A 288,358-nucleotide genomic window follows, 5' to 3' on the forward strand; every position below is an offset into this window, starting at 1 on the left:
ATTTATCCTCCCATGCACAAATCACGGAAGGAGGAGGGCCATAAATAATGACGCTATGCCTGCTTAGTACCATTATTTAATGCCTGGTTTAGAGCAGGCGTTAGGGGACCTGTGGGCATTTTTCCATGGTCAAAGACCATGGAAACAGCCCACAGGAGCCCTTCCCTGCCTGCAGGGACACCCCCCACTCACCCGCACCCACACGTAGGACACCTAAGGATGGGGGAGGGGGACCCATCTCAGGTAAGTCCAGGTAAGTCTTTCTATTTTGTTTGCAAAGTCCCATAGGGGGCCTAATGTGGGCCCCGTACATGGCACTGTGCCCAAAGGCCCCTGGGCATGGCCATTGGGGTGGGGGGGGCATGACTCCTGTCTTTACTAAGACGCTAGTCAGGTTAGAGTGATTTCTTTTTTTTACTCCAACCTGACTAGTGCCATTCTTTCCCGCACAGCCTCCAGTCTTCCCTACACCTCCCCTACCCAGTTAGCGTTATGTATTTTTGACCCTAACCGGGCCTTAGCGCCAGCTTGCACCATTCCTGGAATGGCGCTATACTTTTTAGCGCAAACCTGCACTAACGCATGTTTGCGTCAAAAAGTATAAATATGGGCCCAGATCTGCACTTAAGCACAGGCTTCAAGACATGCAACAGGAGCAGAAAGGAGATGATGTTAACAGGCCCTCGTAACTAGTGCCGTTGGTATCTTAACCTGTTGCACAGAATGTTGTCTTGTGGTTTGTGTTCCCATATTCAGACAATTGCCACTTGGAAGAGGGAGGCCTTGCCTTTCTGAAAAAGAATCTACAGAGTCATTTGAAGTCCTAATTAAGAAGTTGCTCTAGTAATTAACATCACAAGAAATGGAAGTACACATGATCATCTTCGACCTCTCATAAAGAGAAGAAAAAATACTAGAGGTCCAGAGGAAGATCTAGGCACAGTTCAGAATCCTCTTCTAAGTTACGTCTCCTGCAGCCGGTCCTTGAGAAAACTGAGATGGATATATTACAACAGAATCCCTCAAAGGTTGTAATGGGTCTTTCCTTTAGGACCATGATCTCTGTGTCTGACCTCTTTGGCCTTGGCCCTGATGGCTAAGAAACTGAATTTACCTAAGCCTGTGTCTTCGACCCGTTCCCCCTCTCCGACTTACACAAAACTGATACCTGCAATGGCTTCTGTCACCATGTCAACTTTATTCACAACTCCACTGAGTTGGTACCAACAACTGCAATTGAGCTCATCATCGGCACTGCTCAGAAGAGTATGGCTAATTACCTGCAAGAACTTGAGATCCTTGTAGTGCTGAAAATGCTGAGACAAAATTGTCTTACAATTCTATGACTGGTTGGGTCAGTTTTTGATTCTTGCAAGAGTTTAATAATGTTAATGTTCCCAGGAATGATGACATTGGCAGTAGGGAGATCTGCCATTGCCCCACCCTTATGCCGATTTTTTCAAGTCTTGTGATTGACTGGCAGAACAGTAGAAGTGTGAACACCTCTCTGTTGAGGTGAAATTCTCCAGCTATGTGGGACAAACCTCTGTGTACTAATACCACTTCTCAGCTGTCATTGAGAGGACAGTGAAAGTTGTGGAAATCTCCATGAACACAGAGAAGCCCCATTCAACACTCCGAGAGATTCTGATGGGCAAAACGATTTTGACGCCCATATTACATTTAATGAGACTTGGTCCCATGCATTTAAGTAGAATGTGAATGCCCAATGTCTGCTCTGGTTTTAGCTCAATCGGCACGGAGACAGCATAGATCAGCACCTTCAGGCCTACATTTACTTCCTTTTTCTACTTTTGCAGCTTTCTTAGCGAAACTGGAGTAGACTAGATTTCCCAGTAATTTCCCACACACAAAATCTATAAAACTAAAGTACATTTGCTAGGATGTTCCTTTGGTTTTAGCAGTGAAGTGCTCAGAGCTCAGAACGCTGCCTGCTTAATCCTGATCAGTTCGTACGGCCTCCAGGAGGAGGTCACTATGTCCGTTCTGAACATGAAGGGAATAATTCCGATCCTTAATTCAAGATGAAAGATATGAAATGCAATGGAATTGGACACAGTGGATATTGTGGATTCCTAAATGTGGTAATTGAGGTTGTCATACGTTAGCAGGCATGTCTGGATGTAGTCCATGATTGAGTAGAGGCAATCGGAGCCAATCCTCCTTTTCTTGTTCTCAACATCCTGAACTCCAGAATCATTCCTTATCTTTCCAGGACTTCAACCTTCCATTTGCGGCAGTTTGCAACCTACCTGGAGAAATGGGAATTAATAACCTCTGACCAAGAGATTATAAAATATGATTATGCCTTAAATTTCTGACAAGACTGACATCTGTCTCCTCTTCTTCCCTCTTTCATCCCCACAGAGCTCTTGATTAACGAGGTTGCTTTCCTCCTGTAGGGATGTGCCCTTGAGAGGGTTTTCAGAGCATAGAGATTGATTCATATTATTTCTTTGTTCCAAAAATGGAAGGAGGCTTGTATTCAGTCTTGTTTCTGTGTTTTGTCAACAAGTTCCTCAAACTCCAATATCGTCTTGGAAGCCCTTCAGCTATATGACTTAATGGTGTCACTGGATTTACAGCACACATTTCCCATTGCCAGTGAGAAGAGCACTTTCTAAGGTTTATGGTTGGGCATCAGCATTCCCAGTTTGTATCTTTGTTTAATTTATTTCTGCTCCCTGGGCACTTTCCTAGGTGATGGCTAGAGCAGTAGCTCTTCTCCATTTTTATTGATTCAATGAGATTTGTTTTACTGGGATTACTGCCTCGTGAAAGTGTCCTGCACAGGTCTGAGTGCCTAGCATCTCTGCTTTACTATCACCCTTTTGCAGTGTCCGGGCTTTTTTTTGTGTAAACCAACATAAATCAACACTGATTTGCTGGCACAGAGCATGACGTTTGTACCAAAAGCCCATCTGTACATGCATTTTATACCATCAGTAGACTCTGTGGTCTTCGTGAAATCAATACTTTGGACACCTCTCAGGCAGTACACCTTCCGTGTCTTGACCGACTTCGCTCAGCAGCATCCTTTGGAGGGGAGCCGTTCTGCCTGCCACTTCCTCAGATAATGGTTGGCTGATGCATTCTTCGCGGGTTGGTGGGCTTATCTCTGGAACATGGGCACAGTTGAACTGTAGTCTCAGCAAGAGAATCTTCTGCGTAGCAGCCTGATGGAGTTGAGATTGGTTCACCTGGTAGTGAGGACTTTTAATCTGCAGTTGCAAAATCAACTGGTACTCGTGCCCATGGATAACACAACCGCACTATTGTATGGGAATAGGCAGGTAACAGTGGGCTCTGGCTTATGTGTGACCAGTTCGGATTCAGAATGTGTAGGTGGACCACTGAAGCAATCTCCTGTCACCAAACCATGATTGAAATCTCCAGGGGGTGGAATTAACCACTGTTTCGCAATGTGGGTGCTTCCAGTTTTTTCATAGAGTGCCATTCCTCCAGGCTAAAAGTGTATGCACGGCTCTTGAAGTAGTAATTTACACTCCATTATACGTTCCTACATCTTTCTCTTATTTTGAGGGTGATTTGTGCTAGGGCACCTGTGCCTTAGTGAGTAAACTTACAAGGGGACGCATATAGGTCGATGAACCTTTTGATTCGCATGGACTATCCTAGCTATGGTGTAACCAATGACCATCAATAATCAATACACAATCAGTAATCAATAAGCAAAAACATTAATCATCAGTGAATAGCGTCAACAGCTCATGAATAACCACAACTCAATTATTCATTTTATCAATTTTATTTCCCTATTAGTTACAATATTAGGTCATAAGGTTAATTCAGATCTTTATTCAATTCACTCAAAATTAATTCATTAATGTCCACCAGTAACATAATCTAATCAGTACTTGCGAAAACATGTGTTCCAATGCCTGAACATAAGCAAATAAGGAAGAATGTGTTAATATGAATAGCAGAGTTCAGCAAATCAGTCCATCAATCATTTGTCATCATATATGTCAACGTCTCAGAATAGTAACCCTACCTAACCCAGATTACCATTGGCATGTGGGACTTCATGCAAAAACAGTTTATAACATGAATTCGGAAAAACATTTAGCTAGAAGAAAAAACTATAAAACAGCGCAGTTGGTACCTAGAAAGAAAAGGCACAAAAGTTGATTAGTCACATTGTCATAACTACCTATCCACGGTATGGATCAGCAACAAAGTCAGTCTTCATCTTCAGGCCATCAATCGATCAGCATCTCATCAGGCTCTCAAGAGCCTGAGCCCAATGATAGAATCTCAAATTTCTTCGAACGTCCACGCCTAACCTCAAACATCTGAAGTTTTCTTCCCTTGCCACAACATTATATTAAAGTTACTCAGTCCATCCCCGAATTCCTAATTGGTAAATTAATCACCCAATATGACGCTACATACAGTTCAATGTGAAAATTTTGCAACTTGAGCCGCATATCCATTTCCTAGTGAGATGTAATCCTGTGGCTTTTGATGTGCACTGCATTTCACCACGGCAATTTCTTCAGGTAACTGTATTGCATACAGCAATTCCTTTATTCTGTCACCATTTCTTACTGGTGAACCAGTAGAGGTCAGGAAACCTCTTTGCGACCGCAATTGGCCAAAAATATGAACAAATCCATATTGGCTATCGGTGTAGATGGTAACTCTCAATCTAGCAGATACCTGGCATGCTCTAGTAAGAGCTACCAATTCTGCCACTTGTGCAGAATATACACCTCAAAGCGAAAAAGCTTCTAAAGTACCTGTAATCGTGCACATAGCATATTCTGCTCTCAGTGTTCCTGTACCATCTCTGGGAAATGAGCCATCGACTAAGACAATTTGGTCATTTTCTTCCAGTCATGTATCTCTGATATCTGGTCTGGGCTTCGTGCACAATTCAGTTACCTCAGGACAATCATGCTCAATGTCTTCCTCCTTTTCGATTTCAACAGTATCACTTGGAAACAATGTTGCTTGGTTCAGCACTGTACATCTTTTCAATGTTACATTTGGAGAACCTAGAATGCTCGTCTCATATCTTTTCAGTCTGGCACCAGTCAAATACTGTGTTTTCGTCCTTGTCAGTAAGATCTCAACAGAGTGAGGTACCATTGCAGTCAATGGGTATCTCATCACCACTCCCTCACACTGTGATAGGCTTTGACCAACTGCGGCAACCGTGCACAAACAACCTGGTAAGGCTGCTGCGATTGGGTCCAAGGTAGCTGAAAAATAGGCTACTGGGGGATAAGCACCTCCATGGACCTGTGTCAAGACAGACAAAGAACAAGCATCACATTCATGACAAAACAATATGAATGGCTTCATGTAATCGGGCATTCCCAATGCTGCAGCTCTGCACAAACTCTCTCTCAACTCCGTGAACGCTTTCATCTGATCCTGGTCTAAAGTAATGGGGTCTGTAACCTTCTTATGTGTCAACTGCTGCAATGGCGTAGCAAACTCAGCAAACTTTGCAATCCACTGACAACAATAACCTACCATTCCCAGAAACATTCTGAAATCTCTCTGCGAAGTTAGGGACTTCTCTGCAGTATCATTGTAATCCTCTCTCTGAAAATTCTCCTTGACCCCTCCTTAATTTGGTGTTCCAGATCTTTTACTGATTTCTGACAGTACTGCAATTTTATTGGTGACACTTTATGTCCGAACTTTCCGAAATGATTCAGCAGGGCAATTATATCGTATTTACACTCATCGCTCGTTTTGGACGCAATCAGCAAGTCGTCAATGTACTGCACCAGAGTTGATTGGTACGGTAGCTCCAATGACACCAGATTCTTTTTCAAAATCTGATTGAACAGAGACGGTGACTCTATGTACCCTTGAGGAAGCCTGCAACAGCTGTAGACTCTGTCTAGGAATTTGAAACTAAAAAGAAAATGACTATCTTAATGGAGAGGCACAGAAAAGAAAGCTTGTGACAAATCAACCACTGTGAATCACTCTGCATCACCTGGAATCTGAAACAGTATTACTGCTGGGTTCGGCACTACAGGACAACACTTGACCACCAGGTCATTCACTTTTCGCAAATCTTGCACAATGCACACTTTCCCACAAGCCTTCTTTAGGCCCATTATCGGTGAATTACATGGACTGCTCAACACTTCCTTCAAAACCCCTTGTTTCAGAAAATCTCCAATTTTCTACGTCACTTTCATTTGAACATCCTGGGCCATGTTATACTGTGGAATCTGCAGAAACACTACATTGAGCTTCAAAGTGATCTTAACCAGCTCCACTCCCTTCATCAAGCCCACTTCTTCACCTGTCAGGTCCCACACATTTTCCGGTACTGTTACCTGCAAGTCTGTATGTAATTCTTTCACAGTAAACATTGGGAAAAACTCAATCAATGAGTACTCTTCGTTAATGGTTTCATTCTCAGTTTCAGGCGCTTGTTCTTCTTCATCATCACTATTCGTCTGAAACTCTATTCCAGCAGCTGAACAACTAATCGAACATCTGGTGTTGCACAACAAGTCTCTTCCCAGTAGAGATACTGGACTTGAGTCACATACTACGAACTTGTGCAATCCCTGGAAATTGCCAATCTCAACCTGTACTGGTTCTGTGATCAGATTTATCAGCTGTCTATTCGCTTATCCTACAACCTGCGCTGTTCTGCCTGAAAGAGGTAAGTTCGGCATTTCTGCACTTCTCACTGTAGAGCGTAGAGCTCTTGTGTCCACTAAAAATGAGACCCTATGACCCATCACCTTTTCTTTCACAAAAGGTCCTCTCTGCTCTATCTCTAGTGATGCTGCAAGCATGCATGGCTCCTCATCTGAACTTTCACTCATCCATTGTTGTTTATTCCATTCTCACTATGTAATGGGAATTGATGCACTGTATTACTACTTCTGTCTCTGACCTGCTGAGTAAGCATCATCTTTTGCTGGCTTGAGGTATCTGCATTTGCTGTCTAGGTATCAGGAACCTGCTGCTGCATTGATTGAAACTGTGTCATTTGTGCACGTGGCATTTGCATCTGTTGCATGGGTTGAAAATTCTGCACTTGATTCATGTTATTCTGAAAATTCGGATTAAGTCCTCTCATTCTGGGGACTTTTACATTTTGAAATGTATTGACATCATCACTTTGCTGAACAACACCATCCTGTACCATCAACGAACACTCCCGATTTCAGTGTCCCATGTTTCCGCAAGGATGATACAGTAACATCTTTTACATCCCTTGCACATCATTCTGAACCACTACAGAACTCAAATCCAGACCACGATTCATATTGATTCCACGACTCCTACCTCTCGCTTGGGGTTGGAACATGACAGTTCCCTGCTGCTGCGGTATCTGTTGCACTAAAACTCCCTGCACTCCTATTTGTGCTGCCTTGATTTGCATCACCATCGCCTTCTCCTTCAACTTTTTCTGCTTCAAATCAATCTCATCACTACAGTATTTTGCATACTGCAATACCTCATCAATCGGCTTCGCTTGCCAGCAATTCAAATGAGTCTTAATCATCTGACCTATTTCAGGTCTCAATCCTTCTACGAACCTGAACACAAAGTGCAACATGTCTTTCGCCTCAATTGCTTCCTTACCACTGTACTCCTTGAACGCCTTCAACAATCTCTCATAATAAGTATGTATCGACTCTTTTACTTCCTGCAATGTCCTGTCTGTTCTCTGCCAATCAATATTTTTAGGCGAGATTCTCGTCTTCAGGAACTCAATCACCTTATATTAATGTTTTATCACTTCCAGTGATGGTGCACCTGTAACTCTATCCCTTTCTGGTTCAGTCGTCGGCCAGTCCACTGCTCTTTTGCACACAACCCACAAATCAGCTGGCACTACTATCTCCAACAGAGTATTCAAGTCTTCCCACAGACATTTCAAAAGTTTCACAAATCTATCTGTCTGCTGGTACCATTCAACCGGTTTCTCCCTCAGTTTTGGCTAATCATTTGTGAATGACAGAATATTGCTCCTGTGCCAGGGAACATGAACGAATTGCCCTCCTGGCATTTCTCTCATTGGTAATATTTTTATTGGATCTTTTTCTTTCTGAACACTTTCAGACCCTTCATGTGAATCTCGTTTCCATTTATCCTTCTTCTTTGCCCATCTGCCTTCCAACTTCTCTAATGCTCCCCAAATCTGAGCACTCTGCAATAATTCTTTGAGAAGCGCTTTCATCCCAGCTGACCTCATGTGTTGTACCACTGCACCTGGAGTTTGTGGTGTCAAAACCTTCAAGCTCTGATTTACACTCGGGACATTTACGGCATCTGGAAGCGAAACAAGTGGACTAAGGTCCATTAATTGCCTAGATCCATCAAAGGTCTGACCCATAGACGAAATTACCTGCACATGATCTCTCACCCCCTCCTCACAAGGCTTTGTGACATTTCACCCTGTTCTCATGCAATCGGCTTATTCAGTGCAAATAATGGCACTGCTGGACCAACAGTAATCGGCAGCGATATTGCATCTGGTGCCACTCTGACACCCGCATTTTGTGGAAGGGCTACTCCCATACTCTGGTTATTGCATCTGGTGCCGCTCTGACACCCGCATTTTGTGGAAGGGCTACTCCCATACTCTGGTTCATCACTGGTGTCACATCTGACTGTGTCCCAGTCACTGGTGCAAACCCTGTGGCTGTGCCTGAGGCAACAACATTGGAGTCGGCTCGGCCTGAACTAACATCGGCCTCAGAACCAATTGCTCTGTAGGAACCACTAAGTTCGAAGTTGTCTCAAGAATTGGTACCTCTGGATAAATTCTCTGCACCGGTGGTGGGTGCATCTGCGCTTGGACTACCGAAGTAGTCACTGCATTAGGAGTACTCTGCACTACCCCTTGTACCTGTCCATTATCTGTCTGTACTGGTCCCACTGTCCCCGACACTTGAGCTTGGGCAGTTGGAGCAGAACTAGTACTTGGGCCCCCTTCATGTATCGCATAGGGTGGAGGTCGATCCCTCAACACCTTCGTAATAAGATCCTCAATATATGAATCTTCTTCTTCCACAAAAGTCTTTTTCATCTTCTTACTCACTGACAAACTCTTATCACTCTTGCTAGTATCCTCTTTTTCTTCTGACTCATCTTCCTCTGTGATAGCAGGAAACAACTTAATACCTTGCAATGTCGTCATTCTCCACTTTTTCTGTTCCCAATCCCATCTTGCCTCTGCTAAGGACTTCTCTACCTTCCTTATTCTCCTCTGGAATTTCATTTCTTGCTATTGTCTTGCTATGAGCTCCCAAACTGCTAATGCCTCAAACTGTGCTGGTCTCAATAGTGGGTTCGTCTCATATAATGTCATTCGCAACTGATCCAAAATTCCCAAATTAAACGTTCCGTGCTCTGGAAACGCTAACGCTCCCAGTTTCTCTGTCAATTTGCACCACTGCTTTAACCAAAGACATGGTGCAACACCTCGCTCCTCCATCACAATAAATGCCGGAGAATTTTCCGGTGGGGTCGGCTCCCCCACTGTTGCCTTAATGTAGCTATCGCCCTTCATGGCACTCCTGAACGCTTTGAAAAACTTCATCTTTCTCTGTTGTATTTACTCGATTCAATAAGGAAATGACTTTTACTCCCAAGGTTACCTTCACCTGCTTTCTCATCCAATTGCCTGTTACGAACGGCTGCCAATCCGCTCGTGACTCTTCTCACTAACCAACCTATCCCAGCACAGCACACTCTGACGTCACACTCAAACACTGTGGCTGACAAAGTCTTGCGGCTTGTCCTCTTAATCTTCAACCTTCACAAAACTAATACAAAAGTATTGCGAGCACTAACCAATAACCAAAAACAAATCAGCTGGTTTACTACAGGAAGGTACACAATCACTTCAGAGACCTTACAGATTTTCACTGATGGCCCTTTTGCTCATGCAGCTATTCCTTTTTCTCAGTCTCCCACATTCGCAAGCAAAATTCGACCCACAAATTTTACTCTCAACTGATCAATGGGTCTGTCCTGGTGCACATATGACTCGCCAAATCTCAGTCAAAATTTCCCTTACTCACTTAACTTACTCACCGACTTGTTGACCACGCCTGATCAACCTACTAAACCAGACAGATTACAACATAAACCCAAGTGTCTCCTACACTTGTCAATATACTCTGGAGTCTTAGTCCACGCAGGGTCCATACATCACCAACAACCACATGGACAATTTTTTAGCACAAAGCGCCACACACCTGAAGTTCGACGACTTCCCTACTCTCATACTGCAGAGTACGTACACTCCTACTAAACCTCAACTGGAGTACGCAGGCTCCCTACTTCCCTCACATACATTACAATTCACCTGCGGTCTGCATAAGCCTTTGCAAGCGCAACCTACCACTTTCACACTATCACAAAGACCCCGAAAACATACCCAACTTTACTAGCGGGATCCAGGATCTCAGAAAGTAATTTCTGGGCTTAAGGGGACATCATGTTTGCTACAGTTGCCATTTCAGAAAAACAAAATTCAAACCTCATAAAAATGAATAACTAACCCTAATTTAAACTACTACCATAACCAGCGGTCACCACATAACTAGTTCTCCAAGGAAACTAACCATCAAGCTACTACCAAAAACTATTAGCGCGCATGGTCCCTAGTAAATAAACTAACAAGGGGACGCATATAGGTCGATGAACCTTTTGATTTGCATGGAGTATCCTAGCTATGGTGTAACCAATGACCATCAACAATCAATACACAATCAGTAATCAATAAGCAAAAACATTAATCATCAGTGAATAGCGTCAACATCTCATGAATAACCACAACTCAATTATACGTTTTATCAATTTTATTTCCCTATTGGTTACACTACTAGGTCATAAGGTTAATTCAAATCTTTATTCAATTCACTCAAAATTAATTCATTAGTATCTACCAATAACATAATCTAATCAGTACTTGAGAAAAAATGCGTTCTAATGCCTCAACATAAGCCAATACGGAAGAATGTGTTAACATGAATAGCAGAGTTCAGCAAATCAGTCCATCAATCATTTGTCATCATATATGTCAACGTCTCACAATAGTAACCCTACCTAACCCCGATTAGCATCAGCATGTGGGACTTCATGCGAAAACAGTTTAGAACATGAATTTGGAAAAACATCTACCTAGAAGAAAAAACTATAAAACAGCGCACTTGGTACCTAGAAAGAAAAGGCACAAAAGTTAATCAGTCACATTGTCATAGCTATCTATCCACGGTATGGATCAGCAACAAAGTCAGTCTTCGTCTTCAGGTCATCAATCGATCAGCATCGCATCAGGCTCTCAAGAGCCTGAGCCCAATGACAGAATCTCGAATCTCCTTGAACGTCCACACCTAACCTCGAACATCTGAAGTTTTCTTCCCTTGTCACGACATTATACTAAAGTTGCCCAGTCCATCCCCTAATTCCTAATTGGTAAATTAATCACCCTATATGACACTAGCCAATTACTTATATTTTACAAATCTATGAATTCTAATATGTCGCGGTTCTCAGGATGTCGATTGGTTCACTGTACAATGACTTCATCATCCGGCACATCAGGTATCGAAAATGTTGCATCTTTTTCTCCAGTCAGTGTCTCAATTATTCGAGTCCTGGGAAAGTACATCTCGTCTGCTTTACACCGGGTTTGATACAAATTTGATTCCCTCATCTCCTGTCCGTCAGTTCATTGCAGAATATTCTAGCTAAGCAAATGTTATTAACATAAGTGGTTCATGGTCAGTTCAATGCATCAATTTTCTACATTGCACGATTATTCAGCTTCTGCATGAGGCCTGGGAAAACTAGGCCACAACATCGGCAAAGTTAACTCTACAGTAGAATGCAAAACATACGTTATACATTTCAATCTGACATATTACTACATTATTATTACGCATTTTAAATATTTCATGCAGTTTTAATCATTTTAGTATAACTTGTGCATTTTGGTGGCCAATCTCCGTGGGCACATTTTCAAACGTGCACATTATTTCTCTACATTAATTTTCTCTACATATTATTATTATTATTATTCAAAATGCATAAACACTCATTAATAATTTTTAATTAACATATCTGCGTCAGCATTTGCATGGTCAAATTGCACAAAACCCATGTGATCCTAATTGACGAAACTGTGAGAGAGGCCCTTTCTATTTATGTGCTGCCTGTAGGTGCGAGAAGAGGTGGTCCCTCAGCATGAGGAGAGGGTACTTCGGGGCATATTTATACTCCGTTTGCGCCGGTATTGCGTCGTTTTTTTTTTACGCAATTCCGACGCAAAACTAACTCCATATTTATACTTTGGCGTTAGACGTGTCTAGCGCCAAAGTCCATGGAGTTAGCGTAATTTTTTAGCGTGGACACCTACTTTGCGTTAATTATATGCAAGGTAGGCGTTCCCGTCTAAAAAATCGACTCCGAGGCATGTGCGTCGGATTTATACTCCCGGGTCAAAAAAAATTATGTACGGCCGCTTTTGCGCCGTTTTTTAGCGCCTGCAAAAGGCAGGCGTTAGGGGACCCGTGGGCTCTGAAGGAGCCCAGAGGTGCCCTCCCATGCCCCCAGGGACACCCCCTGTCACCCTTGCCCACCCCAGGAGGACACCCAAGGCTGGAGGGACCCATCCCAGGGACATTAAGGTAAGTTCAGGTAAGTTTAAAAAAAAAAAAAAAATTGTGGCATAGGGGGGCCTGATTTGTGCCCCCCTACATGCCACTATGCCCAATGACCATGCCCAGGGGACAGAAGTCCCCTGGGCATGGCCATTGGGCAAGGGGGCATGACTCCTGTCTTTGCTAAGACAGGAGTCATTTCTATGGGGGTTGGGAGTAAAAAAAAAATGGCGCAAATCGGGTTGAGGTGAAAAAATTGCCTCAACCTGACTTGCCCCATTTCTTGACGCCCAAGCCCCATATCCCCCTACGCCGGCACTGCCTGGTGTACGTCGTTTTTTTTAACGCACACCAGACGGCGACGGCGGCTAACGCCGGCTAACTTCATTGAATAAATACGGCGCCCGCATGGCGCTTCAGAATGGCGTTAGCCGGCGCTAATTTTTTTGACGCAAAACTGCGTTAGCGCAGTTTTGCATCAAAAAGTATAAATATGGGCCTTCATACATTAATTTCCAGGCTACTGGCCTGGAATGTGAAACCATAGATTTATTAGCCTACACTCTTTCTACAGAGGCTTGTATGATGTTAAAATGCATGCCTTTACAATGCAAAGCCTTTACCACGCAATGCCTTTACAACGCTGAAAAGCCTTTACCGTGCATGCCTTTACCACAATATTCCTTTACCATGCATATTCCTTTACTGAATATGCCTTTACAATGCAAGGTTAGTATATTTAGGTGAAGTTAAACCCAGACACTCACATATAAGTCATTTTAATTTTTTTGAGGGGAAATCTCCCAAACCCCCACCTTCTTTTAAAAAATAGTTACAACTTTCAATTATGCCCAAGTTGGGGGAAATCCCCTAAACCCCCTTCCTAAATTACTCTTACCACCTTATACCCCTTTCCTCCCCTAATACCCTTACAGAATCCTAAAAACACCTATACTATCTTAAGCCTGTTACTAGTCCAAACCCTCAAAACACCTGTATCACATTATAGCCTTACCCACTTTTTACCACCTAGTACCCACCCCTAAACCCTAAAAATACCCTTACCACCTTGTCTCCCTACCCGTCCCTAAAGTCTAAAAAACAAACAAACAAAAAACTTCCCACCCTATATATACCTTTTTGCATCCCTAAACCCTAAATTTTATAGACACAGATCTAGAAAGAACTCACCTGCAGCAGCTGTATATTGTTATCTGTACACCAAGAAGAAAAGATGAACCACTGACAACAAGACACTGCTCAGTTGATGGATTTCTAGTGCAGAACAGTATGTTCATGACCTCTGTAGGAGAAGACAGCCTTTACAACTGTGTTTTTACAATACAATGCCATTACCATGAAACCCCGCCATGCACGTTTTTCACAGCAATAATTTCAGTGCAAATGTTGCAGTGATATCAATGATGTCATGGAAGATGTCATGATTCATGTAATATGTGAAGTAATTAGCAGTAATTGGTGAGGGGGATGGTTATAGTCAACCTTAGGGCACAACTTACAGTTACTTGAGATAACTATAACTGCTGAATTTCTATGGTTTTGTGTATGTAAAATCTGAACTCAGCTATAATGTGCCTGTAACCTTTGGTTTTTAGTGATTTTTAAAGGTTTTTTAAATTATTTTTCCCAACTATAACATCCCTGTTTTTTTCAGTGTAATTCTATGTTTTTAAAAAAAAAATCTATTTCTTAACTATAACATCCCTGTAACCTTTGTTTTTTCATTAATTTCTCTTTTTTTTTTATTAATGAAACATGATAGTTAATAACCATACTTTAATCCAACCACCACCACACACAGCTTCCAGCCATGTGCAATGCAGGAAGAGGGGTATTTTTGGCAAAAGGCCTGTCCTGGGGTCTGGCCCTCATTGAACCAACCACACTGGAGAGCCCAGTGCCTTTTTTGTTTAATCTATTTTTATTTTAAAGAGGAGAGGGCTGCAAGGCCCCCTCTTCCCGTGTTTTGAAAGCCCTGGGTATCTCGTCTCCCAGGGCCACTACTTAAAATTACAGGGAGAGGGTGCCCGGCCACACTCCCTGGGCCAAATTCAACCATGGGGGCAGATGCGGTGATTTCCCCTAGCTTGGTGCATTTTCTTAGTGGAGGGGGGTATGTGGTCACCTCCCTGGGACACTTGACCCTAGGGATATCATCCCCAAGGCCTAGTGCATTTTTAAAGAGGTGAGGGGGGCACAGACCACCTCCCCAGGCTGGCCCCATTTCTGGGGCCAGCAACATATTTGAGGGGGAGGGGGCATGCACACATCTTCCCCCGTGGCCTGACCAACAAAAAGGGTGGGGGGGCAGACAGATGGAGCTGGCATTGCTCCAGCCTGCAGGAAGCAGCTCATAATGCTGCTCCCTGTAGGCAGGAGCAATATTCAGATCTGTTTCACTACCTACATAAGTGTGGCAGGAAGATAGATCTGAAATGCAATCCCAGCTGGTGGGAGCATTTTTAAAGCTCTCTCTAGCCAGCTGGGAGCAGGCTTCATGTTTCAGCCTCCATCACCTGGTGGCGGGCACCCCGAAACATAGCCTGCATCAGCCCTGGGGGATTGAGCCCCCACGTCCATTAATGGATCAGGGATGGGGTGGGCCTTTGTATACATGGCTTGGATCTGGGACATGTGGCCCACGGGGCCAAAATCGGCCTGCGGAAGGAAGCCCCTCCCCCTTTCTATATTTGGCCTCCTCTCTGGGATGGGGTCCCCTGGCGGAAATAGGCCTGAGAGGGGGGGCCGCATGGCCCCTCTCCCTATTTCTATATTTGGCTGGGGATGGGGTCCCAGGGGCAGATATCAGTCCAGGGAGGGGAAAGATGTCCCCCACCTCCTTCCTCCAAAAAAAAAAAAACCTGCATAGGAAGGGTGGTAATGCCACCCCTCCCCAAAAGAAGAATATTTCTTCTCTCCCGGACCTGGGGGTGGGGGAGGGGGAGGCTCCATTTGGGGAATCCCTGGTACCCCACCAGCAGGCTTTAGGAGGTCAGAGTATTCATACCCTACACCCATCTTTTCACTTCCACAAAGCCTTTTTTGTGTTCTATCTATTGTTCTGTCTTTCTCTCCCCCCCCACTTTAGCTTCATCTGTTTACTTCTCTCCTTTTTCTTTCTTCACTTTCTCACTGCTTTCTCTTTCTTACTCTCATTCCTCTCTGTTACTGGCTCATCCTACACAGTCCTTCCTCCAGTGGGGTCTGGGATTCCCCTTCCTCGACTTTCTACCTCTGCCAGCTTAACCCTCCCAGGGAATCGAGGTAAAGAGCAGAGACGTTAAAGGTGCTAGCCCTGTTTGGGCATTCGTGTTAATTCCCCGCCTCCTACCCAGCACACAATTACCATCTTTTGCATGGTTATTTTCTGTGTTACAAGCACCTTTCTCTTAGAGGCATCCTCAGCCGAACCACTGAGTGTGATTAAATAATTTGGTTTGTTCTGTGGTAAATGTCTCCTCGTGGTTTAGCAGTGCCTCACGGGATTGGGTCCTGTCACTCCGCGATCGATTTCATACAGGATGTTATGGTGGCTTAATAGTTCTTAATGGATTTTGGTCTATCTCTCCTCGGTATATGCCACATATAATGTTATTAACGGCTTAACAGTGTCTTTTAGGATTGGGCCCCTATCACTCCATGTGGAATGCTACATCTGAAATACAGGAAAAAGGGAAAGACTTGGTGTTTCTCCTGCTAAGGATACAGACCCAAGCTGGCATCTTGGCACCACAAATCCAACCAACACATGAGGTGAGAACAGAACACTGCTCAGGAGTGCTCCAGACAGACACAAGAAGATGGTCTGTTCTAAGAAAAGTCTCAGGAACTACTAAAATAATGTTCTACCACTGCTGAATGTAATCACTGCATGTCATGTACTTGATATTTCTCCTGGTTGTTCCGACAGAAAATGTATCCAAGCTGCTTGCAACCAGGGAATACTGAGGGCTTTATCCGTTTCTCCCAGAATGGACCCATAAAGCTCTTACAGTGGCAATATGGTAAAGCCGTAGGACACTTACACGTTCACGTAGCCACCATCATCCCTCAGAAACCAGCCCCACTCGTTACGAGAACATGCAACCACTACATGAAGATGTCTGTCACTAGGAAAGAATATGTAAACAGTACAAACTGTTGCTATACAATAACAATTCATATCTTAGATGAATTGATGCACTAATGTTAGATGAAGTTCCTAAACTAGACAGATGCGCACTGTTCTAAAACGTTTACTAAAATTGTGTTTTATTACTTCTTTTTAAAACCCCAGACTTCAATGGTATACCTGTACAAGATCATATAATGTATCAACATGATAGCAATTAAGCATTAATTAAGAGTGCCTCGTTATTTTCACGATCCCGGGACAAACTTGATTGTAATTACAAGAGTTTACTGCACCCAGTAATTATTGTGTGTTATTAAGTTTGAATCCAAAGAGTTTCCTCGATTACTTTTTTAGCAGATGAAACCTGACAACTTTTATAGAAAAAGGCTTGGTAAATACTGCACTGTTAGGATAAGACTTGTAAAATGTGCTATTTCATGCACCCAGTACATTTTGATGTCTAGGTTTCGGATTTTATCAGGTGCATAACTAGCACACCACCATCTTGGCTAGCTGTAATCCGGTCCTCACACAATATAAAAACATATCTGTTTAAAATTAAGTTGTTACCTTTTCTAATAATCTGTAAATGGCCTCAAAGAAAGGAAAACATACAAATAAATACGTTCGTTCCTGAATAGGCCTAGCACACAATACTTGACCCTTCAAGATCACGGAGACCTTTTCCATAATGAGAGTTACTTCTGATGAATGACTAGAGCCCCGGGTTACTAGGGGCTTTGGCTATTCTAACTGCCATAACTATCATTATGCCATGATTACTCCAAGGATGCAATTATGTCAGGAATTGTGCCATAAATCAGTGCCTCCTTTTGTAGGCATCTATACATTTGGTGTTCCCTGACACTAAAAATTACTTCATGGGTGAGACAGTGTCCTTCAATGACGGACACACCTCCAGCCACATTCAGAAGACATCCATATCAGCACACACATGCGTAGATATGGACAGGTAAACATTTAAACAAATACACATACATATATGCACACACCACACCCGCCACCTGAATCAAAAAAGACCACTGCCTGTCTGTACTTACCATCCAGTCTTGGTCTCCTTGGCTACAGGGCTGCTAATGCACAAACATAAGCACATATTTCCACCCTGTCGCTAGCAGTCCCACACTCCAGGCACTCCAATTTGGCTATTGTTAGTGTTACTTTTCTGGACCAATTACCACAGGCAATGTATAATCGATAGGAAGGAGCTAGAAAAGTTACCAAGCTCTACGTGACTTTGCTAAACTGAGAGTGGAGACTCACGGTCATGTTGCAGGTACTGCAAGCTATCAGAGTGTGTTTCTGTGTGTACGTGTGGCCATGCCATTTGTTTGGCTGGAGGCCACTCCAAGACCACAGAGCTGTGTAGCTTGGACATCTTAAAAATGGCTATACCCTCTGAATTATGTACTTGCTGAGCTGTACTTCAAGGAGCTCCCTCCACGGTACTGGTGAGCTACCAGTAGTTCCCAAGCTATGTATTAAACACCCCTGATCTTTGCTATGGATGCCTCTGGGTTGATGCAGCTCTCGGCAGGAACAAGCTACTCGACAATAGTGCTCTACACTCTTCATACTACATTTATGTAGAAAAGTGCACACTTTTGCCAGTTTGGGATAATAAACAATTTATTTTGGCAGCAGGTTTGCCATACTAAGACTATGTGGATCAATATACATATTATATGAGCATATTGTTTTCAATGTTGTAATGATATTGTGATTAAAATCAATATAAGTATTTTCCTCAAGGCATCAATCAAGGTGCATTTGTGATTTGTAGGACGAGTCTTCCACTTTCAAGAGTAACTACAAGTCCTTTCAAGGCTTCAAGATATTTTAATACAGACAGAAAGCAACTGCTCATCATATCAGAGTATTAAGTCATAACCCCTGGTCACAGTAATTTATATTATTAAATGATACTGCCGAAAATTAACAGTCCTCTTGAATCTCTTCACATATTGCACTCGAATTCCAACAAATAGCTTTCCTCTGAGTTAGAAGTCACAGGTCAGGATTTATCTTGAACTCTTACAACTCCCTCCCTGAACCTGCTTTCATCAAGCCAGCTTCCTTCCTACAATCGCATGCAATATGGTCTCTGCCCCTATATGAAGCCGCCTTTGCATGAATAAGAGAGAAGGCAGGGTTCAGGTTTTCCTTCAGATTCCTAGAACCCATTCCTGCTGTTTACTATTTTGGAGTTTATGTGGAGAGATGAGAGGGAAGTACCTTCTGCTGATCTCCGTGCATATGGATTTGGCTAGGGTTGAGTTCCTTATCTCCCCCAGAGACTTTTTACAAGACTTGGGGAAAGTGGGCAATTTTTCAAAAGCCCCCTAAAACGTGAGTGGGACAGTATAACAGCACTGGGTATCTAAAGATGTTTTTTTAAACTATATTTGCCACAGCTTTCGTCAAATATTTTAGCAAACAATAATAATGTTTTAGAAACAAGTGTATATATTTAGGGTCAAGAGACTGACCCAGGGTTCTCCCCATTGTTGTAAGCCTTCGGTGTCACTTCCAAGTGAAAGAATCCCACACTGCTCTGTTTTTTGCAATACCTCATACCAGTAGTGCTGTCCAGGAGGAACTGACACAAACTCCCTTGGATTGTTGGAAGGAAGGATTTCAATGCCAAGTGAATGGCCCACAACTCCAACAAGTTGTTGTGGATCCAGCTCTCTGCCGAAGACTGGAGTCCTCTGAGCTCCACTGCTTCCAGGTGACCTCCCAAACACAGCAGTGATGCATCAGTCACCACCATCATCTCTGGGTGGGGTAGGGAGAGGAGTTTGCTGCTGTCCATTTGCAGCTGAGCAGCCACCTCCAAAACCTGATTAGAATCTGAAAGGTCCCCTTGGTGCTGACCACACAGACTTGAAATCCATTGCAGAGACTGTGTGTGGAATCGAGTGTAGTCAAAAGTGAGAATACAGGAGGGTCAGGAAGTCTCAGAACCCAGCTCAATGCGACCCAGGGCTGAAGTTGAAATAGGGGGCTCATAGCCCAAGTATCCTGGACTCATTGACCCACAGGGAAGACTCGAAACTGCACTTGATCCAGAATGGCTCAGATGAACGGGAGCCTCTATGAAGTCAGGTTGCATTAATTGACAGCCCCAACAATGTTAGATTCTCTGTCATCTGGAGTTGGTCTACGAGTAGCTGTGGTGAGCCCGCATTTAACACCAATTGTTGAGGTAGGGTAAGACGTGTGTGCCCAACCTCTGAAGATGTGCTGTGACCACTGCCATCACTTTTGTGAACACCTAAGAGACACTAGTGAGGCCAAGGGAGTGCACAGAAAACTGAAAATGCTCTTGGCCCACCTTGAACTTCAGATAATACTTGTTTGCCAGCAGGACGATGTTATGATAATACATGTCCTGCAGTTCCAGCTCTACAAATCCTTTCTGCAGGATCAAGGGAAGGGAAGGTGAACTTGAGCCAAGCATGAACATTTTGAATTAGCTCTTTTTCAGGAAGAAGTAAAGAGGGCAAAGATCCAAAATGGGACGAAGGCATCTGTCCTTCTTCAGCACTTATGAATAACATCCATTCCCAATTTCCGAAGCTGGAACCCTCTTCATGGCTACTTTGCCAAAAAGATCCTGGATGTCCTTCTGCAGGATAGACAAATGGTCCCCTCATAACTCTTCTGATGTAGGTGGAACATACAATGGGTCAGACAGACCTCTCTGTAGGCGAAAAGCAGGCATGGCAAGAGGACATCCCATCTTCTTTTGAGTTTTCCCAGGGAGCCCCATGATCATGCCCTTCAATGTCTTGTTAAACCTTTCTACAAGACCATTGGTTGGCGGATGGTATGGTGTGGTGAACTTGTAAGTCACACCACACTCATTCCACATATGTACCAGGTAAGCTGACATGATGTTGGTACCTCTGTCAGAAACCACCTCCCCAGGAAATCCCACTCTGGTAAAAAATACCTATGAGTGCTTTAGCTACTGCAGGAGCAGTAGTGGACCTAAAGGGAATTGCCTCAGGGTACCTGGTAGCATGATCAACTACTACCAGTATATATTGGTTCCCCAATGCTGTGGAAGGTTCAAGTGGACCCACTATGTCCACTCCCACTCTCTCAAAGGGGACCCCCACCACTGGAAGTGGAATGAGGGGGGCCTTTGGATGGCCACCTGTCTTACCACTGGCTTGACAGGTGACCCAGGAGGTGCAAAACTCCTTAACCTTCTGGGACATATTGGGCCAATAGAAATGGTCGACTAATCTCTCCCATGTCTTGGTTTGTCCCAAATGCCCAGCAAGGGGAATGTCATGGGCTAAGGTCAGAATGAACTCCCTAAACCCCTGAAGCACTAGCACTTTCCTAGTGGCACCAGGTTTGGGATCTCTTGCCTCAGTGTAAAGGAGTCCCCCTTCCCAATAGACCCTGTGGGCTCCACTGACATTACCTTTTTCTTGCTCAGCTGCTTGCTGTCTTAGGCCTCCAAGAGTGGGACAACTCTTTTGTCCCTCACACAGCTGTTCCCTTGAGAGTCCCCCTGGGCCCAAGAGCACCACCTGATAAGGCTCCAGCTCCATGGGCTCAGTTCCCTCAGGTATTTTTGCATGTTAGGCGGCCAGGCAGCAAGTGTGGCTAAATCCACCCCGCCCTCTGAGACTAAAGTAGCTTCAGCGTGGACCCTGGTTTGCTCTGGGCACACTGTTGATCCCACCTGGAGACTGGCTATTCTAGTACTAACTGGAGTAGTTGTTGTTGTGGGACTTTTCTTTGGACAGGCCTTGTCTCCAGTTTGGTGTCCATGCTGTCTACAGTTGTAACACCAGGCCTTCTTGGGATCAAGGTTTTCACCCTTACACCCACTTGTGGACTGTGAAGAGACTCGGGGCCCATCCTCCTGAGCAGGTTTTTGAGGCCCTGTAGAAGACTCTTTGTTTTTGTCCTTGGATGTCTCACCACCCTTCTCCTGCAGAGGCTTTGTGACCCCTTTTTTTTGGTCACCCCCCTGTGGAAGTCTTGGTCACCCTTGTCTTGACCCAGTGGTCTGCCTTCTTTCCCAATTCTTGGGGAGAAATTGGACCTAGGTGTACCAGATGCTGATGCAGTTTGTCATTGAAGCAATTACTTAACAGATGTTCTTTCATAAATAAATTATACAACCCATCTTAATCACTTACACCACTGCCAGTTATCCAACCATCTAGTCTTTTGGCTGCGAAGTCGTCAAAATCAACCCAGGTCTGGCTCGAGGATTTGTGAGCCTCCCTGAACCTAATCCTGTACTCCCCCAGTTGAGAATCCAAAGCCCTCAATCAGGGTAGCCTTCACAAGGTCATAAGATTCTGCATCTTTAACAGACAATGTGAGGAGTCTATCCCTACACTTTCCAGTGAACATTTCCCAAAGGAGAGCTCCCCATTGAGATCTTCTTACCTTTCTGTTTGCACAAACCCTCTCAAAAGCTGTGAACCACTTGGTGATGTCATCACCTTCTTCATATTTGGTTACAATCCCTTTGGGGATTCTCTCTGACCCTATATAAGTTGCTGCCACCATTTATGGGACCCTATTTAAGTTGCTGCCACCATTTATGGGACTTAGACCCATTTCCTTTCTTTCCCTTTCTATGGCTAGGAGCTGCTTCTCCAAAGCCAATCTCTTGGCCATACTGGCTTCATTGAGGCTGTCCTCAATGCTTACAGAGACACTGGTCCCCCCTATGGAAGAACTAGGGTCTCTGACTATGATTAGTGGAGTCACGGTTCTGAAGGAAGATGCTCCATATCAGACGGGTGGTCCCTTGTGAACTCTGCCAAGAGCTCCTGGAGCTTTGCCTTGGTAGGGTTGGACCCAGTTTTGATCTTTTTTTTGTTTTACAGAGAGACCTTAACTCTGACATCCCAAGATGCAGGTAAGGTGTGAGGTTGAGTTCCATCACTGTCTCATCTGTTTGACTCATTATCACTCTAAGAGTTGGGATTACTTTTTAAGAATCTAAAAACTACTTCTAGAACTTAAATCCTAACTTTTACGAACGTATAAACTTCAAAAGAAATGCTAACAGGGAAGCCCTAGCAGGGTTTTTAAAAATTTTAGAAAAATAGTCAAATTGCAAAAATCAGTTTCTAATGACAATTTTTGGTATTTAGTTATGTGAACAGGTATTGGCTGAGTAGTCCAGCAAATGCAAATTTTTAGACCCCACCTCTGATCCACCAATGTAGGAAGTTTGCTCTGTTTATACTATCTCAAAGTGAGAGATAGTGTGCACAGAGTCCAAGGGTTTCCCTTAGAGGTTTATAGTGGCAACATTAGATAATACTAATGCTCTATTTTGTGCAGTGTGGTCGAGCAGTAGGCTTATCAGAGTGTAGTGTTAAGCATTTGTTGCACACACACACACAGGCAATAAATGAGAACACACACTCAAAGACTTAACTCCAGGCCAATAGGTTTTTATATAGAAAAATATTATTTTCTTAATTTATTTTAGAACCACAAGGTTCAGAATTTAGGTAAGTACATACATTGTAAGGTACTTCACACAGGTAAGTATAGAACTTTGATTCAAAATAGTATTACACACAGTTTTGGCAAAAATGTCAATAAGCTTTTTTTAAAGTGGACACAGTGCAAAGATCAACAGTTCCTGGGGGAGGTAAGTATTGGTTAGTTTCGCAGGTAAGTAAAGCACTTCCAAGTTCAGTCTCCTGGGCATAGGCATCCCACAGTTGGGCGTTCCAGGCAACCCCAAACTCTCAGCACCAGCAACACAGGGCCGGTAAGGTGCAGAGGTTAAAGGAGGGCCCAAATAACATTGGAGCCTATGGAGAACAGCAGTGCTGCGGTTCCAGTCTGCTAGCACGTAAGTAACTGCGTCCTCGGGGAGCAGGCCAGGGGGGTTTTGTAGAGCACTCGAGGGGGGGGGGTGGGGGCAGGGGGGGCATACACAGGCACACAAAATACACCCTCAGCGGCACAGGAGTGGCCTGGTGCAGTGTGCAAAGTAGGTGTCAGGTCTGTCGTTGAAAACAATGGAGGGCCCCGGGGGTCACTCTGGTGATGCAGGCAGGGCACAGGGGGCTAGGATGAGGGCCGCCTGCTGGTCACTCCTGCACTGGTTGGTGGTTCCTCATGGTCCTGAAGGCTGCGGGTGCAGTGCTTGGTCCAGGCGTCGGGTTCCTTTGTTACCAGGCAGTCGCGGTCAGGGGGGGGCCTCTGGATCCTCTCCGTCACTGTGAGGCTGCAGGGAGGTCGACTCAGGGTGTCCACATAGCTGGAGTCGCCTGGGAGTCCTCTCTGTGGTGTTGGTTGTCCTGAACTCTAGCCGTGGGCATCGGGTGCAGAGTGGGAAGACTCACACTTCTGGCGGGAAGTTAGAGTCTCTCTAAAGTTGCTTTCTTTGCTGATGTTCCTGGACAGAGCCGCTGTCTTCGGGAGGTTCTTGGTCCTTTAGGTGCAGGTCAGTCCTCTGAGTCCTCGGAGGTTGCTGGTCCCGCTGGATGCGTCGCTGTGCAGGTAGAGTCTGGAGACAGGCCGGTAGGGCTGGGGCCAAGTCAGTTGTTGTCTCTGTCGTCTCTGCGAGGCTTTCAGGTCAGCAGTCCTTCTTTCTTCAGACTGCAGGAATCTGATTTCCTGGGTTCAGGTTCACCCCTAAATATTCTATTTAGGGGTGTGTTTAGGTCTGGGGGGCAGTAGCCAATGGCTAGTGTCCTGGAGTGTGGCTACTCCCTCTTTGTACCTCCTCCTTAAGGGGAGGGGAGCACATCCCTATTCCTACTGGGGGCATCCTTCAAAACAAGATGGAGGATTTCTTAAGGAGGGGTCATCTCAGCTCAGGACACCTTAGGGGCTGTCCTGACTGGTGAGTGACTCCTCCTTGTTTTTCTTATTATCTCCTCCGGACATGCCGCCAAAAGTGGGGGCTGTTTCCGGAGGGGCGGGCATCTCTACATCTAGCTGGGATGCAGTGGGGCGCTGTAACAACAGGCATGAGCCTTTAGGCTCACCGCCAGGTGTTACAGTTCCTGCAGGGGGAGGTGAGAAGCACCTTCACCCAGTGCAGGCTTTGTTCCTGGCCACAGAGTGACAAAGGCACTCACCCAATGTGGCCAGAAACCCATCTGGTTGTGGCAGGCTGGCAGGAACTAGTCAGCCTAACACTAGGAATTGGACTTGTATACAGGGGGCATCTTTAAGATGCCCTCTGTGTGCATTTTTCAATAAATCTCACACTAGCATCAGTGTGGTTTTAATGTGCTAAGAAGTATGATACCAAACTTCCCAGATTTCAGTGTAGCCATTATGGAACTGTGGAGTTTGTGTTTGACAAACCCTCAGACCGTAAACTCTTTATGGCTACCCTACACTTACAATGTCTAAGATTTGGCTTAGACACTGTAGGGGCATAGTGCTCATGCAACTATGCCCTCACCTGTGGTATTGTGCACCCTGCCTTAGGACTGTAAGGCCTGCTTGAGGGGTGACTTACCTATGCCACAAGCTTTGGGTTGAGGGCATGGCACTGTGAGGGGAGTGCCATGTCATTTTCTCCCCACCAGCACACACGAGCTGTGAGGCAGTGTGCATGTGCTGAGTGAGGGGCCCCCAGGGTGGCATAATACATGCTGCAGCTCTTGGAGACCTTCCCTGGCCACAGGGCCCTTGGTACCAGGGGTACCAGTTACAAGGGTCTTATCTGTATGCCAGGGCTGTGCCAATTATGGCAACAAAGGTACAATTTGGGGAAAGAACACTGGTGCTGGGGCCTGGATAGCAGGGTCCCAGCACACTTTCAATCATAACTAGCATCAACAAAAGGCAAAAGATTAGGGAGTAACCATGCCATGAGAAGCATTTTCCTACGCTCACCGTCTGTGTCCTCACAAAGATCTATCAGTTTTCCTCCCCCCTCCACTGCCCCAGCCCACGGGGGTAGAAAGCCCACTAGACACCTCATTTTTTTTTTTTTTATATAAGGAGTGCCTGCAGCCTGCCCAGGCATCGCACCAATGGCCAGCCCTAGAGCCCCAAAAAAAATTCTGCCTCTCTGATGTGTACACCACTGACATTACCATGGAAGCAAGAAGAAATTTGGCTTATTTGGCGCATAGTTTTGAAATATGGGCAGGCAGAGAAGAGCTACATCCCAATTTCCTCTTACGTTTCATTGTGAATGGCTGCAGTTTTCAGGCTCTTGGTCTGCTAGCAACCAGGAAGCCCTATGAACCCTGTGCATTTCGGAATCCCAAAGATCATGCCAAATCAGAGGGTGGTCGTGCTGCTTCTATGGACCCGGCTATGTTTTAAAACTTTGGCTAAAATCATGCATTTCCTCACAATTCTGCGAGGGAAAGTGGTGGAATTTCAGGGATCTATAAACGTCTTACCAAACAGCATTTCCAATGAAAAAAATATCCAACTTATCTGGTGGGTCCAAGAATGGATGCTTTCACTTTTGGTTACTGTGACGTCAGCAAGGTGGGCGTGAGCCGCGTCACAGTAAACAAAATAAAACAAACTTGGAATGCTAAGGTACCTGTCCCTTGCAACTAAGCTCAGTTCTTTTTAACAACCGACACCATATGAAGTCAATGTGTTCTTCGCATGATCTCTGGTTTGGTTGGTTCCTGATGCAATTGATAGGCCCAGCCACACAAGTGAGGTACAATTTTTATTAGGAGAAGTATGGGAAGCTGAGTGAAATTTTTTTTATTGATCTCTGAAGATTATGGAAGTTCCCCACAGAAATGTGAGGAAAATGCATGATTTTAGCAAGGTTTGAGGTTTTCAGGGTGTTCGCCGTATGAAAAAGTAGTGGGCTTCATGTAAGTCACACCACAATGGACTTCTCTGGATGTCAAGTTTTCAAAAATGCCTGAGTTTGGTAGGTTTCCGTATGTAGTGCCTGATCTTGGACCCAAATTCCACAGCTATCCAGATTACCGACATCACCAAAATAGGTCATTTTTCATTGTGATGTCTTTATGTTGCGCTTTAGGGCTTTTCCAGTAGTGTGGTGAAAGGACCACCCACAAATGTGGGATACTGTTAACATTTGTTACTAATAGGATTTCTCTCCATTTTTGCCTTCCCAGTGTAAGCCACTGTGCAGGAAAGATAACATTTTCATATTCTATCTAGATCATATGAGCTAGGGGTAACCCCTAATTCAGAGTCCCACTATTCCTAAACTCAGTATCTTGTACACATTTAAAAATACATAGGTTTCCTTGATACCCATTTCAGTTAGCACTGAGTATCATGTGTTTTTTTGACTACTAACAAACACTTTATATCCTTGCAAACAGGAGGGCATGATGGACATAACAGTATATTGCTTTTGTAAGTTGGCTATTGGGGAACAAAAATTACAGATGAAAACATTGTCACCTATTTCTATTGTATCCAACATATTTGCATTATTTCAATGTTTAGTTTCTTTGAGAAACTATGAACAATCTGTTCATATGACCTGTTGCTGAATTCAGAATTTGATCCAGGTTTTAGAAATGTGTAGCTTTCCAGGTTCACCAGTGGGATTCAGACCTGTTTCCACCAGGAATTTCAGGTAGTATGAACTAATAACAAAATAGGAAAAATCAACTACCACTTAGAAATATGTAAGAACTGTGGTTAAGTTTATTTATTTTTTTACAACTCTGCTTGCTCCTTGGGAAGATGATGGTCTTAGGATAGAAAACCTTTTGTTGATGCCACTTTCAGAAAATAAAACATACACATTTCTTGCATAGCACTTTTACCCCATTTTAAAAAACATTTTGCCATCATTTTGCTATTTTCTAAGTTCTCACCAGGAGAATCCACCAACATTGGGTCCCTTTAGAATCCATATCATAAGAGGGGAAAAAGGAATGCAAATTTGGCCTGGATATCTTTTGAGGAAAAAGGTTCAGAGTGCTTAGCATGATGGGCCTCAAACATTTAAAAAGGGTTTAGCACTCTGAGTGGAAACGTGCTTCAAATAAACACAATACAAATTTATAGTTTAATTTCTTCAACTCTTAAACTCCATAAATAGTGTGCACAATATGTATAAAACTTTGTGACAATCTATGGTAACCAATAAAAACAGCATCCTGTACACTGGAAATTGTTTTTTTTTAAAAAAATTTAGAAAAACTTGGCAAAGCAAGACGTGTCTTAAGATCATCAATCTGGAGCAAAAAATTAGACATGATTAGGATCTTGCAAGCGAGTGAACCAGAGTGTACTGGCATGGTCCTCCATGGGTTTATTGTTTTAATATGTCTTCTACATAAATATAAATATTTTACTGTATGTAGGGTGTATTGTTTGATAAATCCTAAAATATGATGATAATTTAATTTATTGAAATAAATTAAACATTAGGTCAAAAGTAATACTGCTGTAGTACTTTTGATTTTGTTCCACATTTAAAGTATATAACACTAATGTACATTATTATTTAGCATAAAAACGTTTACTAACTTTTTCAAGTTCATTAAAAAAAAATTGTTTTTTACTTTTCCCTATATTTTACCATAGATTGATCTCTGTCCAGCATAAGATGGCAGCACCCAAGCAGGATACATCTGCAAATCAGCAAACTTCAATGACATGAGCACTGTCTTAAAGTGTTTGCCTCCAGCCTTTAACAACTAAAAAAGAGAAGGTACCTGTGTTTCAGTTGCCTTTGTCAAAATTGCAGGCACACAACAAGGGTTTAAAATTATTTAATAGCCAGAATGGTGGGTGTAGGAAGTGGGAAACAATGCATTTGGATCAATGCCAATTGATGCATTTGGAAGACCGTGCAGTTTAGCAGTTGTTTAAAATCCATCCTTAGTTTTTCTTACAAACATTTTGAATGAGAAAAGTTATCTTAACACTGACAAAAGACCTGGCACATTTAGAGGATTTGGTGCATGATGGTGAACAGTATTTCAGGACAAATGGTACAGCCCCCTTCAACATTTATACCAGAAAGACCAGTTTTCCCTTTTTTGCATCAGATCTTTACAGTGATCCAACTTTGTCATATAGGTGACTTTGCTTCATTAGTCTTTTGCATTGCCTAAATATCTTTCAAGAGAAAGTCTGGAGGCAAGATGTTCTACCACTGCCTATTCATAATTATGACACTTTGGGTATAGCCAGTTTCAAGATGTTATTAGATGTAATAGTTGGCCTTCAAGATGGACTGATAACCAACACTTGGCATACAAGCTCCAAGTAAAAGAACTTAAACAATTTCATGGCTTCTTTAAAATGGTCTCTGCCACGGATTTATCCTTTTTTATGTCTAACTCCCTGATTCCAAGTGTACCAGAAAGAATATAGGTGTTGATTGCTCCCAGCTAGTACCAACATCATGGGGTGCGGTTTTTACTAGAAGTGATAAATGCTCCTAATTACCAGCTTTTCTTTATAAAATGAAGAAGTACATACAGTACTGGAGTATGCGCTCCTAATTCTACAAACATTTGAATTTACTGCTTATTTTTCCCAACAAGTTGCTTTTTGCACAGGAACTGGATTATTTCAGAATTGAGACCACATCCATCTGTGTGCATCCTGTAGATCTCACGTTGTTCGAAAAGCAGCAAGGATTACATCGAAGAAGGGCACACTAATAAAGATCTGACATGGTATGTCATCAAAATGCTAATACCATTGCATAAAGATATGACTGAAACCTTACTGCTTTTCAACCAACATGTCATACACCCAGATGCCAAAAATAACCCCTGCTCTTGGGGATAGGTGAGAGGCTCTGTTGACTGGCTGGAAACAGATTAGGCCCACAGCTGTCACATGGTATGGGATCGAACTCAGTTCTCCACAATTCAGGTGATGCTGCCGCCCAAATCCAGCAGCCTCATTGGTACAATAAGAGCCAACGCGAAAAGGAGAGGCTCATCTTTACATAGGCTCACCAAGAGCCAGAAGAGCCACTCAATGTGTTTCATGGAGACTCAGAGAACTAGCGAGCACGTGCAGGTTCCATGACAAGCAAGAGGAGATCAGAGGTCAGATCATCCAATGCTGTACGTCATCCAAACTAAGAGAGGCCATTCTCCAGGAGTCAGAAAAATCACTCCAGACATCCTTACGTTAGGAACTCTTGAAAGCTTGTGCATCACATACGGAAGTCTCTCTCCACAGGACAATCAAAACAGAGCTGGTTAATACGATCCACCCACCATGCAGCAATGAGCCTTCGAAGAAACCACCTGAGATCAATAGGACATGTGAGTATTTCGAGACTGAATGACTGTGCCGCCAAAGGCTGAAAATGCACAACCTGTGGCAAGTACAGCCACTTTGCCAAGGTCTGCAGATCAACCAAAAGCAAATCCTAAAAAGAACCTCTTTACATGATTGCTAAAACCTTGAGTGGACCAGAAGACATGGATGATGATGATGACATCACTGAATAAGTGGTGCATAGTTTCTTGGCTTTAAGGCCCACCTGCACCACACACTGCTTGCTCCCACAATGCCAACTTCATGTGGACTAGCACACCATCACCGCAATGATCGATGCCGGAGCCTCATATCAGTGGACACCTAGCACGCACCCCCCCTACACTTGTGAAAGCCAGGGTCAGGTTTTTTGCATATGGCCAAACCCAACCACTGCCCATGTTGGGAAGTTTCAGGTCGTCCATATCCCAGGAAGATGCAAGCATGGATACCACCATCTACATGGGGGATGGAGGTCATAACATGTTAGTAAGTGACCACACCAATTAAACACTTAACTTAATATCCTTTGCGTATGGTGTGCAAGTCGAGGAGCTATCAAACATATTAGTGGAGTTTGAGAGTATATTCCAAAGCATTGGCTACCTGAATGACAAAGTTGCACAGCAGCACATTATAACCAATCCATACAGCCATTAGTGCTCCAACACCAATGCAATGAGTTCCACCTCAGGCCCAAGGTACAGGAACAGTTGGATAAACTAGACCCCGCTGCGATCATTGAGAAAGTCACCAGCCTCACACTGTGGGTATCCCCAATAGTGGTAGCAAAGAAACAAAAGAAACCCAAAGAAGTCTGCATCTGTGTGGACATGCCGCCCCCAAATGTTTCAATCAAGCAAGAACGCCTTCTGACACCGAGTGATGACATTATGGTGGAGCTCAATGTGGTAAAATTATTTTCCAAAGTTGATCTATACTCGGGGTACCACCAACTGCCTCTTCACCCTGACTCGAGGTGCATAACCATGTTTTCCAACCACATAGGCCTCCGGCGATAGAGACAACTCAACTTCGGAATATCAAGCACCTCTGAGATATTCCAAAATACCATCCAAGAAATGCTCACAGGGTTGCCGGGTGTTATCAACATCAGCAATGACATTCTGATATTTGACGAGTCCATGAGGGAATTCCACGAGTGCCTACCAGGGGTCCTCCAGAGAATCTGCGACTCTGGACTAACACTTCACTGAGAGTGTGCGAATTTCTAAAGCAGGTGATCATCTTGTTTGGCTACATCCTGTCGGTTGATGGGATAGCTCCAGATCCAAAGAAGATGTGTGAAGTCCAGGAGGCCCTGCCCCGACCAGTGTGTCTGAAGTAAGAGGTTTTCTGGGGATGATGAGCTACTGCTGGGGATTCATACCTGACCTCACAGACCTCACCCAGCTCCTCCGAGAGCTCACAAAAACAACTACGCCAGGGATATGGAGTGTGGAGCAGGAAGAAGCCTTCTAAAAGACAAACAGAGCCCTCTCAGCAGACATTACTTTGGGGGTCATTCCGACCCTGGCGGTCCATGACCGCCAGGGCCGGGGACCGCGGAAGCACCACCAACAGGCTGGCGGTGCTTCCTGGGCCATTCTGACCGCGGCGGTAAAGCCGCGGTCAGAAAAGGGGAACCGGCGGTTTCCCGCCGGTTTACCCGCCGGTTTACCCGCCGGATTACCCCTGGCCCAGGGAATCCTCCATGGCGGCGCTGTTTGCAGCGCCGCCATGGGGATTCCGACCCCCTTCCCGCCATCCTGTTCCTGGCATTTTTTACCGCCAGGAACAGGATGGCGGGAACGGGTGTCGTGGGGCCCCTGGGGGCCCCATAAAGATTTTCAGTGTCTGCTTTGCAGACACTGAAAATCGCGACGGGTGCCGCTGCACCCGTCGCACCCCTACAACTCCGCCAGCTCCATTCGGAGCCGGCGTCATTGTTGCAGGGGGTTTCCCGCTGGGCCGGCGGGAGGCCTTCTGGCGGTCGCCCGCCGGCCCAGCGGGAAAGCCAGAATGGACGCCGCGGTCTTTTGACCACGGTGCGGTCATTCAGCGGTTCCCGCCGCCCGCCGGGGTCAGAATGACCCCCTTTGTCATATTTCGACCCAGCAAAGTCAAACACCATTGCAGTTGACTCCAGCCCAAAGGGGTTAGGGGTTGTCCTCACATCAAGGAGCCTGGACCCTGTGGCGTATGCCAGTCACTCGCTCACCGTTATGGAACAGGAGGCCATTGCCATAAAATTGGGCCTGCAGGCATTTTCATTTATATATCTACGGACATCCCTTCATAGTCACCACTGACCACAAGCCCCTCATACTCCTGTTCCAGGCTCAACATCCAAACCACCACCCGCATAGAAAAGTGAATGCTCCAGTTGCAGAAGTTGACTGCTGAGTGGAGTATCGACCAGGTGCCAACAATTCAGTGGACTACCTGTCCCAGCACCCTTGCGCCACCACCCAAAAGGAGGCAGAGGATGTGGAAGAATTGGAAGAGTATACCTAGAATGATCAAGATCATAGAATGATCAAGGCCACTTTCCCTCTTCCTTGATGCCATCTGAAATGCAACAGAAGCGGATGAGTGCCTGCAACTGGCCATCGCGGCAATCCAGTACTGGCACTCATTCCAGGAACACCTATTCCACAGAACAGCAGAAGGCAAAAAGGTTCTAGAATCCCTGTTCAGTGTACACCGTAAACTCATGACCGACCCCAGTGGCTGCTTGCTATGAGGAATCTGTCATAGGTAATCTCCACCAGCCTGACAGAGCAAGCCATTCAGCCCACCCACCATGCCCAACAAGGCATGGTGAAAACAAAGAACCGGCTCAAGAAAAAAGCCTGGTTCCCATGGATGAACGAGATGCTGGAAGCTACCATGAGATCCTATCAATGGTGCCAAGTTTCAGGCCCCCTGGAAGCACCAGCTCCTATACTCACCAAACCTGGCCCCCAGCAGCCTTGGGAGTGCGCCAGCCTGGACTTTTGGTGACTCCCCGATGGACGCTACACCCTCGTCTTAATAGATTTGTTAGACCTGGCATCCTTGGCGTAGTCTCCCCTGTCTTTTTTGCCTATGTTGTGTTTTGACTGTGTGCTGGTCTTGGTTTTTGCTGTTTTTGGTACTTGGGGCACTTTACCACTGCTGACCAGTGCTAAAGTGCAAGTGCTCCCCGTGTAAATTGTATGTGTAATTGGCTTTTACATGATTGGCATATTTGATTTACTAGTAAGTCCCTAGTAAAGTGCACTAGAGGTGCCCAGGGCCTGTAAATCAAATGCTACTAGGGGGCCTGCAGCACTGGTTGTGTTACCCATGTGAGTAACCCTGTAAACATGGCTCAGACCTTCCACTGCAGTGTCTGTGTGTGCAGTTCAAAACTGCCAATTTGCCAATTTGACCTGGCAAGTGTACCCACTTACCAGGTCCAAACCTTCCCTTTTTATACATGTAAGACACCCCTAAGGTAGACCCTAGGGTGTTAGATTTCCTTGCACCATTTTTTCGCCCCCCCCCCCTAATGGGGGAACACCCCCTTTGCAAACATTATGCCTGGTGCAGGCACAATGTAGTGCATAGGGTTACAAAGTGGCGCAATGCATGCATTGCACCACTTCGTAAATATCGCACTGTGTTTTTAGCCTTCTCACACCACATTATGGTAAAAAATTGGCCCTAATGTGGCATTAGAATGGTGCTAGGGGCTCTTACATATGCCCCTAAGTCTTTTTCTTACATCAGGGATATACCACACGTTTTCTAAAAAGTTACAGGAATGTGAATGAAAGCTCCTTCCATCTCTTATGTACAGGGACATTGAATGGATACGAAGGGTGAGATCCCCACTGATACAAATGACAGTATGTTTGCCTGGGAGAATGGAGCATTTGAAATAATGAGTTGATGGTAGTTTGCCAAAAGGATTGAAGCATTTTGAAATAATGAGATGACACCCTTGTTAGCTGCCATGTGCGGGCTATGAGTAACATTCCGGGTGTATATAGTATTTCACATGTTAGATTGGTTTAAGCGCTGAATCCTCTTGACCGATGATTTATAATGAATTGTTATGAATTGATAAGCACCACTTTGAGCATGATAAAAAGCAGAGAAAAAGATTACAACAAAATTAGGAAAGAACATTCTATTGTAGTTAATACTTTGGAAATATTGCAAACTTTTGTGCTTTCTAAATAAGAGAAGGAGAGACAACATTGTGTGGGCAGTCTTATTTTTTCCTGTTCCTTATATGTATTATTTTTCTTATTACCATTACTTTGAAAGTAACGACAGTGTGTGACTACAGAAGATACCTACCTCTTCCCAGACCATGAACCTCTAGTTCCCTGGAGTTAGGGTAAGCAGCTTTAATAGGAAGATTATGCATGTATCCACTGAAAACATTGCACTCTTGTTATGATATTAATCACTTTGCAAGCAAATTACCACCCGAGTGCCATATATGTACCATTTCATGAATTTAATGGAATGTTGCTTTGGTTATTCTTTTTAAGAACACTGTTTTCCCAGGCTGTCAAGGTAGGACTGAATTTGGCAACTCTGCACAGTACACTCACTTACTTAGGGTAAGGTATGCAAATAGGGATCCCATTTGTCCCTGACAAATACCCCTGGCCAATACTGACGATACTGTGGGCAGAAACATGTTGGTGTAAACGCAGATGGTCGGGTCATTGAATCCATACACCATCCCAATTTTTTGGTTTTAGTTGTACAAAAGCTACCCATTAGTAAAGTTGTTATCCCTGGTTTACCTTAAGGTATTTTTAGTATATCTGTATCCTGTCTTGTCCAGTCAGCCTTTAAATAAGAACTCCATCTTTTGAGATTGAGTCTGCCCTGGTAGTAGCATTTTACTAGGGTGGGATGAGGTCACTGATGATGAAGCATGCAACAACTAGTGGTTAAGGCTTCCTCATCCAATAGAATTGGCATACTAGGATACAGTTCCGTGTAATCCTGAATAGGGTTTCCTGTGAAGTTCTTCTTTTTTCAAGTAGAATTTGGTCAGGCTCAACTTGGCTTTTTACAGTTGGCTAATGCGCTTTCATGTGTTAATTTTGTGTGGGTTGGCGTACCTCCGTCTCTCTTACTGTCTTATGGGGTTATATTGCCCAGTGCCATGTCTTCTGCTTGGTGCAAGTGGGTGCTAATGGTCTTGTTCTCTACGCTTCAGCCCTTAGTGTGACTAGAACGTTTGCAGTTTTACAGGTGGCAAAGAGCCATATCTTCAGACCAACCTAAGACCATCACAAGCCACCTTACTTTATTCCTCTCTTGTCACACAGACAGCATCCTGCACTGTCTGGCACTTCTGGTTGGTAAAACAGACACCTACAACCAGTCCTCATCATCAGTTACCTTGCCCAGGTGGGATTTAAGAATTTACATCTGACACCATCATTTGTAGGCAGTCTCAGTGACTAAACAGAAGGATACGAACCTTCTCTTTTAGAATTTACCATGCCTGCCTCTCATGAGATCCTGAAGACATCTCCAACTCTCCCTGGACCAAACACTGCTGCCCAACACCGCCATCATCCCAACTCCATCAAAGTGGTATGACTCAACGATTGGTAATGTGACTTCATCATCACCGAAAATAAAATAAAATAAAGTCTGGATTCCACATAGGTTAGGCATCAGTAGCTTCTTTGTTAATTAAGCTATTTTGACACGTTTTTCATTGTTCTTCTGTACCTCGACTCCTCTCACTTAAGGAAGCAATGTGGCTGTTGGCAAACGTTTACCTCGCTCTTCGGTATGGGTTGATTGAAAAAAATGCAAGGTGTCCATAGAGGATTTTCTGAAATTAATTTCTGGAAACCTTTGCGCAAGTGCATTGCACAGGCACACATTGTGCCCCACCATGCTGTCAACGGTGTGCTCAGTTATCTGAATTGGCCAGTACAATCTTTGCTATTACATCTGTGCTGTTGTGTTGCCTTTACAACACATACTTTACCATTCGGAGAAGTACCACGTAGGCCATTTAGAAACCTTGCAACGCAGGACATTACCAAGCAGGTAAGGTATTTTGTCTTTTTAAATGTCACAAGCACTTTAATATATATTCACCATTGGGTCATTACAGTTAGGACCACATCTCTATAGGAAAAGCATTTTTAGCTTGATTATAACTTTGGCACTGTTCACAAAACTTCCCATAAAAATGTTTATCCATCTCAGCTCCATTTTGAAAGGTTTAAGGGTCATTAATCAAGTGGTGGCCAAGAAAAACGCAGGGGGTGGTAAAACATTTTCCACCATTTATTTTTCTGTAGGAAAATTAGAGACAACTACAGCTAAAATGGCTGAATGGAATTACACCAAATGTGGCAGGAAGCAACATCTTTGTCCAGAAAGTGTGCTTTTTGTGATTTGGTGGAATTCTGTTTAGCAGTTTTAGAGAAAAATGTTAAAAAATACAGATATTTATTTCCACAGAGGATCCGCGGTGCTGGCGCACCTGGAGATAAGATCTGATTGGCTGCCACCACATAAACTAAGATGTGATGGCAGTCATTTTATGACTCAAGGACTAAGGGGGTCATTCTGACCCTGGCGGTCCAAGACCGCCAGGGCCACGGATGACTGAAGCACCGCCAACAGGCTGGCGGTGCTTCATAGCCCATTCCGAGCGGTCGGAAAACCGGGTCCGGCGGTTTCCCGTCGGATTTCCCCCGGCTGGACGAATCCTCCATGGCGGTGCTGCAAGCAGCGCCGCCATGGGGATTCTGACCCCCTTCCCGCCAGCCTGTTTCTGGCGGTTTTTACTGCCAGGAACAGGCTGGCGGGAACGGGTGTCCTGGGGCCCCTGGGGGCCCCAGCTTGCTTTTCACTGTCTGCCTAGCAGACAGTGAAAAGCGCGACGGGTGCAACTGCACCCGTCGCACACCTGCAACACCGCCGGCTCCATTCGGAGCCGGCTTCTGTGTTGCAGGCCCCTTTCCCGCTGGGCCGGCGGGCGCTACCTTAGGTAGCGCCCGCTGGGCCGGCGGGCGCTACCTTAGGTAGCGCCCGCCGGCCCAGCGGAAAAGTTAGAATGGCCCCAGCGGTCTTTTGACCGCGGGGCGGACAAATGGCGGTTCCCTCCATGCGGGCGGCGACCGCCGGGGTCAGAATGACCCCCTAAGTCCTCTGTTCTGCAAATAAGTTTGAAAAAACACATAAAGGGGCGGAGTAGGGATACCATGCCCCTCTAGGCCAGGTTGGGAGGGGGGGGGCAGAGGTCCCCCTGGGGCCAAAACGAATTCTTTTTTAAAAATGACTGCACATTTCCTCTTAAAAATTAAAATAAGCCTAGGGTGGGCTAGGGCCCGGGGGTCGGTGCATAATATTTTGAATGGGAAGTGGGGTGTGCACCTCTGCTCCCCCTGCCTTTTCTAGGACCCGAGGACCCCATTGCTGGAGTGATTGTTTTATAAATGGGAGGGTGGTGTGCTGCCTCCCTCCTTGGGTCATTTCGAAGCCCTGGGACCCCATTCTGGGACAGAGTTAAAAGTTGTGGGGAGAGGTGCGTGGGGGCCCCACCGTCCCGAGCCTCATTCAGGCCCTGGGAACCCATCCCCAGGGCTGGGGCTAAAAGTTATGGGAGAGGATTGTGCTGCCCCTCCTTGATCCATGTTATGGCCCTGGGGACACCATCCCCTGAGGCCGGCTTGGTGATGGTGGCTTAGGGACAGCATCCTCTGGGACCTGCGATAGTGCTGGCAGGGAAGAATTCTGAACTCCTACCCGGCAATAGCACAAAGAGTTTCCGTAGGAAAGCATTTTTTGATTTGCTTATAACTTTGTGCCATGTAATGAATCTCCACAAAACTTTCACAAATAAATGTTCTTCAACCTCAGCTCAATCTTGGAAAGTTTTGGGGTGTTCTGTCAAGTGGGGTCTGAGAAAAAGGTGGCAGATGTCCCAAAACTTGTTTCCCTCATTCATTTTTCTATAGGAATTTTAGACATAGCTACATGCCAAACATTTGAATGGAATTACACTAAATTTGTCCAATAGCTAGATTTTGGTCCCGAAAGAGTGTTTTTGTGATTTGGTGTACATTTTCTCAATATTTTTTTTAATAATTAAGGCTAAATGCTTTGTATATGTCACGCCATGGAGACTCCACAGACCTGACAGATCTCATGCTGAGGTTTGATTTGCAACAAGGATGTGGCAGCAGCCATCTGAGGACTCAGAACTCAATCCAGAGTCCTTAAAAAAAGGTTAAAAAAAGACATAAGGGATCAGAGTAGGGATACCCTGGCCCCCTAGATTCTGGCAGGGAGGATCCTCAAATTCACCGCAAAATTAACAAACAAAATAAAGTGGGCTCCTGTGCTACTATAAAAAAAAACAAAAAAACCTTGGGTGGTCCACGGCCAGGGGGACATACAAAACATTCTACTGGGGATTGGGGCATGTGGTCCTCCAATCCCCAAACCTCTGGGGGGCCCCAGGGACCCCATCCTTGGGGCCATCGTGACAATTAAGAGAAGGGGAGGTGCGTGGGCCCCCCTGCCCAGGCTTCAATAAGCCCCAGAGACCGTACCAGAGACCCCATTCCAAAGGACTGAATATCATTCTAAAGTAGTGGAAAATGTGTGGACTCTACCCTCCTCGAGTCTCAATAGGCCACAAGGACCTCAACCCCCAGGACCAAATTCCACCAAAAAGGTGCCTGAGCACCAAACCCCTCTCCATGAGCCTTAATAAGCCCTGAGGGAACCCATTTCCAGGAATGAATTGAATTGAGGGGGGGAAGGGCACGTGGCCCCTTCTGTGAGTCTTAATAGGCCACAGGAACTCCATCCCCCAGGTCGATCTTAACTCGAAGGGAGGGGAGAGCACGCCCCTCTCCCTGAGCCTGTAAAGGCCCTGGTGACCCCATCTCGTAAGGCCAGCTCAATTAGTGGGTCCTGGGGAGCCCCAGTGGTGTAATGAAAACCAAAGGCCCCCCCCCCTGCAAAGTACATGGAGGGGTTCTCCTTCGGATTCAAAGAGGAGTTTTCAGGCCAGAGCATTGTATTGAGGGGGCCCCCAGAGCTTGGAGGACCCCCTGCACCGCAGGGGCCTATGTTACGCCACTGCCCAGAAGCCTTGCCCTGAGTCTTGAGCCCAGTATGCTCAGGGATCTGTGACTGCCCTTCAGCCAGGAGGAGCCGTGACGCGGGTGGGCCAATCTCATGCTCAAAAGCACCTTGGACCTCTGTTGTGAGGCACTCGGGATGTGTCTGTGAGCCCCAAGGGTCTCAGGTGTTCCGTCACTCGGCCCTTGGTGCTTGGGGGTCTTCCTGAGCCCACTGTGCTCCGCGGTTTGACCTTACCAGTCAGCCCGGAGCCTCTTAGAGGCATGCCTGTGATCCTCGGCACTGAGCTGATGGGTCTGTATCAACCTGCCGTCAGCCCTGAGCTGCTCAAAGCTGCTTCCACCAGCACCACTGAGGTGCTCTGGTGTCTGAAATACAGTGGTGTGCAGAGGCGTAGCTTGGTCAGTGAGATTTGAGGTGGGGTAGGGAGGTGAGCTTCAAATTTCCCAACAATCACGCTGGCATATCGGGATAAAATACATTTTTTGAGGAGCAGAGCATGTGGCAGTGGAAGGGAGGTTGTATGACGGAATAACGCTTTTCGTTTCATCGCATGCCATTACCACAAGTGCATTACAATGCGAATGCCATTACCCAGCATAACCTTTACCACACATTTTTTTTTACAATGAATATGCCTTTACCACGCATGCCTTTACAAGGAATTTCATTGTAAATGCATGAATGTTAAAGGCATGTGCATGGCAAAGATTTTCCCTGATCCCTTCTCTGAGCCCTAAAATCGGTGACCGGCGTGACACCGAGCCCAGCCCTCCTAAAAAAAATAACCAACTCCTGCCCTTAGCCCTCAAACAGAACCTCAGCACGACCCCCCCCACCCACAGCCCTTCTAAAAAATACCCAACCCCTGTCCTGAGCCCTAAAACCGGACCCCAGCGTGACCCCCCCATCTAAAAAATACCTATCCCCTGCCATGAGCCCTAAAACCGCCCTACCCTAAAACCATATTGTCCCCAGCCTTAAAACTGTCCCTTTGCCCCCTCCCCAAGCCCTGAAACTGTACCCTACTGCCCCTAACCCTAAATCCGTGCCCCTGCCCTAAAACCGTACCCCCGCCCTAAAACAATCCCCCCTTACCTCATTCACCATAATGACGAGCCAGCTCTTCTGATATATTAATATATATATACACACACAATTATTTACATAAATATATAAACAAATTACTTCTGTCATTCAAAAAAAAAATTAGGACTCTCGGTTTATGGGGTGGGTGGGGTAAAGTGTAGTAAAGGGTTTCAACTAACAGACACAATACCTTGACGCCCAGCACAGTGCTGGTCTTTTTTCAAAGCAAATACTTTACCCAGCACAATGAAATAGTGCACAATTCAAAAGGATTAGAAAACACAGGGTGGTGTGTCTGGTTGCAGTCTCGGTAAGCTCCACAACTCTTTCTCTCCCCACCGGGTGATCCCAGTACCTACAGTTAACAGTGTCCTGTGGCAGAGGCATGCAATAAGCACAGGTGCAGATTATGCCACTTTCATCTCCACACGTTTATACGTATTGAATTGTATTGTAATCGTATTTATATAGCGCTTACTACCCCTGAGTGCAACTCAATTCAATAGTTCTTACCCCTGCTTTAGTTTGGGCAGACAGTTTCAAGTCCCACGCTTGATTGTTTGGAACATGCCTCAGTCTTTGTTCCAATTGCAGATGAAGTCCTGCTTTACTGCTCGATAGTCGGATCAGGTGGTGCGGTGGGCACAGCTCGGAGCACGGGTCACTGGTCAAATTCAGCATTGCAGGTTCTAATGTCACAGCACTGCATCTTCTGCAGTTGCGGTCTCCTAAGCTCAGAGGGACACATTTAATAGCGATGCTTCACCATTCCCACTGGCATCTGCAGCAGGAGCATGAGCTCATGGCCCGCAGTGGCTGACAGTGGACACTGCAGCACTTGCTTTGGTGAAGTTTTTGGGGCATTTCTCAAGAGAAACTACGTAGATACAGGGTGACAAACTCAGGATACAGGTCTCTCTTGGCTTTACTCCCTAGTGTAAAGCAATTTCTCTGGGTGTTCCTCACAATGGGAACATTCTGGTCTTCTCCTCTTGGACAGTCTCTCCTCCTGCAGGGCCAGGCACACTCCTCCACTTTTTTTTTAGCAAGCAGGCAAGATCCCAGGCACTAGGCACTCTCAGCTCCTCCAAAAGAAAATGCAAACTTTCCGCGATGTCCCTTTACCTCTGGGATAATGGCTGTTTGACAGGCACCTGCTCTTTAATTACTCAGCTTAGCACCCCATTCCTTGGCCAAGAAGAATGTGTGACGGGAGCCAAGTAGGGTGGTTTGGATCCCACTTTTATACACATTTTTCATCCAGAAAATGTGCATACACTCTCACAAACTTCAGACCCAGTTTGGGGTGGATCTCTTTCCAGTGTCATTTACAGACTTTCTGTATAGTGATGCTTCTCACAGCAGGGATCACTGGCATTGGCTCCGTGCAGAAATACCAAAAACATGTATAGAATGAAGTGTGAGATCACTGCACCTGGATGTTATTAGTTTTCCTAAAGGCTTGGCCTAGAAATCTCCTCAATCTGAGCAGCAGAAACTACAGTCCCTCCCATCACCCTTGTCATTCACCTAATGATAGCTCTCAGGGAGAACTAATTAACAGATCATTACTAACAAAGTCTTAATTTAATTTCTAAAGATAGCCCCGTCTCCACTTTTCTTACTTCAATTCTGTGACCTGGCCCTGACCTCAATTCAACAGGGGTGGCTAAACCTTGCTGTAGAGCTGCACGGCGCAAGATGGCCGTAAGGCCTTGCCTGCACCCAATTTGACATATGCACCTGTGCATGCCAATGTGTTAATAGAGACAAGTGCTTTAATTGATTTGTGTTGGTGATGCTCAAAATAACGTTTTTCTGTATTTGGTGGTGGGAGAGGGATGGCGGTATTTGTGGGCTGAACTTTCTGGGTAGCCCAATGACTATTTTACATTTTAAAGAATATTTTAATGTTCTCATTGGCAGAAGGGGCTCAGGTATAAAATGCCTTATCTATGTCAAGAGGAGGCACATCCACCATTTTGGGAGCAGTAGGGTGCTGCTGCTACTCACAGGTACATTTGGCTCTACTATAGAGCAGTCTGGAGAGGGAGAGCTTACTGGTCCATCCTCTGCTGCTGCACATGAGGACAGTTGCAAAAACAACAAGGTGATGGTCGGGATGCTTGAATTGATCTCAGCCACTGGCAATTGCTCGAGGCCGCATTCATGCATTGCTGTGCCACTGGAATCAAGCTATACCTGGCTGAAGAGCCCAAGATAAGGGCAAAACCCTTGCTCGTATTTGGGTACAGAGATGGCCTGGCTTGGCAGTTCGGGCTTGACTGTTCCGCTTCAGCAGGGTCAAGTCTAATTTGCATAAAACTAGGTCCAAACTGAGCTTGCATGGTGGGTGAAAATTGATGGATTTGGATGTGGCCCGAGCAATTGCTAGTGGCTGAGATTAATTCAAGCATTCCATCCATCACCTTGTTGTTATTGCAGTTGGCGCCCTAAGTGCAATGGGTATGTCCAGACATGGGCCCCATGCTCACTGTGCCATTGGAATTAAGCTATACCTGGCTGAAGAGCACAAAATAAGGGTGAAACCAGTCCTAGGTTGCTTGTATTACAGTTCAGGGAGGACCTGGCTTGGCAGTTTGGGCTGAAGTGTTCCACTAGAGCAGGGTCAAGATTAATTACATATGGCTGGTCCAAACTGAGGTGGCATAATGGGTGTAAAACGATGGATTAGGATGCTGCCCGAGCAATTACCCATGGCTAGGATTAATTCAAGCATTCCATCCATTACCTTTATGTTGCAGTTGACGCCCTAAGTGTGATGGGTATGCCCAGACGTGGGTCCTATGCTCACTGCGCTACTAGAATCAAGCTATTCCTGGCTGAAGAGCCCACTATAAGGGCGAAACCTGTCCTAGGTTGTTTGTATTCTGGTTCAGGGACGACCTGGCTTGGCTGGACTGTTCACATTTGAGCAATGTCAAGACTGATTTGCATATGGCTGGGTGCAATCTGAGATGGCATGGTGCGTGAAAAATGATGGATTGGGATGCAGCCTGAGCGACTGCCAGTGGCTGAGAATAACTCAAGCATTCCATCCATCAGTTTATTGTTGTTGCAGCTGGACAGGAGGAGGAAGAAGATGTGTAGTGAGTTGGCGAGACTGCGGAGGGCAGAAGCACGGGTACATATAGTTTTTTAAATTTATTTTTTATACTCATCCTTACGGAGAGAGGAAAATCAATGCAAGCTTGGTCATGTGCAAATTGTATGGCATATGCTCATCAATGGGGGTGAGGGGAACAACAAGAACTACTTCTTCAGAATAACAGCTAAGTGCTGAAGAAGGAACAAAGGGAGATCAATCCACACCTGAAAATGTTCACTCTGTATTACATGGAGTGCAAGGTGCAGCACATTTGGTGTAACAAGCAAAACTGCTGAACAGGTAACAAGAAAATGGAAGAACATTTCTGTAACAAAAAAAACAAAAAAAGAAAAGAAGTCTGAAAGTATCAGTTTGCTGCAACAATTGTTTAAAAAAAGTTCAAACGCAAAAAAAGCACACACTTCCAAAAAAACAAGACGTCAATCTGTAGAACGGTTAAAAACACAGCTAAACAGTGTAGAATGCATTCTTGCCTCTCTCTTGCATACTGGATTTTTTAATATGCATTAATTACAGCCAGACATTTTGTGCAGCACGTCATGGTTAAAGTGTTAATTATGTTCTGTTTTGAAATTCTACTGCACTCCCCTCTAGGTTTTAGGGTTGATCAGTTTTGGTGGTAGCACTGGAAATCTAAATGCTAAACTTAAAGACAGACACACTCTAAATTGTTGTGCCATTTTGGAATGTTAAAAATCAAAAATCATATAATTACTTTCATTCACTTTCTTGTAGTAATGAGTGAACGATAAAGGAAGGGGACACAAGCTTCAGCAGAGTCCTGATGACTTCTGTTCTTTTTAAGTCAAGCGTGCAAGCGCTTTGACCTGTTGGAAGTATTGTGGGCTTTTAATCACACCCATCACTTTCATTCGTTCCTGGGCCTGCCTTTCAAAAATCAATTGATGTCATTGGTAAATGCTTTATGTTTGTCCCACCTTGAGGCTGTTTTTGTCACGCCTTGTAGACTGCCTCTGTTACATGGAATATTGCACGATTGCCGATATACTTCAGAGTGGGCAAACTTTTTTTTTCTTTTGTCTCTCCCCTTCCTGCTGCATGGCAGTCATGGCGCTGAAAGCGCGAACAGGCACAACAGTGTGAACTCGGTCGGGGGTATTGGAGCGCTGGTCACATTGTTCACAGCTAATCAGGGTCATTTCTTGTGCCCCTCCTTTTAAAACACTTGAAATTGGTAAATTTTTTTCATAAAACAGAAATCCTCAAAGCAAAAGTAGCTCTCCTGGCACAGCGAGAGAGCTGATACTACAATATTCATTACACTCGGGAAAATGGCCCCATAATGCTTTGCAAGGCATTACTTTTACAAAACATTTTTGCCCGTAACTCAGGCTGTGGTGATTCTAGGACAATATTACCACCACCAAAACGTTCAACACGACACACTCTTTGTGTTTAGGCCATCTCTGGGTCCCCACACTAGGTTAGTGGGGACCTCAAAATAATACCCCCCCACCATTCAGTATCTTTAAGCCTTCTCCAAGCTAGAACTTTTGTTTTATAGCTGAGAACAGCTTGTGTTTGAAAGGCCTTGTTTATGCTGCAATATTTATTGCCATTTTTTTGTGTAGTTATGCCCTCTATGGACTAACTATATATTTACATGGCATGTTTCTTACAAGTGTTATTTTTATTGTGGTATCTTCTAGGGGTTGTTCTAAGTACTATAGTCATATCAACATACTAAATTTTTGTGGCACAGAAACTTGCCCCATAATGCTTTGCAGGACATTACTTTTACAAAACATGTTTGCTAAAAACAGTCACCACGATGTGCTCTTTCTGTTTACATAATCTCTGGGTACCCACACTATGTTAGTTCAGAGTCCAAAATAATAATCCCTAACATCATTCATTTTCTCCTAAAGCTCTCTCATGGCTGGAACATTTGTTTTACAGCTGGGAGAAGTTATGTTTTATGGCCTTTTTTTGTAGTATCATTGAAAAGGGTCTGCTAGCCGTAAAAACACCCTCTAGGAGTTAAGTATATGGTTACACTGCATTACTTTCTCTTTTTTTTCATAGGGTTATGCCCTCTAGTGGCTAACAATATGGTTACATGACCGTGTTTCTTACAAATGTTATGTTTGTTATGGTGCCCTATAAGGGCTGTTTTGAGCATTTCAGTCTAATGTCAAAAGTTTATTTCTGATAGAGGTTTATATGACAATTTTATATGTTTTAATAATCTCTCCTTTTTACACTTATGATGATGATTCAGGTCAACCTAACATCCTTATTACAATATGACTGTTTGAACACTCTTGATATGTTTGGGTGACCCTTTTAGTTTATTTCTCGTCTGTGGTGTCTTGTGCCTTTTTGGGGGAACTATGTTAGCCAGCCAGCAACTCTGATAGTGGGGTGGTGAAAGTGGTATTCTATTGGGATTAGCATGGCAGATTTAAATTAGGATGCTAAATGGCAATATTTTCATTTTTTGCTGCAAATAGGGGAAAAAGGTAAATGGAAGTGCTTCGTTATATGCGGGGCCACTAGAATTATATGGCTGGAAAAGACAAAATTATGAGGCAGGGTTGACCAATTTATGTGGCAAGAAAAGTCTAGTTATGAATTTGCAAAGCCAATAGCTCTAACTCAAGCAAATGCGAGACCTATTGCATTGCAAATGCTTGTTCATACATTGATCTCAGTTCCATCTACCACCAGCACAATTTTGTCCATGAGCAAGAGTTCATAGTGTGACTTAGTTTGGGGTGGGAGCTACAGCAGAGGCGTACATGAAAAGTAGGCACCATTTTGAGATTGACTTGATAAGACTGAGACAATATAGCTCATTTCAGTTTTCATCTCTGATGTTGGGTGCATTTGTAAATAGCATTTTAGGGTTTTTGCTAGTATTCAGGGTTAGAGTATTTGTGCGTGATGCATAAGAAGGGTACTTTGTTGGAAATTTGAGGAACTAGGGTATGTTGTTAGAGAATGAGTCCATACTACTGGATGCATAATCTTTATGAAACCATTACTACATAATTTTGTACACTGCATATCAGTTGTGAGGTTTTGTTAGAATATTGCATAATTTTATAACCTGCATGACCCTCACATTACAGTTATGAATGAGATACTGTTAGAACTAGTATAATCTAAAACATACACGAGGATATTTCTTCCTGAATCTCGGTTTGCTGTCCAATCAAATATAAATTGATACCATAGAATAAAATTCATGTACTCATTACAGGGAGTGCAGAATTATTAGGCAAATGAGTATTTTGACCACATCATCCTCTTTATGCATGTTGTCTTACTCCAAGCTGTATAGGCTCGAAAGCCTACTACCAATTAAGCATATTAGGTGATGTGCATCTCTGTAATGAGAAGGGGTGTGGTCTAATGACATCAACACCCTATATCAGGTGTGCATAATTATTAGGCAACTTCCTTTCCTTTGGCAAAATGGGTCAAAAGAAGGACTTGACAGGCTCAGAAAAGTCAAAAATAGTGAGATATCTTGCAGAGGGATGCAGCACTCTTAAAATTGCAAAGCTTCTGAAGCGTGATCATCGAACAATCAAGCGTTTCATTCAAAATAGTCAACAGGGTCCCAAGAAGCGTGTGGAAAAACCAAGGCGCAAAATAACTGCCCATGAACTGAGAAAAGTCAAGCGTGCAGCTGCCACGATGCCACTTGCCACCAGTTTGGCCATATTTCAGAGCTGCAACATCACTGGAGTGCCCAAAAGCACAAGGTGTGCAATACTCAGAGACATGGCCAAGGTAAGAAAGGCTGAAAGACGACCACCACTGAACAAGACACACAAGCTGAAACGTCAAGACTGGGCCAAGAAATATCTCAAGACTGATTCTTCTAAGGTTTTATGGACTGATGAAATGAGAGTGAGTCTTGATGGGCCAGATGGATGGGCCCGTGGCTGGATTGGTAAAGGGCAGAGAGCTCCAGTCCGACTCAGACGCCAGCAAGGTGGAGGTGGAGTACTGGTTTGGGCTGGTATCATCAAAGATGAGCTTGTGGGGCCTTTTCGGGTTGAGGATGGAGTCAAGCTCAACTCCCAGTCCTACTGCCAGTTCCTGGAAGACACCTTCTTCAAGCAGTGGTACAGGAAGAAGTCTGCATCCTTCAAGAAAAACATGATTCTCATGCAGGACAATGCTCCATCACACGCGTCCAAGTACTCCACAGCGTGGCTGGCAAGAAAGGGTATAAAAGAAGGAAATCTAATGACATGGCCTCCTTGTTCACCTGATCTGAACCCCATTGAGAACCTGTGGTCCATCATCAAATGTGAGATTTACAAGGAGGGAAAACAGTACACCTCTCTGAACAGTGTCTGGGAGGCTGTGGTTGCTGCTGCACGCAATGTTGATGGTGAACAGATCAAAACACTGACAGAATCCATGGATGGCAGGCTTTTGAGTGTCCTTGCAAAGAAAGGTGGCTATATTGGTCACTGATTTGTTTTTGTTTTGTTTTTGAATGTCAGAAATGTATATTTGTGAATGTTGAGATGTTATATTGGTTTCACTGGTAATAATAAATAATTGAAATGGGTATATATTTTTTTTTGTTAAGTTGCCTAATAATTATGCACAGTAATAGTCACCTGCACACACAGATATCCCCCTAACATAGCTAAAACTAAAAACAAACTAAAAACTACTTCCAAAAATATTCAGCTTTGATATTAATGAGTTTTTTGGGTTCATTGAGAACATGGTTGTTGTTCAATAATAAAATTAATCCTCAAAAATACAACTTGCCTAATAATTCTGCACTCCCTGTAGACTAAATGGCATAACAACTGTGCAGTAACAGCATGGCAGCTAGACTACATACAGCAGCCTAAGCTATTATCCGTCTGCATGAAAATCTTACTGATTAAATTAAATATCACATTAACTCAAGTACCTATTTTTAGCATCACCTCTGAATACTGTATAATCCAATATTAATCTGAATGAGAAAAATATTGCAAATTGTATGGCATGAAATGAAACAGCATGACTAACTACAACCCATATAATTGACTGTGGGCCTTATTTAGATTCTGTCGAGCGGTAGTCAGTCAGTGTGCATGGTGGAGGACATTACGTCTACCACCGAGAAGTACTACCCGCCTAATTTAGAAATCCCTCCTGGTTAAGTTGCAATCTTTGTTCCTTCAAAGCAAGCACTGTCAAGGCAATTTATGATGGACGGCTGGCGTTGGTTTTGATTGCTGTCTACCAAACCTTTTGTTTACTCAAAAACAAACATAAAAAAGGGTGTTTGTTTCTGAAAAACAAATATATAATGACCTTCACCCTGCCAGGAAGTTTTTGTCCCTGGGTGGTGACGGACAGAGAAGTAAAGTAATCACATCATTATCCCTAAATAAGGTGGGAATCTGATGGTTTTACTCCGATGGACCCTACTCGGCGGAGTACCTGCTCTGACGTTCCTTACTCCATCAGATTATGTTTTCTGACAGTGGAGCCAATAAGGCAACCATTTTCAGAAAACTAACGGCCCCTTTGACTCATAATTGAGTGGGGCAGACCGAGGGTTTGGAGGAAAGGGTACTACTTGGTCACATTGAAAATATGTGTTTGAAAAAAACAAAAATTGTTTTGTGGACAGCTGTCAAACCAACTGCGGCTGTCCACCAGACAAACATGACAGACTACCGGACATACCATCAGTTTTCCGAAGGCATTGCCCCCATTTGCACCGCCACTGGAAAACGCCTGAAAAAACTGGAAGTCACAGACAGAAAAAAACTCAATGACCAACGAAACCCAGGGAAAGAATTCCTGGATGTGGGGAGGTCATTCTTTATTTGATTTTCAAAAACACACTTTGGGAGTGACTGTGGTCCTCTGAAGGTGCAGAGACAATCATTGGGCCTGCTGTGATTTCTAAGTTTGAAAGGTGGTAGTCTGTCGGGGTGCAGACTTAATGTCCTCTGATAGATGGACTACCACAAACCAAATTTTAACTCTGGCCATACATCTTTGTCCTCTGTTCTTCAATACTAAATCCACCCCCATGCTCCTCACAATGTACTAAATTCAAATCTTAATTTCCTCACATTGTATGCTCCTTACATACTGCAGTAGATTAAGATTATATGCTCCTGACACACTACGTAATCCAAGCCAGTGTTATGTACATTAATTTTACTACACCCATATTCTACTGTCTTTAGACATGGTACTAAATCCACAGCCTCTGTATCTGGCACACTGTACAAACTTCATGCACCTCATCATTCACATTGTCATAAATTCACATTCTAATTTCCTCAAACACTTTATTAAGTCCATGTTCTATGCACTATTACACAGTGAAGTGTTTTTTTATTCAGTTTTGTATTGACAACAAATCCCATTCCGCTTAGCTGAATTTTGAGATGCCGAAATACTGTAAGGCTGACAAAACCTTTTTCTGCTATAAAGAAAGACTTGGTTAGGAAAGTTATTCTTTCTGTTTGTACATCCATCTATGTGTCAATTGTGGGTAGACCCTAAAAGATAAATGATCACTGATTAAGGACCTCCAATTAACAAATGTAGTAGAAAAGGTCAGAAACAGAGGCACCACGACATCAGTTATGTAAGGTGTCAGTTTCTGTAACTAGATGCTCTGGATCATACTGTGATCTGTAAAACATGCATTTTAATAAGGATTTATAATGTATTTTCTATGCTAGGTCAAGTGTTCACTATGAATGAGGTGTTGTAGGTCAGCATATGGTTCTATAAGATGTGTGCAGGTCAAGTCTTGGTTCTGAGAGGTAAGATCTGGACAATGGATTATTTTTTTCAGTGTAATGGGTAAAGGGCTGAATTGTTAGAGATGTATCAGGCCGGGGGTTAATTCTCAGGAGTGCACAGGGTGAAGAGTTGCTTCTGGGTAAGGTACTCTAGTTGTTTCTTTAGAAGCTGCGCTTGCCAAAAAGTTGGCTCTTTAAAACCTGCAGGGTGAGTAGTTATTTCTGCAAGAGATGCCCTGGCTGGGGGTCTGTTTCTATAAGAAATGCACTGGTATTAGGCTGCTTCTGAAAGAGGTCAACAGGGTGACAGATTTCTATATGGGGAGTTGTATCTGCATGTGGTTTGCTGCACCACAGGTTACTTCTGTAAGAAAAGGTGTTTTTATTGATGTGTGCTGGGACTTGAGTTGGTGGTCTTGGCTTGGACTTCGTTCTGAAAGAGTTATGATGAGTGAAAGGCCGCCTGTGTTAGATATGTGCTGGAAAAAGGATTGGTCTGTAAGACGTGTGCTTGGTAGATTGTTGGTTGTATAAGATGCATGATAAGTGAAAGGACAATTCTGTTAGGTGTGTGCTTGAACAAGAGTTTCTTCTGAAACAGGTGTGCTTGGTGGGAGAGCAATGCTGTAAGAAGCACGAAGGGTTAAGCGTCAGTTCGCTTACTGAGGTGCTCTGCCCAGGCTTGGGTCAGTGAGAGCTGCACTGGGTGAAGGGTTGTTTCTGTTTAATTGAATATTTAAAGAGTAATCTGTTGAGGTTTAGAGAGTTCAAATTCAGAATTATTAGAATGTCTTTGCATTCACTGTTGTTATAAGTCCTCTCAGTTGAGATCTGATTCCTTTTGTTTAACCAGAATCTCATTAGTTAACCTGCTGAAGAATGACATCTACAGCTTCCGCCAGATTATTCACATAACCATCGGCGGTCACCTCAGGGTGCTGCTCATCACAGGGTCTGAAGAGAGAAAACAAACAAAGGCGAAAATCTGGGATTAATTCTACAAATTATTAATGACATAATATACTCCACAAAATCAACCAGTTCAATCTGGGATACACTGTATGAAGTCTGCCCTGGAGCTGGTTTCACCTGCTATGCCAAGTTGGCAGGCATTATTTAAATATACACAGATGGTACACAATCCGTATTAAGGCTTACTAGGTCAGTTATGGGAGAAATGCAACAATTCTAATCAATGCCTATCGGTACTCTGACAACAATGACTAGACTACAGGCCCCACGTTTGGATTGCCTCCTGCATGTAGTATTGCTTTCTTGTCCTGTATATCTCTCATCACCATTCAACTTGGGTGATTGCAGACTAATGAGCAGACTAATGAGCAAACATTAAATGATAAAAATGTTGACTCCATCTCATAACCTGTCTCAATGATCTGTGACATGGTTCCAGATCTGTACTATGACCTTTGTTGTGAACATTCTGAAGAGCCTCTGGGACCTTTAATGGACAGACTAAGTGCTGTGTGACTGAACTGAGGTGGTATTCTTGGCATACATGCTGCAGGTGTATTGTGGATGTTGTTTCTGCTCTTGCTGGGACTTTTTCCAAGGACCGCCAAAGCCTAAAATCCAAAATGCAGTGCCACTTATGAGTTTTATTGCCTTATTGCTTGACACCAAGCAATAAACAACCTTTTTTCTTGGTCAAAGTAATCTTTCCTTCTTGACAATTGGTCCTCTTGCTCTATGGAAGAAAATTCAGGGTTTATCACACTTAATCCCCAAATTCTTCAGATTAAGGTGTTACAAACTCTAGCATTGACATAAACAACCAGACCAACTTTTGAAAAGCCCAACACAGTCCAAAATAATGTAGAGTGAACCTACTTTTTGATATTTTCTTGTGATATATTTAGGGTTAGAGTTTGTATGTTGCCAATGTAGTTTGGAATAATGGTAATTTAAAACTTCAAAATAAATCCTTCAATGTGGAATAAAAAAGGCATTTACTTGATCCGACTGCTATGATTAGTAGCTAATGCACATCTGTTTGATGAGAGACAGCAGGCCTGGAGCATGTTTTACAGGATGCCTTCAACTCAGCAAGGACAACGGAAGAGGAGGAGGATCCCCTCCTTCCATAAGTTCTCCCTTCATCAAAAAATGATAGCTATCTTACCCTTTACCTCAGATATTTACAAGACCAGAGCATTTTATAGACAAGATAACTTTCCCTGTAATAAACTTTATTTGGATTTGGAAATTGGTGAGGTTATCAGCTTGATATGTGGATACAAAATTATTTGTGAGCAAACAAAGTGTGTCAGGAGGCCATTTTGTAGAGAGGGCAAGGGCCGGCTTTAGCGCTGGTGGAGCCCAATGCGATAGTCTTTTTGGTGCCCCCCCAGCAACACCATGCTCGACAGATTCCCTCAATATCGCCATCCAACAGGGCCCCTCATCTTTCCACAGCCCTCTCTCAAATACATTTAATTTATTTTATAGCGCTACACATACCAGTGTAGGGTGTAGAAGCACTTTACTTCATACACACATTATACAGAGCCAATGAACCATACATGTGTAAAACAGTCTAAAGTGAACGTTGCATAACACAATGAAGATTACAAGATGTTTGAACCCTGTCATCCATACTAGTAGGCAGTATGTTTTAAGAGTATTTGGTCTGGAAAAGCACAAACCCAGGATTTCAAAATGTACCACAGTAGTCGTGGTTGGCTTAAATGATAAGAATGTATTTCTTACCAAACAAACCCTTTTTAGCAGCATTAGAATAATGAAAGACAAGGGAAAAACATAACATTCTAACCTATACTATGCAGTTTGCATGCAGCTTGATGACACTTCGTGCATCACTGTCCTATATTAGGATTAGCAAATGCAAGTAACAAAAGCATCTCTATGACAAAAACAGTAACCCACTGAGCTATCCATATAAATACAGCTGTGATCTGCATGTTCTTTGCAGCAGGTATATTAGCCGTTTGTGCTACTGTATGAAGAGTCAAAAATACCACCTTCAAAACTACGATCTTCCCAGCATGTACATTAAACACCAAAGTTATCTTAACATTTGTATTGTTTCCTGACAGCTGCTGGACATGCAAGGAACTCTGCAGCAGGTGCTTTAAAACCCATAAGTTAATTCTAAACACAGCACCCCCCTCCAAGCTCAGCGCCAGATGCGGCTGCATCGGCAGAACCACTGTAAAGCCGGCCCTACATTTACTGTATGCTTGCCTTTGACTCAGTACACTACTCTGCTTACTTTTGGCTAGGTTTGTGCTACACAAATACCACATACATACTCCTGCTTAACAGCCTCTTACTCAAAAGGGAACATGTCTAACATCCTTTTACATAACAATACAAGATAACCTTCAAGAACTAACCCATAATGCATACGGGGACTTCAGTCCTAATGATAGCTATTGTGTAGCAAGTTGTGACACACACAGCCAGTACTAGAGCCCGTGCAAAATGTGTGAGACACACATAGGGAGATTCTGTGCACCAATGATCACAATAACCCTCTTACCTGAAACAATCTGCTGAGAACAGAGCTCACTGCATCATGATCTCAGAGGTCGACGTGGATGGTATCTTTGTAGGGGCGGCCCGCGGGATAGAAAAGGGGCAGTGCAGTGTGTGGTGGGGGACAAAAAATACATATAATAATATTTTTTTTTAAACATACCTTTTTTGCCACACTGATCCACTCCGGTCCTCTACTGTAGGCACAGGCTCCCAGCCTGCCCTGAGTCCAATCCTAACGATGCTTTCATGCTGGTGGCAGCATGAAAGCAGCATTTGGATTAGACGGAGCTCTTAGCCAGGGTGCTCCGAGACAGAGTAAGAGGCTCTGCCTGCTCTCTCCAGCCCAGCAACAGAGTGGCGGTTGGAAAGAGCCCAGTGCGCATTTGTGTTTGGCTGGCCCGAGATGGCCAGTGAAATGTACATGCACACTGCCTTCATGCTGGTCACAGTCCCATGGCCCCACCCCTTTTACTGTAAAATGATAATAAACACAGTTTATTATCATTTTATAATAAAAGTTTTGCAGCTGCTGCGGCTGGTATGGGTGGGGAGGGGCGACACTCCTGTATGTTTGGGGAACGATGTTCCCATGCTTTTTTAATTTTACAAAAACAGTTCCTGTACTTCACCTTAAGGAACACCTCCCCTAGATGGTTGATGCTGACCTACAAATACATCTGACTGAAAAGGAAAGGAGGCGGGTCTCCCGTGCTGCAAAGCCAAGGGAGAGACAGAGAACGTAACAAAAAACAAACCTCAGCAGGGTGTAGCTACCTGAATAAATGTAAATGTGTGCAATTGGTTTAATCAGGAAACTGAAAGCCTTCTTGAGAATCTGTATAAGATTTAACTTATGGAGTCACGTGAAGCGTCATGGCGACAGAGTTATTCATTTTGAAAGGTAAGTGTTATCAGGGGAGAACACAAGTGTATATTTATTGGACACACAAAAATATTTGCAGGCACAGTCTGTGTATTACTAAAATATATAGGTTGAAAGTACTTGTTTTTTCCTGGACACTGAACATTTTACTGCAGCCTATCATATGCTGTGTGTAATACAATTTTAAAAGAATGACTTACATATTCAAAGTGCTTACTCTCAGACTTATTTTGACAGACAGGGCTGACTGCATCCCTGCTCACTCAATTGTGATTAATTCAGACGTGTGTTAATATCATAGTAATATCAGCAGAGAACGAGTCCACTGTCCCCAACTTGTGACAAGGGCAAATGAAACTCATTAGTAACGATCTGTCGTTTCTGTCAATTTTTATGAGGGTTATTTTGTATTCTACTGTCCTGAGGATAGCAAAAATAAACTTCAGGAAGCAAACTTTTATTGTCATTTTGGAGGTCACATTTATTGAAATGTTTTCTAAAGTAAGGGAGGCAAAACTTGATGTCACCCTTACACACCATTCATCAAGAAATAGGAAGTTAACTTTTTTGTTTAATAATGCAATTCTTCCTGTTTTATGTTGCTTTGATGCACAGGTTTAACATTTTACAGCATACAGCAAATCCGAAGCATTTCACCAAGTAAAATGTTACTTTCTATATAGCTATTTCTAAGCAGACTTCCAATTGTGAATTTTTAAAATGGAGTTCAAAAAGAAGCAGGTTGATGTCACATAAAATACTCTGATGGGACAATTAATGTGGCAAAAACTGACCTTTAATGCTATGCCAAGAGCGGAGCTCACTTTGCATGACAGCGCTAATCTAATCACAGAAAAGAGCAAAGCTTTTCTTTGCCTCCTGGATGGCTCCAATGAGGCAGGAGTTCTGAGAATGCATGGCAGTGTGGACTAGTCATCCACAAATCAATCAGTCAATCTATCAGTACACTTGTAAAGCGTGATACTCACCCATGAGGGTCTCAAGGCGATGAGGGGAGGGGGGCTGCTGTGACTCGAACAGCCAGGTCTTGAGTAGCCTCCTGAAGGTCAGTAGGTCTTGGGTCTGTCTTAGGAGTAAGGGAGGGTGTTCTAGGTCTCGGCGGCGAGGTGGGAGAAGGATCTGCTGCTGGTGGTCACTCTTCGGATAACGGTGGTCACAAAGGCGCGAACACCGTAGTCCTTCGTTTACTTCCACAAGGACCAACATCGATAAAATGAAAGAAAGACAATGGTGCTCACTGCAGGCTTTTGGGTGATGCGAATGGTGCCGATTTATAAGCACAAATGGTGCCCCACTGCTTGGCGCCCGCTACAGTGGCATTGGTCGCACCTCCCTAAAGCTGGCCCTCGAGAGGACAAGCTATACCTGTTTGTGCCATGGCGCACCTTTAAAAGGGTGTGCTGGAAACACACAGGGACAGTGTGCCCTATTACAGATAATGTTCTGCCCTCTTTGAAGATGCAAACCCATGGATGCAGTGGGGGCAGCACATCAGTGAATGGCAGAGCAGATTTTTGAAGTAGCTACTTCATCTTTCCTGTTACAGGAGGCACCTTACCTTCACTTTAAGGAGAACAGAGATTCCCTTGCAGGCAGGTAGAGTTGCCTGCAGGGGGTCTCTTTGGCATTCAATGGAACCACCTTTGCGTCCGTGCAGAGGTTGCCCTTGGGGGGGGGGGGCAGCACTGATTGTGAGGAGCCAACTCCTGTGGTGCACAACCAGTATACCTTCTGATGGCCTCTGTGCTTCTGTGCCCATATCCATAATATTGCACAGGCACATATGCAAAGTGTTTTTCCTTCATTTGCATGGTGCTACACCCCCATATAAATGAGGGAACAACCCTTTAGGATAGGACCGGCATAACGTGCACCGGCACAATCTGTGTCGCAGAAGGAGCCGTGAAAGTGGCTGCATCCCCTGCTGTAATACCAAAATGCCCTAGGGTGCAGAAAGAGGATGCCTACCCCAGTTGTGCTCCCAGACACTCTATGTAATATGGACCCAGATCTTAACCTCAAATTCATACCGCAAAAATACTGTGGAATTCATAGTGGTCTCCAGCAAAATATACATGAGTTACATCTGTATGCTAAAGATTGTTACTGGAAAGGTGGATCTCCAGGTCATGCTCTACATTGCATACTTATTTGTGTCCTGTAGAGTTTGATTTTTGGGAGGTGTTTGATGATGTAAATATGATTGCTTGACTCATCTTGCAACTGGCAAAAAATATTGCTTTGTTTAATGATCTTAGATCACAAACTCTGCAATAAAAGGAAATGGGTATGGGGATTATTAGAGCTATTAAGGCAGAACAACTGACTAATTGGAAAAATATCTTTTTTTAAAAACACTTTCTATGTCAGAGTTTCTTTTCAGTGGGTTGGGTTGCTGACTAACATGTCAGATTTGCTGCAAAATGTCACATAAGGTGGTGCTCAATATAGAAAAGTCCAGCTTACATTGAAAGGTTGCTGATAAATATGTTTTAAGTGCTGCTCAACAAGCCAGTGAACAGACATATGAATTGTGTGATTTATATGTCATTTTAATTGTCATTCTATAAGCACTGTTGGAGGTAAGTAAAATGTTTGTGTTGTGTATCCTGTGGGCTTCCACACGTGCTTTTGAACGTCTCTGGAGTGCTACACAATATGTCACAGGTTCTGTACAATGTGGGAAATGTACAAATTCACTGGATTACATGTGGTTGGGTATCTGTGTCTGTACATGGTATTTAAACAGCACAAACCTAGTTAAAAGGCAGAGAAGTGCTGTGATGGCTCAAAGGCAAACTTAGGCCAGAAAACTGCCCTGCCGAAGAGGCCAGAACTCACCTGTACTTTCCAGTGCGCACTTGCAGAGCTCTCATGCCGCACTGCTGGGCTCCGCCCACATCATTAACAATGTCATCGCCAATCATGAGGGCCTATCAATAGAAGAGAAAGATAGACATTATATCTGATGAAGGAGGAAACAGGCAGAGAATCATACCTCAAAACACTTGTATACCAACCCTGGGTCTGGTTTAGATTTCAGCAGACGGGTTACTCTGTCACAACGATGACGACTATCTCATCCGCCGAAATATAAACCCTATTATTTTCTATGGGTTTTATATTTCGGCAGACAGGATATCAGTTACCGTTGTGATGGAGTAACCCGTCCACAGAAATCAAAATCAAGCCCTTTATATTCTCACGAAGGAGGAATGGGGCATAGTCATCACAGCACTGGGAAGGGGTGCACAGCATGAACAGTGATGAGCAGGTTTTGGGACAGAAATCCTATATCAGGATGTAACCAAACTACTTAGAATACTAATGTGCAACTCCTCTAGAACTCCTAATTACCATACACTCTAGAACAAGCAGACCCAGTTCAAACTCACCCCTTTCCATCCCATAAGGATTCCGACGTCTGCTCTCCCCTCCTTCCCCTTTTAGAATTTGTTATTGTGTTTATTTTGTGTTATTTGTACATCACTTGACTCACTCTTGATAAAGTTTGGAGTTTAGAAGTACTAGCATAAATCCCAGAGAGCTAGAGGGCTATTAGTATCAGTAATGAAAAATGTTGGAACCACAATTGCCTGTGTGACGTAATTAGGCAGTGACTCAGTTTATGCTCGGACTTCACTGTATCAAAGCCCAGTGTTATTGGGACATTAAAACTATATATAACTTACTGTGTTTATCTTTAGATGTCAGCAGGGATTCTGGACCAGGACAACCAGAGGAAGGGATGGATGTGTATATTAGTAAGTTATAGGGCTATGGTATATGGCTGCCTTGAAGAACCCATACAAATTGACCCTCTCTGCACACTGGACTCTCAATGCTCTATTTATCCCTCCCATAAAGGTGAGCGTGCTAGCGGGAAAGGGAAAGCTTTTTACTTCTTTTTAGCTTTAGTAATTAGTAGTTCAGCTGTATCAAAAAAACAGATGACACTTATTTTTAAACTATTGTTCTTATACCTTTTTAGCGGCACTGCAGGATTCGGGCACTGTTGGGGGGGAGGGGGGGGGGTTTCAACATAAGCTGGAAATCTATGAGCTGATAGATACCTGGCACTTAGATTGCCTGTTTGTAACAGAAACTTGGGGAAGACCAGACTCAGACCCGGACCTTGTCTCAGCAACTCCCCCAGGATATACCCATTGTAGGTTAGATAGACCAGGAGGTGGGGGGGGGGGGGGGTCTGGCTATTATATGCAGGGCTACATTTATGTGCGTCTGGTCTGGTCCTACTGTGAATACTTGCGAGATGATGGCCTTTAAGATCTCTGACAACAATGGCATCATGTTGGAGGGCCTTTTGTTCTACCATCCACCGTGCCCTCTTACAAATTTCGTCCAAACTTGGGTCAATTTGGTAGAACCAATAGTCCTATCCATAAAGGCTATCATTTTGGGAGATTTCAATATCCACTTTGATGAGACCTGCAACCCAGTGGTCAGGGAGTATTTAGATCTTATGGAGGCCTTGGACTGGACTCTTAGAGTCTCGGTAGCCACACATAGCGCAGGGCATATATTAGATGCAGTTTTTGCTTGTGCATCTACACAGCTGGCTGCATCTAATACTCAGCTTAGCTGGACTGACCATCATATGTTACGCTTCAAAACTAATACCGTACAGCTCCCACATACACCAAGACCAGAGAATAAGGTAGTAAGACCATGGAAGCAGATTAAAAGGGAAGAATTAGTCACTGCCTTAGAAGAAGACGGGGACAGAGCTGAGAAGCTGGCCTGGCCCTTACTTGACATCTTCAACCAAGGCATAGAAACGGCTATGGAGCAGTTGGCCCCTCCCAGAGTCGTGGGGTCCGGTAGCCGGAAAAAGCTTAGTCAACCATGGTTCTCTAGTGAACTAAAGAGGCTGCAGAGAAGCTATCGGCAACAGGAGCGCCGGTGGAAACTGAACCCCGTCCCGGAGGAAAAGGCAGTGTTAAAATCTGTCCTCCATGCTTACAAAGTGGCACGTTTCTCAGCCAAATCGAAATTCTATACCGCTAAAGTGAAGGAGGCAGTAAACGCCCCCGAGAACTGCTCAATGTGATAAAAACACTATCCACCCCTCTCAGGCCTCGGGATTTGGAGAATTCCAAGGAATTTTGTGACAAGGTAGCAGGGCACTTTGAGAATAAAATTCTCCAAATACATGCTACCTTTGACCCCCATGTGATTTCCAGGGAACCCTTGGTGGATTCAGTTACAGATGTTAATGTAAAGGGCAAATTTTTAACTGATTTTCATGCCCCTACCCAGGACCAGGTAAAAAAGATGATCTGTGAAAAAAAGTCAGGTTCCCAATTGGACCCGTGCCCCCCTTTCATTTTTAGATTAGCCCCTGACCTGATGGCGCGGGCTTTAGTCCCGATTTTCCAACAGGTGTTAGATTCTGGTATATACCCGCCTCTTGGAAGGAAGCTATAATTATGCCATTAAAAAAGAAGCCAGATGGGAACAGTCAAGATTTAAATAACCTACGGCCAATAGCCCTCCTTCCCTTTCTGGCCAAAATCTTAGAGAAAACTCTGAATAAGGAACTAGGAGAATTTCTAGTGGCTGGGGGAGGTCTTGATCCGTCACAACACGGCTTCAAAAAGGCGCACAGTACGGAGACAGCTTTGATCTCTTCTTCTGATGCGATCCGGAAATTGGTTGATGAAGGCCAAGGGGCCATCCTAGTATCGTTGGACTTATCAGCGGCGTTTGACACGATCTCCCCTTACTTACTGACGTCTCGCCTTAGTCAAGTAGGAATTAGAGGACGAGCCTTTAAGCTTCTAGAATCCTTCTTGTCTAGTAGATGGACAACTGTAAGTTGCAGCAATTTCCGATCATCCCCTTATTTCTTGCCTTGTGGGATTCCTCAGGGCTTATCCTTAAGCCCTACCTTGTTCAATCTTTATGTTGCACCTTTGGCTGACATCATCTGATCGTTTGGGTTTATCCCGACCTCCTATGCAGATGACACTCCGCTTATTATTCCCATTGCAAATCCTGGAAGGAGGTCAAGGATCGGTTTAGCAATTGCATGCAAGGTGTCGGCAATTGGATGAAGATAAATTGGCTGAAAATGAATGCCACTAAAACAGAAATTCTTTGCTTTGGGCCGGCAAAAGAGTTATGGAATTCACACTAGTGGCCAGCAGACTGTGGGATTCCTCCTGCCCCGACCACGGTCAGTAGGAACCTGGGCATTCTTTTTGACGACCACCTGTCTTTCAGAAATCACGTAAATCATACTCTGAAGACATGCCTTTGGCTGATTAAAATGCTTCGTAAAATCTTTCCCTACCTTAAGCAGGAATGGAGAGTCTTTGCTGTCTTAGCTCTAGTAATGTCGAAAGTTGATTACTGCAATGCCTTACTCCTTAGTGTGGATAAGACATTGATTAATAAGCTGCAAATGGTCCAAAATGCAGCAGCTAGAGCAATTTTAAATCTTCCATGGGGGAATTCAGTCAGCGGGAGTTTCAAGAAACTACACTGGCTTCCAGGGTCCCAGCGTATTATTTTTAAAGCACTTTGCCTAACCTATAAAGTAATTCATGGAATTGGTCCTAGCTATCTTACCACTAGGCTCTGTTGGTACGTTCCCAAGAGAAACCTGATGTTCGCCAACGCATACAGAATTCAGGTCCCCGCACACATATAGCAAAATGGGGGGATAAAGCTTTTATAGTGGTTGCTGCCAAAGGCTGGAATTCACTACTGTTGAATATTAGGCAAGAATCAGCCTACTTAAGGTTCAGGAAACTGGCCAAAACTTGGTTCTTTCCTCGATAGCATGCTTCTCCTTGGCTTACTTTTTCCTTAGCAGTATTTCGGCATAACTGATTGGGGCGGGAAGGGGGCTTGGTTTGTTTTCTGATTTCTTCCTCATCTTTTACCTTTAGCGCTTCGATGCTCCCTGGGAGTCGGAATGCGCTCTATAAATACCACATACATACATAAACCTAAAAGATAGTGTTTTGGGGTTACTCTATGTGCATTTGTTGAACTGACTGCATGCTTGCAAAGAGGTATTTTAATGGTGGTGTTGTAGAGTGCTTCACATAAAAGCAGCTGCTTTTCCTCTAAAACTTGGAAAGTACACAGAGTTCCCTATTCATTTTTTTGCATAATTTATGTGTCACTAAGCCTAAAAAGGGCATTGTTTGGACTTATACTGGGTAATTCCTTGTGTCTGGAAAACGCTATGCTTCTCTGACAAGCTCTAACAAGAGTGCAACACAAGTGTTAAGACCTGCTTTTGCTTATTCCAGGTTGGCTTGGATGGCATTTTATCAATCCAAAGCTGTAATACTCATTCATTTATTATGGATTTATAAAGATCAAGGCTACCCAAAACCGGGCTTCACAGCGATGAACAATACCACAGGGCGACTGACTTTACTCTGGTTTAGGAAAGAGGTAATTTTTTAATTGCTTGCGAAAGCATAGCCAATTCTTTACGCTTCTCAGGCTCACCAGAAGAGAATTCCATAACTTTGGTGCTAAGTAGGAGAAGGATCAACCGACACCCCTGGCTCTCCTTATCCTTGGTATGGCAAAGAGGTCCAAGGAGGACGATCTAAGATATCTCTGCATAAATATTGAAGAGGACTAAGCGATGAACCCTGTGGAACACTGCACCTCAACTTATAACTAGAAGAGTAACAAGGTTCTTCGAGGACCTGAAAACTCCTCTCGCTCAGGAATGAGGTTAGCCAACTTAGCACGGAACCAGAGATATCAAGGTTTTGCAGGCATTGTATTAATACATGATGAGAGACTGTGTCAAATGCCGCACTTAGGTTGAGAAGAACAAGTGCATCCGAGCCACCAGAGTCAAGAATCTGCCTGAGGTCTTCGGTTGCCCTTAATAAAGCAGTTTCAATGCTGTGACGCACCCGACAACATGTCAGGCTGGGATAAAGGATATTATTCGACTCCAAGAAAGTTGATAACTTGACATTGACAAACATTTCTAGACTCTTATTAAGCCCTAGTAGGAGGGAGATAGGTCTATAATTCTCCACCACCAGATCCAATTATGGTTTCTTTAACATTTGACGGATAATGGCATGTTTCAGAACCTGACTACTTTGTAAAGGAAGATTGTAAAGCTTGGCCAAAGTTGATAGTAGAGGTTCCCCATCCTTCATTAATTTGTCTATCGGGGCAGGGTCTAGCATAGAACCTGATGTTACGGATCTCGCTATATTAACTACTTCCATTTGATTAATGATGGTAAAACTTGAAAGCCCAACACCATCGGAATAAGATTTTAATGCAACCTCCTGATGCCCTAATGAACTTGTTATTAAGATAGCAAAGATGTTATTTTACTTTCTCAAGAAAGTACCTAGCCAGTGCCTCACAGCACTGTCCTGAAGGAGGACGGCCTCCCTTGGGGGAGTTACCCTTCAAGAAGGTCTTCACAATCAGATAGGTTTCCTTGCTGGAATTTGGCGCTGCACTGATCCTATTTTTTCAGCATAACTTTGTACCAGGCTTTTTCCTCTTCTTTGTAATCCCTTCTCCACCTCCTTTCCTGCACTGTACATCCCTTTTTAAAAGTTTCAATTCACCAGAGAACCAACTTGCCCTGTCTGCAGGTTTGGCCCTCTTGCAGGTTTTAAACAGGATTACTTCATCCAGTGCCCTGGTGACCCCCAAACTCAACGCCTTATAACATAATGAGGTGTCCCCCTCCTCAAGTGCCTCAGTTACGGTGGACGGAATGGTCCTTTGTAAAGTATTCTTCCATCTAGCTACATCTAGCTTGGACCACTGATGAGAGTTAAAAAACGTTCCAGACTTAGGAAGTGTGAATGATGGCAACCTGGAGGGCCCTACTTCCAGACTGTCCACTTTAAAAAAAATAGGTTCAAGATATGACCCCTGTTGTGGGTTGGCGAAATAATTTGCTGAACTAGCTGAAAGACCTGTAGGTCCTCTAAAAAGGAATGTACTACTTGAGATGTTGTGACCTCTCTATGCAAATTTAAGTCCACCAGCAGAGTGAAATTAGCAGATTGCAGAGGCAATGCAGCTAAAGTTTGTGGAACTGCCTTTACAAAGTCTGTTGTAGATCCTGGAGGTCGGTAGACCAGAATCCCTGAAAACATAAAGGAATGGGATAGTTCAATCGAGAAAAGTAGGCTGTCTCATTCCGAGAAGATAACAGGGGTGTTTTACAATCTAGGGTTTGCTGGGAAATAATAGCAACTCCTCCACCTGCTTTCCCCACCTGATCTGATCTGTTTACTTGATAATGGACTGGCAGAGCGACCACGATGTCTGGCTCACTCCCCTCCCTCATGTGGCTGGAGTAGTAAAATTCTTATGTCATTTTGTGACTTGACATGGATAGTACTAGCTAATTGTAAGGAAACAGGTCCCCCCCCCCCCCCCCCACTTTTTGCCTGCCTTTGGATTGCTAGCTTCTGGTTTTTCGACCCTGATAATGCACTGTGGCCTGCTAACCAGACCTCAATGCCAGTGTTCTAACCCCTGACAAAGTATATGTCAGATTGGCTATCTCTAATCGGCAACTACTGACTTACTTAAAAGTCCCTAGTATATGGTACCCAGGGTACCAAGGGCATGTAAGGCAGAGTGCCACCCTGTGTGTGACAAGGCTCAACATTGCTCCCAGTCTGCCACTGCAGACAGGAAGGGCAGCTGTCATACTGGCAGTTCGACTTTGTCATTAAAACTAATGTACCCACTTCACTTAATGATATATGTAGGCCTCTCCTAATGCAGGCCTATCTAACCCTAAGGCAGGGAGCTGTATATTTTTAAGTAGGACATGTATGTTTATATGTGTCATTGCAGCAAACCCCCTAAAGTTGTCGGTTTGCTGTGGAAAAGTTAGTAGCCCCATTGACTAACAAAGGGTTGTAGGCGGACACCTAAGCCTACCTAACCTCTGAATAGGACTACCTAACTGAGTACTGTAAGGTATCAAATTAATTGTGGCATTAAATTCGACTTGAGCATCAAGTCGAGTTTAATGTTACTATTAAAGTAATGCAACATTTAGAAAGATTCCACTCTGTGTCCCAGCTGGTCCAGTAGCCTCACATGGTCACTGGCCCACAGACAGCTTTCTGCCTGCCTAGGGAGCTGTGTGAATGACTCTCAGGCATAGAAACAATAGCAGCCTGCTGCAGGGAGAGGTATCACCTCCCCCTTGCAGGAAGCCACTTTGGGTGATAGCCCAAAAGACGAGCAGCATAGGCAATGCCGCCTTTGGTGGTCAAATGGTAATAACACTCCTGATGTGCTGCCCTTTGTTCAGGTAGACAGACTGGAGAAAGGGACAGAGAGGGAAGACCAGTACACCAAACCAGTTTTCCCATGGGTGTGTAGCCCTCAAGTAGCCACACCTCTGGGGTGGGCTACCACGCTCCTCACAGCCAAAGAGAGGTTGAGACATTTTGGGACTGGCTAAAATAGTGCATTCTGGGACTGCCGGATGCCACACATCGCCAGACATTCGTGACAAAGTGAAAGGGGACCTGGTAGCCCTTTGGCTAGTGACCATGCTGTCTCCTCTGGGTACTTTCCCGGGATAAAAACGGTACCCCTGGCACCCCGAACCTCTGGTCCTCTCGGAGCTGGAAAAAGGACAGAAGAAGGACTAACCTGTGGCCCCCTGGACCACACAAAGAGAGGCCCCACTGTCTGCTGGACTGTACCTGCTGCACATTGGGGTAGTGAAGTCTGGACTGTGCCTGTGGCTGCTGGCTCGGGGGAAAGTCCTGTGCCAGGCCCAGAATGAAGCAGTGACTCCAAGAGTCAGTTGGTTGGCCCCCTGGACACCACCAGGGACATTAAAGCTGAAGAAGCCCAAACTGTCAGGTTAGTAGCCACTTCAGAGGAATCACCGCTGATTACTGCTAGGCGTCCCAAGAGATTCATCCTCCATGGTGAAAAGTTGCACCAAAGTCAGCACTAACCGGGAGTGTTTTCAGAGTCCAGAATGGTCACTAGCCTCCACTAAAGGATTTTGCTGTTACCACTGTGTTCAGAGACCGGTAGCTCAGCCACATCTGGCCTTCTATTGTCTTAAAGAGGAATTAGTTGGACTCTGACCTCTGTGACCAAAATTACCCCACACGACCTGTGCCCGAGGATTAAGCACAAAGGCACCCCATTGACCAGGTAAAGAACCCATAGCATCTTTGAGTATCTTTCATCCTGCATTCTCAGCATCAGGACCACTCCACGAAACTCAATGACAGTTGTTTCCTAAAGGCTGGAACTGGACTGTAAAACACTCTAGTGGCCAGGTAACTGTCTAGTTTACGTACTGGGTCCTTTAAACTTCATCCTGCCAGATTTGGTCACTCAAGGAGGAGTGTAATTGCCGAACTCAACTGTTACAAACTTTTCAAAAGCCTGCAAACTTTAAATGAACCAATGCTTGATTTTGGTTGAATCAAAAGTTGATAAATCTTTCAAAATCTATATCTCTGGAACCCTCTGGTGGATTTTGCTCATCTTGGACTCTAAAAATTCATAAAATATAATCTATTTGTATGAATTGGTGTTGTGTTTCTTTCGTCTTGCATGGCTTTCTTATTTTGTTGTTTGGTACTGTTAAATGTTTTACACTAAGTTCCTTTGTGCAAGTCTTGCTGCTCAAAGCCATAGCTACCCAGGGTTGAGCTGAGGTTGTTCAAACCACCCTGACTGGATCCAGGACAGTTTTTCAAGCGTATTCCATGGTGAGGCTACACAGCCATACCATATAATAAACCAAAATCCTCACATTAATCCTATGCTTAAACACACTATCTAAAATGGCACTTTTCTAGCTCGGCGTGGATAGCATTAAGCTTATTCTGTGCTTAAATATTCTACTATAAAAAGCAGATATTTGAGGTGAACAAATTCAGAGTGTCAGTGGTGATGTAGAGTACTCCACTTAAAAGAGCTGCTCTCCATCTAAAACATAGGAACCATCCAGAGTTCCCTGTTCCTTTTAAGGATATGGAACCTGACTGCTGGTAAGTTGTTTGCGTCTTCCTCTCATGGAACCTAGCTGAAGGTGAGCTTGTAGATACTGCTAATGTTTGTTTTGAGGAACTCTTTGTTTACATCCTGTTTTATTTCTGCTCCTATCCTAAGTCTTGTCACTATTGATGACTGTCACACACTGCCTTCAGTTAGATCAGTGTTGCATTGTAGTACTTGGCAGATTCAATATCCCACTTGATTTTTCTCATTTGAAGGGGGCAGCTTGTAGAGTGTTTTGAAAGTGTTGTGATAAAGCTTTTCAAACATCTTGATCTGCCACATTTAATGGGTCCATTCAGGTGGCTTGCACGAGGTTGGGAAAAACTTCCTTACATTTTTTCCAATCTTAATTTAGAATTCTAACACGTAGAGGCATTGTTATTGTATGTAAAAAGTAGTCTGTTGACAGCCCCTTAGTCAGCTTTCACTCCTTCCAGGTCTCCAGACATTAGGTCCAAGTACAGTAAAGTCTCAGACATGGATCATGAGATATCATAATTATCACTTTGTTTCATACGCAACAGCTGAAAATGAAATTGTTAAATCAGGGTATCTTCATTCCTCAAAGCTTCAGCCTGTACCCAGCTACTTCCTGCTCTACTCTTGGACACAGCCCAGCAAAGACCTCCTCTTCCTTCTAATTACGACCATTCATCCTCAGCACTCATAACCATAGTTACCGCTACTACTAATAATTTATTTTTACTCAACATTCAATGTGGTCATTATAACAGTGTCGTTCTAAGAATCGCCCATCGGGAGGTTTACTTCCCATCCCCCCAGACTGCGCAGTTCTGAGAGACATCAAGGACATACATTTTAAGCAGTACAGCGGTGTTATGTCTTTATAGAGCAGGTGTCTCCAATCATTTGATCGTGAACTACCAGTACCTCCCAGACCCCTTCACAGCAGCTCACTACCTGGAGTTAATTTGCAAATAAGCACGGGGTCACATTTATTTCCTTTTAACCCCTTCGCTGCCAGGCCTTTTCCCCTCCTGTGCCGAGCCTTTTTTTGGCTATTTGGGGCAGTTCGCTCTTAGGGCCTCATAACTTTTTCTCCACATAAGCTACCCATGCCAAATTTGCATCCTTTTTTCCAACAGCCTATGGATCCTAGAGGTACCCAGACTTTGTGGGTTCCCCTAAAGGAGACCAAGAAATTAGCCAAAATACAGCGAACATTTATTTTTTTGCAAATAAATGGGGAAAAACGGCTGCAGGAGAAGGCTTGTGTTTTTTTTCCTGAAAATGGCATCAACAAAGGGTTTGCGGTGGTAAAATCACCATCTTCCCAGCTTTCAGGAACAGGCAGACTTGAATTAGAAAACCCAATTTTCAACACAATTTTGACATTTTACTGGGACATACCCCATTTTTACTATTTTTTGTGCTTTCAGCCTCCTTCCAGTTAGTGACAGAAATGGGTGAGAAACCAATGCTTGATCCCAGACAGCTAAACATTTATGAGAAGTAGACAAAATTCTAAATTCAGCAAGGGGTCATTTGTGTCGATCCTACAAGTGTTTCCTACAGAAAATAACAGCTGAAATAAAAGAATATTGAAATTGAGGTAAAAAAAAACAGCCATTTTTCTCCACGTTTTACTCTGTAACTTTTTCCTGTGATTTCAGATTTTTTAAAGCAATATACCATTACGTCTGCTGGACCCTCCTGGTTGTGGGGATGTATAAGGCTTGTAGGTTAATCAAGAACCCTAAGTACCCAGAGCCAAAAAATGAGCTACACCTTGCAGTGGGTTTTCATTCTATACTGGGTATACAGCAATTCATTTGGTGAAATATAAAGACTGAAAAATAGGTATCAAGAAAACCTTTGTATTTCCACAATGGGCACAAGATAAGGTGTTGAGAAGCATTAGTTATTTGCACATCTCTGAATTCCGGGGTGCCCATACTAGCATGTGAATTCCAGGGCATTTCTCAAATAGACGTCTTTTTTACACACGGTCTTACATTTGGAAGGAAAAAATTTAGAGAAAGATAAGTGGCAATAACACTTGTTTTACTATTCTGTGTTCCCCCAAGTCTCCCGATAAAAATGAGACCTCACTTGCGTGGGCAGGCCTAATGCTCGCGTCAGGAAACAAAATGGACACATCACATTTTTACATTGAAATCTGACGTGTTCTTTCCAAAGTGCCTAGCTGTAGATTTTGGCCTCTAGCTCAGCCGGCACCTAGGGAAACCTAGCAAACCTGCGCATTTTTTAAAACAAGACACCTAGGGGAATCCAAGATGGGGTGACTTGTGGGGCTCTGACCAGGTTCTGTTACCCAGAATCCTTTGCAAACCTCAAAAATTGGCCAAAAGAAACCCTTTTCCTCTCATTTCGGTGACAGAAAGTTCTGGAATCTGAGAGGAGCCACAAATTTCCTTCCACCCAGCGTTTCCCCAATTCTCCCGATAAAAATGGTACCTCACTTGTGGGGGTAGGCCTAGCGCCTGCGACAGGAAATGCCCCAAAACACAACATGGACACATCACATTTTCACAAAGAAAACTGAGCTGTTTTTTGCAAAGTGCCTGGCTGTGGATTTTGGCCTCTAGCTCAGCTGGCACCTAGGGAAACCTAGCACACCTGCGCAGTTATGAAAACTAGACACCTAGGGGAATCCAAGATGGGGTGACTTGTGGGGCTCTGACCAGGTTCTGTTACCCAGAATCCTTTGCAAATCTCAAAATCTGGCGAAAAAAACACCTTTTCCTCTCATTTCGGTGACAGAAAGTTCTGGAATCTGAGAGGAGCCACACATTTCCTTCCACGCAGCATTCCCCCAAGTATCACAATAAAAATGGTACCTCAATTTTGTGGGTAGGCCTACTGCCCGTGAAAGGAAATGCCCAAAACACTATCAGGACACATCAAAATTATCAAATACAAAACTACCTGTTTCTGCGGGGGTGGGGGCACCTGCGTTTTTGGTCCTCGGCTCAGCAGCCATATAGGGAAACCTACCAAACCCAGACATTTCTGAAAACTAGACACCCGAGGTAGTCCAGGGAGGTGGGACTTGCGTGGATCCCCTAATGTTTTCTTACCCAGAACCCACAGCAAACCTCAAATTTAGCTTAAAAAATAAAAAAATTCCCACATTTCTGTGTGGGATCACCGCAACGGGACAAATTTCATACTGCCCAACGTTCCCCTCAGTCTCCTGGTAAAAATGATACCTCATCTGTGTAGGTGGGCCAAGTGCTTGTGACAGGGAAGAGCCAAAAACCTGTCGAAATTGAGGGGGAATCAAAGCGGGTCCAAAAGGGCAGTTTGAAAAAAAACATTTTTAGGCTGACCAGCGCAAATATAGATGAGACAATGCTGGGTGGTAGCAATTTTGTGGATTCCTGCAGATTCCGGAAGGTTCCATCACAAAAATGTGGGAAAAATGTGTGATTTCCAGCAATGTTGGAGGTTTGCAGGGCATTGTGGGTAAGAAAATGGTGCGGGGTGCATGGGAAACACACCACCCTGGAATCACCCAGATGTTTAGTTTTCAGATGTGTCGAGGTCTTGTGGATTTTTCTACATGGCAGCGTCCCAAAGTCCATAAAGTGTAGCCCTCACCATTCTAAGTGGGACGATTTTGAGAGTTAGCCAAGGTCTCACATGGCCCCAATGTAAAACCAAAACACAAAAAAATCAAATGTCCTCATGCTTGCCGTGGGATAAGATGTTTTAGTGTGCGGGGGAGAGCTGAAAGACTGTTACCCCCTTCAGTTGGGGTGGGGGCATAGCCAGGCCCATATTGGTTGGTAGCCACCACCCCACTTATTTTATTTTATTTTTTTATTCCCTGGCATCTAGTAGACTTTCTGCCCCCGGGGTGTGGGGTAATTGCCCAATCCCGCCCAATGGTGGGCAGAACAACTTTGGCCCCATTTTGGAGAAAAAAATCTTCCCTGGTCTCTGGTGGGCTTTCTGCCCCCCCCTTGGTGGCAGATGGGCCTTACAAGGGGGGCCGATATGGCCAACTGTAATGTGCCCCCATGGGGCACGACCCTTACCCAAGGGGCTGCCCCCCTAAAGCAAACACACACATACACCAATCTCTGGTGCCTAAGTAGTTTCTGCCCCCCCCTCGGGGGCAGATCCGCCTAATAGAAATACGCCGATCTGCCCCCAAGGGGAGCAGAAATGGCCTAAAATAAATTCCCCCCCCAGGGGAGCGACCCTTGCCTGAGGGGTCCCTCCCCTTGCGTGAAATGGGCCCAAAAAAAATCCCCGGTGAAATGGCCTAAAATAAATTTGCACCCCCAGGGGAACGACCCTTGTCTAAGGGGTTGCTCCCCTTGCGTGAAATTGCCGCAAAAATAATAAGGATGCCTGGTGTCTAGTGATTTCTGCTCCCCTTGGGGGCAGATTGGCCTAACAAAAATCGGGGGGCAGAAATGGTCTAAATACAATTTGCCCCCCAGGGGAGCGACCCTTGCCTAATGGGTCGCTCCTCACCTCTAAAAAACAAAAATGATCCCTTGCGCCTAGAGGTTTCTGCCCCCCCGGAGGCAGATCGGCCTAATAACAATAGGCCGATCTGCCCCCGGGGGGGGGGGGGGGGGGTGCAGAAATGGGCTAAAATAACCCCCCCCCCAGGAGTGGCCCTTGCCTAAGGGGTCGCTCCCCTTGCGTGAATTTGCCTTAAAAAAAAAAAAAAACTCCTGGTGTCTAGTGGTTTCTGCTCCACTGGGGGACAGATTGGCCACATAAAAATAGGCCAATCTGCCCCTAAATGGCCTAAATATAATTTGCCTAAGGGGGTCGCTCCCCTTGCGTGAATTCACCTTCAAATAAAAACTCCCTGGTGTCTAGTGCTAATACCCCCGCGGGCAAATCAGCTTAAGAGCAATAAAAAAGGACTTGAAAAAAATTGCACCCCTGGGGAGCGACCCTTGCCCAATGGGTCGCTCCCCTTATGCTAATTTATATTGATAAATAAATCCCTGGTGTCTGATCACTTCAGGATCCGGCTTCTGAAAGGCTCTGAGAGACTTCAAAGGGAAGGAAATTCCTTTCCTTCCCTTTGAGGCCCCTCAGGCCCCCATACCATGATCAGAAGAGAAATGCTTTGCATTTCTCTTCCAATCAGCGCCATGGGGAGGTGGCTTCTGATGAGGTCAGCGTGCGATCGCCATAGTGGGGGGTCGGAGCTTTCCCTTGCATCCCTGCCTAGGGGAGTGGGAGGGAAGCCAACGGAGGAAGCGCTAGCGTCCATCTGAGCTCATGGCCGAGGACGTAATGGTTACGTCCCCGGCACAGAAGGGGTTAGATTAAGGGAAGCCTGTGTTTATTTTACGTTATTATGATCAGGGTGCAGATTCAGGACCTGATAAGTAGCAGTGCTGGAGTCAGATTTATGACCCAGGACACAGAGGTGAAGAAATGAAGCACTAATGTATTTAACCCTTAAATAAAAGTCCTTGCCAACTCAATATTGGAGGTGACAACAAAATTATGTTTCTCAATGCTTTTAAGTTGGAGAAAATTAAAATGAAACGTTACCCTATGATTAAATTACCTTTCAGTTTAAATTTCTCATTTTGTTTTCAAAGTATTGCATTTACAAACAGCAGGCCTCTTACTCCCAGTGGCCAGTAGAACACTGTGCCATATTTATAACTGAAAAATACAGTAATTTTTTAAATGGGAGAAATTAAAAATGCAGAACAATGTTCAGCATTATGAACATTTTAGCACTTGAAATTCCTCCCATTTAAAAAATAGTTGTATGTTTGTGTTATGCCACATATGGCAAAAGGTATGTCCTGTACCACAAGTACATATGACACAGGCTCTCAGTTACCCCATACAAACATATCCCGTTCATATGCACACGTGCACGCATCCCAAAAGACCACACTCTCACTGACACACATGGCAGCCCTATCATAGTGCCCCTAGTCAAAGTATTTTCTTCAAACCACAGTATCTGGCTGTATGGACATTAGGCTTGAAATCAAGGAAGCTGGGTGTGCGGAGTGTCTGGTAATAATGCACAAACTGTTTAGTTTTCGGTAGCTCACAATGATTTTCACTGATCAGAAGTAGCTCTCACTAAAGAAAAAGTTGGAGACCTCTGTTCTAGAGTAATGTTCGTTAACACTGCTTAGAACTGCATTCCTGAAAGTGAATCTCTCTTGGTCCTCATCAAACTAGTACCTGCCTAGGTCTTGCACAAATCTAATTCTTGTGCTGGTCCACCAAACAAACTCCTATGCTCTCCAGATTGGGAACTCTTGAATTTAGGAAAAATAGTTTGTAAATATATTAATACTGGCAACCCAACTTACCTGATGAGGTTCCACTCCCATATCTTCCAAAGCAGAGAGGAAAAACATTCTCGATGGCTTCCCAACCACTTCAGCTTTGATGTCACAGGCGTACTGAGGGAATGCCAACAAAAATAAAATGGGCCAATGAATCCTCAAACAGGAGTACACTCCAATGAACAAACAGCAAGACAGTTCAGTCATGTATCCAGTACTTGTGAACACAATAAGAAATCTCACCCAATCACCCACATACAGATTTGTCCAAATTCAGGATCTGTCCATCGATATCCCACCCATCACCAATATGCCACATTTGTGAGAAATGCAAAACAAATAAATAAACAAGTGTAATGTCTCCTGCCCTCCATAATTTAGCACACGTATAAAACCACACTGTGTGATTGAGCCTATTAAAAACATCAGCAGCTATGGTGCAGTAAAACCCATCTTATAAATATTACAAACTACAGTATCTGGCCCATCTAAGGAGGTACTGCATTTAGAAATGTTCCATGAGAACAATTACCAACATCTATCTATGATGTTGTGCTTTGTACAAAAATGACAGTGGCAGGTGGGAAATTATCTTGTGCACACATACTGAGGGGGCACTGAAGCAAGAACTGTTCTGGTGGAAACTAGTCTGCATTCAAATGTGGTCACCTGGGAGCAGAGTGCAGCTCATTGCCCAGAAGCGGCATATGGCAGTAGATGTTGCAAGACTAAAGGCATGGCAGAGTGTGCTTGCCAAGAGGTTAGGCATAGCAGAAATTGTTTTGTAGAATAGATAGACACTGCAGGTCTGGTATCTAGCTTATAAAAGATGGACCACAGTAGTTCCCTCAACTTTTACCTGCTTAATAGCATAAACTGGTGAACAGCCATTAATACCTCTTTGCCTTGATACCGTCCCACCTTCCTAAGTGTGCTGTTAATGGCTAGGATGCGCATAGTATACCAGAAACATGTGGTTGGGCTGGGTAGAGTTTGTGCTTGTGCAAAGATATTACATGGCGACCCCTCTTTGTGTCCAAACGTGCATCAGTGGACCTGGCAAGTGTGTGACAATTCTGTGGGTAGCCACTTTAGGAGGTACACCTGCTGAGCACCAGCATGTGGCTATTTGACTGGAGCACCACCAATCCTAACATGAGATAAATTCTTTACATTGAGTAAAGAAGAACATTGGGTGTGTTTTGACTATTAGTGCTTCGGTTTCACCTTAGCATGTCATTATCCAGACCCTACTCCCAGGCTGTGGCATCCCTGGTTGTAACATTCTAAGTTTGTTTTGAATGAATGCAACTTACACTGGCCATCCAGCTCCTACCTAAATAAGGATAAATGTTTCTAAGTGTCCTTTTTCCATTGCCTCACACTGTCATACATCCTCCACTGTCCCAGGGGACTGACTGTCCTGCAACTTCGCTTTCCCAGAACCTGGCCTGTTCGGAATCTTTCACTGCCAAGAAACCCCAATGTTCCCATTCCCTCTACTGGTCTGAAACCCCAATTATCTGATTGTGGCTTTACTGTCCCTACGTATGGAACAATTACCCTCCCACCCCTTTAGGTGGAGAACCTTGGACTGTAGACTGGTTTGGAGCTAACCTACGAAGGAGCAGGTTCATGTCCTGCTGAGGTGGGCAACACGTATGATCGCGACATAGATCCTTCAAACATATGAACACTTGCAGTGCCTCCATTGTGGTAAATGGGCCCAACAAACCTGCCATGTGAGCATCACACTGGCAAAATATCCACACTCACATAGACTGTGTCTCATCCTCTGGTGCTTATTTACAGGTGGCCATGTGGCAAAATGCAGTATGCACAAGACAGATGACCTACAGAAGGTCGGCTAAGAATCAGACTCTTGTAAGGGACAAAAATACACAGTGGTCCTTGTGTTGTGAGTGAGTGTGCGTGCAAACACACACACTCGCTCTCATATGTGAGTTATACACCCTATCAAGGCTCCATCAAAGGCACATCCTCCCACTCTGGTGATGTCTACTGAATAGCATCCTACAACAACTCACCGGTGGTAGCACAAAAAATAGTAAGGTGTCAAATACTGAATGTGAGCAGCTTTGAGGTTAGTCCCTCATGTGTCCTATCCGGATACACCTAAGTTACAACTACGTCTTGAATTCCTGTCCTACTGACCTAAGACCTGTTGGCCAAATGTCTCTGAGCATAGAGCCCATTACTGGCAACTAGCTGTATGTCATCTCCATATTGCTTTCTCAAGGAATCTGTGTATCTGCACCCATCAACGTTTCTCCATCCACTGTGTCTATTTGAGTCCCGAGAGGCGAGGCTGCTAATAAGTAAATCTGCCCACCAGAGGATCAATCAGGCATAGTGCTGGAGCCGTCCAGCCTTAAATATCCCCTATGGGTCTAGTCTGTCTTGCGGGAGTGGGTAGACCCCGTTGAAGAGGTAATGACTGTCTCCCTCTCACTAATGTTAATCCTGGCAGGACGGATGTCCTATGCCAGTAAGTATCTGCTTTCAGCTCATCAGCTGAAAGGAACTAACTTTTTTAAAGCAAACATTATTGATTTTCCATCATCATCATCAAGAAATGAGCAAAAGAAATCAGAACAGTTCTTTCACCATCTTATACAAGCTCACCAATACAATATCATCTGTGATATGAAAATCTCTCCACATTGTGCCCACCCACCTCCCTTAGTTGTGCCCATATATCATTACATCGAATGTTTGTGTCCCATTCGGTATTGTCTCATTTTGATCAATATAAGGCAGTTGGCAACCATAGTTTGTGGTCTGGTGTCGGCTTATTGGAATACAGGCATCAGCAATTAGTGTCTCAAGCATTCCAGCATTGCTAAGAAGGAGTCATCCCTGATGGAGTACCTGCTGATACCGCTTGTGATGGTGGGGGATTAGGGGTAGGCGGGGGAGGGGTGGATCCTTCCTACAATCTACTAGTGCCTCCCAGGCCCAAGCCATATCTAATAAGCCACGGCCATTCTGAGCCTCTTAGAGCAGCACTGCACTTTCATATCCCGCCCAGCTCTCCAGCTCTCTGCACCATGTTGTCGCTTGAGGTTTCTCAATGGAACTAACTAAAATGGTCATTCTCAATCCTATGCTCCTGATTCTTCAAGCTAATCAACCAGCGCTCAGCAGTCCATACCAATCATTCCAGAATCGATCTAGAGCATTACTGATGACATCTTCCTTCATTCCTCAAGTAGATACATCACTTGACTACTTCTATGTTAATTCCTCGGCTCTCTGCAAAGTCTTGTGACACTGAGTCACACTCACACATTTCTGTGGGGAAAGGTGGCTTTATGGGGCGTGGTCCACTGATCTACACCCTGACTGTGTCCTCTGCTGTCTCAGGGCCCTCTAAAGTAGTGACTGTACACTGCACATCTCAAACCTACAGCCCACAACATTAACAGAATAACCATGGCAGGTCTGCCGTGACCCTATTTCATGTGGCTTAATGTCATGTGATATTTGGATTCGACTTCAGACTCCAGCTATACCTACTGCTTAGCGGGGAATGATTAGCTCATATGCAGTCCCAGCAAAGCATGTCCCCAACAACAGAATGCATCATCCAGATTATGCCACTGAGAGCCTTACAATGGCAATCCGTGACTGCAGTACCAAAAAATAACATTCATAACAGCATAATTCTTACACAGAGCATAATTCCATTTATCTCATATGGAATGTACTTGTCCTAATTTACTCGGGCTTGGACAATGAAGAGATGGCTCTGATGGGGTGACCTGAGAAATGGAGAACTGCTGGCATATTCTAGTGTTTTCAATCAAACATATATAATTAGAAAAATAAAACGAAAAGTTCACTAAAGAAATCGCAAGTGAGCAACCTGGCATGGGGTAGAGAGAGGCACTGTTGTCTGCCTTGAATACATCTGGAGTGGTTCCACGTGACCTTCCTGGAATGGCCTGTGGTATGTGGATTATCCTGCCGTGCAAGTAATGGATTACCTCTCCTGATTTGCACAGAGAAGTTAATCATCACTATTACGTCAGCACCCTGACATGAAGGGACATGAGAAAGAAAGGGCGGTAAGCACTCCTAGAGTGTGATCTATTCTTAGGTCTTGGTGTTCCACAAAGGGGATACTGAAACCATGCAAGATTTAGGGGGCCTGTATTTCTGCCTCTTGCCAACCTTGTTTGGATCAGGGTACTCAAAGTGAGACGGTACTGGACCAAGTGCACCGACTCAGCAGATGAACAAGCTCTGACTGGTAACATGTTCCACTTCTCTTCCAGGGATTCCTGCATCATAAGTTGCACTCACCCCCCCAACTCCAAAACAGAGAATGGTGTTGGGTTAAAAGTACATTCCAGATCCAAACAGAGGCCTCTTCGGAACACAAGGTTCAGTGTATACTTTACTTCCACAAGACTTCAAAGATCATGCAGATTACTGGACTTCAAGAGAACAGTGGTTTAGGTTTTCTCATGTCACAAGGCCATTAGCAAATGAGAAGGAATGGAGAAACTAGGGTGCGTTCTTCCTAGTCATTCCATGACCACCTCCAGCAGGCCTCATAACCTGAAGGCAACTGTGCCCTGTGAGAGTATCAGGAAGTGACAGACTGATAAGATCACTTAGCCCAGTCTCTAAAAGCAGAGTATGTCATGAAATAGACAAGGTTGCAATCTTCATTGTTCAGACCATGTATTCAAATGCAGTCTCTTCTGCCGATGGAATTGTTGGAAATGGCCCTTTCTGCAGGGTTGTCCCCAAACTTTTTGTCTTCCTCCTCCTGTGTTTCTGACCCGCTTTTTGTTGGCTTTCGGACTGTGGCCACTTTACCACTGGTAATCAGTGCTAAAGTGCATGTGCTCTCTCCCCTAAAACATGGTACGTTTGGCTTACACCTGTTTGGCATATTTAATATACCTGCAAGTCCCTTGTAAAGTGGTATACCATATACCCAGGGCCTGTAAACTAAATGCTACTAATGGGCCTGCAGCGCTGACTGTGCCAACCATCGAAGTAGCCTTTCAAACCTGTCTCAGGCCTGCCACTGCAAGTCCAGCATGAGCAGTTTACTGCCACCTTGACTTGGCATTTCATACTACTTGCCTAGGCCTAATCTCCCATTTTTACTACACCTAAGGCACCCCTAAGGTAGGCCCTAAATAGCCCAATGGGCAGGGTGCTGTGTATGTAAAACTTAGGACATGTACTTAAATGTTTTACATGTCCTAGTAGTGACAACCAGCCTATTTTGTTTTTCACTACCATGAGGGCTGCTCCTCTCATAGATTAGCATTGGCAATTCATTTATAAACTTTAAAGTAGTAATTTCTGATCTGAAAGGAGTAGGGTGGGCATGTTTGGTATGTTTGGAAAGGTAGTACAAAATCATGCTTACTGATGTAGTTGGATCTTACATTCCTATTTTAGAAAGGCCACTTTCAGAAAGTGGGCTTTTCTCTGTGCTTAAAACTCTATGTGATTTGCAGCCTGACTCCAATCCACCTCTAGGGCAGAGTGACAGCTACACCTTGAGCATAATTTCTAGACAGCCACAACACAGGAGGGGCTGGGTGTGACAGAAGCGGCATCTGCATACTGATAGTCTTTGTGGGCTGAGAGAGGTAAAAGGGAGAAGTTGGTCACACCTTACATGTCAATAGGCTGTCCAGCCCTCACACAAAGGGCTGATTTACACCCTACTGATGTCTGGAGCCAGGGATGGGTTGAAATGGGCTGTGCTACACTTGAAAAGGATCCTTTGAAGTCACCCCTTGAACAAAGATATTTTTGAGTATAAGTACTTGGGCTCTGACCTCATGGCTTTTAGAGCACTTTGACTCTGGGACGGAACATCTGTCAGAAGGACTGCTGTGCTGCACAAAGGACTCTTCTGGACTGCTGTTGCCATGGTACCTGCTACTGGCTGGGTGGCCTAAAGGGCTCACTGGATTGTTTTCCTGTTGTTCTACTGCCAACTTCCCCCTGATTCTGTTCTACAGGCACGCTGTGGTACTGCCAGGAGAGATCGCCATCAGGACTGCTGGGCTGGTTGTGCTGGTCTACCTGCCAACTTTTGCCTGCCTTGTGTTTCCCTCCAGTGTTCTCCCAGGTCCCTGCACACACAGCTCCCAAGGAGGGGCCCATTCTCCACTTTTTGGTGAGACTAGCACCTGGTGAGTGCGTCATTCTGTTGTTGCTTCTGTCCCATTGCAGCAACTAGAGCCTTTTCAGTGCTCAGCAGGATTCCCCCGGTGCTCCGAGTGTCCCGCTATCTCTTCAGTGAGTGGAGTGCTTTTCGGCCCATGCTGCAGGGCTCTCTAAACGCGAGCAAGAGACACTCCAGCCCTGGGAGAAGCTCTGGCCTAGTAGCCGAAAAGGACACCTGTGCCCTGGAGGAGTCTCTCAGCCACCCTGCGCTCCTTCATGGGCTGCGCTGCCAACGCTAAGAAGGCTGATGTGGCTGTGGGGACACTTCTTCACAGCTACCCATGAGGCCCAGGAGGGCTTCGGGCATGCTGTAACGTGGGCCTTAAGAGTGGTGGACAGCCGCCTCATCTAGCAGTTCTGCACGCAGCTGCCCTTTGTCAATTTGTACATGCGGGGGCCAAGTGAGGCTTCCTTGCCATAATTGACAGTGAGTGTGTGCCCCCCAATCCATTGGTCTGTACCTGGAGGGGGGCGTACTTGCGGATTGAATCCTCCATGGGGACCCCGCTTAGATCCGATCACTGCAAGGTTACTATTTTATAGATAGTAGACCTGCAGGGGTTCCTGCGGCCTACAATTTCTGCTAAGATCACCATATCCTGCATAAGAGGCATGCAGGTGTCACTGAGCCTTCGCTTTGGGGCTAGAAAGGTTAATAGGAGCCCAGGTCAGCTGGACACTACAATTTCCTGATGAACCTTGCGCTCTTAACGTGACAGTACTTGTCCGTGATGGCTCATGTATTTATTTTTCATAATCTGCCCACATTTTTCATTATGTGCCCTACGTAATTACAATCCCGGGTCGTCTCTGCCGTGCAGTGTTCAGGGTCACGAGTACTACCTCTGTATTAGTGTCACATGCACAATATTTCTATTTTGTGTGGCTTGGGCCCTCCTGAATCTCAAAGGTGTTGAAGCATACATTTTAGTAATGCTTTTAGTGACCCAGACATCAGCAGAAGGTGACAATTTATGCCTCATGTTTGATACTGCAGCTTTCTACATAAGCCTGACACTTATAGCAAATATGCTTATGTTTTCATTTGTTGGTGGTCACAATTGTGCCTTCCTTATTAAACAATACGTTAGTGAAGTAAAAATTATGTTAAAGTATAATTTAGACTAGACGAACTGCTAGCATCTAAACAAATTTCATTTTAAATATTTAATGTGTGATTTATAAAGGTACATGAGTAACAATTGCCCTTCTCTGCCACGTTTACTGAAATGTACTGACAAAGTTATCATTTAAGGTAAAAATGTATTGCTCATACTAAGTCAAATGTATTGCTCGTACTAATGAAATATTAATATTGATAAGTGTATAAGTTTATGTTTTTACATGTTTTATTAAATTGCAATGATTAACTGTAATGCAATTGATTTTTCTTATGTTACCTTAAATGAGGCCTGAAGAGCCTGTATTTTGCAGTCATGTAAAAGTGATGATTCAGTGTTCTTTCTAACATGAGTTTTTCTCTAGGTTCTGTTCTCATGAGAAGCTTTGCAAGTTGTGATAGGTTCATTGTTCAATTGCACAGAGACTTTTAGTTTAGTGACCTTGAGAGGAACATCCTGGTCTGTGGACTTAACTTGAAATAAAATGTTGCTACTATTGTACGGATTCACACGATTGGAAGATGGTTCTCAGGGAAAGTCTGCGAATTTGATGCAACTTTGGAATCACCCCTTGTCGATGACTGGATGATGCCCCTCTTGCGCGACCTGATGCAATTAAACTAACAAATCAACATAATTAATTGTTTTATATTCGGTATGGACTTTTAGGATTTAGTCAGTTCTCTCTCTGCACCTTTCCTGATGACACTTCTGACTGAACTTTGCTGCTGATCCAGATTGTTTTCTGATGAAGAATCCCTGAATACTGTTCCCTTGGAGAGATGTACCTCTCTCAGCTGATTGCCATCTCCCCTTGACACGTCTATGATGCCGACACTCACTCTTTTTATTTTTCTAGCTAGTATTCTGTAGTCCGAGGTAAAGTTTTTCAAATTATTTTGGTCTCCTTTTGTGCACTGTCTGTCCCCACACATGCATTTCCTAACTTGGTTAGCTGGAGGGACAACCTGTGTCCAGCCCTAAACTTCATACTCTGCTTAATTGAACTTGACAAATGTTGATAAAATCTGACTTGAGTTATATTTCTGTAGCTCAGATAATTTCATTAATGATATGCACGATTCTTCTTGAATGCCTAATTATATTAATGCTAATTCGTTTAGACTTGTTTCGCCGCTTTTGGCAGCCTATGGGGAGTATATATCTTTACAATTTGATTTACACACTGTCTTTATTACACTAACTCTGTGGTTGTAAAATAAAGCTTTGAACTTTATTCCTAATTGGAGTTTTTCTTCTGTGGCTATATTGGTCATGGTGTCTAAATTGTTAGGGTGGTGTTAATGCAAATTTATGTATGGTTCACTACACTTCTTTCTGGTTAAAAGGTTTGTCGACCTCTGTGAATCGTTTGATTCCTGCAAAGGATAAAAACGCACTTGCAAAGGTAACAAGTACTATTTCAGTAAGAACCTATCAGGCACCATATTTACACATTGTGCATGCTAATGCGGTGATTTATATAACTTTCTATTCCTAGTCTGATGCAGTGCTGATCTGATGATGCCTATTTTATCGATTCCTTCATTACCAAGATAACCAGTGGTATGTCAGTGATTACAAGACATTCAAAGTATTTAGGATTTATGTTGCTTATAACCTATGATATGTATTTACAACATGACATATTATTATATATCCTGTGTAGAGTCTCTTTTGTGGTGTATTTATTGTTTCACTGGTGCAAAGGTGTTGTGCAAGCGTTTTACACATTGCTTCTGGCGATAAGCCTGACTGCTCCGCACCAAGCAACCAGGAGGTGAGCACAGGTTATCTTTGGTATGTAACTTACTTGCCCGGACTACAGTGGATGTTTCTGCCTGGCTTAGGTGCATACCCTAGCCAACTAGAATCCCCATTTCTATCAGGTCTGACTCTGGAACCTGATCTACAGTAATTTTATTTGCTCCTCTTTGATTGTGTTTACTAAAGGATTCCAAACTAACCACATCCCTTGAGTGTGCCGTACGGCTATGCCACGGCTGTCATGTGGATGTCTCATGTCCACATTTGTCTGCATTACCTTCCAGTGTTTGCCTCCCTTATAAGTGCTGCCGAGACACCATAAGGTAGGACTTATCCTAAATTTTCTGTTCTTACTTGTTTTCCCTGTACCCACTACTAAAGTTTGGTATTGGCACCAAACCTCGGTGTTGTGAGTCATGAGGGGTGTCCTTCTCATGGCAGAAAGTAGCTTATCAATGAACAGATCGCCCAGCTGTTCTCTATTACTCATATACTGAAGCAGTTAGTACACTGATATTATATATTCCGTTTATAGCAGGGTGCCTAGAGTAAACAGTGGTCTTAGCGTTTCCCCTGATTTTACAGGACTGGCATCTTCTCCTTCAAGAACAACAGGGTATTTTTAGTGATAGTGATAGAAGATTTCAGTGCAGAATATAAACCTTCATTAAATGCCCTTTGTTGTGTTGGACTGGATTTTAAAGATTATTCCTGTACAATTTCTGATCTCTAGATATTTCTCTTCTTCATTGTTAGACGCTTCTTAGCTCTCAACCACCGAATACTCCCATCTGCTGCTCCCTTGAAGATTTTCGGTGCTGAACCCCAACTAAACAGTGTCCAAACACAGCAAAATGCCTCTCCCAGTTTAGTTTCAATGATGTGATGTTACATCCTCTGCAGGCACTATACATTCCTCAGCCACCACCACTAGCAAAATATTGGTGTGCAAACATGAAAACCTCAGAGAATAGCAGAATCTTTATGATCATACTTGTAGTAATCCAAAGTAAAACACTTATATTGCAGTCGCAAGTAAGGTTTATTATCCACCAGAGGCAGCTTAACAACCATTCATCGCCCTTCGTGATAGGTCCTGTCCTCAACTGTCACTCTCTGCTGTCCCCAACATTCCACCTCCCAACGTTCTGTTTACACAGGTAGCATACCACACATCTTTCCTCTTTTTTTTTTTTTAAAACAATACCCACCCCAAAATGTAAACAAAAAAACTACAAGTTGCTACATTTACGATAACTCTTGAAACTGTACATTAATTCAATACAACCATGAGATAAATAACAACAATTTGAAGAAAATAATGGAAATAACATAAGTACTATACATATTCCCTACATTTTAGCTTTACATACATTCTACGATAAATATGATCATCACTTCAATGGAAAGAAATATAGAGAAAGAAAAAAACTATTATTATCCTACTCTAATAAATAACATATTACCAATTACAAAATCCTTAAATTTCTCAGGGAGCTTTAATGTTGGCTTCTAGTGAGATTCCCTTTGCAAGTTCTTGGAACAATTTGGTATCAAATCCGCTTCTGCATCATTACTCAAACAAGAGCCATTACTTTCACTAGGAAGACTATTAGAAACATTGTTCTCCAAATCTAAATGAGTATTTGTGTCACCCTCATTATCCAAACATTCTCTAACTCTTTCCAGGTTCCCCTTAAACATTGATACTCTCCTCAAAATCCACATTTTCCCATCTTCCACTTGCACCACTTAACTGAAAACTTCGACCACTTTCTTAGGTTCTGACCACCTGGGAAAGGCTTTCTGAACTACATTCGGAAGTGTAAACTTTACATACTCCACCTCACTCAACTCTGAATTGGGAATATTTCTTCTCACTCCGGCCACCTTCTTTTGGTGTTTATTCACTTTCTTTCTAACAGCAGAAAAATCTACAAAATGATTGTCTTGTCTCTTCCCTCCCAACCACCAAGGAATATGTTTACATCTACGCTTTCGGACACGTAATAATTCTAAAGGTGAAACCCCAATAACAGAACTGGGAGATGTTCTGGAATGTTAACAGAGTTACCTGTAACGCCTTTCCCCATCACAACCTGCTCTTAACAGCCAACTGAATAGATTCCTTCAGTACTATATTGAACCTTTCGACCTGGCCGTTGGCTTGAGGATGGTAATTAGATACTCTTTTGTGGGTAACACCACATCCAAATAAAAACCATTCAAATTAACTACTGATGAATTGTGGTCCGTTGTTAGACACAATCTCCTCAGGTAACCCTTCTCTACAAAAGATTTTGTCCAAAAATGCAATCACCACCTTGGAATCCACTTTCTCTACCATTTTTGCTTCTGGCCATTTTGAGAAATAATCAATGAAAACAAGAGCAAAAGAAGATTTTCTTGGTACCACCGCAAATGGACCCATTATGTCAATCCCCAGCTTTCTCCAAGGACCAACAGATACCTCAATGTATTCATTTTCCACAACATAAGCTTTAGTAGTTTAATTACTGCCCGCACAAGGAACACGCTCCCTTACCCGTCTGTCTATCATGTCATCCATTTTTGTCCACCAGTAGAAATTTCTAATTCTCCTTTTAGTAGATGACATCCCAAGATGTACCACATAGGCTAGAGTAAACAATTTACGCCACAAAATTTGTGGAGGCACAAATTTGTCACCTCTCAAAATAATTCCCTTATTGACCATTAATTCATCATTGGCTTAAGCTAAATCACCTCTCAATTTCCTTCATCTGATCAACCTTTGATTAGCTATTTACTTACCAATTTTAACACCTCATCTATTTGTAAAGATTCTCTCTACATATCTTCAGAAATTGCACAGAAACATTCACAGGCCACACACTCATCCTTCAAATCCTCAATTGTACAGGCCACATCACATTCACTCACATCTTCAATTTCCAAAGCATCCTTCAAAGGAAAACGTGACATGCAATCGGTGTGGATATTTTCTCTACCTGGAACATACTGTACAATGCACTGATATTCTTGCAATTTTGCAGCTAAACGAGCAAGACGTGCTGTCAAAGTTTCCGCACCCCTGCTGATAACAGGTTTGTGGTCTGTTTCAATTGTAAATTTTGTTCCCCACAAGAATTGTCTGAAATGGTGAACAGCCCACGTACAGGCTAATAACTCTTTTTCAATTACGGCATAATACCTCTCAGATAAATTAAGGGTACACACAACATATGCTACTATCCATTCCTTTCCATTATCCTTTTGCATGAGAACTGCACCCAAACCCACACTACTTGCATCCACAGCCACTACAAAATGTTTACCTACAATGTACGGTTTTAAACAAAGAGCATGAACAATTTTGTTCTTAGTTGAAATGATTCTCATTCAAATTTTACATTTTTCTTCAACAATGCTCGGAGGATCAACTTTTGTAGCATAGTCTTGCACAAATTTTGCATATAACTCTGTCAGTCCCAGAAAGGACACAAGGTGTTCCTTAGAAGTGGCGCAGCAGCATTAACTATTGCTCCCACATGATTTATTTTAGGTTTGATGCCTTCTTCTGAAATTTCATGGCCCAAATAGTCAACAACCTTTCTTTGAAAACAAAATTTTTTCAATCTAACAGCCAAACCCTTCTGCTGTAGCCTTTTTAATACAACATGTAAATTCTTATCATGTTCTTCATATATTTTCCCAAACACTACGATATCATCCAGAAAAGCTACTGCACCAGTGACCCCTTCCAGGGTAATCTTCATTAAGCATTGGAATATCGAAGCAGCACTCACTAAACCAAGAGGCAGTCTCAGAAATTAATACATTCCCTCCAGTGTAATAAAAGCAGTAAGATACTTTGATTCCATCTCCATCTCAATCTGATGGTACGCACTCACTAAATCAATAGGTGGAAATACTGCAGCACCTGCAAGAGTAGAAACCATCTCATGCAGATTAGATAAAGGATGTCTATCAATCCCAATCTCATCATTTAGACTACACAAATCCACGCATAAGCGTACCTCACCAGAACTCTTAACAGAAATCACAACAAGGGATACCCAAGGAGATGATTGAATAGGCTAAATTAATTTATTAAGACATAAGTCATGTAGCATCTCCTTCTATTTGTCAAAGGCACTGACTTTGTGTCTAACAGAAACACCCCCTTCTTTCAAAATAATCTTATGTTTGAGTCCTTGAAATTTCCCTAACTCATCTTTAAACAATTTTAGAAACAAACATTTTAAATTATCCACAAAACCAGAGTTGCCTACCTCTGGTATGATAACCGACACAGCAGGAAAAGCATTGGAATCCAACTTCATTCCCAACTCTTGCTGGTGTGGCCAACCCAGAATGGAATCACCCTTCTTGGCCACGTAAATCTTCACTTAATTTTTAATACTGACCTCTGATCTCATTTACAAACTTGTCAGATTGTTTGATGCCCTTTGCAATATTTATTATAGCACTCAATGAAGTTTCTGTACCAGCCCATAACCTTTTCTGGATTTTTTTAACTTTTTGTTTGCATCATTATTTGATCTCGCAGAATTTGGTCATATGTGATCGCCTCAAATTTGCAAAATCCAGCTAGAGCTCTAAAAGCTGAAACGTAGTCCTCAATATATTTGTCTTATTTTTGAGAACGAGAATACAATTTTAACCTTTCCATCAAAGTATTTATTTTCTTACCAAATCTGTTTTTTTAACCTTTTAACTGCTTGCTCAAAAACATCCATGTCACATATGTTTTCTAAAGGAGAAAGGTTGTTATATTCCTTCAACCCCATTCCTCCCAAACAATGCTTAAATAAGGCAAGTTTCCTTTGAGAAGCACAGCCTATATCTTCTAATACATCCACACATGCTTGAAACACTGGATACCATAGTTCCCATTCCACAAGAAGTTTTCCTGCAGCTTGCAAAAATGGAGGAGGAGCCACAATGAGCTCTTGAGCAAACAGAAAAAAAACATTCTTGTAGTTATAATATATATTTTTAAATTACTTGTTGCAAGTTTACTTCCCAATTCTAAATATCATAGATCATTCAACAAGTAATTCTTGTTAATAGAATTACAGTTTTGGTAACCCAAACCAAAATGGCAGGTAAGTAATCAAATAGTCATGAAACAAAATGGTTGAATTTCATCCAATCCAAGATGGCCGCCATAAATACATCATACACGCAATGAATTATGAGAAAGAAACCAAAAGTATGGAGTTCTAAAAATATTGCCCAAACCAAAATGGCTGCCGTAATTTTCACCTAATTCAAAATGACCACCTTATAAGCATTGTATGCGCAATAAATTGTGGGAAGAAAGTCTCCTTGACGATCTTCTCAAAAGATTGTAGATCCAAAATGGCTGCCGTCAATTTTGCCCAATCCAAAATGCCCCCCATAACAATGTTGAGTGCGCAATGGACTGTGGGAAGTGAATCCTCCACACGATAGGAGAAACAGCAGAAAAACTCCTCCAGTCTATCGCCGGAACAGCTGAAAAACAGCTGATAAAAACATAATTTTGCACAGCCACACCTTCCTGAATTTTCCCTTGGAAATACTGCCTCGCTGGAGTCGCCGCTCCACAACGAGACAAAATGATGATTCTAAACGAACACTGCCTCTGGACTCCCACTCATTGCCAAACGGATGTGGTAATCCAAACGAAAAGACTTAGATTGCGGTCGCAGGTAAGGTTTATCATCCACCAGAGGAAGCATAGCAACCGTTCATTGCCCTTAGTGATCGGTCCTGTCCCCAACAGTCACTCTCTGCCTTCCCCAAAATTCCACCTCCCAACGTTCTGTTTACACAGTTAGAATACCACACAACTGTCCACAATAATGTTTTAAGAGTCCATATAATAGGCTCATGAAAGACAACTTTTTGACTCAGTTCCTCAACCTGATGGAATTCCTTATTCAAACTAGAAGTATCATGAAATTTGTATGAGTGCCCAAGAAAAGTTAACCTTGAGGCACAAAAAAGAATAATGCAGAGTGCATGCCGTTGCTCAGGTTTTTTGGTTCTACATGAATACCATGCATACTCATAGTATTGAGTAAGTGAGAGATGAATAATAAAACTCTACTTTAGTACTGCCTATAATTAAGAAGCCCTATTGAAGAGGCTGATCTCTGATATTATCTTCCCTGAATCAGCTGAATGTCATAGCTACAATGTGAACATCTAGGCCACGTTTTAGAAACTTAACCGACTGCATCTTTTTTATAGATCATGTGCCCACACCATTACAGTACACAAGCACAGAGCAGGGTTAACATTAGAAATTCTAAAATGGTATTTTGCAGAGCGTCACTTTCCTGTGCCGGGAGGATGCCTCTAGGGTTTGATTCTCAGACTAGCTGCATGTCAAGGTTGAACTCATGGTGGGAAGGATGCTTCTTTCTTGTTAGTCGTATCAACTCTGCCAGGATGTGTGCTATCACACATTACTATGTAATGCTTATTGTGATCTGTATGCGTTGTTTGGAACTTTCATTGGTTGATGAGGGTATATTTGCCCATGTCTAGGAATGAACTGTTAGACATCTGGTAGCTGAAGTTAGCTTATGACGTCCTTTCAGCTGGAATAAATAATCAATTCCCAAAGAATTTCCTGTCTAAAAGTATTTATTGAATCACAACAACAGGAACCTCAGAATCGGCCCCTCAATACTATGTACTTAACAATGACTGACTGTGTACCTAATTGGAGACTATAAATTAAAACACAGATCATGGATGACCTTGGTAGTGGATGTTCTGACAAAAGCATTGTAGAGAAACTTCTATCTTGATTGTGACATTTCTACAGTAGGATTCTAAGAAGGCACGGGAGAATGACCTTGCTATCCAAGATCACTTCCTGTCAGAAATTGTTCCAAAGTAGAATTACGATGCTACAATAGTCAGATTGAGTGTTTTTAATGACCAAAACCTCTTAAAAGTGGCAGTACCAAAGAAGTAAAGCTGGCTAACAGCAGCAGGTACTAGCTGTTACACTTGAGTAGAATAGCCATTGCATGAAGAAAATAAAGCAATTATTACTAAATATGTCAACTACTATGCTATCCAACATATGCAGTAACACACTGTCATATTGCTGTACGTTCAGTAACATTGAAGCACGTTGACAATCCCATGTTTCCTGCACAACACGTCCTCTTGTGCACACCTATTCATAGTCAGCTTGGGTCGTACATGAACTCTCTGACACACAAAGTAACAAACCTCCAGTGGAAACCTATATAAGTACATACTTCCAGAGCTTTCATATACACTCCAACATCGAGCTTCAATCCATCTGTTTCTTTATAATAACGCCTGTAAACAGAAAATACATGTCAGTATGAAGAATATTCTATATAAAATACATAACAAGGCGCTAGCAGGAAGATCCGAAATCAGCTTTTTCACTGCTTAATGTGGTCCAGACCATGCACGGCGGAGGACTCCATTCATCTGATACAAATAATGGAGCTCAATGGCGCAATCACCGTGAGATAGAAATATTTAAACTGAACAATGTTCCAGTTCATGGAACTTTTACTTTATGCCATTTTATCTATTGTGGCTAAGTGAACACTATGAAGGCGGAATTTACATTTGAACAGTTTACATCCTGTGAGCTTGAGATATAAAATATCTTTCTTTGGCCTAATGTCAATAGGTTAGTGCCAATATCTGCCAGACTTCATCTGGGCTGAAACTGTACATCATTGATACATACTTTTTAAATCACTTTCTAACAAAGAAATATCCTAAATGGGTGCCATCTGTATATCACAAATAAGAGAGCCTCCAAATCTAAGAAATAAAATATATATATGGGCTCAGGTGGTTTTCAAATTCTTCTTATTAATTTATTTCACAACAATACATTTTCACAGAATTTGCAGTGGGGACACTATTCCTTAGGCTTATTAAATTAGCCAAGCCAACTTGCTCATTTAATCTATGTGTTATCTATATACACATCATTAACATCATTTTAAATATGAAATTGTTATTTGATGATCAGTTTAGAAATCCTGTTATAATGGCACAGCCTCACTTTTTACAGTATACTGGTGCCCCACGTTTTTCTTTTTGGTTTTAGAAAATAGTTAAATCTGTTATAAAGTGTCTCTTTTTGCATGGCCATTTCCATTTTTTGTTGAAAGATGCTGCTGTTTGTTAACCCCTTCTGTGCTGGGGACGTAATGGTTACGTCCACCAGCACAGTGCTCCTGTGCCGAGGACGTAACCATTACGTCCTCGGCATGGAGCTCAGAGGGAGCACTAGCGCTCCCTCCGTGGGCTTCCCTCCTACCCCCAAAGGCAGGGATGGAAGGGGAAGCCCTTCCCCTTCCACCCCCCCAGCCCCCTAGTGACGTCCGATGACGTTCGCACACATTGGCGCGTTGATCTCATCAGAGTGCGATCGGAGGAGAAATGCAAAGCATTTCTCTTCCGATCATGTGATGGGGGCCTGAGAGGCTTCAAAGGGAAGGAAAGGAATTTCCTTCCCTTTGAAGTCTCTCAGAGCAGTTCTGAAATGCCCACTAGACACCAGGGATTCGTTTTGAAAAAAGAAATTGGCATAAGGGGAGCGACCCCTTGGGCAAGGGTCGCTCCCCAGGGAGGCAGATTGGCCTATTGAAACCTCTAGGCACCAGGGATCATTTTTTTATTTTTTTTTTATTTGTGTTTTGTTTTTTTTAGAGGTGGAGAGCGACCCCTTAGGCAAGGGGAGAGCGACCCCTTAGGCAAGGGTCGCTTCACTGGGGGGTGGGAGGGCAAATTTATTTTAGGCCATTTCTGCTCCCCTAGGGGGCAGATCAGCGTATTTCTATTAGGCAGATCTGTCCCCGGGGGGGGGCAGACACCACTTAGGCACAAGGGATTGGTGTGTGTGTGTTTTCTTTAGGGGGCAGCCCCTTGAGTAACCAAGGGGAGAGCAGAAAGCCCACCAGAGACCAGGGAAGATTTTTTTTCCCCCAAAATAAGAGGGTGGGGGTATGGCCATACCACCCCCCCAAAATAAATGGGGCCAAAGCTGTTCTGCTCACCAGTGGGCAGATGGGGCAATTACCCCTGATCCACACCCCGGGGCAGAAAGTCTACTAGATGCCAGATAATTAAAAAATAAATAAATAGTGGGGTGGTGGCTACCAACCAGTATGGACCCCAACTGAAGGTGGTAACAGTCTTTCAGCTCTCCCCAGCACACTAAAACATCTTATCCCATGGCAAGCAATTGGACATTTGATTATTTTGGGTTTTGGTTTTACATTCGGGCAATGAGAGCTTGGCTAACTCTCAAAATCGTCCCACTTGACTTGGAATGGTGAGGGCTGCACTTTATGGACTTTGGGATGCTGCCGTGTAGAAAAATCCACAAGACCTCAACACATCTGAAAACTAAACATCTGGATGATTCCAGGGTGGTATCTTTCACATGCACCCCACACCTTTTTCTTACCCACAATGCCCTGCAAACCTCCAACTTTGATTGAAATCACACATTTTTTCCACATTTTTGTGAATCTGCAGGAATCCACAAAATTCCTACCACCCAGCATTGTCTCATCTATACCGATAAAAATTCTGCTGCACTTGTCAGCCTAAAAATTTTATTTTTTCAAACTGCCCTTTTGGACCCACTTTGGTTCCCCCTCAATTTCAACATGCTTTTGGATCTTCCCTGTCACAAGCACTTGGCCCACCTACACAAATCAGGTATAATTTTTACCGGGAGACTGAGGGGAACGTTGGGTGATATGAAATGTCTCCCGGTGCAGTGATTCCCACACAGAAAGGTCGGAAAAATGTGATTTTCTAGCTAAATTTGAGGTTTACTGAGGATTCTGGGTAGGAAAACATTGGGAGATCCACAAAAGTCACACCTCCCTGGACTCAGGTGTCTATTTTTCCGAAATATCTGGGTTTGGTAGGTTTTCATAGATGGCTGCTGAGCCCAGGACCAAAAACGCAGGTGCCCCCGCAAAAACATGTAGTTTTGTATTTGATAATTTTGCTGTGTCCAGATAGTGTTTTGAGGCATTTCCTTTTGCGGGCAGTAGGCCTACCCACAAAAGTGAGGTACCATTTTTATCGTGAGACTTGGGGGAATGCTGGGTGGAAGGAAATTTGTGGCTCCTCTCACATTCCAGAAAATTCTGTCACCGAAATGAGAGGAAAAAGTGTTTTTTTGTGCACATTTTGAGGTTTGCAAAGGATTCTGGGTAACAGAACCTGGTCAGAGCCCCACAAGTCACCCCATCTTGGATTCCCCTAGGTGTCTAGTTTTTAAAACTGCGCAGGTTTGCTAGGTTTCCCTAGGTGCCGGCTGAGCTAGAGGCCAAAATCCACAGCTAGGCACTTTGCAAAAAACAGCTCTGTTTTCTTTGTGAAAATGTGTTGTGTCCATGTTGTGTTTTGTGGCATTTCCTGTCACGGGCGCTAGGGCCTACCCCCACGAGTGAGGTACCATTTTTATCAGGAGACTTGGGGGAACGCTGGGTGGTAGAAAATTTATGGCTCCTCTCAGATTTCAGAACTTTCTGTCACCGAAATGAGAGGAAAAAGTGTTTTTTTGGCCAACTTTTGAGGTTTGCAAAGGATTCTGGGTAACAGAACCTGGTCAGAGCCCCACAAGTCACCCCATCATGGATTCCCCTAGGTGTCTAGTTTTTAAAACTGCGCAGGTTTGCTAGGTTTCCCTAGGTGCTGGCTGAGCTAGAGGCCAAAATCCACAGCTAGGCACTTTGCAAAAAACAGCTCTGTTTTCTTTGTGAAAATGTGATGTGTCCACGTTGTATTTTGGGGCATTTCCTGTCGCGGGCGCTAAGGCCTACCCCCACAAGTGAGGTACAATTTTTTATTGGGAGACTTGGGGGAACGCTGGGTGTAAGGAAATTTGGGGCTCCTCTCAGATTCCAGAACTTTCTGTCACCGAAATGAGAGAAAAACGTTTTTGTTTGGCCAACATTTGAGGTTTGGAAAGGATTCTGGAAAACAGAACCTGGTCGGAGCCCCACAAGTCACCCCATCTTGGATTCTCCTAGGTGTCTAGTTTTCAAAACTGCACAGGTTTCCTAGGTTTCCATAGGTGCCGGCTGAGCTAGAGGCCAAAATCTACAACTAGGCACTTTGCAAAGAACATGTCAGATTTCAATGTAAAAATGTGATGTGTCCATTTTGTGTTTCCTGTCGTAAGCATTAGGCCTACCCACGCAAGTGAGGTACCATTTTTATCGGGAGACTTGGGGGAACACAGAATATCAACACAAGTGTTATTGCCCCTTGTCGTTCTCTACATTTTTTCCTTCCAATTGTAAGACCGTGTGTAAAAAAGAATCCTATTTGAGAAATGCCCTGTAATTCACATTCTAGTATGGGCACCCCGGAATTCAGAGCTGTGCAAATAACCACTGCTACTCAACACCTTATCTTGTGGCCATTTCAGAAAAACAAAGGTTTTCTTGATACCTATTTTTCTCTTTTTATATTTTTGCAAATTAATTGCTGTATACCCGGTATAGAATGAAAACCCGTTGCAAGGAGCAGCTCACTTATTGGCTCTGTGTCCGTAGGGTTCTTGATGAAACCTACAAGCCCTATATATCCCAACAACCAGAAGAGTCCAGCTGATGTAAGGGTATATTGTTTTCAAAAATCTGACATCGCAGGAAAAAGTTGTAGAGTAATATGTGGAGAAAAATGGCTGTTTTTTCACCTCAATTTTAATATTCTTTTATTTCAGCTGTTATTTTCTGTAGGAAACACTGGTAGGATCTACACAAATGACCCCTTGCTTAATTCAGAATTTTGTCTACTTTTCAGAAAAGTTTAGCTTTCTGGGATCCAGCATTGGGTTCTCACCCTAGAAGGAGGCTGAAAGCACAAAAAAGCACAAAAAATAGTAAAAATGGCGTAAGTCCCAGTAAAATGTCACAATTGTGTTGAATAATTGGGGTTTCTAATTCAAGTCTGCCTGTTCCTGAAAGCTGGGAAGATGGTGAGTTTATCACTGCAAACTCTTTGTTGATGCCATTTTCAGGGAAAAAAACACAAGCCTTAATCTGCAGCCCTTTTTCCCTTTAAAAAAAAAAAAAATGTAATTGTTGCTCTATTTTGGCTAATTTCTTGGTCTCCTTCAGGGGAACTCACAAAGTCTGGGTACCCATAGAATCCCTAGGATGTTGGAGAAAGAGGACGCAAATGTGGCATGGGTAGCTTATGTTGAGAAAAAGTTATGAGGGTCTAGGCGCGAACTGTCCCAAATAGCCAAAAAAAGGCTCGTCACAGGAGGGGAAAAGGCCTGGCAGCGAAGGAGTTTAATCTCTGCACACTTGGTCACTCCTGCCCAGTCCCCGGTGTATCTGTACTGACCCCCTAAAACATGGTAAAATTGCCTAACTCCTAACTGGGATATTTATCTTTCCAGTATGACCATAATATACGGTGCAGGAAATACACTGATTGGCATGGAAAAGTTAATTGTCAAATGTGTACTGCAACACATGTGCATTCCAAAAGAAACATGAATCTATCAAAATAACCCTTTTTGACAGGAAATAAGTCACCCTAATTTGACCTTTTTGCACACAAGGTAGGGAGTCTAGTATTTAAATGTGATGCATGCAAGACTTTATTGTTGGCATATACCTATTTTCACTGTATAAGGCCAGTGGCTGTCCTTTGAGAAAAATAAGGTTCAGCTATCTTTGGTTCAGGACAAGCTACTGACACAATTCAAACACTATGTGTAATGTTTATTACGAATCCAATTCAATGGTGAAGTCAGATTTGAATAAATATTTAGGAACAATGACTTTTAAAATGTTAGACTTTGTCGGCCTGAACCTCCAGTAGACCAATTAGCATTAGTCTTCCATGCTGACCTCTTTCCGTGTTTCCTCTTAATGAGGTGTACAAACTATTCCCAGGCCAGAAACAATGTCTAAGGTCTATGGGATGGAAAATGTGGGTTTGAGAAATGTGGCTCTTATCAGCTCAGGAAGGACAGCTGGAGGGAGTTCAGGAAATTAATTAACTTGAAAGGGACCATGGTGACGTCTGCCCGTTCTTAGTTAAGTTTAAAAGGAGACCAGGGGAAGAGAAGCCTTTTGTTCCCTGATGCCCTCTGTAGCAAGATTGGCACAGATATAGTGGGAGGGGGAGCTGGTCCCAGAACAAGTTTGGTGTAGTTGAGGAGGAAGAGGAGGAGGAGGGGGGACTACTAATGTCCCTAAACACATCCCTGGCTGGCACAGCAGCAAACTTCAAGGGCTTGGATTTGTCTAGAATAGTGCACTGTGGGATGTAAGACAAACAGGATGCGCTGCAAAAGTGGGAAGTGTTGCACCTGGGACTTTTTAATCCTTGGTTAGGGAGTGTTCATGAATCAGCACACTGACTTGTTAGTGAGTCCTACAAAAGTGTCACCTCACCCACAGCTCGTCTGACCACTGTCTGTGACCTGTGTGGAGACCTAAAGTGTAGACCTGTGTGGTGACTTGCTTCCACTTGTACCCAAGACTGAGAACTGGACACTGAGGGGCAGAGTGATGACTTCATGTGTGGCTATTGGGACTGAACAAGCTACAAGAGGCCTTTTTCCTGGCGTGTCCAGATGACCAGTGGCAACTGGACTTGGACTGAATCCTGCTGGTGGCATCTACTGATGTCAGTCCTGGACCTAAGTTATTTTCCTGAGGTTCTAAGAGCCTAGAAGTGATAAACAGAAGCTGCCCAGAAAGTCTGAAAAATTGGCGCTTAGAAAATGTTTGAACTTCATACCTTCGAAGCGACAGGGAGACCTTGCTTCAAATGTGCAATATTTTGAGTGGAATTTGTCAGATACAGCTTCAGGCTTGCTTTGCTGGAGGATTTTGAACTCCATAAAAAAAAACTAATGGCTTGATTTAGATCTTGGTTGATGGGTTACTCTGTCACAAACGCAACGGTTATTCTATCCGCCGTATTATGATTTCCATGGGATATAATGGAATCATAATATTGCAGACGGGATATCAGGCACATTTGCAACAGAGTAACCCTGTCTGCCAAGATGTAAATGAGGCCCAAAGTCCAAAGGTAGAAATCTTGACCAGGCAAAGGTGTAAGAAGTATTCGTCCCAAGTTAGGAATTTGGCAGCCACAAAATTTGCATTTCTTCCATTCTGAGCTTTTTAGCCACACAAATACTTTCACAGGGACCTCGTCTAATAGCTATCTGGCTTCATGAGGACCTTATCGGATACATACTGCAACCTTGCTCCACTGGAGGACTTCAACTTCAATTGTAGAGACTAAGGGCCTGATTTACAACTTGGTGGATGGGTTACTCAGTCACAACAGTGACGGATGTCCCATCCAGAGAAATCTAAATCCCACTGGATATAATGTATCACTTTTGTGACGGAGTGAAATTCTATGTGTTTTTGACCACGACTCCATCTTGGCCACTCACTCCATTTTGTGCTTAGCTTCAGGTGCCGTCACAGTTGTGGCGCAGGGTTTTTTCCACACCAAGCTTGTTTCCTGCACACAACGTATTTGTGTTTTTCCCACCAGCACACAGTGTTCGAACACAACATTGGGGATATGGAAGGTAGGCATGATAAGAGAACATCAGCCGGGGAATGTTTGCATCAAGTAAAAGTATAGCTCCTCAGTCTCTGGAATGCGCATTGGGGCAGAGCCCATTCCTTTGTGTGTTTTCGAAACACATACTGAGTACAGCCAGGGCTTGAATTTCATAACCGAAGGGAGGGGGAGAGTGCAAGTCAGTTTCTCATGGAATGGAAGACAATTTAAGATGGTATCGTTGACTATTGGGTAAGTATACAGCCCCGCCATCTGCCACGTGGCAGAACACCTGGATGGAGTACCTGTCATTCCAGGGGTGCAGTTGTCTCATTATATCGATGTGATGATTCAGGGAGAAACGCAAGAACAGGTGCAAACTCAGTTGGACAGGGTTGTGGATCATTTGCAAAGTAAAGGGTGGGTGATCAATCCAGATAAGACGCAAGGACCCTCTCAAAATGTGGAATCAGTGGTAGAGAGCTGTTGCTGCAGGCAAGACAAAAGATACTAGAACTTTCCACACCCCATAATAAAGAGGAGACTCAGCAATTTATTGGGTTGCTTGGTGTTTGGAAACATCATATCCCTCACTTGAGTCAGATTTTGGCCCTTTTGTACAACGTGACTCGAAAGAAGCATGAGGTTAAATGGGGAGCAGTGTGTGTTTGAATTGGCAAAGGATGCGATTCAACAGGCGTTAGACTTACAGCCAGTACAGGAAGGAGACACTGAGTTACATGTAACCATTCAGGGGCAACATGCAAATTGAAGTATGTGGCAAAAACAGGGAAGAAAGTGGGTGCCCCTGGGTTTCTGGGCCAAAAAGCTACAAGATGATGGAGAGCGATATGCTCCCTTTGAGAAAAAATTACTAGCGTGCTTCTGGGCTCTAGTGGAGACTGAGCAAATGACCTCAGGGCATTAAGTGATTCTGAGACCTGAGATCCTGATAATGCAGCGGGTGATGAGTTCCCCTAAAACTCACCAAAAAGGACATGCACAGGAAGCTAGCATCATTAAGTGGAAATGGTACATACAGGACAGGGCCCGAGTGGGACCAGCAGGAACAGCAGTCCTGCATGAACAGGTGGCACAGGCCCCTGTGCAGGATAATGAGATGGTGCAAGAGGTGCCAGAGGTAAAAGAGTTACCCGCGAGGTGGGGTGAGCCATTTGAATCCTTGTCCCCTGAGGATAGGAGCATGTTTGGTTCACAGATGGTTCAGCCAAGTATGTGGGGGCCAAAAGACATTGGAAGGCAATGTTGTATAATCCAGTAACCCAGGATTGTATGCTGTATATCAGGAATTAAAACAGTAACTTCCTGGGACATTTATACAGCTTATTGGTTGATTGCCAATGGGCTAGCCACCTTGCTTCCCAAATGGCATGCACATATACTTGGAATTTACTTGCCAGTTGTGTGGGGCAAAGAATTATGGCAGGAACATTGGGAAATGCTAGAGTAGGGTATCATTACTGTATATCATGTAGATGCCCATTGCCCCACTGATTCCCTAGAACAATGGTTCAATTCCTTTGCAGATGACAAAGCCAAAATCTCAGAGGCAGAAGTGGCAACGCAGGATTCCGATTTGGTTGGGATAGCTAAATGGGTGCATAAAAAGTGGACACCTGGGAAGGAAGGCCACTAACAGGTGGGCAGGGATTAGAGGGATGCACATTCGCCTCAATATGATTATAACTGTCATAATGCAGTGTCCTATTTGTCGATATAGACAGAGATCTGTCCTGCAAACTGTCAGAGGTCAGTTGGGGAGTGGGAAGTTGCCAGGACAGATACGGCAAATCGATTACATTGGGCCACTACTGAGTAGTCGCGTGTGTCAATACGTCTGCATGGTGGTGGATACTTATTCTGGATATCTGATTGCGTTTCCATGTAAACGTGCTACTCAATTCAACACCATCCAACTGCAAGTCCAGAGTGACAATGGGTCACATTTTAAAGGTAAAATGGTGCAACACTATTGTTCAAAACACAATACTGAGTGGATTTATCATATTCATATTACCCACAAGCTGCAGGATTGAGAGAATGAACGGTTTACTAAAAATCCAATTGCAAAAACTAGCGCACAGTACTCTGAGAAATTGGAGAGATCATTTGAATGAGGCCTTGTTGATACTTAATAATAGACCCTTAACAAATGCAGAAACACCATTAATGCAAATGTTAACCCCTGCATTACAGATACAACCCCATGTTGCAACAACTACTATCAAGTATTGGGAGACAAAAACAGGAGCCTTAGCTCCCTACCGAGCCACACCAGAATCTGCAGGTTTTGATTTGCATGCATTGAACATGTACCGATTGAAACCAAGAGACATGGCACTTATTGAACAGGTGTTGGAATACAAATTACCGCCAGCATTTTGGATTGATTACTCCTCGATCTGGGTTGGCATTCAAAGGTATTTGTTGGACCTGGCCCTTTTTGCAGGGTCATCTCCAAACCTTTTGCCTCCTTCCTCCTATTTTTCCTGACCTGTTTTTGTTGGCTTTAGAACTCTGAGCACTTTACCCCTGCTAACCAGTGCTAAAGTTTATATGCTTTCTGTGTAAATTGTCCGGTTGATTGGTTTATTCATGATTGGCATATTTGATTTACTAGTAAGTCCCTAGTAAAGTGCACTAGAGGTGCCCACGGCCTGTAAATCAAACGCTACAAGACCTAACCTTTTCCTACATATAAGACACCCCTAAGGTAGGCCCTAGGTAGCCCCATGGGCAGGGTGCAGTGTACGGGTAAGGTAGGGCTAATGTGTTTTATAAGTTTTATAAGTCCTGACAGTGAACTACTGCCAAATTCGTTTTTCACTGTTGCAAGGTCTATCTCTCTCATAGGTTAACCTGAGGGCTGCCTTTAAACATGATTAAAGCGCAGATTCCCTTTGGGAGCAGATAAACATGTGGAGTTTAGGACCTCTGAACTCACAATTTAAAAATACATATTTTAGTAAAGTTGGTTTTGATATTGTGTGTTTGAAACTGCCACTTTTAGAAAGTGGGCATTTTCTTGCTTGAACTAGATTTGTGACTCTGCCTGTTTGTGGATTCCCTGTCTGGGTTAGTTTGACAGTTGGGCTGTTTGCACCTCTCTACAGACAGTGACACAAAGGGGGCTGGGGTGTAGCCTGCATATTCTGATGAGCCATCTGTGCTAGGAGGGAGGTGAGGAGTGGTCACTCGCACCTGAAAGGGCTGTGCCTGCCCTCACACAATGCAGTCTCCAACCCCCTGGTGTGTGTCTGAGGCCTTGCCTGGGCAGGGCAGGATTTCACAAACAAGTGAGACTTTTCTTTGAAGTAAGCCTACTTCATAGGCCAAAATGGGTATAAGAAGGGCACCCAAAACCACAGACTTTAGACACTTCTTGGGGTAGACACTCTACCTCACAGACACTTCTGGACAAGAAACCTGCTGGTGAAGAATCCCCGAACCAGACCTGCCAAGAGGAACTGCCTGGCTGCCCAAAGGACTCACCTGAACTTCTTTTCTGAAAAGGCCTGCTGCCTCACTGCTCTCTGGCTGTGCTGAGAAGTGCGCTCCAAGGGCTTGGATAGAGCTTGCCTCCTGTTCCCTGAAGTCTCAGAACCAAAGACTTCACTCCTGCAGCTGGACACATTGTGCGGCAAAAATTAGACGCACAGTCTGCTGAAAATGACGCACAGCCTGCCCTGCGGTGAGAAATTCACCACACGCCAAACCGGAATGATGCAGCCCGACTTCGCAAGGAGAAGATAGACGCAGTGCCTGTGTTGTGACCGGAACTTTGACGCACAGCCCACCAGATTGACGCACAGCCGACCCGGGACGACGCAGCCCGACTTCCAGAGAGGAATCGACACAGCACCTGCCGTGCAGGAGAAATTTCCACACAACGCCCACCGGATCGACGCAGCGCTTGTGACTTCGCTCCGCAAGCCCAGGATTCCACGCATAGTTCCCGGGACACCATAAACCCCCGCAACCCGAAGAGGAACCAAGTCCGCGCGCCGGAAGTCAGTGTGCGAAGGGGCGAAACCGACGCACACCTCCCGGTTTTCCACGCATCGCCTCCTCTGCGGTCCCTTGCGGAGATTTTGCACGTGAACCAGGTACTTTGTGCTGCAAGAGACCCTTTATTGTTTTTAAGAGACATTTATTTGTTTTGAAAAGACTTAAGACACTTTGGCCCTCATTCCAACATTGACGGGCGGCGGAGGCCGCCCGTCAATGTTGCGCGTCAGGAATACCGCTCCGCGGTCCAGAGACCGCGGAGGGTATTCCAAGTTTTCCCCTGGGCTGGCGGGCGGCCGCCGAAAGGCCGCCCGCCAGCCCAGGGGAAAACGACCTTCCCACCATGAAGCCGGCTCGTAATCGAGCCGGCGGAGTGGGAAGGTGCGACGGGTGCTACTGCACCCGTCGCGTATTTCACTGTCTGCTATGCAGACAGTGAAATACATTTTGGGGCCCTCTTACGGGGGCCCCTGCAGTGCCCATGCTGTTGGCATGGGCACTGAAGGGGCCCCCAGGGGCCCCGCGACCCCCCCCCCCCCGCCATCCGGTTCCCGGCGGGAGAACCGGCAGGAACTGGATGGCGGAAGGGGGAGTCGGAATCCCCAAGCCGGCGCAGCAAGCTGCGCCGGCTTGGAGGATTCCTTGGGGGCAGCGGGAAACCGGCGGGAGACCGCCGGTTTCCCTTCTCTGACCGCGGCTAAGCCGCCGCGGTCGGAATGCCCCGCGGGGCACCGCCGGCCTGTCGGCGGTGCCACCGCGTCCCGCGCGGAAGTAATCCGCCAGGGTCGTAATGACCACCTTTATATCACTTTTCAGGGATATCTCTACACCTACTTATTGCATTTTAATCGTTTTGACCTGCATTTATCCAGATAAATAGTATATATTTTTCTGAACACTGTGTGGTGTATTGTTGTGGTGCTGTATGGTGTTATTGTATGATTTAATTGCACAAATACTTTACACATTGCCTTCTAAGTTAAGCCTGACTGCTCAGTGCCAAGCTACTAGAGAGTAGGCACAGGATAATTTGGATTGTGTGTGACTTAAGTTCAGAAAAGATTGTTTATTCTTTTGTATGTTAACAGAAGGAATAATAATAATAATAATAATAATAATAATAATAACAATAATACTAAAACAAACAGCAGATCAAATTGGTAGGTAATATCACAGAATTACATACATAGTTTGTTTGTCTTTGTCCATGATGTAACAATGAGTAGGTCGACAATGTAATGTAAGCATACATGGAACATAGTACTGGATATTCTAATTAAATAAAGAAGAGAAAATAAGAGGGGAGAATAGACGGAGTAAGAGAGAAGGTGAGAGATAAAGGAAGATATATGGCTTATTTCTGTAGGGAGTAGGTAATTTGGCTTGCTGGCAAGTAAGCGGATTGAGCTCTTGGTATTGAGGATGAATCATCCAGAAGAGATTGTTCATGGGGGTTTACTGGAAGCACAAATGTTATCTAGGGCGCCCAATATATTATTTGAGTGAGTTTTCCATGGGGAATGTCGGAGCGCTGTATTGTCGGCACCACGTATCTGAATTAACCAGGATTTAACATTAGTTTTGTGCGTGGTTTTCCAATTTGCGGTAACCGATTTGATTGCTGCAGTGAGCATATGGTCAAGAAGGAGGCGATCCGATTGCGGTTTGATGTTGTTATCTAGGAAGCCATTAATTAAGTATGAAAAATCGTTTCTTGGAATAATGTGGAACAATTTAGAGATAAAAAGGAATACTTCAGACCAAAATGGTTGAACCTGTGTACAAAAAAAGATCAGATGAGGAAGATCCCCAGTTTCCTTCTGGCAGTTCCAACAAGTAGGAGTATCTGTTATGTGTATTGTGTGTAGGCGAGAAGGTGTCCAGAAAATATTATGTAATGTCCAAAATTTAGTCTGCAAAAGAATAGGGGTGACTTTGTGTAGAGTCACTGATCTCCAGATTTTTGTCCAGTCTGAGTCTGTAATTACCGACCCAGATTGGATATTCCAGAAGGCTAGGGTTTTCTTCAAAGGGTTGGTAGTTGATTGATGGAGGAAATGGTATAGCTTAGAAACCTGACGTCTATTTTTGAATAATTTCAGGGTTAGGGGAAGAATTGATGGGTCTTCCTGAAGGGAGTGAGTTTTTGACAGTGCTACTTTAAGTTTGAGGAAGTTCTAAAATTCCTTGTCTTCAATATGGTATATATTTTGTAGATTTGCAAATGTATGAGGGTTGGAGGGCGTACCTAGTTGCTTTGGATAGAAGATGCCCTTGTTTATCCACCAATGGATGCCAATGGAGGGTTTGTCCTTTGTATTTGATATTAGGGTTGTACCATAGGGAAGTGGAGTTAGAGAATTTCAATTTAACTTGTAGTTTATTGTTAATGGAGAGTAGTGCACGTTTCGTAATCCTGAATAAATATTGAGAATATGGAATATGTTATATGTTTGTCAGTAGAAGTGAGTAGAGTTTCTGGGTCTAGGTTCCCTAGTATGGCTTTTTCTGCGTCAAACCATAGAGGGGTGTAATTAGAGACTGGTGAAAGCCAGTAAGATCCTAGTTTGGCAATCTGGTCCAGGAGCCTTATTATCTTTTAGTGTGTTATTTATATCCGTGATTTCTTTTGTGGACAATGTTTTGGTTAGTGTCTTCTTATCCCCTTCTTATAGCCTGGGTAAGTTTAGTTTATGTAGGTATGTCATACATTGTTCAGGTGTAGTCTGGTTGTTTTTGGAGTATAACTCCGTGTAGAATTGTCTAAAAGTGTCTATGATATTTTGCGTGTTGGTGTGGACTAAATTTTGCTTATCCGTAATGGCAGATATTTTCTTTTGGCTTTGCTTATGTTTTAAGTATGAAGCTAACATTTTCCCTGCCTTGTTGGATTCACATAGTTTAAGGTCTTTAAATGTATTAATCCACACTCCAGTACGTTCACTAAGTATTCTGTTGTATTCATATTTCTTAGAGGTAAGTTTGTTGAGGATCTGTTTAGCAGTGTTATGATATGAGAGGCTTCTAAGAGGCCAATTTCATTTTCTAGGAGTTGTTTCTTGCTTTGTTGATTGTAGTTTTCAAATCTATCAAAGTGCCTCTTAGGGTAGCTTTAAGAGCACCCCAAAAGGTTTGAATATGGACATCTGTGGTAGCGTTATTTGACCAAAAATCAGTAATGGCCTGCTCAATTAGTTGTATATTTTCTTGGTCTTTTGAAATCTTGTTGTTAAATCGCCATTTTTTAGTCCGGTTTCTGGGATTGGACCCAGTTATTAACGTGTTGATGGAGGAGTGGTCAAAGATCAGTATTGGTGAGATGTTTGTTTGATCTATGAGATGAGTGTGGGAACCTAAAGATGAGGATATAGTCTATTCTTGTATACGAGTCATGCGGGTGAGAATAGAAAGTGTAATATCTCACAGCCGGGTGTTGGAGTCTCCATGTGTCTTTAAGATTGTGTTTCAAACAAATGTCCTTTGGAATTTTTTGTGCTTTGGGTGGGCGATAGTTACATCTGGATTATCTGTCTAGTGTGATATCCAAGGGAAGATTAAAGTCACCCACAACTATTATGAGATCGTTATTTGGTATTTGATCTATTTTTCTTGAAATCATGTTCCAGAAGTCACGGTCGTCGTTATTTGGGCCATATATATATATGTATATATATATTTTAATTACATGTATTCTTGCTACATCACTCTTTAAAGTAGAGCTGACCCATCTGCCTTCTGTAACTGCGGTGTAGGATTCATTAGTTAGACTGGCGTTTCTGGAGATCAAAGTGACCACACCTCTTTTTTTGTGGGTTGCCTCTGAACCGTGGATATCAACAATCCAATTAGTTTTAAGTTTTAGTGCCTCTGATTCAGAAATTCTCGTTTCTTGAAGGAGAATAATATCACCTTTGGATTTGTAAAGATGGCTCATTATTTTCTTGCGTTTTATCTGATGATTTATGCCCTTCAAAATCCCGTGAAATGATGTTAAATATTTTCTTTATTAGGGGAGTTAGCCATCATAAAATGGGAGGAGATAATTATGTGTAGTAGTATGTTGTAGAGTACTTTCTATCAAGAAAGGACACTTACGTGGAAGTGGAGTCGTCTTAATATGTATTTGGAGACTGCAAACGTGTGTGCTATACCTAAAGCTGGGTTTAGTATACCAGTATTCAGTGTATGTATATTGAATTGAGCTCTTGTTAACTACGATCCTACGAGATGGATTTTTGGATAATTTTATATCATCTCTATACTGTTCAATGGTGAGTTTCAAAAGGGAAATAGAATAGGAAGATGAGAAAAAAGGGAGAAGGAAGAAAGGAGATGGAAAAGATACAAGAAGAAAAAAAAACACCCCCCCACCCAAATAACCCTCCCCCCCTTACTTTGAAATAGTGCCATGGAGATGGCAACAAAGAAGAGCAAAAACATTTCTCGTGGCAACGCAGAATAATAACAGCTGTAACATATATACGCTGCTAAACAATTAATATCCCAGGGGAGAATAAACAAAGGACTAACTAGTCCTGTAACTCAGGTTAGAATATATTTTTGTCAACAAGTGTTAGTATTTAAACAACAGCACAAAAATATTATAATATTCTCAACATATTCATCGATTAAAGTTATTCTAGGAGTGGTAACCTAATTGTCTAGCATTATGAGTGTATCAAGAGATAGCCTCATGTATTTATTATATTCTACTTTTAGTCAACAGGATGGAGTGGGACTTCTTAGTTGATGAAGTGATACAATAAACATAGCTCTCATAATAAGCCCCGACAAAGCCTAAAAGCAAGGACAGATTCCAATTGTGTAAAAAAAAAAAATTACAAAGATACTTGTAGTACTTTGTATTATAATAATGCTATGTTGCTGTATACAATGCATACCTAACCTACTTACTAAGTTCAGACCAAAAAGGGTTATGTTTAGACCAGTATGCTATGAGAGTCATTGGTCAAAGGGTGGAGTGTAATTCCTGGGAATGCTTTCATCAAGGAAAAGTACAGATCCTCTGTCTCTGGAATGCGCACTGGGGCAGTTCTTTAGCATGTTTTCAACGCAGACCGAGTACATACAGCCCTTGAATTTCATAACCAAAGGGACGGGGAGAGTGCTAGAATTTTCCTCTTGAGTTTGTTTAAGGTAAATAAGGTGGGGAAACTTGCCACTGAGGTAGAACAACCTCGTCTGAATGTGGACGCATGGTTCAGGGAAAACAAATCCCATTTTGGAAGACCTCCTGCCTCAGCCGTTCAGGGTTCCTCGGCTTGATGCTGGCAAGGATGAAGGATTCAACCCCCATGGTGATGCATTTCAATTCTTAATAATTACCTAGCTTGACTATGCATATATATATATATATATTCCATCACAAATACCACCTTTGGGCTGCCGATCTCTTGCACTGAACGGGTGCTTAATTCATGAAAGGTGGCCTTCACGCTTTAAATTCGACAACGATGCTCCCAAAGGAACTTCCATTAGCACTCACAGGTTTCAAATTTTAAATTTATTCACATCCAGGCAGACGTGTTCCGGCAAAAACTGCCTTTCTCAATGCCCATTTGCAAATGATAAGGTCTTCCATCAAACTTTCATTTTAAAAGTCTTTCCCTCGCTCCTATTGGTGCACAGATCATTATCAGTAAAAACGGACTATTTATTCCCCTTAAGTCCCTTAACATTCTGCCGCCATCTTTACATGATTTAATGGCTGTAAGTCATTCCACTCAGTGCACCCACTGCATATATTCATTGTTTATGTATTGCACATTTCTGTCAGTCATTGTTTAACTGAGTATTTTGGCATATACGCGTGTTTCACTGCATTCAAGTTAAATGCTTATGTTCATATTTACGTCTGCTTTTATTTGATATCCGGGCAGTGCCTTAATAAATTCATTACTCAGACTGAGTACTGCATTCTTTGGCATTGTTTCCTCTTAATTTACAGTAGAGCAGCACACAGAGTAACCCGTCCACCAAGTTATATATCAGGCCTTAAGTCAGAAGGTAAAATCCAGGGCAGGAAGGCCCGCTTGGTGTACCCGACCCATGCGTCATTGCAGTCAACCTGAAATTGTGTCTACGTGCTGGTCAACTACAAACAGTGAATGGCCACTTCAGTTTTTATTGGTGTTTTTTTACTTAAATCTTTTTAAAAAATCATTTAACCGGCTCCCCTTATTGGAATTGTATAATTTTGCTCAATACATTCGTCTGTATGTTTAAAAACTGGTTGTGGGATTTGTATTCGGCTGTGATTTTACTTTTTAAATCTTTTGTTACTGCTCAATACTTTACACATTTTCCTAAGTCAAGTCTATCTGCTCTGTACCATAGCTACAAGGCGGTTGAACCGAGGTTTAAATTACTGAACCCTTGAAAGTTTGTGGTGTTATTCCTTGTGGTGGGCTCCCATTCACCTCAATTAATAATCCATTCACCGCAATTAATAATCCACTTTATTACAGTATCAATGTGTACACCTGCAGCCCTGAAGAAGTCAAAAGAACGGAGTGCATGTTGGCTGACAAACAAGGACTGATGAGCTAAACATACCGTGCATTAATTAATTCATATAGCAGGGCTGATTGAATGAAACAACACAATACGATTGTAAAAAAATGCTTTGTACACAGCTGAAAATAAGGACTGATGTTATTAACATTCTGTATGCTATTAAATTCAAAGTGACATATTAACTGGGAAAACTAAACAGATATTTGATTTTAAAGAGTTTTATGTAACACTAAAAGAAATCTGCCATTTTCACTATAAAGGGCTTCTTACCTGGTAAAGTATTATTGTGTGCAATTATGGAGTGCAATCCTCAATGATAAATGTTTAATGCGTCTCTATATTTCCTGGTTGGCATCTACAGATAACTGATGGAGATATATTGCACCCAAACATAAGATTTGCAACTCATATTGAAATCTCTCATTGAAGATGTGTAGTTCACTTGCCCACAGTTGCCAGATTATATAGACTACTTATTACCACTTGTATGAACTCCAAGACCTGATTGGGGAATAAACACTCACTGTCGCAGGTGGATTTGGCAACTCACATTTGGACTTTGGATAAATACTCTTACCCGTAGGACGTGAACACTCACTAATACCTGCAGGATGTGCACACTCACCCTCTTCCCAAGGAGATCAAGAGTGGCTTTTGCAATCCTATCAGAACCTGGAAAGCTTTGTTCATGTTACTGTAGGTGAAATTCTCTGCAGCATCCCCAATCACCACGCAGTTTGGGTTCATCTTATCAATCCGATCAAACTCTGGAACAAGAGCTGCAAAGAAAGGAATGCAAAGTGTGTTAATTGTGCCAGTGACCCAGACTACTCCAAGTACTTCCGCCTCATACCTCTACCTCCATTTAATGCATCCACTCTTCTACGTACTCCACTCTCTTCCAGCCTGAACATTCTTTCAGGCATTATCTCCACTTCTCCTTGTACTTCACTTGCTTCTCCAGGTACCCTGTCCCAGCACTTCTTCGCGTACTCTGCTTACTCCACATCCCTCATTATGCATACTCTACAACGACCTATGGCCACTCATCCTGGTATTTCACCTACTCCTCCAAATATCCTACCCACACTTCTCTAGATACTCTGCTTACTCCTCAGGCACTCCACCTATTCTTACAGACAGTCCACTTTTTACATTCTTGCTGATTTTTCCTGGTACTATGGCCAGTCCTCCTGGTACTTCACCCACTCCTCTATTTAGTCTCACCACATTTCTGAAGGTACTCTGCTCATTCTTCCTGGCAATCTGCCTACATTACACACTTCTCCAAGGCACTCTTCCTTGAACTCTCCAAGAATCTCTGACTGCTCTTGCATTAACCCCACCTACTACTACAAATGCTCTGTTCATGTCCTCAGGATTTTCATCAACTTTACCAAGCGATCCAGTTACTCCACCCACTCTCCTGTGCATTCAGCCAGCAAGGACCATTTTACCAAGAGGTTCCGTGTTTCAGTCACCAACATACAGGAAACGTATTCTGAATGCAGTAGCTTTACATATTCTCAACCAACAGTTACGGAGGTCCCATTTATCCAGGGATCGCAGAAACAGTGCCAGAAATCACAGAAATAAAAATATAGTACGAGTCTCCAAAGTGTATTTGGGCTAGTCTTGCCTTTGCTTTACAAGTCCACTTTGAATAACTCCTTAAGGACTGGTTAGAGTTTGCTCATGGATAGGCTGGATGTCTGAATTATAAGTTCTGGCAGTACAACTAGTTAGATGCTAAATTCATTCTGTTCTGCTATGACTCATAGGAGCCATCTTCCTGGCCAAAGGAAGAATAAATCATGCATAAATATGATACACTCTAGTACCCTAGAGGCACGTGTGATTCTGGATTTCTCAGTCCTGGACTGAAGAACTTTAAATTCAAATTCCCAGACTTAGAGAGTACACTGAAGCACTATGCCAGTATTAGGCTGAAAGACACCAATCCGTGCATCAGTCCTCTCCCCTAACATGGTCTACTTGATTCTAGAAAGAAGTGAGTTTTGAATTCAAGTGTGAAATTAAAATGTAGGAGAGATGGCAATTACAAGGAAAACGTGTAGCCAACTCATAAAGGAGTAAAAACGTGAACCACGAAAATGCTGTGCAGGGGATGAAGCCTCAGGTGATTTCCGTCCACTGAGATTGGTACAAAATCAGCAATGGCAGACAAAATAACTGTTTGTTGTATCCCAGACCAAAGAGAAAAACCTCTAAACTGAGACTCAAAGCCCCACAAGTGGCAACAATGGTAGAGCGGGTCCATGAAGAGGGAGATGGCCAACCTTAGCAAGCGAAAAAATTTAATCAAATGTATAAAGATCCAATGCACTACCTCCCTGTGGCATGAATAAAATAAGTAGCTGATCATAGCAGTCATTGTTTCCAGGTGGCGGTCACTGGTGTTTACCACTGCTGTCCCAGTGCCACAGATACCACTGGGCGCTGGTTGGATAGCCAGGTTACTTCTTATATGCATGTGACTCTCCAAGGCCAGTGAGTCGAGAGGTCAAGTCTTGCGCCAGGAGGTGGTAGGTGGTTTTGAACAAACCCAGAAATTATACTCGATAAGTAATCACACAGTGAAATCAATGTTAAGTCACAAGAACATCTTTTATTCAGAGGTAGGGCAGCAGGCTAGTTCAATTAATGATCAGCACAAACGAAGATGTGCCAATATCACCTTCAGGGGCTGATATCTGTTGATGAACACAATAATTGCACTCCGTCCCAAGTATAGGCGTGCAATGAGTGAAGTGAAGCAAGCCGTAGGGAATGCCACAGCCAAAGGTTTTTTCCATAATAAACCCCTATATACACTGGGGAAGGCTGCTCCATAGCGTGCAAATTATAAACATGGGATGGCCTTTGTACTGTGAAAGGGATGATGTACCACAATTGAGAGTGCCGACGTTTTCTAGCTGGTGGAACAACTGTGGCTAAATACTGAATGGGGATATGGTAAAAGCTCGACTTTTATGACTCGTTCCACCAGTCATCCTAAATAGAATACTAGCAAATGATTTTTCTTAGGTGACTAGCAACACAATAAGGAAATGGATCCCTGACTGATTTGGATCTAGTTTTTCTTCAGAACAAGGATGGCGGTGAGAGCCTTGCTAAGATTCTGGGGCTTCATAGGAATTTAGACGTATGTAGAAAAGAAGGCCTTTGACCTCTGTTGCCTCCTAAGAGTGCTAATCTGAAACAAAGCACTTAGCCTTTAAGTTAGCTTCCATGACATGGGTAGCATCATGCCCGGTTCTAGTGGGTGGGCCAGGCCCACCCAAACATGACCTTTGGCCCTCCCAGTAACACCAAAAGAGGCCACAGAGAAAGCACCTGTTAAATGCTTCCTCCATATCGGCAAATGTGACTTTTTGTTTAACTTTTGTTTACTTTAATTATCAGTCAGGAGTAGATGAGAAATCTCTAGAATACATGTTATAGTGCAATTTTTTTTTAATAATAGCTGTTTTACTTGTGTACTAATAGGAAGAAATATACCACCTTTAGTGATTTTCACTATTTTTCTACTCTCTGAGACAAAACTCTGGGCATGCCCGTGAAAAGAAAACTGCCCGGTGGTGAGCTTAGCTCATGTCTGAGGCAAGCTGCAGTGGGGAGGTGTGTGTTGGGAAAGAGGAGACAGGGGTTTACCCGCCAATGATGAAGCCGGTGCAGTGGCACCAGAGCCCAGGTTGTAGGCTACCTCCAGAATTGTTGAAAGTTGGGCACACATTGGCCCACCTAAACGCACCCTTGGCCCATCCAGATATGAAGTCCTGGAACCGGGCCTGGGTAGTATCCGCAATATATGCACCACTTGCAATGCTGGATTAGCGTATAAACTTTATATATGACTAAACATATAGTGTGGGGGGGAAAAGGGTGATTGATTAATATTATGGGATGACAGAACAGGGAATCTTTGGAAAAAAGCTATGATGGTGGCTCATAAAGCGTAAAGATATTTTGGATTCCTCATTCGAGAGGTGTGCACATTCCTGTCATCCAGAAGTATACACCTATAATTTATCTGTTCCAAGAGAAGGGTCTAGGAGGAAGCTAGCAATGAGAGAAACAACCCCTATTTATGAAACTGTTCACGGTAGTCAGCTGTCATTCATAAATCTGTAAATAACGCAATATGTCAAGGCGCAGAATAACTAGCCAGTTGCAACTGTATTCCCTGAATTCCTTAACAATGTATTTTAGTAACAATAATCGACTTGAATTAGTAAATTCCAGTTAGTGCTTGGTGCAGTCACAAAATAAGTCAACCATGTTTTATGTTTGTAAATATTGAAACCCTGAGAATATAGGCACATATTCTCTGCACCTGATTTATTCTAAGAGTACACTAAAATGGAAACACTAGAATGCCTGTAAATACACGCCTTTCGCTCATCTGAGCACATTAGTGAACCTGCACACTTCAGTCAGCGAAGAATGTAGCCGCGAAGCAGGCATGTCATGAACACAAATATATCAAACCAATCTCTTATGATTTCAACATGTTTTGTCTGCTTGTGAATATCTCAATTGATCATTACATCACACATATATATATAGTCACTTAAAAAAAAACAAAGGTTACAGTGACGTTATAGTTTGGCTCACATTTTAAACAAAACGTTCAAAACCATAGAAATTCACCAGTTATAGCTAGAGTTATCACAAGTAACTATAGCTCGTGCCCTGAGGTAACTACAACTCGCTCCCCCGCCATGCACAATTTGTCAAACATTTTATTGCAAATATTACATTGATAGTATCAATGATGTAATAAAAAGTGTCATGAGTGCCATATTTTGTGGTGTCATGAGTGCCATAATTTGTGGCGTAATTAGCAGTGCATGCCCGGGGCACGAATTATAGTTACCTTAGAGCAATACTTCAGTAAAATTTACAAAGGGACGCAAGCCCACCGTGAGTGGCCCTATGTTGATTGGTAAATCTGGAGAAATGCAAGACAGTGCAATTCGCTGTTTTGCGGTACTCTGCACACCATAATCTACATAGCTGCTAAATTTCACATACATCTGTATGCCACGCCACTGTAGCCACTCCACTATACGCTATTTCAACTCTACGCCACTCACACTCTATGACTCTCCATTGTATGAGACTCTATTCTACGCCACTCCACACTATTGCACGCTACGCAACACCACTGTATGCCACTCCAGTCTATGTCACTCCACTGTACACCACTACACTGGATGCTACTCCACTATATGCTATTCCACTCCAGGCCATTCTACTCTACGTCACTCCACTCTATTCCACTATATGCCTCTCCACTCTATAACACTGCACTGTATGCAACTCCAGTGTACACTACTCCACTCTACGCCACTCCAGTGTATGGCACTCCACTCTACACCACTTCATTCTATGCTATTCGATTGGACACACTCCACTATATGCCACTCCGCTATATGCTATTACATTGTATCACACGCCATTGTAGGCCACTTGTGTACCCCACTCCACTGTATGATACTCCACTATACACTCCTAGACTCTACACCACTCTACTGTACAACACTCTGCTCTATGCCACACCACTGTAGGCTATTACACTATGCACAACTTAACTCTACGCCAGTCCACTCTACGCTATTACACTGTGTGCAATTCCACTCTAGGTCTCTTCAAGGTACGTCACTCCACTGTATGCCGCTCTGCTAATTGCTACTTCAGTATGTGCTATTCCACTGTATACCACTCCAGTCTATGGTGTTCCACTGTATGCCTCTCCACTGTATTCTGTTCAACTCTACACCACTTCTGGGTGTGGCATTCCACTCCACGTCCCTTCGTTCTACACTATTCGATTGAACCCCTCTCCAATGTATGGCACTCCGCTGTATGCTATTACACTCTACCCAATGCCACGGTACACCACTCCAGTTCATTATACACCACTCTACTGTACGCTACTCCACTATACATTATTACACTCTATGCCACTCCACTATACAACACTCTGTTCTACACCACTCCGGTCTATGCTATTACACTGTACACAACTCCACTCCACACAAGTTCATTCTACGCTATTACACTGTATGCAACTGACTCTACGCCCCTTCAGTGTATGCCACTTCACTGAATGCCACTACACTCCTCCAGTATATGCAATCCACTCTAGACTATTCCACAAGACAGTGAATGGTAGAGTATCAAGTTATAGTTAGTATTCTCTGGTTAGCGACTTGAAAAGAGTGTGTAACAAGATCCGCTACTTATAATTAATTGAAAGTGGTGGATACATTGTAAATGGAAGTTATAACTATAACTTTAGAATTTCTAAAATTTGAGTACTTTAAACTTGGTTTATATAAGGGAAATAAGTCTTCTAAACTATAACCAAGCATTAACCTTTTGTGTTTTTCATTGATATATAAATTCATATATACACATACTGTTCTGCAAACAATCTTGCTTCAAGGAATACAACAAGGGCCTCATTACAAGATGGCAGAAGTAGTGTTGACCTGAAGGGACACTGCTTGGGGTAAATACAAGAATTCCAGTGTCTCTAGGCTTGGAATTATTGGGTTCTCAGACCAGACCCGATGATTCCAGGCCAGGGATGTAGAATTCCTATCGCCCGACACCTGGGACATATTGTTTGGGGTCAAGGGCAACAAGTTTTCATGTTTAATTTGTCCTTGGGACAAGTCAGCCCAACCCCCTGCAGCACAAAACCTTTGGCTGCCAGTTTACAAAGAAGGGAACTGTCTGCAGTGGAGGTAATATGTGTGCCCATATATTAATGCTGTTTGAACTTGTATTTATAGTTTATTAATGATAAGCCTTCAATATTAGGGTGAGCATTGTAAATAAAAGTTTTAAGGTCACACTGCACTACTGACAGTAGTTCCAGTAAAAATAAAAAGTGTAACACACGTTTGAAAAGTTTAACACTATGAGGCTAGGTATAATGCTCCCAGAAAGCTCTTTGATTAAAAAAAATGCAGGAAAAAAAGGCTTCAATAAAATGAAATTTTAGGTGCTATTTCTTTGAAGCGTCATTTAACAAAACGTGTTGATACATGCTAATATTTAAAAAACATATTCCTAATGGAAAATCAGTGTAACCATTTTCAACAAGATTATGGGAAGCATGAAAATAAACAAGCATTGGTAAAGGTAACCAATCTGACATTTTTTATGAGTCTTTTGTTTTCGACAATGCGGGTCTTGTTTTGACATGGCTTTTGTAACACTTTATTGTTGTGGGGGCTGCCAGGCCCTCACCATTGTAATAAACACTGGCAAAAAGAAAGAACAGTTTTTGGTCTCAAAAAGCACACATTGCCACCAATGGCGTAACAATCAAACGCCCCGTAGCCCCCTCCTCGTGGCCCCCTCAGCACAGCACCTGTCCTGAATGAGTCTGGAGGGGGGGGTGGGCTCCATGTTCTTTGCAGGGGGGCCCTCCAGTTTCATTATGCCACTGATTTCCACAGTAGTTCCTGGCACTGAACAAAACGACTTTGTGTGCCAATATGCTCCTTGTGGAAGAGTAGAATGCGATCACTCATGGTAAAGCCAGCTGAAAGAGGGAGGAATAGAAGTTTAATAAAAACAAAATGTCTGTTAATGCCAGACCTAATTAGGGACCCGAATCTTAAAGAAAGTCACAAAAGTGCACCCATGTTATACATCTTTGAGTTAGTAATCACAAGGGCTTACAGAAGTAGACCAGGAAATTGTACTCCTAGAATGTGTAGATTTGCTCATGTGAAAATCTATTGAGCGTTTACAAGTTCAGTTTCCTTCCAACCACTTTTTTCCCAACCCTGGAAGAACTTCTACTTCTGCCATTGTCAGGAGTAAATTTCCAACCTCTCTCATTATGGGAAAAGATTAAAGAAGAGTTGGTGAAAATCCTTAAAACATGCAAGTTAGTAGGTTTGGAGACTCAACGGTATTCCAGCCCTGGAACTATTGCTTACTGATTCCTCCAGCTCCAGTATGTAGATCTGCGGAAAGGTGGATGTTGGAAAATGGGTTATTTGTAAGGGCAGGTGAGTACCTACACATAGCAATAAGCCACTTACCCCCACTAGGTTCAGTTAGGTCTCAATAAATTAACCCCAGCTCAACCCTTGGTAGCTTGGCAACGAGCGACAAGGCTTAACATAGGAGACAAAGCGTAAAGCATTCAAGTATCACAAAATAGTAATTAAATAAAACACAGGAAACAGTTCAAAATTCAAAACCAATTTATGAAAATAGGAAATATTTTTTGCTTTAAAGTGACACCAAAACAAATAAAATCGGAACCGGAGGTATGAATTTTTAAGGAATTAATGCTTTTTAGAGTATAGAAACCAATAGCGCCACTTTGGTCATCTGGTCGCACCTGTACTGGGGCAAAGTCAAAGTTTAAGGCCGACCGCGATGGAGCACTGCTTGGCTACAGCAAGCGGGAGGCCTCGGTCAAAAGTTTTCCTTCGGACTTAGTCGTTTTCTTGAAGATTTTCTTCAGTGGGGCCAAGTCGCCACTCCAGTATGATCTCCTAGAGCCCTTCCTCAGATACGCATTGCGGCAGCCCTCGGTGGAGAGTTCTACGTTCGGACTTAGATGATTTTTCAAGATGAAAATCCTTCGACCAGAGCAAACCTGAATCTTGATCCGACGTCCCTGGAGCCCTCTTTGGATACACTGCCTGGGAGGTGCCGGTCAACTTTCTACGTTCGGAGAGTTGCCGCGGCACGTGAGTCCCTTTATGGAGCTTTTTTCCAAAAGTTCACCAAATTTCTGGTTTCTTCCAGAAGTTCTTTTCAGGTTCTTTTGGTGTCCACAGCACACCCCAAGGTTCCGGAAGCTCTGAGTTGCTCCTCGAGGGCGCGGGGGACTCTGGTTAGCAATTTTCACCTGGAGTCCCTCCTGGAACCAGTTGAAGCCTGGCAAAGTCCTTCTTGTGGTGAAGCCCAAGTGTGCAGCTGGTGCAGTCCTCCAGAGTGCAGTGTCCAGGTGCAGGTCAGGGGTCCAGCAGGGCAGTGCTTCTCCTGTTGTACTCCCTTGTAGGGATCTGAGGAGTGGGTGCAGCTCTGCCAGTTTTATCCTTGCCCCTGGGTGAATACAGGGGGGTCCTGGTTTTCCTATCAGATGCAGGGTCCTTTCCACTGTGATGACCACTTCCTTGGAAGTGTGGCAAAAAGTAATCCCAGGGAGCAACATGCTTCAAAAATCCATCATGGCTGAAACTGATTTTTGGAGGTTACATCTGGCTGAGCCCGCCCACTGGTGTGGCTAAAAATCCTAAACACACCCCTCTCCTGCCCTCCCCTAATCTATTTAAGGGGGCACCTAATTGTCTGGGTTTGCGGGATGCGAGGGAGGTGCTGGGTTGCTCCAAATGTCCTTCCCTGCCTTCGAAGACCTGTTTGGCAGCCCTCCCCCTTCCTGCTTCGCCATCTGCTGAGGGAAGTTCTCCTCTCCCAGGCACATCTCTTTGTGTTCAGTGTCCAGACTACTTCACACCTCATCAAGGCAGCCTGGCCAGGCTGCCAGAGGCTGCCCAGACAGAGAAGGGCACTACAGGACTGAAGTTGGCAACTTTTTAGGTAGAGTTCAATACTCTTTACCTGAACAAGTTATATTAAATCCAACAGTTGTAAGTTGTGGGATTTATTATAACAATTACTTTGATACCAAACTTGAGGTATCTGACACTTAAGAGGACTTTACAAATTCAAATAATATTTCCCCATTCTAGCCTATGGAGGCCATTCACTACAATGAGGGAAAAACAAATTTGGCTGTTTTACCTCACAAGGGCGTATAAAACTATTTTATAAGGTCCCTGCTTATAGTTACATGGCACCCAAACCTAGGAGTACATAGGGCACACCTTAGGGTTGACCTATATGTAAAAATAAGGTAGTTTGAGACTTTGAAAGTACTTTTGCATATACCTTTGGTGTAAAAGCAGCTAGCAAGGCAGGCCTGTCTTTAAAATGACACTGGGCATCTCACCTATGGGTGCACTATCGATGTTGGGGTCCCTAAACCTACATGCCTTACCATATCCCAGGGACTTATAGGTAGGTTAATATTGCCAATTATAATTAGCCTAATTTGCATATCCACCTTACATAGAGCACTGGCCCTGGGACTGGTAAGCAGTACCCAGGGCACAGCCAAGTATCTGTCCTTAAAGTTTGGGGGTGACCAGGGCAAAATAGAGGACTGTCCTACAGTGGCAAAATAAGGAAATTGCTATAGTAGGGATTGAAATTGCAAATATTCATGCCTTACTATAGTAGTAGCCCTGGCATAATCAGAGAGGCTATTATCAGAACTCTTACATAATGAGATTGCCGCCATAATTTCTCACCACACCACATGGCACCAAAGGGACAAGTAGATTTTTTTACAGGACAAGTAGATTTAAGAACCAACCTGTCCCACAGGCAAGTAGATATTTGATTAAATTCCACACCCTTCATTAGACACCAGACCTGGATAACTCCCACCTCAGCCTCAGACATTGCCAGTGCCATTCCAGGCGGCTAAAAAAATCATCCACAAAGTCAACCCCAACCGACCAGGAAGAGGCAGCGCCATCGTCTACATGAACACACTTAACCTTACGACCATCACTGAGACCCAGACCACCGCCGAACACCTACACTTCCAAATTCAATTCAGACTGACCCAAACACCTCTCTTCGCAGCACCCTCATCTACGGACCTCCTGAACCTCGCCCCCAGTTCAGCGAAGCCATTGCCGACCTAGTCGCCCCCTCGCCTCTACCAACTACATCTTCCTCGGCAAACTAAACTTTCAGCTCGAAACCCGCAAAGACCCAAACACCACATCCCTCTTGGACAACCTCACCACCCTCAGACTCAAGCAACTAGTAAACCTCCCCACTCACTCAGCAGGTTACACCCTTGACCCCATCTTCTCAGCAGGAAACAACATCTCCCTCTCTCACACTTCTGGACCGACCACCACTGCGTCCACTTGACATTTACCAAGACCCCCATATGCCACCACACCTTCTGCCCCTCCCTGCAGAAACTGGAGCAAGGTCACTGAAGCCAAGCCCACTGATGCACTGAGCCACTCCCTTTCACCGGAGACCACTGAGGCAAATTACTCAGCCCACAATCTCCACAACTGGATCATTGCCTGCACAAACACCTTAGCCCCCCCTAAGAAAACCTGCCGGAAACCAGCACCGCTAGAAACCAAGCTGGTTCACAACTAATCTCCAAGATTCTAAACGTACCTGCAGACGACTCTAACAAAAATGGAAGAGCAGCAAAAACATGGCAGACCGCACAGCAAACAAAGACGCAGTCAGCGCGCACCTCCAACGCATCAGAGCCTCCAGAAAGGCTGCCATCCAGGAACGCATCTGCACCAACACTCCCAACAGCAAGGAGCTTTTTACCATAGTCAAGGAATTCACAAACCCCAGCGCAGAAACCACAGATATACCCCCCTCTTAAGACCTTGCGACTACCTTGCCACCCTTTTCCAATCATAAAATCCAGGATATATACGGAGTGTTCAAGAGCCAAATACAACCTCCACCTCCCACCAGCACCATCACGGACCCCACCCCCCAGCTGACCCTGAACCAATGTACCCCATCTCCATGGAAGACACCCTAAAGCTCATAAACTCTATCCACTCAGGGGCACCCTCAGACACGTGCTCACACCATATCTTCAACCGAGCCAGCACTACCATCACCCCGGAGCTGTGCTGGACAATCAAGCGCTCCATCCAAGCTGCCACCTTCCTGGATGATTGAAAGCACACAGAGATCAACCCGCTACTAAAGAAACCCTCCCCGGATCCCAGAGATAGGAAAAACAACATCTCTATTCTCCCCTTCCCAGCCAAGTTAATCGAAAAGGCCATCAACGCACAGCTCATGGAATTTGTTGAGTCAAACCGCATCGTGGATCCCTCCCAATCCAGTTTCAGGAGCAACCACAGCAGCAAACTGTCCTACTCGCATCCACGGATGACATCTGCATCACACTGGACCACGGAGACATGCTGCCCTCATCCTCCTTGACCTCTCCGTCTCTTTCAACACCATATGCCACACCACCCTATGCACCAGAGTTCAAGACACAGGCATCCGCGACAAGGCCTTCCTCATCCGAAGGACCCAGAGGATCAGTCTCCCGCTATTCATCTCGAAACCAACAGAAACCTGCTCTAGGGTACCCCAGGGCTCCTCCCTGAGCCCAGCCCTTTTCACTATCTACATAGCTCTGCTCGACAAAATCGTCAGACAGGACAGCCTCAACATAGTCTCCTACAGCGTCGCCGTACAGCTAATTCTCTCCCTCATTGACAAACCATATCCAGCCAAGACCTACTTCCCAACTAAATGAGAGCGGTCATCGACTGGATGAAAAACAGCTGCCTCAAGCTCGATTCGGACAAGACAGAGATCCTCATCCTGGACCACACTTCCTCCACCTGGGATGACTCCTGGTGGCCAGCTGCCCTTGGAAGCGCCTACAAGGCCTTGCACAATACAGGACTGAGATACCCCAACCACCTCCTGTAGTTCTACACCCCCCACCAGACAACTCTGATCTTCTCAACTTACTCTTGCTGCCACCCCTAGAATGAGGAAGAGCACAGCGGGAAGCAGATCCTTCTCCTACCTCGCAGCACAAACCTGGAACACGCTACCAATCCACCTCAGGCAAGCCCCCTCACTGAATCAGTTCAACAAGGACCTCAAGACCTGACTCTTCGACTGATCAGCACTCCTATGACAGTGCCTTGAGACACCATGGGTGATAAGCAGTGCTATACAAATTGCTGATTGACTGAGACCTGGACATATGTGAGGAGCTGTATAGAATGCGGGCAGCTATTGGCCCCCTTCTGCTCTCATACTGCAGCATGGAAAGAGAAGCGAAGGCTCCCCCCGGCTGAAGTAAAAGAAGAAACACTCCACTGCTGTGATCCCATGTCCCTGCAACCCTACTGGGCTAAGAATAAAAGCACCCTGTAACATTTACCATCTGATTTAGGCAGGTGATAAATGTGTGTGAATTCAGGTTGTTATTTTCTTATGTTAACAAGAAAAACAGGTCGAGAAGCATAAAGTCCAAAAAGCATTTAACGCAAGATAGCAAGCAACACATCAAAAGATCAAATGCAACTGTCATTTCAATTGACATGGGGTCTTGCTGTAAAAAGGTCAGCTGTGGCAAACAGCTAAAATTCATAGAAAATAAACCTAGTATATATATATGTTTTCTCTCGAAACAAGTCAATGAAGCTTAATCATGTGGCAGATATACGTTACTTTCAGCAAAAACGTATCTAAAGTGCAGATCGCAGCATCTTACCCAAGGAAGGACTGAACGGCTTTGAAAGGAAGATATTCATATGTGCAATTCTACACTTTATTCGTCTCACAAAATCCATCATCCACTTGCCTGGTCTGAAACCAAGGATATGCTGTGAAGAAATGTTCAAGGCACAACCTTGAGCCCTACAGTTAATAGTACATACATTCAAGGATATATGTCTGGTTATTACCACATTATAGGAAAATATATTAGCAGCTCTTGTCAAAAGAAAATACTTCTGAGAAGTCACATTTTGCTGATGCCAAAGCATGTGAAAGGACGTACTTTTAAAAGAATGATTTGAATGGATGTTGTGCAAGTAATTTGTTAGTTTTGGTATATAACAGAAATTAGTGTAACTTGCTTCGCACAATGACACACAGCCCATGTTATAAGCTGTTGTACTGGTTTTGCTAAATAGGAACATCCCGCTGCAAAACACAAATATGAATGGACCTTGGTTTGATATATTACCAGCAGTACCTCCTTGGTTCAATCCGCTCTCCTGTCGAATCTACTTCTTTTTTCTATCTGCTCTATCCCTTAAAAATTTCGATGGATGAGAAATTTGAGCTCAAGCTGCTACAAAAAATACATTTCTCTACAGCTTTGCCTGCAATGACTCTTTTTTTAATGTATCAATGGTCCAACAGCCTTTGTGCTCACAGAACAATAAAGATCCCTCTTCTTAAACTTTCTTTTAAATAGATGCTGGGGTACCTTTTTAATTCTCAATACCCATACACTTTATACCCTAGCCCTAGACAGAAACCTGAGTCAAAGACCTCAGAACTAACAGAGGCAACCACCTATAGCCAAGCCCAGCACCCGACAAGCTCCCATAGCACTGATCTGCCTCTAGAGACCTCCTAGGAGTCTCCCAGATGTTTAATTTTCCTTTTACTCTTCACTAGCAAGTTTGAAGCCTCTTCCCATTAAACCCCATCCTGACGGTCCACTTAATTCACCTGTTGGCATCTAATTAGAGGCATTTTAGAAACAGGATGTGATCAGTAGACATAGCTGAACTTCAAGATCTAGGCAACTACAAACACACATTGGCAAAGCCAATAGGTCTGGCACTGGATTTGGTATTTCTTGTTTGGTCTGTAATGGTTTTTGCTAAACTTTTTTGTTGGGGAAGCTGCTGGGCCCTCATCAATCTAGAAAGAGTAAACATTGGCTAAAGGAAAAATATTTTTTTTAGTCTGCAAAAAATAGGCATTACTATGGCAACAAGAGAAATACTTTGTGCATGAATGTACTCCTTGTGAAAAAGCAGCATGCCGTAACTTACAGTGACGTCAGCCAGTGGCTGATGGGGGCTGACCCAAGGCCCCATGAAGCATGCTTGAGTGAGTGGAAGAAAAATGTGAAAGACACAACTAAAAACGAATTGATGATTCGTAGCTGAAAACCTCTACACCAAACTATTCTATAGACATAATTTTAATAAAATCAAAAGGTCTAGGCTTACACTAGACCTTAAAAAACCACTCGATCTGGCTTTAGCACTGCCTATGATAATGCTTTTTGTGATGTTTCTCTAAACTTTATTATAAATAGATAAAGAGGGGTGAAAAGACTGATAAATAGAAAGGTGTGCAAAGACAGAGAGGTTTGTACAGATAGATAGTGCAGCATAGCTAGCTACACATACAGGCAGAGAGATACAGATAGACAAATATATGTCACATAGATAGGCATGGTTGCATAGCTAGACAGAGAGGGTTGCATACGCAGATAATGTAGCATAGATAGAAAGAGGGTTGCAAAGGCGGACAGATAAACATAACTTCCTACTTATAGGTGACAGGAAATTTGCCCGGTGCTGTGTGATCACCCAATCAGTAAATTGTATATATTCATATGAATGTTCAAGATTCAGAAAAAATACCATAACCATAAATTCAGAATATCAAGTTTTTTTTATTCAAACTTAGATAAGTCTCTTTCTCCAACTTGTCACTTTTTTCCAAAGATTCGAAGCGTCTCAAATTTTCAAGTCAAGTTAAATAGCCATTTCCAATGTTACAAATCGTCTTAAAATTCCCAAACTAGCTAAACAGCCAACACGTGTTTCGCGGTTTTGTAACTTCTACAGAGCTGTTAAATATGACATACAATATATGAGAAACTTTGTTTATTCAAACCAAAATAATATCAGACTAAACAAGCTTTTCATCACCTAACTGTGCATTTTAGAACAGACCCATGCATTCATGGTCGTACCCTTGCTCATCTGTATAATTTTTACTTAATTTCCTCACAAAAGAAAAAAGTACACCCAGTGTGCAATATATTATTCATGCATCATTTAAAACAACTCAAAACATCCCAAGATAAAAATTCATCCCAATGTCATGATATGTTTGTCCCTCTAAGCACATTATCATTATTTTTCTCTTGCAACTCTTAATAGTCATGCACAAAATTGCAATAATCAAAACCAAGAAATCATATTAAAAATCTGATATATATCCTAAATTATACAAAGTTCTAGAATCAATGTTCAATAATTACCTAAAGAATCAGACTCAACTACATTCAATAATTGCCGTTTGATTATCATTCAAAGAAAAGCCCCAATATAGATATCTAAAATCAATCATGAAAAGAACACAACAGTAAGATACATACGTCTAATGTTCACCATTCTAAAAATTAGAAAATCCCTCACTTCAATGCTACATTGAATAATCAAATGAAGTTACAACCTCATCTCTCCAACACTCAGCTCCAACTTCAGTCCGTTACATCATATAGTATATATTGATAATTAATTTGTTCTTCAAAAATATCAATATAGAGATCTAAAATCATCAATAGGCTTAACATATTGATCACATATATCTTTCCAACATAAATCCTTTGAACCTCCATTAGTATCTTAGTCACAATCACAAGTTCAAAACTCTCATATACTGACCCTAAGTATTTCATGAATTCTCATACATGTATAGCAATCCTAAATAATGATCTAGGTTCACTGTATCTTCTTCTGTACTCCTTACTGCTAACCACAAACTATTAAAATTCTTAAAAGCACATCTATACATTGTTATTATATTCATAACCATATCTTGATTCACGCCCCATAATTCACCTTATTAAAAACATTTCTTTCTTTTTCCTCACCTATTTTCACTGTACTCACACTTTCCTACTCACCTCAATTTTTTTATAACATATATACAACTCCAGTATACGAATTCCCCATGATACAGGAATCTAAAAATAATGATAGAAATATTTCTCGCATATATTGTATATAATATCTTCACTGTCACAAAAATAATCCCAGTGTCCAAAGTTTCTACAGCTTAATTCACCTAAGAGTTTGAGATAACAATTTTCCTTGGTCACAATACGACTCGACCCATCCAAACCAACCCCCATTTTGTATCTGTTATTTAAAGTCGAAAGGTTACCTCCCTAACTCTCCACACTTACTTCAAACTCCTTAGTCAAAATCTACTATTTCCTGGGTGATAATGCCACGTTTGACAATTTATTTTTCTTAAACTTGGTAAAATTGTTAATTCAAAACAAATTATTAGCCTTGATGCAAAATAAATTCTGATATTGCTTCCAAATTGTCCAATTCATAGCTGCCCAAACTCCAAACTATTTATAGCTGACAGTGTAAAATAGTCATCCCTTGGATTTTTACCTGAACATAAAGATCAATTTAGTTGCCTGTCTGCTATCTCAATATTCCAAATCATTCCTCTAACACACAACCCATTATCACATACATTTCTCTACACAAAATATGATATTACTTACATGTTCTCCTCCTAGCGCACATAATTGAAGGATAAAATAATAATGTTATCCTTCAACCTTTGATTAAATTTAAGCAGTTACAATGCTGAGGTTGGCTGTTTCTTTTTCTTATACTTTTTCCTGTTACAATCTTAATACAAAACTAAAAAAATCCTATACTACCAAAATATTAATCTTGATGTAAAAATGAATTCATATATTACCTCCAAAATTTTCTAATCATAGCATCCTAGACTTAAAACTATTGTAGCCATCAATCTAAAATAGTCAACCCTTGGATTCAAGGCTGAGCATAATCAGCATTATATTCAATTCCGTTGCCTCTATCCTATCTCAATGTTACAAACTATTCCCCTAACCAAAATCCCATATCTATAGCACCAACTTCACCATATCTTAAATATCCAGTATTACATCTCATACATCTTGTTAAACAAAACCGTTTGCTATTAATTTCATGTGCTCTCCTTAGCATTAATTTTCGAGTTTAAAGATAGACAGACAGACAGATAGACCGATAGATAGATATATAGATAGACAGATAGATTTACAATGATAGATAGGGATAGAATGGGTTGCTAAGATGGCTAAAGATAGATATTGTTGCAAAGATAGAGAGAGGTAGGTGGGTAGACAGGAAGACATGCAGACAAACAGGTTGAAATACAGACAGAGAGGTAGAAAGGTTGATAGACAGGGAGGTAGTCAGACAGATAGGATGACAGACAGACAAACAGGAAGATAGACTGGTGATAGGCAGACAGAGAAATAGATAGACCGACAGGGAGTTAAGCAGACAAACTGGTACACAGACGGGTAGATAGATCGATACATAGATAGATAGATAGATAGAACATTGGAATAAACAGCACAACTTCAATTGATACTAACACAGTTAAATGTCTACATAAGCATGACATACAAGAGCACTGAATGAAAAGTAGAAAACCCAACAAGCAGGACATACAGGCTGAACTGAGCATCAAACAATTAAACAGCACAGTAAACAGAGGATAGCTTTATGTTATGAAGAATGGTTTCACAATGACAGAATCTGGCATGCTGTGACATTGAAGCAGTCAGATACACAAAGGCAACTACAAAAGGAATTTACAACAGCATTTGGCAGGAAACAGAAACTGATCAAACTAGAATGTGCCCTGAGCACACATCAAAAATGTCCTGCTATCACATCGGGATTTAAACACAAGGACAACACTAATGTAACAATTACATGTTAAAACAAAACCATTGGCATTGATGAGAACTACCTTGCATGCGGATGTGCCTCTTGTGAAAGAGCAAAATGCAGTCACTCTCAGTGAGGTTAGCCAGTGGGTGAAGTAGGCTGACCTAATGCCCCACGCTGTACACTGGAGTAGGCGGAAGCAAAGAGTGAATGGCACAAAAAACTGACTAATGAGTGAAGAGAGCTGGCTGAAAGCCCTTTTAAGTAAGTATATTATACAACTTTTGTAAAATCAAAAGGTCTTGGCTAATACCAGACCTAAAAAGTGGACCAGGCAGGACTGTAAAATCCAGCACCACGACCTTAGATGAGGAATAAGAAGGGAAAGAAATCAGGACATCGGAGCTAAGCCTCTCAGTGCAGAAATCCAATTTAGGCACAGTTCTCAACAGATAATCTCCTAGATTATCCATTTTTCACTGGAAAGGTGAACGGGCAACCCCCATACCAGAATCATCTGTAAAGATTTAGTTTGAAAATTAAAAAGCTTGGATTTAACACATTGAATTTGTTGTATTTGCTAGACTCTGCAATGTTATATTGTTCATCAAGAGGCAAAAATAATACAAAAAGAAAATATTTTCTTCTTCTCATAATAAAATCAAAACCTGCGAAATCTGAAATTCCACCACTGGAACTTTTGACACGGTTGATAAGACCTATTAAGGAAACCTTTTTATCATCCAGTATGAGGTGGCTACATTGTGCATATGTTACCTATTTATCCATAGTAATAAATAAATAATGCTGCCTGCCCTAATACTGATACATAGGGTGACTTAGTATTGTGTTTTATGAGAACAGAAACAGTGTAACTTCTGAATGTTGGAGTTGCCACAGGAAGGAGAGGGAGTTGAATCATTTGGTTATTTGGTGCACTTAGATTATGTTTACATTTTACTAGTTAAGCAAATAGCTCATCAATGATTATCTATGAATGAAAATGCAGTTTGTCACATTATTCTAAAGGTGGGCCAGTTTTAGCATACTTCTCAAATACATAAAGCGGTGAGGTGTATTACTAATATTTAAGTTGAAAACTCTCCAATTAATATTCACTACGCATCTGCCAAGGAGACAGTAGCTTTCTGAAAAGAGTTTCCAAGCTCATGCCAAAGACTAAAGTCTCTAGGAAATAGGTATTGTCTTTTGGGTCAATTATAAAGGCTAATTTAGACAATCTAATCAAGATGTTTGAGGGGTAGGGTTTTCCCCAACCTAGGCACCCACCAATGATTATGCCACACACAGAGCTGTATAGTACACGTCTTTATTCAACTGCGTGTAACCGCAAACTCAACATTCTAAATCTGCCTTCAGTTCACCACACTCTCAAACTGAAGTCACAGATCTACAGAGTCCTTCAGGAGCCAAAAAGTTTCCATCATTCATAACTCACCCAAAGCTACATCTCCCTTTCTGTTAAATAAAAAAAATACACTTTTTTTTACAAATATATATGCAATCATAGTTCTTCGATCAGCCTTTGTGGCGCTCCGATTACTCATCTCGATTGTGTCTTCGGAAACTGGGAACCAGCAATAGAAGTGTCCACAATCTGCATTGGTGATGCAGGAGCAACAGCAGTCAGGGGTTTTTCATTTGTCCTTTCAGAACCAGTCTCTATGTTGACATTATTATCTGACGAGTGGTGAGCTATATGTCAGAAATGCAAGGAATCTCGAGTAATGGATTTCCCAAGCATTGGGCAGGCACCATGTGTCCCTTGCTGGTTACGACATGGAATGGCTCAGCATTGAATGGAGCATCAGACTTATGTTTTCTCGACTGCATCAGACTTATGTTATCTAGACTGGCGGACAAGCACTCTAGCACCCCTAATAAAATCTTTTGCACGTCGTCGCTTGTCTGCATAGGCCTTCTTTTTTCTTTTTAAGATCCAAGTCTTTGGTACGGGTTTCTTCCTCTGTACTTGACCTTCTGCTGGTTCTTTAAGGTAACTTGGTCTTCAAGGCTCTCCCGAACATCAAAGTTGCAGGGCTTTCACCTTTGGTTGAGTGAAGGTTTGAAGGGTAAAGTCACAGGGTAGGATTTAAGACAGTTCCAAGATCGGTCTTTTCCAGTACAGCATGCTGAACAGCTTTCTTCAATGTACTCATGAAATGTTTGACAAGGCCATTGGCATGTGGCCAAATAGGTGAGCTCTTCTGAAGCTGCACATTTAGATGACTGTGAAAATCTTTGAATTATCCACTGTTGAAAGGTGGGCCATTGTCAGATTTCAAGATCGCAGGTGACACCATGTCGCAAAGATGCCATCTAATCTCTAGAATGACTCTCTCTTGAGTGACAGGTGAAAGATCTTCTGTCAATGGAAAACAGGATTATTAATCAACAACCACCATCAGGAGATGTCCATTGTCAAGAGGACTGAAAAAGTCAACAGCAATTCTTTCCCATACATGCCTTGGCAACTCTGCCAAGCTTAAGGTGTGTTGAATGGTTTTTGATGACAGGCAGTTGCATAGGTGAGAGGCGGCATCTTGGCCTTTGGATTGCCAAAGATGGTCAATAATGCTTGATGATCTGTCATAAGTGTAAAAGGATTTCCACATAAGAACACGTGGAAAGGTTCACAAGTGCACACCACTGCTTCTTTCTCAGGTTGTGAATAAGCACATTCAGTGTGGGACAAACTTTTGCTTGCATGTGCTACACAATGTCTTCGAGCATTTGGGTTGCCACGCTGTGCAAGGACTGCACCTAACCCATCTGGGCTAGAGACAACAACAACTTCCGTATGAAGCTCTGGATTAAAATATGCCATTTCATTAGCATTCTCAATAGCTTGTTTTTTTCTCTTAAAGCTTTGCTTGCATTCATGTGACCAATTAAATGAAGCATTCATTTTCATCTAGTCTCTCAATGGAGCACTCAAGTGGCAAAGTCTTGTATGTAATCTGGAACAGTAACTGGCCATGCCAAAGAATTAACATAACACCGAAACATCTTGTGGAGGACTGGCTGTTGACAATGCTTGCACTTTAGCTGTATCAGGTGTCATGCCCCATCAGAAAACATAATGGCCAAAGAACTTTAGCTTTGTCTAATGGAATTCACATTTCTCAGCATACAAAGTTAAACATGCATCAACAAGTATGCAACACGCTTGAGAGCTTTAAAGTGCTCCTTCTGTGTAGCTCTGAAAATTAAAATATCATCACTATAGTTGAAAGCATTCATGACAGGCTGTATGAAACGTCGAATGACATCTTGAAGAAGCTCTGCAACTGTGGACACACCAAAACCTGGGGCCTGGATTGGATCTGGGCAGAGGGAATACTCTGTCACAAACGTGATGGATATCTCATCCGCGGTATACAATCCCCATAGGATTTAATGGGATTGTAATATGGCCGTTAGTCTTTTACATCAAAATAGACCAATATGTACAGAAGGTTGTAATGTATCTGCAATTCTCCTCAAGTTCCAACTGATGATATCCTTTATTTAAATATAGGAGAGAGAAGACCTTTGCACCATTCAATTATGTTATCATGTCAGTAATGTGCGGATCTGGATGTCGTTCTGCTTCAATTGCCTTGTTCACTTGACGCATATCCACATAGATGAGTACAACTCCTTCACTGTCCTTTTTGGGTACCACCACTATGGCCAGTCCAAAATGCCACATTTTTTCTGAGCTAAACATCAACATTGCACTATCATCTTTTTCACTTTCACTCGACATTGATACTGAAGAACGTTTTGACGATGATTTAGATGACAATCAACTTTGTTTGGTGTTGCTTTGTCTCAACTTGTGTGTCACTTGCCCATTGTAGGCTGGGGTCAAAGTCGCTTCTGGAATGTTTGTGTGGCCATATTTCCTTCTCGTAGTGACACACATACTTTTTTCGTGAAAACATCACTTTGTGTAATTTGGCTTTGTGCTTCTGCTTAATTTTCATGCACATGACTGACTCAGTATGGACACCTTCGGCCTCCATGTCAGCAACTTGTCGATCAACACGCTCTTCAGCTCTGGCAATCATGAAAACTCGCTCCAGACTAAGAGTTTCTTTCAGCATTCGTCATCTGAATGAATGTGACAAGCAAGTGACAAGCATCCATCAATAACTCTGAGACCTATTGCTTCCCCATCATTAAATTTATTGAACTTACAGAGTTTGATGAGGGTATCCAGTCTCTCAACATATTAGTCAATGGTTTCACCAACTCTGTCATTCTTGACTGAAGATGTACCTTTTGTTATCTACATTCAGCATTGGATTGAACTTGAGATTCAAGGCTTCTTTAACTTGACGTTATGTAACTTCGCCAGCTTGCGGCATTTTCTTTATGACTTCTTTTATATCTTCACCAGCAAGATTCTTTCGGTTTTTGGTAATCTTGTTATCCGTTTCTACAAGGGCATCAATGAAAATATTCAAATGTCTCTAACCAAGCAATCCATCTATCGCTGATATTCTGCTTTTTGGTGGTATCGAAAGGTGGTGGTTTCAGGAAGCTGGCGGCATTATAACTGTTTGTGGGATTGGCTGGCACTGAGAATGGTCTGTCCGATACAGTTTGCTGTCCACTTGGACCTGCTTCATTTGTGCTATTTCTAAGACCCTCCGGGTCATCTTGGACAGTCTTTGGAACTGTGACCCCTTTTTCTTGGTCTCCTTTGGAGTCTTTCACTTTTCTGGAGACCTCTGGAGTTGTTTGGTGGTGTGCCTCTTCAGGTATTGTACAGCTCAGTAAGCTCAACCCCGTGCTTCTTCTTAGCTCTCTTCACATGCTGGTAAAGTCATAGACCTCATCTTGGTGATTCTCTGGTAAGTGCAACAACAGTATGCTTTATCATCAATTATTCTGTCAGCCAATGCTTTTGCTTTTTTTAATCGTATCAGGCGATGTCAGTTTTCAGCACTTCTTTCGGTATCTCTTTGTGTCCGCCTTTAGCGTTATGACTCCATATGATGCATGGCTTTATGTTGCATAATAGTGCGACACCTCTCTTTATGGCCTCGCCAGCAGATTCTTGGCCCACAATGTGTAGACTTCTCGTCGAAGCTTTCTTTATCTTCAAGTGCTTCTCACCGGTTGGAGTTGTGCTTGGACTCCACATGTGCCAAACGTTGATTCCCTACTTCAGCAGAGGAACATGTGGCATACATGTGCAGTCTGTTTGGACCATGGCAAACTCTCTGAGAGAGCACTGTCGACCTTTGGGTTACTTACCCCTAGCTTGTCACCAGTTGTAGCGTCTTTCCCAGCCTAGGCACCCACCAATGACTATGCCATACACGGAACTGCATATTACACGTCTTTATTCGTCTGTGTGCAACCGTCAACTCACCATTCTAAACATGCCTTCACTTCACCAGGCTGTCACCAGAGTGCACTCCTTTTTTTAAAAAAAACTGAGAACTCCTGATGTTCTGGGCTCTTTCCACTGAGACTCTGCTGCCCATGACAACTGCTGATAGAACCTCCAGTGAACCGGACTGTCAGTGATGACAGGCAACGCGATATCTGCACTTTGTGCTACAGCGAAGACAGCCTGTGGTGACCACCAACGCAAAGCTTCAGCAACCACCGTCTGCGACGCCCAACTGGCTCTTCATGCTTCAACAGCAAAATTATGTTATTGTTTGTGTGCTACATAAACACTTTACACAGTCCCTCAAAGTTCAGCCTGACCCTTTATGCCAAGCAACCAGAGGGTCAAACACATGTTAATTTAGTAAATGTATTGTTCACCCTGACAACGATTGTGGTTGTTGCCTGATTTACACTTCCACCCTTCTCAACCAAAAACTTAATTCCTTACACTAGGTTTCAAAATTGCTGTTTTAAATTAATATTTTATTGTTCAATATGTGATATGGCAATAATTAGTTGAGTTGTACAAAATAAAAATTGGATGCTAACAATTGATAATATAAAATTATATTTCATTAAGTGTTAAACACACTGACACCTAGCAAAAAAGAAACAATTGGGATTAACTGAAGCTTCAGAAGATTGCTGTAGGCATGATGTAAAACAACAAGGGTGAAAGGCATTTATCTACAGTTTAAGGCCTGCTCTACTAGCGATGTATACTATTGAGCAAGGTGTATGGGTTTGGTTGCTGCCCCAGTGTCACTGTGACAGGGTGATCCGATTTAAAAAAATATAAACCGTGACTTTACACAAACCTAGAAATAGGAATAAAGTTTTACATTGGGCAGGGGATAACTAAAGTGAACATTTTCACCAACATAGAAAAACAGACAACAAGGCATTAAGCAGTAATTAAATTAGGAGTGGGCAATAAATTCCGCTCTACCACCTTAGTTAGCGGAATCTTGACCACTGCACATTACGCTTGTAACGCAGAGTTCTGGCCAAATTCCACCAACTGCTGGGTGGCTGAGTTTATTCTTGTGCACAGCTCGCCAACTGTAAGTTGGCGAGAGCAAAGCAGATTTGATGTCCCCTAGAGGGATTTTCAGCTGCTAGGAGGACACCCGCCAAAATTTCTGCAACATGGGCGGTCGTTGCTGCTCAAGTAGAAAAGCCAATACAGCAGCAGCAAAATCAACTTGAGAGAAGCAGTGCTCTTTGATGCGCCTCACGGTACCATTTGTGCTGATTTTTTCAGTGGGGAACAAGCATCTGGCGCTAAAGATCAGCACGAGTAGCATGACATGCATATTCCTGCCTGTTCGTCAAACTGCTGAATCTCGCAGAGTTTTCATGTATTTACGTGGAATTCTGGGGAATGAAACTCCACAAGTTCCACCCACCCCTACATTAAATGCAACATTTACACCCAGTTTGATCTATGTTGATTACGGTGCTTTCTGGTAATGGCTACTAATTAATCATGCTTTGGAACACATGAAAACTTGCCTTTCTCTGTGTACAGTCAACCCTCTCTGAAAACCAGGACATGTACTAGATTTACTGCAATGTCTTGAGGCAGATGGTGAAAACCCAGGACCATTCTTGCAAATCTGGGAAACCTGACCATTTTACTCTGTGAGCCTGTTCTATCTTTCCCCATCCTGCCTGCAAAAGCTTCTCTCAACGGTTGAGAAATGGAGCAACAGCCATGCATGCCGTTGAGTATAACTCCTACTATAAGTGTCATTCACTTTCAACAGCCAGGAAGGTAACCAAGGGGAAATGGCTCAACCTTTATAGGAAGCCCAGGTCGGCACTGTATCACCAGACCCCTTAAGAAACACCACTTCCTCCTTCAAAGGCTGCTCAGTTAGAATGATAGCTACAGAACATGCAACCCATTACTTTGTGTGCAGAACTCGCTTCACCTTTCAATTTGTGATAGAAATCACCATAGAAGGGTTAAGCTGTGAAGCAATAGCATGGCATTTACAGAGAGCTACAAGTCGTATAAATCATCTTACTGCCCCCTATGCATTCCTCTGCCATCATTTACCTAATAATATGAAATGAAAGAGTTGAAGACGCACCATATTACCTGTCCAAAACCTGGCTAACTCTCCTATCTCTAACTGACGTTACACGTCTTTGACCCTGTTCAGTTCTCTGTAAACATGTGGCAAGATTTGCGCTATAGAAACACCACATACATACATGAAAAGGTGACAGCTGTAGTGGGAGCAGGTTGTATGTGGCTTCTTCTGAAGCTGTCATTCAAGATGGAGCTGAAGGAAGGAAAGGAAATATGAGTATGTCTTTGCAGACTTCACAGCCTCATTCAGAGTGCATTTACTGTGGGCACCCATAGCTATTTAGCGCCTGAATTCCAATTCCAGTTGTCTGGAGAAACACTATACTCTCAAGTACTCCATCGTAGACTCTTAATACACACCAGACGGTACAACTTATTGTATTAAAAGACACTATATAATATACTATGCACAAATTGGCCTGATCTGGAACATTCAAATTTAGCTTCCTGACAATATCCTATTAATTGGGAAACTAGGACCTGATGGGGAAAGTGCAGCAAAATCACAGACTTAGAAACCCCTAAGACAAGATGCAATGTACTGAAGGTACTCTACAAATTAGAAATGGTCCATTTTGCAAGAGGAGGGGGCGTAAAAAGGGCAACTTCCTCCTCACCCTCATTAGGGACGCTTTACATTATTGTTTCAGCCTAACCGGCCATAACAAATTCACAATTTACAAATTAAAACATCACATCACAATGCATAAGAAGGCCAAATTGGTAAAAGGCTATTTTATCAATAGCCGAGAAGACTTTCATTAACTATCAGTTTGTTCGTTTGAACCATCACACAGAACTAAAGCCTCCTAAAATAATTACGTGTAAACCTCACGAGATATGTGGAATATGAACTTGTAATAATGTTATTTTAATGTACCACATCCTGCACCACTTGCCCCAAGAAGTTGACCTCTTAAAAGTCTGTTAACGTGACAGTTATAAAAATACCACTGAATTCTGTTGATAAATGAGTGATCTTAATTCCCACGCCTCTAAGATGTATGCTGAAACAGTCATCACAATGTCTTTATCGTCAGAAGGCACATACAGCTGCAAAACATTGAAAGGTTACCACGCCCAACATGGAGAGATAACCCAATTGCAAAGTGACAGTTGTTCTTATGGGCAGCATCCACCTGATGACCGGTCGCAGACAGCCTTGAGTCAAGCAAATAGTGGTTCAGACACCCACTACTGACTCACCACCTCCCACTCTCCTAGGCCTCCATCTCCGATTTGCAGGCGGCCTGCAAAATGCATCCTGCCTCATACATATTAATAAGACAGGACGTTTTGTGACCTCTTGTGAATATGCATTTTGCAAAAAGACTGATTAGTACATTGATTGCATGGCAAAATGAGGGACAGGTCACAATCCAGTTAGTGTGCACAAAGCACCCACCAGTTTGAGGTTTGCAGTTTGTAGATCATGACAAAAGGTGAGAAATTAAAAAGCAAGATAGTGGAACCTGACAGGAACTGGTAAATGTATTTGATTAGGAATTCTACATGGTACTGAAATTTTGAGTTGAGCAATTAAATGGGTATTGCAAGCCAGAAAAACATTAAAATGAGTAAACCCAAAAAGGCTGCACATAAAGCCCTCCCTCGTAGCACTTGGAAGTGTTTCTAAGAATGACATTATTGTGTAGCTGTTGCAGAACTCACACTCTAGTTCCATTTCCACGCACTTGGGTGTAACGCAAAATAAAGATCCCTTTTCCATGAGTAGCCCTCGACTTCCACTTACACTACCTGCCTCCTTGGTAAACAAAGGGCTTCTGTCTGTCTGGCCAAGAAGTGTGGGGTACCTAAGGCGCACTCCTCATAGAGGAACACGTCCAGATCTCAATCTATTCCATGTGCAGTTTTGAGCTCTTTCGACATATTTCAAGTCTCGTTGTTCATTACCTGCATTATGCAGATTTTAAAAGCCTTGTGGTCAATCTCTCCATTATGCAGTCCATCACTTTTTTGATGGATCTCTAATAACTTTCTATTATATATTATCGAATATACTGCCTCCATTTTACATCCCAGAATAGCTCCAAGAGTATTCCTCACAAGCATGAGAGCATGGATACTCACTACTGTGTACAAGCAACTCAGGGTAAATACTCACCATTATGTGCAAGCATGAGCGCATTGATACTCACCATTGTGTACAAGCATGAGAGTATGGATATGCATGATAGTGTACAAGCAAGTGGGGATGGATACTCACCAGTCTGTACAAGAAAGTGAGGATGAATACTCACCATTATGCACGAGGAGGTGAGGATGGATACTCACCATCGTGTCCAAGCATGAGAGCATGTGAGGATGGATACTCACCATTGTGTACAAGCATGACAGCATGGATTTTCACCACTGTGTACAGGCATGAGAGCATTGATACTCACCATTGTGTCTAAGCATGACAGCATGGATTTTCACCAGTGTGCACAAGCATGAGAGCATGGATACGCAACATTGTGTACAAGCATGAGAGCATGGATACGCAACATTGTGTACAAGCATGAGAGCATTGATACTCACCACTGTATACAAGCATGAGAGCATGGATACTCACCCTCGTGCACGAGCAGGTGAGGACGAAGCCCGCGCTCCTGCAGAATTCGGCAGGCAGCTGGTGCTGGAGCAATGACTTCATTCTCGGACACATCAAATCCCAGAAGTTGCAACTTCTTCACAAACTCCCCTCGAGTTGCCTGAGTCTCATTGGTGCAGAATCGGAGCTTCAGCCCTGACTCCTTGATTCTGTCTCCAAAAACAAGAAATCAAAGAAAACACGGAACATCAGTGGCACCAAGAGAATGCAGCGGGCGAGTGAGGCTGCAGTGATCCCCAGGACACAAGTATCATATTAGAAGTGGCCTCCACACGCCCTCCACCAAGCTAAGCTCTATCCGTACTATGGCTCAGGGACACCAAAGTTCAGTACTGCAACCTCATGGAGACCACTCTGACTGGTACCAAGCTGAGCTGTACGTGGTAACACGGACCCCAGGGGCCCACAACACGTGACACCCAGTACGGCAGCCTCCCGTGGGCACGATCACTGGCAGCACAGCAGCGCAACAGACACTAGCACATAAATATTACTAAAAGTATGGGATGTTACATGGAACACGGGACCCGCGTGTGCATGGGACACGGGACCCGCGTGTGCATGGGACACGGGACCCGAATGTGCATGGGACACGGGACCCGAATGTGCATGGAACACGGGACCCGAATGTGCATGGAACACGGGACCCGAATGTGCATGGAACACGGGACTCGAATGTGCATGGAACACGGGACTCGAATGTGCATGGAACACGGGACCCGAATGTGCATGGAACACGGGACCCGAATGTGCGTGGGCAGTGAATGCATCTACGTTCACACGGACACTAACTCCACTCACATGGCACACTACATCCGAACTGAAACAGACAATGTATCCGCATTAATGGAGCACTATTCCTGCAGTCACGTAGAGCACTACATCTTCCCTCACAGGTACAATGTACCAGGACTCACTCATAAGGTGACCAGATGTTTACACCAGCACCCACCAGGGACCCTGCAGGACATCACAGCTGTGCTCACTAGGGGCACGGACACTGAGCAACACACCTCCTGCAGTCAAGGGGCCGCCTGCAGTCCAATAGGGCACGAAGGGCACACCTTACAGAATTATACCTGCATGGACTCACCTGGGGCACTAGTCTTGAAGTCGTATAAAAGTGCACAGGGCGAGTGGTGAACCTTTCATTCCCCTAGTGGAAGGGTCACTCGGCTTTAAATTATGCTTAATTTTGGACTCGGGGCAGTGAGCGTGTTATATTCACTGTTTAATGGTAGGGTGACCAGATTTTGAGGAGCAAAAACCGGAACAGGTCAGGCATAAAAGAAGGACTAACGGCTTTACACTCACTTTTATATCTGGCCTGTCCCGTTTTTTGCGTAGCTTTGTGAATGTGTGCCTATATATGTGTGTGTGTGTGTGTATATATATATATATGTATATATACACACACACATTTACAAGACAATACATATAAAATTAGCTCTGGCTTGGCCTCCCACCCTGCACCCCCAACCCGCCCCCACCCACCTCTCTCTGCCCCCCACTCCGTATCTCTGCTGGGAACAGACAGGGGACTGTGTTGCCTGACAGTAATAGAAAAATTACTTAATTATTGCATACTTTGTAGGCATCTGTTAAAGGAGAGCATACCTTTAAATAATGCTTCCCTAGATAATCTGACCTTAGTCCAAAAAACCGGGACATATCAGTAATAATTTGACTTTTGTCCTAAAAACCGGGACATTTGTTTAAAATTAAGAGACGCGTCGGGACACCGGGACAGTCCTCTAAAAACCGGGAATGTCCGGGGAAATCCGGGGCGTCTGGTCACTCTATCGCCCTTCACAGAGCTGGTTGTCCCCTCCGAGCAGGTAGTTCATTCCGTGTGACTAACGGCCGCCGAGAACACCACAGACACGTCTCTTTGGATGCGCAGTGGTGGGAGCCCCTCTCTCAAGGAGATGCGGCTGGGGAAGGAAAGCAGGCCGGGGAATAACTGCCGCTAATGAACAGTGGTGTGTCCTTCTCAGGAAAGTGAGCGCTGGGTGGGACAGAAGCACTGCGCAGGCAGGTGGCAGGTGGCAGTTCAGACACAACACCAAAAGCCACCATCCCCAGAGACCGCCGACCTTTCAACGCAGACACCTCGTGAAGCAGTCTGTCCGTGGGCCCGGCTCGGCTGCAGAAGGATCAGGCCACGTGAATGTGTGGACAAGATGGCGCGCGGTGGAGGCACAGGTTGGCCCCGTTCAACACAGCGATACACAACTCTCAACCTATTCACATACACCCTGCATTCAAAGTGTATTGCAGGCCAGAGTGTATCACATAGAAGTATAAGATTAACACCTTCTCGCCTGCACAAGGTCTTCAGAACCACCGTAAGATGTAGGGATCTTCGACACTCAGCATGACCTTGAACCCCTCTGGGCACTGCCATGATGTGTACAAAACGCGTTTGGCTCACAGCTTGTCTTACGTGAATACGCAACTATTTAGAAGCAGGCGAAGCTGTTTTGAAATATACACACACACCTGACAAAGAACCACTTACATAAGGCCTTGTAGGACTGTGGCTGAGGAGCATCACACTGAAATGCACGGTCTGCCCTGCAAGGGTGCAAGAACACACAGGAGTACGCATTGTCCTGCTGAAGCCTGCACAGAACAGACACCCATCCTGCTCTACACAAGCACGAGGTCTAATGGACCCTATAGTGATGTCTAAACGGAGGCGTGGTGATCGCCTGCTAAATACAATAATTAAAACTAATTGAGGATCACGTCTTTCCTAGCATCCCAACCAGGCACTATAATACTGTAACAAGCTACATATGGTAGAAGCTGGCATCAGTGACAACGGCTTTTCAACCCCGATTTTGCTGAAAGTTACTTATTTGAGTGTTAAACACAGAGCAGCAGTCTTTGACAAAGATAAGCCCTACTGAAAGAAGCTTAGCATGGTAGGGTATGGCGTCTATTCAGAAGAGAGTGTGAGAGAGGGTCAAGATACTCAATCGCATAGCATATTCTGCAGATGCATCATGGTCTGACAAGCCAGACACAATTTAAAGTAGTACATGATGTACACACCTCTCTACATCAAGTTAACTTGCTCCTAGGCACCTTTTCTCGAGTCACAACGTTTTTACATTTGAGAAATGGCCTCAATTTTTTTACTTTGGACAAGAGGTGAAAGTACTTGAATACTGATATTTCTATTTAAACTTTCATTCTTGTTTCATGAGAGTTCCTCCACAAGACCATGGATACCCCCAAATTATAAGCAAGCTTGAGAGCAATTTGAACCTAGACACACAATTTGATGATTAAAGTTTATTAGGATTTTTTCCATAACTGTCACACAATCCAACAACTCACCAGATCCACCACAAGTAGCAACAAATTCACCAGTATTACCATATCGAATAATAAACTCACCAGAGCCACTGCACAAGAGAAATGCACCTGATACATCTCCAATAAAAAACAAAATCACCAAAACTATCTAACGTAGACCAAAATCACCATATTCAGTCCTCACAGAATAATGTGGATACATCAAGGGAGGCCCAGGATGATGCTGGCAGTGGAGTTCTAGATGGTCTGGGATCTTAGGAGGAGGTGGGCTGGTATTCTTTCATAGAGTATGTTGCCGTAGTCCAGTCTGCTTGGGATGAGGTCTGGGTGATGGTACACCTAGAGTCCTGTGGGAGCTACTTGAAGATCATGCATCGCATGAGCAGGATGAAGAAGCAGGAGTATATGACGCTGTTGACTTGTGAGGCCATTGTAAGTTTACTGTTGAGGATGATTCCGATGTTTCTGGCGTACTCAGTCGGGACTGGTGTACAGTCGAGCTGAGGGCCACCAGGAGGAGTCCCAGGGAGAGTTCTTATTTCCAAAGATCATCACTTTCGTCTTGTCGGTGTTGAGCTTCAGGCAGTTTTTCTTCATCGAGTCTGGAAGTTGTTCATGGTGTTGGTGGGATCTTCTGAGAGGGAGAGAATGAGTTACATGTTGTCTGCGTAAGAGATTATGTTAAGTCTGTGGGATCTGAGGATGCTAGCCAGTGGTGTCATGTAAGTGTTGAAAAGGGTGGGGCTTAGACACAAGCCTGGTGGGAATTGCAGATGATTTCCTTTGGTTCCGAGGTGAAAGGTGGGAGACATACTCATTGGGATCTTCCTGTGAGGCAGGATGTGATCCACTTTAGTGCTGCTCCCTGGATTCTGACGTGGTGGAATCTGGGGACGAGCTTATGGTGTGAGATCATGTTGAATGCTGAGGAGAGGTCCAGGAGGATAAGAGCAGCTGCCCCACCTCAGTCGAGTATGCCATGGATGTTGTGCGTGGCTTTCATGAGGGCTGCTTCAGTGCTGTGCTTGCTGCTTAACCCGGTTTATGAGCTGTCCAGGAGTTCTCGGTGTTCTAAGTGTTTGGCCTGGTGCTGGTTGATCACTTTACCTATGACTTTGGGTGGGAAAGGTAGTACTGAGATGGAACGGTAGCGTTTGAATTCACAGGAGTTGGCTGATAGTTTCTTTGGGAGAGTACTAACCTCTGTGTGTTTCTAATTTTATGGGAAAGTGGCGACTGCTACTGAGGCACTGATAAATGTCTTGAGTTTGTGCCTGATTTTGGGCCCACCTAGGTTGAAGTTGTCTTCATGATGGAGGTTATGTCCTGGTGGGTGAGTTGGCTCCAGTTGTTTAGCTGTGCGACTGCCATGTTGGTGGTGGGTTGGTTGATGAAGATGGGCGATTTGGGCACAGGGTTGAAGTTTCTGTAGAGCGTGGCTATCTTGGAGTGGAAGAAGTCAGCAAGGCTGTCACAGAGTTCTTGTGATGTTGTTTGATAGACCTTTTGGAGACAGAATGCCAGGTGAACAAATGTCTAGTTGCACAATACTGGTTGCAAATTGTGACCATAATTTTTACGACCAGTAAAAATTTGACCTATGCACGAAGAGGTCTGTTCCTAACAATCTGAATCATAGTGAGTCCGAATCCTACCTACATCATGAATATTAATGAGGTATGCTGCAAATTACAAGTCATTATGATTAGATGCCATTACAGCAATGGTAGCCTGCTTGGGTCAGAAAACCATCATGAATGTGAACGCATTAAAAAAAAGTAAACTTTAAAAAAAAAAAAAGAAAAACGCAGCCTGTTTAGTTTAAAGTAATCCAGGTGGCATTTGAAAAGCAAACCTTACTTTTTTTGTTTGTGTTAAGAGTTTGCAGTGGTCCTGTGGACCACTGCAGACTCCAAAAACAAATCTTCTCTACCATTCACCAAGGGGAAACATCAACATGTCCCTTCCAAAAAGCAGTTCCTTATCCATCTCTAAGACCATTTTAGGAGTCTGCAAAAAGGCACCAACTCCTAATATGGGATTAGCACATGGCTAAAGGCAGTTTTTTGGTCGACAAAACCAAATCAAAGTGTTTGCGATCAAAAAACTGCTTTGTACTTTAGGGCCAGAGTTCGGTAACTTACTTTATGCAGAAAACTCTCTCAGTATCAGGTGGTGAGAACCAGGCACATTGATTTAACTTGCAGTAATCTAGTCCTTACTTTGAATGCCATCTTTGATTCCCCTTGTATAGCCATGCTCCACTACAGTCACTGCGAAACCAACATGATCTTGGCTGTAGAAAAACCCCACTTGCTTCTGCATTAAAAGATTCCTTCGAAATCTCAAAGTTTAAGAACTACCTCTATGAACCCATTCCAAACTGCGGGAGAAGAGGAAAGGCTACCCATTGTTAAAGATTTTTTTCTCCCACAACCAATCTTCCAAACGTTTACTGTGGACCTCTTGGTAAGATTGCAACCTGGTCTTCTGAAACTTACCCCACTTGTTCATAAAGCCCAGACCCACGATCCCCTTCAGACATGGGCGAGACATACCTTCTAAGACATCACTTGATGGCTTGAAATATCAAATCAAAGGATACACACTACTCTGCCTTTTCCCTCTTATAAAAACCGTCAGCAGAGATTATTCTGTCAGTCTGGTGGCGTCATGTCTACCCAACTCAATGAAAAAAAGAAGTCTGCACATAGTCTACAAATAGAAACAAATGGTTAACAGTGACCTTAAGTAGCCAGAAAAGAATGTTGAAATCAAAGATTCAGAAAAGACAATCACCCAGGCATCAGCAGGCCTGCTGTATACAGTGTAAAAAGGTGGGGTCATATATCACTTGGGCCAAAGAAATATACTACTCTTGATTGCAGAGGGCCAATTCAAAATTCAAAATGGACAAATCTAGAAGAAACCCAAATGCTAAAGCTTGAAATGTTTCTCCTATTAGGAAGTTTGCCATCATTGCCAAAAGGTCATCTCTTTCAAAAACCCTCACCGAAATTAAGATCCACAAACCACCAGTTACTGACCATACGACTCATTCTGCGCACGACTGAGATTAGAAGAATGTATTCCTCATCATCATTGAGGCAAGGGTGTCGGTGTCGAAGCCGAGTCAGCTTCTCCAGCTGTAGCTGTGACAGTGTTGAGGGACAATATCATGTCAAGCTTGTTTCAGGCATGTTTAAACCGATACAGGACATGCAGAAGCTGCTGCAGAGGCAGGAACTAATGAACAACACTACTTAGGTGGAAGCCAGGCCCCTATGAGTACTGGTTCTCTCCTTCTCCGAGGAAAAGTTCCGGTACTCAAGAGGATAAAATAGAAAAGAGCCAGTACTCAGTACTGGTGAGTACCGGCCCATTTAAAACACTGAGCAGTAGCATTCGGTACACGCTATTGACCAAGCCACTGCAGAGTCGGGCAGTGATGCCCAGTGCCTGACTCACAGTTTCATATTGCTATGCAGGGCGCTCATTATGCACACTCAACGTACTGGCCATCTTGCGAGGGAAAAAACTACAGCTAGGCAGCGACACAGAGAACAGGACTTGCTGTATGTGACACACCATCGCATCAGGGGCGGCTTCCCTGTTAGGGCAGAGGAGCGTCACTGCCCCGCTAGCAGCAGGAGCTGCAAAACCTTTGAAAATAAAACGATAATAAACCATGTTTATTATCATTTTATTTTTAAAGGGGGTGGGGCCATAGGGGTCATGAGCGTAAAGGCAGTGCACAGAGCACTCCCCTCAGTGCGCATGCATGTTTGCCTGGCTGTCTCAGGCCGGCCAAACACACATGCGCACAAAGGCTCTCTCCAACTGGGCACTGTATTGCCAAGTTGGAAAGAGCCAGCCCAGGCTCCCAGTCTGCATTGGAGCACCCAACCTGGTCGCTCCAGCCAATCATAACGCTGGTTTGAGCAGCGTCATGACTGCCCAGAGAAGGCTGGGAGCCTGCAGTGCAGCGGAAAACGTTGGAGAGCGGCAGTGGCGTAGAGGTACGTTTTTTTTTATTAATATTTTATTTTATCTCACCCTGCCCGCCACTTTTTGAAGTTGCCAGCTGCGACTGCATCGCATATGCACCATGTCAGCCACTTTATGGGGAACACGGAGATAGCTTTCAGTATGTGAAACGGAGCACAAGGAAAAATAAGTAATTTAAAAATGCCTCAACATATATTTATTTACCCAGAACAATTTGAAAGCGAGAGCTATTGATTGTTCAGGTGCAGTGCAAAAGACACCTGTATCGGATTCCGATATAAGGAAAAAAAAGATGTGATACCTGTATTTTTGGGCTCTGTGACTGGCTGGCTTAACACTGTATTTTGTGAACACCTTTGACTCGTAATACTGTGACTAGTCTACCCAGCACAATGTGGCACAACCTGGAACATTTTTGCAGTGCCCAGAAAACCCACCAGTTAAATAAAAGATATGGTTTAGGAACTTTGAGAATTACTTGGTGGCAATAGATTCTTAGGGCCAGCTTTAGCGCTGGTGGCACCCTGTGCGCCAATCTTTTTTGGCGCCCCCCCCCCCCCCTCCATGACCTCCTCTTCAGATTCCCTCTGTACCACCCAGGGAAAGAGTGCCCCTCATCTGTCTATGGCCACTCTCTCACATACATTTCATTTGTTTCTAAAGTGCCCTCTAATCCTTTCAGCTATCCACATAAAGTAGAGATCTGTTCTTTGCAGTAGGCATATAAACTCTATGCGCTACTTTATGGAAAGTCAAAACTGCCAATGAACAAAAGTCCATCTCTCTGTAGCAGGAATCTAACAATTTAGCTTGACATTTTAATTGCTGCCTGAAAGCTGGACACATAAGGAACTGTGTAGTAGGTGCTTTTAAATCTTAAGTTGTTGCTAAAGGAAGCGCCCTCCCCCCCCCACCCTGAGGTCAGTGCCCTTCTCCAGGTCACTGCCCAGTGCAGCTGCACTGGTCACACTGCCCTAAAACTGGCCCTGTCAATAGGTGCTCAAACATTTGAGCTCAAAAAACCAAGAAGGGTCCACTCTTTGGTCATTTTCGAGAGATCGATCCGTCTCGCGCATGGGATGATAACAACAAGACGTTTAGCAGACTTTAGAAACAATCTGGTGATTTATTATTTTTTTCTATGAAACAAGGAAGCTATGCGTCATGGATGAATATCTGACAAATACATGCGTTACAGAAGCTGTGTGCACTTTTGAAAATAGTGTTGACACATATGTGGGAGATCAATTGGTTCTAGATTGGTATTCACAAAGAATTCAGAAAAATACTGTTTCCAGTAATACCGCACTTAAGAAGGCAATTTCTATGGCCCAAGGGACAGCGGTGTCTATGCTTTCATCTAGAGCTTTGTCCAAAGGAGATGATAATATTTAAAGTAGTCAATTGCAAGACTCTCGGGTTCAGGACAAAATAGTCTGTTGTGTTACAGGTGTGGTTCCAAATATCTAGGCAATTCTACCACTTGCCCAGCAGCCAATAATAGATGTCACAGGTGTGGACCAATAGGGTGTTTTGTCAATCTTTGCAAATCCGTGGAGAATTCTACATGACCCATCACCATGGGAAGTAATAAAATACCCGTGTTTGTTTGGCTGAAAGTGAATGCGGTTATGACAAAGAAACAAAGTTGTCTAATGCCGAGCTAACTATTGTGACCAGGAATATAGTGCACCCTTGAAAAGGGTAATTCTGCAATGTCCGTGTAGGGCAGATTTCAATTAATATAATGGTAGATTCGGGTTTGTTGTTTACATCACAGCTGTCCATGCTTGTAACAATTCTGAAAGATTAAAATCTTAGCTCCCACTGGCCTAAAGCCCAAAGCTACTGAGGTGCATGATATTGAAATGATAGGGTTTTTGAAGAAACTTTGGAAGGAGAGCTATTTTCACTGAAGATCTTTGTGACCATGAAACAAAGAGAAGTCTTAGGATTTTGGGATCAAGGAAGACTGGGTATGGTCCTCAAACCAGAAACTAAAGTATGATAGACATAAATGATGAGGTTCTGCTTGATGTAAAACATCCTAATGTAAACAGCATTCTTTCTAAATGTAAAGATGTGTTTGAGGACAGAGTTAGTTATGTGAAGGGTTTTAGTTATACGATTTGTACGAATAATATTGCCGCACTTATGGACCACAAAGTGAGAAATGCACCACTAAGCATGCAATGTGGATTAAAATAATTAGCAGATAAAATGTGTACTGATGGGATTATTGCCAAAGCAGATTTCTCAGAGTGTGTTGATTGCGTGGACGAAAACAGTTAATATAAGATTATGGCCCTCATTCTGACCCTGGCGGTCGGTGATAAAGCGGCGGCCAAGCCGCCAACAGGCCGGCGGTCTAAAATATGCAATTCTGACCCTGGCGGGAACCGCCAACACAGCCCGCCAACTTAACACTCCGACCGCCAAAGCGGTACAAACAAACAGCGCGGCGGTTCCCGCCAACAGCCCGGCGGCAGACAAAGTACCGCCCACCCTATTACGACCCACCAATCTGCCACCTTTTCCGGGGCGGGAGCACCGCCGATAAGAACACGGCGGAAACAGACTACGAACGGGAAAACGCTCACCTCTACGCACTCCACGCGAGATTCCGGCAGTATGGAGCCAGAGTTGCAGGTCATCCCCGCACTCCTATTCCTGCTCATATACCAGGAGCACGCCCGGCGGCGCGGAAGACATCGGTGAGTACGGCACCTACGACACAGGGGAGGGAAAAGATTACCGGCACACACCCACCCACCCACACCCACTACAACACACACATCAATGCATTCCCACAGATCACTGTCACAACCCACAAACCACCCCCCTCCGAAATAATGCAAAGACCAAAAGAAGAGATCATAAACGGGCAGATATATTGAAATATGTACACCATTAATCCCAATAAATAAATAAACTATGTACAAAATATATACAGCTACTAAATGTAGTCCAACCACTGTCCGTGGATCACAGGGGTCCTGTGCAAAGGGGCAAGGCCCAGTCCCACGACAAGAACTCCACGGAGAGAACACTGCAGGGGCATCAGAAAGAAAATAGGACAGGCACCTCAGGGGGAAGGGAAGGGGGGGCACCTCAGCCACTTGAGTACACGACGCCAGATCCACGAGGGGACTCCATGACCACTGGCCCATCCTGGGGAGAGCAAAGCCACAGTCCAAACAGTCCATACAGTGGGTGGCCTGCCCACTGGGCCATCCTGGGGAGAGCAAAGCCACAGTCCATACAGTCCATACAGTGGGTGGCCTGCCCACTGGGCCATCCTGGGGAGAGCAAAGCCACAGTCCATACAGTCCATACAGTGGGTGGCCTGCCCACTGGGCCATCCTGGGGAGAGCAAAGCCACAGTCCATACAGTCCATACAGTGGGTGGCCTGCCCACTGGGCCATCCTGGGGAGAGCAAAGCCACAGTCCATACAGTCCATACAGTGGGTGGCCTGCCCACTGGGCCATCCTGGGGAGAGCAAAGCCACAGTCCATACAGTCCATAACAGACCCCACTGCCACTGGAGGAGGCAAGTTGGCCAGAGGACATCCTGCAGCCCTGCCCGAGATAGATCCTGCCCTGCCACGTCTGCCAAAGGGCCAGCGGTTCTTGCCCTGAAGGGCCCAGTTCAGCGGTTCTTGAGACAGCGGGGCCCAGTTCAGCGGTTCTTGAGACGGCGGGGCCCAGTTCAGCGGTTCTTGCCCTGAAGGGCCCAGTTCAGCGGTTCTTGAGACGGCGGGGCCCAGTTCAGCGGTTCTTGAGATGGCGGGTCCCAGTTCAGCGCTCCTTGCCTTGAAGGGCCCAGTTCAGCGGTTCTTGAGACGGCGGGGCCCAGTTCAGCGCTTCTTGCCTTGAAGGGCCCAGTTCAGCGGTTCTTGAGACGGCGGGGCCCAGTTCAGCGCTCCTTGCCTTGAAGGGCCCAGTTCAGCGGTTCTTGAGACGGCGGGGCCCAGTTCAGCGGTTCTTGAGACGGCGGGGCCCAGTTCAGCGCTCCTTGCCCTGAAGGGCCCAGTTCAGCGGTTCTTGAGACGGCGGGGCCCAGTTCAGCGGTTCTTGAGACGGCGGGGCCCAGTTCAGCGCTCCTTGCCCTGAAGGGCCCAGTTCAGCGGTTCTTGAGACGGCGGGGCCCAGTTCAGCGCTCCTTGCCCTGAAGGGCCCAGTTCAGCGGTTCTTGAGACGGCGGGGCCCAGTTCAGCGCTCCTTGCCCTGAAGGGCCCAGTTCAGCGGTTCTTGAGACGGCGGGGCCCAGTTCAGCGGTTCTTGAGACGGCGGGGCCCAGTTCAGCGGTTCTTGAGACGGCGGGGCCCAGTTCAGCGCTTCTTGCCTTGAAGGGCCCAGTTCAGCGGTTCTTGAGACGGCGGGGCCCAGTTCAGCGGTTCTTGAGACGGCGGGGCCCAGTTCAGCGCTCCTTGCCTTGAAGGGCCCAGTTCAGCGGTTCTTGAGACGGCGGGGCCCAGTTCAGCGGTTCTTGAGACGGCGGGGCCCAGTTCAGCGGTTCTTGAGACGGCGGGGCCCAGTTCAGCGCTCCTTGCCCTGAAGGGCCCAGTTCAGCGGTTCTTGAGACGGCGGGGCCCAGTTCAGCGGTTCTTGAGACGGCGGGGCCCAGTTCAGCGCTCCTTGCCCTGAAGGGCCCAGTTCAGCGGTTCTTGAGACGCGGGGCCCAGTTCAGCGGTTCTTGAGACGGCGGGGCCCAGTTCAGCGCTCCTTGCCCTGAAGGGCCCAGTTCAGCGGTTCTTGAGACGGCGGGGCCCAGTTCAGCGGTTCTTGAGACGGCGGGGCCCAGTTCAGCGGTTCTGGAGACGGCGGGGCCCAGTTCAGCGGTTCTGGAGACGGCGGCCGGTCTATGGCCAACTGCTAATTGCCTGGTGGTGCCCTCCTGGCCAGCGGGGATGGTGCTCCTTCACTGCCCACCTGGGCTGTGGGTGGTGGGGCCCTCCTGGCCAGCTGGGCTGGGTCCTCCCTGGGCAGCGGCTATGGGGGTGGTGGGCTCTCCCGGGGCAGCTGTGCCGGTTCCTCCCGGGGCAGCGGCTATGGGGGTTGTGGGCTCCTCCTGGGCAGCAGGCCTGCTGCCTGACCTCTCCAACTTGCTGCCCTTGCCCTCCTTAGTCGTGGGCCTGTGGCCCTTTCCTCCCTTTGGAGCTGTGGCTGGTGACTGTCTCTGGGTGGTGTCCGGGGGGGATGTAGAAGGCGGGCTCCTGCGGCGACCCTTCCGCCTTCTGCTCCTCTTCCCAGGGGGTGGGCTGGCTGTCCCCTTGCTGCTGGGCGAAGATCCAGACATGCGGGCTGGCGGGCTCCAATACCCCTGCACCCTTGTCAAGGGGGCTGCAGGGCTGGTGGTGGCTGAGGTGCTCTTCTTACCCCGACGAGAAGGAGGGGGGGGCTCAGGGTCAGGAAAGAAGTTAGTAGTGGCGAGGAAGAGCTTCTTGGGACAATGGAGAGTGGTAGGTACAGTGGGAATGGGAGTGGAGGGAGAGGATGTGGTTGTAGGTGAGTCACGTTTGCTGTCTTTGGGTGCAGGTGCAGGAGGGATAGGCTGTCGTGAGGTGGATGGCTGTTGGGTGGGTGGGTGGCTGCGTTTGTGTGGTGTGGAAGAGGGGGTGACAGACACAGTGGGAGAGGACACAGGGGACGTGTAAATGGCAGTGGGGGTGGTGACTGCACGTGTGCGGACTGGAGTGGAGGGTGTGCTGGTGATGGAAACATTGGCTGATGGTGAGGTGAATGGAGGTGTGAGTGTAGACGTCACAGGGAGGGAGGAGGGAGACGAGGAGGTGGGGGTCACAGAGGTGGTAGTGACTGTTGGCATGTCTGCATCGGAATGTTGCGTGTGTGAATGTCTGCGTGATCTGTGGTGCTTATGTTTGGATGAGCTTCTCTTGGGTGTTGAGGTGTGTGCAGGCTGGTCTGATGGTGTGGGTGGGACAGGCAGAGGAACAGGAGACTGGGAGGAGGGAGTTAGTAGAGGCAGGCAGGAGACAGGGACAATGGCTGCCGTCAGTGCTGAGGCCAGAGCCTGGAACGATCGCTGATGGGCAGCCTGACCCGAATGAATGCCCTCCAGGTACGCATTGCTGCGATGAACCTCCCTCTCCACCCCCTGGATGGCATTCAAAAGGGTAGTCTGCCCAACAATGAGCGTTCGGAGGAGGTCAATGACCTCCTCACTGAGGGCAGCGGGGGTAACAGGGGCAGGGCCTGCGGTGCCTGGGGCGAAGGAGATGCCCGGCTTCCTGGCAGAGCGGGCACGGGGCGAACGCTGAGGGGCTGCTGGGAGGGCGGAGATGGTGCGCTGGGTGGCGGCTGTACCTGTAATGGCGGGGGGCACGGATGGTGCCACCCCCGCAAGGGAGCCCCCTTCCGAGGACGTGTCCGTGTCGTTGCAGGGTCCAGTCGTCCCCGTCGTGGAGCTCCCCTCGCCCTCCGTCTCACTGGTCCAGTCTGACTCTGTGGCATGGCCCTCCTGGGCCATGTGAGATGCAGCTCCCTCCTGCCCCGATGCCACTTCTCCTCCGCCTGATGATGCTGATGCACACAAGCACAGAAAGACAAACAAAAAGGGGGGGGGAGAGAGAAATAAAGGGATATTGAGTACATGGATCTCCGGTACAGTTAGCGGACATGACAGACACAGATGCCCCCTGCACTAAGTTGCGCACTTGGGGTACGCTACGCATTCCGTGGAACATGGCCTACACGCCTAGATTTGACAACTGCACCCATGGATGACACGGCCCAGGGATGGCTGTACTGACAAACTACTGAGGGTGGTGGCTGGGGACACAGGGGCTTACGGGGGTGCCCAGCCTACAGATATCGCCCTGGCCTAGGGGGACCCCCAGCCCTCCTCCCCCACCCAGACACCTCCACTGCGCGACAACAGAGTAGATAATGCTTGTACTCACCCCCTTGTGTCTGCTGTGCTGCCCTCACGCGCCCATCCAATTCAGGGTAGGCCACCGCCAGGATCCGGAACATCAGGGGGCTCAGTTGACGGCAGGCACCCCGCCTACGTTGGGAGGCCATCCCCAGCAGAGACTCGGCGGTCTTCTTGGTCCCGCGGCGGATGTCCTCCCACCTCTTGCGGCAGTGGGTGCCCCGTCGATGGTGGACCCCCAGGGCCCGGACTTCCTTGGCGATGGCACGCCAAATCCCGATCTTCTCATGGGCGCGGACCTATGTGACACGTACAGGGAGGGAGAAATACCACGTTCAAGTTTCTCAGCATTTTCCTTTCCAGTGGCCCAACGCCCCCCATCCCCGCCAGGCCCCCCGCCATGCCCAACATGCCCCCCATCCCCGCCAGGCCCCCCGCCATGCCCCCGCCATGCCCAACATGCCCCCCATCCCCGCCAGGCCCCCCGCCATGCCCAACATGCCCCCCATCCCCGCCAGGCCCCCCGCCATGCCCAACATGCCCCCCATCCCCGCCATGCCCCCCGCCATGCCCAACATGCCCCCCATCCCCGCCAGGCCCCCCGCCATGCCCCCCGCCATGCCCAACATGCCCCCCATCCCCGCCAGGCCCCCCGCCATGCCCAACATGCCCCCCATCCCCGCCATGCCCCCCGCCATGCCCAACATGCCCCCCATCCCCGCCAGGCCCCCCGCCATGCCCCCCGCCATGCCCAACATGCCCCCCATCCCCGCCAGGCCCCCCGCCAGGCCCCCCGCCAGCCCCAACATGCCCCCCATCCCCGCCAGGCCCCCAAGCCAGCCAGTGGCCCCAAATCCATATTGAATTAAACTCACTTGTTGGTCTGGAGGACCGTAGAGTAGCGCATACTGGGGGAGGACCCCATCCACAAGTTTCTCCAACTCCTCTCCAGTGAAGGCAGGGGCCCTTTCCCCAGTCGCAGCAGCCATTGTCCCTTCCAGACCGAGGTCACAGCAACACTTGCAGTATAGGTCCTCTCCTGTGAAAGTTCAAGTCGCAAGTGGATAAGTAGATAGAAAATGGCGGTCACGTCCGCTGCGGTGCGTACCGCGGCGGTGCGTCCCGCCACCGCCGGCGCCCTTCGCCATTGGCTCCTGAAACCCATAGGCTTCAATGTTAACCAATGCGGCTTCGCGCCGCGGTCTTCGCCCGCCGCCCGCCGCGGTGTGCCACGCCAGCGCATTGACCTCACATCCCATTGTCACACTTCACAGGTCAGGCAGCCGCCATTTCCAGGGCCCACATGGCTCAATTTCAACTGCGTCACACAGGCCTAGGCCTTGCATAGCCACTCAGACACGCCATTCACTGCATAGAGAATCGTATACTGTGCTAGCTGTGAGTACGTACCTGTGGGTTGCTTGACTGTGTGCTCCATGTTGTCCTTCCTAGGCACCGTCCGCTGGGTTGGGCGAGGAGACGGATGAATCCTCCCGTGTACCGACCGCTGGTGGACCTGTCGACAATGGAAGAACGCCACATTATCCTGACCTACCGTCTTAACCGTGCCACTATCCATGAACTGTGTGCCCAGCTGGAGCCCGACCTGATGTCCCCCATCCGCCAACCCACAGGGATTCCCCCTCTGGTGCAGGTCATGTCAGTACTACATTTCTTGGCAAGTGGGTCATTTCAGACACCCGTGGGAATTGCTTCCGGGATGTCTCAGCCCATGTTTTCGAAGGTGTTATCCAGAGTGTTGTCTGCCCTGATGAAATCCGTGAGGAACTACATCATTTTCCCTGAGGTGGGCGAATTGGCTACAGTGAAGGGTGATTTCTACGCCCTTGGACATATTCCCAACGTAATTGGTGCCATTGATGGGACCCATGTGGCTTTGGTTCCCCCAAGAGACAGGGAGCAGGTGTACAGGAACAGAAAAAATTACCATTCAATGAACATCCAGGTGGTGTGTTTGGCTGACCAGTACATCTCGCATGTAAATGCCAAATTCCCAGGGTCAGTGCATGACGCCTACATCCTCAGGAATAGCAGCATCCCTTACGTGATGGAACAGCTACAGAGACACTGTGTATGGCTAGTGGGGGACTCTGGGTACCCCAACCTGTCGTGGCTACTGACCCCAGTAAGGAATCCCCGGACCAGGGCAGAGGAACGGTACAATGAGGCCCATGGGCGTACTAGGAGGGTGATCGAACGCACCTTTGGCCTCCTAAAGACCAGGTTTCGCTGCCTGCATATGACAGGTGGATCCCTAATGTACTCACCTAAGAAGGTGTGTCACATCATCGTGGCCTGCTGCATGCTTCACAACCTGGCTTTGCGCCGCCAGGTGCCTTTCCTGCAGGAGGATGGTCGAGACGGTGGTGTTGTGGCAGCGGTGGAACCTGAGGAGAGTGACGAGGAGGAAGACGACGGGGCTGAAACAGACAACAGGGACAGAATCATTGAACAGTACTTCCAATAGGACACAGGTAACATTTCAAAGATAATTTAGTAAATGTTAACTACTCTCCAGCATCTCTGCTGCCTGTCTATTTGCCCCAGTGTATGATGACTGAGTTTTGGCTTTTCCCTGCCTATTTCAGATCTGGGGTCCCCACTACGAGTCCTGTGCTTCGTTTCCCCATGGACTACAGCTTTGTGGCAGCTGTTTGTTGACTTCACCATGTACAAGGACATATTTGCACTGTCATGTCAATTACAATCTATTGAAATCACAGCCAGACTCCTGATATTTTGGTGCAAAATAGGTGTTTATTGAAGTGCTCAAAATGGGATGGGTGGTTTCAAGTGGGTGGGGGCTATGGTGAAGGAATGTCCATGGCAGAGTCCAGAGTAACAGTCACACAGGTGCATTGTCCAGAGGCCTGTGGAGAGATGGAGCATGGGCAGTTCAAGGATGGACAGGGTGACAATGTGGGACAGTGGGATGACATCAGGTGGTATCCTTTGCTGGCGGGGGTCTTGACATCCTACTCTGTCTTCTTGCGAGATCTCAGGGCCCTCTTGCGGGGTGGTTCTTCTCCTGCAGGAGGTGGGGGTCTGGTGGGCTGCTGCTGTGCGGGGGCCCCTGTCCACTAGCGCCGGCGGAGGTGGATGGCTGTTCTTGGTCCAGGCTAGTGGCAGGGGCCCTTGGGTGTTGTTCAGTGTCCTCCCTGCTGTTTACGAGGTCCTGCAGCAGCCCTACCATGGTAACCAGGGTGGTGTTGATGGCTCTGATGTCCTCCCTGTACCCCCGATAGTGTTCCTCCTGCAGCACCTGGATCTCCTGGAACCGGGCCAGTACCGTCGCCATCGTCTCCTGGGAGCGGTTGTATGCTCCCATGATGGTGGTGAGGACCTCGTGGAGAGTGGGTTCCCTGGGCCTCTCCTCCCCCCCCCTGTCGCACAGCTGCCCGCCGAGTTGCCCTGTTTCCCTGGGCCTCTGCCCCCTGGCCGGTGTGCCCACTACCACTGCCCCCAGGTCCCTGTTGTTGTTGGGGTGGTGGGTTATCCTGGGTGCCCTGTAGTGGTAGACACACCGCAGATTGTCACACCCTGGAGACAGAGGCATGGGCCCGCTGGGTGGGAGCTGTGCTGGTGTTCCCAGAGGGGTTTGGGTCTGTAGTGGCCTGGGCCTGTGTGAGGGGAACCGACTGTCCAGAGGTCCCCGATGGTCCGGGCTGGTCATCGGTGTCCAGGTCGACAGAGCTGCTGTCATCGCTGACGGCCTCTTGGGTGGGGGGTGTGGAGAATTCTGGCCCCTCCGCCGCGGTGTGTTGACGGTCGGGTCCTGCAGGGGTATAGAGGTATGGTTATAGTTTAAATGTGTCGCATATGGGTGTATCTGTGGGTTCTCGTGTCCCCAAGTGCTGGCATTCGTGTGTGGGGGCTTTGGTGAGGGTGGCTTGTGGGGGGGATGTGTATATGCATTGGGCATGCTTTGGTGATGGGTGTCCATGCTTAGTGGACGCATGCAGGCCTAGGTTTTGGGATGTGTGGGTTGTGATGGTGAGACATTGGCGGGGAATAGGTGTGCTGGGGGTGGGGGTGAGGATGGTGGTGGGGGTGAGGATGGTGGTGGGGGTGAGGATGGTGGTGGGGGTGAGGGTGGGGGTGAGGATGGGGGTGGGGGTGAGGGTGGGGTTCGAGGATGGGGGTGAGGGTTGGGGTCTGATTTGGCATGCAGGTGGGGGGGAAGCAGTATTGAAGCTTCAACTTACCAGTATCCATTCCTCCGCCGACTCCTGCGAGGCCGTCAGGATGCAGGATGTTCAAGACTTCCTCCTCCCATGATGTGAATTGTGGGGGTTGAGGTGGGGGTCCTCCGCCAGTCTTCTGCACGGCGATGTTGTGCCTGGATACCATGGAACGCACCTTCCCCCGTAGGTCGTTCCATCGCTTCCTGATGTCTTCCCGATTTCTGGGGTGCTGTCCCACTGCGTTCACCCTGTCGACAATCCTCTGCCATAGCTCCGTCCTCCGGGCAATGCTGGTGTATTGTATCTGTGTGCCGAACAGCTGGGGCTCTACCCGAACGATTTCCTCCACCATGACCCTGAGTTCTTCGTCTGTGAAGCGGGGTTGTCTTTGGGGTGCCATGGGGTGGTGGGTATGATGTGTGGGGTGGAGTATGTGTATTTAAGTGAGTTGAGTGTGGTGGTGTGTGTTGTTTTGTGTGTGGATAGTGTGTGGGTGATGGTGTTGAGTGGCTGTGGCTGTTATGTTTTGGATGCTGGTGTCTCGCTCTTGCCTTCTTTCCGAATTTTTAAGCGTAGGGGTTTGTGGGTGATGTGGGTGTGTGTTTTATATTGTATTGTGTGTGTGGGAGTGGTGTGTGTATGTGTATCAGGTGTGTGGGATTCAAATCGTCCAATGTGGCTGAGTTTTGTTCGTTTGTGTGTATTCTGACCGCGGCGGTGTGTCCCACCAATGGAATACCGCGTTTGAATGACCGCCGCGTGGATTCGTGGGTCGTAATGGGATGGGCGTATTTCTGTTGGCGTGGCGGTGGAGGTTTGGTCACCTCCACCTTTCCGCCGACCGCTGGTCTGGCGGTCTGTTGTGGCGGTCGGATTTTCGGAGGTTTGCCTTCTGCGGGTCAGAATGACCGTGGCGGGTTTCCGCGACCGCGGCGGGATTATGGAGGATTTCTGACCGGCGGTAGGCGCCTTTTACCGCCGAGGTCAGAATGACCACCTATGTGTCAACTTAAGCTCTTTAAATGAAAACATAATTATTGAGTGTCCCCCTTTGACCAACTTTCAAGAAATGTTGGGCATGTTGAGCAAAGATAACATTTTGGGTGTAATTAATATCGAAGCTACATATCATCAAACTGACATAACAAAGGATTCTAAGCACTACACAGCATTTATCGTGCCCTATGGAGCTTTTCAATATTCAAGGCTACACTTTGGACTTCTGCCAGTAGCAACCACCTATCAAACATTAATGGATATTTTTCAAGCAATGCATGGATTGCAAGCCTTCAAGGATGACATCTTAGTCTTCGCAAAAACAAAGAAATGGAGTGATACACATCACAAGGCGTTCTCTATTCTTAAGGATTGCAGAATGAATGTCAGCCCAGATGAGTGGAAGTTTAATGTAGCCAAACTAGATTATCTGGAACACTGCATCACAGTGAAGGAATCAGACCTCAGAAAGATTTGTTAAAAGCTGTTGTTCATGTGGGAGCACCGAGAGAGAAGGATTCGTTTCATTTGACTTAGTGAATATTGTCCTGGTTCATTTGTGGGTATGTGCTAATTACAGGTTTGTGTGGGGCAGTATGCAGGAGAAAATAGTTAAAACAGTCAAAAAGGTGGCTTTGGATGCAGCCGCACTCCGACCACCTGTGGAAGGGGAGGAATGTTATGTAACAGTGAAATTCACTGAAACAGATTTGGGTTCTGTGTGGTGTCAAACAGTGGACAGCAGGGAAAGAATGACTGCCTATTTTCATGCACACTGAAGGGTGTTGAGGTTCAATGCAACACCACAGGCTTGTGTGTGGGTGGTACATAAGCTTAAAACCTATCTCTGGGGTGTTGCATTTCAAATTTACATTGATCACAATTAATTAGGGTGAAGAGGTTGATAAGGCATCTTTGAAATTTAGGACGTTAACTGCCAAACTACAGGATTAAAAAAAAAAAAACATACATCCCAGGGTGTTCAAATATGACAGCAGATAGCTCGTGTTTTTATTTTATTTTCTGAATAACAAGAAAGACATCACAAACCAAAAGCGAGGGGACAAACTGGCGACAAAGCTAAACCGTCAGCAATATGGATTGTCTCTCTTTTTTTCCAACAGATTGCAAACCATGAAGACACAATCTCATCTTTTACATTGTAAGTAGATAATTGGAGGAGAGCATTGTGGAAAAAAACATTCAAAGGAAAGCAAATTGCACCTGTCCTGAGAAGCAGCCACCACAGCCAACCAACCCCGGACAGGGTCCCAAATGCGGCCTAACTTCTTCCTCCAGAGATCATTGTTGATTAGCACCATCTCCAACCTACTTATATTCAAAAATTCCCTCCACCAAATCCATGCATCGGGAGGCTTACTCAGATTGCTTGTTCTCACCTTCATCACCCACCATGATGAACATGAGGTACTTGCTTGTGAGTGGATCCAGTGGCATGGTTTGGGTCTACTTAAGAAGATAAAGGAGCCTTAAAACCAAACGTCTGGAGAGCAACGTGTGGGAAAGATGAAAATGATTGCTTGTTAGTAAAACGTTAAAGAAGGTTGGCCTAAAGGAAACTGAGCACCACATATGGAGGTAAAAGGTTTTGGGAAAATGCAGAATTAAGTGTATAAAGTGGTACTGTAATGAGAGGGTATACGTTTGTACCACCAGAAAACACACTAATGGGTGCCAGGCATGGAAAGCTCTGTTGAGTTTTCTGATTTTTTCTATCCATTAGCATTGGTGTGTTTCTACAATATCTTTAAATACTGTTTTTTTATCAGACAAACTATGGAAAATATTTCAATTCATTTTACACCGCAGTTTAAGTGTCTACCTGATCGTAATACATGGTTGCGGTAACTCATTACATATATTTTAGTAGTAAGCTATCACACTGTAAATAATGCAAACCATAAATAAGTATCTATTAGAAGGAGGCACTCCAGAACACGGACGGTAACACAGCCTTATATTACTTCTCAAAACGAATAAACACTTATCATCATGAAGGTTCAAGTGATTCCTCCAGACAGTCACCACGTTTTACAGTATATTCAGCTTACAAAAGGGACAGTAGGTTAGTGGACTTCCATTTCAAGTGTTTTGCAGTAGTTTCAAAATCTTTTATAGCTTCTCGTTTCTCAAAGGGTGTATTTTCTAATATTGATCTCTTCCCATGGGCTTCATTGCTTGGTTTTACTGGCGAAAAGGTGTCACTCTAAGTGTCACACATATGGTTGTTGAACTTCACTGATAGGCACATTGAAACTATGAAAATGTCAAACACAAGCAATCTGAAAACTTGGCAGCTGTGTGATGACTAGGCTTGTACCTTCCTTCCCAACAGAACGGTGGCAAATGTTCTGTATTCCAAGCTGGCACCTGTTGCTGATGTCCCATTAGTCCTTTATTTTTACGGCTTAATGTGTTTATTTATTTTCCCTTCCCTTTATCGTTGCCTTGATTTTTTGCTGCTACGGGCAGATCAGGTCACAAAGAGCTTGCAAAGTTCCAAAGGTATCAAAGCCAGGTAAGGTCGACTGCACTTATTTGTGTGCACAAACTATTTATTGAGCTTTTGGAAAGACTATTCTAAAACTAGCCACTAGATGGAGGTAGAACAGAAATAATCTAAACGCATGACAGGAAAGTGACGCCAAACTGGTCTTTTCCAATCGTCAGTCTTGTATTTTCCACACTGTTTCCAGCGAGAATGTAAACGATGTTGTTCGTGTGAAGACAGCAGCTCCGTCATCCACAGTAGTATTAGAGGACGCATCCCGCCTGCCTCCACTCCCGTATCCAACGTTGTATGAGCTCGTTTACCACCTTGTTTTGCTTACTACGCGTGTAGGGAACCTCCCACCTTTTAGTCTGACACCTGGAGAAAGAAGGTCCGAAAAGGTTGCTGGCCTCGAGGGCAAAGCAGCGCGGGGGACTCGTGTTTGGTGCTGGTAGCATAAACCAGTTCATATGCATGCGAACCGCCCATAACCACCAGAATATAGATCTCTCTTGCTCGGGACTTGGCCATACCGACCTTTCAAACAAGCATTGACAAAGCCAATAGGTCTTGCCAATGTGTTTTAGTCATATTGTACACTAGTGCGGCTGTTGTTCATCAGGGCTAACAGTTAGTGGTGTACACAGGGGTGGAGTGGCGTAGAGTATTGTAGAGTGTGGTGGCGTTCGAGTTGCTTTACCATTTAGTGTGCGCACATCTTAATCAATGATGCCAAACCATTTTATACCAAATACTGCATGTTTTCTGTTATTTAATTACATCTGTTGGATATCCACAGCCGGTTTCTATATCCATATTTATATTTCCATCATATTTGAAATGTCAGAAGTATGGTACGTGGAAAGAACCACGCTTTGTCACAGTGGCTCTGCTCTGAAGTGGATCTTTTGGTTTGGAAGCTACCCTTTCCTCTACTGAATGGATAAGCGAAGAGAGCATAATTACAGATGTGCTCAACTTCTTACCATGAGGTACAGCTTATACTTAATTTCAGGTCTGATACAAACTAAAAACCCGAAGTAAATAACAGACTGCGAGGCAGAAGTTTATCAATAATGCATAACAATTTGCAACACATCATACAAAGAGGAAGGCTAAAGAATCAAAGCTTAAAACAAAAATGAAAAGTAACAAAGTCAAATATTCAAAATATGCGATCCAAAGCAGTTAGTGCAAAAGATAGAAAGGCAAGGGGAGGTGGGGCAAAGATACCAATGAAAGGATTAAAGTTTTTTATTTGAGCTAGTTAGCAAAAATCATTGCAAACGTTTGCATGTCAACAATACAAAATTAGTCCTAGTAGTTTTCTGAGGTGGGGGGAAGGGGGGGTTCCTAGGCCCTAATATAAGCAACAGACGTGTCTGGTTGTGACTCAAGCACCAGAAAACAATCTGCTCCAATTCAAGCACCAGAACTCAGTTTGCTCCATTGCACGGTGTAACAACCCCAACATTCACTTTAAAAAAAAGTAGAAGCAAACGCATAAGTGTATCTATTTCCACTGCTGGAGCTGGAGAGAAACGGAATACTCTGGCTGACACACCCTATTAATCAAAAGGAAAAATGCGTGCAGATGGGTAGATCACGTGTGCAAGAGATGGCCAAATAACAGGCCACATACTACTTATTCTGAAAAATACTTATGCTTTGTAAGAGGCAGGTACAACTAAACAAGGGCTCATACAAGACCTGGGAAAAGTAATACTTTTCATGCAATAGAGAGTAATAGTTATCTCACTGTGCAAGCTGGAAAGGAGAGTGTAATCAGGGCACCAAGGGGTAGGGACTGTGGGCTTTCACTGATGACATGCTGCCACATCTTTCCGGGAAGAAGGATGAAAGAAACCCCAAAGCCAAACATATTTATTTTTACATTAAGAAATGCTGAAAGGTCCATGGGGCGAACATTTAAGTATTTGTCAGCACCAAAAGCTCATTATCTGATTAGAAAAAGGTTAAGTGTTTTTAATCAGTCAGACAGCCTTCCCAGCTGACTACCGCATGCAATTGAAATATGCAGCACTGGCACCCTTTCCAGACCCTACAAAGCAGTGGGGTTCTCAAAGTCCAGTGTACATGACACTGAACCTCAGCGAAAGGGTAGAGTAGGGAACTGCCTTGGGTGGGAGTGTACGAGAGAGTGTGAGGCTCAGTGCTACTGCTGCATATTCCCTCTGAAAGGGAAAAGCATCCTGTTGCCAGTCCTGGTGGCGGTCTCTGGGCTACAGATCAGTATAAAGTAATACACGCATGAAATCAGCTGAAAACAACAGGAGAAACAAGAAAAATCATATCCATGTCACCCTGTTGGCACAAGTGTGGGTAGGAGATATTGATCAGAAGTGTGCTGACAGCGAAGCGGATATGAAATGCAAAAATAGTTTTGATGCCCAGAAATGAGATGGCATTAGGGGTGCTTAATAGGAAAAAAATGAGCAAAGCTTCAAAGATGTCTTAGCTCTGCGTGACAAACAAAGAGAACTGTACTCTGTGCAGCACAATGCGCATTAGGGCAGTGCAGATAAAAACAATGTACAGAGCTTCCCAACTATGTTCGCCATCCTCACAGCAATGTAGACTGTGTCTTCAGGGACTTGATCACAGGCAGGTTGGCTCTTGGCTGGTGACAGAGCTTGCCTCACATGAAGCTATGTCACGGAGTCCAAAAATAATTATGAAAAAAAGACAATCCAAAGGTCTTTATCATATTGGGAAGCCAAATGATGTGTGCTTTTGGATAAAAAAATATTGAAAACGGTCACATTGTTTCACAGGTCCCTGGCAGAAAAGGGGCTACTTTGTACATCTATGTATGTGATGAGATAAGAACAAGATTTACGGGCCTATTTACAGAAAGGGAGCTCGGAGTGAGTGAAAATATGAGTGTTCACGTTCTTCGACAAATCTTTGTTCTTCTCTTGTTCTTTGACCTTCTCTTTGTTGAATAGCGTGAGTGCCCTTCAACAAAGAAAAAAGAAGCTCCTAAAACAGTTACTAAACAGGGAGCAGAGAATGGATAATACTAATTGGTCCATGCTCTCGGGGAGGGCTAAACACAGGAAGAGGCATTGCATGAATGCTACGGACAAATGGAGAGAAGCAATGATCGAGCCAGAAAATGGGAAGCCTATGGGCGGGCTGAAGCCCACACATTGGATAAAACAGTCTCTTCGAGACAGCGCATGCGCTGTCTAGTCGAGACCTAAAAAGCACATGTGCTTCTCCCATCCTTAAGAATGCTGAGGCTGACCGGTCACTCAGCTCTCATTACCTGTAACTCAGCTCTCAATTTTCAATCCCATCTCAAATCTGCCATTATAACACAGAAAATAGAGAAACCACTGGTTCCAAATACAAATTGAAGAAAGTACTTTCCTCAAGGTCAAATAGTCAGACTTCTTCTCAATGTAATGTATGATGAGAGAAATAGCTGATCTCGAGTCGGGGGATTTGGGGAGCGGGAGTACTCTAGTCCGAGACTACACTAGCCTTGGTGCCCCTCGTGCTAGATGTCACATGGTTAGGAGAAGCCCTTGTCAATGGACTGTCAGCATCCAACAGCGTCCACAATTGTGAATATTGGGACTTCCAGTCAGGCACACTGCTTATTACATACAGAGTGCCAAAGGTCTCAGCCACTCCCAATGACATGCACAAATATGGAATCTCTTCAGCATGTATAAGACACACCAAAGTATAGGACAAGGGGACCTAACACACCCCTTGGACATCACAGCTCCTCTGGGACTCCTCTGCACAACAATTGTGCCTAATAAGACTAAATTCATATAGTCAGCAGCTGCCTCAACAAAATGAAGTACATGTGCACCATATGTTTGCTGCTAACATATGACACCCTATGCAAGTACTTGTCATTTACACCATTTTTTTTTTTTTTTTTAACCTCGAATTTAGCACCTCACTTAACTGGGCATACAGGCATCTGCCCAATTCGCCAATATGTGCTTGCACTCCCAGCATCGACTGTCAGGAAACTAGGCAAACTGTTTAACTCCAAATTATCAGTCACAACTCAAATAAAAGGAGCCCCAACAATACACACACATACATGTATATGATAGATTTGTGTGCAAAATGCACGCCTGATTACAGCAGAGCGAGTCGGTTGTTAAGGTTCTGTGCATATAACAAGTGTGTCATGCATAAACTGAAAACGTGTGATTTAAAATTGGCTAAAGGACACCCACTTTCTAGTGTACCTTTATTAGTGGTGCCCTTTGACAAGTGCATGATGTACCTGGAGACCTAATGTACTCCTACATATGATTTAAGGTCGGTATGTTTCAGCCAATACTATGTGTCCCCCAACGGAGTCAATTTGTTTTTTTTCAGGACCTACTCTCTTTCCCACCAGCTCACTAAGACTGGCGACACTACCTCCCGTTAACTCACTGTTTATTTTGTTGTTTTTTTAACAATGGCACGGCTCCCTTTGAGTACCTATGAGGAAACACAGAGAACAGACACTTCCAAGAACACATTTGAATCATGGCTCTTATAACTCATTCACCTTAATATGTGGGAGCCTAGTACACCACAACAGATTACAATTACATCCAACTAATGTGAGAATGACAGGAGATTGTTTCTCTGCTTTAATACCCTCATGCTGTGAGTCTGCTCCATCAACCGCAGACTGTGGCTCATTCTTCATTCCCTTTGTAAAGCTTGTTATCAACCACGAAAATAAACTGCATCATGCCGCGTATCACATTGCACCATGCTTTCTTAAGTTTATGCTAGTTTTTTGGGAATCATGTTTTTGTCTGCGGTGTACGGTACCTACATGGCCACAAGCAGCGAATGCGCTATTTGCAAACTCTATGACCCACATTCGGCAAGTGACTTAGGGCCACATGTACGAGCACTTTTTCCCATAGACGCAGAATGGGTAAAAACCTTTGCTACATCTGGCCCTTAGTATATACAAAAAATTTTATGCACGGTTTGCAAACTCTGTGACACACGAGGCCACTGCCTTAGGTGAAAAATGCAGCCATCTAATTCTGTCTCATGGAGATCCCTGAGGGGACTGATCTCTGTAGTCGCACACTTACTTCATCAAGGGGTGTCACCTGCCTTTTTACCTACATCGGTCCCCAGGACCTCTAAAAGGTGGAAATACACTTTCTTTCCCGAGTCTAAATACCTTTTGTTTCCACCTGCCATGTTGTGGGCATATCCTCCACTCAGCAACATCAAAAGCAGTCTGTTTGTCTTCCTATTTGGGGGTGTGGCCTAGTCCATCAGAGGAATGTACCTGTGGTGTTGTACCCAAACACCCGTGAGCTTCTTACACCCGATTGGCGATCTCAACCATTAGAGTTCTTAACTCACTTAATGGATTTGTTGGCTCCAAAGAAGCAATACGGTCGTACATAAGATGTGCATTTATTCTGTTACTCCTTTGCTACAGCTTCTATTATAGCATTTATTATTTACATTACAGATGTGCATCTTAGAGGTTAAAAGGTACCTGTTCTCTAAGTGGTCTTGCTTAAGACTAGTTCCATTAAAAGGAGTACTATATGTGACCCGTTCTCGGAGTGGCTCTGGATAGAACTAGTTAACAGACTACTTTATGGCTATAGAAAAGTATTCTAAATCTACACGAATTACCTTATTAATGTATGTTAGTCTGTGGGCAACCAGTTAGTTCTACTTAATTTCTTAGACGTTAACATATACCCAGTGTTACTGTTGCCTACCCCTCAAGATGATATCCTTTTACATCTATATCGTGCCCCAAGGAATGTTATCATTTAAGCTCCTTTTGTGACTGGAGAGGGGATATATCCATCTCTGTTCTTTCTCAAAAGCCTCTGTTCTAGGGTGTTGCTCATTCACCCTACTTGTTGTAAGACCTCCCAACACGTTTCATCCAGTGTATGTCCCATCTGCAGGAAGTGTTCGCCAGTTTTGTCCTACTCTGTTAACAACGGATATTACTGCGATGTTCACAGATGCGTGTTTCCACCTTCCTGGTTGTCATCCAAATATAACATAACTGGCAGAGGCAGGTTATTAGGTAGATAACATTGCTGGTAATGGAATTCATGTCTTCTTATAGTCCACTGTTTTCCTGGTTCTAGTTTTAAGGATGTCACTGAGCTCCAGAGGTGGCATACACTGGAATTGCCACAGGCGTAGTGGCCTTTAAATTTAGGTAATCCCCAGGTGTCCTGTGTAGTTGTTAGGTTTGGGTTTTTTGGCTTTGCACAAGTTTTTACCAGGTTGTCCCTATTCTGGTTTCTAGCTTACTTCTGAGCTTTGAAACTACTCTGCTTGGGTACTCCCGGGCCTGCAGTTTTTTTGGTCAGTGCTTTCACCAGATTCCTGAAATCTGACCCTATTGTACAGTTCCTCCTCAACCTCAGGAATTGTCCAATAGATTTTCACAAAGAGATCTGGGAGGGAAAGTGTCATACCGTAGTAGTGTATTTTTTGTCTGTTGTTTTTTGGTGAGTTTTGGTGCAGAGCCTTCCTCCCTCAGCAAAAGATAGTGACATCCAAAAATGTTATAATATTGGTGTCCACTGTTTGAGTGAACTTCAAATTCGAATCACATTCATTAATCAACATAAGGAATTGGGGGATAGTATCCATCCTCCCATCCCAGATGATTAAGATATCACCACCTCTTTCTGAAAATCTACCTTATGGACAGCTCCTGAGGTTGAGGACAAAGTGTACAAGGGAGGTACACTGCTGTATGTAAGGGACCTTTAAGGTAATTGTGACCAGGTGGCCCCGATCTCCGTGTCGGATCAAGAGGCCTCCCCCATGCCGGAGGAGGCCGGAACATCACTTCCGCGTTCCCACGTCACCATGGGAACGCGTTCACAGCGAGGCACGCATCGGGAGGTTACCGGGGCAACCTCCTATGACGAGGAGAGTTCGGATTGGCCAAGAGGGGAGGAAGGAGGCCAAAAGGGGCGGAATTCCCGAGAGAGAGGAGAGGAAGGAACGCGAGGCGGCGGCGAGGAGAAGCAGAGAGACGGAGAAAACTACCAGAGAGAAGAAAAGCCCCAAGAAACCCAGGACGAAGACAGCGGACCTCGGAGGAGCAGATCCGGTCTCGAAGACGGGAAGCCTGGACCGATCGGCAACCATACCGGAGACCGACGCGAGGAACTCCACAGAGCCAGCCACGACCCCGGAGGGTCGTGGCTCTGGAAGGTACGGTCTTTGTGGGCAAAACGAGGGGCACTTTAACAGAAGAGAGCTGGGGAAGGGAGGGAGGAAGGGTGAGGGGAGGACAGGGAGGGAACTAAGGGACACCTAAAGAGCATGTGGAAACCACAAAACCCCACCACGCACGAGTGAATAAGATAATAAGCACTTACCTTCCAATCCTCACGGACACAGAATCACCCCCCCCTTCCAGTATCCCATTCCCCAGTAGTTAGACTAAGAAAGGACGTGAATGCATGTGGTCATCCCACTTACAGTAGATATTTGTTCCTTTTCCCTTTATGGTTGACGGCGGGATCCTACGAGGACGACCACACACAGTACCAAAGGAGAAGAAGAAGAGGGACATACCATTAGAAGGGAGAAACTCACCACCCAAAGGAGAAACAGAACTTAAACCATCTAACTGAAATATCCATAGTACCTTTTTTCAATAACCAATAAAAATACTTACCGTAAAACCAAACATACCTCTCCCGAGTATCTATACTGTGGGGACTGTTACAGTGGTGTCAGAAGTGGGATAGAATTACGTATCCTGCCTTAACAGTCCAAACAGTATACACAATGAGTAAAAATCCGTCATTAGAGAACATGGTCAAGCAATTAGCAGAAGGGCAAAGACACTTACAACTGGTATGGGAAGCCCAACAGCGAGAAGCCAAAGAGGATCGAGAAGCCCTACAATCTGCTTTAAAGAGTCAGGCAATCATACTTGCGAATAATCAGCTAGTACATGAAACGGCGATGAAAAAGCTCACGGAGACTATTGCCGCTAGCAAAGTGCACCCAAATGTTCCCAGTTCGGTGCTACAGAAGTATCAAGAGGGAGAGGACCCAGAATCCTTCTTTACAAACTTTGAAAGAGTGGCATCCTCTGCCCTGTGGCCGGAAGATAAATGGGGACAGTATGTCGCCCCCTTGTTGACCGGGCTCCTGCAATCAGCATACCAAGCCGCGAATCCAGGAGGTCTCACACCTTATAGAGATATAAAAATCAGCATACTCGAAAGGGTAGGACACGATACCGAGTACTACCGGGTTAGATTTCGTAAAGTTAAATGGGGCACCAACGAAGATCCCCGGACCTTTTATTTTCGGGTCAAAGACTTAGCACTGAAGTGGCTAGGCCATATTGGGAGTAGCCGAGAGGAGGTTATCACGACTATTATATTAGAACAATATCTTGAAGGACTACCACCGTCCACAAAACACTGGATCAGGCAACACCCAAAAGTAGATACTGAAACAGCTATCGATTTAGCCTGCGCTTTTCATCGTTCTACAGATATCAGGAACCTCCCAACTCGATCCACCCTTAAACCGGTCCTATCGAATCCAAAGACCTTTGCGAAAAACCCACACGATCAGCTAGCCACTCGTAGATTTCCGGAAGCACCACCTACAACGGGACCCCAATGCTATAATTGTGGTGAATGGGGACACATTGCACGTATGTGTCCCCAGAAACAAGAAATTGGGGAACCAATGGAAATAGGAATGACAAGACGTAGGGTACTGTGTACAGGAAGAGGGGCACTGAAGTTCAAGACAATGATAACAGTTAATGAGAAGAATCTGTATGCCCTTGTGGATTCAGGCTGTAACCAATCGGTAATTAGAAAAGACCTGGTCGACGATGACACAGAATTGAAACAATGGGTGTCCATCTGCTGTATACACGGGGATAAGGCCCAATATCCCCTAAAGGTACTCCAGATCGGGTGGGGTCCCTATCGAGATTTCCTGCAGGTGGGAATAATGCAACAATTAATCGAGGAGTGTATCATTGGAACGGACTATATACACTTCCAAGAGTTGTTAGACCACGTCAGAGATAACAAGGTATCCCAGGACTGGTGGATAGAGGCCCCTTTTTCAGATAGCAAAATTGAATGTTCAGTAGACCGCAGAAAATTATCCAGAAGAGAAAAACGACAAGAGAGAGAGCAATACCGGAAGGTATCAGGTGCCAAGCCCATCGAAGAGATAGTGGCAGAACTACATGAGGCTCCTAGTAGCTTTTGCCAACAACAAAGAGAGGACCCCTCCCTTACCCATGCTTGGAGGTCGGCGGTAACAGAAGAGAGTGAGGAGGTGGGTCCCTATTTTTTAGTACAGAAAAACCTGTTATATCGGGTAACTACCACCAGGTCGGGAGTACGTAAACACCAACTTCTAGTACCTACAGCCTATAGAGAACATGTTCTCACCTTAGCTCATAATCAACCAGGGGGGGGACACTTCGGGAGAGAGAAAACCGAAGAGTATTTGCTCAGGCGTTTTTATTGGCCGGGAATATATGCACACATACGAAGATATTGCACACAATGTCCACGATGTCAGTTAACCGAACCTGGGAGGCCTAAGAAGGCACCTCTTATGCCCCTTCCGATTATCAATGTCCCTTTTAAAAGAATAGGAATGGACTTAATCGGACCCTTGGTTCCTTCATCAAAGGGACACACCTATATTCTAGTTATTGTGGACTACGCCACCAGATACCCCAAGGCTATTCCCCTCACCAGCATGACTACCAAAACAGTTGCACAGGCTATGATTAATGTTTTCGCTCGTCTTGGGTTTCCCCATGAGATTCTTACAGACCAGGGTACCCCTTTTATGTCCACCTTAATGAAACAGGTCTGCAAAACGTTAGGTATTGCTCAGATAAGAACCTCCGCTTACCATCCTCAAACGGATGGACTGGTCGAACGGTATAACCGAACTATTAAAACGCTACTCAGGAAGATTGTCCATGAAACCGGGAAAGACTGGGATCAAAAGTTGCCGTTGGTATTATACGCAATACGAACCCATGAACAAGCATCCACCGGTCATAGCCCGTTTGAGTTGGTGTTTGGACGCCAACCTAGGTCCCTGTTAGACATGGCTGTGGAAACCTGGGAGGCCGAGGCGGAGGAAGGGGGGACTCCTTTGCTGGAATATGCCCAAAAGTTAAGAACACACCTACACAGATTATGGACTGAAGTACATGAAAACATGGAACAGGCCCAACAAACCCAAAAGTCCCACTATGACAAGGGAAGTAAATTACGGGTATTTCAACCTGAGGATCAAGTCTTACTAATGAGACCCACCTCTGAACACAAACTCCTGGCAAAATGGCAAGGTCCCTATCGGATAGTCAAAGCAGTTTCCCCCGTCACCTACCTGGTTGAAATATCATCCCGTCCACAGAAAACCCAAATATATCATGTGAACATACTTAAAAAATGGGAGGCACCCGAACAACCAAACCATAACGTAGGAATGGGCCAGTTTCTATGCACCAACAAGACACTAGACATTGAATTCTGCCCTACCACACCAGCCCCGAAAGATAATCTACCCTCAATTGACGAAACTTTAACTGAGGATAAACAACGGCAAGCACATAAGGTATTAAAACAATGGCAAAGATTGTTTTCAGAAAAACCAGGCAAAACTTTCCTGATACACCATAACATCCGAACCAACCCCAATACTATCACTAGAGTAAGACCATATCGCATTCCCGAAGCCAGAAAACAAATAATCGAGGAAGAAATCAAAAAAATGTTATCCTTAGGAGTAATAGAACCATCCACTAGTCCCTGGTGTTCGCCGGTAGTCCTAGTACCCAAACCTGACGGTACTGTCAGGTTTTGCATAGATTTTCGCAAACTTAACTCAAATTCTCTGTTCGACACCTACCCCATTCCCAGGGTAGATGACGTTCTTGAAAAACTAGGGAAAGCAAAATACATGTCCACAATTGACTTAACAAAAGGGTATTGGCAGATTCCCCTAGCTACCCAAGATAAAGAAAAAACGGCATTTTCCACCCAGTCCGGGTTGTATCAATTCACCGTATTGCCATTTGGGCTTCACGGAGCACCAGCAACCTTTCAAAGACTCATGGATAGGATTTTAAAACCCTATCCTACATTCTCGGCTGCATACCTAGATGATGTTGTTATTTTCAGTGAGACCTGGGAAGACCATCTAGTACATCTACAGCACATATTCCAGACTCTCACGACAGCCGGCTTAACTGCCAATCCAAAGAAATGTATTATAGGGAAAACCGACATCTCTTATCTAGGGTATCGCATAAAACAAGGTACCCTACAACCACAAACGCGGAAGGTTGATGCCATTTTACATGCACCTCTTCCCCGCACTAAAAAGGAGTTGCGCTCATTTTTAGGGATAGTGGGCTATTATCGGCGGTTCATTCCCCATTACTCCACCTGGGCAGCCCCTCTTACGGATCTCCTCATGAAACACCATCCCAATCGGCTTTTACCATTTTCTGAATCACAGAACGCAAGTTTTGAGCGGTTGAGAGCCTCATTAACCTCCGTCCCCATCCTCCACTGTCCTGATTTCTCAAAACCTTTCCACCTTTATACGGACGCCTCGGATGTTGGGCTTGGGGGGGTTCTGACTCAACCGGATAGCGAGGGGCTGGACCATCCCATTGTCTACATCAGTAGAAAGTTATTTCCGAGAGAACGTAGCTATCCCATCATCGAGAGAGAGTGCCTGGCCATCAAGTGGGCCGTGGACTGTTTACAATACTATCTACTGGGCCGGCCTTTTATACTATTCACAGATCACGCTCCCCTCACTTGGCTAGCTGCACATAAGGATTCGAATTCTAGGATTCTCAGATGGTTCCTTGAACTTCAGCCATTCTCCTTCCAGGTTCGCCATGTTCCGGGATCCCAGCAGGCCCCCGCGGATTATCTGTCTCGGTTTCCCCTGTCGTCTCCTGTCCTGGAACAGGACAGTTCTTGGGGAAGGGTGTGTGACCGGGTGGCCCCGATCTCCGTGTCGGATCAAGAGGCCTCCCCCATGCCGGAGGAGGCCGGAACATCACTTCCGCGTTCCCACGTCACCATGGGAACGCGTTCACAGCGAGGCACGCATCGGGAGGTTACCGGGGCAACCTCCTATGACGAGGAGAGTTCGGATTGGCCAAGAGGGGAGGAAGGAGGCCAAAAGGGGCGGAATTCCCGAGAGAGAGGAGAGGAAGGAACGCGAGGCGGCGGCGAGGAGAAGCAGAGAGACGGAGAAAACTACCAGAGAGAAGAAAAGCCCCAAGAAACCCAGGACGAAGACAGCGGACCTCGGAGGAGCAGATCCGGTCTCGAAGACGGGAAGCCTGGACCGATCGGCAACCATACCGGAGACCGACGCGAGGAACTCCACAGAGCCAGCCACGACCCCGGAGGGTCGTGGCTCTGGAAGGTACGGTCTTTGTGGGCAAAACGAGGGGCACTTTAACAGAAGAGAGCTGGGGAAGGGAGGGAGGAAGGGTGAGGGGAGGACAGGGAGGGAACTAAGGGACACCTAAAGAGCACGTGGAAACCACAAAACCCCACCACGCACGAGTGAATAAGATAATAAGCACTTACCTTCCAATCCTCACGGACACAGAATCACCCCCCCCTTCCAGTATCCCATTCCCCAGTAGTTAGACTAAGAAAGGACGTGAATGCATGTGGTCATCCCACTTACAGTAGATATTTGTTCCTTTTCCCTTTATGGTTGACGGCGGGATCCTACGAGGACGACCACACACAGTACCAAAGGAGAAGAAGAAGAGGGACATACCATTAGAAGGGAGAAACTCACCACCCAAAGGAGAAACAGAACTTAAACCATCTAACTGAAATATCCATAGTACCTTTTTTCAATAACCAATAAAAATACTTACCGTAAAACCAAACATACCTCTCCCGAGTATCTATACTGTGGGGACTGTTACAGTAATCCAAGATGGTAAAATACTTACAGCAGCAAACAAAAATAAATGCGGAGTTTGTGTATGTGATTGAGAGGGGATGATGAAGTAGAGGAAAGGGAAGAAAGTACATGGAGAAGAAGAGCGTGAAAAGTCAGACGATGGAGAGGAAGAAGTATGAGACACGCAGATGGAAGAACTACAGAAAGAGAGATGTGCGGATTAAAATGACATAAGTAACGCAGAGAGGGATACTGCAGAGGACAGCGGTGTGAAGGGAAGAATGGGAGTTGTTACTCCTTTATCTGATATTAAATAAAAATTAGTGTTAACAAACATTAGTAAAGACAATAGGGCTGACATGTTTTAGATGTATTGTTCATTGTGGTGTGACGTATTTGGATGTAGGTGTGGACAAAAAATACTGGTGAAATTCGAAACCTGGAATAATTGCCCATTTCTTTTCTACTGCAGAGTGAAACAGGGCTGCTCCCCTGATCCAAGGCAGCTCAAGATAGTCCTTTTTTGGAGTTCTGTGAAGTGCCGAGAAGTGAATTTACCCGGGATCAAGTTAAATGCATTGTCCGGGCCCCTGACAGTGTTTCTGAAAGCAGCTTGAAAGCACAGCGGCCTGCATGTGCACCTAACGGCAGCCTCCTGGCGTTTTGTGAGACCGGTGTAATGTTGGGGCTCCCCTGCTGGGAACCTGCTTTGATACCCTGTAGGAGTTGGATAGTGTATTTTACCAGTGCTGGAATTGGAAAATATTTACCTTGGAAACCCGTGAATTTGGGGTCAAGGTGTGGCAGAGGAAAGGGGGTGTAGTCACGAGGGGCAGAGCTTGTAAAACAAAGTCTGACAATCAACTTAAAACATTTATTTTTAAAATATCTGCTGCAGGGAACCGGTAATAACTACATATGTGACAGGAAACCTGTTTTAACCTACATAACTGGCCAAAAAGCGGCTGCATTTTGAAATATTTTACAGGATTAAGACTCTTTTTGCAGAGATTTTTGTGTGCCCAGCAATTTTGAGGGGCTTATAATAGAGGCAAGAGAACTGTAGTGGTTAAAACAGCTCTGGAAGAGTTTGGTGTTTTGTCCAGTCACAGCTTTGACGCACAGTAGCATAGAGGGTTAATGTGCCTGACGCGAACCACATCATATAACATACAGATCTGTATTTTACATACAGATGTAAGTGGGCTACTGCCTTTGAGACACATCATTTTGTAACTTCCAGTTCATAAGTTGAATCCTTCCAAGATGGCCCAGTGATCTATGTACCAGCATCAAGAAGTTGCATGCAAAGTGTAAATCACGGATTTAGGTCCTTATTGTGTTTTTCTCAAACTGTTGTTAGTCTAAGACTGGAAAAGGGTTCATTTGGGAAGTAATAAAGTATTGTTAGTACAGAAACACAAACATACTGTGTTACATTTTATATCCTGAACTTTTGTTTCTCCTGACAATTAACTCTCTTACATATAATGCGTACAAGCATGGACGATAAGTTATTACTGCCCCTTGTAACTCTCATTGTTTCATGTAACATTTTCTATACCAGGGGTCTCCAACCTTCTCTGTAATAAGAGCTACGTCCAATGAAAATCACTCTGAGTTACTGATATAATTAACGTTGTAATAATGGCTGTGTTAGACAAGATTACATTACTGGTCACTCTATGCAAGATGACTAGCAGTGATCACCTCAAAGCATCAAGCAAGATTGCCAGCAGCAATATAAAAAGGGTTTTCAATTTGGAATGCCTGTACATGGGTAATACATAACTTCCATAGCAGCAATGCCTCAGGTACCAAGTTCATACTATTAGTAATGTCTTCCAAGCGCCATATGATTTATCACTCACGTATCAGCTTTAAATCTATTTTGGAAATTATGAGGTCTGAATATAAATATTTTTATTTAGAATACACACCATTAAATTTTGGTCAACATATTAATTCAACCAAGCAAAAACTTCTAATTTAGTAGGCTGGGCTGCACACAGGAGAGCTACTTACAGGTTGGGGAGAGCTACCAGTTGCTCACGAGCCACTTGTGGGAGAAGCCTAGTCTATACATTAATTTACATACTTCTACGGTTAATTGTGCCTGCGTGTGTGTGTTGTAAAGCCCTCAAATGCAAAACACTTGGGTGAGTAGCACTGTAAAAGAATTAAATGAAAATAAATCAGGAGGTTTCATTGATTAGTTATGTAATTGCTCAGACACAGATATGTTGTGCATTTTTACAGTGCATGCACATCTCTTACATGGGGGGTGGGGCGTTTGAACAAAGTCAAAAGATGTGCCTCCAAGTCATAATTTCTCTAAAGTACTTGTGAAGTGACAAGCTGTGTGCCTTTGTTTCCTTACTGTGGATTGGCATCTATGTGTTAGGCTTCAGATGACTTTGAGATAAGATGATACTTGAACGAAAAAAAAGACTTATGGCCTTTTAAATGAGGTCTTTGTTTCTGCCTGCTGGAAGTAAAAATAAGAAAGCCCCCCTCACCAACTGCAGGTTATTACTCTGAAAGAAAATGCAGACAACCTGCAGGAGCTGCCGAATGTGTCTCTATGGCGGATAATGATACAAGGACAAATTCAGCATGTTTTCCTAAATAGGTCGGATCCCCGACAGAGGCACCCACATACTTGTTAGTCTGTATGCTGCGTCAAGCCCAGGATTCTAATACTCATGATTTAGGCCTCTGTCTTAATTATATGAGCCATGCCTCTTATAAAGCATTCCTAGTTATTCTTCTCTGGTCACATCCCTTTGAGAGAGCTTCCAGTTTTTTCAATCCATTTAAATCACTGCATAGATCATTGCCGGTATCGTGCTTGGAGTGGTATGCAGGGTCCTCCAAGTTGCAGACCTGCCAGTAATTAAAGCCCGGCATGGCATGGCAAGCAAGGTCAAAGATAATTTGCATATGGCAGGGTCTAAGCAGAGGTGGCAGGGTGGGCAAACAAATGATGGGCTGGGATGAAGCCCAAAAGTAATTACCAGTGGCTGATATTAATCCCGGCATCCCAGCCACCGTTTTTTTGTTTTACTTCAATGCGACACCGTAAGTGCGATGGGTATGCCCAGATTTGGGTCCCGGGAGCACTGTGCCACTTGAACCAAGTTGCACACAACTGAAGAGCCCCAACTAGACTGGAACCGGTCTTGGGTTGCTTGTGTTCCAGTTCAGAAAGGACCTGGCTTGGCAGTTCGGGTTGGACTGCTTCTATTGGAGCCGCATCAAGGCTGATTTTCATATGGTTGGGTCTAATTTGAGGTGGGCTGATGGGCAAAAAAACAATGGACTGGGATAAATTCAATCATCCCACGGCCCACATTGGTGTTTACTTCAATATTTAAAACTTGCCTTTGAAACAAATTCCTACCAGGCTATGTCCCTTTTAGACACCCCTTCCCCACTTTTTTCCATTAAAGCCCTTGTGGGATGACTTCAGTGTTCACAGGCAAAGAAGATACATTATGAAGCTCTGCAGAATTCTGAGTAAAACAGACAAATTACCAATGTTTTGTATTATGCTATAAAGCACAAGCAATGTTCGAATTAGCAACATTAACTGGAATTGTTTGATCTCTGCAATTAAGGATAACACTACCAAGATGTTCTGGTCATTCATTGCCTTTTAAGCTATTCTCCGTCCTCTATGAGTTCAGAGTAATATGTTTCTAACAATGACTCGCACACTTATATCTCTAATATTGGAAGCCATAGGCGACAAGCCAATATTTCTCAATTCCAATTCCTCGGTTGTTTTATCTAGACTAAGTGCGATTGATTATGTCTGTATTCTCAGTATTTAAAGCAAATACATTTCTGCTAAGGGACCAGGTGTTGTCACCTCGAATTACGGAAAATAAACCTCACCTGATGGGCAACAACTTTAACATTGTATTTAAAGCAATTTTACATCCCTGCACCTTATCAGATTAATGGAGTAGTTTCCTTCTGGTGTCAAAATGTATAAAAGGAAATGACGTGAGTCCAGACTATTGTATCTTAAACATCCTCTACCGGCTGGCTACAATATTGCCAGAATTTCCCCAAAGAGCAAAACACACGTACATACGTTAAGGATATCTTTCATCAAACAGAAATTGGCTTCCAGAGAGGGGGTGATGGCACTTTGTACAACGATGTGATGCTGCTGTCATGTACTTTTTATGATTTTATTATATTCATGGTTTATTACTGTGGTGGAAATGGTTAATATTATCTTTATTATCTTTCCAATATTCTTTAGTATCCATTTTACCTAACTCTATAATGACTATTGGACTCTGCTGTCAGCAGACTGAGAAAAAGCTCATGAATGTGCGCATTCCTATTAAGACAACCATCTGGAAGGGATGTGTGCTTGACACCGCATTGCGTAAGCTGCTGCCATAATCTTCTGCCGAAAACTGGGACAAATCAAAATAAGACAACTATGTGTTGGAAATGGCCTCTCTGAAGGGTCACCCCAAAACTTTTTCCTTCTTCCTCTTCTTTTTCTGACCTAATTTGTGCTGGCTTTAGGGCTCTGGACACTTTACCACTGCTAACTAGTGCTGAAGTGCATGCTCTCTCTCCCTAAAAACCTGGTAACATTGGTTCAATCCCAATTGGCATATTTGATTTACTTTGTAAGTCCCTAGTGAAGTGCACTACAGGTGCCCAGGGCCTGTAAACTGAATGCTACTAGTGGGCCTGCAGCACTGGTTGTGCCACCCACATAAGTAGCCCCTTAACCATGTCTCAAGTGTGTCATTGCAAGGCCTGTTTGTGCAGTTTCACTGCCATTTTGTCTTGGCATTTAAAAGTACTTGCCAAGCCTTAAATTCCCCCTTTTCTAAACATAAGTCAACCCTAAGGTAGGCCCTAAGTAACCCATAGGGCAGGGTGCCATGTACAGAAAAGGCAGGACATGCATCTGTGTAGTTTATATTTCCTGGTAGTGTAAAACTCCTAAATTCATTTTCCACTACTGTGGGGCCTGCTCCTTTCATAGGAAACCCTCATTAGGACTACCCTCATATACTGTTTGAGTGATAATATTTGATCAGAAAGGGGTAACCAGGTCATATTTAGAAATGCCAGATTGGTAATAGAAAAACCTGCTTATTGGTGAGATTGTGTGTGTCTTACCCTGACTAGGATTGTGGTCCCTACTTGAACAAGGGTGAATACCTCTGCCAACAAGAGACCCCATTTCCAACATTGTTACGCCAATGAGCTGGTGATCTTTGACACTACTCCCTTCAGACTCCAGAGGCCGCTAGATATCTGTGATCCCTTTGCCGTCACGAATCACCTGAAGCTCATTCTTGGCACAAGCACTGGCAAAGCTAATTGGTCTGGCTTGCATTTTCCGCTAGAAACTCAATCAATCAGCAGATTGTGTAGTGCACTTGTCACCTATGAGGGCATTGCGGTGCTAGGCTGCTGCTGCGCTCTAGTCGAATAGCCAGGCCTTGAGTCCCTTACTGAAGTCCTGGAGGGAGGGAGATGATTTCAGGTGGGATGGGAGGCATCTCCAGGCTTTGCCTGCAATGAAGGAGAAGGTGTGCTCTCCGCAGAAGCTGCAACAGTTGCAGGGGGTTTGAGCAAGGGAGAGTGCTGCAGAGCAAAGGTGTCTGAAGGATTGGTGGAAGTTCAATCAGTGGTTAAGGCAGATGGCTCCTAGGTTATGCAGGGCCTTGTATGCGTAGGTCAAGATCTTGAATTGGCAGCGCTTGTGTATAGGCAAAAAGTGAAGGTTCTTTAGATGAGGGAGATGTGGGTCCAGCTAAGGAGGTGCAGGATGAGTCAGGCTTCTGAGTTCTGGATGACTTGGAGCCATTTTGTTAGGCGTGATGAAATTCCAGCACAAAGAGCATTGCCATAGTACCGGCAGCTGGTAATGAGGGCCTGCGTGACTGTTCTTCTTGTGGTGAACGAAGCCACTTGATGATTTTTTTAAGCATTCGAAGGGTGAGCAGCAGGTGGAGGAGACTGTGTTGATCTGCTTTTCCATGCTGAGAGTGTTTTTTATGATGATCCCCAGGATCCTGGTGAGGTCCGAGGGTGTGGGGGCCACCAGGAGTCATCCCAGGGTGAGGCAGTTTCTGAATGCGAGGATCTCTAGGAAACTAGAGTTATTGTTTTCAACTGGCCAGGGCATTATTTCTATTTTTTTGTGTTTACTTCAAATCTTATTCCTGCACACTATTACAGCAACAAAGTAACAATGCTAGACATAAGTCTGCAGTACAAACAACAAAAGTTTTTCTTTCCACCCTCCCTTCTAAAATAATAACTGAGAACATTGGCTGACCTTGCACACAGGTGTAGGTCTTGTTGCTATGAGCCAAGGTAGTTGTCACTGGGATGTATTCTTCGGCAGCAACCTTGCAGTGCCATCATCATCATCAAGTGCATAAACCACTGGTCCTCACCTGAAAATGTGTTTAATAGGTTATGTGTCACTGACTGTTGTACTGATTCGTCCTATACAGGAGGATAACAGTTGATTGTGATAGTTCTTGTTACATATGCATTTTAAGGGTAACACTACTGATGGACAGCGTAACGTTTGTGCTCCATGTTGTGTATATCACTTTCCAAGAATTATGCCCAGATTTATATCTGGGCGGACGGCCAGTGGGTCTGCCATGGGGACAAAGTAACAAAGTGTTTAGTGGTAAAGTGTCTATTTTCCATCGTGAGGCTGGTATGTTATTAGAGTGGGGTGGGGCTAGCAATATTCAGAGTATCGGCAATGTACCACACTGGGCGAGGGTTTCTCATAGAGACAGTACCTGCACTGCAGTCTAGGGAGTCTAGCAATATACACCTTACCAGCATTGCATTCTGGGTATAATGGCAATGTACATTGTACTGCATTGCAGCAAGGACAGCATTATAGCACTGCACAAAAGCCGGCAGTTTACACCATACAATCACTGCATTATGAGATATACATAAAATGTGTCCTGCGACATCGATGTACATTTTAGAACGAAAACTTGGTGCAGTTTTAATAGCCAAAGAAACATGTGCTGTACCTGACCAATGGCATTAGCAGAATTCCGCTCAGAAACCTGATACTTAGAACAGTTTTAGTACAGATAAACCATCCAGGGCCATGGCTTAAGGCAGTGATACTCAAAGTACAACCTGGGGGCCGCACGCTGCCCTACTGACCTTTACATGGGCCCCCTGGTCAACAAGATCTGCAACAGCTGTTTACTCAACTCAGGTGAACATCAAAAACATCAGAAAGATGTCAAATCTTTTATTTAAAGGTTAATTTATGTTAAAAAAAAGGAAGTAACCTGTGTGCCCAGCACAGTTTAAATTAAAAACCCCCTTCAATTTTAAAGACATCTTGTAGCAAAAGTGGAAAAGTATGATAAAGTCTGTTTAAAATTCATAAAATATATTTCATGAACATGCATAACCATTTCACCTTAGCATATCAGAGCATTGAGAAATATTCTTTAAGTGATAGTTTTCAAACATATATTTAGAAAATGTAACTCCCCCTACCCTGACATCAGTGCCAATAGTGAACTAAAAGGCAAGTTAGTTGTTATGTGCACTCTTTGGTGGCCTGGGTTTCTATTGTACATGAACATTATAGTTTATTAAATCAGACATAGGAGACGTTTTGTACAGCACACATCATAATGTCATGTATTTTGAGACCCTTGTATGTGATAATGAAGAAAAAGGAGAGAAAGAAAACAACTGCCTAGGATCACACACTTTAGTTAAGTATGGAAGCTGGGATTAGTCCCATCTTTGTAGATTCTCATTGTGCAATCCATATATGAGTTCTATGTGCCACTTCCCCTACACACCCCTTACGGCCTATTCCCCAACCCCAGAACCCCCACCCCTTAGCTACCTCCCTGCTGGCATCAATGCAGTCCGGAGTCACATGACAGACCGAACTTTGTGGCCCCTGAGTACCCGTGGCTTATAGTCTGAGAATAGGAGGTGACAGCTGCTGGAATCCACCTTGGTGCTTACGCTGCGCTTTCAACTTGGCTGACCCGGTTATTTGTAGAGCGTCATTGTGTCACTGCCCACGCATGTGTGTACGAATGCGTGTCGATCTGTGTACTTATCCTTGCCCATGTTTATGTCCGTGTGTAGGTGTGTTTGTGTTAAAGTTCAACTGCCTGCCTACTTTACACACACACACACGCGGAAACGCAGACAAGTCTTAGAGAAGACTAATTAATTAGAAACCTGTATTTAATGGGAAGTATATGGAAATGTAATCTGATCTACTTTCAGAGGATCAAACCTCTGGAAGTAATTAACAAACCTCCGTCTATTGAGTGGGATAAAAAAAGAGAAAGAGGCCTCGAGCAAGACAAGGAAGAGGAGAGAGACGAAGAAAAAGAGAGAGCACGAGAGATGTGGAGACAGAGAGAAGCATTTTCCGGACATTTTCTAGCAGTCCCCACGAACAGCTGAAAAGCTCGCCGTTAGGTTGTATGATACACGTTCGGACTAAAGAGGACCTTCTAGGCTCAGGTGGCAGACCTACGGATCACACCTCATCACTGAGAAGTAACCAGATCACATTAGTTACAGGCGTCCGTTGTGGTCTTTTATCACTTGTAACGTATTTCGTGTGTTCCATGTTGCCCACTTAAATCAGAGCCTTGCAGTTATGTCATACCGCCTTCTTTAGTTAATTGAAAAGTACGTTTATTAGCTGGAGATAGCTGTTTATTTACAAGGAGGAATAGTTTAACATGACTGGATGCGGCAAAAAGAGTGGGTTTCAGCATTCTGGGTTGACAGGATGATCCTGCCACGACAACTCAAATGCAAACTCCCTCAAGTAGATATGCATCCCAGAATGCATTACTTCCTAAGCAGGCCATGGGGGCCAGCAGAGTACTGTGAAACAAAGCGCATGTGGCGCGGGAGAATCAGCGACAAAGGTTCCCCCCCCTTCCTGCTGCTCCCTCTATGTGGGGGCAGTTTTACTCTGAAATAACGATGCACCTCTTCCGAGTCACGAGAACCGAGTGTGTGACATTGTTTCCTTTTGCCTATCCAGTAAGCTGGTAATAGTGTGCACTTTGATGCCACATGTGGGATTGGGGGCAGCTTGGCTATCTGGTCTCAGCAGAGGCAGTAGTGATGTTTCCTGATTTGGTCCGCATCAGTCAGGCAACAAACAGCAAAATTAGACTAATTAGAAACCATGGACTGCTACCCATATGCCTTCAGTTCTGAATGATTTTGATTCCATTTACTGTACAGGTAAGTGCTACACTGAGAAGATGGACTTTCGAGTGGGGGCTGTTCCTCAAGATCATGTTGTCTCATCATCCTCAAGCTCACTGGAAAAAGATTGTCAGAGGATGGTACAGTGGGGGACGAAACATCTTACTCTATGACACATTTTGCTGAGAGGCAGCAGGGGCCTGGGGGCTTCTTCTGAATGTAATAATCATCCTGGGTTGCAGACAAAAACATGCAAATAAAGATATTTTGTTCTGTGGTCCATATCCCAAAAAGTATTATCCTAAAATAGACAGGCACTCAGCAGCGTCCCTGAAGAAAAGGACAGACCTGAGGTACTTTGTAGTAAAATGAGCCGTGCAGCGGTTTGTGGGTAAGCTTTTACTTGTGAGCAATACTTAAAACGTTGCAACATTCTTACTTAGGGAAACATGATGGCTCAAATGGGGTCATTCTTTTCGTGGTATGGGTATGAACCTTGCACTTTTAATGACAGCCTCAGTTTGGAGCAGTTGGTGACTTTGCTCCTGATGACAATGCAGAGAATGGGTTTCAAACTCTACAGTTTGGTTGATATGTGGTGGAAAAATGTGGTGGGGAAGCCCAGGTGAAAGATTTCAGCTTTTATGTTTAAATATTTGTATTCATTTCAGAGCTAAATAATACAACAGTCAAGAGCTCCTTAAAGAAACACCCCTCAACTCTCCTCCTCCCTAAAATCCCACCCCTCGGCCATCCTCAGCTAATAATGGTCTCTTCCACCTAGAATACTTCCCCTTCAATCTCTTAATGGCACCTTTTGTAGTTAACACATGCCACGTCAGTGATATGGACTCTGACAGACTAAAATCCGGAAGTCCCTGGCTATCTCTCTCACCATTGGGCCCCAGGTCTTCATGGAAACCTTATAGCTCTCTTGGATGCTTGTATTAATTTTTACATCCACAGCAGGAACCAAAATCTCCACTGAGCATTTTCCTGTAATTGGGATAATTGCCTTTCCCTGCATAGCTAACAATTTCTTTGAAGAGCACAACTGCTATAAAAGTATCTTGTTTTATTGTAAAGAACACATTTATTCTACTGGGCCCCCTGCATGATCAGTTTCTTGCACCTTGCTATCTGATATGACCTCTGCAACAACTTTTAATATGTGTTCCCGAAGCCATTGATCCTGGGCTAAGATTAAAGTATGTGAGATATTCGCTCTATTCCTTCTCCAGCAGTATGAGACCATTTGACACCATTATGTATAGTCTCACCGTCGGTATATGTTAAGTTTCTTTTCCCCCTCATCCAGCTGAATTCCCAGTTCTCTCTCCCAAGCAGTTTGGAAGCCAGCTAGGTGGTCCGTCTGTCTGTATAAATTCTAGTGATGGCATGTGCTGTTTCACCTTGGTCTTTCCATTGCTGTGAGGTTCCTGCTCACTTTAAGTCTCAACTCTGACTGTAGCACCTAGTGCCTGACCTGTATGTAGCTAAAATGTTCACCCTATGGGAGCCCATACTCTTGTTTGAGGTCCTCAAATTATTTCAATGCCCTTTACAAACGCGTCCCTGAGGCTCAAAACAAACCACCTCCTTCCATGCCTTACGGACCTTCCTTTTCACACAAGTGGTAAACCCCAAGCTCCCCCACAGGGGTGTGAAAGGCCAGGGATAGAAGGTGAGACCATCCCCCACAGTTTACTTCAAGCGTCCCATGTTCTGATTATTATAGAGGGTGTGGGTGATAAGCTATTAGTTGCTGCTTTGGTATTGATGGGACTATCCATAATGGCCCCCGCGACAGTGCAGTACATCCCTTTTCTGATTCCGCTCTCATTCATTCATCCAGGAACCTCAGCTGGGCACTTGGTAGTAGGCAGTGACATTCAGACTGACCAAAGCATTTCCTTGGGGTTGCATCCTTCATTTTCGGTTTGCTTCTACCCTTGTGTATGCATCCACAAGCCTCTGCAGTTAGAGGAGATCTCTAATGGCAGATCCTGGAAGACAAAGAATTTTTGGGAACACTGTAATTTGGACTCCAGTGAAATTGCACGAGCACCCCAATTTTGTAAAAACACCTTAAGGAACCTGTAGTGCATAGGTTTTCAAAGTGTGGGGTGCTCCCCCTCACCCTCTGGGGGGCATGACATGAACTCAGAGGGGGCGCGCGCTCCCCCTTGCCATTTCAACTTCCGGTGTTGAAAAGGTATAAATCTGCAAAATACGTTCCCTTTGCTGCCGCCCTTTGCCCCGTGGTTGCCGAGTTTCACAGGGGGTGCTGCCCTCTGCCGTGCAGCTGAAGCCCCCCCCTCCGAGGTTCTCCTGCTTCGGTACCTCACCGCTACTGACTCACTGCAAGGACCTGAAGATTCCATTCACTGGCAGGCAAGTGTGAAGGGCGTTTTTTTTCTTCTTTTTTATAAAGTCTTTGTCTACTAGTGGGAATGTTGAATGTTCCGACGAGGAGAGGATGTGGCGTCCCTGCCACAGTGGCTGACTCTCTTTCCGAAGAAGCAAGGTTGAATCCCGGCATCTGATCAACATCCTGCGATCCTTGGGCAAAGCACTTGATTTACTCGTGACTTAAGGACAGAGACTGTTCTGGAGGGAGTCTCCTGTTCTTAAACAGGTCGTGTAGCGTTTTCCTTTCATTTATGTTGAATGTGGGTGATGTGTGAGAGTCTATTCCAGACATTTTGCAGACAAATGTGTTTATATCTCATGCAAAATACATAAAAAGGGTGTTATTAGATCAAAACAGGACCTCGCATGAGAAATGGGACAGTATCACAGAAATGACTTGCAGTGATATTATTGAGCTGTTGCTGCGCTGCAATATTGAAAACATACATCACATTCCTGAATAGGAGATCTAAACCCATTCAGAATGTAGACCAGTGTGCCCGTGCACTGCCCGTGACCTTCCAAAGACTGCCTGAAAGACCTGAATCTGGCTCAGAATTAAAACCTGTTCTGAGCAGGGGCCCTCAAAATATTTTTGGCCCAGGGCCCCCAAAATCCTTAAGATGTCCCTACTTAGGGAGAATGAATTTGACCATGACTAACGTCACTGCCCGATAGAACAAATGTTATGAAATATGCAGTCTGTCATCACTTCTTCCGTAGGGCAGATATAAATGCTTTACTGTGCAGCTGTTTGTTAATTTATAGAAGGCGATCTTCTTTATAAGCCCATTATGTTTACAATGGAAAGACTCAATGTTAGAGAAGGGTAAATATCCAATCGAATCACTTTTGTCATGTATGTGTTTCTGATGTAGGTGTCCCCCAGGCCTTCCTGACAAATTGTGGATAGTCTCCTACTGGTGACACCTGGCCATACTTCACATAATCACTGATGTTTCATTTGTGTCAGAAAGAATGTTTTGCAGGAGTTCTATTCCTGATAACTTGTCTGGGGTGAGGTAGTGGTATAACAACTAGAGCTGCCAACTTTTGAGCTTGTGAACCAGGCTCAGTTCTCAGCATGAGCTCAAAGCCTGTGATTCTGAGCAAATCACTTAATCTCCCTGTGCTCACAAAAAACGAATGTGCCCTTGTGTAATGTAAAAGGTGCTCCTGTAAAGCGCTCCAATACCTTTGGGTCGTGTTTGCGCTATATAAAAATGCAAAAAATATATTTAAAAAAGTTGGGAGCATTCAGTTTTTTTTGCTGTTGTCTCTATGAAACAGATACATTACAAACTGGTTTATTAAAAACCTTCTGCAAGTCTTGCCCTTCTGCTCACCATCCTCTGATGTTTATTTTGTTCAATAAGCTTACTGATCCAGTTGCCTAAGTAGAATTTATGAGTCTGCAACTATCTGTGACAAGTCTGTCTGCCAGATATAGTTAGTGTTTTTATTAATCCATACCAAATTGTGGTGCAATATTGTTCTTGGAGACTTTTCATTTGAACTTTATAATAAGCATCTGTCACTTAACCACAGGCACTGCAAATACTTCAGTTTACTAAGCTCCTTTACGTTATTTAATATTATTTTCCATATACGACCTGGACTCAGTGGCTGGGAATGGCTGTTGTTGATGAAGGGTACCAACTTCAAAAAAACAATTGTTGTTGAGTGGTGGGGGCGTGGTGGTGTGGGGGGGGGTGTGGGGGGGGGGGGAGGAGGGGCGGGCTCGACGTCTAAAAAGAATGGAGAAAGGGGACAACTCTGCCCTGTAACCTTGAAAATAATGGTGGGTTTAATGATTCCTAAACTCAGAGCCTTCAATTTACAAGTTAGTCTCTGAACCTTCATTATGATCCCCTTCAGAAACACCTATTCCACACTATCAAAGGCTTTTCACATGTCCAAATATAGCAGTGCAATTAGTTTTGGTTGTTTTTCAACAATACCCATCAGGAGTAGCATCTTTTTGGTATTGTCGGTGGTTTGCCACCCTCTTATGAAATTGGCTTTATCTGTATGCTCTAGTTTTGGCATTTTCTATCTAGTCTTCTTGCTAGATCCCTGTAAATAGTTTAAAGTCTATGTTTAGTAGAGTTATCAGCCTATAGGAATAGCAGGCACCTGGGTCTATCTCCAGTTTCAGCAACAAGCCTTTAATGATGTTGGTCATGCTAAGTGTTATCTGATGTGTTTTGGGGAAAGTGTTAAACAGTTCCAGAAGGATTCCTTGTAGTTGTGTAAAATCCACCACAGAACACTTATAGACCCGGTGCATTTCCTAATTTGAGATATTTGATTGCAGGATCTCTTCTGTTGCTTTAGACCATTGTAACACTTCTCTCTCTTCCGCTATTAATTTGGGTAGCACCACTACCTCAGATAATGTTTCCTCATCTCCTCTTTTGTGTATAAGTGGCACTAAACCTTTTGTTCTCTTCCTCTGAGACAGTCCAGTGGCCCTGGATACCTCAGATTTCAGCAATACAATTACTTAATTTTGCAACATTAAGATGATTAGTGAATACAGCCCCTACTTCGTTGCATCCATTGGAATACTTGAAGAATATGTGGTTAAGAGCATATTCTGCTTTTACATTCTCAGCAGTCTAATCTGGCACTACATTGCAGTGACCTGCCACCAGGTATTCTATGACTTGGTTCTTTGTGGTGGTCCACCAACATCAGTAGCGGTAGCTTGTGTTCCATGGATAGCAGCCTCCATCTCTCTCTTTTTAGCCTCACTGACTCTTTTATGAAGCCTTTTCTAATCTCTATATGTGTGTGTCCCACCTTAAGGATATGAATATCTCTCTTGCTCTGCTATGGTGCAGGTATTTCCTGACACTCCATACAATTTCTGTTGCTTTTAGTAAATGGTCATCGGATTTCTAGCCAGTAGTTCTTCCTCAGGGCATTGCCTGAAGCCTGTTTTGTAACAGAAACAGATAATTACAGATCAAACATTCCATACCAGTGTCATTAGTTTCTGCCCCACCTCTCTCAACACTTGTCCAGTAAAATATAATCCATGCATGTGTAAGATTTGTGTGTGTGGGAGTAATGTGAGTAGTCCTGTAGCAGGTGGTGTTTATACCCCCAACTATTTACCAAACCGATGTCCTCCAGCAGTCCCTTTCCATTTGCTATGACAACACATGACTCTCATACCTCCGGTTACATTTTATCTACTTCTCCATTTGTGGCCGGTTAGAAGTCCACTTCTTTTGCGAGTGGTCTCACAGCTTTTGCTACAATTAGTGATGCTGAGAAAAGGAACACTTCCTAGCTCACGTATGCACATTTATTAACATGCCAGCTTTTGGTCCCTTAGGGGGACTCGTCTAGTGTTGAACATGTGATTAACATTTGGATAACCAAGCAACCAACATTGTTGATCACAATATGGGGTTTGGTGTTCCGTGAAGGTATTGTCATATAAGCGGATGTTGTTGGGCAGGGGATTGACATATGTGGACACAAAAAGAGATTATGGAACACTGGTAGAACAGCAAGACTATTTGACTGTTAAGGACCTTAGTTGAGTAAAATGCACCTGATCGGATGATTTGATCCAGTAAAGAGTTTTGCTTTTAATAACCTTACAATCGTGCAATTGTTGCTGTAGGGTTCAGTGGTCAACAGTGTCAAAGACTAAACTGAGGTTAAAAATGGTGAGTTGGCAGTGCTTTATTTGTAAAATATTAAGTGCCAGTGCACAGAGACACCCACGCTGGTGCTAAAAAATGTCAGGGTGATTAGCAAGGGTGGGCAGTTCCGAAACCACCTCCGGCCTCTTTCATTCGCTGCCAGGCACTCCCGTTATCTCACTCTTACATGTGTCTGCTTTCTCCCTTGGTGACAGATTTCTATATTTCTCTTCCTCTGCTCTTTTGTTGTGTTTGTTTTTCCTTGTGTTGGTCTAGGGAAATGCCTGATGTGGAGAACTAAGTGCTGGTGCCCCCCACCGGCTCAAAGTAAGCACTGAGAGTAGGACTTAAGAGGCAATATCTTTCCAAAGAAGTGCAATAGCTAGTGCTTTGAATATATGGGGAAATCTGAGCATTTTTTTTCCCAAGAGTTGACTGAATTTGAGGAGTTGGGTTAGTTGTTAAGGAGGAAGATGAATCCGTTCTTTGGGTGTCAAGTGTATGCGAGACTCTACTGGTGAATTTAGCTAGGGCCTTGCTTTGCTTTCTTAGAAATCTCAGTGTTTTTTCCTTCTTTAAATGAGGAAGGAGCAAGTCCTTGTGAGAATGATAGATTAATGACGTGGGTGAAATAATGTAAGAGTGAAAACGGCATTTTGTTTTTAATTGAAATTGAATGGGGTCGAAACGCCCACTTAATGAAGAATTAAGGAGAGACGGTGAAGGGATGTGTGCCCATTTTGCGTTGTGTAATTCTTAATATTGTTGATGATGTCAACTTTAAAGGTACTGGTGCGTGTTGTTGCATGCTTCCTAACCAGGTTTCGGGGTACTAGGACACTATGAATTTGTTGAGGGATTAACAGATGATAAAGTGCTCTTTGGTTGTGGTTCTTGCTTCCAGTACCACAGGATTGTAGGTGTCTTTAGGTTAAGATTTTTATAGCACTTGTGAATTGAAACTGTCCCCCGTCACTAGACTTTACTAAGTGTACTCATTGATTTTTAGCACCCTGAAAGGATCATTTCCTTGCTTGTGTTTTTGCTGCATGGCATGAATATCTGGAGCAGTGGCGCTGCATCTTCGACAATATTGTATGTGTAAGGAGCCCTCGTTTATACCCACTCGAGATGTATATTGGAAAAGTGGCCAGACATTTTCATTTAATTCTCGGATGACTTTTTTCAAGCTTGCCAGACAATACCTTTGTGAGTGACAGTGTGCCCTGAAACAACGAAGAACCAGATTGACACCTTGAACAAAAGCCATCTTGACACGTCGAACCCAGGTGACTGTGCTACAAAACCATGTGCCTGACAGGCTTCCCTGAGACTCCCTGTGCTTGGCATGACAACTCTGAGTGAAAATGCCCTCCCACTAGCAGTAGTAATTCAACACAGGAACAAATCAATTCCATCATGCATCATTTCATCATCAGCTCAACATGTGGAGGGCTCAGCCACCCGAGAGGAGAAGCGCTTTCATTAATGGGCGGGAACAGGCACCATGTGGATGTCACGCACCACCTGAGTGACATTGTCTGCCAATGATCCTTGCCAGCATCAGCTGCAGAACTAGCTGCTACTGGAAGCTTGGGGGTGGGGGGGGGAAGGCATGAAATCCTAATCTGAACACAGCACTGTACACCTGAACCTCCAGAGTGACGTCTGCTGCATCGCCTGCAGCACAGCCATCTGCACTACATCACAGCACTTCCAGCAGTATCATCTTTATTACTAGACTGCTGCACTTCCTGCTAGCGCTGGCATTATAGCCCACCATCTGCAGCACTATTCCGCAGCATGACCCTGCAGAAGTATCAACAACCTACAGTACAGTGCCACCTCCCCTTCAGAAACACTACGCTGAAGCACTACACTGCAATACCCGACACCCCTGGAAGTACACTCCTTCAACAGTACCACTCTGCAGCACCACCCAAGGGCACTACCAAGCACCATCTAGGGGCACCACCAACCAGCATCAGATGGTGCACATTCAAAAATCATAGGAGACACTACATTACTGGGGAGTGGGACTCAGACAGCCTTGTGGGGAGCCGAGTCAGGGGTCTGGCTTTGGTCCAAGAGCCCAAACATGAGCAGAGTCATCATACCATGTAAAACAGACAACAAATTCCATGAGAATGTGATAAATACTTTAAAATGAAAAAGTAATAAACCATTTCACAGTGTCTCAAGTACATGCGATTATATCACTCCAATGAGTGACACTTATTGGAAGTAATATTCTTTTCAAACATGAAAAATCAAGAATATTACCATACCCTGACAACGATGCCACAAGTTACCCTAAATGTCTGTCATGTTCTCTATTTCTATAGTCTATATGGCTATTCAATGTGAAGCAAGATCATTTTATATGAGCTGCATACAAGTAAGGTTTCAATAGAACATGTATCATATCCCGAATTACTTCCATGTGCTCTCATACTGGTAGATTAGGAAAAATGATACATGAAGAACGAAGGCAAAAGGCGGCTGACCTCACAGCTTTGGCCAACTGAGAAAGCGGGGATTGACTTCCAAAGAGCACATTGTGAAGTTCACGGACCAGCCTTCGATCTTATGTGTAACGCCAAAGGCCGCTGCTCCGTGTTCAGTTATTGTTATGCATTTAGTATGTGGAGTTCAATAAATATATACCTATCACACTTTGAATCAAACGGAGACTATGCACACATATATAGGCGTAGTCCCAAGATTTAAAGCTGTGCTTCTGTGATTGGAATGGGCCCACAGACAGCGACGGTCAAACACAGAGATGCCTGTCTAGAACTAAGCTGCACTCTGCAAGTGTCTCCTTGCAAAGGAGCAAACTGGGACCTCTTCCTTCGTTTGCTGTTTCATTGCGGTCATTAAGGAGTTGAGTCTCTCCTAAGATCGGTATTCCTCACTGCTGAGTCGGCAGTGACATCAGCATAAACCAGCATTGCCCGCTTTCCTTGTTCTGCTGCCTCGGCTGGCTTATAAACCAGACCTATTTCAAGAGAGGCTCAGGAGCTCAAGGACCACAATGAATAACAAAACAAAGAGGCCTTACAGCACACGCAGAGTTTGTTCTTCAAGGAGACTCAGAAGATGTCATTGTGGCTTCAGAGAGCCATGCTCTGCCTGTCACTGTTTAATCTGCAGGTTACACCTCAAAATGGGGTGGGGGGATATTGGGTTATGCGTCTCCCTCTAGTCCAAAATCTGGGGTGGGATAGATCCCAACGCCACGCTCCCACAGTTCCGACATCCATGGCCCACAATCTACCAAAAGGCCCCTGCAGCTACCCAGCCTATTATTCCAGCTCGGGAGGAACAGGCACAAACCTCTGCAAGGGCGTCTCAGTCCTGAGGCCTCCTCTGTTCTTCTAGTCATCTGGCCCACACACCGCTCTGCCAGAGCCAGACTCTGCCCCCAGCCTCCCTTATTACAGTACTAGCACTCTCGCAGAGAACTCTGCTACAGCACCTCTTGCATGACCTGTTGCATGTTGGAAGATTAGGCCCACAAACGGCTCTCCCAGATCACCGCAATACTGCAGAACAAACCGCTGCTCTTCCTACAGAAACCCACAGGCAGCTTCACCTGGGCACTGCTACTCTGACCTATAGCGCCCCCTCGTCCCAGCAGCACCTCGTTTTTGCATTACTTCACCCTCAAGCAGCGCAACCACTGAACCACTGCTATGGCCTGCATGCCCACTGCTGAATCAGTACTGAGACAATCAAATATCTCTGCCAATGTACATAAATCCTGATCTTCAGCATCACTGCTATTTCAGTAGTGGGTCTGCACTGTCAGCATCTCGGCCATTCCACCTCACTGGCTTCCTGCCTACACTAACCACTGTTATTCTAGTACTGAGACACGTGTGCATGCATGTCAACACACACTGATCCTGGCCTACAGTACACATTGTTACTCTAGAACTCGAGGATTGGGGGATGGGGAGTTTCATCTTTCCTAACAATGTTACACCATGGTGAGGTTTTAAAGAACATAGGGGGTCATTACGACCCTGGTGGTCGGCGATAATGTGGCGGTAAGTACCGCCAACAGGCTGGAGGTACTTACCGCCACATTATGACACTGGCGGGTCCTGCAATTCACCACTGACATCCTAAAATGTATGAAAGACAAATTGGAACCCAGCGTTACCTATGCTCAATACATGCATCCCCTGCACACTAAACATTACACAAGTGTGTAATTTATTTCCCATGTGGATGTGTGAAGACAATTAAAAAAACATGGCAGAGGTCAGTAGGCCAGTATCCCTACCAGACAACAGTTGAAAGGCCTATTACGTTGCTAAATCATTTTGCTTTCCTTAATGTAAATTCTTTGGGCACAAGCACACAAATCAGGCCTGCATAACTAAGCAGCGGCTTGGCGGTCTACCGTTGTACTACAAATAAACAAATTGTATGTGGTTGGTATGAACCTCAGCATGTCCTCGGCCAATGAAGCCCAGTGAGCTGACAGTAGAGACACTCATCACAAGGAGGGTGCACCTGCTGTGCTCCTCTGACCACACATCCCAGCTCTGGGTCATAATCCTCGTCACAAAAGGGCCTTCGGCGCACATGCATGATCATCATGTTTACTAAGATAAGGGTAAAAAAAGATACAGCTTACTATGGTAATTTATGGGAGAGGCGGACCCTCTATAGAGCCATGCAGGGAACCGCTCTCCATCCCAAAAGCATAGTAACAACACTAGCAACAATATTTACACAAGTAATTGATATTTGCAGGACACCTGCAATAAATATACATACATATATCAGAGGTGACTGATGAATGTGGACAATAGAAAAACATCAGGCACAACTATGCAGAGTTGAATATCAAGACACTGGTTTTATACAACTTTGCACAGTCAGGTAAGAAATAAAAGAAAGACAGAAAAGGAAGACGGTGGAACAAGTTGACAAGCAACACAGAATTTAGGAACGAAACCTGAACAATACAATGGCTGCAATTCCTAAAGAAAGAGAAAAATGCTCTTATTGCTCCAGAACTAGGGTAGACTCCATATTTAGTGGAGATTTAACATTTAAATGGGAAGAAAGAGGGTACAAACGTAAATTATACATTACAAGGTGAGAGAAACACAAACTATTTGTGGAGAAACAAGAAACATCATATATTTGGCTGTAGATAAACGAGATTAGTACACGTTACAGGGATGTTGAATTGTGAGGAAAGGAGGAAACACAATGCAACAGAATGACGCACAAGAAAAACAGACAGGAGCACTAATTGATAATGGTATTATATTGTTGAGCTGAGTGACCATAGCCGTCTGGTACAGCTGAAAGTGAAGATCATTAAAGAATAACCAGTAGCTCGAGAACAGCATCAAAGAGAAGAAGGTAAGTAAAGAGGGAGTGAGTAGGCTAAGAGGATAGCATCAGGAGACTAAGCCACTGAGGTTTAGAATACAGAAAGCAGAGGGCTGACATGAGAAAGTGTGCCGAGTCACAAGATTATACATAGCGGTGCAAGGCATTAGAATTAAAATACAATGTTAGAGAAGGGTTTGGGGGTTCCTTCTCAAAACATTGTTGCAATAATAGTAGCATATGGTGTATTTTACACTGGGACATAGGAATTGGTGAAAACTGGATAGGAGAATGTTTTTCTCTTTTCAGTATAAACCTATAAACCGGAAGAAAAAACACCAAATTGAAAACACAGCGAATCAGTGTAAATAAATAAATACCGATAAACACGGATTTCACAAGAATCCCACCCTGTTATGCGGTCTTCCTCCAAAGCAGGGATGTATTAATTAGAGATGCTTCGGAATCTAATTAAAACACCAAGCAGTGGAATAAAAAGTGACACATTATGCTGCAGTGCCTAAAAACAATGAGTTAGGATCTTGCCTCACTGTTGCTCTATCGCATGAGCAGACTGCACTGGTATGGTCCACTTAAACTTAACGCCTTTCCATGTGCGGTTTGCCATGGTATCGAATCCTGCGGTTATCTGCTCCTAAAATGTTGACATGGTGTGCAGTATTGAATCCTGGTTCCCTTTACAGCGTTTTATCACAGCTCTCAATGGGGAGTCAAATCAATTGCATCCAAACTACTAACCACTTGACCAAACCTCCTACTGTTCGCTCTATAACAATCCGCACTCTTACCTATTGTATTGATGGTTCACGTATCAAGAATTATAAAGCAACTTTAATTTCTGGTTATGCTGTCAGCACCATACATGAAGTTGTTGAGGGCCGATGCTCACTCCAAGAAGATTCTGCTCAAGTCACTGAACTGGTAACACCATTAGGGTGGTTCTCGACTTTGAGCTCCTCTGGATACAGCAATATGGTTGCTTGTCTCTAGGGGAGCCCAGTTTAAAATTGGGCTTTATGTAAAATTTCTGCCTGATGCTCTTCCATTACCTTCTAAAGTTGCAATTGTTAAATATATTACACATAAAAATACTCAGAACAAAGCGTCCAAGAGTAAGGCCTTTCCTGATCAACCTGCCAAAAGAGCTTATTTATCTCCCACCTCTGAAGTCACTTTAAAAGAATCCTAAATTGCTTAACCCCTTAGGCCTACCCTAAGTAACCTTACTGAATCACAAGAATGCACTCCAGAAAATGAGTGTATGGCCGAAATACAATTTCAAATCAGACCACAAAGGACTGTAGTGGTCAAGCCAGGGTACTGCTCCCAAATTTAGCCAGACTATACTATGGTGTTCCCAATGTTAGCCAAGACAGCATGATTCATGTTGCAAGTACCCACTGGTTTGCACTTGATTTCCCTTAGCTGGCCCAACAGTATTGTCACGCCTGTGCAATATGCCACAAGTTCAATGCTGGTAAAAGTGTCATGACCACTGTGGTTGCCCATTCACCCCCAATGGACCCGTTTGTCCACGTGCAAATAGATTCATTTAAAACCCTTGATGTTGTTCCTTTGTTTACATTTGGTTCTAGTGTGGATGTTCTATGGATAGATTGAAGCCCACCCAATTGCCTAAATTCACACAACCACTGTAACTAAGACATTGCTTTGAGATTTCATCTAAGTATTGGAAACTATTTATAGCTCAAAAATGACAAAGGAACTCACTTTTTGTGTCCACTGTTGTTCAGGAACTGTGCAAAGCTTTATGATTAAACACCACAAATCCTCAAAAAAGTCAAACAATACAATGGGATCTTGAGAAGAAAAGTATATATGATTTGTGCTGAAACTGGTCTCAAGTGGCCTGACACTTACCTAAACATAAGTTTAAATTGAATTCATACAAAACTGTTTTACGTCACTTCTACAGTGTCTACTGCTTTACTTGATTTGAAATTGAAAGATTATATAAGTCTACACTACTGCAAACAAATGATTTGCCTGACTCAAATACGTATTTAAGAAAGTAATACAAATTATTCAATGTGTGATGGCTGGCCCTAATTTTCAGATGAAAATTAGACCATCGCTCATCCCATGGGAGGGAAAAGGATACAACTGGAGAGTGAATAAAAGACAATGTGACTAAAACATTCCTGTGGGCTATTCCAAGATGTGATTGATTATGTCTCAAGCTAATTACTGATGTATGCTGAACTAAGAACCCAGTGGATGAAGGAAGGTGACCCACATTCCACTATGCAGATATATTTGTACAATGTAATAAATGAATATTTATGGCTTGTGCCAGAGGCAAAATGCTCATGAAGGCAAATAGAAACCAGAGTTGCTTGCTCCAAAAACTTCACCCAAAAAGGGGACAGTGATGAGGCATGTAAGAACTCTAAGCATTCACATTTCCAAGCGCCCATATCAGCCTCCCAGTGAGCCTTGGCTTTAGACTCAACATAAGGCTCTATATTCTGCATCAAACATATAGATTTGTGATGAGTCTACGCGAGGACGGTGCTGTATATACTATTTCCAGTGCTCGACACACCAGGGGCATTGCAGGAAAGCAGGAGTACCATGCTTGCAGCATGGCCCTGATCCTAAAGAAGAAGAATCGGTAGAGCGATGTGTGGCAGAAGGCTCCTAGTGCGTTCACCAAGGAGACAAACGTCCCTCTGGAAACCAAGACCCCAAAGTAGTCATTTTTAACTCATGGAGACGTTCATTCAGTTGGCCTTCCTCCAACGGAGGAAGGCCTGCTACATCCTGCACCGCCATCAAGGGCAACACCATGCCGCCAGGGTCTGGGCAGTCCGTCAACCACCCTAGGTAGCCTATCAGGGCACACAAGTCATGTTCAGGAGCCAGATGTGGCAAATAACGTATAGGGTGCAACCAAAAGTGCACAAAATGGGCCTGCGCACAATGGTAATAAAGTTCAAGATCCGGGGCCACCAGCCCCCATGTTCGAACGGGAGAGTCAGAGTGTCCCATGAAATTCTGGGCTGCCCAGCCACCCATCCAAGAGCCACAGGCGAGTATTTAAGTCTTTTCTGGAAGCTAGTTGTGAGGACATGAGGTAGAGTAGCAAAGAGATACAAGAACTTAGGCAGAATCACCATCTTTGCTATTGCTATGCGTCCGGTCAGCGAGAGAGGCAATGAACGCCAAGCCGCCACCTTATCTTCCAGCCATGCCATAGCCTTGCCATAACTGGCCGACCACAGCTCCTCGTCTTTCGGCTCAACCAAATGCCCAAATACCGCACCAGCCCATCCGCCCAACAGAGGGGGTATCCGGAGCGGCACTGCAGGGACATACAATGCAACATCGTCCGCATACATAGTAACCAGTTTTAGACACTGCCTAAATGCAAGCCTCCTATGATTATGATGTTGTCACAGGCGCACCGCAAGTGGTTCCATCGCCACTGCAAAAAGCAGCAGCGAGAGGGGACATCCCTGGCGAGTGCCCCTGGCATTTGGAAAGTGGTCCGACATCATCCCATTTATTCTCAATCTGGCAGTTGGTTTTGAGTACAACAGGCGGATCAATTGGATGAACCTAGGACTCAGCCCCACTCTAGCCAACAAGTCGAACATGTACGGCCATGCAAGAGAATCAAACGCCTTTGTGTCATCTAGAAAGACCGCTGCAAGCGATCCTCAGGGCCGATCATATGGGAGATCGCGAAGAAGGTGTGGAGATTATACAATGTCGAACATCCTGGAACGAAGCCAGACTGGTCCAGCAGCACCAAAAAAGGGAGCAGGGGCTGTAAACGGACCGTAATGAATTTTGCCAGAATCTTATTGTCTATATTTATTAGCGAAAGTGGCCGAATGGAATCGCAACTACATGGGTCCTTTACGGGCTTCAAAATTGTCACGATGAGAGCTTCCCGCAACGAGGCCGGAAGTTCAAGTGCCTCGGCATAAACCTCAAGGAGGTGCTGCGCCAGTATATCTGCATATTCCTTATAGAAGACCGGCGTCAACCCATCCAGTACCGGGGCCTTATCGCCTGGTAAACTGAGTATCGCCTGAACCACATCGTCTATCGAGAAGGGGGCATCTGTATATTGTCCGTGCTTGCGAGTTCTCAAGCCAAAGCAGGCTAATATCCTCAAAGTAGTCAGCAGTGGTTGTAGCGCTCATTCCCGGATGCTTACCATACAGGTCGGAGTATAAGTCATCAAGACACGCTTAACCTCCTCAGTACCAGGCCAGAGTACCGCTGCCGAGTCAGTCAATTCCACTATATAGTTCTCAGCCCACAGTCTTCAGAGCATAGCAGCCAGCGTCCTTCCAGTCCTCTCGCCCTCACCATATCTCCTCGCCTTAGCTTCCTTACCCAGAAAACAGACCTTGCGAAGTGCCGCCTCCTCATACAGAGTCAGCGTTTCCCTGAGTTCAGCCAGGAGGCCGCCAGACCAGCCAGAGGCCAATCGCCTCTCCAAGCCAGCAAGCTGCGCCTCCAGGCTCGCCAATTCTCCCCTCAGCACCTTTAACACAGTGTTGTTTAGCAAAGAAAATCCCACAAATTACAACCTTGAAAGCCTCCCATAAAGTGCCTGCCAAGGATATAGAACCCTGATTGACAGCAAAGTAGTCCACTATAGCGGTATATAGCTCTTCCCTGAAGGCTTGGTCTCTCAGCGCTCCACAGGGCAACCCATGAGAATTCACGGCTGGAGCCCCCAGGCTTGTGCAGCTCCAGCAAGTCCGGCGAATGATCCGACAGGGTGCGAGGCTTATGCTCAATTGACTTCTTTCAAAGCTCCACATCTCTAGTATCAAGCCACCTGTATATTCTGGACCAGCTGCCATGAGTGTAATTGACACGTGTGCCCTCCCTATCCCCTCCATGTTTTGCCCTCCACAGGACCACCAGAGCACCTTCAGCCATGATATGGGACAATGCCCTTGCAGCAGCAGCATGCTGCGGCCCGGCTCTCGCAGTCTGCCTCTGAGTCCAATACCCCATTGAAATCACCACCCCATAGTAAAGACCCAGAGCCCAATGAGCCAATCAGTCACCAAACTTCCCCAAAGAATTTGGGGTCGTCAACATTGGGGCCCTATATTGACACCAGACGAAACGGCCTATCTTGCAATGTACCTTGCAGCATGACATAACGACCCCGCGGGTCTGCGAGCACTATGTCCGTACGCCACTGCAGTCCCTGCCTGATCAGGATGGCCACCCCCGTGCATAGCTTGAGTATACTGCCATATGGCTCTTGCCAATCCAGCCAGCCTTCACCCTAGATCTTGTTCCCTCAACCAGGTGAGTCTCGTGACACATACAGATATCAATCGCATGACACTGCACATAAGCCGACAGCAATCTCATCTTGCGTCCATCATTCCCCCCGACATTCCAAGTGAGACACCGAACAATAGTCACATTTGAATACACCATCCCAGCAGTCTATCAAATCACATAGCACCCCCAGCCGCCACCTATGAAGCATCAGCTGCGAGAGGGAGGGGAAGAAAGGGGGGGGAGAAAAAGACAAAACCAATAACCCCAATAACGGACATTACAGGTCCCCACCCACGCTGGCCCCCCAATCGGGCCAGCCCAGCAAACCCACCCACACCCAAACTCATAACCCACAGCATAGCAACAAACAACTTGGTTGGACTCATCCAGAGGGACATCGGCGAGGCCATCCGTTAACCACACCGGTTGGGGTGGGTGGGCAGGAGCATCATAGTGCCATTCATACTACAAGACCAGCTGCACCAGAGTAGGCCCAAGTCAAAACTTGACCGGTTCCAGGCCGCAATACATGATCTCCTGTGGCCTCCAACAACAAAATGATTTTAATCATTGTCACGGTCTACGGGGGCATCACCACTCGCCCTGCCCACTTGTGCGCAGACCGGAGGTTGCCTGGTTTTGGTCTGTAAAATAGTGTAACTTGCCCTTGTGTAATACACGCAATTTGGCTGGGTAAATGAGAGAGTACTTGGCATCTGTCTGACTCAAAGTGCGCTTGGGAGAAACGCCCTGCGGGCCGCCTGCACCCCAGACGTGTAGTCTGGAAAGATACTGAGCTCGTTGTTATTATGTATCACGGGGTGACGCTCCCTTGCCAGTCGAAGTATTGTGTCCCTGTCCCGATAATTCAATAAGCGCAAAATGATTGGGAGTGTCGGCGGCGGCTGCAGGCCAAGCGACCTGTGGGCCCGCTTACCACCAGTACCTGAGAAAGCTCACCAGGGAAAGGCGTAGTTGACATAGATTACACCTAATCCTCCATTCGCCCCATGGCCGTCGTCTCCAGGAGACCCAAAATGCGGATATTGTTGTGGCGGGAGTGGGCCTCGAGATCCTCGTTCTTATTTCAGATTAGTTCTAGCACGCGTTACATCTGCAATAGCTTCTCTCCATCGCCACGGCGGCCATCCTCCAAATACGAGGTGCGATACTCCACATGCTCAAGACAGGTGTCATGACTGTCCACTCTCTCCTTCAGGCGATCCATTTGCTCAGTCAAATGATCTAACTTGCCATCTATGCTAACCAGGCTGTCTTTAAGGTCCATAAACATAGCCTTCACGGGGGTGATTGCTCGTCCTCCTCCTGGGGCAAGTCTTCCGATGACCTGCCAGCCTGGCTGCATTTTTTTTTGCCCTCCAACGAATGTTTGGGCTACTGCTGGTCCGCCTTACCCATCGCAGTTAGGGTACACCGCAGCTCTCAGATGCATGTCGAACAACACTCTGACTCGGCCAGCCGCCCGGACCAAAGGGAGAAGAGGGGGATACACCAACACCCTGGTGCACCCACAGGTGAGTACTCATGCGCACCAGCAGCCGCCAACCAGAGCCAGCGCGCTTCTCCAGCTGAAAATGGGCCCTGCCTGGAAGCTCCCGACCACTCCAGCAACGGGCGCCACCTCCGGGCCCCTACAATATCTCTCACATTCGGATTCACCAATCTGCGAAGCCCGTGGCCCGATCAGCGCCGCCGATGGGACTCCCGCAGGCAACCAATGACAGAAGGGCCAGCAACAGCCCAAGGCACCGGCAGCAGAGCCTCCAATCCTCGTCTCTGGGTCAGGGGGGCCGCCACCTACCTCTCCCTCCATAAACGGGGCACCAACATGTCCCCCCGTGATGCGCATCCAGTCGCGGCCCGGCCACGCTGCGCGGCAGAGCTGCCGTCAAGCCTGGACCGCCCGCCCAGGCCGCCGGCTCTGCAGCACTAACACCCATGGGCCCGCGGTCCGACCGATACTGCCGATCCAGCCCCGTGGGATGCCCGCACCTCAAAGCTCACGTGGCACAGAAGAACAACCACAGAGCCACCAGTCAGTGGGGGGCACCACCGTCAGCGGGAACGCTGCAGCCGGGCTCACTCCGTTGCGACTCCAGCGAGGTGGGCCTCAGGCCTGGCACCGGCCTTGCACGCCACGAGGCAGCCTTCAGCCCCCCGGGCCAGGGGAACCGCAGTAGGCCACCCCGGGCAGCCGGTCCGTCACGATAAAGGACGGATTTAGGCTCCTACCCTGCAGAGCCTCACAAAGTTGTGGCCATGTTGCAGGACGGCCAAGCCACGCCCCCCCAAAGTTTGGATACTTAATGTCACAGAGGAACCACACAGTGATGACCTTCAAAGCAATAAGAGTGTCTGAATATTTGGCATATCCCAACGCACCATTCACGGGAGGAACACACATTTGATTATGATGGAAATCTCAAAATTCCACTATCCAGAAGGACTTTGGGTCAAACTATCATGTTAATCTTGAGGATGGAAAAACTGATTAACATAATCCTGCAAAAGCACAAAAATCAATTAAGAGACCGTCCGACACAGTTATTCATTGAAACTTATGGTGCGACAAAGATGAGAGAAAAAGAGTTAGAACCAAAAAAGAACTGCTGTGTGGCGAGTGGGACCCCAGTGAGAATACTTTTACTTATTAAACTATCAGCAGTGACTGATTGTAAGTGGTACTTATTGCGGGACCCGGAAGATGTAAAGAAATTATTGCTTTTCATATCCACATCACTCGCACAAGAAGGGGGTTTCATCTCTATGGTCCTAACACGTAGAATGTCACCTAAACGAGCCTTCCAGGGAAGAAAGAAACAGACACTATTGAAGCCACAAGACTTCCCAATAGCATTCATGGAAGAATACTGCAATGCTTGAAGCTACGCTGTGGGGGTCCAACCCATTACTCTTGGTAAGATTCATAGAAGACACTTGGTGGTGAACAGCCAAGTAGCTATCAACAGTGCAGCAGGAGCAGTGACACTGAGGTCCAAGGATCTTAAGGGGCAAAACGCACCCAAATGACGGCTGTATTTTACTGTTCAGTCAGTGGGTGGGGGCCCATTTACATTGCTTCTGCCAATGTCCATGGCACCGTTGATACCTTACTGATGGTGAATTACACTTTCACTTTCCTTCTCATTTCTGACCCACGCTCCTCAGCTGTTCCCTCTTAACCCTAAACCCAGCCAGGTATTCTAATCTACTTCTTTATTTTCATCTGTCCACAAATCTTATGTCGAGTGGGACAATGGGTGTGATGTGCTTAGAAACACCCACTGCCTGCAGGGGGAGGACAAGAATCTCGGATTAGAGGGCCCATGATGATAAAATGCAAAATTGGCTGGAGGACTATGGTGGGAAGAGGGGGGTGGGTGGGGGGATTCGAGAAAAAATTAGGGGGTTCAAACATTTAATAAAAACAGAGAAAATGTAAAATGTTTGGAGCCTTCCTACTTCTTCCATGCTAGTTTTCGTGTTTGTAATGCTTCATAGAGAAATGTTTATAAAACATGAATAAGAAAAAACAAATACAGCTGATTCCAAGTGGAAACATAAAAGATGCACTGCCTATTAAGGAAAGACATGGACAGACTCACAGTGCTGGATTACAACAAGCATTTTCTAAGCATCCAACACGTTGGAGATCTGCTCATACAGGGCAAAGAAATGCCAGGCAATTTATCTATGTAAAGATTAAAGTTCCGTTTCGACAAATATGAGGCATGCAATGAACAAGAGTTCCACTTTCACCCACCTTAAACATTGCAGAACAAGTCAGATACAAGCGATAAACTTTACCATAAGGGAGCATGAGTTGATATACTTTTTGTCACTGTTAACTATATAGAATTCATTTGAAAGTTAGAACAGTGGGAAAAGTGTGCCCCTTACGTAGTGTCCCTTCTCTAAAACATTAAGGGTCTGATTTAGAACTCGGATGGGTTACTCTGTCACAACAGTGATGGATATCCTGTCCGCTGAAATCTAAACCCCATAGGATAGAATAGGATTTAGATTTTGGGAGATGGGTTATCCATTACCGTTGTGATGGAATAACCCTTCCGACAAGTTCTAAACCAGGCCCCGAGTCCACGACTAGCCAAGGTGTGAAATATCAGAACAAAAAGCACAGCAATAATGGAACCTTGCTTAAGTACAGGGCTTCACACTGAAATTGTGTTGTTCCAAGTGCTGTTAATAGTAGGTTTTACTATTGGCTAAAATAATGGTTCTCTCTCGACCCTCCTTGGTAGGGTGGAAGAAGGTTTTGTCTTGCCAAGTTTTGATCTCCTGAGCTAAATATCAAATCAAATGTCATTTGTGGAAGGTATCTGACTCACTGATACATCTTTACTGAACCACATTAGCACATATTTTGAAAGACTTGCTCCTTGCATTGTATAGCTATTATTTGAAAATTCTTTGTTTGCATTTTATTCCACATTTTTTTTTAATTATCTCTCGTGTATCAGGTAGCTAGTGACTGACTTGTTGAGAAGCAATTACTTTTCCGTGGTTTGACAGCAGCCCACTGTGTGAACTGTCTGGAACCTCAGCTAGTGAATCTCACACCGCCACAGCACCTCCACCAGAGTTGTGGCCTTGCTGATGCCACAGAAGAACACAGAAAGCCAGTTTATAGGGAACTCGTATAGGCTGTTTTATTTATTTAAAGATTTTTTTTTCACGCTATACAAGTCACCTGGCGGCCACTTCAATACGCTTGAGGGTATGAAGTGTAAAGCTTCAGGATCGTCCAGGTCAATGAGCCCAAGGAGGATGCTGATTGGCTCGAGGTGACATGATCAAGGTGAAGACGGCACGGGATAGAGGCAAGTCCTCCGCAAAAGAAAATATGTCACTAATGTGCTGGTTTTTGTTCTCTGCAGAGGCTCTGTTACCTTTGGGACAACAAGCTGTTCACTTCTAGCTACAAACAGGTGAGAACTCTACAGGAGGGGCAGGAATTGAGTCCTGCGCAGAGTCATGGCTCAGCCCCTGCGCACCTCTATACTATGTAAGAGGAAGAGCCTTCGGGGTTAAATGGCCACCAGTGACCACCTGTGGGTTGTAGAGCCGATCTCTATAGGCCTCATAACAAACAACAAGGTCTGAGTCAGACACCTTGTGTAGAAACATGGAGGGCAACAATTTCACCAAGAGCTGCAACAGGGACCAACCCAAGAATACGTGTGCACTGAGGGACAGTGACGCACCCCTGCATTTCAAACATCAGAGCACCTCAGAGGTGGAGATGAGAGTAACTAAGCAGCTCCGGGCTGACGGCAGGTACAGGCCCATCAGCTCAGTGCCGAGGATAAATGAAATGCCTCTAAGGGGCTCTGGGCTGACTAGTAAGGACAAATCATGGAGCACTGCGGGCTCAGGATGACCGCTAAGCACCAAGGGGCCGAGTGACAGAACGTCTGAGCACCTCGGGCTGACAGACAAATCCCCATGTTGGGTGCTTCAGAACAGAGGTCCATGCGCTTTTTAGAGTGAGGTTGGAGGACCCGCACTGAAGCGCCTCATGGCTGAATGGCAGTGCAGAGTCCGACTGGACTCATTCTAATGTTTCCACCGGACACTCTGCTGAGAGCTGGTTTTCACACTCAGCCCACACCCATCCATCCATCCATCCATCACAGGCATCACCACTCAGGTGACCCTGCAAATAAAAGAGGAAGGATGCACGTGCCCAGGGCCAGTTGTAATAAGGACAACTATGTGTTTGTGTCATCATTCTGAACAGCATGAGGGCCCAGGGCCCCCAACACTACAATGGCGACGAGGTGGTTCAACTCCACCAGTCACCTGATACCAGCCGGCGCAAAGAGTAACATGTTCCTCGTTGGGGGAGGAAACAGACAGAAACCGTCTGCCTTCCACACATCCCCTTACCAGCTGCCATCCCACCGGCCACTGAGGGAGAAGTGTGGATTGACAGGAAGCTGATGAGTGACGCACCCTGGCCCCTCAAGGTGAGGCAGCGCCCCTCTGTTCATCTGGCAGTGAAGCCAGCGGAGACCTCCTGTGTGAGGGGAAGCAGCACAGGAAGGAAAGGCACAACGGACTATAGTAATAAAGCTGCTGTTTATAGAAACCCCAGCGAGAGCCTGCTATAGGCCCCATGACAGAGCGGCCCACACTTACCAGCATCCGCATCACCCCATGTCCCTAAAGCAGCTGCAGGCCACACAGTGTGCAAGGGTGAGTGATATCTCACTACTGATGAGAGCGGGAAGAAGATTAAAGCTACGAACCCAGAGAGAGATGACTTGCGGCATCAAGGAAGCCACAGTGACTCCATTAAGAGTGGCGGCTGTGTCCCCTAATGGTAGTTTCCACACCGCACTTCGGCCCGGCCCCGGGAGGTGGGTCAGCTATTGACTGCAGATGCCCGTTCAAATATATACTGTGCCACAAGTTCAAGTCCCTGGCCGCACCTGCACATAGCCCACACCAGCATCATCAGAACTGTGAAGGCCCGCAGTTGGTGGAAAGACAGCTGTGGCCTATGAAGAGGGGGAAGGGTGCTGATGTGGGCACCAGAGGAAAGCTGAGAGAAACTGCCCGCAGCTGAGAGGTGAAACCCGGAGAGGCTGCAGGAAAGGAGTCATTGCAGTGCCGCCTAGGGGCTGTTTCCCCACACCAGCAGCCTAGTGCCTGGAGAGCATATGGCTGAAAGGAGACGGAGGTGTAAGTTTCAACACTTACCTACAAAAAGATGGCTGAACCCCCCAAAGCGCAAGGAGGCTGTGTTGGTTCTAACCAGCCCCTCACACACCCTATCTGCAGTACAGAACTTGCACCATACCTTCAAGTTAAGTCCCTGTGTGGCCTGAGGCCTTGCAAGGTGACTACAATGCCACCTGGTGGCTTTCGGGCACACTGAGTTCCAGATCAGGCAGTCAGATGGTGTGCACCCCTTGCGGCGAGCTGCCACAAACCAAGAAGAAAGGAGAACAGTTAGCACAGCATCATAGAATGAAAAGCTGCCTGCCCAAGCTGGCCCGTTGTGACCAAAGAGACTGGCCAACGGAGTAACACACATCCTGGGTGGCTACCTGTCAGTGCTAGAGAGGATGGACTGTGAACCCCCAAAAGCCCAGCCACAGCAGAAAGACCCACGGCAGCAAAGCTAAAGAGAGGAAACCACGAGGGGCACTGTGCGCTGTGTATGCACCCGCCTGCTCCCTCTTCAAGTGAGGACACAATGTTGTACACCCCCAGTGATGAACGGCCATCACCGTAAGAGCGGAAACAGGCACGCAAACCATCAGCAGAGGGCCACACCACCGAACCTTACAGCATAGGCAGGAGCCTGAGAAAAAGACAGCCCCACATGACAAGATGCAATACCATTGGGAACAGGCTGTGCCAACCGGCCCCACACCAGCAACAGATGGCCATCGTTGGCCCATCGTTGAGCATGTCACGAGGAGTGACCGACCCTGCCACACAAACGGGAAGGGAGACAGAAGCAAGTGCTGTGACAGTGCAGTCTCGAGGCACAAGCTCTGCACCCTCGAGTGAAAACAGGATGAGAGGGGAGGTGACCCTTTAGTCTGGGAGCAAACCACCTAGAACATGCTTGAGGAAGGGACCGGACCTGCGAGAGGTCTGCAAAGAGAAGGAATCAAGTCCTATTTGACAGGACTAAGCCTGCGAGAGGCTGCGTAGGAAGACGATGCGCCAGCCGAGGTGCAACACATAAGCAAGCGACATCAAGAAGGGAAACGGAGAGGAGAGAGGAACATGGCATGATGCCACAATGTGAAGGATAGAAGAAAAGGTGTGACAGACCTGTCACACAGAAGATCCGCAACACCACTGGGGTACAAAAGAAAGGAAGAAGAGCGATAGGACTGAGGACTCGTATCAGTACCAGAGAGGGCATCCGTCAACACAAGCCAGTCACTGGGGTGAACAGACGCCACTGGAGACAACTCTGCGGGTGGACCAACTGTAAAACACCAGCACGAGTGAACCGCGTCCAGACCCCATGCTTCTCAGTGGAACTGTCACCTGTCACCGGCTGCTTGACACAGATGGAATCCTGCACATGCTGAACGAGAACCACAAGTGGCTACGAAGTCCCTCGAGTCATCCCTTCTCCAAGCAAGACACCCCCACCTGTTGATCTAACTACTATTCGGTAAGATCGTTGTCCTTACCAGTTGCCAGTCACGGCTTGCGCTGACTGAAAGGGGTGGGCTGTGCTCACGCGAGTGGGGGGGGACATGAGTGGATGAGAATTAAATACAATTAAAAAAAATTTAAAAAAAACAACACTTACCCATCGCTCCGGCGCCACTCCTTTGCCTCCTCCCGTCTCACTGGTGTTGCAGGCACAGACTCCCAGCCTGCCTTTCGCCAATCCTGATGCTGCTTAGAGCAGGCAGACTGGGAGCCTGTTCAGGCTCTCTCCATGCTGGGCTGGAGAGAGCCCTTTTTGCATGTGTGTTTGGCCGAGCAGAGACAGCCGGCCAAACACACATGCACTTTGAGGAGGAGTGCTGAACACTCCCCCCAGTGCACGTCACCCCTGCTGCCCTGCCCCCTTTCCCCCAAAAAAACGATTGTAAACACAGTTTATGATTGATCTTTTGGGAAAAGGTTTTCAGCTACCAGTGCAGGTGGGGGGGGTCCGACGCTCCTCCGCCCCTATGGAGAAGCGAACCCTGCTAGGTGCATCACTTGAACCACCTAAGGAGCACTGCACCACCAGAGGGGAGCCAATGTCAGCGAAAAGACCAGAGATTGACAAGGCATTCCTGGCACTGTGGGAGGCTGACCACCCAGAAACATGCTCTGAGCCCCTGTGAACCTGAAACCTGACAAAGAGAGCATACTCAACCAGTTGGACCAACCACCCTTGGGGTATGAGGCTTGGACGTGGCCTACAAAAAGCCCACACAGCCCAAGCAGTCCTGTGGCAATCCATAGGCCAGGGCCTCAAGGAAATTCCGGTGAGAGGGGAATCCCGACAAGAGAGATCTGTCTGAGAAAAGCTCCACGACAGGGACCGGGAAGCACTGAGGTCACGGACGGAGACTGGTCACCCAAAGACTATTGCACAAAGGCCAGTACACTTGAGTCCTGACAGCCAGGACACACAGACCCTGTGACAACCATCCTTTGTGGCTGCACGAGCGACTTGGATGTGGTCCTGTTGCATGTTCCTCAGCAACACCGTTGCTCTCTTGTGATAGGCCCTGCACAGTCCACGTGGTCCTGTGGTAGCCCGGCAGAAGGTCCTTGAGGAGACTCCTTTTCAATGGAGTCCAGGCACGAGAGGGAAGCCTGAAGCTGCTCTACCAGTGGACGCTGAACAGCAGCAAGACCTTCGAGGAAGACATCCCTTCATCGAAGTCATCCTCAGTCTTTGGAGGTTTGCTATTCCTTCAGCCTGGATGCCTTCCAATAGTTTCTGGTAGTGGACTCCTCACTGCTCCTGGTGCTCCTGCATTGAACTTTGTACATAGACTGCACCACTGCTCAGGATGCGATATCCCAGTGGACTGTAAATAGACTCCAACACTATGAGTCCAGGTTGGACAGGCCCAACAGTGCCTGCGCGCACTGTAACTTCATGGACAGGTGATTGAGGAATCTGGACTTCGCCCTCATTGGTATTTGTGCCAAGAGCAGTCTGCCGTGATGCCAAGTGCCCCAGCTGTACCTGTCCACAAAGCATGTCCGGTGGACGGCCTGAAGAGACTCTGTGGTTTTTATTTTAGTGTTTATGTTTCTTTACCACAGGTTGGGATTGTTTGTTTCTTTGAAATAAAGTTTGGGCAAGATTTAGGGTCCAGTTGGACTCATTCTAGTATTTCCACCAGCCACTCGGCTGAGGGCTGGTATTCAAACTCGCCCCACACCCATCCATCACAGGCGTCATAAGTCAGGTGACCCTGCAAATAAAAGAGGCCATTTGTAATAAGCACAACTATGTGTCTTTGTCATCATTCTAAGTAGCATTGGGGCCCATGGCCCCCAACACTACAGGTTGTATCCGATCCCAGAGCACGTTGGGTTTAAGACCCAGGGCAAGGCTTCTGGAGTGATTAATGATTCACTCTGTGTATTGATCAACTCGTACTTACCCTCACAGATGGCCACTGTACATATACTGTAATTATCGCCTAGCAGCGGAACACGTCGAGGGAAGGGCCTCTTCCCACACGCTGCGCAAGGGTGAGGACAGGGTTAAGTATTAACGATGATTGAAAGGCATGTGAGCGCCTCGGACAACATATTTTCGGGGGGTAGTCCAGGACCTTTGGGAGCCTGGAGGGTGTGTCTAGCGGCGGCCGCTGCTTCAGGGAGCCCAGCACCTGAGGTAGGCTCGGACAGTCCACAGGCTGAGGCCTGTGCTCCAAAGAGCCCGAGGGAGCCTCGAACTAGCCTTCTGAAAAGGCTGACGCTGGAATCGCGGGCCTCTAACCCAGCCTGGAAAACGTGGGGTCAACACAATGTTGGAGCCTAAAACATGGCTGAAAAATGCTCTTCAGGTGACCTTGTCCTCGGTCCTGTTATCAGTTCCAAGACTGAGACCCTCTTATCCAGGTACAATGGAAAGGGTGGGGGGGTTATCTCGCGCTTTAAGACAAGAGTTTGCCTAAGGATCTTGTATTTCACTGAAAGAAGAAATGTGCAGACGCCTGGCTGGCAAGGTTGTGCCTTTACCTAACCATCAGCATCCTACCAGCACCTGGTTGTGCCTGTGCCAAGGCCGCTGCTCAGGGAGAGGCCTTGGCTTGCAGCGCACCCATTTGTGCAAGGCACTGTTGAACCTTATTGCCACAATCAGCGACCCAAACTAACCAATCCCACCAAAGATTCAGCCGTTGTATCACCACCTCAGATCGCCAGCGTTAGCTGTGGACAGTCCTTCCTCCTCATTCGAAAAAGCATCACCTGAGACAACCATGTGAACCACCTGATCTGTCGCCTCCAGCACCAGCTGGCACCCCTTGGGAACACCACATGACACCTAGCTGCAGCATCGCCCGGCGACGCACGAGACCAGCCCCTGGAGCACCTCACCACACCCACCTTGGTACAGCACAATCTGGGTTTTTGTCCCGGAAGTACACCTGCCACATCGTAAACTAGCCATGTCTTAGGAGTTCTGCCTCCTAACCAGTGTCGCGTGTTATCACTTTTCCAGTCCCAAATGTGGAAGCACATTTCCCAGCATTCTTAGTGCTGCTGGTTGGCATGGGTACAGGTTGTAGTTTTGCACCCGAGGCCCCTGTATTACCATTTGACCTCTCCACTTAGAGAACCACCTGATGCATTATCCGACACCCCCAGCCGGCAGCACCAGTACCTGATACTCCCTCCCATCACATTCCCAGCAGCGCATTGCGGCGCCCCTGCACAGCACTTAATAGCCGGCGGGGTGCAGACGCAATGACGTGAAAGACAAAATAGCTAATGTTTATCAACCTGCCTTTTACCTATTCGGGAGAGGATGCGGCACAGCGGCCGGAGCTGCCGACTGGAACTGGGGAGCCAGGTTCGAGTTTCGGCGCCGCTCAACATCCCGTGATTCTGGGCAAATCACTAATGCGTGTAGCCCTATACACCAGGTATAACCCATGTAAGCCATTTTATCACACACAGAATCTGCTGGAACATTCACATTCTCTGTGGCAGTTACCGTAAAGCACATACTATGACATAAAGCCAGGGAAATACAGGCCTACAGACACACCGCAAGGGTAATACATGCCTGGCGGGGAGACACAGCTAGGCAATACACACAAATAAGGTCATCCGGGATTAGGTTTACCACGTAACTCCACGTCATCAGGAGCCATTTTCTTCCCCCAAGTTATCATTCAAGGACTTTACACATTCAGGGAGTTATAGTTTCAACTTAGTCCAACTGTACAAATGATAGCTATGATTTGGAAAATGCAAGAATATAGGGAAGTAGTATAGCAGTGAGATTAAGTCATGTGGCAAACATATAGGGAATACTGTGGCTCACAATTAGGACAATATACAACTAGAGAAATACGTGTCCCATTGCAAAACAAACCTAGAGCTTTGCAGCAGTTCCAGGAAGGCAGTCTAGAGTAATATAAGGGGCTACCTGGAGAGAAAGCTAGGGTAAACCATGACTACTAGTGGCCACGCCCGGCGCAAACCACTGCTTTTTGGGCGTGCATGTAGGGAACTACACACCCTACTTGGGTACCGTGAAATATAATGGAATACAGGTACTACTGTAATGGTATTTAGGGAATGAATGCAGGGATTACTTAGAGAAGGGCTAGGGGAATACTGACAGGGCGACGCAGCTAGGGGAAAACTGTACCTACTGGAAAGCACACCTGCGGGCAGTACCGGGCCTTCTGCAAAAGGCTGCTAGGGTCCCACACTGGACTGCTGGGAAACACAACTAAGGTGAGTGACACGTGTATATGGATGCCTACAGGCCCACCTGGGGGGTGCAGCTAGCACAATATAGCCACTACTTGGAAACACGCAATGGGTGGTCCATGGGGGAAGACACGACTCAAGTGACACAGAACCCAATGGCTGACTGGACTGCTAGGGCACAATATACCCAAACCGGAGAAACAGTGAGAGCAAGATAGAGAAATTCCCATCAGCAAACACAGGCACGAAAAATGGGTGGCCAACACGCGAACACACTGCAGGCACACGCGTTTTGGAGTGTCCTCACCGTGCTGGAAATGTTATTGCACTTCCAAGGCCGGAACGAGAAAAAATCATCCAGGTATTGGTGCTGTCAAAAAAGACGGCGGGCTGAGGGCCTAAACCAGACGGCTGATCTGCTATAATTTGTAGGGATGTCAAACGCCCATTGGCGGAGGAGGTGGAGACTTTCTCATCTGGTTCACGTGCCTTCCGATGCGCTCGTGGCAGGGTGATGTAGCTTTGAAGAGGGAAGATAGGGAGGGCCTCCTTACTGCACGAGGCCTTTTGGTATAAATGCTTCATGAATTAGTGATTGGACACGGTTTACGATCATGTCCCTCCTCGCCTCCCATCTCCCCCTAACCGGACGGTGATAACTACATAACCTGCAAGCCCCTTACGTGTATGGTTGTGTCTGTGGCATACTGCGTTGTGCACACATGAATGTTGTGTGCTGGGGGAACCGGTCGAGCTCCCGCCCTCTAGCGCTGCATGCCCCGAGTCCGATCTGCCTGCCATGGCAGCAGGTGGAATGTGGCTCCTGTCAATAGTAGCCCCCTGGAGAGGAGGGTTTAGGGCCTCCCCGCCCTGCCAGGGCCGAGGTTGTCCGAACACGACTGACCAGCTGCTCCGAAGCACTCGTCCACCCCTGCCCTTGTTCCAACCCCCGCCAGGGTGCTGCTAACAGATGCAGGGCCCTCAAACCGCAGGATGTAGTAAATGTCCACCCGGCCCCCCATTCATATGTACATGTTAATGGCGGGTCTCTGCACACAGTTATGAATGAGCAGGGGAGGGCTCAAAGGAACATTAACAGGAACATTAACAGCCCCCTGTCTGTCCTACGCCTCACCGCGCAGGACACGAGGCCTGAACAGCTCCCCTCATGTTACTGCTCATAAAACCAGATAGGGGTGGGGGGCGCTGCCGGGGCGGGAGCAGGCCCCGACAATGAGAGCACATGCCAGCTAACAACGTGCAACTCACCACCGACACACTGAATGAAAACGCATGTACCCGGCGCTAATCTGTGCTGGGGGTTGCAGCTGGGAGGCACTGGCCCTGCACTCGGGTTTGGGGCTCGTGACTTATTAAGCGCAAAAGATAGAAAGGGAGAAAAGGGAGAACGAAGGAGAAAGAGAAATATAGGAAAACGGCGACCGAAGGAGAAAATTGGGATTAAAACGAATCTGTAACAGTGAAACGGAGACAGGAAGTGGCATGGGGTGGGTGTAAGATTAGGCGGCATTGGTACTGGGCAACATGGCACTCAGCAGGACAGGTGGTCGGCTCCCTCCGACGAAAAACTGTAAAAACTTGTTTCTTTCCAAAATAATCACAAATTGTCCGACTTTGAATGGTGGGGGCTGCGGCTGCACTTTATGGACTTTGGGACGCTGCCATGTGAAAAAATCTACCAGATCGGAAAGCTAAACATCTGGGTGAGTCCAGGGTGGTGTGCTTCACATGCACCACACACCATTTTCTTACCCACAGTGCCCTGCAAACCTCCAACTTTGCTTGAAATCACACATTTTTCGCACACTTTTGTGATGGAACCTTCCAGAATCTGAGGGAATCCACAAAATTCCTACCATCCGGCAGTGTGTGTATTCCTGTGTTTATATATATATATATATATATATGTTATTCTATGCTTAACATGTTCATAGGTCATTGCATAACTCCTAGATAAGTTGTTGTACTAGATACATATGAATCCCTGCTCTCATCTTATATCACACTTATCTACCCATCACCAAATGTCATATCTCTATCAATCTATCCTCCATTCCCACTCTGACACATCCCAAATCCATTCTACTACTTTCATCTCCTAATTAACTCTGCCTAAGTTCTTCCCTCCGCTTTCACATCTAACTCACCCAAACCTCATTTTACTACCAGGATCTCCCAAACAACCCTACTATATTCTCCCTCATTTATCTCACCTTTAACTCATCCAAAACCCCTCCTGCTACTATGATCTCCCTAACCCTTTGCACAGACTCTTCCCTCCTCCATCCTCCCTTTACTCATCCCAAGCCTATATCCTATTACCATAAACTCACAATTAACACTTCTGGATTCTTCCCTCCTCCACCCCTCCATTACTCCAGTCAATCTAACTAACAAACTCACATATCTGCGGCTCAAATGAACTCATAATAATACTAAAACTGTACTCATATTTCCCTATACTAACCCACCACTAATTCTTTTTGGGTTCCGGAGTAGCGTGCTAATCGCCGAAAAGCACTTCGACCCCTCGTCAGGGGTAGTAAGCGCTATATAAATACCATTACAATACAATTAAGGATGGAGCACACAGTACAATAACAATAAGAACTCACGCGATTCATTCAAAAATATGCTGCAAGATCTAATAAAACAGCAGTATATAAAATGAGGTCATTCCAATAGCGTGTGGGCTCTGTACAATGACAGGGTCTCAAAAGCTTCAACTGCGAGCTGTAGCCATCCTACCTATGCTTAATTTGTATCACAATAGGTGTGGTGGCTCAAAGTTTTGCTCAGAAGCCAGAGGCAGGCACTATAAAATGCCGGGCATGCCGAATACCAAGGCTGCATAGTCTTGATTCCACCTGATGACTTTTTAATCCATCCCCAGACCATTCCTGTCTCCTTGTCCCACTCTTTCAAATTCTTTTTTATCCTGGCTCGGTCTCTTTGGCACTGTTTTTCCATCTTTTTCTTCCTTTCTCCCTTTGTGTTTTAGCTTCTCTTGCTATTGGTCAAAGTCTGATGAGGACAAATATGTAATGCAAATAGAAGGAGTTTGCAGTTCCTAAGTAGAAGGAAAAGATGTAGGTCAGGAGTAACTTGAGACACCAGATCCTAGGATCTGATTGCTCGGGAGCAAGAGCCCTCACACACCCAAATGGGTGTCATGCTTCATTGTTGGGCTGCTCCTCATTGGTCTGGCGCTGCAATGCCCAACTGGCCCAGCAACAGGGGGTCTTTGCCGGAGTTCTTTTGTATACTGCCGATGTGAAGAGTGAGGTGCAACGTACAGTGTGAACATGTGAGTAGACTGGTGTAAGGTGGGGTTAAACATAACTAAGGGTTACCCTAATCCTTTAATACGCAGGTGCCTTGTTATGGTTAAAAATATATATAATTGTCCAAAAATGGATGCAAAGGTCCAAACTGGCTCAAAAGGTGATATGTTAAAATAAGGTCCACATGTTTCCTGCCTATTTATTGTCAAAACTGATCACAGCAATTCATCTGGACTGGAATCCTAATCTTCTCATGATTTGGATTACCAAAAAGGGCAAAACTTAATAATAGTACCCAAAGGCATTCACAAAGGTATACAGTATACCTTCAGGATCAAAAACCGACCTAAAAGAAGAAAAGAAAGTCAACAATAAAGAAAAAGTAAATAGACATATTCACATCTGATGGCATGCTAGACCTTGTAATATACTGCATGCTGAGGTAAGGTCCACCTTAGTAGTGCGGGCCTCACACTAAAGTGTACATGCACACACATGGAGCAGAAACGAAATGTTAATGTGACTCGAATACAAACCACAGATTTGGAAATACAACACAAAACAGGGAAGCGCCCAGATACCAACTTTCTAATCAGAACTACTACACTCCAATTATGCAGGACCCCACCATGAAACTGAGTACCAAGATTACTTCTCTAGTTACTTTGCACCTAGCACAAGGATGGCTGAGGAAGAATGAAGCTGACTTCTGTTGAATTCTAGCCCCAGGACCCCCTATTTTTATGTCCTCCCAAAGATCCACAAGGGGGTTTCCCTCCCCCTCAGGCAGATCAATTGTGTCTGCGATAGGGTCTCTACTCGAGCCCCTATTGAAATTTTGTGACCATTTTTTTACAACCTTTTGTCACTAAAATTCTCTCTTTTCTCAAAGACACATGGGACGTGCTGAACCTCATTGAGGAGATCAATGATATGGGCCAAATCAATCTTTTAGTGCCCCTTGACGTAGAAGCTCTCTTTACCAACATCTCCCAAGATGCTACCTTGGAAGTGATAGAGAGCACTCTGCTGTCAGAAGTTTGGACATTGCCCGCTCCAGTAAGCTTCACTATGGAATGTGCTACCCCTGCACTGAAAGAAAATGTCTTTCGATTCAAACACCAGCTATATCATCAAACGCAGGGCGCATCTAAAGGCAGCACACATTTTTGTAGACATAAACACAGAGCCTTTCTTGTACTTATTTTCAGAGGTCAGAAACCCAAAATAACAACACTACAGCAGCAAAAGGAAAATCAATGGAGTATATCAAAATCCTAATTCTAAGTACATTTAAAAACTATAAAGAATGTATAAGGTATTTACGTAAAGTGATGGCCAAATCAACATTTGTCAATTTACTAAGTAAAATAACAGAATCACAACATCTTACATTATATGCTAAAAACCATGGGCAAAGACTATGTCTCAATGCATACATCCAATTACAATCTAGTCCTTTAGTAAAATAACAGTGTACAGTAAGATAACTTAGATCACACACACAAAGAACATAAAAAGAAAAGTCACAGCAGTCAAAGAAAAATAAACATCTCAACAGTCAATACCCTAAAAACGGCATAAATCAAAGCCTCTCTCCGAGCAATCAAAAAACATGTGAGGTTAAAAGTATGGTCCTCATACAGTGTTTGGCAGAGTCGGAGGCCTGCCATGAATTGCCACTCTCTGCCCTGCAAACTTGCAGTTCCTCCACCTCAGTTAAACTCTGCGGAACCACTGGGTTTCCTCCAGGGGATCCTCAGCAGATCACGCTCTTGGAAACCTTGACCTGTTGACCAATCTCTGAAAAGGTTATAGAAGCTAGGTTTACAAACAGTATCGGAAGGGTCTGAGTCACGTGACCCAGTTTGAATATAAATTGAGAAGAATTGCAGTTAGTAAGGGAGTATAACAGTATTATCATTTGAATCATTTTCAGATTGGACAATTCCTTTCCAGTGCCAGATTTCTGTTTTTGCCCCCTGTGCTTATGTACTGCAGAGTATACTCACAGTTGCAGCTCTTGCTCACTGAATGTGATATTTGGCCCACATTCCAGAGGTTGAGACACAATACCTCTAGGAGGGCTCAAGGAGAGAGGCTTCTTTTTTTGCATTTTAAAGCATAAATTTGCACACACATTTGCTAAAACGCTGTTGGATCTAAAAAGACACTCAAGAAATGTCCCAGTACTTTCATAGAGGGTCACTCTTCGAAATTTTATCTGGGTTCCCCCTTGACATGAAGTTCCTCCAGTATGCCAGGCCAGCGTTTTGTCAAAGATGCCCACATGTGCCAAGAACTACTTCCACCATCCACCATGCAATGGCCTGTATGTTGACATGGGAAACACTCTCTATATGCTACGGCTGCCGGCCTACCACATGCCAAGAATTGCCTCCAGTATGCCAGAGTCTGTATTTTAACACTGATAACAGTCTCTATAGGTATTGCTGCCCTTCGCAGATGCCAACAGTTACATCCAGGATGCCAGGGTAAGCAGCATATTTACAATCATAACGCCAACTCAAACGCAATCATTCACTGTCACATACATGCATACTCATTCTCTCAAATACACTCACTCACATTCCCATCGTTCAAATCCACTACACGCCTTCAAAACCACCCAGAGCCACTCTGCAGGCGAACCAGAGAAACTGCAGATTTTAGGCGGTTTGTGCATGGTGCGGGGCGTTGCGTGCGCTTTTGATCGTGTCCCGCTGTATGGAAATGACACCGGCGCAAATTAAGCTTATTTCCTTGAGCCTGCCGAAAAGGGAAACTGGCGGGATGCCCCTACTTTCCAGCACTGCCTGCAGCAGGCTGCCGGTGCATGGCAGCGCCACTTACGTGCAGGTTGGGCTGCTCTTAGGGTATGCAAGAGCGCTCGACAGCCATAGCAGTCCGTCGGCAAAACCAGCAGCTCCACCCACCTTCCCCTTGAATTACATCCTCGTGGTTAAAGGAGTAGTGCCAAGGGAGTTTTCTATGCTACAGGCTTCTTAAAATATTACTAAGTAAAAAGCCACAGTGTTGTGCTAAGTGTCTTGCTGCAGCTAATATCACTGTGTACAGAGGAACAGCTTCTCCTATTAAACTCTTAGGACCATATGTACGAACACTTTTTCCCATAGACACAGAATGGGTAAAACCTTTGCTACATCTGGCCCTTAGTGCTTTGGCTTTAACTGAGTGGCATTTTAAGGATTCTCCCGCATCTAAAGCAAAAAAAAAACTGTCCCTGCTGCTATTGTCCAAGGACACGAACACTGTCACTAAAGAGCAGCAGCGCTGGATTCAAGATGTAACTCAAACCCACAAGTTGACCTTTATGTAGGTTTGTACCTGGAGTACAATAGTGTGGTTCGGCGGGCCCTGCTTCTGGGCTCAGCGGCCTGTTTATTCTGCAATCCACGTCATTCTGTGGCGAGGTGAAAAGGGCATCTGTTTTGAGACAAACAAGCTCTCCTAACACAAAAACACACGTCACTGGTTCATCCTCTGTTTAAGACACTTGTTTACTGCTGCATGTTAACTCGGATAATATTATGAATTTCACTAGCCTGACTTGGAGGTTTGCAACAAAATACACCGCAGCGCTACATGCTCACTTTAAACACAAAATAAGCCTTGTCTGTAGAAATTGATGCAATTTTTTTTTTAATTCTGATGCCATATGTTGTGTCATCTCGTATGTATCTGCTTATGTGAAAAAAACAACATTGTGGTTATGTTTTTATCAACAGACGCTTGTGATTAAATAACAAAATGGTACATCAAAAACACAGATTGGGTGTATGGGTTGCCCTTTTTAATTTAGTTGCAATTGTATAGCTAAATGACATTTAAGCAAGAAGAATGAAAAGAAAACGACACAACCGACATACTGCCAATGCCATTACTATGAACCATTACCACCACAACCACCAGTGCCACTGCCATTACCATCACCAATAGTACCATGCCACTACGAACGTCGCCACCTCCATCATTACGACTACTTAAGCACAATTAGCAGCACCATTAAAATCACAGCTGCTACCATTTCCTTCACCACTAATACTAGTAACATTACCACTACCAATACCACCATTGCCATCACAGTTACCATCACTACCACCAGCTGCATTACACCTTTCAAAACCAACATTAGCATTACCACTGACGTCATGACTGCTACCATTACAACTACCAATGTCACTGTAGGGAAAGATCTTTTTGCATGCATACCCCACTCAATTTTTGGACTGATGCGCACCCAGCATGACTCCAACCGCTGCAAACGGAAAAGAAGGATGAACCTTCTTGGGGGAGCTCTTAGATAGCCCCCCACCGGTTCGCGGCGGCCGGATCCAACTGGCGGCCAACGCAGCCGCTACGAATTAACCTGTCTCCACTTCCGCCCCCACGCATCGCGAGGCTTGGGGGCGGAAGTCAAGGCCAGCCTCGTGCACCTCCGGTGCGCAAGGGGAGCGTTGGGCATCGGAGGCCCCGTCCCCTAACGGGCCGTGCCCCCCCCATGTAAGGGGGGGCGCTTTACTCTTCTGTTGCATTGGGACACTGCTAACCAAGTCCCAGTAAATGTGCTCTGACTCATAATATATGTGTACAACCGGCTAATCTCTGATTGGCATATTTATTTATCCAAGTCTGAATTTAAATTGCTAATTTTGAAAATACCACTTTTAAAAAGATGGCAGGTTTTTATCTAAAGTCTCTAGTTGCCTTTTTAGAGTTAATCCCCAACTGTAACCTGTCAACCTGCTGGGAGGTGGGGGTGGCTCTCAGGAAAGAGAACAAAAGGCCCTTGTCTGGGATGAGGTGTGTTCTCCTCTTGAAAGGATAGCCTAGGGAATGTGCCTACCAACTGCACAAACTTCAAAGGGGTATCTCCTATTACAGACTTATGAAACGCAAACTTAGGCCTGCTCCTGCCACTGTCCAAGTATCCAGAATGGCACTCATCCCAGTGTGGGGGACACCTGTTCTAGAACTAGTTTGTAGAAGAGGTTTCTCATTTCTCTAGACACACCTCAAGCATGTGCCCAGAGCTCTGGTCAAAGGAATAAGGATCCTGCCATGTTGGAATTTGGTGGAGCAGGGTACTGTAGGATTGTTTAGGACCAAAAGAACCCCTAGGAAAATATGTCAGAGTTGGTAGGACTGCCCCTGGGGACATTTCCATATTGGACAGGGAATTTTCCCCACCCTAGATACCTTCCTCAGAACACTGCTGGGCCTGAGGAAGACAGAAAAAGGACTATATCTTCTGAACCCCTATTGGGTTTCAGAAAGAGGACTGCACCTACTGCAACCTGTAGATAGAAACCCCAAAGGATGGAACTGCTCCCAATTGAACCCAGGACCGAAGCGTGGAAACCAGGGACTAGTTGGCTAGCCTGCGGTTATGGTAAAGGGACACAAAAGCTACAACAAGCTCCTCTTCTTCAAGAGCCCAGATGACTGGTACCAACCGGACTTGCCCTGGACCCCACTGGTGGCTGCCCCTGGAGTGAGTCTTGACCGCCAAGTGGTGTCTCTATAGTGCTGGGGCCCATCGATAAGCGTCAGATCGTATTAATCCTTTCAGTAGTTTCCAGCTTCTCTTGCCTGCCGCAGTGTGATTTTGACTCCTCACCCTGTGAAGCAAGCTAAATTTGTGTGACACATGGTGGCACTATTTGCGTTGGCAGGTTTGTAGTGGGTTATTTGCCCTCTCTGACAGAAGCTTTTACAACAGTCTGAAAGCTATCAAGATAATGAAGCAAAACCACCTTAGGCACAAATGCTGGACCAATTAAGTTGGTTTGACGGATTGAACTATGGAAAAGAAGAACCAGCTCTTTAACTGGAGGCTGTCCACATAAGACTAGCACAAATTACCATCTCATTAAGTTGTAGAGTAGCAAACATTGCTTTAGCATTCTTCTGGATAGTGGTGATATTCTCGTGGGAAAAGCTGTTAATTTAGTAATCTTATCCGAATAGTAAGCAACTAGAGGCAGGGGACAAGGATCACGACATTAGCCATACCACCGTATTTGCAAGAAATGTTAGTTTGCTTTAGGTTCTCATTTATTTACAAACTGTGTTTAATGTTTTCTTAAATTATAAAGAGCAGTCCTGGCAGGTGAATCCCACATTTTTGCCAGATTTATTTGTGGGCCAAATGGCTTTCTTCGAGCACCTTAGATCCCTGGAGGACCAGGTAGCACTTTTACTGTTCTTAAAACAGGACTCTGAAATATATCAGCATATTAATCAATATTCATATCTGGTGAGACAAGACCAGGTTGCATTGTTCCAAGTCGAAGTCATTAAAGAAAATCATGCATTTTTCAATAATTTTCCTATATAACGGATATCTGAGAGAAACACACTCTGTAAAGCTGCTTGGAAATACTGGTATGTTCAGATAGACTGAAGGACCCCTTATCTGCTGAACATTACAAGCACACACTCACAGCGCCAGGCCTCGTGGTCTTGTCGAGTTACCTTATACCTTATGATGCCTCGGACTTTGGTGTTTATCATGAGATATGGTGCACGCAATAACCATGCAGCGACTGTGCCCCATGCACTGCTTAAAATCTGGAGATTAAATGGTTCTAAAATTTGCCATCCACATGAGTGACACCAGTGTCTCTTCTGTGTCTCACAAGTGGTGGTAGTGTGTTTTCATGATGGTAATGAGAGCGCCCAGCCCACGTCAAACCTATTGTTCGATTAGCTTTATTACTGCACTAGACTGCAAGAAAAAGATCAATGCAAGTCCTCATCCTCCACGTCAGTGACACTTAGGTTGATTCAAACACTGACTAAGATTACTTCTGACTAAGGCACGCAAGCAGCACCAAGGTGAGATGATTAACATGTTCCATGCATGCCTCAGGTATGCAGCCACCAAACGGGAGCCACTGATGCAGTCATGAAGATAAGGTGAAAATTATACAAAAACACTGCTCATTAAAGCCATGGCAGCTCATTCTACACGAACAAAGCTTCTCATGACAGAAAATCCTCGAGTACGGCATTCCCTGCAATTGTCATGTGCAAGGGCTGTACAAATGGAGGAGGCAATGGCCATGATTAAGTTATCAGAGGAATGCAGTGACAAGCAAACAAACTTGCTGCAGCACAACACTGTGAGGGAAAGATCCACTGTGATGGAAGCCACTCACTTGAAAGTGAATGCCCTGCCTATGGCCGGACATTCGCCAAACGTGGGAAACAAACCACATTGCATAGCTCTGCGGAAGTGGACATGAGGCAAGAGCAATTAGGTATCCCTCCCCAAACAAAACCCATTCAAAAGGCAGAGGAACAGGACCTCGACAGATGCCCAAATAAAGAGTATCATGAAGAATCAATATTGCAACACCACAATGATGAAATGCTGGACAAACCCAACCTGCAGATTCAGGGGATGAACGTGGTGTCTCTAATATTCAATAAGACAATGACAAGCCTGATGGCAAAGCCGAGACCAAAGCCATGGCTGCAGACCACTGTAAACCAGATCTATGCAGACACAAACCCAAACCCCACATGTGTAGATAGCCGTATTTACTGCAACCTGGGAGAAGTCACAGTGGACGCCATTACTAAGATGCTCCTCTTTTAAATACGAACAGTGTAGGAGGCTGGCCTGGCTTATAGTGGGTACCTTGTGGTACTTACACATTGTGCCAGGTCCAGTTATCCCTTATTAGTAGAATAGAGGTGTTCTAGCAGCTTAGGCTCATAGAGGTAGCTATAGCAGAGCAGCTTAGGCTGAACTAGGAGACATGCAAAGCTCCTGCTATACCACCTATATCATATAGCACTATATCACAAGAAAACACAATACTCAGAGTTACTGAGTTACTAAAAATAAAGGTACTTTATTTTAGTGACAATATGCCAAAAGTATCTCAGAGGATACCCTCCCTTAGGAAGTAAGTAATATACACAAATTATATGTACACAAACCAAAATCAGGTAACAGGTAGAAAAGTAGTGCAAACAATGTAGAACCACAATAGAATGCAATAGGTAGCAATAGGCCTAGGGGCAACACAAACCATAGACTCCAAAAGTGGAATGCGAAAGACGAATGGACCCCAGGCCTAGTGTAGGTTGTAGAGGGTCACTGGGACTGTTAGAAAACACTAAGGGTGTCCCAGATACCCAACCCCAAGACCCTGAAAAGTAGGAGTAAAGTTATCCTACTACCCCAGAAAGACAGTAAAGTCGAGATAGGGGATTCTGCAAGGAAAAAAACTGCCAGCAAAACACTGAAGACGGATTCCTGGACCTGAGGACCTGTAAAGGAAGGGGACCAAGTCCAAGAGTCACGCAAGTGTCCGGGGGGGCAGGAGCCCACTAAACCCCAGATGAAGGTGCAAAATGGCTGCCTCTGGGTGGAAGAAGAAGATTCTGCAACAACGGAAGGTGTCAGGAACTTCTCCTTTGGTCAGAAGATGTCCCACGGCGTGCTGGAGGATGCAGAGTTATGTTCATGCAGAAAGACCACAAACAAGCCTTGCTAGCTGCAAGAGTTGCGGTTGAGGATTTTGGGTGCAGCTGGGGCCCAGGAACGACCAGGAGGTCTCCCGTTGGAGGAGGAGACAGAGGGGGCGCTCAGCAACTCAGCGAGCCCCCACAGAAGCAGGCAGCACCAGCAGAAGTACTGGAGCAGGCACTTAGAAGATCTGAGGACAGCGGTCGACTCAGAGTCACAAAGGAGGGTCCCACGACATCGAAGTCCAGCTCAGCGAGTTGGGCAATGCAGGACAGAGTGCTGGGGACCTGGGCTAGGCTGTGCACGAAGGAAGTCTTGCAAAAGTGCACAGAAGCCGGAGCAGCTGCATACTGTCTGGCTTGCGGAGGCTCGGACTTACCTTCACCAAATTTGGACAGAAGGGCCACTGGACTGTGGGAGACACTTGGACCCATTTCCTGTGTTCCAGGGACCACACTCATCAGGATGAGAGGGGACCCAGAGGACAGGTGATGCAGAAGTCTGGTGCCTGCATTAGCAGGGGGAAGATTTCGTCGACCCACGGGAGATTTCTTCTTGGCTTCCAGTACAGGGTGAAGGCAGACAGCCCTCAGAGTATGCACCACTAGGAAACAGTTGAGAAAGCCGGCAGAATTAGGCGCTACAATGTTGCTGGTAGCCTTCTTGCTACTTTGTTGCGGTTATGCAGGCGTCCTGGAGCAGTCAGCGGTCGATCCTTGGCAGAAGTCGAAGAGGGAAGTGCAGAGGAACTCTGGTGAGCTCTTGCATTTGTTACCTGAGGAATAGCCCACATGAGAGACCCTAAATAGCCCACAGAGGAGGATTGGCTACTGAGAAAGGTAAGCACCTATCAGGAGGGGTCTCTGACGTCACCTGCTGGCACTGGCCACTCAGAGCTTTCCATTGTGCCCTCACACCTCTGCATCCAAGATAGCAGAGGTCTAGGACACACTGGAGGAGCTCTGGGCACTTCCCATGGGAGGTGCTGGTCAGGGGAGTGGTCACTCCCCTTTCCTTTGTCTAGTTTCACGCCAGAGCAGGGCTGGGGGATCCCTAAACCGGTGTAGGCTGGCTTATGCAGAGAGGGCACCATCTGTGCCCATAAAAGCATTTCCAGAGGCTGGGGAGGCTACTCCTCCCCAGCCCTTCACACCTATTTCCAAAGGGAGAGGGTGTAACACCCTCTCTTAGAGGAACTCCTTTGTTCTGCCTTCCTGGGCCTGGGCTGCCCAGGCCCCATGGGGGCAGAAACCTGTCTGAGGGGTTGGCAGCAGCAGTAGCTGCAGTCGAGACCCCGGAAAGTTAGTTTGGCAGTACCCGGGCTCTGTGCTGGAGATCCGGGGATGCATGGAATTGTCACCCCAATACCAGAATGGTATTGGGGTGACAATTCCATGATCCTAGACATGTTACATGGCCATGTTCGGAGTTACCATTGTGACGCTACATATAGGTATTGACCTATATGTAGTGCACGCGCGTAATGGTGTCCCTGAACTCACAAAGTCTGGGGAATTTGCCCTGAACAATGTCGGGGGACCTTGGCTAGTGCCAGGGTGCCCACACACTAAGTAACTTTGTACCTAACCTTCACCAAGTGAGGGTTAGACATATAGGTGACTTATAAGTTACTTATGTGCAGTGAAAAATGGCTGTGAAATAACATGGACGTTATTTCACTCAGGCTGCAGTGGCAGTCCTGGGTAAGAATTGTCTGAGCTCCCTATGGGTGGCAAACGAAATGCTGCAGGCCATAGGGATCTCCTGGAACCCCAATACCCTGGGTACCTAGGTACCATATACAATGGAATTATAAGGGTGTTCCAGTGTGCCAATCAGAATTGGTAAAATTAGTCACTAGCCTGCAGTGACAATTTTAAAAGCAGAGAGAGCATAAACACTGAGGTTCTGGTCAGCAGAGCCTCAGTGGTACAGTTAGGCACCGCACAGGGAACACATACAGAGCACAAACCTATGAGCACTGGGGTCCTGGCTAGCAGAATCCCAGTGACACATATCAAACATATTGACAACATACAGGCCACAAACCTATGAGCCCTGGGCCCTGGCTATCAGGATCCCAGTGAGACAGTAAAAACACCCTGACAAACAGGCCAAAAGTGGGGGTAACAAGGCTAGAAAGAGGCTACCTTCCTACAAACAGGCACACTGATGACTTGCCATACTACTGAAGAACTCAAAATGTTTTAGTCTGCACTTAGCATCAGTGTACTATAGAACATCCTGGATAATGTTAAGTCACTGTTTTTAGGAATCAGATATGGTAAGAACAAGAAAGTCAGACCTCAAAATCACCCCTGGGCAAAAACAGGGGCACTAAGGCACTTCTACTTCTGTATCAATAAACAAGTGTAGACAGTAAACAAGTCTGAATTTTAAGGCGTTGGGTTCACTTAATTGGTAAAAGGCCAGATTCCCGCCTTCCCCACGTCCCCGAATAGTGGTCACAAAAAAGTGAAACATTTAGACTAATGGGCATGTGCGTAGATAAGCTAACAGGTTGCCAATGCCCTTCTCTGGGGTCAAAGGTCTCAATACCACCTGAACCTGCTCCAAAATTTGAAAAATTACTATGGGTCAGATCTAAACATGGGTCGTAATGATAAATCCTGCAATTTGTGGCAGAATTTGTAAATCCTCTGCCGGTGAATAAAACTCTGCCACAATAATCTCGGCCAAATTATTGTTATGGAAGATGATTCTGCTGACAGAATCGCCACAAGTTCACCAACAATTGGTTTACCATTTCAACCAGAAATTGAAGGATTCCCCATCTCCACAAAAAGGAGGTCTGGCTGTCTGGATACAGGTACTGATTTAGAGTTAGGTGGCCATGAAAAATTCTGTGGTTTGTGGAAGAATTTCTAATCCAGAGGAGAATCCACTGACATAATTCGTTCCATCATGGTATGTCTAAAGAAGTGGTAAAGTCTGACATTGGGTTGCATCATACAAATTTAGCGCTTTGCTGACAAATTGGAGGGTTTTCTGTTTAGGGTGACCACCTCACTCCATTCAGCACGGACAAAGTTTCCAGTCTTGGGCTTTCATGTCTCAGCCCATGCATTCTGGGTGCTGTAGTTCTGGTTTGCTCACGTCGGACTAATTAGAATAACACACCTGCTTAGTAACGACTTGTAGGTTAAAAGTCCAGGCGTGGGAACTGTGTCTGTGAGGACACCGATGTGGCCACTCTACTCTCTTACCACCCAACATGGGGCAAGGGCTTATTGAGAAAAAGTGAAAAATCAAAACTGCACCTTCCCAGAGCGCTCACGCTGCTCACCCTTAGACAGTAGTAGCTCTGGCCACTTTGCTAGGTTTATGTGGGATGTGCTGCTCCAGTCCAGTTTTTTCTTTGAATTCTGGGACTAGTCTTGTGTATTCCATTATAAAATAGAACTACGTACAAGTCCCAGAATTCAAAGAAATAAAACTTGAACTGGAGTAGCACATCACGCAGGAACCTAGGAAACGAAGCAGCTGTGCTACGGCCTCTCTTGTCTTTGATGTATTCTTTGCACTGCAGGAACTGTAGTTTCAGGCTTACAAATGCACACATTTAGAAAACGGGAACTAGCGAGTTAATCACGCAGAAAATGGGGGTAATGTGTGATCGCTACCCTTACAGAATACTGAGTGCCAACAGAAACAGACGCCCGTTACAACATTTCTCTGGATTAGACATGAAACGTATAAATACACATTTTTGCCAACACAGCAAAGTTGCAACATTAAATTCCAGCGAATTCGTCACCTCGCTCCATAGCGACTATTAACTTTGGTAAGCTTGTTACAACAACGTCTGTCACACCAATAAAGTTATATTTACTTTGAAATTCGAAGTCACTGCCAGCCCCGCCTTCCCTGTGCAGCCAACCCCCACCTCACCTGCTGACTGCCTCCTTGCTCCCCTCAATGGGCTGCCCCCCTCCGGCCCCGCCGCTGTCATAGAGCACCCCACTGATGTCCAGCAGCAGTGCCCGGAGCCCCCGCAGCCCCCCCGCCCAAGCCGGAGCCGCCATCACAGCGAGAGCCTGAAACCGGCCTCCCCCCTGCACCCGCCCACAGCTCCTCCCCGGTGTCACACGAGCCTCGCAGGGCCGCCCCTCGCGCCGGCCCCTTTCTGCAAGCACCTGTCGCGATCCTCAGTGCGCACGGTCAGTGGTCTGGCCTTATTGATTGCAGCTGACATGACCTGGATGAATTTAGTCACGCATGAATCTGGTAAACATGAGAGGCCAGATACTTGTCCACAATCCGCATTTTGGGGCAGTGATGAACATTTTACTACAGCGAAGTAAAACCCTACCGATGTTTGCAAACAAAAAAACCGCAACGGAAACGTCAACACTACTTACAGTACATTCGGGTGCAAATGAGGCAAACGGAATAACTAAACGATCTTGGTACAAAACAAATGTAAGTGCAACACCCCCGAGTCAAAATAAAAGTACGAATTATGAAAACGCACTGGAGTCTAAAACTGAAGTACATTGTCTCTGTGGTAGGGGCAGTAATAGCAATGCTCGAGGCCGTGGTTTACCAGTTTCTGCAGGTCCAGGTTCCGGCGCAGAGGATCTACTGTTTAAGGTGATTATCTCACAGCTGCTGGTAAGGTTGGAAGAAAACTGCCTGAGCTGCCGATCTTGGAGCTGGGGAACCAGGTTAGTGTCTTGGTGTCAGCTCACCATCATGTGATTCTGGGCAAAATCACCCAGGTGATGCAGCATTGGTGGCAATGTGTCGGTTCCTCACAAAAAGGCGGGGTTGATGAATCCAGCAGGTCAAGATATGAGGTGTCGACTTTGCGGTGTCACAATCATACTGCCGAGCCACAGGTGTTGCAGCAGAATCAGTCGGGGGTCACGGACGTCAGTGACACGGCACTCAGGACTCGTGCTGTGGTGGGATTTCAGAGGCTCTGCGGCGGTGTCAAGCAAGGGTTGCAGGTCACATTTGTTGCACTCAGCGGGGACCACGGCTTCGGTAAAGGGAGCAGAGTGCGGTCGGAGAGCAGCGCTGTTCCGATGTCGCCTTGGAGTTGATGTGCTTAGGTTCTTCTTATTTGCACCAGAGCTCGCGTCCAAGGGCTCAGGAACTGGGTTTTGTACCAATTGGCAAGTTAGGACTCTCAGCAAGAAAAGGTGAAGTTCTTGTTGGCCCTGAAAACTTCTTAACAGGAGGCTAGCTCAGTTCAAGCCTTTGGAGAACCTTGGAAATCAGGATGTAGAAAACCAAGTCCAGTCCTTCCACTTCCAGGACAGAAGGAGCAAGCAGCAGGCCAGCACAACAGAGCAATAGGCAGAGAGGCAGTCCCTCCTATAGCATCCAACTCTTCTTCCTGGCACAATGTCCTCAGTCCAGAAGTGTTCTAACTATATGGGGTCAACCTGGTGTTGGGCCATCAGAACATGCAGGGCACACCTCAGCCCCCTTTGTGTGACTGTCTAGAATGAATGCACAAACAACCCAAATGTCATCCTGACCCAGACGTGTTTTCCACAGACAGGCAAAGGCAGAGAGTGGCTAAGCAAGAAAATGCCCACTTTCTAAAAGGGGCATTTTCAAACCTACAATTCAAAAACAAACTTCACCAAAGGATGTATTTTTAAATTGTGAGTTCAGAGACCCCAAACCCTATATCTATATCTGCTCCCAATGGGACATTACACTTAAAAGATATTTCAAGGTAATCCCCATGTTACCCTATGGGAGAGATAGTTCTTGCAATAGTGAAAAACAAATGTAGCAGTCTTTCACTAGCAGGTGTGTAAAATACCCCAGTACATGTCCTGCCTTTTAAATACAATGCATCCTGACCCTGGGGCTGCTCGGGCCTACTTTAGGGGTGACTTACATATAGTAAAAGGGAAGGTTTGGGCCTGGCAAATGGGTGCACTTGGCAGGTCGAAATGGCAGTGTAAAACTGCACACACAGACACTGCAGTGGCAGGTCTGTGACATGTTTACAGGGCTACTTATGTGAGTGACAGAATCAGTGCGGCAGGCCCATTAGTAGCATTTGATTTACAAGCCCTGGGCACACACAGTGAACTATACTAGGGACTATATTCCATTGAGTTGGCATGGTTCAATTATCAACCCTGTCCATACAGGTGCAGGCTGCACTAATCCTGCTAATTACAGGCCAATTGCTTTATTGGATGTGGAAGCAAAATACTACTCATCACTAATACTATAGGACCTTTTAGAGTGAATTCCTGGCTTCGGATAAGTGGTAGGGTCTTTGTCGGGAGATCCTTCCATCTATAGTACGAATGTGATGTTTTATGATATGGGTCCTGCCGGGTGTTTTTGAGAATATCATCTGATGCTGTCGGACTATCTCTTCTAGTTGAGAACATTGAGAAGGGGTAAGATTAGTACCAAAATGGGGTATATTGTCTTGTTCAGGGTCAGAAGGTGTAGGATACATAGGGATATCTGCCTCAGAACAGGTAGTGACATATAGGTTTTGAACCTGATCATCTTTTTCATGCATAACTTTAAGAGATTAATGTGATATATCTGGCTTTTGCCCGACCCCTCAGGTATTTCTATCCTGTATGTTACTGGGGCTATTTGTTCAAGTACTGTAAATGGTCCCTGTCAACGGGCCTGTAACTTATTCTCTGTAGTTGTTAGAAGAATTAACACTTAGGGGGTCATTACATCCCTGGCGGTACAAGACCGCCAGGGCTGAAATGACGGAAGCACCACCAACAGGCTGGCGGTGCTTCCCTGGTCATTACGACCGCTGCGTCGCACCGCCGGGGCTGGCGGTTTCCCGCCGCAATGTCCCCGGCGGTAGTAATCCGCCAGGGCAGCGCTGCTAGCAGCGCTGCCCAGGGGATTACGAGTCCCCCTACCGCCAGCCTTTTCCTGGAGGTTTGAAACGCCAGGAAAAGGCTGGAGGTACGGGGAGTCGCGGGTCCCCTGGGGGCCCCTGCACTGCCCATGCCATTGGCATGGGCAGTGCAGGGTTCCCCTGACAGGGCCCCATGCAGCTTTTCACTGTCTGCATAGCAGACGGTGAAAAGCAGCCAACATTTCTAGCATGGTCTGTGGCTGTCTTCCAAATAAGAGTTCAAAAGTGCTATGCCCCGGGGAAGACTGTGTGTGTATTCTTATAGCATATAATATCCAGGGTAATTTTCTATCCCAGTTTCTACCGGATTCGCTGATCACTTTTCGTAAGAGATTTTTGATGGTTTTATTGTATTGCTCTACCAAACCATCAGTCTGAGGATGATATACTGATGTCTGTATTTGTTGGACCCCAAGAGTATGACAGATCTCTGACATTAACCTGGACATAAAAGGAGTTCCTTGGTCTGTAAGGAGTTCTTTCGGGAAGCCCAATCGAGAGAAAAACTCAATCATGGCTTGAGCCACGCTCTTAGTAGTCATACTTGCCAAGGGAATGGCTTCCGGGTTTCTGGTGGCATAGTCTACCAGGACTAAAAGGTATTGGTGACCTTTAGTGGACTGATTTAAGAGGCTAGTTTTCCGTGTAACATGATAGTCAACCAGAAGACACATATGCTGGAGCGCACACAGAGGTCTTCCTCCTGACTCGGATTCAAAAACCGCACTGGCTTTGGTGAGACTCCACAACTCATCCCACTGATCCGACTGGATCTTTGGAGTCAGTTAGGAATGTGGTAATCAGATTTATTCAACACAGACTAAGAACATGAGAAACAAAAACAATTTAAACACCATGACCAATTTGGCCACAGAAACAAAACTCCAAACTGAATTACGTTTCAAAGCTTTATTACAATCACAAAGCTAATGTAATGTAAATGGTGCACAAGACTAAATTATAAACATACGTGAAAACCATAGATTGACCAGAACGTCTAAGGAGATTAAGGCCCTCATTATGACATTGTCGGTAAGGGCTGCTTACCATCATGCTAACTGCCACCAACATACTGCGACCGCGGCAGTATACCCTACACGTATTATGACCCACACATAGAAATCCGCCGCTATACAGACACACACACAAGTCCGCCAGCCCGAAGGTCAGTGGTAAAATGGCGGTACCAAAACCCACACCGTTACGCCAACAGAAAGACGCCCACAGCATTATAACCCACGAATCACTGCGGCGGACATTCAACCGCGGTAAACCATTGGCGGTACAAAAACATTGGCGCGCTCAAAATACACACACACATACAAAGCAAAACCACATTGGACAATTCAAACTACACACACCTGACACACATACATGCACCACACCCACACACCACTATAAAACACACACACACACATTACCCACAACCCTTTATGACTTACATTTTTTTACAACTGAGAGAGAGACACACCAAGAGCACCCACTGAATCAAAGCCACTGAACACAATCACCCATACACCATCCACGCATCTCACAGCACACACCCCAACACATCACCCCACACACCCTCACATACACCACTCACCACTACACCCATGGCACCACAAAGACACCCCAGGTTCTCTGAGGAGGAGATAAGGGTCATGGTGGAGGAAATCATATGTGTAGAACCACAGCTATTCGGATCACAGGTGCAGCAGACGTCCATTGCTAGGAAGATTGAGCTATGGCTGAGAGTAGTGGACAGGGTAAACACTATGGGACAGCACCCCAGAACAAGGGATGACATCAGGAAGAGGTGGAACGACCTACGGGGAAGGTGCGTTCCGTGGTTGCAAGACACCAGATAGCTGTACAGAGGGCTGGCAGTGGACCCCCGCCTCCTCCCCCACAACTAACAACATAGGAGGAGCAAGTCTTGCCGATCATGCATCCTGAGGGCCTGGCAGGAGTAGCAGGAGGAATGGACTCTGCTAAGTCAAATCTTTACTACTTTCACCCCCCCACCTGCATGCCATCACTAACTCCTGCCCCTACCCTCACCCCCATCACTCCACCACCCCACATATACCCCATCACAACCCACCCATCCCAATCCCTGCATGCAACACCAATGCATGGTCCCCCATCACAGACCTGCATGGACCCCTATCACCACACGATGCACACTAGTGACAATTACTTAGCCAACCAAATCACAACTCACACAAGCCAAAGTTGCCTTGGTAATAACAAACATAGAGGGGAACATACCCATGCACAAGATGTCACACGCAGAAACAATAACACTGCATTTACTTCCCAATAGGACCCCCACACAACGTCATCGGAGAGAAGGTGCCAGCAACATCCAGTCCCCCTCCCCAGAAGAGGCCCACAGTGATGACAGCACCTCTGCACGCCTGGCTCATCAGGGACCTCTGGACAGTCGGTGATCCAGCCACAGTCCCACACCACCACAGAGCCTCCCCCCTCAGGAAACACCAGCACAGCACCCAACCAGCGGGCCCATCCCTCTGTCCCCAGGACACGTCAATCAGCAGTTTGTCCACCACTAGAGGGACCCCAGGCAACCACACAAACACAGGATGATCAGGGACCTGAGGTCAGTGGCAGTGGGCACACGGTTCAGGGGACAGAGGCACAGGACAACAGGGAAGCTGGGATGACTGCTGTGCGACAGGGGGAGGACAGGCCAAGAGAACCGAATCTCCACGAGGCACTCACCAGCATCCTTGGAGCATACCACCATTCCCAAGAGACCATGGGCCAGATACTGGACAAGTTGCAGGAGACCCAGTGGCTACAGGAGGGACAGTACCTGGGGATCATGGGAGCACCTGAGGGACATCCACACCACCCTGGTCACCATTGCAGGGGTACTGGCAGACATGGCCAACAACATGAGGGAGGCAGTGGCACACCAGCGGGCCCCTGACACTAGCCACACCAATGAAAAGCCCTCCAACTCTGCCAACGCTAGTGGACAGGAGGCCCAGCCACAGAAACAATAGACCACCAGCACCCCTCTTCCTGAAGAAGGTGAACCACCATGCAAAAGGTCCCTGCGATCCAGGCAGAAGCCAGAGAACATTGCCAAGACCCCTCCAGGAAATAAGACTCCCCTGAATGTCACCCTTGTGTCCCACTATGTCACCCTCTCCAACTTTAACTGCCATTGCCCCACTCCCTATGCCCCCTTGAAAAATCTGTGATACCTGTAGACTGGACTCTATCCTGGACATTCCTCCTTCATCAACCCAGACAATTGCAATACCCCCTACACTCATTATCACATTAATAAACACCCTTGGAACTAATACAAGTATGGAGTCTGTCAGTTGATTGCAAAATGTATTAGTTTAACAAGCTGTAAACATTGCAATTCAAATGTTCAATTATATATACATAGGTATGACCTGTAGTGGGCAGCAGTAAACACACCAGGAGCCAGAGTGGGGCACAGATATTTGACATTAGCGATGCCAAAGGGTACAGTAAGTGGCCATAGATTTTAGAAAATCAGGCTGCCACATACGATGTCCAACACAAAATTGCAATGGAAGGTGAAGTTACAGTGTCTTACCTGTGTGTCACTGGAAGTACTGTTGAATTATAGTAGTTCTGTTGTCCACATCCTCTTCCTCTGCCTCCTCTTCGCCACTGTCCACAGGCTCCACCGCTGCCACACGACCATCTCCAGCCTCATCCTCCTGCAGAAAAGGCACCTGGCATCTCAAGGCCAGGTTGTGCAACATGCAACACGCAACGATGATCTGGCACGCCTTCTTGGGTGAGTAACACAGGGATCCACCTGTCAGATGGAGGCACCAGAATCTGGCCTTCAGGAGGCCAAAGGTGCGCTCAATGATCCTCCTTGTTCACCCATGTGCCTCACTGTAACGTTCCTCTGCCCTTGTCCCGGCATTCCTCACTGGGGTCAGTAGCCATGAGAGGTTGGGGTAACCAGAGTCACCTGCAAATGTCAAGGGATACCTGTTAGCCACACACACACCCTTAGGGCCAACCCCACACCCATATACCAACAGACACTGGGTGGGGACCATGGGCTCACCTACTGGCCACACCCTGTGCCTCTGGAGTTGAGACATCACATATGGGATGCTGCTATTCTTCAAGATAAAGGCATCATGCACAGAGCCAGGATACTTAGTATTGACATTGGAGGTGTACTAGCCCGCCAGACACAATATCTGCACATTTAGAGAGTGAAAGCTCTTTCGATTTCTGAACATCTGTTCATTTCTCCGGGGGGGGGGGGTACAAAGGCAATATGTGTACCATCAATAGCACCATTTATGTTGGGGATATGTCCCATTGCATAGAATTCAGCCTTAACTGTGGCCAAATCCTCCACCTGTGGGAATACGATATAGCTGTGCATGTGTTTCATCAGGACAAACAACACTCTGGTCAGCATGTTTGAGAGCATAGGCTGTGACATCCTTGATGCCATGGCCACTGTCGCTTGGAAGGAACCACTTGCCAAGAAATGGAGCACTGACAGGACCTGCACTAGAGGGGGGATACCTGTGGTGTGGCGGATAGCTGAAATCAGGTCTGGCTTCAATTAGGCACACAGCTCTTGGATTGTGGCCCTATCAAGTCTGTAGGTTAGGATAATGTGCCTGTCCTCCATTGTCGCCAGGTCCACCAGGGGTCTGTACATGGGGGTATGTCACCATCTCCTATTCATCCTCAGCGGTTGGACTCTAGGGTGAAAAAACGTTGAGCAGATGGTCATATTCAAACCTATACTCAGATTAATATTCCTTGCATATTTTTACAGAAACTTAATGTGAACGTGTAGGTCCATTGATGTGCCTATGTCTGTTGTGACGCAGTTAGGTGCCATGGCCTGTGCCCCTCTGAAATGGCGGGCGACCTGACCTGTGAGGAGGGACAAGTGGAAATGAGGTGCGCCATTGCGGAAGGCAGACGACGACCGCTGTGCAACACATCATTGATTATCATTGGGTCCTATGGGTTCCAGGAACCAATGGTGATGTACGTCGGTGGTGACGGTACGCACGGACGCGGACGTGACCGCCATTTTCTATCTGTTCACTCACTTGCTGCCTGACCTTCAACAGCAGAGGACCTATACTGCAAGTGCTGCTGTGACTTGTGTCTGGAAGCGACCATGGCTCGAGTTTCTGGGGAAAGGGCCCCTGCCTTCACTTCCGGGGTGTTGGAGAGACTAGTGGATGGGGTCCTACCCCAGTACCCTTTACTTTATGGTCCTCCAGACAAACAGGTGAGTACATGGTGAGCATGATGCGTGGGGCATGAAGGTATGGAGTGCTGTGTGTGTAAGCCCTGTGTAGGGGGGGGCTGAGGGGTCCTGGGCAGAGTGCTACATGTTTGGTGGGCAATGTCTGTGCATGAGGGGATGGGAGGGATATGGTGGGCCATGAGTATAACAGTCCAGACGGTATGAATAATACCTTTTCTCATGTCTTTTTCTGCAGGTCAGCGCCCATCAGAAAAAGGGTATTTGTCGTGCCGTTGCCAAGGAGGTGCGGACCCTGGGGGTCTTTGACAGGCGGAGCACCCACTGTTGCAAACGGTGGGAAGGGCTGCACCGCTGGGCAAGGAAGACGGCAAAGGCCCAGCTGGGGTTGGCCTCCCAACGAGGAAGGGGTGCCCATCATACCCTGACCCCCCCTGATGTTCCACATCCTGGCGGTGGCCTATCCAGAGTTGGATGGGCGCTTGAAGGCATCAAAGCAGCCACAAGGGGGTGAGTACAGATGCAGATTCATGAATTTGCGTGCGTGTTACCTGAGTGGGGGATGTGGGTCTGTGGGTGCCCCTAGGCCAGGGCAAACATGGCAGGGTAGGTTCCATGATGGGCAAGCTCAGATGCACTCCAACCCCAATACTGCTAGTGGGAATCTGCTACTGGGCAGGGTCCTGTGGGTTTCAGGTGTGCAGCTAATGGCGCAAGGCATTGTACCCCATGCCCTGGTGACTAGCATTGTAACTGGTAGTGTATGGCCTAGTGCTGATCCCTGTGAGTTGTGTACGCCAACGGTAGTGTTGTTGTCAGCATTGACCAAGTGTTTCCTCTGTCTCTCCCTCCCTTTTTGTTTTGTCACCCTGTTCTTGTGTGCATTAGCATCACCTGGCCGGAGACGCAGAAGCACCGGCCTGCATTCCACATGGTCCTGGAGGCCGAATCCACTGAAGGGCATCAGTGGGACGTAGGGCGAAGGGAGCACCACAACGGAGACAGGAGGGGACACTTGGGGAACCCAAGGGGATCTCTTAAACCACCTCAATCATCCGAATTGACATCCCTGCATCTGCAATCTGAGCCAGCGGACACAAGAGCCAGTAGTTATACAAGCTCCACAGGAGAAAACAGGGGGAAGTCACCCCAGCCATTTGAGTGGCCATCTCCTTCCACATATAGTCAGCCATATTAACAAAAAGTGGCATTAACCAAAGGAGGTAGAACCAGCAACACAAGAGAAGATGGAGCACCAAAGGAAGCCAGGCTTAGAGAAAGTCTCCACTATCAACCTGAAACTAGCTGGCGACTACTGATGTACCACCGGTTGCTACAGAAAGATGCTCCTTATCCAGCTGGTGTTCAGAGTTCTCAAGAACATGCTTCACTCATCCCCATGCTACCTTGCAAACGTTGGCAAGAGCAGCAAGGATCAAGAGACATCGTCGCAAATTGCAGCAATCGCTAAAATCAACTAGACGCTTAAAGTAATGATTCAAGCGGCACATTTAAACGCAGACAAGCTGGAAGTACAGATTTCCATCTTACAACTGACTGCCACTTCAATTGCAAGGATTAATGGGAAACTAGACGCCCTAAACACCTTAATCAGAAGAGCATAAGACTCAGTTCGAATGGAACCTGAGCAAGGCTTATGTGCTTGTGGGCCAATAATTGAAAAACTTACGTCCCTTTCAACTGTAATAGCCACAGTAATAAATGACCTTAAAAGGGCATTTATATCCCCAGAGACCAACAATAACCCGGGCAGCCATCGAACCCCTGGGACTTGGAACCAGACCGGCCAAAATCATACCAGCAGCAACTCCATTAGCAAAAGCCCCAGCCAGCCGATGGGCAAATCCAGACAGAAATGGGCGCGTTCTAAAATGCAGAAGAAGCAAGAAGGCCAAGTGCAACCACATTCCCGGCGATCACCCAGGGGGGAAGAGGCGTTGCCTATGCTGGGCAGTACAGCGAAACAGGCCATTTCGGCAGAGGGAGCGGGGCCCATAAAACAAAATAATGCGAAGAACAAATCCATGTCACCAGAGGATAGGTTACCCCTCCTGTTGAGGAAAAACAAGAAAAGACTGAGGAAATTAAATAAAAACAAAAATAAGAACAGAAGCTCTTCCCTTCTCCAATGGCTAAGAGTAGGACCCACTGAGGTGTCAAATTACAAGGCAGAAAGTAAACTCTCACAGGAGGCATGCAGCTTAGATGTTGGCAGCTCAGCCACAAAGCAATCAAAAAAGCAGCTCCAAATATTGTCCACTGGATCCGAAATGCAGGGAGAAGACAGAGCCTCAACACATCCATCAAAGCTACTGTATGAAGGTCAACCACTGCAAATAAATCATGCAAAGCAGCTGCAGGTAATGAGTCTGGCCTCCCCCGCCAAGCCCTTAGAAGGACCTCAAACAATGCAGCCCACATTAAATAGTGAAGAGCAAGGTCCCCCAGGAGTCACAAGGGAGGCTGTCACTCAACAACTACCATTTTGCAACCCACTAGCACCTGGGAATGACAAAACTGTTAGGAATAAGATCTGGGGGAAAAGTATATCCACTGTGGAGCGAGCCCAGTCCTCAAACAGAGTGATAAGGTGGGCAGAAAAATCTAGCGAGTTCCTGACCTCAAATCATGACTCCTGAGAATCAGAAGTAAAAACCAAAATTGGAAAAAAACAAACAATAATCCTCTTTCCAGAATATGTTTTAAGGGGATTATGAGATATAATCAACAGGGGTAATTTCCTGAGGCTGTGCACTAACCTAGCAGTCCTGGTACAACTTCGATCTTCTAAGGGATAGCCTTCCTTCCCCGAGGATGGGGTGAGATCAACAAGCAAACTGAAATCACCTTAAATATTCCAAATATTGCCCAGGCACTGTGGGAAAGTGAGAGCCACCTGGAGAAATGGGGCGTAAAGTTAATTGAGCCTGCAGTTAATAAGTATCCCGTTTGTCTTTGGGAGATGAACGCCATCCTGAATAATGAGGCGGGTCAGAAGGATAACCAAAAAACTAGTGACATGCTGGCCGCCGGGTCAGTACTGAAGGGCACCAGAAGGGAAGACTTCAATAGGGGATATATCGACAAGAGGTTAATTATCACAACAAGGTATCAGGGGAAGGTCTGCCATCTATAACACAGAGGTTGGCCCCCATAGAGTGGACATGGATATCAAGCGAATTACATTCCAATGTTTAACATCGGACTGCAAAAGGAAAATAATCCTCCATGAGGGAACACACTTATATTAAGCTCATGGAACGTCAGAGGATTAATTGATTGTACAGCCTAAGACAAAGTGATTGAAGATCTGAGGAAATGCCCTTCAAGAAACATGGGCAACAAATACCGTCCCCTGGCCCAACTTCACTATATATGAATCTCCTGCAATTGTATTGCCAGTAGGGGGCCACGCCTCAGGGGTGTTGTCAATATATGTAAAAAACGAGTTGGCAGTTACAACCAAGGTATTAAAAGCAGGGAAGGGCGATTATATCATCGTAAAAATAACCCCTACCCGCTACAAGTGCTGGGGCCTAAGTAAATCCCTTATAGTAGGCAGTATTTATCTACACCCTTCAAAGTCAAAAAGAGATGCAGTACTGATGCAACTACTCCCCACCATCCAGGACCTTAGCACCACCCACCCAGATGAGATGTGAGTAATCATGGTGTGCAGTATTAGGGAAAGATGCGGAAGACATTGTAACGCGAAGGGTTAATTAGCTTGAGCAGTGTAGATGAGTGTAATGCCTGTTGAAACCCCCTCCCAAACATCGTGGAAAAGTTCATGATATTATTTTCAAGCTTGTTTGTGTAGAAGACTCCGTCTCAACCTTGAGAACGAGAGTACAGGGAGAAGATGAAATGAAAATAAAGGCTGGAGAAAGGCAGAGCAGCCAAGTACTGATAACGTAGGTAGAAAATGCCAGAATGAGATAGAATCCAAGTTTCAAGTTATTTAAGCACTGAACTGTGTGTGAGGGATTTGGAAGCTCGCAGATGGAATTGTGGAAGCTGCCATGGCCCAGCGCTGCCTCCCTGTTTGCTCGTGGTGCTTGAGGGGGAGAGAGGTCCAAGCAGGTGGTAGAGGGCTCCCCAGCATGTCATGGATTAAGTTAAGTTTCCACACAGGGATAAAATACCTTTGTTTCTCTGCTCTATTATTATGACTGATTATTTATGCCTGCACTGTGTTTATAACCTGAAGTATTCAGCTCGTTTATATTTTGCTTTCTAAACCTATTAGTGTGAACTGCTACCATAACTGAAACATGCATTTTGGTGCACAGTAAATCAAAGCTTAAATGAAGTATTCAGTTTGTTTATATTTTGCTTCCTGAACATCGTAGTGAGAGCCTGCTGCAGTAATTGAAACATGCATTTTGGTGCACAGTAAATCAAAGCTTAAATGAAGTATCCAGTTTATATTTTGCTTCCTGAACATCGTAGTGAGAGCCTGCTGAAGTAATTGAAACATGCATTTTGGAGTGCAGTAAATCAAAGCTTATCTGAAGTATTCAACTCATTTATATTCTGCTTCCTGAATATCGTAGTGCGATGCATTTTAGTATACAGTAAATCAAAACTTATATCTGTCAATTAATTCTTTGCTTATATATATATATTAATAGATGCTTTTTATTGCTATTCTTATTCTACTATTGTTAATGTGCTAAATGCCTACATTTTACCTGCAATTCTAGTAAAGCTAAATTGTATTTATAATTGGCGTGTGGTCCTTCATTGAGCGTTCTTATTGACTTATACCAAACAGGTGTCAACCAGACACCTGAATAAGACATTTGGTACCAGAAGTGGGTCATAAGTCAATAATGCCTCTTTGGGGACGTAAGAAAAGTGAGGCAGAGAGCGGAAGGCAGCATGGGGCAGAAGCCAGATCAATTCCCGGGTGGTTAGCAACTGACCCGTTCTCTGGTGTGGCAGGACTCCTGAACCGGTGGGCAGCGCCGGTGGTATGGGAGGCATTAGATGAGAAAGTGACTCCTCTCTTAGTGGAAGATGCGGTTGAGAGTGTGAAGCTAAGAGGGGCGAAGCTGGCGCTGAAAGCAGCAGGGCAAGTGGGATGGGTTTTCCTGTCTGCGCTCCGTACGGTATACAGGAATACATTAACACAAGATGCAGAGATAATAAAACTGCGGGATGAGGTTGCAGCCTTGCAGGAAAGGCAGTTACTTATGAAAGAGACCATAGAAAGTGCAGTGACTCAGGGTGATCAAATGGAGGCAAGGTGCACCGCATTAGCAGTACGAGTAGCAAAACAGAAGAGTAGGCAGAAGCCTAATATGCCCTCCACTGTGCAAGTGAGGGCACTGATACACAAACAGAAGAGTAGGCAGAAGCCTAAAATGCTATCAACTGTGCAAGTGAGGGCATTGATACGCAAACAGAAGAGTAGGCAGAAGCCTAAAATACCCTTAACTGTGTAAGTGAGGGCATTGGTACGCAAAGAAAATTGGGATCCACATACTTGGGAGGATGAGGTGGAAGTACGTGTAACAGAACTAGGTAGAATTGAAAGTGGAGAAGGACGTGTAGGTGAAATTGAAGGTGAAAAGGGAGCGGATGGCGGGCAAATACAGAATTGTTGTTTGGTAAGAGATTATACACAGAGTGAGTTGTTGCAGAGAACCCGTATGTTTAGGCAGATGCCTGCAGAGCCTTTGTTTAAATGGTTGGTGAGGTTGTGGGACACTGGAGGAAAAGATGCACTACAGAATCCTTATACGTTAGGTCCCATCATAGAAGGAGACCCGTTTGAGCTGGAAATGATAGTACAGGATGATGTAGATGATGTAGTGATGTGGAGCCTATGGCAGAGGCAGGAAAAAAGAGGGTACCACAAGATTGGGCCTTAGTGGAAATAGAACGCATAACTGATGATCGGCCGGTCACTTTAAAAACATGGGTCCCCTTACTAGGTTGGACAAGAGACGGAGGGGATGGCAATAAAGTAGGCAGAGCGCAGGAGTTTGCCATTGTGAAGTGGAAATGGTATCTGCAGCAGAGGGCAAAACCAGGACCAGCAGGAGTGTCGAAGTTACAAGAAGATAAACTAGGGGCAATGGACTTGCAGGCAATGGCCCCTGCACTAGAGCCCTCTGAAATGGAATCCTCACCATTTAAGACAGCCCCGCCTTTTGAACAACTCACTGAAGAAGAATGGAAAAATGCATGGTTCACAGATGGTACCGCCCGGTACTATCAAGGAAAAAGACAAAGGCAAACACTTGCATTCCAGCCTGCTACAGAAATGATGTTGCTGCGAGAAGGGGATAATGAATCAAGCCAGCTTGCAGAACGGCAGGGGGTAGCAGCAGTAATCGAACAAGCCCCCATCAGAGAGAAAACATTTGTGTACACTGACAGTCGGGCAACTTACCAAGGACTAGCAAGCTGGGCCCCGACTTGGCGCAAGGATGGATGGAAAATTAAAGGTACCCCCATTTCGGGAGGCGAACAGCTATGGGAATAGATGTGGGAGAAAGGGCACAAATGTCAAATCTATGTGGGACATGTGGATGCCCATTTCCCATTGGACACCTCACTTTCATCTCTATTCGACAACACCGTAGATCAGATGGCCAAAACGCGAACGGTGGTCATCAAGGAGGAAGCTGAAGCCGCTTTAGCAAACAGGGCCAATACAACATCCGGACATCCAGGAGAGAATGGCACTTATGCATGGGCACAGCTACGACAAATTCCAGCCACTAAAGAACAAGTGCAAAAAGCAGTAAAGGAGTGCCCCACATGCAACCGGATTAGACAAATGCCCTTGCAAAAGAAGCCTAGTGGCGGCCATATCAGAAGAGGAACTGCAGCTACTACAGTGTGGCAATTGGACTATATCGGGCCGCTACCAAAGGAAGGAGGAAAAAGCTACGTATTGACCATGGTGGACACCTACTCTGGCCTTATGTTCGGTATGCCCTGTAAGTCTGCAGACCAAAAGTCAACTTTGCGAAGGCTAAACTACCTGATAAAACATTATGGGGCACATGATGAGATCCAAACAGATAGGGGCACACACTTTTCAGGGAAAACAGTGCAGGCTGGGCGCAGGACCAAGGAATTCGGTGGATTGTGCACCTTAGTTATTATCCACAAGCTGTAGGCAGGATTGAGAGATATAACGGATTGTTGAAAGAACAGCTAAAAAAGTTATCAGCACATGATAGACTTGCACAAGTGATTTGTGAACAAGCGTACACCCCTCACATTGAAGAAAGATCTGCCCCCCGATAACACCCAGAAAGGTGAGGGAGGATTTCGAAGCACAGGAAGAAAAGTATGGGTGAACCATCCAGGAAAAAAGCCAGAGGCAGGAGAGCTATTGAGTCAAGGGGTGGGGAGTACGTATATTATACTTTTAAAGAACTCAAATGTACCTGTATTTGTACTTGCAGTGAGACTTACCCCACGGTCGTAAATGATGACATCTGCATCAATGACGTGGTTCATGATTATAACCGGAAAAAGTGTATGAGTCCGAAGGAATATAGTCCGTCATGTCACTTGTGCACCTCAAGCAGCTAACATAACTGATGACCAGGGAAATGTTTTACTTTGCAACGTGGAGGTACCTGGAGGCAAGTGGATGGCTGCCAAAGCTGTGACCTGGAAGGTAACTGGACAGCAAATCCGACATGCCAACGGACTGAACAAGGTGGAGAGTAACACCAGTACAGCAACAGTACAGGCTTTGAGTTACATGCTAAACATGATATGTAAATATTGTGATACCAGGACACATGGTGGTTGTTACAATGAGCAATAGAATACCAGCCTTCATGTTTTACATAACCGAAAGACGCATGGTTAACAACTTAAGCAACGTTTCTATAATGCGATATAGAATAGGATGTAAGCAAGTTCTGCATGCAAGCATAATTAATCGTATTGTGTTACAGATACATTTTGTCAAGGGGAATGTCTCAAAGTATGATCTATTATGTGCACCATGGACACCACAGTTATGGCCCTGCCAAATCTACGCAATAGGAGAGATCTAAGGTCCTTGATAGCTGGGGCCACCGGAATCGGGATGGGGCCCTGAATTCTTTTGATGTTGAAGCCATTAGGAATAAGCTATCTTCTACAGGATATAGTACAGGAGAGGCCATAAAAGTAATTTCTCAATGGGGCCTACACACTCACAAGAAGTATGGAAAGTCCTGCGTGGGTTGTATCGTGATTGGCAATGGCATAATTTCACTTATGAACAATTTGGAAAAAGCTTTCAAAGCACCCAAACAATGTCTAAAGGAATTCAGTGCATACTATGGCAAAGTATTGTTAATCAACAGTATGTAGACTTCAAAGCGGAAATGTATACTTCAAAACGGAATGGAGACAGCTTCAAGGTGAATATTGGAGACAACAATTGCATTTGCCTGAGGAAATATGGGTAAAGCCTATACAATTCCATTGTGAGGGAGAGATGTGTTATGCTCATTTTGATATAGCTAGAAGTAATCTTCCTCCTGAAATATGGTGCCCCTTTATATTGCTCCCTGTAGTAATAGGTGAAGAATGGTGGATACCTCACACTGACAAAAAATAGATTGATCAAACAAATCACACCGTAGATCCCACTAGATGTGCAGATTGGTCTAAGGGGTGGGTATGTAACCACACTGGACGGGCGCTAGACCCATGCCTTCACCCAATACCAGGAGAATGTTACCTTATACTATTAATGGCACAGACTTATATCTGATAGGAACAGAGAGCATATGTTACGTTACCAATCATCCCTTACTTATTAACAGATTTATACAAACCACCGGAGAGCAAGTAATGTGTACGCGCAATATTACCAGCATTATTGACATAAGCACTCACATCTTGTACCGACCAAGTTCACCATAACCACATTACAGACGCAAATGCGTGCGCAGTTAGAGTGGAACATTTCGCTTGTTGTTAAGCTACCCAGATAAGAGGCAATCAGGCACTACGCACAAGTTACCTTTGCTAAATTTTATATGGCAGCTAAATACACCAAGGATACAGCCATACTGATGACCATAAACACTAAACAGCTTATGCACACTGCTTCATGCATCCAGCAAATAACTGAGCATCATTGGTATGACATCTTCTTAGGCTGGGCACTAGGAGCTATAAAGACGCTAACTATAGTGTTACAACAGCTAATTTGGTTATTGATTGTTTGTGTTACGCTAATGACTATACTATGTAGACTATATGTATGCACAAAGCAGTTTTCATACTAAAGATGCAAGCGCTTAGAATAACGGTGACCAGTATTAGTAGCAACCTATCTAGCGGAATGTCAAAGTAAATGATATCTGTTTCAACATGCATCACGCTCATCTAAGGGGTGGAGTGTGCAGTATTAGGGAAAGATGCGGAAGACATTGTAACGCGAAGGGTTAATTAGCTTGAGCAGTGTAGATGAGTGTAATGCCTGTTGAAACCCCCTCCCAAACATCGTGGAAAAGTTCATGATATTATTTTCAAGCTTGTTTGTGTAGAAGACTCCGTCTCAACCTTGAGAACGAGAGTACAGGGAGAAGATGGAATGAAAACAAAGGCTGGAGAAAGGCAGAGCAGCCAAGTACTGATAACATAGGTAGAAAATGCCAGAATGACATAGAATCCAAGCTTCGAGTTATTTAAGCACTGAACTGTGTGTGAGGGATTTGGAAGCTCGCAGATGGAATTGTGGAAGCTGCCATGGCCCAGCGCTGCCTCCCTGTTTGCTCGTGGTGCTTGAGGGGGAGAGAGGTCCAAGCAGGTGGTAGAGGGCTCCCCAGCATGTCGGATTAAGTTAAGTTTCCACACAGGGATAAAATACCTTTGTTTCTCTGCTCTATTATTATGACTGATTATTTATGCCTGCACTGTGTTTATAACCTGAAGTATTCAGCTCGTTTATATTTTGCTTTCTAAACCTATTAGTGTGAACTGCTACCATAACTGAAACATGCATTTTGGTGCACAGTAAATCAAAGCTTAAATGAAGTATTCAGTTTGTTTATATTTTGCTTCCTGAACATCATAGTGAGAGCCTGCTGCAGTAATTGAAACATGCATTTTGGTGCACAGTAAATCAAAGCTTAAATGAAGTATCCAGTTTATATTTTGCTTCCTGAACATCGTAGTGAGAGCCTGCTGCAGTAATTGAAACATGCATTTTGGTGTGCAGTAAATCAAAGCTTATCTGAAGTATTTAACTCATTTATATTCTGCTTCCTGAATATCGTAGTGCGATGCATTTTAGTATACAGTTAATCAAAACGTATATCTGTCAATTAATTCTTTGCTTATATATATATTAATAGATGCTTTTTATTGCTATTCTTATTCTACTATTGTTAATGTGCTAAATGCCTACATTTTACCTGCAAGTCTAGTAAAGCTAAATTGTATTTATAATTGGCGTGTGGTCCTTCATTGAGCGTCCTTATTGACTTATACTGAACAGGTGTCAACCAGACACCTGGATAAGATACATGGGTAACTTCAACTGCAACTTAATGCGTGATAATCTGAACAGTAGCTTTGTAGGTCTTAATGATAAATTCTGGGACATTCAACCACTAATGACACAATACCAAAGGAGTCATAAACAAGGCAAGGGGCTGGCAGCACAATTAAATCAGTTGGGCCTTCGCATAATAAATGGTAGAGAAGCACTGGATATCCCTGCGGAGTACCCACATTTTTCTGTCTTTAGAATGGCTCCTCTTAACTATATTTGCCCATTTTCACTTGCTAAGTAAATTTGTAGTATGCATGACGTTGGCAAGTGATCACACCATCCTTAGCTGCGAAGTCTCAGTCATGCGCCCGTGCTGCCAAAATGTGACTCTTATCGGAAAACAAGACGAGCTGGATCCAACTAATAGGGTGAAGTGGAATATGGATAATCAAGAGGAATATGGAACATGCGAGGACAAATTTCTGGAGATGATCCTGAATGAGGAGGGGGAACCTCCCCCAGCAAATCTTTGGGGGCGCTTGGCACCTTCCTTTAAAGAAATGGAGGCTTTGCCTGCAAGAATTACAGGTTACAAGGAGTTACTACAGCCAATCTCGGTAAGATCTAATCAAAGTCAATTACAGGCCTTAAAACAGCAGTTAAATAAAGCTCTGAAAAACAAAAGCCAAAGTAAAGAGCAGAATCAGTGGCTGCACCTCCAGATTTCTTCCATAAGGAAAGAATATAGAAAGGCCCTATACACGCAAAAAAGGAGGAAAAAGCAATAAAATGGCCTGAGTCACACCAGATCATAAAAGCAAAGGATCAAAGGCAAGTTTGAAAATGGATCTACAAAAATTTCACCCCAAAGCCTCAGGTAATAGGAGACAACATTACTCTATCTGATTGAGAATCATATGTCTCAAACCTATACAGGAAACAAAAGGAAGCCATTCCCGTAAAAGGCAATAATGGAATGGGCTCTGATAGGATGTGGCCTCAGGCCCCAACTTCACCAAAAAACCCATAATAGGGTCCTGACAACAATCAGCATGGCGCAATTCATAAAGGCGATTAAAACCATGTGTACCGGAAGAGCCCCTGGCCTAAGCAGCATTCCATCCACAGTATATAAATGGGCCCCTGTTATGGCTTCCCTGTTTCAACAATATCTGCTGGTATCAGCCATTCCTGAGTCATGGCGGGGCTAGCTTTTGGTGCCCATATATAAAAAGAGGCCCAGGTCAGTCCCTGGGAATTATAGGCTAATTGACCTTTTGGACACAGAAGGGAAATGCTTTGCCAGTGTCCTAAACTCAGAACTTCAAGCTTGGGCTGCAACCATAAACATCCAACCCAGACTGCCTTTCAAGGGGGAAGTCAAATTGAGGACAATCTTTTTTGCTTAGCACATCTGAGTTAAGTAACCATGGCCACAAAGGGGAAGGCTCTTGATGCTGGCTTTATCGTCTTTCAAACCGCCTTCAACAGCATCTTAAGATCAAGGCTTTGGCAAAAACTAAAGATCTGGGCTATCTCTACCAACTTACTGAACGCGATCATCCCTCTACACACAAATACATGGGTAAAAATAAGGGTCAATGCCAAATGGTCCACCACAGCAAAAATCAGAACCAATAAGGACCTAAACAAGGATGCATATTGGCTCCATTGCTATTCAATCTGTATGTGACAGACCTGCCAATCTATCTAGAGAGAGTGAAGGCATTCCCCCAGAAAATGGTAGGCACCAGAATACAATGTTACAATTTGCAGATAAAACGGTGCTCCTTAATGCTTTGGTGACTTACTGCCAAGAAAACAGCTTGAAAATAAACAACACTAAAACAAATTTCATGTTAATTTCATTCAAATTGAAGAAGCATGGGGTCTGGTTCATTGAGGGAAGCCCTGTGGAAGTAGTCAAAACCTACAAATACCTGAGGGTTTGGCTGGACCTCAGAGCCCGCACTGTATTGCATGTTCAGGCTGAACAAGCAGTCTCAAATTAATTGAAATGGGCCTTTCGTAAGCTTTGGAAATCATTGACGTACCCCGATTTAAGCCCCCTGCTAAAAGTGATGGGTAGTAAATTTCTTCCAACTTTAAACCATTGCACAATTATATACAGCCAGACATTGGCTGGATAGGGCACAATCAGTATGCTATCGCAGAGTATTCTCTCTACCTGATTGTAGAGCTAATGCTCAAATTCGCCAGGAGTTTGGGCTGACATCACCACAATAGGCATAGAAAGCCAAATTCTTAATATATTGTGCAAAAGCCAAGCAAGCAAATGAAGGTACATTAAAAAATCTAATTTGGGAAATAATAAAAAACCCTCAATTTAACTGGTGTTTGTTAGCCAAGCACTGGACACTCTCGCCAGGGCAAGTGGTCTCTGAGGTCCAACAATCTGTAGATTATTGAATAAGCAGGCAAAGTTGAGCTCCAAGGAGCAGGACTGCAAGACAATCAAGAAACTTGCCCATAGTGGCTGGGTAGTCACCCTCTATGAGTCTAGGATCATGCCTATCTACCTTTCCCTGCAGTTTAATTTGGCCCTCAAACAGGAGTTAATGAGAACCCGTCTGAGGCTTATTCTATTAAAAACATATGGATATGGTTGGAGGCATTTTGAAGCTCAGGACAGGCAGTGGTGAATTTGTACAAGGCAGGAGGAATATTTAACCCACATTGTGTGCTTATGTGAAGTGATGCTGCTGCTTAGAGTATTTTGGCTTCGACCAATATGGTGCAACCTACATATCCGCAGCTGCAGTGCTGAATCATGCCTGAAAGGTGAGTGCTCACAGTTGGTGGCAAGATTTGTAAAGTTCTTGAGAGCAGTCTGGGCAATCCCCACAAATTCATCAGACATGATATCACGAGTCCCTGTTTAGCACCTGGTACACATTTTTGGCTTCAGAGGGGCTCTGTGCCAGCTTGAGATTCCTCCGTATTTTAGTATTCTGCGATCAATACTCTAGTAATTTTTTAATTGCCAATTATCTATATAAGGTATTTATGTTTTATTTGCTGAAAAGTGAAAGAGATTTGATTAGGTACAATTCATCGTAATTGTTTCTGTGACTTTTGTAATGATTTTAAATAATTGTACAATAAAGAATGTATCTGTCTATCTATCTATCTATCTATCTATCTATCTATCTATCTATCTATCTATCTATCTATCTATCTATCTACCTATCTAGTTTATCAGAACACCTAGGGTAAAGTCAGGGTAGACTGAGACCTGCAAATTGTCATACTAGAGCTCAGGGGAGGCACAATTAAGTTTAAAGACTAGGCCACTGTCCCTATTATTCAGGAGTCATGCTATTATAGGTCTTTGGTTTTGACTGGGTTTTGGAACTGGGGCCAGGGATCGGTGCGCTCTCTCCACCATGAACATATTGGAAAACTTATGCTGGCCAAAGTGTGAACCCAAACGTTCCTCCACAAAGACCTTCCAAATCTTCATTCCATGCCCAAAGGGCTCGTAGTTAGGGAATTGACAGCCTGGTGCTGTGTGCTCTCAATATCAGTGATGCAAGACTCTGCCTCAGTGGGCCTGATATCCTGGCGTGCCACAAACTCCTCAAATTTGTCAAGCCGTGGTATCAATGGCCTGGAGACTAGCCTTCATCTCCTGCAACACAGTTTTAAGCCCAGCATCAGGTAGGTCAGGTGGATCTGGAGCAGCCGCATCAGTATTTGCCTAAAAGGGTAGTTCGTCAAAGGGCAGCTTAGACTGTTTGTTGTTGTCCTTACCCATTGTAGTTGGCTATCCACACAGCACAAGGTGACTCACAGCGAGGCAATCGCCCACAAGGGCTGCGGGCAATAGGACCAACCCAGTAGCAGCCCAGTTTTGTGCAAAATGTCAAAACAACCCCCAAACCCACCAGGTACAAGGCCACAGCAGAGTGGGTACACACAGGCATATTGTACAGACTCTAGTTGTACGCACCCAGGTGGGTGGCAACAATACAGTGCAGCAGCATGAGGCATCCACAAGAGGTAAGGAACATACGGCACACCCTCCAGGTCAAAGCTGGTCGCCCATAGCGGTTCAGGCCAGACAGGCCCCGGACCGTCTCACAAAGGGGGCAGCCAGCAGCAGGGGGGGGGGCCCAGAGTGACATGGCAGTGCAGCCCAAGTGCTCTGCATATGGCGCACGAGGAACACTCAGCTGCTCGATGGCAGTGCAGGCCGTAACAGGCCCCAAGATCAGTTGCGGCTGGTAGTGGGGTGAAGTGGCGGGGCAGCGCGGGTGGAGTGGGGCTAGGGGGACAAAATAAAAAAATAAAATAAATAAACTTACCTGAATCTCACCTTACCTGAATCTCACAGCATCCGCATTGCCGCTCTTCTGGCTCCACAAGGCCGAGGCTCCCAGACTGCTCTGTGGCCAATCCAAACGCTGCTCCCTTGCTGCTGGCAGCATGAGAGCAGCATTAGGATTGGCCTGAGCACCCTCACTTTCCTCTCTGAGACAGTCTGAGAGCCTGTGCCTGTTTTCTCTAACCTGGCAACGCATCGTGGGTTGGAAAGAGCTCAGTGCACATGTGTTTTTCGCCGTCCTGAGATGCCGGCAAAAAGCACACATGCTTACTTAGAGGAGTGCACACCACTCCCCCTCACTGCCTGTCATCCTCCATGGCCCTGGCACATGGTTTCTTACCATTTAATTTTTTAACTATTGCAGCTGTTAAGCCTGGCATTTGTGTGGTGAGGGGTACTCCTCATGGCAGGGAAGCCGCCGCTGCCCAAGATGCCTCGTGCTCACCAGCCACCCAGTGCCCAACAGGGGCCTGCTGCAGGCCTGACTCGGGCAGAGACTGCTCGCGTCCGTCAGTAATCACCAGCCACAGTCGGCCACTGAAGCTCCCTCCAGGCAGACCGCGGCTTTCACACCCACAAGCAGCAAGCGGGGAGATCTGGGAGGTGGGGGTGGCAGGGTGAGAGGACACACAGACAGCTTAGGGCCCTGCGAGAGTGCCGTAAGCTGCACCGGAAGGCAAGGCAACCCAACAGGCCCTAAGCCACCCCATGTCATCTGTCACATGGTTCGGGGGCGTCACACCACCCGACCGGCTACATGCCCTGACAAGCCGCAGGACCGCACCCTGAGCAATCAGCAGGTCACTCTCATGTCAGCGATCGGTGTTGCACCTCCCTCTGCCCTACCGCTTAGCTACAGAAAATAATAGGACGTATCGTGTAGGAGGCTGGCCTGGCTTGTTGTGGGTACCAGCACCTTGTGCCAGGTCCAGTCATCCCTTATTAGTGTATAAGAGGTGTTTCTAGCAGCTTAGACTGATAGAAGGTAGCTATGGCAAAGCAGCTTAGGCTGAACTAGGAGACATGTAAAGCTCCTACTATACCACTGGTGTCATCTGCACAATATCATAAGAAAACACAATACACGGAGTTACTAAAAATAAAGGTACTTTATTTTTATGACAATATGCCAAAAGTATCTCAGTGAGTACCCTCAGTATGAGGATAAGTTATATACACAAGATATATGTACACAAACCAAAATTAGGTAAGTAATAACAAGAAAAGTAATGCAAACAGTGTAGAATCACAATAGGTTGCAATAGGACCACATAGGTATAGGGGCAACACAAACCATATACTCCAAAAGTGGAATGCGAACCACGAATGGACCCCAAACCTATGTGAGCTTGTAGAGGGTCGCTGGGACTGTAAGAAAACAGTGAGGGTTAGAAAAATAGCCCACCCCAAGACCCTGAATGGTTTGTGTAAAGTGCACCTACTACCCCCAGAGAGTACAGAAGTCGTGATAGGGGGATTCTGCAGGAAGAACAAACACCAGTAATGCAACAACAGTGGATTTCCGGACCTCAGTACCTGTAAGACAAGGGGAACAAGTCCAATAGTCACGACAGTGTCGAGATTGGGCAGGAGCCCAGGAAATGCCAGCTGAGGGTGCAAGGAAGATGCCACCGGTTGGAAGAAGCTTGGAGCTCTGCAAGAAAAAAGAGAGCTAGGGACTTCTTCTTTGGAAGACGGATGTCCCATGTCGCGATGAAGCTTGCAGATGTGTTCCCACGCAGAAAGACTGCAAACAAGCCTTGCTAGTGGCAAAGGTTTTTGGGTGCTGCTGTGGCCCAGGAGGGACCAGGATGTCGCCACTTGGAGGAGGAGACAGAGGAGGCGCCCAGCAACTCAGGGAGCCCTCACAGAAGCAGGCAGCACCCACAGAAGTACCCTTACAGGCACATAAAAGAAGAGTAAATCGGAGTCCACGCGAAGTCACAAAAGGGAGTCCCATGACGTGGGAGGCCAACTCATAAGGTTGTGCACTGCAGGAAGGAGTGTCGGGGACCCAGGCTTGGCTGTGCACAAAGGAAATCCTGGAAAAGAGCCGGAGCAGCTGCAAATCACGCGGTACCCAGCAATGCAGTCTAGCGTGGGGAGGCAAGGACTTACCTCCACGAAACTTGGACTGAAGAGTCACTGGACTGTGGGAGTCACTTGGATAGAGTTGCTGAGTTCCAGGGACCACGCTCGTCAGGATGAGAGGGGACCCAGAGGACCAGTGTTGCAGTCTTTTGGTGCCTGCGTTAGCAGGGGGAAGATTCAGTCGACCCACGGGAGATCTCTTCGGAGCTTCTGGTGCAGGGTGAAGGCAGGCTACCCCCAGAGCATGCACCACCTGGAAACAGTCGAGAAAGCCGTCAGGATGAGGCGCTACAATGTTGCTAGTAGTCGTCTTGCTACTTTGTCGCTGTTTTGCAGGCGTCCTGAGCAGTCAGCGGTCGATCCTTTGGTAGAAGGTGAAGAGGGAGATGCAGAGGAACTCTGATGAGCTCTTGCATTCGTTATCTGAAGAATTCCCCAAAGCAGAGACCCTAAATAGCCAGACAAGGAGGTTTGGCTACCAGGTTAGGAGGATTGGCTACCAAGAGAGGTATGAGCCTAACAGAAGGAGCCTCTGACGTCACCTGCTGGCACTGGCCACTCAGAGCAGGCCAGTGTGCCCCCAACACCTCTGTTTCCAAGATGGCAGAGGTCTGGGACACACTGGAGGTGCTCTGGGCACTTCCCCTGGGAGGTACTGGTCAGGGGAGTGGTCACTCCCCTTTCCTTTGTCCAGTTTCGCGCCAGAGCAGGGCTGGGGGATCCCTGAACCGGTGTAGACTGGCTTATGCAGAGATGGGCACCATCTGTGGCCATCAAAGCATTTCCAGATGCTGGGGGATGCTACTCCTCCCCAGCCCTTCACACCTATTTCCAAAGGGAGAGGGTGTAACACCCTCTCTCAGAGGAAATCCTTTGTTCTGCCTTCCTGGGCCAGGGCTGCCTGGACCCCAGGAGAGCAGAAACCTGTCTGAGGGGTTGGCAGTAGCAGCAGCTGCAGTGGAGACCCCGGAAAGTCAGTTTGGCAGTACCCGGGTTCTGTGCCAGAGACCCGGGGGATCATGGAATTGTCCCCCCAATACCAGAATGGTATTAGGGTGACAATTCCATGATCTTAGACATGTTACATGGCCATGTTCGGAGTTACCATTGTGACGTTATACATAGGTAGTGACCTATGTATAGTGCACACGTGTAATGGTGTCCCCGCACTCACAAAGTCTGGGGAATTAGCCCTGAATGATGTGGGGCACCTTGGCTAGTGCCAGGGTGCCCACACACTAAGTAACTTTGCACCCAACTTTCACCAGGTGAAGATTAGACATATAGGTGACTTATAAGTTACTTATGTGCAGTGGTATATGGCTGTGAGATAACGTGGACGTTATTTCACGCAGGCTGCACTGGCAGGCCTGTGTAAGAATTGTCAAAGCTCCATATGGGTGGCAAAAGAAAAGAAATGTGCCAATGTGAATTGGTAAATTTAGTCACTAGCCTGTTAGTGACACATTTGGAAAGCAGAGAGAGCATAACCACTGAGGTTCTGGTTAGCAGAGCCTCAGTGAGGCAGTTAGGCATCACACAGGGAACACATACAGGGCACATACTCATGAGCACTGGGGCCCTGCATGGCAGGGTCCCAGTGACACATAGACTAAAACAACATATATACAGTGAAATATGGGGGTAACATGCCAGGCAAGATGGTACTTTCCTACATATCGGGAAAAATGAATCGTCTTAGTTAAACTCAGTGAAGACCTGAATTAATCACTAGATAGCCAAATATGTGCCAAAACATATTTTTTATCTTTTGAACAATATCAGGGGAGCTGTTCCTTGTTTATCCACAGTCCCTGATTTTATCGGTTCATAAAACACTTTCACAACAGAAACAAACATAAAGTCAAGTAATACATACAGACATATGACAATACAACAAATAATCTTGATATCTCCTTTCCTCAATTCATTCATTCATGGCTGTGCTCTCTTTTTGTATAGGCTAATCCATTATAAAGAGGTACTCGTAGGATGGCAACGTATCGTGAGGCACTGTGCCCCTAATTATCGTTGACTGTATCCGTTTGACAAATCTCTTTTTTTTCAATAATCGGACTCCTCCAAAATATAGATGTTGATGCGTTTCGGCCCCTACTTCCTTTAGGCCTCCCCCGGACGTTAAGGAATGATGACATGACATTCACAGATGGGCTTTATTAGTGCATTTCTGAAAGGGTACTATCCACGTAAACTGTCACCTACTCCGTTTATTGGGCAAGCCAGTTTAAGTCTTTAAATTGTTGAAGGTGCTATCTCTGAATGATCGAGTCGTGGTCACTGACAACGCCCCACCACCGCAGTGCTAGGTAAATCGAGAGTTAAAACGCCAGCGGTGGCGTGGAGGCAATACATCATCTGGGGAGAACGCCGTCTTCCCTAAAGTAACGTGAGCACGCCAAGCACTTACACCCCCCAGACGTGTTAGGATGACTTGGGCGTACCCCTAGATGGTTTACATACTACCCCTTAGCTAGGCAGCGTTATCCAGCAGAACCGCAGCCATGTCCACATCCAGAAATAGTGAGAGGTCACTCCAACATCTAGTGCAATTCGGGTGCCAGCCACCTCTCCGGGATAAAACCCCAGCAGTCACAGTGTCCCGCAGCGACATACTAGAGGGATCGTGTGGCCCACCGCGATATTGCAGCAATGATCACGTCCCGGATTTCCCCGGACAGCCCCGGTTTTTAGAGGACTGTCCCGGTGTCCTGACGCTTCTCTTAATTTTAAATAAATGTCCTGATTTTTGGGACAAAGGTCAGATCATCTTGGGAAGCATAAGCTGAAGGTATGCTCTCCTTTACCAGACACCTACAAAGTATGCAATAATTAAAGTAATTTATCTGTTACTGTCAGAAAACACAGTCCCCTGTCTACTCCCAGCAGAGAGAGGGAGTGGGGAGCAGAGAGAGGTGGGTGGTGGTGGGTTGGGGGTGCAGGTCAAGCCATATATATAGATATATATATAAACACACTCATGAATAGGCACACGTTCACAAAGCTACGCAAAAAAACAGGGCAGGCCAGATATGAAAGTGAGAGTAAAGCCTTTAGACCTTCTTTTAAGCCTGACCTGTCCCAGTTTCTGCTTCCCAAAATCTGGTCACCCTACAATGATGCTGTTCTTTCGCAATCAGTCCATTTCCAGCAAAGCCCGACATCCTCCAGCCATTTTGGTTGCCGGCCCTCTGGCGCCCAACCACACAATATTTATATTAATGTTTACGCTGGCAAGTGACAGCCAGCCAAGCATTGTTCATTAGGTATGTAATACCGACAAACATCCCTTTACACTGGTATACTACTGTTGTGTAACCTAATAATCATGCGTGGTTCCAGACCGAGGCCCTGGAAAACACCGCAGTAGAAATGTAATATGTAATAGAAATTAGGAATTTTTTTTTAATTCAACATTTTAACTCAGTTTTATAGAGCAAGTGATTGTTCTCCCTGCTCACCTCTGAAATGAGAAGCTGTGAACTTTGTTCGTGTGTTGGGCTCAGGGAAAGAGATGCTGGCCACCTCACTGGCTTATTCACACACAAGGAAAGTTTGTGCACCTCCACTTGCCTTCTGTGGCTGCAAGGAATTCCTAGGTCTCCACACTAGTCTTACCCAGCCTGGGCCTGACTTCCCTGCCAAGTGCCAAATTCACTTAGTAAGTGGAAGTAAAAGAATGAAAATGCTAGAGAAGGACCAGCTGTATTCCTCTATATACTGGACAGGAGCTCTGAAGGGAGCACCCAGAGGAAAAGAACTTGCCAAATTGAGTACCTAAATTCAGAAAGCACTTCTCATGATATCCGTTCAATAAGTAATTTTATTACAAAAACCTCATAACTGTTTTGACATTTGTAATGGCTGATAGAATAATAGTTACAGTGATGAACTCCAGCTGGGGGTTTGTAAATACTGATAGGGTCTTGTGAGCGCAGAAACCAGCAGTAATAATTTTTACATATATTCCTGTGTGTGATTTAATATATAAAATGTATTATAAGTGGAAAATAATGTGTAACGCAAAATGTGCCTTTATTATTGGCCACCATCGTGTGCAAGGCCTGCATATGTTTTTATGAATAATGTACTAACGTTGAAATGAGAAACTTGTCTCTTTAAGAGCATGTTCCATGAAAAATTAAATGCTGAAATAATATGAGTATTTCTTGTTTTCTGCTGGGCGTCAAGCAGACAAGGCCATAGTGGGAAGTTATCTAACGCTTGGTGTTCTTACTGTTGTTACATCTAGATGTTCTCATGTCCGTTGTATAACAAGCTTCTTTTTTTAAAACATGAACTTGTTCTGTGCATGTAATAACCCCTTAGCTGCTGGGCCTCCTCACCACCCCCGTGCTGAGCCTTTTTTTGGCTATTTGGGGTAGTTTGTGTTTAGGCCTTCATAACTTTTTGTCCACATAAGCTACCCATGCAAAATTTATGTTCTTTTTTCCAACATCCTAGGGATTCTAAAGGTACCCAGAGTTTGTGGGTTTCACTGGAGGAGACCAAGAAATTAGCCAAAATGCAGCTAAAAGTTAGTTTTTTTTCCAGAAAAATGGGAAAAAGTGCTGCAGAAGAAGGCACGTGGTTTTTCCCTGAAAGTGGTATCAACAAGGGTTTGCAGTGCTAAAATCACCATATTCCCAGCTTTAAGGAACAGACAGACATGGATCAGAAAACCACATTTTTTAACCCAATTTTGGCATTTTACTGTGACATACCCCATTTTTACTATTTTTTGTGGTTTTAGCCTCCTTCCAGTTAGTGACAGAAATGGGTATGAAACCAATGCTGGATCCTGAACAGCTAAAGAATTCTGAAAAGTAGACTAAATTCTGAATTCAGCAAGGGGTCATTTGTGTCGATCCTACAAGGTTTTCCTATAGAAAATAACAGCTGAAATAAAAAGATATTGAAATTGAGGTGAATAAAACAGCCATTTTCTCCACGTTTTACTCTGTAACTTATTCCTGTGATGTCTTATTTTCAAAAGTAGTATACCGTTACGTCTGCTGGACACTTCTGGTTGTGGAGATATATATGGCTTGTAGGTTCATTAAGAACTCTAGGTACTCAGAGCCAATAAAGGAGCTGCACCTTGCAATGGATTTACATTGTATACCAGGTGTACAGCAATTCATTTGGTGAAATATAAAGAGTGAAAAATAAGTATGAGGAAAACCTTTGTATTTCCAAAATGGGCACAAGATAAGGTGTTGAGAAGCAGTGGTTATTTACAAATCTCTGAATTCCAGGGCGCGAATACTCGCATGTGAATTACAGGGAATTTCTCAAATAGACATCTTTTTTACACACTGTCTTACATTTGGAAGGAAAAAATGTAGGGAAAGACAAGGGGCAATAACACTTGTTCTGCTATTCTGTATTCTCTCAAGTCTCCCGATAAAAATAGTACCTTACTTGTGTGGTTAAGCCTAGTGCCCGCGACAGAAAATGCCCCAAAACACAACGTGGACACATCACATTTTTCCAATGAAAACAGACATGTTTTTTGCAAAGTGCCTAACTCTGAATTTTGGCCTCTAGCTCAGCCGGCACCTAGGGAAACCTAGCAAACCTATATATTTTTGGAAATTAGACACCTAGGGGAATTCATAATAGGGTGACTTGTGGGGCTCTCACCAGGTTCTGTTACCCAGAATCCTTTGCAAAAATTTGGGAAAAAGCACGTTTCCCTCAGATTTTGGTGCTGCAATGTTCTGGAATCTGAGAGAAGCCACAAACTTCCTTCCACCCAGCATTCCCTCAAGTCTCCTGATAAAAATGGTACCTCACTTGTGTGGGTAGGCCTAGTGCCTGCGAAAGGAATAGATCACACAACGGCCTGCGATGGAGGGCCAGGAAGCCGGTTCCAGAAGGCCTCGTTTGAAAGGAGAGAATCTCCCCTTTCAAACGAGGCCTTCCCAAACGTCATGGCGTGCTGACGTCACAAAGCGGCAGGTGTTGGGGGGAGACACAGAAGATCTTCTGTGTCTCCGGGGTTTTTTAAAAATAAAAAAGAGGTGTCGGCCACTGGTCATGACCCGCACCAGGGAGGTAGAGTCGGCGTAGGCCACTGGCCGACATCCACACCCTAGAGGTTAATAAAATGTATTTCTCTCAAGGAAAATGGTACAACTCAAGAATGTTTTCACATCTTTGTAATCACTGTCTAGTAGGAGCCTATTTGGAATGTGCAAAATAAAAGAGCCTACAGATCACAGATGGAAGAGGATGGGGAAGATACATTTAGTATAAGTTTGGAGTTACATAAAAGAGGAAAAAATCCAATCAACGCTTTGCGTGCTCACAAGTGTGACATTTTTATGTACTTCCGATTTCTAATGTTCTTGTAAATGGATGTTCTTTCTTTGCCTGATGCTTTGGATCAATAGCAAATGTTTAGCAAGTTTAATTTAATGTTAGGGTTCTGAGAAGAAAGGTTCATCGTCATTATTATTTCTTTGAGAGACATTATTTTCTTGATGTGTTTCTCACAGAAGCCATTCTTTGTTAGCCATCACTTTGACATTTCGTGCCTTGCCAGTCAGTCTATTGCCATTCTGGTGCTTTATTATTTTCTGAGTTATTATGTCTGTTCAATGCTGAACTAATAATCTGATGGTTTAGTAATCTTATAGTCCATAACCTGCTCCTGTCCTGATGCTTGCGCTGTTGTCCCTCTGATGAAGTTGATGCTGTGCTGCCTGTTTACCTGAGGGATAGGTAAATGTATAATCTGTGAATTGTTGTTTGTCTTTTGTTTTCCCACTGCTACTGTTTTATTACTGCTGCTATTTTGATAGTGCCACAGTTAGATTTTTTCTAAATTAATGTTACGAGAACTTTTGCATGATGCCCAACATGCTAATGCTAATCTGAAGTTAGTGAGGTGTTTCCTTTCTACCTATGAATTGATGTTATTATATTGCTCAACCAATGTATGTCATCTCTCTTGCTCAAATACTGCTATTCTTAATTAGCGTTTCTGCTATTGAAATTGTCGTTCTTATTGTTTTGTTTAAGCTAAGATTCATTAGACAATTTGGTCAGCCTGTTATGTTTCTTTACCTGTACCATTTGGTGTTGCAATTCATTTTTGTGACCTTAGCATTGTTAATGTAGGGAAATAAATATTTTAATTAATACTAAAAGGTGTGGTTATTCATGACAAAATGGGTCAAGGAGTGTACTTTACTGACTAGTGATTGTTATTATTTAATACTGTTATGTTATATGACACCTTATAATAATAATGTAAATGAGTCAAAAGGTTCATTGACCTTAGGGATGCGTCCACTTGCTTTTATTATAACAAAATAGATAAGTCAAGGGCGAGGTCACAGTCTCTTGAGTTAATGCGGAATGAGAGCAGGAAGAGGGTTTCTATAAGCTGATACTTCATGAAGACATCAATGTGAGCACATACAATATGGCTTTAGAAAAAGGAATGTCTACAAAATACGTTTCTTGTTTCATACCATAAATTTTAACATGTAATATGTAAATTGTTGGATTCGGCTCACTGCAGGGTCACCCATAAAAGTTTTTGCCTTCACCCTCACATTTTCTGAACCTGTTTTTGTTGGCTTCTAGGACTAATGTGCACTTGGTGACTGCCCGACTCTTCACATAATGGTTTGAAATATGTAGAATGTTTAGCTGTCCCAGTATGTATATGCGTGTATTATTTGCACAGCACAAACTTAGCTGAAAGGCAGTTTAACATTGTGTAGAGTTGAAAGTAGAAATACAGAGATTGATTCTAGACAGTGTGTGCTGAGTTTCTGGGGGTGGGTATGGACTATTTACTGTGTCATGACATAAACAGTCCACTAACATCTGTGATTGGGAGTTGGGTACAGTGACAAAGCACTAGTCTCGACAGAGATGTGTTGGTCATGTTTCTATGCCATTTCCCAATATTTCTATCGCATTTTTGCTGATAGGTGCTAGTAATGTGTCATTAAACGTACATGAGGTGTAATGAGAAGTTCTTACTTTGTCTATTACTTGTATAAGAGCTTTGCTCATAAGTACCAGTGCTGGGTTCTGCTGGAACTGTCCATTACTAGAATGATAACCCTGTCTAAGAAGTGTTGCCTCTGTTCTTTATTATGAACCAGAGCTGATAGTTCAGAAGACTTCCAGGTTTCCACTACAGTGATCTGAGTTTCACCCCCACGCACATAGATTTGAATCCTAGTAAACCTTCTCAATCTTTCAGCCTTCCAAAGTGAATAATACACATTCCATTGAATGTGGCAAAATGAGAGACCTGATCACCTTAAGCAGAACATAAAATTGCAGTACGCTCACCTACAAATACATATTGGAAACAATGGAGGATGTAGCATTGTCTGGGAATGTCAGATGCTGTGGTAGCATGGTTATGTGCTGTGGCTGAACATTTGAGTTTGCAGTGACAAACAGAGGCTGGAACTATGCCTGAGGATGTTGCTCTGGGTACTGGAAGCAGGGTGTGCACATTACAATGTTCTGCTGTATACATCTTTAGCGTTCATATTTCCATTGGAGCAAGAAGACGCTCTACGTGGCATATGGCACTGTACAAGATGCTAAAGTTATAACATTTTTGCATTGTTAACAGAAGTATGTATTATAAATAGCAAAGGGTTTATACTTAAACATTTACATTCAGATTATTATAGAAAGTGGTTAACAAAAAGTTGTACAATGGATTTGTTCTGAACTCTTTGCTAAAAATAATTGTGTCAGGGGAGCAGTGTTGCTAAGCGTATAGTCATGCACTCATTGAGCCTGGGTATTTTAGGTTTGTGATTGCATATAACTTTATTTGCATTTACTGTTTGCAGATAGGTAGGCAGTGAGTGCACTCCTTACATATTATGACTGTATATTAGTTAAAGAACAATTACTTACCTTCGGTAAAGCCTTATCTGGTAGAGACAATAACTAGTTGCAGACTCCTTACCTTTGAATTTCACTCAGGCGTCAGACTGGATCAGAATATTTTCCTTGAGCAGTGCCTCTGTGCACTGTTAAGTGGCGTCAATCAGCTCTGAGTCCATTGTTGGCGTCGTCCGAGCCAGATATGATGCTGCGGTTCCTATTTAGGCGCCACCCCGGCGTGCTGACGTCAGTTTCTTTTCATGACTTTCTGCACCAGAAGCACATAGCCATGAAGAACACTGACTACTGGTGCGTCAAAATTAAGGCCCTTAAGGGGGAGTACCTGTCCCTAGAAATCAGTTCGGTAAGGACTCAACAACCAGAATATGTCTCTACCAGATAAGGCGTTACCGAAGGTTAGTAACTTGTTCATCCGATAGAGACTTCTAGTTGCAGATTTCTTACCTGTTAATAGATACCCATGCAATACCATCCTCGGAGGTGGGTCTGTGATCCAAGATCACACTAGAAAGCCCTGCAGGATCAAACAGGCAAAGTACCCATCCCTACAGACCAGACTGTCCAGGCAGTGGTGTTTGGTAAACGTACACAGAGATGCCCACTTTGCCACCAGACAGATGTCAAGGACTGGAACTCCACTGCTATCACAGTGGTTGCAGCTGTAGCTCAGGTAGAATGAGCATGCAAACCTTCAGGGGGTAGCTTGTTGGCAAGTGCATAGCAGATCTTAATGCAGAGGACGGCCCATCTGGAAATGGTCCACTCCTGCACTGCCTGACCTTTCTTCGCACATGTTGGAAAACGGCCTCTTTGAAGGATCACCCCAAACTTCTTGTCTTCCTCCTCTTCTTTTTCTTACCTCATTTTTGCTGCTTTAGGACTCTGGACACTTTACCACGGCTAACCAGTGCTAAAGTGTATGTGCTATCTCCCTAAAAACATGGTAATGTTAGCTCATACCCAATTGGCATATTTAATTTACTTGTAAGTCCCTAGTAAAGTGCACTACATGGGCCTGTAAATTATATTCTGCTTGTGAGCCTGCAGCACTGATTGTGCCACCCTCATAAATAGCCCCTTAACCATGTCTCAGGCCTGCCACTGCAACCCGTGTGTGCAGTTTCACTGCCACTTCAACTTGGCATTTAAAACTACTTACCAAGTCTTTAAATGCCCCTTTTTCTACAAATAAGTCACCCCTAAGGGAGGCCCTAGGTAACCCATAGGGCAGGGTGCTGTGTAGGTAAAAGGCAGGACATGTACTTATGTGTTTTACATGTCCTGGTAGTGAAACACGTACAAAATTCGTTTTCCACTATTGTGAGGCCTGCTCCTCTCATAGACTAGCATTAGAACTGCCTCCCTATACTTTTAAGTGGTAGATTCTGATCTGGAAGAAGTACCATGTCACATTTGGTATTGCCAGAATTGTAATAGAAAATCCTGCTTACTGGTGAAGTTGGATTTAATATTACTATTTTAGAAATACCACTTTTAGAAAGTGGGCATTTCTGTGCACTTAATACCATCTGTGCCTTACAGCCTATCTCCATTCCAAGTCTGGTCTGCATTGGTTGACAGCTCCCTCATGCATTTCACCCAGACAACCACAAACACAGGACACTCAGTCACATTTGCATTCATCTGCATACTGAATGGGTCTATGTAGGCTGGGAGGGTGGAGCGCCTCACACTTACATTTCAAAGGCGAGTGGCCTGCCCTCACACAAAGAACTGATAACCTCCCACAGGGACCCTGGCAGACAGGACTAGGCTGAAAGGGGAACTTGTGCACTTCAAAACCACTCTTTGAAGTCTCCCCCACTTCAAAGGCATTTTTGGGTTTATAAACTGGGTCTCTAACCCCACCAACCTGGACACTTCTGGACCTACACCTGCACTCTAACAGAGGAACTGCCTTGCTGCCCAAAGGACTCATCTAGACTGCTTTGGTGAGAAGGACTGCTGCCCAGGTTGTTGCCCTGCTGGCCTCTGACTCTGCTGGAAGTACCCTGCCTTCCTCTTGAAGTGCTCTCAAAGGGCTTGGATTGAGCTTGCCTCCTGTTTCTGAAGTCTCAGTGCCGACAAAGACTTTACCTCTTCAACAAACTCCTTGTGTGTCGAAAATAAATGCAATGCCTGCAGAAATCGACGCAAAGCCTGCATTGAGGCTGAGATATTACCTCACAGCCAAAGGGATGACGCAGCACTGACTTCCCGACTGGAAATTCTCCAGCTCCTGCCTTGCAATGGAAAATTCAACATATCACCTACTGGATCGACACAGCACCTGCTCCTTCTTCCAGCACGTCAAGAATTTTCAACGCATCGTCTCTGGGAGTCAAAATATCCCCGCATCGCAAAGAGGAACCAAAACTGCACGCTGAAAAACACAAACCCTTGCAGCGTGGAAAGAAATGACGCATTGTCTGTGCTCTGCCAGAAAATATGACGCAACACCTATTTTTTCCATGCATCTCCTCCTGTGCTGTCTCCGTGCGTCATTATTTATGACACATCCCAGGTACTGTGTGTACAAAGAAGCAAATGTTAATTTCTAAGGATTCTTTTAAACATTTTAAAAGTGATATTTCAACTTGTGCTTATTGGATTTTTGTTGTTTTGATCTTATTTTATTCAGATAAATATTATCTATTGTTCTAAACCTGTGTGGTGTATTTTTGTGGTGTTTTTAATGTGTTACTGTATGATTTATTGCACAAATGCTTTACACATTGCCGTTTATGTTAAGCCTAACTGCTCCATGCTAAGCTACCAGATGGTGGGCACAGGATAATTTGGACTGTGTTGTGATTTACCCTGACTAGGATTGTGGTCCCTACTTGGACAAGGTTGTATACCTCTGCCAACTAGAGACCCCATTTGTAACAGCACATAACTGAAAAAAAGTTGATCATCCACCCGGAACTCTTTTGTACGATCAAAGTAGAATGCCAATGCTCTTTTTGGGTCCAGGGGGTGGAGACTCTCCTCTTTCTTAGAAGAATGTGGGGGTGCGTAAAAACGTAGGCTAGGTGATGGATTGGCCTACATGAAAGGGCATAATCACTTTTGGCAAAACGTAGGCCCTATTGCAACGCACCACTTTGTCTGGTTTGATGGGATGGTAGGGCAGCTTAGATGAGAATGCCTGCAGCTCACTCACCCTGCAGGCAGATGTAATGGCCGTAAGGAAGGCTGTTTTCAAAGTGAGAAGCCCTGGAGGCAGTTGTTGAGAGGCTCGGAAGAAGGGCACATCAGAAGGTCAAAATCCCATTGGAGCATAATAAATGGGGATGGAGGAAAGCAGTGTGTAGGGCCTTTGAACCAATTAACAATAGGAGACTTTAACAAAGATGGTTGATAAGGCAACTTCAAAAACACAGAAATACCAGGCAAATATCCTTTGAGAGTGCCCATAGCAGAGCCCTGCTAGGACAGAGAAAGGATAAACAACTGGACCTCAGAGAGAGGGGCTGAAAGGGGTCCACAGACTTGTCTGTGCACCATGCCACAAATTTCTTCCAAGGACAGGCGTATACCATTTACAGACATTGGACGGAAAGTCAAAAGCTGTCAAGTGTCACTACTCAATCTCCATGCAAGAAGGCGGAGAGTGACAGCTTTGTGTGAAGAACCCTCCCCTGCTGCTGTGACAAAAGATCCTCCTGAAGCGATAGTCTGATCTGAGGATCAATGGATATGTTCAACAACTCAGGATACCAGACTGTGACAGGTAAGTTTTAATGGATAACAGAAGGCATAACAGGCTGTGGTATGTGGTCTTTTATTTTATTTTTTTCCATGCTTTCTTTTCTTTAGATTAGGTCTCTGTTTGTCTCTCTTTTCTCAGGTCTTGTCTTTGTTGATTTGTGGTCTTTGCCTTGTTTCTTCAGGTTCTTCCTTACTGGGTCTTCTTTCCTTCAGGTACTCATCTCAGAATTCCACCAATGACAAAACCGGAAGGGAGAGAAAGAAGAAGCTGGGTTTTAGAAGGTATGTTGGTTGGTAACTGACACCCCTATTCTCCTGTTTTCTCTATTTCTTCGGCTGTATTTTTATTCTTCTTATTTCCCATGTTTCTCTCCCAGTGTTGTTAGTGCAGATTTTTTTCTTTTCTATCTTACATTAATCAAATCTTCTCTTTTCCAAAATCTCATACCTCAATACTGTCCTTATCTGTTATATCTCTCTTTTCCTTTCTGGGGTTAGTAAAGTGCTGCCCTTTTCACCACATGCCTTCTTTGGTTTTGGTTCTTACTGACTGTGTGTCTTTTATTGTCTTCTTTTCCCCCTTTTCAGAGTTATTTATCCTGTGCAGTCAGCCTTGGTAAGTGGGTTTCTCCACCCTTCCTCCCCATTCCCCAGTACATACCTGCTCGGGCGACATTCTTCCTAGAACGTGGCCGGCTCCAGCGCGTCCGCTCCCTCCGTCATCTCCTGGTACAGACTCTCTTCGGGCTGCCATATCTCACTGTGGCCAAGATGTAGCTCTCTCCTTCGAGCCTCCTGGGATCACCTCTTCTGCTTGTTCTCGTGTTCCTCTGTCTCCTAGCTTTGCTTTCGTCTTCCGTTCGTTGCTTCCTCCTTGCCTCGCGTTACTGTTTTCCTCTCTTGTTCTGATGCTTCCCTCGTCTTCCTGGCATGGGGTGTTTGAAACCTGCCCCGCCCCCTTCCTCCACAGACTCGGGCCATCGTGCAGTACCCCCGGGGCACTTCTTTCTCGGCCCGGCCAACGGCGTCCTATCACAAGCTCACTAGAGAGTGGCTGATCGACACACCTATTGGATGGATATCGAGACAGAAAATCTGCATTGGTCAGAAGGGAACCAGGGGAGTTTTGAACCTGCAATGAAAAAGATTGGAGTGATAAGAACCATCGTAAGATGCAGGAGTTTGTTTCTTTGTGCTTGGAAAGCCAAGTCAAAGGGGCATGGTCCGTAAGGAGGGTGAAGGTCCTTTCTAGGAGATAGTAGCAAAGGGATTCCACAGCCCATTTAATCGCAAGGCATTCCTTCTCGACAGTAGCATAATGTTGTTCTCGGGGTAAGAGTTTTCTGCTTATATAGACAATGGGATGATAGTGTTCGTCGACCCCTTATTGAGACAACACGGCTCCTATTCCCTGATCTGGAGCATCAGTTTGTACCTGGAAGGGTTTTTGGAAGTCTGGACAATGCAAAATCTGTTCAGTACTCAATAAAGATTTTAAATGATGGAGATGCTGACTCTCTAAGTCAGTTAACTGTGATATGTGATTGGGCCGTTTTTTCAGTAGGTCAGTAGGAGGGGCAGCAGGATCTGAAAAATGGGGATAAATCTCCTGTAGTAGCCTACCATCCCCAGGAAGGCTATAACATATTTTTTTGAGTTTGGGATAGGAATTTGAGTAATGGCCTCTACCTTCTCTATTTGCGGCCTAAGGGTTCCATTCTCTATCACATACCCTAAATACTTAATAGTATTCTTTGCTAAGTTACACTTCTCTGGGTTGGCTGTCAGCCCGGCCTGTCGAAGAGCTTCTAATATGTGTGACAGGTGTTTCAGATGATCTTCCCAAGACTCACTATCTATAACAATATCATCTAGGTAGGCTGCGGAGTAGGCTTGGAAGGGTCGCAATACAATATCAATTAACCTCTTGAAAGTGGCAGGAGCTCCATGAAGGCCAAAGGGCAATACAGTGAACTGGTACAACCCAGAGGGAGTTGCAAAGGCTGTTTTTTCCTTGTCAGTTGTTGCTAGGGGAATCTGTCAGTAGCCTTTTGTTAAATCTAGAGTGGTTAGATATTATGCCCATCCTAATCGCTCTAGGAGATCATCTGTCCGAGGCATGGGATAAGTATCGAAGTGGGAAAGGGAATTTACCTGTCAGAAGTACAGAATAAGATAGATCCGTCTGGTTTGGGGACCAGGATTATAAGGGAGCACCAGGGACTAGATGATGGTTCAATGATCCCTGCTTCTAACATCACTGTGACTTCTGTTTCCTCCATCTGCTTCCTGGCTTCGGATAAGTGATAGGGTCTTTGTCGGGAGATCCTTCCATCTATAGTACGAATGTGATGTTTTATGATATGGGTCCTGCCGGGTGTTTTTGAGAATACCATCTGATGCTGTCGGACTATCTCTTCTAGTTGAGAACATTGAGAAGGGGTAAGATTAGTACCAAAATGGGGTATATTGTCTTGTTCAGGGTCAGAAGGTGTAGGATACATAGAGATATCTGCCTCAGAACAGGTAGTGACATATAGGTTTTGAACCTGATCATCTTTCTCATGCATAACTTTAAGAGATTAATGTGATATATCTGGCTTTTGCCCGACCCCTCAGGTATTTCTACCCTGTATGTTACTGGGGCTATTTGTTCAAGTACAGTAAATGGTCCCTGTCAACAGGCCAGTAACTTATTCTCTGTAGTTGTTAGAAGAATTAACACTTAGGGGGTCATTACATCCCTGGCGGTACAAGACCGCCAGGGCTGAAATGACGGAAGCACCACCAACAGGCTGGCGGTGCTTCCCTGGTCATTACGACCGCTGCGTCGCACCGCCGGGGCCGGTGGTTTCCCACCGCAATGGCCCCGGCGGTAGTAATCCACCAGGGCAGCGCTGCTAGCAGCGCTGCCCAGGGGATTACGAGTCCCCCTACCGCCAGCCTTTTCCTGGCGGTTTGAACCCCCAGGAAAAGGCTGGCAGTACGGGGAGTCGCGGGCCCCTGGGGGCTCCTGCACTGCCCATGCCATTGGCATGGGCAGTGCAGGGTTCCCCTGACAGGGCCCCATGCAGCTTTTCACTGTCTGCATAGCAGACGGTGAAAAGCACGACGGGTGCAACTGCACCCGTCGCACGGCCGCAACACCGCCGGCTCCATTTGGAGCCGGCTCCTATGTTGCGGCCGAGATCCCCGCTGGGCCGGCGGGCGGAAACCAGGTTTCCGCCCACCGGCCCAGCAGGGATCTCATAATGACCGCGCCGGGGGTGCGGCTGCATTGGCAGCCACCCGGCGGTCAGATCTTGGCGGGCGGCTGTAGCCGCCCGCCAAGGTCATAATGAGGGCCTTTGTGTCCTATTGTTAACTCGCGGACTTTACTGTTCATATCATAATGAGCTTTCTGCTTCATTTGGGCCTCTTGTAGCTGTTTATTGACATCCTCCCATACGGTATGTAAGCTGTCTTTTAGCTCACTAGTATAGGTGAGTACGTCCTTTGCTTCTTCCTTGGTTTCCTTCCATTATTCAGCCAACATTTCTAGCATGGTCTGTGGCTGTCTTCCAAATAAGAGTTCAAAAGTGCTATGCCCCGGGGAAGACTGTGTGTGTATTCTTATAGCATTTAATATTCAGGGTAATTTTCTATCCCAGTTTCTACCTGATTCGCTGATCACTTTCCGCAAGAGATTTTTGATGGTTTTATTGTATTGCTCTACCAAACCATCAGTCTGAGGATGATATACTGATGTCCGTATTTGTTGGACCCCAAGAGTATGACAGATCTCTGACATTAACCTGGACATAAAAGGAGTTCCTTGGTCTGTAAGGAGTTCTTTCGGGAAGCCCACTTGAGAGAAAAACTCAATCATGGCTTGAGCCACGCTCTTAGTAGTCATACTTGCCAAGGGAATGGCTTCCGGGTATCTGGTTGCATAGTCTACCAGGCCTAAAAGGTATTGGTGACCTTTAGTGGACTGATTTAAGAGGCTAGTTTTCGGTGTAACATGATAGTCAACCAGAAGACAAATATGCTGGAGCGCACACAGAGGTCTTCCTCCTGACTCGGATTCAAAAACCGCACTCGCTTTGGTGAGACTCCACAACTCATCCCACCGATCCGACTGAATCTTTGGAGTCAGTGAGGAATGTGGTAATCAGATTTATTCAACACAGATTAAGAACATGAGAAACAAAAACAATTTAAACACCATGACCAATTTGGCCACAGAAACAAAACTCCAAACTGAATTACGTTTCAAAGCTTTATTACAATCACAAAGCTAATGTAATGTAAATGGTGCACAAGACTAAATTATAAACATACGTGAAAACCATAGATTGACCAGAACGTCTAAGGAAATTAAGGCCCTCATTATGACATTGGTGGTAAGTGCTGCTTACCATCATGCTAACTGCCACCAACATACTGCGACCGCGGCAGTATACCGCTACACGTATTATGACCCACACATAGAAATCCGCCACTATACAGACACACACACAAGTCCGCCAGCCCAAAGGTCAGTGGTAAAATGGCGGTACCAAAATCCACACCGTTACGCCAACAGAAAGACGCCCACAGCATTATGACCCACGAATCACTGCGGCGGACATTCAACCGCGGTAAACCATTGGCGGTACAAAAACATTGGCGCGCTCAAAATACACACACACATACAAAGCAAAACCACATTGGACAATTCACACTACACACACCTGACACACATACATGCACCACACCCACACACCACTATAAAACCCACACACACACACATTACCCACAACGCTTTATGACTTACATTTTTTTACAACTGAGAAAGAGACACACCAAGAGCACCCACTGAATCAGAGCCACTAAACACCATCACCCATACACCATCCACACATCTCACAGCACACACCCCAACACATCACCCCACACATCCTCACATACACCACTCACCACTACACCCATGGCACCACAAAGACAGCCCTGGTTCTCTGAGGAGGAGCTAAGGGTCATGGTGGAGGAAATCATATGTGTAGAACCACAGCTATTCGTATCACAGGTGCAGCAGACGTCCATTGCTAGGAAGATTGAGCTATGGCGGAGAGTCATGGACAGGGTACACACTGTGGGACAGCACCCCAGAACAAGGGATGACATCAAGAAGAGGTGGAACGACCTACAGGGTAAGGTGCGTTCCGTGGTTGCAAGACACCAGATAGCTGTACAGAGGGCTGGCAGTGGACCCCCGCCTCCTCCCCCACAACTAACAACATAGGAGGAGCAAGTCTTGCCGATCATGCATCCTGAGGGCCTGGCAGGAGTAGCAGGAGGAATGGACTCTGCTAAGTCAAATCTTTACTACTTTCACCCCCCCACCTGCATGCCATCACTAACTCCTACCCCTACCCTCACCCCCATCACTCCACCACCTCACATATACCCCATCACAACCCACCCATCCCAATACCAATCCCTGCATGCAACACCAATGCATGGTCCCCCATCACAGACCTGCATGGACCCCTATCACCACACCCTGCACACTAGTGACAATTACTTAGCCAACCAAATCACAACTCACACAAGCCAAAGCTGCCTTGGTAATAACAAACATAGAGGGGAACATACCCATGCACAAGATGTCACACGCAGAAACAATAACACTGCATTTACTTCCCAACAGGACCCCCACACAACGTCACCGGAGAGAAGGTGCCAGCAACATCCAGTCCCCATCCATCCTCCCCTGAAGAGGCCCACAGTGATGACAGCACCTCTGCACGCCTGGATCAGGATGACCAACCTGGCTCATCAGGGACCTCTGGACAGTCGGTGACCCAGCCACAGTCCCACACCACCACAGAGCCTCCCCCCTCAGGAAACACCAGCACAGCACCCAACCAGCGGGCCCATCCCTCTGTCCCCAGGACACGTCAATCAGCAGTGTGTCCACCACTACAGGGACCCCAGGCAACCACACAAACACAGGATGATCAGGGACCTGGGGTCAGTGGCAGTGGGCACACGGTTCAGGGGACAGAGGCACAGGACAACAGGGAAGCTGGGATGACTGCTGTGCGACAGGGGGAGGACAGGCCAAGAGAACCGAATCTCCACGAGGCACTCACCAGCATCCTGGGAGCATACCACCATTCCCAAGAGACCATGGGCCAGATACTGGACAAGTTGCAGGAGACTCAGTGGCTGCAGGAGGGACAGTACCTGGGGATCATGGGAGGACCTGAGGGACATCCACAACACCCTGGTCACCATTGCAGGGGTACTGGCAGACATGGCCAACACCATGGGGAAGGCAGTGGCACACCAACGGGCCCCTGACACTAGCCACACCAATGAAAAGCCCTCCAACTCTACCAACGCTAGTGGACAGGAGGCCCCGCCACAGAAACAATAGACCACCAGCACCCCTCTTCCTGCAGAAGGAGAACCACCATGCAAAAGGTCCCTGCGATCCAGGCAGAAGCCAGAGAACATTGCCAAGACCCCGCCAGGAAATAAGACTCCCCTGAATGTCACCCTTGTGTCCCACTATGTCACCCTCTCCACCTTGAACTGCCATTGCCCCACTCCCTATGCCCCCTTGAAAAATGCATCTGTGATACCAGTAGACTGGACTCTATCCTGGACATTCCTCCATCATCAACCCAGACAATTGCAATACCCCCTACACTCATTATCACATTAATAAACACCCTTGGAACTAATACAAGTATGGAGTCTGTCAGTTGATTGCAAAATGTATTAGTTTAACAAGCTGTAAACATTGCAATTCAAATGTTCAATTATATATACATAGGTATGACCTGTAGTGGGCAGCAGTAAACACACCAGGAGCCAGAGTGGGGCACAGATATTTGACATTAGCGATGCCAAAGGGTACAGTAAGTGGCCATAGATTTTAGAAAATCAGGCTGCCACGTACGATGTCCAACACAAAATTGCAATGGAAGGTGAAGTTACAGTGTCCTACCTGTGTGTCACTGGAAGTACTGTTGAATTATAGTAGTTCTGTTGTCCACATCCTCTTCCTCTGCCTCCTCTTCGCCACTGTCCACAGGCTCCACCGCTGCCACACGACCATCTCCAGCCTCATCCTCCTGCAGAAAAGGCACCTGGCATCTCAAGGCCAGGCTGTGCAACATGCAACACGCAACGATGATCTGGCACACCTTCTTGGGTGAGTAACACAGGGATCCACCTGTCAGATGGAGGCACCGGAATCTGGCATTCAGGAGGCCAAAGGTGCGCTCAATGATCCTCCTTGTTCACCCATGTGCCTCATTGTAACGTTCCTCTGCCCTTGTCCCGGCATTCCTCACTGGGGTCAGTAGCCATGAGAGGTTGGGGTAACCAGAGTCACCTGCAAATATCAAGGGATACCTGTTAGCCACGCACTCACCCTTAGGGCCAACCCCACACCCATATACCAACAGACACTGGGTGGGGACCATGGGCTCACCTACCGGCCACACCCTGTGCCTCTGGAGTTGAGACATCACATATGGTATGCTGCTATTCTTCAAGATAAAGGCATCATGCACAGAGCCAGGATACTTAGTATTGACATTGGAGGTGTACTGGCCCGCCAGACACAATATCTGCACATTTAGAGAGTGAAAGCTCTTTCGATTTCTGAACATCTGTTCATTTCTCCGGGGGGGGGGGGTACAAAGGCAATATGTGTATCATCAATAGCACCAATTATGTTGGGGATATGTCCCATTGCATAGAATTCAGCCTTCACTGTGGCCAAATCCTCCACCTGTGGGAATACGATATAGCTGTGCATGTGTTTCATCAGGTCAGATAACACTCAGCACGTTTGAGAACATAGGCTGTGACATCCTTGATGCCATGGCCACTGTCGCTTGGAAGGAACCACTTGCAAAGAAATGGAGCACTAACAGGACCTGCACTAGAGGGGGGATACCTGTGGTGTGGCAGATAGCTGAAATCAGGTCTGGCTCCAATTAGGCACACAGCTCTTGGATTGCGGCCCTATCAAGTCTGTAGGTTAGGATAATGTGCCTGTCCTCCATTGTCACCAGGTCCACCAGGGGTCTGTACATGGGGGTATGTCTCCATCTCCTATTCATCCTCAGCGGTTGGACTATAGGGTGAAAAACATTGAGCATATGGTCATATTCAAACCTATACTCAGATTAATATTCCTTGAATATTTTTACAGAAACTTAATGTGAACGTGTAGGTCCGTTGATGTGCCTATGTTTGTTGTGACGCAGTTAGGTGCCATGGCCTGTGCCCCTCTGAAATGGCGGGCGACCTGACCTGTGAGGAGGGACAAGTGGAAATGAGGTGCGCCGTTGCGGAAGGAGGACGAATACCGCTGTGCAACACATCATTGGTTATCATTGGGGCCTATGGGTTCCAGGAACCAATGGTGATGTACGCTGGCTGTGACGGTACGCACGGCCGCGGACGTGACCGCCATTTTCTATCTGTTCACTCACTTGCTATCTGACCTTCAACAGCAGAGGACCTATACTGCAAGTGCTGCTGTGACTTGTGTCTGGAAGCGACCATGGCTCAAGTTTCTGGGGAAAGGGCCCCTGCCTTCACTTCCGGGGTGTTGGAGAGACTAGTGTATGGGGTCCTACCCCAGTACCCTTTACTTTATGGTCCTCCAGACAAACAGGTGAGTACACGGTGAGCATGATGCGTGGGGCATGAAGGTATGGAGTGCTGTGTGTGTAAGCCCTGTGTGGGGGGGGGGGGGCTGAGGGGTCCTGGGCAGAGTGCTACATGTTTGGTGGGCAATGTCTGTGCATGAGGGGATGGGAGGGATATGGTGGGCCATGAGTATAGCAGTCCGGACGGTATGAATAATACCTTTCCACGTGTCTTTTTCTGCAGGTCAGTGCCCATCACAAAAAGGGTATTTGGCGTGCCGTTGCCAAGGAGGTGCGGACCCTGGGGGTCTTTGACAGGCAGAGCACCCACTGTCGCAAACGGTGGGAAGACCTGCACCGCTGGGCAAGGAAGACGGCAAAGGCCCAGCTGGGGTTGGCCTCCCAACGAGGAAGGGGTGCCCATCATACCCTGACCCCCCCTGATGTTCCACATCCTGGCAGTGGCCTATCCAGAGTTGGATGGGTGCTTGAAGGCATCACAGCAGCCCCCAGGGGGTGAGTACAGATGCAGATTCATGAATTTGTGTGCGTGTTACCTGAGTGTGGGATGTGGGTCTGTGGGTGCCCCTAGGCCAGGGCAAACATGGCAGGGTAGGTTCCATGATGGGCAAGCTCAGATGCACTCCAACCCCAATACTGCTAGTGGGAATCTGCTACTGGGCAGGGTCCTGTGGGTTTCAGGTGTGCAGCTAATGGCGCAAGGCATTGTACCCCATGCCCTGGTGACTAGCATTGTAACTGGTAGTGTATGGCCTAGTGCATAGGGCTGATCCCTGTGAGTTGTGTACGCCAACGGTAGTGTTGTTGTCGGCCTTGACCAAGTGTATCCTCTGTCTCTCCCTCCCTTTTTGTTTTGTCACCCTGTTCTTGTGTGCATTAGCATCACCTGGCCGGAGGCGCAGAAGCACCGGCCTGCATTCCACATGGTCCTGGAGGCCGAATCCACCGATGGGCATCAGTGGGACGGAGGGCGAAGGGAGCACCACAACGGAGACAGGAGGGGACAGTTCTGACAGCGACACCTCCTCCGATGGAAGCTCCCTGGTGGTGGCGGACACCTCTGTGTCCACCTCAACAACAGGTACAGCCGCCACCCCCGTACCAGCACCGTCCTCCTAGCAACCCCTCAGAGAGTTTCCCGTGCCCGCTCACTCCTGAGATCCCTCTCTGTTGGGCAGTCAACCATACTGAATTCCATCCTGGGTCTAGCAGTGCATTTGTAACAAACAATTACATACCTGGAGGGCATTCACTCTGGTGTGGCGGCCAAACAGAATAATTCCAGACTTTGGCCTCCTCCCTGATGGCAGCTATTGTCCCTGTCTCTAGCCTCCCCCCTCCAACTTCCTCTACCCAGTCCCAATCCCCTCAACCCCAGCCTATCCCAAGCACACCTTCAGACCAGCATGCATCCAAATCAACACACAGAAGTGGCTCAGGTAAACACAAGCACCACACGTCATCCCACAGGCACTCACACAAGCACCATTGAGATGCAGACACACCAACATCCACTGCTTCCACTCTGTCCCCCTCCTCCTCGTCGTCCACCTGCCTCCAGTAGCGTCTCCACTCACACCTGCATGCAATACATCTTCATCCACTACCCCATCACCAGCACACCTATCACAACACGCCCCTCACTGGCAATCACCACCCCCACATCCATCCACACGTCCCCTGTGTCCTCTCCCACTGTGTCTGTGCCCCCTCCTCCCAAAGTGCACAAATGCAAGCACTCAGACACCCAACAGCCATCCACCTCACAACAGCATCCAGCCCATGCACCTGCACCCAAACACAGCAGAAAGACACCTCCTACAACCACTCCCTCTTCCTCTTCCTCCACTCCCAAACCTTCACCCTCTTCCGGCCCCAGAACCCAGCCCAGCACCTCATCCACCCAGTCCACGGCCACTGTAGTTTCTGAAGCTACTGCAGGTGTGAGAGGCACCAAGGAGGCACCTGTCAGCACAGCCAGTGTGCCTGCACCACCTGCCAAGAGCAAGAAGGGGCCGCCAGCTAGCAAGGGCAGGAAGGGGACACCAGCCAGCAAGGGGAAGGAGGCACCACCAGCTAGCAAGGGGAAGGAGGCACCACCAGCCAGCAATGGGAAGGACGCACCACTAGCCAGCAAGGGGAAGGATGGAACACCAGCCAGCAAGAGCAGGAAGGGAACATCAGCTGGCAGAAGCAGGGACGCACCACCATCTGCCAAGGGCAGGAAGGGGACAACAGCTGCCAAGGCCAATGTAATAGGAACTGGCGCCACAGGCAGGATAGATCTGGTGCCTTGGGCTGGAGCAGCATCTGGTCAAACAACACCAGCCATTGCACTTCAGCTGTCCGATGCTGCAGGGGAAGGGCTGGAGCCTCCCCCACCACTGCCAGTACTGCCACCTGCACCGCCTGCAGCACCACTGCCAGCAGCAGCAGCCCCAGTGGGCAGCCAACCAAGACGGCAGGGGAAGGGCTGGAGCCTCCCCCCCACTGACAGCACCACCACCTGCACTTCTGCCAGCACGGCCACCTGCACCGCCAGCAGCAGCACCAGTGGGCAGCTGTCTGAGGCTGCAGGGAAAGGGCTGGAGCCTCCCCCACCACTGACAGCAGCGCTGGGAGCACCGCAACTGCCATCCACTGAGCAGCTGTCACCGCCGTGAGCAGGGTGTAGTCGTGCCTACATGGGCTGTTGTGCGTCCTGGCCCCTGCAACACCTGTAGGTGTGACACCCAGGTGAGAGACTGTGACCTTGCACCATCCAGGATCAGCATCACAGGGCACAAGGCCCCCTCCAGAACCAGTGGAAGAAGGCATCCACTGACCCCCTCCTTCCCAGGATGAAGCACACTGGGCTCAAGGCCCCCTTCAGAACCAGTGGAAGAAGGCATCCACTCACCCGCTCCTTGCCAGGATGAATCACACAGGGCATAAGGCCAGCCCCAGAACCAGTGGGAGAAGCCATCCACTCACCCCATCCTTCCCAGGATGAAGCACACTGGGCACAAGGCCCCCTCCAGAACCAGTGGAGAAGACATCCACTAGAGAGACTGTGGCCTTGCACTCCCCAGGACCAAGCAGTGGGCAAACCACCCACTTGAGAGACTGTGGCTTTGCACTCCCCAGGACCAAGCAGTGGGCAAACCACCCACTAGAGAGACTGTGGCTTTGCACTCCCCAAGACCAAGCAGTGGGCAGACCACCCACTAGAGAGATTGTGGCTTTGCACTCCCCAGGACCAAGCAGTGGGCAGACCACCCACTAGAGAGACTGTGGCCTTGCACTCCCCAGGACCATGCAGTGGGCAACCCACCCACTAGAGAGACTGTGGCTTTGCACTCCCCAGGACCAAGCAGTGGGCAGAACACCCACTAAAGAGACTGTGGCTTTGCACTCCTCAGGACATCGCAGAGGGCATGTAGACCCCTCCAGGAGCAGTGGCATTGTGCCATCTTCCAGCTGAGGTGCCCCCGCATTCCCTGTCCCCTTGAGGTGCCTATGTTTTCGACCTGATGCCCCTGCAGTGTTCTCTCCGTATTGAGGCAGGAGTCAAGTGTGGCCTTTGCCTATGTGTTATGGCCCTGTGGGCCACGGACATTTTGGAGTAGGCATTGTCCCTCCATTTGTATATATTGTACATACTGTACATACTGTTTAGTGCTTTATGGACGTATTTATCTCAATTTGTAATATTACACTCACTTTAATCAATTCAGTTTGTCCTTGCATTATTCCTGAGGGGTACGGGGTGAATATGTAATGTTGTTGCATCTGCTTGTGTGTATGGTGTTGGGGGTGGGGGTGTTGTGCGTTGCATGTGTGTGTCACTCTCTTTTTCCTCCCCCATCCCTTGTGTGCTAGGTGCGGTACTCACCGTGGTCGTCTTCGCCGCCGTTCGTGTTCCTGGTGTAGGAGGAGGTAGACCAGCATTGGAAATATGTGCAGTTCAGGCTCCTTGGTGTCATGGTTCTTCTTTGAGTGTTGAGAGGTGAGTCGTTTCCTTCTGTATACTGTTTCCGCCATGCTTTTGATGGCGTTGGTACCACCCCGGAAAAGGTGGCAGATTGGTGTGTCATAATAGTGTGGGCAGTACATTGTCTTCCGTCTGGCTGTTGGTGGTTACCGCTGCGGTGTATGTTGCTACTGCCATGGCGGTCGGTGTGTTAAAGTGGCTCTCTGTGTTGGTGGTTTCCACCGTGGTCATAATTCCTTTTTTCTTACCGCCGACCTGTTGGCGGTATTACCACTGCTTTATCACTGACCACCAGGGTTGTAATGAGGGCACTAAGCCTACTAAACATCAATGCTAATAAACACTGCGAGAGAATAACACAAATTAACAGAACTATAATATGCACATCAAAGCAGATGATGTTGACATCAGTAAATCATCAAACTCAATTATTAACAATCAGTTTTCGGGCTGGGCCATCATTATCCTAATACAAATTTTGATTTGCATATTTGAGGATGGACTAACACATGGGGGTAAAAATAAAAGAAGAGGCTAAAATAATTTGGAACATCATCTAACTAGGGTAACACTGGTGTAATCATCTAAGCTGAAAAAGAAACAAGAAAAACCACAATGCAGATTATACACCTCTCATCATGAGACAGCAGACAGGTCAGATCTGTCGCCCCAGAGCACTCACAGCTTCTCATCATTAATAGACAGCAGCAACAGGGGACGTGCAGAACACGAGCTACACACAGGGCAGGTCAGCAGTTCAGAATTTGTGGGCATATTAGTACTAATCAGCATAAGTACATGGGGCAAATAGAAAGGATAACTTAGATTCTTCAAAAGACATCTAAAGGTCATAGGGATTCAGGAGAAGTGAGAGTAGCATTACAACAAGGGGTCATATGCAAGACTGACTAAAAGTTTCAAAAGTCTCTCCCAAACTAGAAATGTTCTTAGAGTTCTGAATGATCTTCAGAGTGGACTTATCTTGCACAAATGGATCAATATCCAATGAGAATTACAGACGCCCATCAGGTTTGCAACAATTCCGGATTTTCTCAGAGAAGATGCAAAGTCGTCTAGATGAATTTACAGTTCCACCAAAATATAACATTCAGTGAAAGTTTGAAACATTGAGTTCCTTTCCGATACTTTTACAAGATGATTCTAACAGTTCTCATGTGAATTCAATAATGCTTCCTGCTTTGACAGCTAGAACAAATACAGTTACAATAGTTATTAGTTAAAACTTGGTTTCTGTCTTCAATACAGTAGGATATTCTCAAACACATTAGCAACCTAGGAAATAATTCAGGCCAAAGGAAACAGAATGAATTAGCACTTTTCATCTACTGCTGCAAAAATGAATCTTCAGGCCTAGTCTGGTTAAGTAACCCTAAATACATGTTAATGGAAATGAATAGATATAAATTCTATTGCACACCTTACAATTTAATCAAATATGCAAAGCAAATTATTTAATCGTAATTATTATTTACGCATGACATTAGAAAAATTTCTACGTGCATTTATTTTTCTGCACACGTGTAACTCATGTTAATAAATTAATTTAAATCAATATAAATAGGATTAATTCACGCTCGTTTAATACTCATAATATAGTCTTCATTTCTACTGTTTTTCTGAAAATAATACTTTTAATATAAATTTATGTCAGTAGTTCAATAAAATATAAATGCACAACGTCTTTCATGGCAAAACACGCTTTCGAAAACGAATGGAGGTCACAATGTCTGCCATATTTCAAATGTGCACATTTTTACATTTCATGTTAATTCCTCCGTTAGGCTTTTAACCTCATTTGTTCTTGTGTCGGCCAATGGCCGACACACACACACACACCATCCCTGGTGCGGGCCGTGATCAGTTGGCGATGCCAGGGAGGGGTTTAAAACATTTTTTTAAACACCTTGAGAGATGCAGAAGAGCGTCCGCGTGTCCCACCAATCTGTGACGTCTGCACGCGTCTCCCCACTGGAGCAGTGGATAGGACGAGGTGAGGTAGGGCAACAAGGCCAAAACAGCCTCCCCAAATGCCAGGGAGTCATTGATGGAAAGGGGAGAGCCTCCCCTTTCAATTGATGCCTTCCTTGCTCTCTTTCCTGGCCATGGATTGTAGCGTGGCTGCAACCCATGGCCAGGAAACGTCCCTAGACACCAGGGATCTTGTTTAGGGGGGGTCTGCCGCTGTGTAAGTAGGCCGACCCCCGCCGTGGGGGCATTATTCATTTTTTTAAAAGACTGGTTTTCCCTTGGGGGGGGTGATTGCACCCCCTCACAGAATAAAAATGTTAAAATTATGTTTGTTTAAAAAAATAAATGAATATGGTGAGGTCGGCCCTCCTGACACCGGCCGACTCCCTAGGGGGGCATAAATTTAATTTAAAAGAAAGAATGGTTTTCTCTGGGCTGGGCGATCGCACCTCCCTGGGGATATTTAAAAAAAATGGGGGCACATTTTTTAAATGTGTGGTTTGCCTTGGGGTCGTGATCGGCCCAAGGGAAAGCACACATGTTTTAAAAAAAGTGATATAGACAGAGGCTCTCTCTATTGTTTTCCAATAAATATATATAAAGAACACACCTATGTGGGTGTCCTGGGGAGAGAAACACTAAAGTTAACCATTAATATGGTCGAAGCTGCCTTTTGATAACTAAACAGAGTGATAACTTGGAGATCTCTACAACATAACTTTGGTTGGATCTGTAGGCGTATGTTTGACATATTTGGTTTGACTTATAAATATATCCTTCACAGTGGTTCATAGATGCAACCAAATAGGGTTGCTTCAATAGAACCCAGGTATCCTTGTGTTTGGCAATAAAAAGTAAAATATATTAATTTATAAAAAAAAAAAATAGAGAGAATATACCCAATTAATGAGCTTTTTTGACCTTTTACTTATTTTGCATTTGTAATATCTCAGCTTTGGAAAGGTAATTTCAAAAAATCATGGAAGAAAGGGCAGCTAAAAGAATACAATGTGCTGAACTTACCTTCAGTAGGACAAATGGATCACATATGGCCATAATGCCTCGAGGAGAAGAAGTGCCATTATTAAAGGAAAATATTAAACAACTCTACACACAGTTGGAACGACTGATGAAAAAAGAGATTTTAAAAAGTTGGGAAATCATTACCTTAGAAAAATATATACAAATGGAAAGACTACCAAGGGGGCTACGAATCTTCACGCTTCCAAATCATCCAGATACTAGTCTGGAGATGTAAGAGGAATGGGGAGCAAACAGCATGCACTGTTCAAAACACAGGATGGAAATTATCATTAAATATGCAAAAAAGGATATTTTGACCTTGAGAGATAATATTAAAAACCTGGAGCTGAAGCTACAGGCATTTGATAAGAATGAAGTACATGAAAAGCTCAAAAAACACTGAATACGATTATGGATAAGTATGAAAACCAAATAGAAGAGCGAAAGAGGAACAAGTTCTTGAGAGACGAAAGAGATTATGCAACAGGCCGCATCTTGACTTTCGCCAAAAGGTTCAATATCTTGAAGCAACAGGTACATATAGGTGCAATTAATCTGGAGGAGGTGGAAGGTATGGAAAATAGTGGATCAGAGACGGACCAGAGTGAAGGGGAAGGCCCAAGCATGAGTGTAAAAAAGACTACTTTTTTAGACAAAATGAAATTGGTGTGTCTGGACCAGAAAACACCAAGGACCAGAGGATGAGGCAGAGGCCGAGGAGGAGTAAAAACAAAAGTAACAAAAGACACTGGAAAACGAGAAGGAGTACAAGGAAGAGGAAAAGAGTATACGCTACGCAGCATGAGGAAATGAAGGAAGGAAAGGAAGAAACTTTGATTGTGAATTTGTCAAGTTATCAACTAAAGAATACTGAGAAAAGTGTGCTACAGAAGGGTCTAAGTTTCTGTCCAGAAAAACATTATGACTGTGTACAAACAAGGATTGACCTATACAAATTTGTGAGGAAATTAAGATTGGCCAAATACTTTACGAAAATTAACAATATTAACTCAACAGGACAAATGAAAGAGAATGGTGAACGGAATGTGACAAATGGAATCAATGGAAGAAAGATGGAAATCAAATATGATAATTGAGCAAAATTCTGATTTGAAAACGGCCTATGATTTATTGCACAATCTGGAGGAAGATATGATGTCGGAAACACAAGTACTTTCGACATTGGGTAACGACTATGAACAATGGGAGAATACACATTTTAAACCCAGATCCAAATTTTGTCCAGTTTTAGCACTGGGAAATAAGATTGATATGTTTCATGATTTGGTTGTGATGGATTTGAAAAAAATACAATATGATGGAAATAAAAAAGCACAAGAGAATTTAACAAAATAACAACAAGATGCTTTGAAGGTTTTGATGGCAAATCAAGAAATAGTGATAAAACCCGGCAGACAAAGGAGGAAATATTGTGATTTGGGACAAAAGCGACTACTTAGAGGAGGCCTATAAACAACTTGGAGAAGAAACTAATTATCGAAGATTGACAAATAATCCCATGAACACTTTAGTTTTGGAACTAAACAAAAAGTTGGAGAAGTGGTGTGCAGAGGGTTTGATCAGTAGAGATGAACTAAATTTTATGAAGAATGATAATCCAATGTTGCCTTCTTTGTATTTTTTACCAAAAATCCATTAGACCTTAAACAAACCTCTAGGGAGACCGATTATCTCTAGTTGTGGTTCATTATGTGAGAAAGTATCTGAATATGTGGATCAGTTTTTGGCGCCAATGGTAACAGACCTTAACTCATATATTAAAGTCTCAGGTGATTTCATAAGATGTTTGGAAGGTATAACATGGCAGGAGAACTATATATTAAACACCATTGATGTTGTGTCTTTATATACCTCAATATCACATGATGTAGGTATGAAAGCGGTGAAATATTTTTTACAACAGAGAAATATTCACCTTTTGAAACATTTGGAAATGTTAGCAGAAATGATAGAAATATGTCTGCATAACAGTGTTTTCATTTCTAACCATGATATTTACCAACAAACTTGTGGGATAGCTATGGGAGTATCTTTTTTTCCAAGTTATGCGAACTTAACCATGGGATGGTGGGAAAATTCCATAGCTTGGGGAGAAGAAAACTAATGTTACATGGAACATGTCCCAGTTTGGTTGAGGTATATAGATGATCTATTCATAATTTGGAGTGGTACTGAGGATTTGTTTGTGGAGTTCTTTGATAAATTAAACAGTAATGACACAGGACTCCAATTCACATACAAAATGAGTAAGGTCTCTATAGAATTTCTGGATGTTGAGGTGTATATTGAAAACAACTCACTGCAAACAACTTTGTATCGAAAACCAACAGCTACAAACAGTATCCTACACAGTTCAAGTTTCCATCCTAGGTCACTCCTTAAGAGTATCCCGTATAGAGAGTTTATTAGGATAAAAATAAATTGTTCCAATGTAGATGATATGGAGTCGAAGTATCAGGAAATGGAACTTAGGTTCTTATCCAGAGGATATAAGATCAGAGATATAAAGCAAGGAAAACAAAAAGCAAGACATAAATTAATTAGAAGAGAAAAGAACAAGATAATAAGATACGCTTGATCCTGGATTATAGCACGGAAAATACACACACATTTTGAACATTTTGAATAGGCATTGGCATTTGATCAAGAAAAACATAGACATTGGTCAAAAGGCAGATGAACGTCCTAATATAACGTATAGGAAAGCACCATCGTTACAAGGCAAGTTAGTGAAAAGTCATTTTGAATTACCAGTGACATCTAATTGGCTGTCAGCCTCACAAAAGGGCTTCTTCTGTTGCAACAAATGTAAAGCATGTAGAATTGGCGGCAACAGAAAACAAATAGTAGATCCCCATGGCGGAGCCTTTACAATTGATGAAAGAATTACATGCGATACTACATTTGTAGTATACGTGATAGAATGTCTCTGTGGCATGAGGTATGTGGGCAGTACCATTTGTCCCTTGAAAAAATGAATCTTAGAACACATAAGAGCAGTTAAAAATGGCGACACCAATTATGCAATGACTAAACATCTGAGAAATCATGTGGGAGCAAATTAGCTACACATGAGTTTCTCTAGTATAGCGGTGGTAAAGAAACATGAGAGAGGAGGCGAGTTCTAAAGCTGCGACGTCTAGAATCAAGGCTGATAATCAGATTACGGACTAAGGGGGTCATTACAACATTGGTGGTAAAAGCTGCTTACTGCCATGCAGAAGACCGCCAACACACCGCCGCGGCAGCGGAATTCTGCCACGGTCATTATGACCCACTGCTCGGAATCCTCCAAAATTTAGACACTTACACAAGTCCGCCACACCAAAGGTCAGTGATAAACTGGCAAAAACAAAACCTCCACCATCACGCCAACAGGAATACGCCCACACTATCACGACCCACGAATCCACGCAGCGGTCTTTCAACCACAGAATTCCACTGGTGGTACACACATCTGTGCTCAAAATACACACACTCTTACAAAACACATCCACATTAGACAATTCCAAATACACACACCTGATACACATGCACACACCACTCCCACACACCCCATACAATATAAAACACCCAGCCACATCACCCACAAACCCCTACTACCAAAAATTCAGAAAGAAGGCCAGAGACAGACACCACAATCTATAAACAAGCATCCACAGGCACTCAACACCATAACTTACACAACATCCACACACCTCACACAATACACCACTAAATATTACCCCACACATCACAACACACACCACCCCACACATCACCCACACCACCTCATGGCACGGCAAAGACATTCCAGGTTTTCTGAGGAGGAGCTCAGGGTCATGGTGGAGGAAATCATCCAGGTAGAGCCACAGCTATTCGGATCACAGGTGCGGCACACCTCCATAGCTAGGAAGATGGAGCTATGGCGAAGAATAGTGGACAGGCTCAACGCAGAGGGGCAACACCCAAGAAATAGGGATGACATCAGGAAGAGGTGGAAAGACCTATGGGGGAAGGTGCGTTCCGTGGTCTCAAGACACCAACTTGCTGTTCAGAGGACTGGTGGCGGACCCCTACCTCCTCCCCCACAACTAACAACATGTGAGGAGCAAGTCTTGGCTATTCTGCATCCTGAGGGCCTCGCAGGAGTAGCTGGAGGAATGGACTCTGGTAAGGCAAATCTTAACTATTACATCCCCTAATCCCCCACCCTACCTGCATGCTATCACATACCCCCACCCCCACCCTCACCCTCATCACTCCAACTCCTCACAAATGTCCCAATATCACAAACCACACATCCCAACACCAAGCCCTGCATGCAACACCAAAGGATGGACACCAATCACCAAAGCATGGCCACTGCACATACCCATACACCCCCCAAACCATCATCACACAAGGTCCCACACAGGAATGCAAGCACTGGGGTACACGGTCACCCACCCATTGCACACCATGGCACACACAGATGCAATAATCATGCTATTACACCCCTGCAGGACCCCTACCCAACGTCACCGGACAGGAGGGTCCAGACATGTCCACACCACCAACAGAAGAGGCCCACAATGATGACAGCAGCTCTGTCCAACTGGATCTAGACGACCAGCCGGGCCCATCTGGGACCTCGGGACAGTCGGTTCCCCTCACACAGTCACAGGCCACTACAGAGCTTCCCCCCTCTGGAAACACCAGCACAGCACCCACCCAGCGGGCCCATACCTCTGTCCCCAGGACACGTCAAGCAGCAGTGCGTCCAACACTACAGGGAACCCAGGCTAACCCACCACCCCAACAACAACAGGGACCTGGGGGCAGTGGTAGTGGGCACACGGTTCAGGGGACAGAGGCCCAGGGAAACAGGGGAACTGGGAGGGCTGCTGTGTGACGGGGGAGGACAGGCCCAGGGAACACACTCTCCACGAGGCCCTCTCCAACATCATGGGAGCCTACCATCATTCCCAGGAGACGATGGCAATGGTTCTGGCCAAGTTTCAGGAGACCCAGCGGCTGCAGGAGGAACAGTATTTGGGCTTCAGGGAGGAACTCAGATCCATCAATTCCACCCTGGGCACCATCGTAGGGGTGCTGAAGGAAGTCCTCAACACCAGGAGGGACACTGTGGCACAACAAGGGGCCCTTGACACTAGCCTGGATGATGAACTGCCCACCACCACCGCTGGCATAGTGGACAGGAGGCACCGCCACAGGACCACCACACCAGCACCCCACCCCCTGCAGATGGAGAACCATCCCGCAAACGGTCCCTGAGATCCAGGACAAAGACAGAGAACAATGCCAAGACCCCCGCCAAGAAATGAGACCACCCTGATTGTCATCCTTTTGTCCCACCTTGTCACCCTGTCCATCCTCAAACTGCCCCAGCTCCACTTCCTGTGCCCCTTTGGACAATGCACCTGTGAGACTAATAGCTTGGACTCTGCCATGGACATTCCTCCACCATCACCCCTCAACATTTAACAACACCCTCCAAAATTGAGCACTTAAATAAACACCCTTAAAGCACAAAATAATCTGGAGTCTGTCTGTGATTTCAAATTAGTGTATTAGCAATTACAGTGACAAAATGCTCTTTCAATGGTAATGTCAACATACCTATGTCACGCAGCTCTAGTCCATGAGGAAACAAAGCAGATGTCACACAGTGGGACCCACATCTGTGAAATCGTAAGAGAAAGTGACAACTCAATGACCAGACAGTAGAGAGGTAGTAGTGTTAAAGTACATGTAGTAGGCAGGTTTGTCTTCTTACTTGTGTCTCACTGGAAGTATTGCAGGATCACAGAGTTCCTGTTGTCGATTTCCTCTTTTTCTGCTTCCTCGTCTTCACTGTCCACAGGTTCCACAGCTGCCACAACACCTCCCTCTGGACCATCCTCCTGCAGAAAAGGCACCTGTCATCGCAAAGCCAAGTTGTGAAGCATACAGCAGGCCACGATGATCTGGCATACCTTCTTTGGTGAGTAGAATAGGGAACCACCTGTCATATGGAGGCACCGGAACCTGGCCTTCAGGAGGCCGAAGGTCAGCTCTATAATCCTCCTAGTTCACCCATGGGCCTCATTGTAGCGTTCCTCTGCCCTTGTCCTGGGATTCCTCGCTGGGGTCAGTAGCCATGACAGGTTGGGGTAACCAGAATCACCTGCAAATGGCGAGGGACAACTGTTAGCCACACACTAACTCTTAGGGATATCCCCAGACAACTATTCCCACTGATTTGATTCCAGGTGCTCACCTAGTAGCCACACACGGTGCCTCTGTAGTTGCCCCATCACATAAGGGATGCTGCTATTCCGCAGGTTGTAAGCGTCATGCACTGAGCCAGGGAATTTGGCATTAACGTGGGAGTCATACTGGTCTGCCAAACACACCATCTGCACGTTCATCGAATGGTAACTCTTCCGGTTTCTGTACACATGTTCACTCCTGCGGGGGGGACCAAGGCCACATGTGTCCCATCAGTGGCACCTATGATGTTGGGGATATGTCCCAGGGCATAGAAGTCACCTTTCACTGTTGGCAAATTCTCCACCTGAGGGAAAACGATGTAGCTCCGCATGTGTTTCAGCAGGGCAGACAACACTCTGGACAAAACGTTGGAAAACATAGGGTGGGACATCCCTGATGCTATGGCAACTGTTTTTTTAAATGACCCACTTGCAAGGAAATGGAGTACTGACAGCACCTGCACTTGAGGGCGGATCCCTGTGGGATGGTGGATAGCTGACATCAGGTCTGGCTCCAACTGGGCACACAGTTCCAGGATTGTGGCACGATCAAGCCTGTAGGTGATGATTACATGTCTTTCCTCCTTTGTCGACAGGTCCACCAGCGGTCTGTACACGGGAGGATGCCTCCATCTCGTCACATATCCCAGCAGACAGTGTCTATGGAGGACAACAGCGAGCACAGAGTCAACCAACTCAGAGGTACGTAAACACAGCTTACTCAGAAAACTATTCATAACCCGAAATTTGCCTGTATGAGTGTTGAGCCAAGGCCTAGGTATGTGTGACGTAGTTAAAAATAAAGCCATGTGGGCCCCTGAAATGGCGGCTGCCTGACCTCTAAAGTGGGACAATGGGGTATGAGCTAACTGTGTTGGCTTTGTACACCGTTGCGGTAGGCGGTCGATGACCGCGGCGCAATTCTGCATTGGTTAACATTGGACCCTATGGTTCCCAGGAGCCAATTACGATGTACGCCGGCAGTGACGGTGCGCACCGCCGCGGACGTGACCTCTATTTTCTATCAGTTCAATCACTCAATACCTGATCTTCGACAGGAGAGGACCTAAACTGCAAGTGCTGCTGTGACCTTAGTCTGGAAGAGACAATGGCTCATGCGTCTGGAGAAAGGGCCCCTGCCTTCAACACGGAGGAGTTGGAGAAACTCGTGGATGGGGTCCTCCCCCAGTACACGCTACTCTACGGTCCTCCAGACAAACAGGTAAGTACACTGGGAGCATGCTGTATGGGCAATGCCTGTGTGGAGTGGGGTGGATGAAAGATAGGGGGGGAGAATGAGGCGCGCATGAAACGACGGTGAGTGCATGTGCCACATGGCAAGGGTAGGGATGCGGGCCAGTGACTGTGATGGTGCAGTTGGTAATGACTTTTCTTTTTCCCCTGTACAATTCCTGTCCAGCGCCCACCAGAAGAAGGATGTTTGGCGTGCCATCGCCAAGGACGTCTGGACCCTGGGAGTCTACCACAGGCGGAGCACCCATTGCCATAAAAGATTGGAGGACATTCGCCCCTGGAGCAAGAAGACGGTGGAGGCCCAGCTGGGGATGGCCTCCCAACTTGGGAGGGGTGCCCGTCGCACCATGACCCCCTGATGTTCAGGATCCTGGCGGTGGCGTATCAGGAGTTGGATGGGCGCTTGAGGGCATCACAGCAGCAACAAGGGGGTGAGTACACTCTCATTCTGCTGATTCAGCGTGCAGTGGAGGTGTCCGGGTGGGGGGGTGGGCTGTGGGTTCCCCTAGGCCAGGGCGAGTGTGCTAGTTAAGTACCCTTCTTAAGGCAGGCCCTGTGGCACCCCACCCCACCTGGGTACAGTGGCAACTACACCTAGTCAGGCTTCTGTGACATCCATGTGTGCAGATATCGGCCATTGCCTTGTAGGCCATGTCCCAGGGATTGAATAGTGGACCCCAACTGCGCGGCGTAGTGCAGGGGGCTTCTGTGTCTGTCGTGTCCACCAACGGTAGCGGTAATGCATGCACTCAACATGTCTTTCTTCTGTCTCCCCCCCCCTCTTTTTGTGGTCTCCCTGTACTTGTGTGCATTAGCATCATCAGGCGGAGGAGCAGTGGCACCGGAGCAGGAGGGAGCTGCATCCCACATGGCCCTGGAGGGCGAGACTACGGACTCTGATTTCACCAGTGGGACAGAGGGCGAGGGGAGCTCCACGGTGGGGACAGGAGCTGACACCAGTGATACGGACTCGTCCTCTGATGGGAGCTCCCTTGCAGTGGCGGGCCCATCTGCACCCCCACATCTACAGGTACAGCCGTCACCACCCCCTCCAGCACTGCCTTCCCAGCAGCCCCTCAGCCTTTGCCCCGTGCCCGCTCACCCAGGAGAGTGGGCATCACCTTCGCCCCAGGCACCTCAGGCCATCCATGCCCCAGTCACCCCTGCTGCCCTCAGTGAGGAGGCCATTGACCTCTTCAGGTCCCTCACTGTTGGGCATTTTGAATGCCATCCAGGGTGTAGAGAGGCAGTTGCAACAAACCAATGCATTCCTGGAGGGCATTCATTCTGGTCAGGCAGCCCTTCAGTGAGCTTTTCAGACTCTGGCCTCAGCACTGATGGCAGCCATTGTCCCTGTCTCTAGCCTCCCCCTCCAACTTCCTCCACCCAGACCCACACCCCTGTACCTCATCCTATCCGAGGCACACCATCAGACCAGCATGCACACACCTCAACACACAAAGGAAGCTCTGGCAAACATAAGCACCACACATCCTACAGGCACTCACGCAAGCATCAGACACATGCAGACATACCAACATCCACTGCCTCCACTGTGTCCCCCTCCTCCTCGTCTCCCTCATCCCTCCCAGTCTCGTCTCCACTCACACTTGCATGCACTACATCTTCAGCCACCACGTCCATCACCAGCACACCCACCACCACACCCCGCTCACGTGCAGTCACCACCCCCACTACCATTCACACAACCCCTGTGTCTTCTCCCAGTGTGTTTGTGAGCCCACCTCCCAAGGTACACAAACGCAGCCTCACACCCACCCAACAGCCATCCACCTCACAACAGCCTCTAGCCCATGCACCTTCACCCAAAGTCACCAAACGTACACCTCCTACGACCACTACCTCTTCCTCCACTCCCAAACCCCCTCCATCCACCCGTCCCAGTGGTCCTAAGAAACTTTTCCTGGCCACCCTTGACCTCTCCCCCCCCGTCAGTCTCCTAGGGCCAGACTCTCCAGGTCCCAACCTAGCACCTCAGCCACAACATCAGCAGGACCAGTGGTGCCAGTAGTCACCAGATTATGGAGTGCACCAGGCAGCAGGGCGGCCAGTGTGGCATGGAGCCACAGCACGGACAGTCCCCCACCTGTCAAGCATCAAAAGTTGGCCAGTGTCCAGCGGGAGAGGGGGAAGACACCAGCCACCAAAGCCGCTCCCAGGGGTACAGGTGGGAGTGTGGAGTCAGCTGCAACACCTTCCAAGGTGGGGAAGGGGCACAAGAAAACCGGCAAGTCTGGGAAGATCAGCACGGTGGAGAAGACCGCCATCAGCCCCGCTGCCAGGGAGCCAACCGCCAGCAGCCCCACTGCCCCAAACAGGACCGCCAGCAGCAGCCCCGCTGCCAAGGAGCTGACCGCCAGCAGCCCCACTGCCCCAGACAGGACCACCAGCAGCAGCCAGCGCTGCCCAAGACAGAACCGCCAGCAGCAGCCCCGCTGCCCAAGACAGGACCGTCAGCAGCAGCCTCGCTGCCCAAGACAGGACCGCCAGCAGCAGCCCAGCTGCCAAGGAGCCGGCCAGCAGCAACCCCGCTGCCCAAGACAGGACTGCCAAGACAGGAACGCCAGCAGCTGAACCGCTGCCGAAGACACCGCCGCCACAAGCACCGCTGCCAAAGACACGGCCATCACAAGCACCACTGCCAAAGACACCGCGCCACAAGCACCGCAGACCCATGAGCGCCAAAAGCTCTGACGCTACCCAGG

General features: G+C 45.4%; 1 protein-coding gene across 1 annotated transcript; it reads right to left on the minus strand.

Moving 5' to 3' along the window:
* Positions 1–49,648: 49,648 nt before the first annotated feature.
* Positions 49,649–224,858, minus strand: LHPP (phospholysine phosphohistidine inorganic pyrophosphate phosphatase). Its single transcript, XM_069239130.1, has 7 exons — positions 224,682–224,858; positions 135,586–135,773; positions 107,758–107,911; positions 89,252–89,315; positions 72,889–72,981; positions 57,389–57,480; positions 49,649–51,078 (listed from the first exon to the last, which is right to left on the minus strand). Exons 1-7 carry the CDS (start codon positions 224,813–224,815, stop codon positions 50,985–50,987), a joined length of 819 nt encoding a protein of 272 aa, XP_069095231.1. The 5' UTR covers positions 224,816–224,858; the 3' UTR covers positions 49,649–50,984.
* Positions 224,859–288,358: the final 63,500 nt, after the last annotated feature.

The sequence above is a fragment of the Pleurodeles waltl genome, chromosome 6, assembly GCF_031143425.1.
Source record: "Pleurodeles waltl isolate 20211129_DDA chromosome 6, aPleWal1.hap1.20221129, whole genome shotgun sequence".
Taxonomy (NCBI): domain Eukaryota; kingdom Metazoa; phylum Chordata; class Amphibia; order Caudata; family Salamandridae; genus Pleurodeles; species Pleurodeles waltl.

What these genes read in the sequence shown, in the direction of transcription:
- LHPP (XM_069239130.1), bottom strand. Translation starts at nt 224,815, where the DNA reads ATGGCGGCTCCGGCTTGGGCGGGGGGGCTGCGGGGGCTCCGGGCACTG. An exon ending in TCACCTGCTCGTGCACGAGG is followed by an intron (nt 107,912 to 135,585) that starts GTGAGTATCCAT and finishes CTTTCTTTGCAG; the next exon opens with CTCTTGTTCCAGAGTTTGAT. An exon ending in TGGGAGTGGAACCTCATCAG is followed by an intron (nt 57,481 to 72,888) that starts GTAAGTTGGGTT and finishes TTCTATTGATAG; the next exon opens with GCCCTCATGATTGGCGATGA.